Source organism: Oryx dammah, unplaced genomic scaffold (genome assembly GCF_014754425.2).
Source record: "Oryx dammah isolate SB20612 unplaced genomic scaffold, SCBI_Odam_1.1 HiC_scaffold_13, whole genome shotgun sequence".
In the NCBI taxonomy this organism is placed as follows: Eukaryota; Metazoa; Chordata; class Mammalia; order Artiodactyla; family Bovidae; genus Oryx; species Oryx dammah.
Genome location: NW_024070197.1, coordinates 15,997,761 through 16,214,560, shown reverse-complemented (window position 1 = coordinate 16,214,560; position 216,800 = coordinate 15,997,761). Strand labels below are relative to the sequence as shown.

Genomic DNA, 216,800 nt, shown 5'->3' with positions numbered 1-216,800 from the left:
CTGCCCCCTCACCTGCCCCCTCACCTGCCCCCTCACCTGTCCCCTCACCTGTCCCCTCACCTGCCCCCTCACCTGTCCCCTCACCTGTCCCCTCACCTGCCCCCCTCACCTGGTCCCTCTCACGTGCAGCTCTCACGTGTCTTCTGTCTCCTCCTCAGGTGTGGGAGCGCCCCGTGGCTCTGGAGGCAGAGCTGGCCCTGACGCTGGCGGTCCTGGAGGCCATGGCTAACTCGTCCCTGGGCCACAGCCTGGAGCAGCCCCTTCTCACGCTGCAGCACATCCACTCCAAGCTCCAGGCCTGTGTGAGTGCTGGGGCCCCGGGCCGGGTCTGGGCTCTGACCACCTGGGGATCCCCCTCGGTCCCCGGCTCCACCTCACAGCCTCACCCCTCTCTCCTCTGCCCCCAGATCCCAGCTCAGCCCACAGCAGGCCCCAGGCCCCGGGGCCGCCTCCACCACTGGCTGCACCGGCTCCAGGAGGCCCGGAAGAAGGTGAGTGAGTGGACAAGGCAAACTGACGTCCGGGGCAGCTGGGATCCCAGGCGTGGGAGATACTGAGCCGTCCCCCTCTTCCCTCAGGAGTCCCAGGACTGCCTCGAAGCCTCCGTGATGTTCAACCTCTTCCGCCTCCTCACCCGGGACCTGAAATGTGTTGCCAGTGGAGACCAGTGTGTCTGACCCTGGAGACCCGCCTGCAACCTGTCCTACCTTTTTAGATATTTTTAATGCATCAAAACCAGTTTTTTTTTTTATTTATTGCCTCCAAATAATTATTTCTTTATTTATGGATGACATTTCTCAAACTCAGACCCAGTATGTTTATTTTTCTACTTTTTATAATAAAATGTACTTTTTATGAGAAAATGATACTTCCTCTGGTGTGGGTCTCTGTGTTTGTGTACGTGAATTTTTTTGGGGGGGGTGCCACAACAAATTCTCACAAATTGAACGACTCCAGAGAACACAAATTCATTATCTCACACTTACACAGGTCAGGAATCTGGGTGGCCTTGGGTAGTTTCTCTGCTGTGGGTCTCACAGGCTAAGTCAAAGTGGCTGGCTGGATAGTTTCAGAGGCTCAGGAAAGGATCCCCTTTCAAACTCATTTAAGTTGTCGGCAGGATTCTGTTCCTTATCGTTGTCAGACTAAGGTTCCATTTCCTTTGCTGTTCCTTTCCTTTCCTTTGGCCCATCCTTAGCTCTTGGTCCATTAACGAGGACACTAGGTCTCAGAGTCAGCAATCGTGAGTCAAATCCTCCTTATCCTCGCAGTCCCTCTCATTTCTCCCTTTGCCACATTTCTCTTCTATCTTCAGCCTGAGAAATCTCTCTGCTTTTAAGAACGTGTGAGGTACCATTTCATGCCAGTCAGAATGGCTGCGATCCAAAAGTCTACAAGCAATAAATGCTGGAGAGGATGTGGAGAAAAGGGAACCCTCTTACACTGTTGGTGGGGATGCAAACTAGTACAGCCACTATGGAGAACAGTGTGGAGATTTCCTAAAAAACTGGAAATAGAACTGCCATATGACCCAGCAATCCCACTGCTGGGCGTACACACCAAGGAAACCAGAATTGAAAGAGACACGTGTACCCCAATGTTCATCGCAGCACTGTTTATAATAGCCAGGACATGGAAGCAACCTAGATGTCCATCAGCAGACAAATGGATAAGAAAGCTGTGGTACATATACACAATGGAGTATTACTCAGCCATTAAAAAGAATACATTTAAATCAGTTCTAATGAGGTGGATGAAACTGGAGCCTATTATACAGAATGAAGTAAGCCAGAAAGAAAAACACCAATACAGTATACTAACACATATATATGGAATTTAGAAAGATGGTAACGATAACCCTGTATTCGAGACAGCAAAAGAGACACAGATGTATAGAACAGTCTTTTGGACTCTGTGGGAGAGGGCGAGGGTGGGATGATATGGGAGAATGGCATTGAAACATGTATAATATCGTATGTGAAACAAATCGCCAGTCTAGGTTTGATGCCTGATACAAGGTGCTCAGGGCTGGTGCGCTGAGATGACCCAGAGGGATGAGATGGGGAGGGAGGTGGGAGGGGGGTTCAGGATGGGGAACACATGTACACCCATGACAGATTCATGTCAATGTATGCCAAAACCAATATAATATTGTAAAGTAAAATAAATAAATTAATTAATTTTTAAAATAAATAAATTTAAAAAAGAATGTGTGTGTAGATTGAGTCTACTCAGGGAATCCAGGATAATCTCTCTATTTCAAAGTCCATAAATCTTAATTATATCTTCAGATCTTCTAATTTCACCTGCATGTGTAATAAGATTTATTCTCAGGTCAGGGATGGGGGGTTGGCATCTTTGGGGGCGATTATTGATCCCCCCCGGAGAAGGCAATGGAACCCACTCCAGTACTCTTGCCTGGAAAATCCCATGAACGGAGGAGCCTGGTGGGCTGCAGTCCATGGGGTCGCTAAGAGTGGGACATGACTGAGCGACTTCACTTTCCCTTTTCACTTTCATGCATTGGAGAAGGAAACGGCAACCCACTCCAGTGTTCTTGCCTGGAGAATCCCAGGGATGGGAGAGCCTGGTGGGCTGCTGTCTATGGGGTCGCACAGAGTCGGACACGACTGAAGAGACTTAGCAGCAGCAGCAGCAGCAGTAGCATTGATCCTCCCACAGTACCTATGTGATGGTGTGACAGCGTCACTAGAAAGCATTCTTTTTTAAACCCCTTCTTTTAAATTTATTTTATTTTAAATTTTTATTATTATTAGATTTGGGGTTTTTTTTTAAGCCATGACTGGGCATGTGGGATCTTAGTTCCCTGACCAGGGATCAAACTAGCACCCCTTGGATTGGATGCACAGAGTCTTAACCACTGAACCACCAGGGAATTCCCTAGAATGTATTCTAAGTAAAGCAATATTAACTAAAAATGCCTTAATAATGAGAACATTTATTACTATATAGGATGAGAAATCTCAAACAGTGGGGTCCATTTAAGATGAGCTGTTCAGTATGGTCTCCAGATGACATGTAGCTATCATGTATTTGAGAGGTAGCCAGTACAAGCAGAGCTGTGCTCTAATCAGAATTTAACAGCTTCTTGTTTTTCTTATTTTTATTTTTTCAGATGGTGCCTGCCAAGTTTCTCCACTGTACTGAGACTATATTTCTCTTTGGAGTAAATAAGGACGTGGGGAGACTTTGATGCCACGTAAATCCCTATTACTTCTCAAACCCTGACCCATTGGTTTTAGCATCTATTGATGGAGTTTGCCTTATTGTTACTGTGCTGATAAGTCGATTCAGTTGTGTCTGACTCTTTGCAACCCCATGGGCTGTAGCCCACCAGGCTCCTCTGTCCTGTAATTCTCCAGGCAAGAATATTGGAGTGGGTAGAACACCAGCAGATGGCTTCTCTGCCACCATCGACTGAACCTTAACCCACCCACAGTGGGTGCAAGAGACACTAGTTCTTCCCCAAGACTAGAACACATTCCCTGGATGCACCCATTTCTGCAGGATGCACGGCCACAGAATATCATCTCAGGTGGTCAGTAGAAGACTTGATTCCTGGGTCACTTTGGTCACTGACCCCCACATACCAGGAACCAGTCTTACTTACATAATTGCGTGGGTTCCTCTAACCATTACAGGGCTGGTCCTCTGATTTGAACCTTCAATGCCTTTGGGGGATTCTATGAGTCTGTCACTCTTGGCTCTCCCCGCCCAAGTAAGTCTCATTCAGGGATCTGGGGATCACAGATGTCAAAGTTCACAGTTATAATACTCTGGGTCCTGCTATTTATGTGTCCCCGTGTTTGCAAACCCTGTGTCCCGGGGGGTATTCTTTTCTCCTGGTGTCAGTTCATTTTCATTTATTAAGTGGTGTTATACTTACTAGCGAGAGAAATCATTCTGAGACAGTGAGAGTGGAGGAAGCCTGACTTTGAACTCGGACCTGAATTTGATTCTTCATCTGAAAATAACTTAAGGGGACTTCCTTGGTGGTCCAGTGACTAAGACTCCTTGCTCCCAATGCAGGGGGTCTGGGTTTGATCCCTGGTCAGGGCACTGGATCCCACATGCTGCAAGAGTTCGAATGCCACATCTAAAGATCCTGTGTGCCCCAACAAAGATAGAAGATCGTGTGCTTTGACTAACACTCAGCACAATCAAATAAATAAATAATAACAGTTGTAAAAAAATTCTTAAAGAAAACAACTTAGGAATTCCTCACTTTGAAAGTTTCATTTATTCACCCCTGCAGCCATTCACTCATTCTACACAGATAGTGTTTCCTAGTTGCCCGCTATTTGCCAGTATTGTGGATACAGAGCCACAGGTCTCTATCCTCCCAGGAACTTCAGTCTGGGGAGGACTCTTGTCATTAAAGTTTGAGAAACAGAAGGAAGGTCAGTGTGCGGGAGTCCAGAACTCCTCAGAGGGATGACTGGGAGTGAGGTTAGGCAGGCAGATTGGGACCAGGGCCTTTGGTGTCTGTGAAATCTTTAAGCATTTGGATTTTTCTGTAAGATACACAGGGATTCATTGCAGAGTTTTAATCAAAGATACAACTGCTCAGATTTGTTTTTAAAAGTTCAGGCCTCAGAGGAGGAGAGCTCCCTGAAGTACCTAAGAGTAGATGAGGGAGTTTGTTGAGAGATGATGGTGACATGTATTCAAGTAAAGAGGTTCTTCCATAGATTAGAAACAATATATGCCAAGAGATTAGCATCTCATCTGATGGACAGAAGTATCTCAAGTCTGAGAAAGGATGGTGGTCATGGTTGAAAATGTGAGCTCTGAGGTCAGAGAGATCTTGGAATCGCAACCAAAGCTCACTTAGTTACTGCATGACCTGGGGCAAGTCAGTTAAGCTTTTAGTTTCCAATCAGTAAAATAAATTATAATATCCTGCCCCCATTGGGAGGTAGTGGGAATTAAATGTGTTAAATCATGTCAAGTACCAAGACACAATCCCTGGCATAACATAAGGACTCGTTATTAAACCAATTTATCATCATTAAAAATTTTTTTTCTAACGTGTGAACTGTCGAATAAGAGAGGAAGCTCTATCTTAAAGCCCTATCACTAATATGGTTAAAGGAGACACGGTTGTGGGCAGCCCAACAAAATTTCTCAGGTCATTCTTTTCAGCACAGTCCCCTCCCCAATTATTCTTTTCTTTAAAAATAATTTGTATATTTTTTATTTTGGGCAGTGAAATGTAGCTTGCTGGGAACTGGATCAGGGATCAGGGATGGAGCCTGTGACCCACACAATGGAAACATGGAGTCCTAACTACTGAACTGCCCGGGAATTCTTCCCCCTCCCCTCCATCAACGTCATTCTTGATTGACCTAAACCAACCTGCACTAGTGCTCTTGCTGGGGACTAGCGTAGGCTTTACCAGGTGACTGTATCAGCCACGATCCTCTCGATTCTCTAGGGAGACCAAACGATCAGATAGGGCAAGAGATTTACTGAAGCAACAACTGTACAAAGATGCTGGAGCATAGCTAAGAGAGACCAACAGAGGGCAGCACCCCCGCCCAGCCAACAGCCGGAAGCTACCACAGTTCCTAAACCAGAAGGGACCTGGGAGGGAGTGATTCCCAGTCCCCTGACACAGATTCTTGCAACATCGCTGCTGCCAACCCAGCCGGGAGCTAGTCAGGAGAGTCAATATCCACCTGCTCTCTTTTTCTCCCTTCAATTTTCTGCTAACACCTCCCATGGCTGAACCCAGCTGGAAGGCAGAAGGCAAGGGAGTCCCAACGGATGTAATCCACACACCCCTACCTAGAGCAGAGCGGAGAGGGACTCTAGAGGGAAAAGAGAGCACGTGTTTTGGGACTTCGCTGGCGGTACAGTGGTTAGGACTCTGCGTTTCCACTGCAGGAGGACGGAGTTTGATCCCTGGTCGAGAAACTAAGATCTCATCATGCCACAAAGCGCGCCAAAAGAAGAAGAAGAGAGACAGGAAACTTCTCACAGGGGTCGGATTCTGACCCATGCTGAGGGGAATTCGGCTTGAGAGGAGGTGACTGCTCTAAGAAAGATTTTATGATCTTTCTTGTGGTAAGCTGAAAAGCGACTCTCCCAGAGATATCCACAGCCCAACCCTGGGACCTATAAAAGTGACCTTACTTATGGAAGGGAAAAAAAAAGATTCTTTAAGGATGTGATGATTAAATTAAGTATTTTGAGATGAAATTATCTTGAATTATCAGGCTGAGATGGAAATGCTCAGGCAAGCATCATCATAAGAGAGATATAAAGGGAGAACCCCTAGGAGAGATGGTCCAATTGCTCTGGGACTCCAGAAGTCATCAAAAAATGTCTTCCCAAATAATTTTGTCCACTTACTCAATAAACATCTGCTCTGTGCCAGGCCCTGAACTGGGTGATGAGGGGGCACTGTGATGACAAAGAGAGCCCAGGCCCTGCCCTCACGGAGTTCGCAGTCCAGTTACTCTCAAACTCTCCAGCACTTGATTTTTGTTAGTTTCTTTATTTTGTTTTGTTTGGGGTTGTGTTGGGTCTTTGTCATGTTGTGCTGGCTTCCCTATTTCAGAGCATGCCTGGCATGTGGGATTTTAGTTCCCTAACCAGGGATCAAATCTACACCCACTGCATTGGAAAGTGGATTCTTAACCACTGGACCGCTAGAGAAGTCTCAGCACTTGCTTCTTTAAATCTTTCTGTTTAAAGTCATTCAGGTGGATGAATAATGGTGTCTTATTTTGACTTTGCAGCCATGAAATTAAAAGATGCTTACTCCTTGGAAGAAAATTTATGACCAACCTAGATAGCATATTGAAAAGCAGAGACATTACTTTGCCAACAAATGTCCGTCTAGTCAAGGCTATGGTTTTTCCAGTGGTCATGTATGGATGTGAGAGTTGGACTGTGAAGAAAGCTGAGCGCCGAAGAATTGATGCTTTTGAACTGTGGTGTTGGAGAAGACCCCGGAGAGTCCCTTGGACTGCAAGGAGATCCAACCAGTCCATTCTAAAGGAGATCAGCCCTGGGTATTCTTTGGAAGGAATGATACTAAAGCTGAAACACCAGTACTTTGGCCACCTCATGCGAAGAGTTGACTCATTGGAAGACTCTGATGCTGGGAGAGATTGGGGGCAGGAGGAGAAGGGGACAACAGAGGATGAGATGGCTGGATGGCATCACGGACTCGATGGATGTGAGTTTGAGTGAACTCCAGGAGATGGTGATGGACAGGGAGGCCTGGCGTGCTGCGATTCATGAACTGAACTGAACTGATTATGATTTTGTTGTTGTTGTTGTTCACTCACTAAGTCGTGTCCACCTCTTTGTTACTCCATGGACTGTAGTACCCCAGGCTCCTCTGTCCTCCACTATCTCCTGGAGTTTGCTCAAACTCATGTCCATCGAGTTGGTGATACCATCCAATCATCTTATCCTCTGGCGTCCCCTTCTCCTCCAGCCTTCAATCTTTCCCAGCATCTGGGTCTTTTCCAATGAGTCAGCTCTTTGCATCAGGCGGCCAAAGTATTGGAGCTTCAGCTTCAGCATCAGTCTTTCCAATGAATATTCTGGGTTGATTCCCTTTAGGATTGACTGGTTTGATCTCCTTGCAGTCCAAGGGACTCTCAAGAGTCTTCTCCAACACCACAGTTCGAAAGCACCAATTCTTCGATTTTAATTTACATTTCCCTAATGACTAACAATGATGAGCATGCTTTCCTATTGTTATCTGCAATCCATATATCTTCGTTGGTGAAGTGTCTGTTGAAATGTTTTTTTTTCTCAGTTTTATTGGGTTCTTTGGCTTATTACTGAGTTGCAAGTTTTCAAAAACATATTCTGGATAAAACGCCTTTATTCAAAAATAGTTTTGCAAATATCTTCTCCCCCTCCATGGCTTGTCTTTTCATGTCTTCACTGTGTCTATTTTTTATGTATAGTTTACATGTATTCTTGAGATACAAATGACATACAGTAAATGGCACATATTTAAATTTACAACTTGATCACTTTTGATATACGAACTCATCTGTGGAACCACCACCACAATCAAGATAATAACCATATCACTAACCTCTATAGTATTGTCCTGCTACTTTGTAATTCTTCCCTTCCTTGCTAATTTTTAGAAATAATTAATGGATTTTGTTTTTGGTTGCACTGGGTCTTCACTGCTGCACATGGGCTCTCTCTAGATGCTGCGAGCAGGGCCACTCTGCGCTGTGATGCGTGGGCTTCCCATTGTAGTGGTTTCCCTTGCTGTGGAGCACAGGCTCTAGGTGTACAGGCTTCAGTGGTTGCGGCTTGTGGGTTCTAGGGTGCAGGCTCAGTAGTTGTGGCCCACGGGCTTGGTTGTTCTGCAGCATGTGGAATCTTCCCGGGCCAGGGATCAGGCCTATGTCCCCCTCATTGGCAGGCGGATTCTTCCCCACTGTACCACCAGGGAAGGACCTGCGCCACCTTGCTTATTAACCCACTTCTGAATAAGTCAGAAAAATATCACAAACCGGGTGACTCCTTTATATCATTAGGACTCAGGCCCCAGAAACTGCTCACGCTGGGCCAAGCCTTCCTCTGCAGGCTGAGGCAACACGCACGGACACCATCAGGCAGAGAGACTGCTCATCTGGAGGCTTTTTCTCTCTTATTTTATTTTTTTATGTTTTTGTGGCTTCCATGATACATTACCACACATTTAGCCATTTAAAACAACACATGTTTATTATTTTACAGTTTCTGTAGATGGGAATTTTGAGGGGGCTCCACTGGGTCCTCTGCTTAGGGTCTATCACCAGGCCAAAATCAAGTGTTATCAGGGCTGCCTTCCCTCCCAGAGGCTCAGGGGAAGAATCTGTTTCTAAGCTCAAACACGTTGCTGGCAGAATTGTCCCCACAACTGTAGGACCGAGGTCTTGCTTCCTCCCTAGGTGTCCAGCAGGAATCGGTCTTACTCTTAGAGGCTGCCTACATTCCTTCTGGTGGTTTCTATGCGGGCCCCTTCCAGCAACCCTGGCTAGAATCCTTCTCACACTTTGAACCTCTCTGATTTCTCCTTCAGTATCGATTCTCTGACCCCAGCCACAGAAAGTCCTCTGCTTTTATAAGGTTCATGGGATTAGACTGAGCCCACTCATATAAGCTCCCTGGTGGCTCAGACAGTAAAGAATCTGCCTGCAACGTGGCAGACCTGGGTTTGATCCCTAGGTTGGGAAAATTCCCTGGAGAAGGGAATGGCAACCCACTCCAGTATTCTTGCCTAGGAAATTCCATGGACAGAGGAGCCTGATGGGCTACAGTCCACGGGATCACAAAGAGTCAGACACAACTGAGTGATTAACACTTTCGCTCAGATAACCCAGGATAATCTCTCTATTTTGTTGCTTGAAACATCAATTACATGTGCAGAGTCCTTTTTGCCATGTAACATACTGCTGTCACTTTTTCTTTATATTTGGCCATGCCACTCAGCTTGCAGTTCCTTAGCTCCTCCTCTGGGGATTGAACCCAGGCCCTCAGCAGCGAAAGCGTGAATTTCCGTCATTCACTTCTGTCTTATCCATCCAACAACTGTCTCAGGTCCTGTTATCTCTTCCAATCGACCTGGATTTGCTCAAACTACCCCAGCCTCTCAGTCTCCTAATTTATCCCAATTCTTAACTCAATCCCTACAGTCTGGCCCCCAGCCTCACCTGCCTACCATGACTGCCACTGGTAAAGTTTTGGGGCAGCCTTTTGTTGATGGGGCCAGAAGGGTTAATTGGTCAAGAGGCATCCTTTCCAACCTCCCTCCCCTGTGTCATCATGAAGCTGGAAACCAAAAAACCTTTCTCAGACCCCTTTCCAGTTAAGCTCTGGATGCAAGTTAGTTTTGGCCAATGAGGTGTAGTCTAAGAGATTTAAAAGGGAGGAGGGAGACATAGACATTCCTCCCACTGTCTTGATTTTGTTCTGCAGCAGGATCCCAGTTGGGCTTCCCAGGTGGCACTAGTGGTAAAGAATCTGCCTGTCAATGCTGGAGACACAAAAGACTTGGGCTCCATCCCTGGGTTGGGAAAATCCCCTGGAGTAGGAAATGGCACCCCAGCCCTGAATTCTTGCCTGGGAGATCCCATGGGCAGAGGAGCCTGGGGGGCTATAGTCCATGGGGCCACAAAGAGCCAAGGACGACTGACCACACACATGCGGGCGCGCGCACATACACACACACACACACACACACACACACACACTGCATTCCAGTAAATTCCTACCCATTCACAAGTGTCAAGAATCAGTAGGACAGGGCTTCCCTGGTGGTCCAGTGATTAAGACTCTGTGCTCCCAACTCAGAGGGTACAGGCTCAATCCCTAGTCAGGGTTAGATCTCAATGCCAAGTGGCTTGACCAAACGAGAAGCGGTAGAACAACCTCATAATCACTGAGTCCCAGCCCAGGATGTATTGTTGAAGTCATCAGTTTCGATGATAACCTTGTGATCTTCCATCTCCACCTATTTGTGGCAGAGGGATCAGTCAGGGTCCAGTCAGGAAAATGGAACCACTCTGGGTTATTTCAGGCAAGAGGGTTTTAAATTCAGATATTTAGGCAACTGGAGATGATGACCTGACTACTAAGCGAACTAAGTCTAAACATGAAAGACAAATACCATATCACTTATATGTGGAATCTAAAATGTGACAGAGATGAAGTTATCTGTGAAGCAGAATCGGGGCCATAGAGGGCAGACTGGTGCTTGCCAAAGGGGAGAGGATGGGATTGGGAGTTTGGGATTGGCAGATGCAACCTTGTACATATAGAATGGATAAATAAGATCCTAGTGTGTGCACAGAGAACTATATTCAACATCCTGTGATAAACCATAATGGAAAAGAATATGAAAAAGACTATATATATATGTGTGTGTGTGTGTTGTGTTCTTTTTTTGTATTCTTGTATATGTATACATATATACGTGTGTGTGTGTATATATATATATACACGCATGCTAAGTTGAACCCACATCATATATATATACATATATATATTAATAACTAAGTCATTTTGCTGTACAGCAGTAATTAATATAACATTGTAAGTCAACTATACTTCAACAAAAAATAAAACTTTAAATAATCAGTTCAGTTCAGTTCAGTTGCTCAATCGGGTCCGAATCTTTGCCACCCTATGAACCGCAGCATGCCAGGCCTCCCTGTCCATCACCAACTCCCGGAGTTTACCCAAACTCATATCCATTGAGTGGGTGATGCCATCCAACCATTCCATCCTCTGTTGTCCCCTTCTCCTCCTGCCCTCAATCTTTCCCAGCATCAGGGTCTTTTCCAATGAGTCAGCTCTTCGCATGAGGTATCCAAAGTATTGGAGTTTCAGCTTCAACATCAGTCCTTCCAATGAACATCCAGGACTGATCTCCTTTAGGAATGACTGGTTGGATCTCCTTGCAGTCCAGGGACTTTCAAGAGTCTTCTCCAACACTACAGTTCAAAAGCATCAATTCTCGGAGAAGGCAATGGCATCCCACTCCAGTACTCTTGCCTGGAAACTCCATGGACGGAGGAGCCTGGTAGGCTGTAGTCCATGGGGTCGCTAAGAGTCGGACTTGACTGAGCAACTTCACTTTCACTTTTCACTTTCATGCATTGGAGAAGGAAATGGCAACCCACTCCAGTGTTCTTGCCTGGAGAATCCCAGGGACAGCGCAGCCCAATGGGCTGCTGTATGTGGGGTCACACAGAGTCGGACACGACTGAAGCGACTTAGCAGCAGCAGCAGCAGCATCCTTCTCAGACTTCCTGTTAGCTTGGATTCCATAGTGCATCCCTTCAACCACTCTCCTGCCAGTATTATAAACTTTGTCTCACCTCTCTGTCCCATTGGCCCAGCATGGATGACTCTATTAATAAAGTAATTAGAGAATGATGGTCAGTGAGACGCTATAGGATCACTAAAGAGAGAAGATGCTGTTACAGCTAGGTTCAGGGATTACAGGATACAAGGAGATATGTTGTAGAGACAATAAATGTAAAATTGTATGTTAGAGTCAAATAAAAAAGGATTTGGTAGTGCTTGAATTTTTTTAAAAAAGCATTAATTCTTTGGCTCTCAGCTTTCTTAGTCAGATTAATTGGTTGCATAGGTGTTGGAAGGCTGGATGAGCGAAAAAAAAAAAAAAAGATGTCAGGGTAACCCAAAGATTGTAATGGAATAAATCCACTATTACCTCTGGGTCTGAAGGAGCAAAGGAAGTCAGGTGGTACTCCCAGAATCCAGGGTCTTAGAGATGAGACCCCACTTGGTGGATTCCAAGATTACCAAGAGCAGTGGCTGGGATCTCCAAGGAGGCACCAAGGCAGTTTAGCTCTGGCCTCTGAAGGGAGCCCCTGCAATAGGTGCCCAAGCTCCAAAAGGAGAACAGTGAAGCTGATTTTCCGATATTCGAATGCAGATTCCCTGCAGCTGGTTCTTTGATAATCCAGGGTGCCTGACATATTATCCTGCTGGTATATTTGTCGGGGGAGGAAACATACAAAGTAGCTAGGACTGGGGACTCTGCAGTATTCCAGCTGAAACTAGAGCTATCCACTGTGTAGCAGATGCCATGATAAATGACCCAAAATCCCATTCAGGAGTAACGAACTTACTTCTCCAGGTGTTGGGAATGCTTAGCCGTCAGCTCTCTTTAGAAATTGCCCAGGCTGAATAAAACTGCTTTGCCTAAATTCACACCTCACTCCAGTGTAGCCAATGACTGATGAACAAGGAGATGTAAAGACCCAGGAGTCCAACAGGAGTCCAACTCAATACAGGAGTGTGATTCAAGACCATTTGAAGAGCCATCCAGAGCCCCCGGAAGGTCAGGAGAGGTCTTTATTGGGAATGCATCACAGCTCACCTTCTTCTCTGCCCAAGCTTCATTCAGTGCGCTCGCTTTCACAGGTGTTGATCTCAAGAACCCTCCCTAGTGTTCTCCTCAGGGACCCCAGCCATGATACACAGAGACGGAGAGGATGCTGAGCTGGAGGACGTTCCTGCTTTCTTCTCTCCTTGGCAGAAATTAATCAGAAGATGGCAAAGGAGTCTAGGCAAATGTAGTTTGTAAGCTTTCAGCCCTATAATCACAGAACAGAGTAGAGACAAACGAGCTGGAGGCTGAGACTACAGATGAATAAACAGTCTTCCCAATATGCTCTTGAATTCAACAGTCCTGTGATAGTCTCTTGAATCCCATTTTCCACTTGTGGCAGAAATAGCAATTTCTGGTTCAGTTCTGCAGCATTGTTTGAGAATCATTTCTGGAGGCCAAGCCTACAGCTTTCTCCTCTGAGCCTTTAAATGATTTTATAAGTGTATTAAGGTTCTCCAGAAAAGCAGAACCAATAAAAAGTATAGATACAGATTTAGATATAGATAGAGTAGGCTTCTCCATCCATGGGATTCTCCAGGCAAGAATACTGGAGTGGGTTACCATTTCCTTCTCCAGGGGCTCTTCCTGACCCAAGGATTGAACACGGGTCTCCTGCATTGGAGGCAGACGCTTTAACCTCTGAGCCACCAGGGAACCCTAGAGTCAGAAAGGGAAGGACAGAGATTTATTTTAAGGAATTGGCTCACATGACTGTGGAAGTTGGCAAGTCCAAAATCTGTAGGGTGCACTGAAGCTGGATATCCTGGAAAGAGGGGATGTTGCAGTTCAAGTCCAAAGCCATTCTGCTGGCAGAACTTCCTCTTGCTCAGAGAAGGTCAGTTCTGTGTTCTATCAGGCCTTCAACCGATTGGATGAGGCCCACCCTCATGGCAGAGGACAATCCGCTGATTTAAATGTCAACCTCATTCAAAAACACCCTCACAGAAACATCCAGAATAGTGTTTGACCAAATACCTGGGCACCATGGCCCAGGCGAACAGACACATAAAATTAACTACCTAATTTTTACTATTACACTCCTTTCTGTCTAGAACAGCTAGACTGGTTTATTCCTTCTAGAAATGAACCCTGACTGATATCAGTATCGGCCTTTTCACAAGACACTTGTTAACTGCTTCAAAGTCTTTCTCTTTCCAAAGTCTCTTTGTTAAGGGCTGAGGTGAGTCAGATGGATAATCTCAGCTGAGATCACTGGATTCAGGGCCCAGATCTGCCACCGACTAGGTCTTTGCCTTTGATCAAATCATCTAACCTTTCTGTACCTCACTTTCCTCTGAAATAAAGGTAAAAATAACACCTAACTCATAAGGTTGTTGAAAATCTACGGTTATTTAACACATCTAAATCACAGGATAATTCTCAGCACATCATCTCTGCTCAATAAATGTTAGTTATCATCATCATGAGCATCACCACCTATCCGTGTTCCTGAAGCTTTATTGCCCACTTGAGTTTAATGTCTTCTCCACAAACACTGGAATATAGGGACTCTTGGCCAGTCTTTCCAAGAAGTTCTGAACCAGAAGAGGGAAAAAATCAATAAGGACGGGAACAGGGACAGACAGATAAATAGATTCAGGCTAGGAGCAATCCAGCTACAAAAAAGACCTCAAGAAAAAAGCAAGAGCAGCTTGTTTCTGTGGAAAATCTGCACTGTTTAAGCTAGAACAAAGAAGGATATTTCAAAATCCTCAAGGCATTTTGTAACCACCGATGGAATAATTGATTCAGAAGAGGATCAGCAATGGACGCTAAAACCTTTGGGTGGAAAGTTGTTGGATGGGAGTTCTCTGGTGGTCCAGGGATTAGGACTCTGACATTTTACTGCAGGGAGCACGGGTTCAATCCCTGGTTGAGGAACTGAGATCCCACAAGCTGGGTGGTATGGCAAAAAAGTAAACTACATAAAATATTTTTAAATTTATTTTTTTAATTGGAGGAAAATTGGTTTACAATGTTGTGTTGCTTTCTGCCATACAACAATGTGAATCAGTCAAGAGGGAAGGGACAGAATCCCCTCCCTCTCCTCCCTCCATCCCATCCCTCTGGGTCATAAAATATTTTTTAAAAAAAGAAATAAAAATTGTTGGGGCACAGGATATTCACACAATCTCCAGTATAATCCCACAGATGACTCATTAACTAGAAGGAAGGAAAGAAATCTTTGCAATGGAGAAATCTGGCAGACTCCACCTTAACCCAAGGACTTCCCGGGTGGCACAGTGGTAAAGAATACACCTGCCGATACAGAAGACACAAGAGATACTGGTTCGATCCTTGGGTCAGGGAGATCCCCTGGAGGAGGACATGGCAACCCACTCCAGTATTCTTGCCTGAAAAATTCCATGGATAGAGGAGCCTGGCGGGTTACAGTCCATGGGGTCACAAAGAGTCGGTCGAGATCGAGCACACACACACACACATACACATATGCACACACAAACACACACACACCTTAACCCAATCAGCCAAAAAGGACATAAACAGACAGCATGTCCCTCGGGATGTGATACACCGAGGACACAGCATCATCTCTGAATTATTCTTGGCCAAAACATTTAACTTGAATTGAATCATGAATAAAGAATTAAACAAACCCAAGCAAAAATACCTTACAGAACAACTAGCTTGGAGTCTTCAAAAATGTCAATGTCATAAAAGGAAAAAAAAAAAAACAGGCTTGTGGAACTGCTCCAGATCAAAGGACAGCAAGAGAGATGACATTCACATCAAAATGCAATCCACAGTCCTTGACTGGATAGGATCCTGAATTTGAAAAAAAAAAAATATGAAGAACAAAGCTATTGTTGGTATAACTGGATACATTTTAACATGGAGTGCATATTAGGTAATACACAGTTGATCCTGTTACTCTAATGTTAAAATTGTGGAGTATTGTGAGTTGGGTAGGAGATGTCCTTGTTTCTAAGAGCTTGGAAGACAGTGTTTAGGTGGGAAGTATTGTAATGTCTGCAACTTACTTTCAAGTGGAAAGGAGAAGTGAAATTAACAGTGGTGAATCAAGGTAAAGGGTATATGAGTGCTCATTGTACTACTTTTGTAACTTTTCTATAAGAGTGAAAGTTTTCAAAATAAAAAACTGGAGGCAAGTCAACAAGTATATATTTTTTAAAACTTCTTCCACACTCCAAATGATTTTAAGTTTTCTTCCTGCTCCTTGGAGTGTTAGCCAGAAGCACATTCATTCAATTCTTATTGAGAGCCTATTGTGTGCTCAGCATTATTCTAAGGCACTGGGTAAACAGAACACCTAAAAATCCTTGCTCTCATAGAACTGCGGCAGTCTAGTGGGAAATGCTTCTCAAGCTGACATATCTGGCATTCTCCACACCAGCACATTCACCACCCGGCTACAGGGGTGTGGCAAAGATTGCTACTGGCATAGGCTATATCCAACCTCCGCTTCTTTAATAACAGAACCCTGATTTAATGGCAGATGGCAATGGTCCAGGCTAAAAGATGTTTACCAGCCTCCCTTGCAGCTAAGACAAAAAAAAAATCCCTCAAGTCAAGGAATTCCCTGGTTGTCCGGTGGTTAGGACTCTGAGCTTTCACTGCCAAGGGTGCCAGTTCAATCCTTGGTCAAGGAACTAAGATTCCACAAGCCTTGTGGTGCAGCAAAACAAACAAAAAACTCTCAAGTCATTGGATGGGGCTTCCAGGAAAATTTCTTAAAGGGAATAGGCAGCTGGCAGATACCATTTATGCCCTTTATCCTTCCATGTAATATCTACTTTGAATATGGCTTGGGCTCCAGCAAACACAATGAATGAAGAAATTTTTTAGTTTAATATTTATATATTTAGCTGCCTTGGTCTTAGCTGTGGCTTGCAGGCTCAGGGATCACTAATTGCAGCACATGGGCTTAGTTGCCTCTAGGCATGTGGGATCTTAGTTCCCCAACCAGGGCTCAAACCCACATCCCCTGCATTGCAAGGCAGATGCTTTACCACTGGACTACCAGACAAGTCCTAAGAAATGATCTTAAGATTGGAACACATTGCTGAGACTGGCAGAGCAGAAGGCTGAAAGGAGCCTGGATCCCTAATGTGGAGCTGAAATACTAGCCCTGCCTCTGGATTTGTTTTGCATGGGACAGAAATAAACTTCTATCTTGCATAAGTGACCTCTGTTCTACCAGTCAAATATAATTCACAACTAACACAAGAGCCCTTAGGAATGCCTACAAACCAACCAGATTTGAAGGGGAAAAGTGTTAATGATGACCCTGTTTATTGAGTGCTATCTACATGCCAGGCATGGATTTAAGTATTTTGCATGCATTAATTTTTCTAATCTTCACATCAACCTATGAAATTTTTGTTCAGTCATTAAGTCATGTCCCACTCTTTGTGACCCCATGGACTGCAGCATACCAGGCTCCCCTGTCCACCACCATCTCCTGGAGTTTGTTCATACTCACGTCCATTGAGTCGACAGTGTTATCTAACGATCTCATCCTCTGGTGCCCCCTTCTCTTTTTGACTTCCATCTATCCCAGCATCAGGGTATTTTCCAGTGAGCTGGCTGTTCGTATCAGGTGGCCAAAGTATTGGAGCTTCAGTTTCAGCCTTCTTTATGGTCTAACTCTCACCTCTGTACATGACTATCAGTTCAGTGCAGTTCAGTCACTCAGTCATGTCCGACTCTTTGCAACCCCATGGACTGCAGCATGCCAGGCTTCCCTGTCCATCACCAACTCCTGGAGCTTATTCAAACTCATGTCCATTGAGTCAGTGATGCCATCCAACCATCTCATCCTCTGTCATCCCCTTCTCCTCCTGCCTTCAATCTTTCCCAGCATCAGGGTCTTTTCAAATGAGTCAGTTCTTTGCATCAGGTGGCAAAGTATTGGAGTTTCAGCTTCAGCATCAGTCCTTCCAATGAATATTCAGGACTGAGTTCCTTTAGGATGGACTGCTTGTATCTCCTTGCAGTCCAAGGAGCTTGGACTATATGGACCTTTGTCAGCAAAGTGATGTCTCTGCTTTTTAATACACTAAGTTTGTCAGAGCTTTCCATCCAAGGAGCAAGCATCTTTTAATTTCATGGTTGCAATCACCGTACACAGTGATTTGGTAGTCCAAGAAAATAAAATCTGTCACACTTCCACTTTTCCTCCATCTATTTGCCCTGAAGTGATGGTACAGGATGCTATGATCTTAGTTTTTTTTTTTTAATGTTGAAACAACATTGAAACAAGCCAGCTTCTTCACTCTCCTCTTTCACATTTATCAAAAGGCTCATTAATTCCTCTTCACTTTCTGCCATTAGAGTAGTATCATCTCCATATCTAAGGTTGTTGATATTTCTTCCAGAAATATTGATTCCACCTTGTGATTCATCCAGCCTGGCATTTTGCATGTTGTACTCTGCATATAAGTTTAATAAGCAGGGTGACAATATACAGTATTATTGTATTCCTTTCCCAATTTGGAACCAGTCAGTTGCTCCATGTAAGGATCTAACTATTGCTTCTTGACCCTCATACAGGTTTCTCAGGAGACAGGCAAGGTAGTCTGGTAATCCCATCTCTTTAATAACTTTCCATAGTTTCTTATGATCCACACAGTCAAAGGCTTTAGTATAGTCAATAAAGCAGAAGTAGATGTTTTTCTGGAAATCCTTTGATTTCTCTATGATCCAATTAATGTTGGCAATTGATCTCTGGTTCCTCTGCCTCTTCAAAACCCAGCTTGTACATTTGGAAGTTCTCTGATGTCTAACTTGAAGGATTTTGAGCATAACCTTGCTAGCATGTGAAATGAGCACAATTGTACAGTAGCTGGAACATTCTTTAGCATTGCTCTTCTTTGGGATTGGAATGAAAACTGACCTTTTCCAGTCCTGTGGCTACTGGTGAATTTTCCAAATTTGCTGTCATATTGAGTGCAGCATTTTCACAGCATCATTTTTTAGGATTTGAAATAGCTCAACTGGAATTCCATCACCTCCACTAACTTTGTTTGTAGTAATGAGTCCTAGGCTCACTTGACTTCATACTCCAGGATGTCTGGCTTTAGGTGAGTGATCACTCCATCATGGTTATCCAGGTCATTAAGATCTGTTTTGTATAGTTCTTCTGTGTATTCTTGCCACCTCTTCTTAATATCTTCTGATTCTCTTAGGTCCTTACCTTTTCTGTCTTTTATAATGTCCACAAAAAAACTTGTACATAAATGTTTATAGCAGCCTGATTCAAAATAGCCAAAGAGTGGAAAATAACCCAGAGGTCCACCAACTGCTAAATGAATAAACAAAATACAGTATATCCATACAATGGAATATTATCAGCCATAAATAGAAAAGAAGTATTGATCCATGCTACAATATGGATGAACCTTGAAAACATCATACTAAGTAAAAGAAAGTGAAAGTGAAGTCGCTCAGTCCTGTCTGACTCTTTGCGACCCCATGGACTGTAGCCTACCAGGCTCCTCCGTCCATGGGATTCTCCAGGCAAGAGTACTGGAGTGGGGTGCCATTTCCTTCTCCAAGTAAAAGAAGCCAGACACAAAAGATCATATGCTATATAATTCTATTTGTATGAAATGGCTAGAACAGGCAAATCCATAGGGACAGAAAGTAGATTGAAAGTGGGTAGTCACTCAGTTGTGTTCATCTCTTTGCAACTCCATGGACTGTAGTCCATCAGGCTCCTCTGTCCGTGGGATTCTCCAGGCAAGAATACTGGGGTGGGCTGCTGTTTCCTTCCCCGGGGATCTTCCAACCCAGGAATAGAAATGGGGTCTCCTGCATTGCAGGCAGATTCTTTACCATCTGAACCACCTAGAAAGTAGATCAGTGGTTGTCTAGGGCACAAAGAGTCAGAAACAACTTACCAGCTAAACCATCACCACCAGGGCTGTATGTGAGGGGAAGAGATTGAGAGGAAACGCAGAGTGACTGATAAAACATACAGGATTTCTTTTGGGGGTGTTGAAAATGTTCCAAAATTGATTGTGGTGATGGCTTTGCAACTCTGTGAATCTATAAGAACCATTGAATTGTACTCTTTTGTTTTACATTGAAGTATAGTTAATTTACAATGTTGTGTTAGTTTTGTTTTTTAAGAATTTTTATTTTCCCAATTATACTGACAACACCAAGATTGCTTTGGGGAGAGAGGAACAGCCTCCTGAGATGTTTCCACTGGCCAGGAAGACTAGGTTGAGGTGATGTAATCACTGTTTAAAGGGCCCTTTTATTATTATTTTTTATTTTCTTTTTTAATCTGACAAGGCTGCACAGCATACGTGATCAAACCTGCGCCCCCTACTTTGGAAGCATGGAGTCTTAACCACTGGACTGTCAGGGAAATCCTAATGTTGTGTTAGTATTAAACTGCTGCTAAGTCACTTCAGTCGTGTCCTACTCTGTGCGACCCCATAGACGGTAGCCTACCAGGCTCCCCTTTCCCTGGGATTCTCCAGGCAAGAACACTGGAGTGAGTTGCCATTTCCTTCTTCAGTGCATGAAAGTAAAAGGGAAGTCGCTCAGTCGTATCCGACTCTTAGCGACCCCATGGACTGCAGCCTACCAGGCTCCTCTGCCCATGGGATTTTCCAGGCAAGAGTACTGGAGTGGGGTGCCATTCCCTTCTCTGAATATTAAACTATATACTTTAAATAGGTGAATTACATGGTGTGTGAATTATATCTTGATAAAGCTGTTACCAAAAATATATGTAATATAATGTCAGGTAGAGATACAGACTCCTTGCCACACCGTCTGCCAGGCTCCTCTGTCCGTGGAATTTTCCAGACAAGAATATTCTAATGGGTGGGCATTTCCTACTCCAGGGAATCTTCTCAAACCAGGGATTGACCTGTGTCTCCTGCATCTCCTACGCTAGCAGGCAGATTCTTTGCCACCGAGAATCTCTAGTTTGAAGTCAATAAGACAGACTTGAATATAAAGTAATATAATTGCTTGAGCAAGTTGCTTCACCTTGCTGACCCTCAGTTTCCTCATCTACTTCATGTACTTGTTGTGAGAATTAAATGAAGAAGGTAACAATATCTGGGAGATAAAACATGTTCAATAAATCTTAGGTTTTGTTTAAAAAAGGAGAGGGAGAGAGCTACAGTAGGTGGCCACAGAAATGGAAAGCAGTCATTCAGTGGCTTTTACAATAAAATGCCTCTGGGAAAAGAATCTATGGAACTTTGGCTTCCCTGATAGCTCAGTTGGTAAAGAATCGAGACCCCGGTTGGATTCCTGGGTTAGAATAACCACTCCAGTTTTCTTGGGCTTCCCTGGTAGCTCAGCTGGTAAAGAATCTATGGAACTTCCCTGGTGGTCCAGTGGTTAAGACCGTGCACTTTCAATGCAGAGGGCATGGCTTCGATCCCTGATGAGGGAACTAAGATCCCACATGCCTCCTAGCATGGCCAAAAAAAAAAAAAAAAAAAAAAGACTAAAAAAGAGTGGATATATGTATATATGGGCTTCCCAAGTGGCACTAGTAGTAGAGAATCTGCCTGCAATGCAGGAGACATAGGAGATGCAGTTTCAATCCCTGGGTCTGGAAGATCCCCTGGAGGAGGGCATGGCAACCCACTCCAGTATTCTTGCCTGGAGAATCTCATGGACAGAGGAGCCTGGTGGTCTCCAGTCCATGGGATCACAAAGAGTCAGACACAACTAAGTGACTAAGCACAGCACAGCATACTCCAATAAAAATCTATTTAAAGCCTCTGGTTCTTTGGGGGAGGTTGTGAAGGACGTTCATGGAGGCTAATCCTGTCCTTTAGCAATTCTAAGCAAAAGGTACAGGGCTTTTCTCCCCAGAGAGGCCCTCATGGTGTCGTTGGAGATTAGTCCAGGCTTTTGGCTTCCCTGATAGCTCAGTTGGTAAAGAATCGAGACCCCGGTTGGATTCCTGGGTTAGAATACCCACTCCAGTTTTCTTGGGCTTCCCTGGTAGCTCAGCTGGTAAAGAATCTGTCCGCAATGCGAGAGACCTGGGTTTGATCCCTGAGTTGGGAAGATCCCCTGGAGAAGGGAAAGGCTACCAACTCCAGTATTCTGGTCTAGAGAATTCCACGGACTGTATAGTCCATGGGGTCACAAAGAGTCGGACACGACTGAGTGACTTTCACGTTCACTTTGGCTTCATAAGCTGCCACTCTACCCTCTCTGATAATCTACAAGCTTCCCAAGGTCTTTAACTGAATGTCTTTCCTGCTCTAGCCAGTGTGGATTCTGTTGTTTGCAACTAAGAGCCCTGACAGGTATAGACAGGAAGGGGTTTATTCAAGGGACAGTAGCAAGGCCATTTGTAGAGGAGAGGGGTGATGAGGGAGATGAGGTTAGAAGACCTGGAGGGCCAGCCCTCAAAGGGCTCTGTAAAACATGGTAGGGGGTTGGATTTGATTCTGAGTGAAATGGGAGTCATGAGAGGCTCCTGAATAGAAGGGGGGACATAATCTCTGTGTGTGGGAGACAGACTAGGGTGGGAGTGAGCACCAGGGAAGAGGCTGCTGTGACTGAGCAGGAGGTGAGCATAACACAACCAGGATGGGGGCTGTGGAGAGGATGAGAAGTGCGTAAATTTGGAAACACTTTGAAAGTACCAGCCAGCAGGATTTGCTGATAAATTGAAAACAGTATGGGCTAGGTGTGAGAAAGAGATGGAGAAAGAGAAAAATCAAGGATGACTTGATGGATACAATGAAGCCTCAATTTCATCAACAGAAGAAGGAAAGCAACACGGCATAGGTTCATCTCAGGGAATCTCTCCAATGATGAGCACATTTCATGTACCACCATCATCATTATTTATTACAGGAGGTGTTTAAGACAATTCATCTAAACCCATCTTCTTTATTCTGGCACCACCCCCCGCCCCAAACCCTACATATGTCCCCTGGGATTCCAAGAAAGCCCTCTGCCATGCTCCAATTTATTCAAAAACATCTGCCCCCTTATTTTGTGCTCCTCCCAAGGAAAATAGGGGCGACTCAGGGTAATGTCCTTCCCCCCGACCCATTTCATGGATTCTAAGGATGTGCCTGTCCAGGGTTCTCTTGGAAGGATCCAGGATCCCTATTCTAGCCTCCTTTCCTTTTTATTTATTTATTTGGTTGCTCCAGGTCTTAGTTTCGACACAGGGGACTTTCAATCTTCCTTGCAGCATGAGGGATCTTTAGTTGCAACTTGAGGAATCTCGCTCCCCGACCACAGATCGAACCCTTGTACCCTGCATTGGAAGCATGGAGTCTTAGCCCCTGGTCCACCAGGGAAGTCCCTAGCCTCCAAAATTCAGTTTTTCTGGTACTCTCCCAAAGTCAGTATTTCATCTGTCATCTCCTGGCCATGCCCACCGAGACTTCCCCAGGCCGGACCAAACCCTGACAACAAATTCCAATTCAGCTAGCGTGTTTGTTTACTTACATAAACTAAGATTGTCCCTTCAGCCAATCCAGTGGTTCAGGGTCTTTGCTTGCTTTACAATCACTTGGGGAACTGTAAAAACACCGGTGTCTGGGCTGCAGTCCCAGAGATTTGATTGGTCTTAATTGTTACACTCGATCAGTGGTGCTCTCAAGCTTTAATGTGCATCAAAATCAGCTGGAGTTCTTGCTAAAGCCTAGGAGACTGGACTCCACGACCAGAATTTCTGATTCACTGTAGCTCAGAGAATTTGCATTTCTAAGAAGTTCCCAGTGGACTTCCCTGGTGGTTCAGTGGCTACGAAGCCACCTGCCATTGCAGGGGATATGGGTTCAGTCCTGGTCTGGGAAGATGCCACATGCCAAGGGGTAACTAAGTCTGTACACCACAACTGCTGAGCCCATGCGCCCTAGAGCCCGTGCTCCACAACAAGAGAAACCACCACAGTGAGAAGCCTGCATGCCACAGCTAGAGAGTAACCCCCGCTCGCTGCAACTAGAGAAAGACTTTGCAAAGCAACAAAGACCCAGCGCAGCCAAAAATAAATAAGTAAATTTTAAAATTTTTTAATTAAAAAAAAAAGAAGTTCCAGGTGAAGTTGATGCTGCTGGCCCAAGGACCACACTTTGAGAACCACTGCTCTATACCAAGAGGTGGTAACTTATAACGGTTAAAACTCTTGCTCCTCAAGTGTGATCCACAGACCATCAGCATCACCGTGGGAGAGTGTTAGAAATTCAGGATCTCAGGCCCAACCCCCCACCTACTGAATCAGAAATCTGCATTTTAACAATATCCCCAGGTGACTCATACATAGGTTAAAGTTGAGGGAGCACTAGGTTCAATCCCAGTGCTGCCTATTAGTAACTATGAGATTAGGAAGTGGTTTCTTGAGGTCTCAGTTTCCTCACCTGTAAAATGAGAGTAATAATAATACCTACCTTATAAGGACATAACCAGGATTACATGAGTTAACCTAACCATAGCAGTGCCTGGCATCGGATATGCACCCAACAAACATTTGCTATGTCTGCTATATTATCATCTTCCCAGATGTTTCTAATGTGCAGCTGAAGCTGAAAAACACAGAGCAAGGCTAAAAGCAGGCCCCTCCCCGGGGGGCCTCAGGAGCCATGAAGATATTGATAAAATATGAAAACAGACTGAAATGGAGATGCACACACCCAGATAGAGGCCAGAGCCGGAAAACAGACAGCAGCAGAGAGCCGGAGTCTGAAACCCGAGTCAAAAGCTGAACCGAGGGACTCCCCTGGTGGTCTGGTAGTTAAGGATCCGCCTTCCAATGTAGGGTACTCGGTTCGATCCCTGGTCTGATTGGGGAACTAAGATCCCACATGCTGAGGTGCAGCTAAGCCTGAGAGCCGCAACTAAGACCCAGTGGTGTTAAAAAAAAAAAAAAAAAAAAAGCAAAAGCCGAACCCAGGCTCACCCAGAGAGGGAGACAGAGATTCCAGGAGAAATACACCCATAGAGAAGAAGTACCAACCCTTTCCACACACAGAAGTTAGAGGCAAGGCGGGGTGAGGCGGACCTCCCTCCCCCGATCAACATCTGTCTGTCTATCCCTCTATCCCTCTGCCCAGTCCGTGGCCCAGCCAGGACTCCCCTCTCCCTGCCCTGTCCTTAGCCCTTCAGCCTGTCCATCCAGCAGGTACGGCCACAGGTCCAGCTGTGGTCCAAGTGGCACATTTAGGGGCACACACCTGGGAGATGCAGCTGCGTTGTGAGGTCCGAGTCCCCAGGCATTCAAGAGAACAGCTCAAACTCACCATCTTTGGGAGCCTCCCCCATGAATGTTGCTTCCCAGGTGGCGCTAGTGGTAAAGAACCTGCCTGTCCATGCAGGAGACATAAGAGACATCAGTTTCATCCCTGGGTCAGGAAGGAGAGCGTGTGAGCCCACTCCAGTATTCTTGCCTGGAGAATCCCTTGGACAGAGGAGCCTGGCGGGCTTCAGTCCACAGAATCACATAGAGTCGGACACAACTGAAGTGACAGTGTGCACGCACCCATGAGTGTTAAGCAGTTCTCAAGTCAGGCACACCTAGAATTGACTCTGACTCTACCACTTATAAGCTGTGTGGCCTAGGGCAGATTGCTTGACTTCTCTGTGTCTCGATTTCCTCATCTGGGAAAGGGGAAATAGAAAGAATATGTCTGACTTGGGTCCTGAGACCGTCCTGAGGATTTAGGGGGATAACACAGGGATGCACTTAGAGCAGGGCCTAGTATAGGGTAAGCAGTCAGATATCATCACCGGGGTTTACGACCTCCTTCTTGCCCTGCTGAAGGCTTACCTCCAGGGCTCCCACTCTACATGCCGCTCTCAGGTCCTCCTCGGACTCACACTCTCCTTCACTGGGAGATAACAGAGAGAGCTCTTACTATTGAGGTCTGTCCCCGATACCCATCCCTCACGTTGCGGGCTGAGACCCCCTCCGACTCTGCTGCTACTCTCAGACCCACTCCCCGCTGAGGGACCGAGGCAGTAGACAATTGATCATCTGGCCCACGGTTCCGGCTCATTAACATAGGACGCGAGAGGGGCTTCCCTGGCAGTCCAGTGAGTAAGAATCCCCCTTACAGGGGAAGGGATAGTTAGGGACTTTGGGAAGGTCATATACACACTTCTATACTTAAAATGGATAAACAACAAAGACCTGTTATATAGCACATGGAACTCTATTCAATGTTATGTACCAGCCTGAATGGGAGGGGGACTTGGGGGAGAATGGATAACTGTATATGTATGGCTGAGTTCCTTCGCTGTTCACTGAAAGTATCACAACATTGTTAATTGGCTATACCCCGATACAAGGGGCTTCCCTGATAGCTCAGTTAGTAAAGAATCCACCTGCAATGCAGGAGACCCCGGTTCAATTCCTGGGTTGGGAAGATCCCCTGGAGAAGCGATAGGCTACCCACTCCAGTATTCTTGGGCTTCCCTTGTGGTTCAGCTGGTAAAGAATCAGCCTGCGATGTTAGAGACCTGGGTTTGATCCCTGGGTTGGGAAGATCCCCTGGAGAAGGGAATGGCTACTCACTCCAATATTCTGGCCTGGAGAATTTCATGGACTGTATAGTCCTTGGGGTCACAAAGAGTCGGACATGACTGAGTGACTTTCACTTTCACCCCAATACAAAATCTTTTTGGTGTTAAAAATAAAGAATCTGCAATGTAAGGGATGTAGGTTCAATCGCTGATCGGGGAACTAAGATCCCACATACCATGGGGTAACTAAGCCTGAGCGCCACAACTAGAGAAGCCTGCACTTTGCAAGGGAAGAGCCAGCACAGCCAAAATAAACAAACTCTGTCTCTATCTCTATCTATCTATCTATATAATGAAAGACTCCTCAGGGAGTTGGTGGGCATATCTCCTGCCCACCCCCCAAAAGGATGGGAAAACTGAGGCCTGCCACAGCAAGCGAGGAGCTGGGGGAGCCTAAAGATGGGTATATGTGAGGGTCAAAGCTGAGCAGGACAGCAGGGTCAGGTTAAGGGAGATGGGAGACTCTCAAAGTCCAGTTGAAGGCAGAGAGGTGAGGAGACACACTTGAGTGGCACAGGTGGTGGGTGCAGGTGGCGGGCACAAGCGCGGAGCAAGTCAGAGAGAAGGAGAGCCCATTGCAAGTCCTAGCTCTCCTGCCTTTCCGTGGCCTCACCTGGCCCTCTCATCCGGCTCCTCTCCCCAGCCTCCCTCACCTATCTCTCCTCACTTTTCTCCCTCACCTAACTTCCCCTCTGGGCACCCTGGGCAGGGCTGAGCAGGGCTGGGGACCTCAGGGCGCAAAAGGGATGTGGGGTCAGCGGGTCTTCTCAGATCTGCGAGTGAGAGGTTGGAGAGAGTTGGAGAGGAGCCGCTGCCTAGGAAATGGAAGCTCCTGGGGCAGGGTGGAATCCAAGGTTCTTCAGGGCAAGTAGGTGGAGCCAGTCTACCTCCCTTACCCCAGCTGATCCGAAGTGCCCCTTCCTGCCATCTCCCAGTCTCTGCCCTTGGAAACTCTCCCCCGTATTTGCCTCTTGGGTCCCCCCCACCCCCGCCCCGCCCTGCCTGCCACGCCGCCACCGCCCAGCCTGCAGCTCGGCTCCTGAGAGACTCACCAGAGATTTCAAGGTGGCTCCGCAGGCACCGAGGGAGGGGTGGACAGTGTGAGGTGAGCTGAGACCACAAGAAAGGTGCCCTGACTCAGCTCTTCCCACCCCCACCCGGGAAGCCGTGCCTTCCCGTTCCTGCTTCCCAACCCTGACCACCCAGGACAAAGTTGGCCAGTTTCAGGAGCACCGTGAAAGGAGTAAAGCAAACTGCAGAGAAATACGTGACCGATGCCACTTTTGTAAAACCAAAGGAGAATAGGTGTGTGAGTCGGCATTTCATATAAGTGTATAGAAATGGCTGTGAGTTAATGGTTGTCTAAGGCCGTTGGAGTGGGGCAGGGAGGGGCGGAAAGGGAGGTAAGGAAGAAAGGGGAAGCTGAACGGAATTGCATGAACTCATGCAATCTCTTGTTCTCCTTTTAGTACATTTATTGTGTAAAAAAATTAAAATTTCTAAAATTTTATGGTACTGTAGACTTACAAGAAGTTGCAAAAATACTACAGAGAGGCTCCTTGGATCCACTATTACATAATTGTAGCACTTTCCCAAAACTAGGAAACTGACATTGTTACAATGCAATTAACTAGACCACAGACCTTACTGGGACTTCCCCAGTTTTCCAATGCACATTTTTTTAAACTTGTATATAATTTGGTGACATTTATATCACATGTATAAGATGCATAAGTACAACAATCAAGATACAGATTTATTCTGAATTTCCTGGCAATCCAGTGGTTAGGACATTGCACTGTTACTGCCAAGGGCCCAGGTTGGATCCCTGGTGAGGAAACTAAGATCCCACAAGCCCCGAGACGTGGCCAATAAAAAGATCATTATACAGTCACACCATCTCTGCTCTTCTGTTACCCTTGACAACTACTAATCTGTTCTCTATCTCTATAGTTTGTCATTTCAAGAATGTTATATAAATTGAATCCTATAGCATGTAACCTTTGGAAATGGGCTTTTTTTCATTCAGCATACCGCCTTTAAAATCCATTCAATTTGTATGTCACTAGTTCCTTTCTTTTTATTGCTGTGTACTGTTCCACTGAATGGATGTGCTGACAATGAACTATTAACCATTCACCAGCTGAAGGACATAGGGGTTGCTTCTAATTTGGGGCTACTACAGACTAATAATATTAACTAGTTTAGCTAGTATTAAAAGAGCTTAATGAGCTTCCCTGGTGGCTAAGTGGTAAAGAACCTTCCTGCCAATGCAAGAGAGGAGGATTCGGAAAGATCCTTTGGAAAAGGAAATAGCAACTTTCTCCAGTATTCTTGCCAGGAAAATCCCGTGGACAGAGGATCCTGGTGGGCTACAGTCCACGGGGTTACAGAAGAGTCAGACACGACTTAGCGACTAAACAACAACAACTGTTTAATGAGCTATTGAAGCTGCCATGAACATTCATATCAGATTTTTGTGTGAACATGCACTTTCATTTCTCTAGGATAAATGCCCAGGATCGTGACTGCTGAGTAATGCAAAGTAGTGTATGCTTACTTTTTAAGAAATCTCCAACTGTTTTCGAGAGTGGCCGTACCATTTTACATTCCCATCAGCAATATGTGAGTTATAGTTTCTTCTAATTCTCACCAGCATTTGGTTCTCTTATTGTTATTATTATGATTAGCCAGGCTAGTTAGGTGTATACTGCACGATGGATCATCACTTTATCATGATTTTAGTTTGTGTAATTTTAATTTTCATCTTCCTAATGGCAGGGCTTCCCAGGTGGCTCAGTGGGTAAAAAATCTGCTTGCAATGCGGGAGATGAGTATTTGATCCCTATGTTGGAAGATCTCCTGGAGTAGGGCATGGCAACCCACTCCAGTATTCTTGCCTGGGGAATCCCATGGACAGAGGAGCCTGGCGAGCTACAGTCCATAGGGTCGCAAAGAGTCAGACACAACTGAAGGGATGGAGCATGCACAATGGCAAGTGATGCCGACATCTTCTCTATGTTCATTTGTCAACTGAATACACCGTTCAGTGAAATGTCAATGTTTTCTGCCCATTTTCTAATTGGATTTTTTTTCTAATTGATAGGTTTTAAGGGTTTTACAATGTATTCTAGACTCCTAGTCCTTGTCAGATATGTGGTTTGCAAGTATTTTCTTTCAGTCGCTTATTTTCTCATCATTTTGACAGAGCCTTTCTCAGAGTAAAAGTTTTAAATTTTGATCCTTTTTGGTTTTTTCAAGGATTGTGCTTTTGGTATCAAGTCTAAGAACTCTGCCTAACCCCAGATCATGAAGATGGTCTTCTATGTTCTCATCTAAGCTTACAGTTTTACATTTTACATGAAGATCTACGACCTGTGTTTGTTTTTTAATGAGATGCCTTTTAATTTTTTTAATTTAATTTTTTTATTTTTGGCTGTGCTCCGCCTTCACTGTGGCACAGGTTTCTCTCTAGTGCTGGTGCACAGGCTTCTCACTACAGTGGTTTCTCTTTCCCGAGCAGGCCCTAAGGCACTCAAGCTTCAGTAGCTGTAGCACTTGGGCTCAGTAGTCGAAGCTCCCAGGCTCTAGAGCACAGGCTCAAGAGTTGTGATGTTTGCGCTTAGTTGCTTCACGGCATGTGGGATCTTTCCTGATCAGGGATTGAACACCTCCTGCATTGGCAGGCAAATTCTGAGCCACCTGGGAAGACCTGACCTATTTTTTTTTAATTAATTTTTATTGGACTATGGTTGCTTTACGATGTTATGTTAGTTCTGCTGTACAGCAAGGTGGATCAGCTATACATATATACGTCTGCTGTGCTCAGTTGCGTCTGACTCTGTGTGACCCTATGGACCATAGCCCGCCAGGCTCCTCTTCCCATGGGATTCTCCAGGCAAGAATACTGAAGTGGGTTGCCATTTCCTCCTCCAGGAGATCTTCCCAATGCAGGGATCGAATCCTCATCTCCTGCACTGGCAAGCGGATTCTTTACCGCTGAGACACCAGGGCAGCCCATATGTGCATATATATATGTACACATACATACATATGTACATATATATATATACATATACACACCCTCATTTTTGGATTATCTTCCCATTTAGGTCACAGAGCATTAAATGGGGCTTCCCAGGTGGTGCTAACATTGAACAGAGTTGCCTGTGCTATACCGTAGGTTCTCATTAGTTATCCGTTTTATACACAGTCATGCATATATGTCAATCCCATTCTTTCATTGCATTCCACCCCTCTGCCTCCTTGGTGTCCATACCTCCACTCTGTATGACTTTGTCTCTATTTCCGCTTTGCAATATGACCTGTTTTGAGTTAACCTCTGTATGGGTTATGAAGTTTAGGTCCAGGCTCATATGTTTGCCTACTAATGTCCAGTTGTTCCAGCACCATTTGTTAAAAAGACTATCTTTCCTTTATTGGATTGTTTTTCAGTTTTTGTCAAAATTTCATTTGGGCATACTTATGTGGCCCCATTTTGGGGTTCTCTATTCTGTTGCATTGATTAATGTGTCTGTGCTTGCCCCAGGATCAGGCTGTCTTGATTACTGTCACTATCCAATAAGTCTTGAGATTAGTTAGGGTGATGTCTCTAATACTTTTTCTTTTTTAATATTGTTTTAGCTGTTCTAGTTCTTTTTCTTTTCCATATAAATTTAAACATAATAATCCATATAAATTTTAAGATAAGTATGCGTGTATATATACCAAAAAAAAAATCTTGTTGGCATTTTGAGAGGAGTTACATTGAATTTATAGATCACTCTGGGGAGAACTGACATCTCTACTACATTGAGTATTTCAGTTCATTAACACCATATGTCTCTACCTTTATTTATTTCTCCTTTGATACCTGCCTGTAAAAAAGAGAACAAGCTTGATTCCAATTGGATCTATTCCTTTAATGCTAACCCTTTGTGCTATGTTGCCACCACTTCCTGATTCTGGATCTGCACCTTTGTAAAAGAATGTTGCCTCTAGCCTGAAATAGACATGACAGGCCATTTTCAAGACTCTGACCTTTAAAGATATAATCCTTTCCCTTTCATATAGGGATTAAAAGTTGCAAAAAGAGAAAAACATTTGTCTTATTGGAGGTTTATAGGATTGTTGTAATTAAACCTACAGTGAACAACTGCAAGAACAAAGGATTCCCATACCAAGAAGTTTATAACAACCAACCTTACTCAGCTCCCCTTTTTAGTATAAAAGGAGCTTGAATCCTAACTCAGGTAAGATACTTCTTTGAGGCAGTACTCCACCATCTTTTTGGTCTGCTGGCTTTTCGGTTAAAGTCACCATTCCTTGACCCAACAACTCATTTCTCAATCTATCTGCCTATGGTACAGCAAGTGGCATGCACATGGTCAAATTCATCAGAATTTTGTAACTTTTAACATACAGATTCTATTAATATTTTGTTGATTTATAGCTAACTGGAGTTTTTTAAGCCATCATAAGGGGTGTTGTATTTTTAATTTTGGTTTTCAATTGTTTCATGCAGCCATGAAATTAAAAGATGCTTGTTCCTTGGAAGAAAGGCTATGACCAACCTAGCGGCTGCTGCTGCTGCTAAGTCGCTTCAGTCGTGTCCGACTCTGTGCGACCCCATAGACGGCAGCCCACCAGGCTCCGCCGTCCCTGGGATTCTCCAGGCAAGAACACTGGAGTGGGTTGCCATTTCCTTTTCCAGTGCATGAAAGTGAAAAGTGAAAGTGAAGTCTCTCAGTCAAGTCCGACTCTTAGCGACCCCATGGACTGCAGCCTACCAGGCTCCTCCGTCCATGAGATTTTCCAGGCAAGAACACTGGAGTGGGTTGCCATTTCCTTCTCCAATGCATGAAAGTGAAAAGTGAAAGTGACGTCACTTAGTTGTGTCTGACTCTTAGAGACCCCATGGACTGCAGCCCACCAGGCTCCTCCGTCCATGAGATTTTCCAGGCAAGAGTACTGGAGTGGGGTGCCATTGCCTTCTCACAGCATATTAAAAAGCAAAGACATTAATTTGCCAACAAAGGTCCATCTAGTCAAAGCTATGGTTTTTCCAGTGGTCACGTACAGATGTGAGAGTTAGACTATAAAGAAAGCTGGGTGCCGAAGAGTTGATGCTTTTGAACTGTGGTGTTGGAGAAGACTCTTGAGAGTCCCTTGGACTGCAAGGAGATCCAACCAGTTAATCCTAAAGGAAATCAGTCCTGAATATTCATTGGAAGGACTGATGGTGAAGCTGAAATTCCAATACTTTGGCCACCTGATGCAAAGAACTGACTCATTTGAAAAGACCTTGATGCTGGGAAAAATTGAAGGGAGAGGGGGATGACAGAAGATGAGATGGTTGGATGGCATCCCTGAGTTGATGGCCATGAGTTTGAGTAAGCTCCAGGAGTTGGTGATGGACAAGGAAGCCTGGTATGTTACAGTCCATGGGGTCACAGAGTCAGACATGACTGAGCGACTGAACTGACGGATCATTTGGAATTAGTGTTTTGGGCTTTTTTTGGATATATACCCAGGAGTGGAATTGCCAGGTTATATGAATGATAGTTTTATTTTTAGTTTTTTGAGAAATCTCTTTACTGTTTTACACAGTGGCTGTACCAATTTATACTTCCACCAACAGTGTAGGAGAAGTCCCTTTTCTCTACATCCTCTCCAGCATTTATTTGTGGTCTTTTTGATGATAGCCATTCTGACAGGTATGAGGCCATATCTTATTATGATTTTGACTTGCATTTCTCTAATGGTTAGCAATGCTGTGTATCTTATCATGAGCCTGTTGGCCATCTGCAGTTCCTCTTTGGACAGTATCCATTTGGTTCTCCTGCCCATTTTAAAACTGGGTTGTTTGTTTTTTGTGATGTTGAGTTGTATGAGCTGTTTATATATGTTGGATATTAATCCCTCATAGGTCACATCATTTGCAAATATTTTTTCCATTCAGTAGGTTGTCTTTTCAGCTTGTTAGTGCTTTCCTTTGCTATGCAAAAGCTTTTATGATCACATAATTTTTTTTCTTTAGTCTGTTAATATGGTGGATTCCACTGATAGATTTTCAAATATTGAACCTGCATTCAGTTCTTCAGGAACTGACTCATTGGAGAAGAGCCTGATGCTGGGAAAGATTGAAGGCAGGAGGAGAAGGGGACTACAGAGAATGAGATGGTTGGATGGTATCACTAACTCAATGGGCATGAGTCTGAGTAAGCTTTGGGAGTTGGTGATGGACGGGGAAGCCTGGCATGCTGCAGTCCATGGGGTCCCAAAGAGTCGGACATGACTGAATGACTGAACTGAACTGAACCTGCATTCATGGAATAAATCTCCACTTGGTCATTGTATATGTTTTTTTTTTTAATATAAAACATTGGAATTCCATTCTTCCAGTAAGGTTACCTTTTTAAACCTCCTTAATTGTGATGATATATATACACATAATAAAATTTGCCACTTTAAACTTTTTTTTGTCCATACCTTGCGGCTTGTAGATCTTAGTTCCCCGACCAGAGATCAAACCTAAGCCCCCTGCAGTGGACATGTGAGGTCCTAACCCCGGGACTGCCAGGGAATTCCTAATATTTAAACCATTTTTAAGGGTATAATTCAGTGGCATTAAGTAAATTCACTGTATTGTAAACCATCACCACTATCTGTTTCCAAAACTTTTTAAACATCCAAACAGAAACTCTGTACATATTAAGGAATAACTCCTTCTGCCATGCTCCCAGTCCTGGATATCTGCTAAATTATTTTTGGTTTCTATAAACTGCCTATCCTAGATATTTTCTATAAGGAGAACCACACAATATTTGTCCTTTTGTTGTTGTTGTTTAGTTGCTAAGTCATGTCCAACTCTCTGAGACCGCATGGACTATAGCCCACCAGGATCCTCTGTCCATGGAATTTTCCAGGCAAGAATACTAGAGTGGGTTGCCATTTCCTTTTCCAGGGGATCTTCCTGGCCCAGGGATCAAACCTGTGTCTCCTGCATTGTCAGGCAGGTTCTTTACCACTGAGACACCAGGGAAGCCAAGTACAGGGCTTGCAGGTCTGCAAGGTACAACCCAACAAAGGTCAACTCAGATTGAAGGAAACAAGACAGACCCACTTCCCAGTAGGGAAAGGGTCAAAAATTGTGAAGACATGTTTCAAAACCACTACAATCTGCTTTCTGGCCATCAAATATTTACATTCCTTCCACATACAAAATTCACTCATCTCTTTCTTCAACCTCAAAAGTCTCATCTATTTTGCATCAAGCTCATAGTCAAAGACTAGGGCCTCATCATCTAAGTCAGAGCCAGGTGCTGAAGAGTCCACCCTCTTACAGGGATACAGGGTCTCCCAAGCATCTCTGAAGAGCATGAAGCAGGTGCAACTGTTTGGGAGAACAAGATGAGTATTTAGAACTGCACTGCCCATTATGGTAGCCACCAGGCACATGTAGGAATTCCTATATGTGCCTACTTTTAAATTTAAATTAAAGAAAAATGAAAGAAACTGAAATTTCAGTTCCTCCGTTGCACTAGCCAAATTGTAAGCACTCAACAGCCACATGTGGCTAGTAACTACCATATTGGACAATGCAAATACAGAACACTTCCATCATTGCAGAAAACGCTATTGAATGGTGCTAAATAGACAATATAAGCACAGATGTGCCCTGGAGTGACTCAGAAATTCTGCTCTTGAATAGAGATCGGGATTTAGTTTGGGGTCTCCCAAGGGCATGCCCTGAACCAAGGGTACGGGTAGTCCATCTGGGAGGTATCCCCAGGAAATTCGAGGGAGTAGGAAAATTGGGATTCAAGAGGGAAAAGCTATGAGTTCCCTAGTGGCCTAGTAGTTGGTATTTGCTGCTATTACTGCTGGGTTCAATCCATGGTTGAGGGGTGAAGGTCTGACAAGCTGTGTGGTGTGGCCAAAATATATTTTTAATTTTTAAGAAAAGAAAGAGGAAATAAAAAGGCAATAAAGGGTGCAGAGTGAGGCACTTTGGGTGACCCCTTAAATTTTGCACCCTAGCTATCTTGCTTCTTCACACTAGTCCCAAACCCAAAGGGTGAACAGCATGAACAACTAAAGGTCATTCCTACCAGGGACCCTCTAGGGAGTTTAGGAATCATGTGGAGCACACCTCAGAACTGACTCACCAAGGAAAAGGAAACAGAAATGCTTCATCCCAGGCTCCTGATCTTCATTGGTTGAAGACTGCCCCTGGGGAATTAATCTTAGCACTTCCTGTCCTGCATGCAGACAGGAGAAAGACCTCAGATGGAGAAGCAGAAAGATACAGGGCACATGAGGTGGGAGGTTGTCAATGTGTGTGGCAACCCACTGGATGTACAAGTGAGGGAGAAAACGAGCTGAAGGGATACAGTGGGGACACCAGGTCAGGGCTACCATTGTTCCTGTTCATTCTCCAAGTTATGTCCGACTCTTTGCAACTCCATGGACTGCAGCACACCAGGATTCCCTGTCCTTTACCATCTCCTGGAGCTTGCACAAACTCATGTCTGTTGAGTCAGTGATGCTATCCAACCATCTCATCCTCTGTCATCCCCTTCTCCTGCCCTCAATCTTTCCCAGCATCGGGGTCTTTTCCAATGAGTCAGCTCTTTGCATCAGGTGGCCAAAGTATTGGAGCTTCAGCATCAGCCCTTCCAATGAATATTCAGGACTGATTTCCTTTAGGATTGACTGGTTGGATCTCCTTGCAGTCCAAGGGACTCTCAAGAGTCTTCTCCAACACCACAGTTCAAAAGCATCAATCCTTCGACACTCAGCTTTCTTTATAGTCCAACTCTCACATGCATACATGACTGCTGGAAAAACCATAGCTTTGACTAGACTGTCCTTTCTCAGCAAAGTGATGCCTCTGCTTTTTAATATGCTGTCTAGATTTGTCATAGCTTTTCTTCCAAGGAGCAAGCATCTTTTCATTTCATGGCTGCAGTCACCATCCGCAGTGATTTTGGAGCCCAAGAAAATAAAATCTGCCATTGTTTCCATTGTTTTCCCATCTATTTGCCATGAAGTGATGGGACTGGATGCCATGATCTTAGTTTTTTGAATGTTGAGTTTTAAGCCAGCTTTTTCACTCTCCTCTTTTCCCCTCATCAAGAGGCTCTTTAGTTCCTTTTTGCTTTCTGCCATTAGAAGAGTATTATCTGCATATTTGAGGCTGTTGATATTTCTTCTGGCAATCTTGATTCCAGTTTGTGATCCATCCAGCCAGGCATTTCACATCATGTACTCAGTACATCCCAGAAAACCTCCAATAGAGAGGATGTGTATGAGCCTCATGGTGATGGAGAGCTGAAGGCAACCTAAGCATCCATCACTGGGGGAATAAATAAGTGACAGACTGCTGCAGGCACACCATGGAACACAAAGCAGCAGTTAGAAGCAGAGAGCTTGAAGTACACCCCTATATGGAGAGATCTCACAAACATACTGTTAAGCTAACAAACATAAAAAAATAGGGGGAAGAAACAGAAGATTTATAGCCCAATCTCATTTATGTAAATTAGAAACATATACACATACAAAATCACAAAGTATAAAGCTACATCCTTGCAGCTATATATCATAGGCATTAAAATGGGTGTCTGTGAAGAGGGGGGAGGGTAGGGATTGGACATGAGGCTGGGGGTAAAACCTTAGAGGGTCTTTCATGGACCAGTGGCGATTCTATATTATGATCTGAAGAGTATGGTTAATATCTTTCTGCACCTAAGGGCCAAGAAAAAAAATAAAGGAATGAAAAATAGGAAGTCCTGGTACATCGGAGCAATTCCCTTCTTGCTGCACAATGTTTATTACCGCAGGGGATGATGACAGCAAAGCAACCAGACTATGCCTGCATTCAGAAAGCCCTCCTCACTGCCTGCTTTCCAGGTAGCCCCAGCAAGCTCTTACCCCACAAACAAGGAGCCCCCTACCCTTTCATGCTATCCAGAGGGAGAGAAAGGAAAGTTAGGTATCTTGAGCCCCAGAGGTTTCCATCTTATACTTTGGCTGTACACAGAGTAGGGAGTAAGTGCATGGAACTCCATTCAAACCCTCTGCCATTAAACACCTGTGGAACCTAAGGTTAAGTCACCTTACCCTCCTGTGCCCTCGTTTCCTCACTGGTAAAATGGGAGTGATCATAAAAATAACTACCCATGAGAATGTTCGGAGCATAAAATGAATGGGTTTGTGGAAAACACTTAAACCAATGGAGGAGGCTTCCTCTCTGCCACTCCAGCAGCCCTGCCCACACCCACACCACCCCAGCCCCTGTCCCTGCCCTGTTGTGACAGCTTCCCATTTCTTATCCTGCCTCAGCCTCCATCAGGGGCTCCCCAACATCCCAGGGATTCATAGGAACATCTCCAGAGCTCTCCTGGGATTTCAGATTCTCTTTCCTTCTGGGCATAACGCTGAGCTCACCTTGCCCCACCCACACCCATCAACTCACCTGGCTCAGCCAGCTGGCCCTACCCACTCATGCCTTTCAAGTCAAAGCCATTTGCCTTTTCGCTTCACAAACCTCAGCCAGGATGGCTCATTTTGCTTGGCTAAAAAGCTGAGCTATGCAGCTGGGGAAGCAGTGGAAATTTGGCCATGGCTGCAGCATGGATCGGAGAAGGCAATGGCACCCCACTCCAGTGTTCTTGCCTGGAAAATCCCATGGACGGAGGAGCCTGGTGGGCTGCAGTCCATGGGGTCACGAAGAGTCGGACACGACTGAGCGACTTCACTTTCACTTTTCACTTTCATGCATTGGAGAAGGCAATGGCAACCCACTCCAGTGTTCTTGCCTGGAGAATCCCAGGGACAGATGAGCCTGGTGGGCTGCCGTCTGTGGGGTTGCACAGAGTCGGACACGACTGAAGTGACTAAGCAGTAGCAGCATGGATGCTGGTTCTGTTGGCCATGGGGCTGGGCTTGGCCAGAGCACGTGCTGTCCCCTCCACAACCAGGAAAGGCTCTAACACTGGCATGTTCAAATCTCTGCTGCCAGGTGAGCTGGTGGCCTCCAAGAAAGAAAAGGATCGGAATTCCCTAGCAATCCAGTGGCTTCCCAGGTGACGCTAGTGGAGACATGAGACACAGGTTCGATCCCTGGGTCAGGAAGATCACCTGGAGAAGGGAATAGCAACCCACTCCAGTATTCTTGCCTGGGAAATCCCATGTACAAAGGAGCCTGGTGGGCTACAGTCCATGGGGTCACAAAGAGTCAGACATGGCTGAGCAACTGATACAACACAGCCAGTGGTTAGGACTTTGTGTTCTTACTACCAAGGGCCCAGATTTGATCCTTGGTTGGGGAACTAAGATCCCACAAAGCATGTGGCACAGCCCAACCCAGATTGTGGCACAAGCAAACACACACACACACAACCATTAAGTTCCTATTATCATGGGCTAACCTCTACCCCTTCTGCAATAGCCAAGCTGCTGCCCTGCTACTGATGGCTTAACCTCTCTCCTCCAAGCTACAGGCTGCGTCTAGCTTTTTGTCTACAACTAATCTCTAATCTCTTCAGTTCAGTTCAGTTGCTCAGTCATGTCCAACTCTTTGCGACCCCATGGACTGTAGCACACCAGGCCTCCCTGTCCATCACCAACTCCTGGAGTTTACTCAAACTCATGTCCATTGAGTCGGAGATGCCATCCAACCATCTTATACTCTGTCTCTAGCTATTCCAAAGAATAGCAAGCAGAGATAAGAAAGCCTTCGTCAGTGATCAATGCAAAGAAATAGAGAAAAACAATAGAATGGGAAAGACTAGAGATCTCTTCAAGAAAATTAGAAATTCCAAGAGAACATTTCATGCAAAGATGGGCACAATAAAGGACAGAAACAGTGTGGACCTAACAGAAGCAGAAGATATTAAGAAGAGCTGGCAAGAATACACAGAAGAACTATACAAAAAAGATCTTCATGACCCAGATAACCACGATGGTGTGATCACTCACCTAGAGCCAGACATCCTGAAATGTGAAGTCAGTGGGCCTAAGGAAGCATCACCACAAACAAAGCTAGTGGAAGTGATGGAATTCCAGATGAGCTATTTCAAATCCTAAAAGATGATGCTGTGAAAGTGCTGCACTCAGTATGCCAGCAAATTTGGAAAACTCAGCAGTGGCCACAGGACTGGAAAAGGTTAGTTTTCATTCCAACCCCAAAGAAAGGCAATGCCAAAGAATGCTCAAACTACCACACAATTGCACTCATCTCACACGCTAGCAAAGTAATGCTCAAAATTCTCCATGCCAGGCTTCAACAGTATGTGAACCATGAAATTCCAGATGTTCAAGCTGGATTTAGAAAAGGCAGAGGAACCAGAGATCAAATTGCCAACATCCACTGGATCATTGAAAAAGCAAGAGAGTTCCAGAGAAACATCTACTTCTGCTTTATTGACTATGCCAAAGCCTTGACTGTGTGGATCACAACAAACTGTGGAAAATTCTGAAAGAGATGGGAATACCAGACCACCTGACCTGCCTCCTGAGAAATATGTATGCAGGTCAAGAAGCAACAGTTAGAACTGGAAATGGAACAACAGACTGGTTCCAAATTGGGAAAGGAATAGGTCAAGATAATATATTGTCCCCCTGCTTATTTAAATTATATACAGAGTACATCATGTGAAATGCTGGGCTGTTGATGAAGCACAAGCTGGAATCAAGATTGCCAGGAGAAATATCAATAACCTCAGATATGCAGATGATACCACCCTTCTGGCAGAAAGTGAAGAGAACTAAAGAACCTCTTGATGAAAGTGAAAGAGGAGAGTGAGAAAGTTAGCTTAAAACTCAACATTCAGAAACCTAAGATCAAGGCATCCAGTCCCATCACTTCACGGCAAATAGATGGGGAAACAATGGAAACAGTGACAGACTTTATTTGGGGGCTCCAAAATCACTGCAGCCATGAAATTAAAAGACACTTACTCCTTGGAAGAAAAGCCATGAGCAACCTAGGCAGCATATTTAAAAGCAAAGACATTACTTTGCCAACAAAGGTCTATCTAGTCAAAGTTATGGTTTTTCCAGTAGTCATGTATGGATGTGAGTTGGACTATAAAGAAAGCTGAGTGCTGAAGAATTGATGCTTTTGAACTGAACTGTAGTGTTGGAGAAAACTCTTGAGAGTCCCTTGGACTGCAAGGAGATCCAACCAGTCCATCCTAAAAGAAATCAGTCCTGAATATTCATTGGAAGGACTGATGCTGAAGCTGAAACTCCAATACTTTGGCCATCTGATGGGAAGAACTGACTCACTAGAAAAGACCCTGATGCTGGAAAAGATGGAAGGTGGGAGGAGAAGGGGATGACAGAGGATGAGATGGTTGGATGGCATCACCAACTCAATGGTCATGAGTTTGAGCAAGCTCCAGGCATTGGTGATGGACAGGAAAGCCTGGCATGCTGCAGTCCATGGGGTCACAAAGAGTCGGACATGACTGAGCAACTAAACCGAACTGACTGAGTCTCTCAACTCAGGCTTTCCTGGTGGCTCTGGCGGGAAAGAACCCACCTGCCAGTGCAGGAGACTTAAGAGACTTGGGTTCGATCCCTGGGTCAGGAAGATCCTCTGAAGAAGAGCATGGCCACCCGCTCCAGTATTCTTGCCTGGAGAATCCCATGGACAGAGAAGCCTGGCGGACTACAGTCCATGGGGTCACAGCGAGTCGGAAACGACTGAAGCAACTTGGCATGCCACAACCCCTTTCCTCTCGCCTATGGGTTAAACTCAAGCCCTCCTGCTAGACCTTCATCCTTGCTGTTTTAGCCTCCAACCCTCCCGCCGTGATCTGACCTTGCCCTTGCTCTCTAGGAAGACTCGCTCTTGCAGAAGGACTGGGACTGCATCTCCCGCCTGTTCCCCAGGACCCTGGATCTGAAGCACCTGCAGGTGAACTGGGAGAGTCAGGCCCACCTGCCCTCACCTGGCCCCACCCCACCCTCTAGCTGTAGCTCTGCGGGTGGCCTCTCACCTCCTTTATCTCATCTGTACTTCCTCCCTTCCTCCGGTCTTTCTGCATCTGTCCTGCGCCCCTGTCTCTCCTCAAATGCTCCCCTGACCCTGTCCCTCTTCCTCCCAGGGGTCATCTCTCCTGTCTCCCTCACCTGTCCCTCTCACTTATTTCCTTCTCGTTTCTCCTTTCCTCTCCCAGCTCTGTCCCCAACCTGTGCCCCTTGCCCTGCACCCCCATCACCATCGACTCTCAACACTGACTCCCTCTTCCCCTCACCACTGACTCCCACCTCGGTCCCTCTCCATCCCCGCCTCTTCAAACCTCTGTGACCCCTCCCGTGGGTCACTTTCCATTTGTCCCTATTTCAGTTTTTCACCTGTCTCTTCCCCTGTCATTCTGCCTCACCTGTATCCCCTTCAACAGTCTCATCCCATGCATTCCCCTCTGCTCGCTCCCTCGTAAGCTGTCCCGTCACCTGTCTCCATCGTGTGTCTCATGTCACCTGCCCTCCTCCACCGGATTCCCTGTCTCCCTTCACTGAGTGTTCTTGCCTACCCTTCCTCACCATTCCACCTCACCTGTTCTCTCTCACCTCTCAGGTGTGGGAGCGCCCCCATAGCCTTAGGGGCAGAGCTGGTCCTGACCCTGAAGGGTCCCGGGGGCCAAGATTACCTCATCCCTGGACCACACCCTGGGGCAGCCCCTTCTCACGATACTCCTACCACTGCAAGCTCCAGGCCTGTGTGAGTGCTCGGGGCAGCTGGCCTGGGTCTGTGGGTTTTGGGAAGATGGGACCTCACCCTTCTGTCCCAAGTCCTGTCTCACACACCACCCTTTTCTGTGCTTGGGTCTGGGCTCAGCCCACAGCAGGCTGCAGGCCCCAGGGCCTCTTCCAGCACTGGCTGCAACAGCTCCAGGAGGCCCCAGAGAAGGTGAGTGACCCTGGAGAAGCATAAATGTCTGGGCCCTGGGTAAGGTGGAGGCTGATGCCTGGGCAATGGGAAACTGGGCATCAGTGGGAAATTTCTCATCTCTCCCACAGGAGTCTCAAGACAGCCTCAAGGCCTGCCTTATTCAACCTCTTCCACCTTCTCACTTGGGATGTGAATTGTGTCACCAGAAGAGACGTGTGCGTCTGAGAACCAGGACCTACTCTCAGCCCATCTGAGACCCCAGACCTTCTTTATGCATTAACCCCAGGCCTGCCTGAAGATATTTCTTCTCACCCCTTTTAAAAAAAATATGTATTTATTTGGCTGCACTGGTCTTAGTTTCAGCACATGGGATCTTCCATCTTCATTGCAGCATGCAAGACCTTTAGTTATAGCATCCAAACTCTCAATTATGGCATTTGAACTCTTAGTTGCAGCATGGGGGATCTAGTTCCCTGACCAGGGATCGAACCTGGGCTCCCTGCATGGGGAGTGCAGAGTCTTAGCCACTAGAACACCAGGAAAGTCCCTCACCCCTTATTTATAGAGCTGCAGAAATAAACTGTAAGGAGTTGGAACCTTCTGCAATAAGTGAATCCTTGAGTGTGTGTTACTGTGGGTCTGTGACTGAGTGTGGATGTCTGTGTGGTGCAAGCAGAATTCATTACCGGCTGCATATACTTGTGTGTGCCTGCCTTCTGTGACTGTGTGTATGCATCCAAGCAAATATCTTCCCAAACCAGAGTCTGAAGATGCATAACAGCATATTCATGCCCACATGTGTGTATGGGCATGTGTATTTGTGCACATGTTTATAAGTCTTTCCCTGTCTGTGTGAAATGTGTATCTCTCTTTTCCATGTGTACCTAAGACAGATAGAAGTCTATATCAAGATTCTTTATCCTGTAATAGGTGTCAGAAACCCAACTCAAAAGGGTAGAACAGAAATGAATGTATTATCACACATAATAAAAAGTGAGTTGGCAGGGCAGTTTCAGAACTCATTCATTCATTCACTTAATAATGTCACTGGGAAAACAGATTCTTTCCATCTCTGTTGACTGACTCTTACTCGGGCTACCTCATGATCTCAAAGTGGCAGCCATGGCTCCAGCTTTCACACAAACAATATCCTCCAAGTTATAACAAACACCCTAAACACAATGGAGTGAAACAACAAATATCTTATTGTGCTCACAGATCCTGTGGATTATGAAATTAGAGAAGGTCCAGTGTGGACCACCTGCCTCTGCAGTGGAAGGGCCATGAAATAAACTAATTTATGTAAATAATTGAAAACAATTGGCAGAGGTTAAGCCCCATACCTCCATTTATTGCTGTTATTATTTTTTTTTTAGGATTTTTTTCTTCCCCAGCAGAGAGAAATTCCTTCCATTTGTTCCTTTCCTTCCTGCTCAGTTCATTCATATGAGGATGAAAGAGTTGAAGCTGTGATGGCCACTTTGTGACCATAAGGCAACAAGCCTAGACTGTGAAACTGTTCTTCTAAGGAAGGTGGAACAAAGGAGTGGGAAAATGGGTAGGAAAATTGAGATAAGCAAACGTCTTGAGTCATGTTAATTAGGTTTTGTTTCTTGCAGCCTAATGTATCCTCAAAAGTCCACCTCTGTATGCCCATTCAAAACCCATAAGAAATGACCAATTATTATTTGATAATAAAAATTTGAATCATGTAAGACAAATCTGAGTTCAGACATGAGTGGTGGAATTGAAATAAGATTGCAAACCTCTGCTTGGAGATGTCAAGGCCTAAAAAAAGAAAATTTGAACTGGATATATTTTGGTGTTGCCTGCCCAGAATCCCTGTCTCCTGCTAAAGCTTCTCAATTTTCCTTTGGGGCATGAGCCCCCTTCCTCACTCCCTCATTGGTTGGACACACGACTCAGGTTTGCCCAATCACAGCACTCCATCTCCAGAGTACAGTGACAAGTCTTCCCTTGTAACTTCCTCATGACAGCCTTTGCATAAGCTATTCCATCTGCCTGGGACATGTGCCCCCTACTCTCCCATCACCACTATGTCTTCATCTAATTTCTACTCATTCCCTATGTCTCAGTAATATCACTTCCTCCTCCAAAAATTCTTCTGAGTGGTACCCTGGGGTTTCTATTGCTTTTCTATATCCAACAAGTTTTACCATCCTACTTTGCTGGTGACCATTTCATTTCAACTGAAGAAATTGCCAGTATTCTGCCATTTCTAACCTATAGAACTGGCAATTTCATATGGTTCAACCTAATATTTTTAGCTCTCCCCTCTTTTTCCAGAGCCACACAATCTGAACATGTGACTGCGATCTGGCCAATCAAATTCCATTCCCAATTCCATTCCCTTGGACGGCCCAATCAATGCAGGGTTGGCATGTGACCCTAGTCAAACCAACCAGAGCCCTTCCCTGGGATTCACTTTTATTTAGGACTGCAGGAGATTCTGCCATTTTACCTCTGGGCTATGGTGCTAGAAGGATTGAGTCTGTGTCTGTAAATAAATAGCCATTTCCCCCACTACATGCAGTGGAAAGGGACACATCTGAGCTGAGACAAGTGGAGAAGAGAAATGAATGGGAAGAGTGTCCTGATGAAGTTGAGTCTCAGTTCCAGTCTTTAAGGTCAAATTCCTTATAGTTTTGCCCTTAATTGCCTCCTTCCTAGCTTTATGAGCCAACAAATGCACACCTTTTTTTTTACAGCTAATCAAGTTAAGCTGACTTCCTTGCGCTTGTAGCCAAGACTGTGCCTAATACACTTCCCTGAACCTCTGGGCAGGGTCAGGCAACTCTTCTGTGCTCCGATAGGCTTTATGTTTCTCACACCACAGCCCTATTGCCATCTGTCTGTCTGAGCTTCAGGAGGGCAAGGACTGGAGCTGTCTGGGTCACTTTTGGATATTCAGTGTTCAGCACAGGGCCAGGCACAGAGGAGATGCTCCAACACTCCTGTTGAATGATACCATGCCCTGTCTCACCTAATGTACCTATTCCTTGGGTTTAAAGCTCTCAGTTTGGGCAGGGGGTTGGGGGTGGGGATGTCACTGCCATTGATAAATACTTCTCTGTTAAATGAAAGGCCCGATGTTACAGAGGAAGGTGGGGGGCTATCATTCAAAGGGCTGGCCTAGGGACCATGTGGGTCCCAAATATGTCAAAGGGTGCATGCCAAGTTCTGAGGTGGCAGTTCCTGATTTTGCTGTGAAGACAGGCACACCTCAGTCAAAGCTGAGTTCTTCATAGAAGTCCAGCCAAATACTGCCCCAGCTGAAACCCACAGCTGAGAATAAAATCTTGACTCTTGACCACAGCCCACAAGGCTCAGCAGAAGCTGCTCCCTACTTGCCTCTCCCACTTGCTCTCCTCTCAGTCTCCCCCTTACTCCAGTCCAGACACACTGCCTCCAACACAGCAAGCACACTCCTTTGCACATGCTATTCTCTTTGCCAGGAATGCTCTTCCCTGGCTCTTTCCACAGTGGATTTTTCTCAGCTCCCTTATCACCTTCCTGGACTTTCCAGTCTAAAGTAAGTCTCTCACCCAGATGTGGAGAATGGACTTGCGGACACGGGGGCTTGATTGGCGGGAGGGTGAATTGGGAGACTGGGATTGACACATGAGCACAGCCATGTATAAAGAGATAGCTAGTGGGCTCTTGCTGTATAGTGCAGGAAGCTCAGTTCAGTGCTGTGTGGTGACCTAGATGGTTGGGATGGGGTGGTGGGAGGTCCAAGAGGAGGAGGATGTGTGTATACCTGTAGCTCATTCCCTTTGATGTACAGCAGAGACTAACACAATATTGTAAAGCAACTATACCCCAAGAAATAAATAAAATAACCTTCTCAGTCATTCCATCCCGTCACCCTGGTTGTTTTTTTTTTTTTTTTCTGCTGCACCTGCAGCCTACAGGTTGATATATTTGACCAGGGATCGAACCCTGGACCCCTGCATTGGGAGTGGGGAAGCCTTAACCACTGGTCCATCAGGGAAGTCCCCCATCAAAATGAGAATGTCTTCATTCTCCATGTGACACTTATTCACTACCAGACACTCATAATTTACTCGCTTGATTACTGTCTCCTGCCTCTAGAATATAAGCTCCGTGGGGCAGGGGTCTCTTGTTTCATCTGTTTTGTTCATTGCGGTATCCCCTGCACAGAGCCAGGTACACAGCACATGCTCAGTAAAGCTTTATCAGGTGGAGCAGAGACAGTACAGTCAGACGATTAGGTGTGCAGGATAAGAAGGCAGTAAATTCTCCAATCATGGCTCTGCTGTTTACAGACTGCATCATCTTGGGCAAGCTGCTTACCTGTCTGAACTTGTTTCCTTGTCTAGAAAAGGGGGTGCACAAGGCCTCTCACCTTCTGAGATGGCCCACACTCTGTGGAGTGTGTTTCCCTCTAAATAAATCAACTTACCTAGTCTAAAATAAATAAGAGGGTGCACACACTGCACACATCTGCTTTGGAGTATAGACGTGATCACGCTTCCTGAGTAAGTCCGTTTTGTGCTCTGTGCCAGGGGCTGAGCTGCACGCTCTATTCATGCTTCAAGGAGGGTTTGTGAGCACCACGGCTGGTGTGTGGGAAGCCCCCGGTACCCAGGAGTCGTGATGACTGAGATAGATAAGTGCAGCTGGGCCACTGGGTGATGCTGGCCTGTGATTCTCTGGTGCCTCTGTCCTTGCTGCCTCCCACCGTCTGCCCAGATCCATCCCCCTCCCTCCTGCTCCGGTTCTATTTCTGTCTTTCTCTCCTCCTCCCCAGGCCTCAGGAGGCTCCTGGCTGGCATGAAGCCTTCTTCCTTCTTCCCTAGAATCAGAAAAGTTTTCACTGCAGGACCCATCCACCACCACCCCCCAAAAAACTTCCCTCCTTCCCCAGCCACAGCCCACACCCTTGTCTGAGAAACTCTCCCCTCTCCCCACCCACCCCAGCCTCTGTGCCCTGAAGTATACCTTCTCTACCTCCTAAGATCCCTCAGGTTCCAAACAGTGTGACCCGTGAGCCCTTTCCCATGTCCCCTCTCCCACCAGGCTGGCTTTTGATACCCAGGCTCAGCTAATTAAGGTCCTTGGGGGGCCATTCCCCAGCCTCCAGACACAGACATCAGAGGCTACATTTTGTAATAGTGGAACAGATACTGAGGTCAAACTGCCAACTCTATTTCTTCACCAGGGAAATATTGGGCAAGTAACTTTACTTCTCCCTGGTATAGATTCCTGTCTGTAAAATGGGGCCAAGTGTATCAACCTCCAACAGCTGTCGGACCTCAGAGAGATGAGCTGTGCTTAGCACAGTGCCTATGTGGAAAATGAACACTCCCTAGTTGCTGGACACTAAAGACTCAGAAGGCTGCCTGCCGTTTTAAATCTCAGTTTTGTTACCTTCTGGTTATACGACCTGGAGCAAGTTGCTTTACTTCTGGACCCGTTTTCTCATCTATAAAATGGGGTCATGGTACTGATGTCCTAGGGTTGTTGTGACGATCAAACGACTTAAGTGCTTGGCAATAGTAAGCACTCATTCAAGCTTAGCTATTGTTTTTGGTTTTTTATATATTATTCCCCACCTCTAAGTCTCTCAAAGGGTAGGAAACTGCAAATCTCCCTGGTCGCAGTCAGCCGTCCTACCTTTAGTTTCACTTAATAGTCCTAGTGCTGTAATCTAGCCCACGCCCCCCCCCCCGCAACCTCCCAAGACACACGAACACACACAGGTCAGCAGAGCGGCCTCAGACACAGAAAAAAGTTTAATTCTCCTGCGGCGGAGGGTCCCGGCTCCGGTAGCGAGGGGGATTTGGTTTTGGATTTTGTTCCTGTGGGGATTCACTTGGGAGTAAGAGGAAGGAGTCGGGGAGAGTCTGGTCCTTCCGGTGGGACCTGCCCGGGAGAATTGTGTACTGGGGGAGATAATCTGGCGAGACAAGGAGGCTGGACGCCATACGGGAGGGCAGAGGGAGAACAGACGACGGGACAGAGAAAAGAGAGACGAACAGGGAAGGACGTAAGACGGAGATGACAGAGGGCGGGACAGAGACAAACGAGGGGAACAGAGAAAAGGGGACCCCAAGCCAGACCCGACGACGGGACCAGGGAATTGAATGGGGTTGGTGGGGGGCCTTTGGAGGCCGCCGCGGGACAGAATAGGATCTAGTCCAGCCAGATACGTGAAATGGGCCCCTCGCCCCTGCCCCGGGTCCCGGGCGGGGGGAGGGGGCTCGTGTCTCAGTGCTGCAGTGTCGGGGGGGCCCTGCCCCTCCCCGCGCTTCGCTGTGTAAGGCACCGGCTCCAGCGAGGTCCGCGAGCGCGCGGGGGGAGGGGCAGGAGAGGGGCTCGCAGTCCACGGGGGCGGGGAGCCCGGCGGCCCGCCCTCAAACCCCCCTGAGCGCGGGGGCGTGGCCTCGAGCCACAGCCCAGGCAGCCCGCCCCCCACCTCCAGGGAGAAGGGTGCTTCTCCCCTCCAGTCCGACGGCGTGTTAGCTCGGCGCTTTCACCCCCGAATCCTGCCCTAAACGTCAGGGCGGCTGGGCGTTTGTCCGCGGCACCCAGGCGTCCCGGCGCCCGCCCGCCCGCCGCTCACACGGTACTTTCCAGCATCCACTCGGTGCTGGTAAAGGCCAGGCGCGCCCTGGCGGAGCCCAGCCCCAGGTCTCCGTCCTCCCCGGCCGCGCCCCCTCCGGCCCCGTCCAGGTGCGGCGTGGACCGGTGGCGCTTTGTCCGCCGGGCGCGGCGCGGGTAACTGTGGCTCTGGAAGAGCGCCCCGTAGTCCCCGTCGAACGAATAACGCTGCTGAGGCCTCGGCCGGGCCGGGGCTCCCCCAGGAACCAGAGCTAAAGTGGGGGGCGGTGAAGCCGACGGTCCCAGAGCCCCGGAACGGCTCCTCCGAGGGCCCACCGCGGCCCGGGACTCCTCCCCGGAGGTTTCCTCGGATGGCAATAGGCACAGCGAGGTGGCCGAGCCGCCCAGGGAACGTCCAAGGACCGCCTCCGTTTCCGCGGAAGCCATGTCGGTCGCCGCGGCCTTCGCCTCGACGGCCGCCGCCGCAGCCGCGGGAGTCGCCACCTCTCGCAGCGCCTCGTAGCGGTCGGGCGCCGGCGGGGGCGGGGCCTGCGTTGCGCCTGCGCCGTTGGTTTGCGAGCACACGTGGCTGACCCGCGGAGGCGACCTGGACGTGCCCTTGACTCGGCGGCCATCCCCATCGCCGTAGACCTTGTAGCGGATCATGAGCAGAACGATGAAAACGAGGACGGAGGCGACAATGACACCCCCGATGGCGATGATCATGGTGCCGCCCAAGAAATGGGCCCTCAGCGGGCGGCAGGGTGCGGGATCCCCAGCGGTGGTAAACTGCACGCAGCCCACCACTCGGGTGGCCGGCAGCGCCGTGGCCCCATCGTCGTAGACGGCCAGCACGCACAGGTCGTAGGCGCGGCCCGCTGCCAGATCATTCACCAGAAAGGTCTGGCTGGTGGATGGGATCATCCTGCAGGAGGGGGCGGGATCAGCGCGGGGTTAGCTCCACTCTGAACCAGGCTGCTTCACTTGCATGTCCCCACCACCCGTGCGGACCTAACCATGTCTCCCTACCAGTGTCTCACCCCCTCTGGGACAACAGCAGCCACTCAAGCAACAAATTCCCACCCTCTCAGGACCTTGGGTATAGGCCACGCCCCTTATCTGTATGCCCCACCATCAGACCCACTCCCCACTCGTGTTTCACGGCAAATTTCACCCATTCGTCTCCCCTCATCTATATATCCTGGCCCCCAGGGAGGAATGCTACAGCTTTTATGCCCTGCTCTCAAGGCGCTTGCTCCCTAGCAGTGTCTCATTCCTACTGGGACAAATGCCATTCAAGCACTCACATATTCCCAACCTTTAAGGGGATGGATGCTACAGGCCATGCCCTGTTACCTGCAAACCTCACTCTTAATGGGGTGGACTAGCAGGTTACCTCATACTCCCAGTCTTACTCCTATTGGGACAATGGATGCTCTTCTAGTTCCTCTCTTCTACATGTTCCTACTTCTTCAAGGAAACCATGATACAGATGACGCCCCCTCATCTGCATATCCCACCCTTGGGTATACATACACCTCTCCTAGCAGCATCTATCTTATCCCCTCCACTGCATATTCCTGCCCACCAAGGGGCCAGGGCTAAAGGCCTCTTCCCTTCTGATTGACAAGTGCCTTCCAAGCCACACCCCACAATAGCCCAGGGGAGATGGTTCACCTCCCTGGCCTAGGACCATGTCCACTCTTTGCGTGTCATGCCCTGTACCCAGATATCAGAGGCGACCACTTTATGTGCACACCCTGCCCTATACTACCTGAAGTCACTACACCACGCCCCCAGGTAAGTTTCATCCATAACTGGGGCAAATGTAGCCAAGAAAACATGCCCCTCTCTTGCCATGGACCCCTGCTCTCAAACAAGTGGCAGTGTAGAGAAGTGGTTAAGCTGACAAAGTCTGAGAGCCACAATGCCAGAGTTTGAGTTTCTCTTCTGCTGCTTGCTAGCTCTGTGACCTCAGGCAAGTTTCTTAACCTCTCTGTGTCTCATTTCCCCCACTGAGGTTATTAAGAATTCCTACCCCATAGAGATGGTGTGAAGTATAATGAGTTAACATCCCCAAAGCCTGGCACTTAATAATTTCATTAACAGTTGGCATCCCACACAATGCTGGTTTTGCTGTGCCTCACACTCTCCTACCAGTTGCTTTCCTCCCCATCTATAAGAATCATTCCCCCTGGGCCTTGCCCTTCTTCTGTTGGGCACATCCCTTCCATGTTCATTGTTGGCTAAGCTAGGACTGCCACACCCACACAGATTTGCATGCACTCAATCTCACAGGCTCTCCTCTCCCACAAAGCTCTTAGTGGGTCATCAGAGACATGAACCGCCTCTTCATCTGCGTGGGGACCATGGTGCGGGAGCACCACCTCCTCTAAAGGCCATGCCCCCACCTCCTCAGGCCTCTTACCTCTCAGAAGCATCACCTTCCCCCCCAGCCACACCACCTTCTGGTCCTGAAACCCACCTCAGTTTCTCCACCTCCAGAAGTTTCCACCATCACCAAGAGCCATCCACCCCCTAAAAGACTACACATCAGGGGACCACCACCTCTCCGACTCTCCCCCTGCCTGCCATTTCCCAGACCACTGCCCCCCACCAACTCCATCCAAACTTGGGCCCCTGGCTGTAAGTCTTCCTCTTCCTCTCGTCTTCCCTCTCAAAGAGTCTTGGGCTCCTTTTGCTCCTTCCCCTAAAATAACCAGTTGCTAGGGATTGCCCCCTTTTCAAGGACAGAGGCTGGCTCCTTAAGAATGCTTGAGCCCATGTGTCTCTAATTGGCTGGAAGGCCCAAGCAGGCTGCAGAGCAGGCTTCTGGTTGGTTGTCACCTCCTCCCATGGCAGCAGTGAGGGAGTTAACCCCTGCAGTACTGTAGCACAGGCGCCTGCAATCAGGGACAGAGGCCTGGGACTGGGTAGCCCTGAAGGGAAGGGAAGAGTCCTATGGGCTGTTGCCCCGTTGGAGACAGAGGGCCATCAACATCTGCAGAAATGCTGGGTCTGGGGGCCTATGAACCTCCCTCTATCCCACCATGTAGTGACCGCGGGTTAGAGAGAGAAGGAAAAAAAAAGAGAGAGGTGAAGAATCACAGAAACCAGGAGCTGTTTACACAAATCTATTATCCCTCTCCCCTAATCCCTGGCTGGCAAACACCAGTCGCCTAATAAACTAGTGTTCAATGTAAAAAGGGCAGACTTGGGAGTTAGAAGGGTAAGAGCTGGAATCTTGGTTCTATCTCTTTCTGTGTGACCTTGAACAAGTGACTTCTCCCACTGAGCCTCAGTTTTCCTGTCTATAAAATGGGAGGGGGGATCATAGCTGCCTCACAGTGAAGTTGGGAATGTCAAATGGGATAGTATCGTTTGGCAGTACCTTATAAAAGTTTTTGTTTTGTCCATTTGTGTTGCCCTAATGTTTTTAACACTGGGCTAGTGTCTTATTCATCTCAGTAGGCCCAGGGCCCAGCATGGAACTGGCACACAGTAGGCATTTATTCAGTGTTTGGTGACCAAATTCAAAACGAAAAGAAAATGAGCATGACAGAGACAAGAGAAAAGGAAGGCATCACCTCATTCAACCAATGGTGGGAAAGTGCCTACTGTGTGCCAGGACCATGGCCAAGAGAACACTGGGTGAGCTGAACATGGAAGCCAAGAGGCAGGCTTCTTGGTGTGGGTCTAAGCACCCACAAGATCAGGAGCTGCCCACAGGTGGGCAAGTGGCTCCACCCCCTCTGGAGCACCCAAGGTATGTCATACAAAGGATTAAACATTCAGCAAGCACTCTGCAATGTGCCTAAGGGAGGCAGAGCCAGGACAAAGCAGAGATGTGCACAGAGCCCACAACCACCGAGCAAACGCCTGCTGTGTGCCAGGTCATCTGCTGTGAGCCACACTACCGAGATGGAGAGACAAGGCAAAGCCAAGACTGAAATTCATCACATACTCTCTGCCTCCTTCCTCTGGGCTGTGAGCTCCCTAGGGCAGGGCTTGGTCTCTTGATCTCCTTGTGTCTCTCCTGCCCAGCTGAGGGTTTGGCACATAGTAGGGGCTTAGTTCCTCATGAGAGCAGGAGGGAGAGAAGGTACAGATAGACAGAAGTGAGAGCAAGAGAAAATCAGAGATGACGGGGGAAAAGTACCTCTTTAACGTTGGTCTACACCACAGGGATCTGTCCACGCTGGGGCAATGGCTTCTAACCCAATGGATGGTGGAAACAACTTACATTCTTTTCTGATACTTTTCTGTTTATATATTGTACCCAATGTGTTGATACAGTAGCCTTGTATGTGATTTCTAAATATAAATGCAACTGTAACTATATATATGTGAGTATATTTCCTGCTCTAAGAATGTCTAACTGACAAGGTAGATGATCAAAAAACTTTGGTGAGCAGTGATGTAGACCCTGGGCCCCTTGAGAGCAGGGACCATGCTGGGTGCATTCATGGTGATAAATGGCTCATGTGGGTGCTCCAGGAGGATTTGCAAGATGTGTGAAAAACAAAGACAAGAAATAGAAAGAAAAGGAAATAGGGCAAATGGGAGCCAGAGACCACTCTACAAGCCCATCTAGAACCCCAGCTGAGCAAGAAGGCCTAGGGAGGCAGAGGGAGGGCCCCTGAGGCAGGAGGGGGTCCAGGGACTCTAACACCCACCTGTAGACAAGGGAGTCATCTGCGGAGCTGTTGTACTGCACCTGGTACATGCGGATGCCAGGCACCGGCCTCTGGGCCGGCCAGCGGATGAGCACAGAGCTGGACGTGAGCTCCGCCGCCACAAGGCGGCGCTCAGCCGCCGACTCATTGGCTCCAGGTCGGCCAGGCGTGGCGATGTCCGAGGAGCCAGGCTCCGTGAGAGGTGGCGGGGCAGCAGGTGGGGGCGCCATCAGAGGCAGAGGCACCACACACACCTCCACAGGTGCGGTGGCTTCCCCGGCGGCATTAGAGGCGATGCAAGTGAAGGTGCCGCTGTCCCGCAAGGTGGTGATGGTTACATCCAGGGTCCCATCCCCCCGGACCCGGGTCCGGGTCGAGTTCCCCAGCAGGCGCCCATCGGGTGCCACCCAGTGCACCACGGGCTCAGGGTCCCCCACGGCACGGCACCGCAGGCTGACCGCCTGGCCCTCCACCACCAGGGCCCGGCCGCCTGCCTGCCGCGTAATCAGCGGAGGCTCACACAGAAACTCCTCCTCGGGGATGGACCAGAAGTAGCGGTCGGTGAGGTGCTCCGGCGTGGCACATGTCTCCAGGTCGTCCTCCCTGGTCAGCCGCCGCAGCCACAGCAGCTCACAGTTGCAGTGCAGGGGGTTGCCGCCAAAGCTGACCGTAAGCGGTGTGGGCGGCTTGGGTCCCGGACCTTGGGACCTCAGGAAGAGCCCATCAGGGGGCAGTTTATGCAGGCGGTTGGAGGTCATGTCCAGGCGAACCAGTTTGTGAAGCTGCACAAAGGTCCCTTCGGCGATGTGATCGATGAGGTTGTGGTCCAGGGTGAGGGTGTTCAGATTCACCATCTGGCCCACGGCCTCCCAGGGCAGAGCCTCCAGGTTGTTGTAGGACAGATCCAGGTCCTCCACGGTGGACAGGAAGGCGTCGAAAGCAGCCGACTCCACCCGGCGGATCTGGTTGTTGCCCAGGATCAGGTGGCGGAGATTGCCCAAACCCCGCAGCTGGTCGCCTCGGACCTCTGCCAGCCGGTTGCTGTCGAGGTGCAGGGCGCGGAGGGCGCGCAGGTCCGCAAAGGCGCCGGCCGCCACCTGGCCAATGGTGTTCCGGGAGAGGGTGAGGTGTACCAGGCTGGTCATGTTGGCGAAGTCTCGGCGGCGGATGGCCGCGATAAAGTTGTCGGTGAGCCGCAGCTCCACCACGCGCCGGTCGATAGCCGGCGGCACGAAGAGCAAGCCAGTCTTGGCGCACAGCATGGTCAGCGTGGGCGCCACGTTCTGGCAGATGCAGCGGCCAGGGCAGGGCTGGCCCCGTGATGCCCCTGCCCAGAGGAGCAGCAGAAAGGGCAGGGCAGTAGGCGGCAGCGAGAGGAGCACTGAGGAGAAGGGGCCCGGAGCCATGGTGCAGGGGGGAGGCGGGAGGAGCGGGAGGTGAGATCTGCAAGCAAGGAGAAAGGTCAGCCAGGTGTAGGGCTTGACCACCTGCCTGGCCACCCTGGGATGTCCCGCTCAGAGTCTGACCCACATCTGTCCCTTCCTGACAATGGGGTCCTGTAGCACAGTGACAGGACTGACCCTCAGCTGGCATGCACTTGTGAACAGATCACATCACTTCCACGCTGCTTGGTAAATGACCACTGCCCCACCTCTGAGTGTCTAACCCCCGCCTCTGCCCCTCTTCCAGGAGCTCCCAGACCTCTCATGACCTCTCAACCAGAGGGATGACATCTGGCCTGGCCTGCGCCTTCTAGTACCCACTAAATATTTTGAAAAATCACTGCTGACTAGGGTTTAAAGTCATGGATTTCAAAGCCATACTCCCTGGGTTTAAATCCCAGCTCTGACACTTACTAGCTGTGTGATCTTGGGCAAGTGTCTGAACCTCTCTGAATCTCGGTTTCTTCATCTGTAAAACGGAGACAAAAACAGGCCTTACCTCTGTGAGGATGAACTGGATTAATGAGCATGGTATACTCAGAACAGTGCCTGGCACATAAAATGTGTTCAATACATGTTAGTGTATAACTATTACTATCATCATCGAGTGTCCAATAGGTGCCGTGCATATAAATGTGTGCTATTATTAAGAGCAAGGGCTTTGAAATCAAATAGACTCGGGTTCAAGTCCTGGCTCCCCCAGCTTACTAACTCTGTGACCCAAACCGATGATTTTCCTGAACTAGGCCATAATTTCCTGATTTGTAAAGTGGTCTGATAATTGTACTATCGTCATTGGATTGTTGCAAGAGTTCAGTGAGCTCATTCATAGGGGTCACGGAGCATAGGGCCAAGCACACAGTACATATTCAATAAATGTTAAGAGTAACACTCCCCCCCACACACCTTTGGCAGTGGGGAAGGGGGATTGTACTGAAGGTGGGAGGGGCTGAGAAAACAGCAGTCTCCCTGCTCAGTCTTGGGAAGTCCTTCTCTGAGCCTGGTTTCCTTCTGGCCTCTGCTGAGGGCCCAAGCTGGGGGCAGACTTTCATGCTCACATTAATAGGCACAACACAAGGCCCTATACATGCCTACACACACAGACACACACACAGAGACACACACACACACACAGTCAGGCTGTGCCTCTGCTCCAGGCAAAACCTTCCGGCTGGGATTCCCCCTGCGGCAGCTGCAGCCCACGACATGCCAGCTCCCATCACAACACGGGGTGGGTGGGGGGTGAAGAGGAAAGTATGGGAAGGGGGTGTCCCTGACACTGTTTTCACCCCACCCCATGCCCCAGTCCCTGCTGGCCCACCTCCCAGGAATCTGCAGTTTGGGGCTGTGGCCTCATGTGGCCCTGATCCTTCAGCCCACGGGCAAAGGGGGACTGTGGACACAGAGAAGGGACCGAGAGAGTCAGAGAGAGACAAGGGGGAGGGAGGGATGAACTGGCAAACACAGAGAAGGATTCAGAGAGAGACAGAAAGAGCCAACAAGAGAAAGAATCTGAAAGACAGGTGAAGAGACAGGGAGCAAGTCGGTGGCAAAGAGAGAAAAATTGAGTGGAGGAGACCCACACAGAAAAGAGAGACTGAGACATCGATTTGGAGAGAGGGAGAGACAAGAAGAGAAAATAAGAGTGTTACACAGACGAAGACCAGAAGAAAGAGACTGAAGAAGACAGTGATGCGGCTGACAAAAGAAAAAGAGGCAAAGTCAGAGCATGGCTTCATCTCTGAGCGACGCCCTCCACCACCCCACCACTAATTGTTGTGCACTCCCTCTGGGACAGTGCTCTACCTGCAACAGAAAATCCTGGCCTGGGAGGTGGTGCTCCTGAAGTAGGAGACGCAGCTCTGCACCTGTGTGGCTGTAAGCTCTCTGGAGCTCAGAACCACTATCTGTGAAACCAGCAGGCCCACAGCCAGGGTGGAACTCAAGTTGAAACAGTGTAATACTAACAATGAAAACAGCTAACATTTCTTGAGAGGCAGCATGGCATTGTGAGACAGAATCTGGCCCCCAACTACCCAGGTTCACACCCCAATTCCCTGCCATGTGACTTCCTCCCTTTTGGCCTCAGTGTGTTCATCTGTCAAATGGGGATGATAGCACAGGGTTATTGTGAGGATTAAATGAGATAATCTGCTGTAACATGCTTAGAGTAGTTGCTGATGGAGTAAATGCTATATAAATGTTAGCTGCTGGTAGCATTAAATGATCATTTGCTCTGGCTCTCTCTCAGCCACCAGTAGGTCTGATTACCAGATGTTCCCACATACATGCACACACACACACAAAATGGTAAACCATATCCACGCCACCATCCAAACGCAGGGTCATTTCATGTCAGGAAACTCTTGCCTCCTTTTCTAACATGAGGAAACTTCCCTTTTCTGACCACTTTACTCAGCCTAAAAGGGGATACCTCCAGGGCTGAGACCCCACCTACCACCCACACCATCGTTCTACGAAGCTCTTACCCAAACAAGACATTCCTGACCTTGTCACCAACCCCCAGCCTGGAGGGCACCTGGCTCCTCAGTACAAGGCATCACTCCAGGCCTCTGGCTCTCTCAGAGTAAACCCAATCACTTCACATCTCTAGCCCCAGCCGGAGGGACCCCACTCACCTCTCTTCAGGCAGTCAGGGCCTGGGCCAGTACCTGCAAAGGAACAAAAGCCCACTGTTAGCATTCTTCTGGCTCCTCTCCCGAGACCCTCCTCAGAGACCATCTCAGCCCAGGAAGCCCCCGCTGTGATCACTCTCTCAGCCCTTCGGCTGTAGGTTCTGCAGGGTCTTGTGGACCCAGGAAGTCACCTCTGGAAATCAAGGAGTCTGAGCCCCAGACTGTTCACCCTCCAAATCCCAAGAGTCTAGGACTTTAGTCCTTTGTCCTCTGGGGGCTCAAGAGGCCGAGATCCCCACACTCCCCCTCCCTTAGACCCAACAGTCCAGGCCTCAGTTTCCTCCTTTCCCAAGATCCAGGAGTCTGGTCCCTCAGCTCTCTGTCTCCTTCAAACCCAGGATGCTAGGCTCCCAGCCTCCTCCTTCCACAATCCACATCCCAGTGCCTCAACTTCAAAGACCTGAACGGCAGCAGGAGCTGGGGGAGGATCAGAAGTTCCCATCTTCGCCATCAGACCATGGGCACCCCAACACATGTGGACATGCCAAAACCCACATGGGCCCACAACCCATGACTCTGTATCTGAATTCCCATGGACACAGCAGCATGACCTACGTGCCCCCGCCCTCTGGAGGCTCTTGGTCCAGGATGTGGACACACTTGTGTCCATGGATCCCAGCATACCACAGGTCTTGCCACATGGGCCCCCACCTCACTGGGCCCATAAGTGGGGTCAACCTATGTCAAGGACACAGGCACATGTGTACATACCATCCTGCATGTACATATTTGAACACACACAACCCCATTCTTCAGATACAAACACAAATGTGCAAATGGACTCAGAGTACAGACACAGACCCTTGAGGCTGACACACCTGCACACAATCACACATACAACATTGCCTTTTCCCTTGCACACTCACACACAGAGGCACACACACAACTGTGAAACCCATGTGTCCCCTGATGCATGCAGCTATAACAAAACTACCCTTGCACACTCACCAACACACATGTAACAGATGCTCACTCACACAAAGATACACAGGTGCACGCTCTTAAATAGCCAACACACTCATGCAACTTCATGTACCCCCAGTATGCACGGTCACAAAGCTGGTACATTCCCACACCAACAGATACACAAACGCACACACTAGCCTATACACACCTCACACACATGCACAGAACCACAACGGGAACAGACACTGACAAGGCTGATACACACTCAAACAAGCACATAGGTACAAAAAGATCCACCTTTGCACAGACACTCAGAGATGTTCACTCATAACAGGCACATGCTCACATAACTGCCCTATGAGGGGTTTACACACAAATACACACAAAATATTGAACCCCACTGGCAGAGTCAACAGATAGGCAGAGAATCACACTCACACACAGTCTGGACACACATCCCTCCCAGCCCTGAGGCACCCCCCCGCCCCACCTACTTCCTAGGCCAAGGAAATCCTAACACCCCTCCCTCCCAGCACACCCCCTTCCCCAGCCAGGTCAGAGTTCAGAGAGTTGGGGGCCTGAGCTGAAGAGCACCTGGTCAGAAGCAATCCTTCCAGCAAAGGTCCCCCACCCTGGCCATCTGGATGTGGGCACCTCCGGCCCCATCTGCAGAGATCTGGCCGGTAGGGGGCTGGGGTGGGATGGGTGGGAGAGGGCCGGGTCTGCGTCCCTCCCTCAGGCCCATCTGTCCACCCTCGGCCTCTCATCCCTCCATCTGTCCACCTACCGGCTGCCCATCCCCCCCCCACCCGCCACCAGGAAGGGGAAGACATGGCCGTCTCCCCCAAGGACCGCCGAGGACCCCCCCACAGTTGACATGGACCGAGGGAGCGGCAAACTCCCCTCCCCCAAACCCACACAGAGGCCCCACAAGGCGCTGAGCCCCAGCCCCCACCTCCCGCCGGGAACCTGACATGGACGCACAGACACACACCCTTGGAGACATACAACCCGCAGACACACACACACAAATGGACACCCGAGCGGGCACACCCGGCTACACAGACCCTGGGATGGACATCCAATCCGGACACAAACATCCAACGCAGCTAACCGCGCGAACACACTCACTCGGGGGGGGGGAGGGGGGAGAACCCACACCTGGGCACACAACCCACGCACACACACCTGCACACAGCCCCTCCGATGGGCGCGCGACAGCCCCCCAGACACACAGCTGAAGGGGCAGCCACCCGGGGGGACACACACGCACGGCCGGACACAGCACCTCGGCTCGACACCCGGCACACACCCGGATGGCCACACAAGCAGGGCGCCGCACACGCCGGCGCCGGGCACACACAGGGCCGCGCGAGCGCACGCCGGGCCCGCCGCAGCGCCGCGGACACACACTCACACGCTCGCACGCTCACACCCGCGCTCACACCGGCGCCCCCGCCCGCCGCCTCCCCGACCGCTGCGGGCCGCGCTCACCCAGCCCGGGGGGGGCCCGGGGCCCGGCCCCGCCGCCGCCGCCTCGCTCCGCGCCATGGTGGGGGGAGGGCCGGGGGAGGGGGCGCGGTGCCGCCGGGCCGCCTCCCTCCCGCCTCCCGCCCTCCCTCCCGAGCGGCCGCCGAGCTCCGCCCTCCGCGCCGCCCGCCGCCCGAGCCCCGCCGCCGCCACCGCCGCAAGGGGGGAGGGGGCGCAGACCCGAGGGGCCGGGCGCGGCGGCCGCAAGCCCCCGACCCCCGCCCCGGGGTCCGCCGCAGACCCCTCTCCACTGCGGAGCCGCCGGCCCGCCCCCAACCCCTCCCCAGCCCCACCTCCAGCCCAGCCGGCTTCCCCAGAGACCACCAGACCACGCCCCGACTGGCTTGGGGACACTTGCAGCCAACGAAGACCTCGGATCTTGTCCTGATACCCAGGGGGACTCCAGATCACGTCTTACCGCATTTGAGAACCAAGACCATGTTTCTCAGCCACCCAGGACCACAAACCACGTCCTGCTCTCCTTGGCGACCTCAGACTGGGCCCCACACCCATCAGGGACCCTAGACCAGACCTCGCAATCTAGGGGGGCCCCAGACCGTATCTCAAAATCCAAGAGGGTCCACAGCACCCCTACCAGGGACCCTAAATCATACCTAAACATTCAGGTGGACCCCCAGACCGCACCTCATCCCTCAGGGACCCCAGATCACTCCAACATCCAGAGTGGATCCAGACCATATGTCAACATCTGGGGAGACCCCAGATCATGCCTCACTCCCCTGGGGGACCCAAACCATGTTCTATAGCCACTCAGGACCATAGACCATATCCCACTCCTTCCTGAGGACCTTCTGTGCCCCTCTACCCTCTTGACCTCAAACAATTCTCTGCCTCCAGTAGAGACTCTAGACCATGTCTAACTTCTAGGGGTGCCAAATATAACTCTTTTCCTCATGGGAGACTCTAGACTTTTCCAATTACCCCCATTAGATCCCAGAACATCCTCCCCTCCAAGGCACTCCTTGATTTCCAGAATGCCCATTTGCCCCAAATTCTTGATCATCCTCCCTCCCATGCTGCCCTCCCGAGGACCCTGCCTCATTCCTGTTCGTATTCTCTCTCTTGAACCCTCCAGGCCCTTCCTCCACCCTGTGACTTCCGTGGAACTGAGAATTCCTGTTCCTTTCTTGTTCAGATCCCTTTGCCCATCTCCTATGGAACAGCTAACCCCCAGAAGGGGGCGACAGGGGATGAGATGGTTGGATGGCATCACTGACTCAATGGACATGAGTTTCAGCAAGCTCCAGGAGTTGATGATGGACAGGGAAGCCTGGCGAGCTGCAGTCTGTGGGGTTGCAAAGAGTCGGACATGACTGAGCGACTGAACTGAGCCCCTCTCCCACTGGGTAACTCAGACCACTCTCCATCTCTTTTTGAGATATTCTGGCCTCTAAACCCAGCAAGCTATCCCCTCAAAATCTGTCTTATTTCATGGGACTTCCCTGGTGGTGCTGTGGCTAAAATTCTAGGCTTCCAATGTAGGGGGCCAAGTTCGACCCCTGGTCAGGGAACTATAGATTCCATATGCTGTAACTAAGATATAAGGATCCGACATGCCACAACTAAGACCCAGTGCAACCAAATAAAAATAAATAAATAAAGGGGAAAATCTTAACTTAAAAAAAAATCTGTCTTATTGCAATCCCCTAGGTACCTGGTGGCCCAAATCCCTCCCATTTTGGATCCCATTTGGATTCCAAGGTCTTCCCCTAAACCCTTTCTCTAAATTCTTCCTACTCACATCATCACATGGAGCCTGCCCTGCACCCTCAGATCCAAGACACCTCTGCAGAGCTTCCCTCTGGGGAACCTCACTTTAGTGAACCACTCACAACCCTTAGATCCCCCTGAGATCACATAGATAGAAAGTGGCAGAACAAGGTGGAGGCAAAGAGGAAAGAGGATAGGGCAGGTCTGGGATGGATGGGAGTGGAAAAGGGCGGTGGGGTGAGAAGATAATAAAAACAGAGACAGGGAGGTCCCTGGTGGTCCAGTGGTTAAGAATCTGCCTTGCAACGCAGGGCACACTGGTTCAGTCCCTGGTCTGGGAAGATCCCACATGCCGCAGCACAACTAAGCCCATGCACCCCAACTACTGAACCAGCGCTCTAGAGTCGAGAGCCACGACCCAAAACTACTGGAGCCCTGGAGCCTGTGCTCCACAACGAGAAGCCACCACAATGACAAGCCCACTCTCAGGGACTGAAGAAAGCCCTTGCACAGCAACCAAGACCCAGCACAGCCGAAGAAGAAGACGCCACGTGCCTCGAAGCAACTAAACCTCTGCGCCACAACTAGAGAACCCACGTGCTGCACAAAAGATCCCGCATGACGCAACTAAGAGCTGTTGTTCAGTCACTAAGTTGTGTCTGACTCTTTGCAACCCATGAACTGTAGCACACCAGGCTTCCCTGTCCTTCACTATCTCCCTAAGTTTGCTCAAATGCGTGTTCATTGAGTGTAAGTGATGCCATCCAATCATCTCATTCTCTGTCGCCCCCTTCTTGTCCTGCGCTCAATTTTTCCCAGCATCAGAGTCTTTTCCAATGAGTCAGCTCTTCGCATCAGGTGGCCAAGGTATTGGAGCTTCAGCTTCAGAATCAGTCCTTCCAATGAATATTCAGGGTTGATTTCCTTTAGGACTGACAGGTTTGATCTCCTTGCCGTCCAAAGAACACTCAAGAGTCTTCTCCAGCACCACCGTTCAAAAGTATCAATTCTTCAGCACTCAGCCTTCATGGTCCAACTCCCACATCTGTACATGACTACTGGAAAAACCGTAGCTTTAACAATACAGACCTTTGTTGGCAAAGTAATGTCTCTGCTTTTTAATAGACTGTCTAGGTTTGCCCTAGCTTTTCTTCCAAGGAGCAAATGAATATTATAATAATAATAGAGACAGAGATGGGATTTTCCCGGCAAGAGTACTGGAGTGGGGTGCCATTGCCTTCTCCGAGAGACAGAGATAGAGAAATAAAAAGCCTGAATCCAGGCAGAGATAGCCTCACTCACAGAGCATGTCTGGCTCTGTGATCTCTGGCTCCTGCCCACCTTTTGACTTCATCCCTGACCACTGTTGTCTTCCAGCCTCAGTAATGAATTTTCTCTTCCTCCAACACATCATGTCATTCCAGCCCCTGGGCCTTCACACTCTTTTCCCCTTCCGTGGCTGATTTCTTCTTTTCATTCAATTCTTTTTTTTTTTTGACAGGAAATAGCATTTATTGGTGAGCATGATTAAGGAGGGGACAGCGCTGATGCTCATGAGTGCAGGGCCCGTCATTTGTCCAGGGGACCGCGATTTGTATCTGACCCCACAGCCCGGGATGAGTCGCTTTTCTGCCGCCATGTTTTCAAATTCATCTGCGTTGAACTTGGTAAATCCCCACTTCTTGGAGATGTGGATCTTGTGGCGGCCAGGGAACTTGAACTTGGCCCGGCGGAGGGCTTCAGTCACATGCTCCTTGTTCTGCTGCTTGGTGTGGATGAACATTATGACCTGGCCAAGGTGGACCCTGGCCACTGTGCCCTGGGGCTTTCCAAAGGCACTGCGCATACCTGTCTGGAGTCTATCAGCTCCAGCACAAGACAACACCTTGTTGATGCGGATGACATGGAAGGGGTGGAGCCATACTCGGATATGAAAACCATCTTTGCCACTGCTTTTCACCATGTACTTGTTGGCACAAATACGGGCAGCCTCCAGGGCTTCAGAGGAGAGCTGCTCATACTCATCTGACACCATGTAGCCATAGAGTGGGAGCTCATCCACCTTGGCCTTCTTACGCCCCAAGCTGAAGATGCGGATCTTAGCATCAGGGACACCTCAGCAGAAGCAGGACTTTGGGTACGGCTTGTTCTTACAATACTGGTAACACCGGGTGGGGTGGTGGCACATGGCAACACCAGGATCTTCAGTGGCATGCCGAAGGGAAAGAGAGCTTCATTCAACTCTTAATTCAAATGTAATCTTTTAAGAGAGCCCTTCCTTTACCATGACCAATTTATATCCTCACTGCCACCGGTTGTCCTGATGTTTTCAGATTACTCGGAAATACTTTAAAAGTAAAAATGGATTGATGAATGGGGGCTTCCCTAGTGGCTAAGACTCTGTGCCCCCAGTGCTGGGAGCCTGGGTCCAATCCCTGATCAGGGAACTAGATCCCACATCCCGCTGCTAAGACCACGTGCAGCCAAATAAATAAATAATTTTTAAATGAATTAATGGATGGATAGATGAATGGCTATGTGATAAAGCAAGTACAGTCAAAATGTTAATCTAGAATCTAGGTGGTAGGTATATGGGTGTTCACTGTAAAACTATTTTAGCTTAGCTATATGTTTGAAACCTTTCACAATAAATGTTGGCAGGAAGAAACTGGAGGACTCTTCTAGAGACTAAAGAAACAACAACAACAACAACAACAAAAAACCCAAACAGGTCCCACCCTGTTTGAGATTTCTATCGTCCCATCAAACTCATTTTTTTTTTCCTTTATAGCCTTTATCACTCTTGGTAACATTCTTGCTTGCTTGTTTGTTTACCTATTTATTCATTTGTTGCTTATTGTCTCTTAACTGAAATGTAAGCCACCTGACATGTGGCATGCACACCAATTTTCTCCAGTCCACCAAATTTCTCCAATAGTCTTGGCACCAGTTGTTGTTTAGTGGCCAAGTCTGTAGCCCACCAGGCTCCTGTGTCCATGGGATTCCTCAGGCAAGAATACTGGAGTGGGTTGCCATTTCCTTCTCCAGGGGATCTTCCTGACCCAGAGATTGAAGCCATGTCTCCCACATTGGCGGGTGGATTCTTTACCATGGAACCACCTGGGAAGCCCAATAGGTGCTTGGTAAAACTGTGTTCTTGAACTCCTCTTAGGAGAAGGCCTGGGAGATAGAGCTGCTGCAGACTCACTGTAGAGCCTACACTCAGGAATAAACATGATCTTCCAGCCTGGGGCCACTAGAAGGGGAAGGATATATACCCCAGAAGCCGGAGAATGCTCCATGAGATCAGGGAATGTGAATTGGCCTGGAAAAGAAGGCGACAGATGAAAGCATATAGCGTGATTATTTCCCTGCTGCTGCTAAGTTGCTTCAGTCGTGTCCGACTCTATGCAACCCCATAGACGGCAGCCCACCAGGCTCCCCCGTCCCTGGGATTCTCCAGGCAACAACACTGGAGTGGGTTGCCATTTCCTTCTCCACTGCATGAAAGTGAAAAGTGAAAGTGAAGTCGCTCAGGCGTGTCCGATCCTCAGCGAGCCCATGGACTGCAGCCCACCAGTCTCCTCCGTCCATGGGATTTTCCAGGCAAGAGTACTCGAGTGGGGTGCCATTGCCTTCTCCAGATTATTTCCCTCTGGCCTTAATTTCTGACCCAGACCTCCTAGTAGAGATCCAATCTAACGCTTCCACAATTTAGGCCCCACCCAGAAGCATAGGCTCCACCCCTTGTCTCTAAAGCCCCATCCCACAGCAAAATCCCTGCCCTGTCTGACCTAAATAAGTAACACCTCTCAAGCCTAAGTCCCACGCTCACAGCCTGAGCCCCACCTCTTTACCTTAGACACCATCTTAAAATGTGTAATATTCATGTTTCTTCAGTCTGGGTCCTGCCACCACCCAAGCCCCATCCCTCTATCCTAGCCCCACACCTCCAGTTTAGACTCCACTCCAAAAGAGTCAAGATTGCAGCCTAGGCAAGAGCCCCTCAGGCCTAATTTCGGTACCCCATTCTCAACTCTGACCTAAAGTCCAGTCTTCACCTGTTCAACATAAAACCTGCTCACTTTCAAGGTTATCAGGGAGAAGTACCCCAGGGAACACCTAGGGAGCCTGGATCTGTAGGAACCTAGAAGGGAGGTTTACTTTTTTGGGCTCCAAAATCACTGCAGATGGTGACTGCAGCCATGAAATTAAAAGGCTTGCTCCTTGGAAGAAAAGCGATGACCAACCTAGACAGCATATTAAAAAGCAGAGACATTACTTTGCCAACAAAGGTCCATCCAGTCAAAGCTATGGTTTTTCCAGTAGTCATGTATGCATGTGAGAATTGGATTATAAAGAAAGCTGAGCACCGAAGAATTGATGCTTTTGAACTGCGGTGTTGGAGAAGACTCTTGAGAGTCCCTTGGACTGCAAGGGGATCAAACCAGTCCATACTAGAGGAAATCAGTCCTGAATATTCATTGGAAGGACTGATGGTGAAGCTGAAACTCCAATACTTTGGCCACCTGATGGGAAGAACTGATTCATTTGAAAAGACCCTGATGTTGGGAAAGATTGAAAGCAGGAGGAGAAGGGGACAACAGAGGATGAGATGGTTGCATGGCATCACCGACTCCATGGACATGAGTTTGAGCAAGCTCTGGGAGTTGGTGATGGACGGGGAAGCCTGGTGTGCTGCCGTCTGTTGCAAAGAGTTGAACAGGGCTGAGTGACTGAATTGAGAAGGGAGGTTGGTGGAAAGAGAGGAAGAGGTTCTGTTTGTACCACCCTTCAAAGGTGTGGCCCCAAATGAAAAGCCACAGCCCCACTGTGCCCACTTTTCATTGTATAGTGGTATTCTGTTCTGACCTCTCTGATTGGTCCCTCCACAAGCCCTCTAGTCAAACCTACTGTGCATTGGCTGCTGTTGCTGCTGCTAAGTCGCTTCAGTCGTGTCCGACTCTGTGCGACCCCATAGACGGCAGCCCACCAGGCTCCCCGGTCCCTGGGATTCTCCAGGTAAGAACACTGGAGTGAACTGCCATTTCCTTTTCTATTGGACTGCCCCTGAAAGTCACCCTCTCTGATTGATGCCTGCTTTCCAAACTCCCTGCTCCTGATTGGGCAAATCTTTGTACATGCCTGTCTCTGATTAGAGCATTTGTGAATGAACCTGGAGGCAGACAGATGTTCAACTATGTTGCGAGCAAGTAGTAGCAAGTAAAAGAAGAGATAGAGGAGGAAGAGGGGGTTCCCTGAATCTCCTTTGTAAGAGAGGGAGTGGCAGTGGACCACAGGATAGCCTTGGGTTAAAGTTCTAACCATACAGATCGCTAGTGGTGTGACTTTGGGCAACTCTTTGGTTTCTGTGCCTCAGTTTCTTCATTTGTAAATCGGGGATAATAATGATACCTTCTTCAAAAATAATTGTAAGAATTAAATTAGTTGTAAAATGCTTATAGAAATACTAAGCACATAGGAAGCCCTCAGAGTATTAGCTATTATTACCCATTTTATTGTGTAAGTTCATGACCTTGGACAAGTCGTTTTGCCTCTTTGACCTCTGCAGACCAGAAGTTGCTTGACCTCATCATTGAATGACCCCTCCCATTCCCTGATCTCTAGCCTTCAGGGACTGAGGCTGTGAACAGAGGGAGGAGTAGAGACAACCCTAGCAGAGAAATGGGGTGGGGGGCACCAGCATATGTGAAAGAGAAAGGTTGAGCACCTCAACCCAAGCCCACTCCTAGAAAACTGAGGACTATCAGAATCTCTCCATGGCCCAGTGTAGGGTAATTCTAACCTGAATCCCTCAGGCAGGGGGCGTGTCCTGACTGGGGACACGGGGGCAAGAGATGGGACAGTGTGGGACAATTGAAGGCATGAGGTGTCCAGGCTGGGAAGCTGGAGGAAGGGTTGGAGCTGGGCTTGTGGGCCCTCACCCAGGAACTGGGGGAGGGGCAGCCGGGTCCCAAGGTCACGGTCATTGTTACCATGGCAACAGCCACCTCTCAACTGGGAACCTGGAAAGAGGTGGGGAGAGGGAGTTCCCAGATCCCTGAATCTGGGGGTAGAGAGAGGAACACTCAGAGACCTGGAGGAAAAGCAGAGCGAGACAGTGATTCAACTCTTTGAAGACCTACCCATCTCAGAATCAGCAGAGCCTAGGACACTGCGGGTGCTCAATAAATGTCCCTCAGAAATAGAAAGCCTGAGAGCATCAAGTGACCAAAGATGTTGAAAGAAAGAAGAATCGCCACAGGGGGAGGGCAGTGTCCCTTTCCTACCTCCTCAACTTTTCATACTCCTCAGGGGTCCTCTGAGAGTTCTGATTCCTCTTAATCCTTCCCAGATCTGGGCCCACAGGCCCACCCAACCCCACAAATCACTCACCCCTCAGCAACTCCCCAGCCCCTGAAGCTATTATATTTGACATTTATAACAACTTCAACAACTTTTCTGCCTTCAAAATCTTCCTGCTTAGGGGACCACTGAGAAAATTAGCATAGTTGCAAACTATTGCCTGCAAGGGTGGGAAGGTGAGAGGTGGAGAGACAGGCCCTCGCCTTCTTTACTCTCAGGGACTCAGGTGTCCTTGTTCCTCTGGGAACAAGGCCCCTCCACAGATTCAGATATTCCCCCATTTCCTCTAGGAGACCCAGGCCTCCCTCATTTCTCCTTAGGAAACCCTACAGGCCCCTCCCTTTCTTTCAGAGGAACAGGTATGGAATCCTCCTTGTCCGCCCAGAACTCAGCAGGCATCCACTGGCTCTGCCTGCCCTCTAGTGGTCTAAAACTGGTACTGCAGGACTGCCACCTAGTGCCCACAATGAGGAACAGAAAACTGAGCCAGAGCTGAGGGTCTCTGAGTTGCTGCATTTTAATTTCTTTAAGGTCTGGGATGTTCAGGCCCTAGGGGGTTTGAGTTCAGGTTCCCGGCCCAGAGGTCAACGAAAGAAAGACAGCTTCTCTTTGAGCCAGGCCTCAGTGAGGTCATCAGTGGTGCGGATTTCAAACACCTGCACAGAGAGAGAGTTCAGTTTTAGAATCCACTCAGGAACTGAAACAGTGAGGACTCCAGCCCTTCCCTCCTTCAGACCCAGAAACCCAGCTCCCTCCTCCCTCAGATCAGGAGTCCTGACCCACCGTGGGGGACCTCCAGGGTGGAGTCCCCCACCCTCCATCAGTCCTCGGATCCCAGACTCTCCCCCCTCACACTCAGGAGCGTCGGCCCCAGCCCCAGACCTTTGTGAGCTCTGCTGTCTGCACCAGCCTGTTTTTGCTCCCTGCATACATCATCTGTTGTTCAGGCTTGCAGCCTGTGTGGAAAATAGAAGAGGAAAGCATAACTGGGGGATGCCAAGGTGTTCTCTAAGGCCCTGGTAATGTCTTACCCCGGAAAAGGAAATGGTATCTCCCACTCCAGTATTCTTGCCTGGGAAATCCCATGGACAGAGGAGCCTGGTGGGCTACAGTCCATGGGCTCGCAAAGAGTCAGACATGACTTGGCGACTGAACAATAACAGTGTCCTACAGGCCCCGGAGTTTTCTAAGAATCCCAGGAATTGTTCTAAGGAGGTCCCTGGAGGCTACAGTCAGAGTCTTCAGAGTTGTTTGGGGGCTGGAAGTTAATCTAGGGTCCCTGGAGATGGTTTAGGGGCCAGACAGGGGTTGCCAGTAAAATGAAGAGCTGAATGTGCTTACACAGCTCAAAACGAATGAAGATGGGGGTTTGGGGCCCTCACCTCCACCCCTCAGCATGCACTCATCTCACACACACCACACTCTCACACAGGCATCTATACACACACACAGTCACACATACAAAATCACCAGTCACATGCACATACACACACTTACACTCAAACACACACGCGTACACATCCCCACACAGAATCTAAGACCCCCTTCTCAGGAGGAGTAGAGCTGTGTCTCACCCACAGGGCTGGAGAAGATGAAACACAATGGGTAGGACACTCGGCCATCAGCGTGCACGTACTTGTAGCTGTAAACCACGAACCTACAATAATGAGAGGGAATTCAAACTCAGGCCTTGGCCTGGAGCTCAGGCCTAATGCTCATTACCTGAGACCACAGCCTAGAAATCTTGCCTGAGTTTGAGAACATAGGATTAACCACTGAGACCGAGGGTACTGGCTTCAAATACAATAAATGATTTAAAAAATAATAATGGGGGGAAATTAATAATAATAGGGGAATTCCTTGGTGGTCCAGTGGTTGGAAGTCAGCCTGCCAATGCAGGGGTCATGGATTCGCTCACTGATTGGGAAAGACCAGGGCCACATGCCGCAGAGCAACCAAGCCTTCGTGCAATGGCTATTGAGCCCATGTTGCAGCCTACTGAGGTGCTCATGACCAGAGTCTGTGCTCTGCAACAAGAGAAGCTACCATAATGAGAAGCCCACATACTGCAGCTAGAGAGCAGCCCTCACTCACCGCAGCTAGTGAAAGGCTGTGCATAGCAACGAAGAACCAGTGCAGCCATAAATAAGTTTTTAATTAAAAAAATAATAATAGTAAATGCTAAATAGAATTACCATCTGCTCCAGCAATTCCACTACTGGGTATTTATCAAAGAAAATGAAAACAATAATTCAAAAAGATATATGCACTCCCATATTTATTGCAGCATCATTTATAATAGCCAAGAAATGGAGAAAACCTAAGTGTCCATTGACGAATGAATGGATAAAGAAGGTGTGGTACATACACACACACACACACACACGCACACAGTGAAGTACTATCCAGCCATTAAAAAAGAATGAAATCTTGCCATTGCAACATGGATGGCTCTTGGAGGGCATTACGCTAAGTGAAATAAATCAGACAGAGACAAATGTCTTATAATCTCACTTAGATGTGGAATTGAAAACATTAAAATAAAGAAACAAACCATCAAGTTCATAAAGAGAGAGAACAGATGAGTGGTTGCCAAAGATGGGAGTGGGTGAAATGGGTGAAGGGAGTCAAAAGGTAAAAGCTTCCAATTATTTTATTTCCAGTTATTTATTTTAAATAAGTCCTAGGGATGTGATATACAGCATGGTAAGTATAGTTAATAACGCTGTATTGTATATTTGAAAGTTGCTAAAGAAGTAGATATTAAAAGTCCTCATCATAAGAAAAAAAAAATGTTTTAGAAACTATGTATATGGTGACAGATGTTAGCCAGATTATCATGGTGAACATTCTGTCATACAGTATATACAAATATCAAATCATTATGCTTTACACCTGAACTTAATATATTATACGTCAAATAGAACTCAATAAAGAAAAACATTTTACGAAAAAATGGTTTTGGAACTTCCCTGGAGGTGCAACAGTTAAGACTACAGAGGCAGGGTTTTGATCCCCAGTTAGGGAGCTTAGATCCCGCATGCTGAGTGATGTGGCCAAAAAAAAAAAAAGTAGTAAGTGCTTATTTGATTATTCACAACAACGCTATGATGTAGGTACTATTATTATCCCCATACTACATACGGGAAAATCGAAGCCCAGAGAGTGAAGCCATTTGCCCAAGGTTCTGTGGGTAGATTTGAACCCAGGAAGTTGACTGGTAGAGTATAAGTGCTCAACCACTATGTTTTACTGTCTAGCAGTCTAGAATGAGGGGCTGAGACCAGGGCCAGCTATATAATTTCCCAAACCCAGTGCAAAATGAACATGCAGGGCCCCTTGTAATAAACACAGGAGAAAGCCTTTTTTTCCTTTCTTCTGCGGTCTCTTTCCAGACTGATCTTCGTCTTTTAAAATTTCCTGTTTCAAGTCATGTGCTGTCTTGGGCATGGGGACACTCATGGGGGGAATGAAAATGCTCACGGGCACACCCTGGAATTTATCTTTCAGGAATGAGCGCCCCGCCCCTGACACTCCCTGAGTCTGCAGTTAGGCCCCCTGCCTGGGGCAGAGGGCATCAGCCAGCATTGGGCCATGTGGGAGTGGGGAGCTGAGAACCCATCTAGAGCTGGACATGTGAGCTGAAGGAGGCTCCAAGCCTCCAGCACAGGCTCCACTGTCCTGTCAGACTTCACACAAAACAGATTCAGAGATAAAACTAGAAAGAATTTCAAGATAGCAGGCATCAAGCCCTGCCTTCAAGGCTCCCTTCTGGGTCTGGGGCCCTGTGTGATTGCACTTGCCAGGTGTCCAGGGTGCTGACTGAGATCGAGAGCCTGAGATTGAGGCTTAAGTCCTAGGACACCCAAAACTCACCGCAGTTGAGATGAAAAAATCTAAAGAGACCAGTTTTCACAGAAGTGTCAAAAAACTCCTCCACACACAAAAAGCACCAGCCTCCTCTGGCTTCACACAGGATTCTCCCCCATCATTAAAGGTCAAATAAATCGTTTCCTACTCAAGGTCTTCCCAAGCATTGAAAAATAAGGAAATTTTAACTTTTTTTTTTTTTTAAGTGAAGCAAATGCAATGTTGAGACCAAAACCAGACAAAGTATGTACTAACATCACGTATGACTATTAGCGTAAAATTCTGCAATAACACTTTGGTATACAAACCAAAAGTCCTGTGATGGGAACTCAAAGACAAAGTTTCAAAGTCCATGAATAAGACTGGACCCCAAGTAGCCCCTCAGTCTGTAACCCTCCGTGGCCTGACCTTCCCCATCTTGCCCCAGGATACCTGGGCTGTCTCTCAGGCAACTCCATTTTCAGTTCCTCTGGAGAAATATTCTGTGAGGGGTTGGGGGAGGAGAGAAAAAGAAAAAGACTGCCATTAAACGGACATGTACTCTGTGCCAAGGCACTCATCCAAGAAACACACACGGATTATTCGCCCAGTGATCTCTCCCCAAACCCAAAGGGGTAGGTCCTGTTATTATCCCCATGTTACAGGTGAGCAAACTGAAGAGGAGTTAAGACACTTGCTTTTTTCTAAACAAACTACAAGGATTAAATCACTGAATTCACAGACAACTCTCGGAGGTAAGGACTGTTATCACCATTTCACAGATGAGGAAACAAGAGACCTATACAGGCAGAGTCTCTCGCCCAGGGTCACAGCTAAGCTGGAACTTGACTTCCGGGTTTTTCTGGCTCCCAACACCAGGCTCTCAGCATCAGTCACAGTCTTGTGGGTCTCCCAGTCCCGTCCCCCAGCCCCTCACCTGAAATTCTTCCTCCAGCACCACCATCTGCCGGTCTTTGTCCACCTTCACTGAGGAGGGAGGGCATACGTGGGTCAGACACCCCTGCCATCTGTCCCTATGCTTCCCCGCCACCCGCATTCGTTCCAGGAGGGAAGATGACACTCACTTATTATGGCTGCATTGTCTGTCTCTTTTCGGAAGCGGAATTTCCTCAGCTTTTCCTTTAGCTCTGGGTCCACCTCACACACCACCAGGGAGTCGGACTGCCAGAGGAGCCCAGTTAAGAGCTGAGTCCCCTGGCCTCAGCCCTGCCCCTTTCCCCAAACCTCAGTTTCCCCATCTACTAATAACGAGGAGGGGCCCATAGCCCATAGATTGCCTTTGTGAACATTGGGGAAAGGTACCCTTTCCTCTGGGCTGGACTGGAGCCCTCTTGGCAGGTGCCCTTGGGCTACGCCCAGGGAGGTTCAGGGATCTGCTCGCCTGGGGCTAAACCCGGAACCACCATCTCTCTTTCCCCAGCCTTGACCTCCCATCCACAGTCTGACCTTCACCCCGGCATCCTCCCAGCCCCAGTCCCACTCCAGCCCCTAGCCCTTCCCATACGACCCTGGCCCCCGACCATGACTTTACTGTCCAGGGGCCTCTTCTTTCCTTGGTTCCGCTGTCTTCTAGGGGTGGGGACCACAGCTCAAGGGGGCGGGGTGTGGGGTAGGGGAAAAGTTTCATCCACCACCACATCCTGTTTATACCCATTCTGAGACAACTGTCACATACGGCTCCTCCCCTCCTTCCTTCCCCTCATCTGTTGGGACCTCCCAGGCTTTGCAGTCACGCAGACTGGGGTTCAAGTGCTGCCTGACTGTGTGGCTCTAGCTAAGTAACTTCAACCCTCTGATTCAGAATTGTTATGAGGATAAAATAACTTCACATATCTCCCAGCATGGTGGACAACACCCAATACACCATAGGTAGCGACAAGCTCTTTTTTTTTTTTAAATTTTTATTGGAGTATAGTTGATTTATAATATTGTGTTAGTTTCAGGTGTACAGCAAAGTGAATCAATCAACTATACATATTTGCACTCTTTTTTAGATTATTTTTCCAAGTAGGTCATTACAGAGTTCATTGTGCTATATAGTAGGTTATTATTAGTTATCTAATTTATATACAGTAGTTGCTGCTGCTGCTGCTGCTAAGTCGCTTCAGTCGTGTCCGACTCTGTGCAACCCCATAGAGGGCAGCTCACCAGGCTCCCCCATCCCTGGGATTCTCCAGGCAAGAACACTGGAGTGGGTTGCCATTTCCTTCTCCAGTGCACGAAAGTGAAAAGTGAAAGGGAAGTTGCTCAGTCGTGCTGACTGTTAGCGACCCCATGGACTGCAGCCCACCAGGTTCCTCCGTCCATGGGATTTTCCAAGCAAGAGTACTGGAGTGAGTTGATACAATAGTATACACATGTCAATCCTGATCTCCTAACTTGTCACTCTCCCTCTTTCCTCCCTGGTAACCATAAGTTTTCAACATTTGTGACTTTTTCTGTTTGTAAATAAGTTTATTTGTAACATTTTTTTATATTCCACATATAGCAATGTCATATAATATTTGTTTTTCTTTGTCTGACTGACTTTACTCAGTATAACAATCTCAGGGATGGTCCATCTGTGTCATTGCACTTCTCATTCTTCTTTATGGCTGCATAATATTCCACTGTGTATATTGATATATACCACATCATTTTTGGAACGTACCACATTTTCTTTATCCACTCCTCTGCTGATACACATTTAGGTTGCTTCCTTGTTTTGGCTATTGTAAACAATGTTGTGTGTACCTTTTCAAATTATTGTTTTCCCCAGCTATATGCCTAAGAGTAGAGTTGCTAGATCATGTGGTTGTTCTATATTCAGTTTTTTAAGGAACCTCCCACTGTTTTCCATAGAGATTGTACCAATTTACATCCCATCAACAGTGCAGAAGGGTTCCCCTTTCTCCACACCCTCTCTAGCATTTTTTTTGTTTGTAGACTTTTTTGATGATGGAATGATAAGCTCTTTAACTGTTCCTCCAGGAAGCCTTCCTGGATTCCACTACCCCCTAATCTGGAATAGTTTAATTCCAGAGCTAAAAGGGGGAACTTAGAAATGTTTGCTGATCAAACTGCCACTTATTAGGTTGATGGGGAAATGGAGGAGAAAGAGGAGACTCACCAGCGCTCAGGTAATGCTGCATTTTTTTTTTCTGCAGTTATTTAACCTCATGGGCCTTATAATGGGCACTACAACAATGGTGTTTAATCCTATCAGACCAGTACCTCCTTTATTATGAAGAAGATTTTGTATTGTCCTTCCCAGTTCCCATCCTGGAATGAAATTCCTAGATAAGGCAACTTATTTATACACATAAATTCTCCCTAAAATCAATATAATGTCCTAACTATCATGCTGCTGCTAAGTTGCTTCAGTTGCATCAGACTCTGTGCGACCCCAGAGACGGCAGCCCACCAGGCTCCCCCGTCCCTGGATTCATCAGGCAAGAACACTGGAGTGGGTTGCCATTTCCTTCTCCAATGCATGAAGGTGAAAAGTGAAAGTGAAGTCACTCAGTCGTGTCCGACTCTTCCTGACCCCATGGACTGCAGCCTACCAGGCTCCTCCGTCTACGGGATGGTCCAGGTAAGAGTATGGGAGTGGGGTGCCTGCCCTAACTATCATATATAGTAGAAATAAAAGGGAAGTAATTTATGAGAACCCCTCTGTACTTCTATGAAAAAATACACACAAACAATAGAGTATGTTCACAATGTCTGGCCCGCTGTGCTGAGTTCCCTCCCATAGCAGTAGGCAGATCCCACCCTCTTTAACCTCCTCAAGGGCATCCCTGAAGCTATCCTCCTTCTCCTTGTATCACCAGTATCCTTATCTCTCCTGGATCTTTCCCCTTGGCCTACATACCATGGTATGTCTTAAAAACTAAAAACCCTGGGACTTTTCTGGTGGTCCAGTGGTTGAGAATCCACTGCAAAATGCCTGCTTCCATTGTAGGGGACACAGGTTTGACCCCTGGTCAGGGAACTAGGATCCTCCATTCCACATGTTTCAGCCAAAAAGAAATAAATAAAATTTAAAACTAACCTATAAACTTTATCTCTCTTGCTTATTCATTTCCTTCCCTTTTCAGCAAGACTTTTTGAAAGAATTTCCACACTCGCTGCCTTCAATATCTCCTCCTAATTTGCTCAACTCTCTCCCAGCAGACTCACTCCTGTCTCTCTCCAATGACAAGGACCACCACCAACCACCATCAGAGGGCCACCAAAGAGCTTTGTGGCACTGGACCCAATAGTCAATTCTTAATCTTCATCTGCCGTGCCCTGTTAGCTGCATCTGATATCATCCATCACTCCTGTGCCCAAAACACTTTCTTCATTTGGCTTCCGGAACACCACCCCAGCTTGGATTTCCTCTGGCTTTTCTGGCTGCCCCTTCTCAGTTCCTTTCTTAAAATTTTATAGAAGCACAGTTGACTTACAATATATTAATTTCTACTGCAGAGTAAGGTGATTTAGCTAAACATATGTATACAATGTTTTTCATTTTCTTGGCTGCACGATGAGGCTTGTGGGATAAAAGTGCCCAGACTAGGAATTGAACCTGTGGCCTTGGCAGTGAAAGTGCGAAGTCCTAATCACTGAACCACCAAGGAAGTCCCTCGTATTCTTTTCCATTATGGTTTATGACAGGATTTGAATGTAGGTCCCTGTGCTATAGAGGACCTCGTTGTTTATCCATTCTCCATGTAACAGTTTGCATCAGCTAATCCCAAACTCCCCATCCATCCCTTTCCCACCCCCTCCTCCTTGGCAACCACAAATCTATTCTCATGTCTGGGAGTCTATTTGTTTCACAGATAAGTTCATTTGTATCATGGTTTAGATTCTACATATAAATGATATAATATTTGTCTTTCTGACTTACTTCACTTAGTATGACAATCCTTAGGTGCACCCACGCTGCTGCAAATGGTGTTATTTTATTCTTTTTCATAGCTGAGTAGTATTCCGTTGTATGTATGCACCACATCTTTATTCCTTCCTCTGTTGATGGACATTTAGGTGGCTTCCCTGTCCTAGCTATTGTAAGTAGTGCTGCAAGGAGCATTGGAGTATATATATCTTCTTGAATTATAGTTTTCTCTGAATATATGCCCAGGAGTGGGGTTGCAGGATCACATATCAGCTTCCTTTTAAGAGTCATGTGTCCTCGGGCTCAGCCCTCAGTCTGCTTCTCTTTTCTATCCTCCTTCCCATCTTCCTGAGAGCATCAGTCTCTTAGTATTCAAAGGGAGATACCCTAATTATTTCCCCAGCCTGGGCCTCTCTAGGCTCTTATGTCCAACTGCCAGCATGGGGACTCCATCTGGATGTCTTGGAGTCATTCTTGACCCATCTCTTTCCTCTGACAATGTACCTTAAAACCTGCCACCTCTGAACTTCCAAACATAACCAGAACTGGCTCACTCCTCCCCTTCCACAGCCTATAATCTGCCCCTGCCGCCTTCAACTTCTGCCTGAACTCTCATAGTAGCTTCCTCACTGTTTTTCTGCTCCCACCTCCCTCCCCACCCTCTATTCTTCATAGGACTGTCAAGAGAGATCCTAATAAAACCCAAACCAAGCCAGGAATTCCCTGGTGGTCCAGGGGTTAAGATAGGCTACAGTCCATGGGGTCGCAAAGAGTCGGACATGACTGAGCAACTTCACTTTCACTTTTCAGAGGTTAAGACTCCACGCTTCAACTGCAGGGGGTATAGGTTCAATCCCTGGTCAGTGTGAACTTCACACATTGTGCAGCGAAGCCAAAAAAAAAACCAAAAACAAAAACCCAAACCAACTGACATACCTGTTCACTCAATACTCTCTCATGTCTCCCGTATTATCTGGGTAAAAGCAAAAGTCCTTATAGCGGCCTTAAAAGCTCTTAATTATCTGGCACCATCCCTCCTCTGTTACTTCCTGGATCTTGTCTTTTAGTACTCTCCTCTTTGCTCATTTCTCTCCAGCCGCACTAGCCTTTTTCTGGTTCTGAGAGTGATCCTGACATCAGGCCTTTTCACGTGCTGCCTCCTTTTTCTTGAACCCTCCTTCCTTCATGATTTACCCCTTCACTCCTTCAGATTTCTGTTCAAATGTCACCTGATCAAAGAAGCCTTTCCCTTATCTAAAACAGTGCTGATCCCACCTCTCTATCCCCTTGCTGCTGCTGCTAAGTCACTTCAGTCGTGTCCGACTCTGTGCGACCCCAGAGACGGCAGCCCACCAGGCTCCCCAGTCCCTGGGATTCTCTAGGCAACAACACTGGAGTGGATTGCCATTTCCTTCTCCACTGCATGAAAGTGAAAAGTGAAAGTGAAGTTGCTCAGTCGTGTCTGACTCTCAGTGACCCATGGCCTGCAGCCCACCAGGCTCCTCCATCCATGGGATTTTCCAGGCGAGAGAACTGGAGTGGGTTGCCATTGCCTTCTCTGCTCCATCCCCTTAGCTTGCTTTCATTTTCTCTATAGAACTTATCACCAAGTTACATTGAAATATACCAAATAAACATTGAAAGTATCATTTGTTTCTGCCCCCCAACTACAATGTAAGCTTCATGCCTGCCTCATTCATTGTTGGACATTGAGGACATTTTAGTACCTTGAGCCATGCTTGGCACATATTACTCAAGAAATATTATTGAATAAATAAATGAACCAGTGTCCTTGGAGCCCAACCATTCTATATGGTGTTGAACGTTGTTGCTTAAACACAGGTGGCAATGCTTGCGGTTAGTGATGTACCCCCGCCATCTTTTAAAATGGCCTATCCTCACAGCGTCAGAGATGCCCGGTTTTCCTGGTTTACCTCCTCCCTCTCTCTGGCTGCTGCTTCTCAATCTTTGTTGAAAGTGTCGATTTTTTGCTCAAACCTTATGTGTCTCCTCTTCTCAAGGTTCTATCTGGTGTTTGTTTCCATTCACCCTTCATACCTTCCCCAGGCTAGGTCACTAACTCCCACAGCTTTACTTACTATCTTGGATCATTCTCAAATATAGGCTTCTGGCCCCAATATCTCTCTTAAGCCCCAGACCCAGGGGTTGTGGCGCCTCCTAAATCCTGATGCTGGGTAGCCAACACTGGCCTCAGCAACTTCCTAACATGCTTCACCTCTGGGTCTCCTCCTCAGGGAAGCCCCCAACCCCTCCCCCTCAACCTTCCAGCCAGAGGACCTTGTCTTGAATTTCTCCCTCCCTCGCCATCTGTGGCCTCGGAGTCCCACAGCAGGTTCTCCGAAGCTCCTGGGCATCCGTCCCTGGCACCTACTCCTTCTCCTCTTCCCTCCTCCCCTGATGCAAACGCCCCTCTCCCACCCTAGCTGGCTCCCCGAACACCCAGCTCCAGTTCTATTCCCCCTCAATCCATCCTCCATATAGAAGCCAGGGACAGCTTTCCAACCTTCCTCTCCCCCCAACCCCCCGACTCTCCTTGGGGCAAAGACCTTCCATGGCTCCTCAGCGCCCTTGGGACAAGTCCAGACTCTTTCAAGTGGCCAAATTTCTGGCCATGGCTTATTTCCCACCACTCCCTGCCTTAAACTCTACATTCCTCTCTGACTCCCTTTCTTTGGGTTCCTCTAACAACCACGCCTCTGTCACCTGGGAGCCTTCAGTGAGTGCCGCCGCAGTGCTTAGTTCACGCTGCTCCAGGGCAGTGTGTGAAATGAATAGGTTACTACTTGCAGAGCAATGACTCCCATTTATTGACCGCCTGCTTTGTGCCCAGCGCTTCGTATACATCGTCTCTTTCAGTCCTATTCTCAATTGAGAGAAGCAATAGACTCAGACGGAGAAGGCAATGGCATCCTACTCCAGTACTCTTGCCTGGAAAATCCCATGGACGGAGGAGCCTGGTACGCTGCACCGTATGGGGTCGCTAAGAATCGGACACGACTGAGCGACTTCACTTTCACTTTTCACTTTCATGCAGTGGAGAAGGAAATGGCAACCCACTCCAGTGTTGTTGCCTAGAGAATCCCAGGGACTGGGGAGCCTGGTGGGCTGCCGTCTCTGGGGTCGCACAGAGTCGGACACGACTGAAGCGACTTAGCAGCAGCAGCAGCAGCAGCAGCAATAGACTCAGGGTTGCGATGGAGAAACTGAGACGCCAGCTGCCCTAGCGTCTGCCCGCAACCTGGATGATCAGGGCGTGGTGGGGCCCAGGCCTAGAGCCCGGCTTGCGGGCCAGGCGGACCACCGGGCCTTGAACACCAGAATCAGGAATTGTGACTTAGTTGCAAAGCTGAGGTAGACAAGCGCGAGACTGCCCCCTGCAGGCCGGGAGGCCCAATCCCGGGCGCCGCCGGGCCCGTTGCCTATGGCAACGCCCCGCGCGCCCCGCCTCTTGCCCCCCTATCCCGCGGGGCCGACTGCCCGTCAGCTGAGCAGCCGACCAATCCGACGGGGTGGGGGGTGGGCCTCGTGGGCCTTGTTCAACCCCCGCGGCCCCCCTCTCCGCCGGGACCCAGCTTTTCTCCGCGCACACCTCCCGCCCTTCGGACTGCCCTCGCCGCCCGTTGGCGAGCGCGCGGTTCGTCACCGCGGCGTCAACTAATGCTGGCGCGCGGCGGTCCCGTCGGGGAGGGGCCAGGGGCGGTGACGCACGGCGCGGTGACGCAGCGCGACGGCGGCGGTGGCGGCGGTGGTGGTCGGTGCGGGAGGAGGGAGGGGAGCTCGCGGGCCGGAGAGGGGGCGACGGTGGTGGCGGTGGCCTGAGGAGGCCCGGGCGGCGGCGGCGGCGGCAGCCGAGGCGGTGAGTGGCGAGCAGAGCCAGGCGGACGCGGGGCGGCGGCGGGTCGGGGCTCTCGGGGCTCACCTCAGGGCGCCCCAGGCCGCGCGGGCGGCCCCGCCCCCTCAGGGACCCCGGGCGGCGGCGGGCGCGGAGCGCGGGCCTCAGGGGTCCCGACCCTCCAGAGAATCTCTCACACTCGTACCCGGAGTCTCCCTCACAGGCCGCTTCTCGAGCTTCTCCCCGAATTCCTCGCCCCTCGGGGTGGCCCGGGAGCCCGGCCAGCGGCCCATCTCGTGACCCCCCCGCCCAGGTCTACCTCAGACAGCTCCCTAGAGGGCACGCCCACAGACCTCCCCCCCCCGAATCCACTCGAAGCCCTCCGTCCCCTCCCGCCGTGCGCAAGGCTTGTCGAGAGACCACCCCTGATATTTCCACGTCTGCTCCAGACCCTGTCCTACGCCTCAAAAATCTTCCTCAGAGAACCCTGCTCTGGCCCTAGATTCCCCATCCTCCTCCTCAGTCTAGAAATATTCCCCCCGGGCCACTCCTCGTATTCCAACAATATGTGTCAGATATCTTCTCCAGGAGCCTCCCTCATAAGCCCTAAAAATCTTCAGATCAGAGACTCCCCGAAATCCCCTCCAGACCCCGTGCATTCCAGAAATCTCCCCCGGCGACCTACTTCTCACATCCTAACAATATCGCCCAGACTTCCTTCTCACACATCCCAAGAATTTTCCCTCCCATCTATCCCCATACCAGCAATCGCCTTGGAGATTTTCCATTTATGGCCCCCAAATCTCAGAGCCCGTTCCCCTGGAATGCTCCTGATGTACCCTGGAAAATCTTCCAAAGAGACCCTCTGAAATGGCCTTGGATCCTCAAAACTCACCTGGAGCCCCACCCCTCCCCCAATTCATCTCCCATATACACTCCCTCTCCATATACACATCCCAAAAGTCATCTCTTTGGACCCTTCCACAGGTCTCAAAAATCTCCCAAAGATCTCTTCATGTTCCTCAAATCTCCCCACCCTGAAATGCTCTATAGAGCACCCTAACACACCCCAAAAATCTTCCCATGAGACCCTCCTCACTTATGCCAAAAATCTCCAGAGATCCCCTGAATGTACAGAGAACTCTTTTTCCACATTCCATGAGCCTCTTCCAAAACCTTTTTTATGTATCCCAAATCTTTCCCATTAACCCACACAAAATGTTTCAAAAATTGCTTCCTAGGATTCCAGAAGGTTTCCCATAGTTTCTCTCTGATATTTTCTTCAATCCCCGTTAGAATCCTCCTTTCAAGGTCCCTCCTTTATAGACCCGCTTTCTGATGAACTTTCCTCCTCACAACCCTTGTAAACCCTAAGACCCTTTCTTCTCAACCCCTCTGAGATGCAGTTTTTTAAGACCTCCTCATACCTTCTCAGAGACCCCAGCAACCCCCATGAGCCCTCTGAGATATGCCTTTGAAATCTCTTCTAGAGACTCTTCCAGTAACCCTTGAATTACTACTTACAGACCTCCTGCCTTACTGAGAGTAGAGAAGGAAATGGCAACCCAATCCAGTATTATTGTCTGGAGAATTCCATGGACAGAGGAGCCTGGGGCGCTACAGTCCATGGAGTCACAAAGAGTCAGATACGGCTAAGTGACTAACACCACCACTACTACTACTTACTTACTATGAGACTTTTCCTAGATAATTCCCTCCCTGAACTCACCCTCACAGCTTCCCTCAAATCCTCTAGAACCCTCTGTGGAAGACACCCAACACCATGCAGTCTTCCCTCAAAATAACTCTGAGCTCATTTTCTTAGAAAGTCCCAGAATTCTTTCTGAAAAACCCTTTACCATGACATTGCCACGTTCCCTCTCAGAACAACCACCTTCCCCATATACCTTATTGAAGGCTTTACTCAGAGATTTCTCATCTGAGCTCTTTGAGAATTGTTCCTAAAAAGACCTATGTCATCCTGCTCCAGTAAATCTAAGATCTCTCACAGAAGGCCACACATCCACAGACTCCTTTTAGAGAATTTTCTCCAAAATTGCTGTGCATCAACAACCCTACCACTTTGTGAGACTTCCTCAGAACACACACTCAGATTCTCCCTCTGACATCTCCAAGAAACCTCCTTATTCAAGGCCTTATTACATATCCCTTTTAGAACCTCCATTTATACCGTTTCATCTCCTCCATTCTCTTTCCTGTGAAATCAACTTACAGATCCTTCTCAGATCTGAGCTTCTTTCCCCCATTATCCCACCATAGCCCCCCAGCATCCTACAGACTTCCCCTATCAGGAGCCTCTGTGTCCCTTTTTATTAAAAGATCCTCAAGAGATACCCTTACCCCTTGAAGTTCCAGCCCTCAGAGCTCTTTCTCTCAGGACATTTTTCTTTGGTTCTATCTTCATAGACCCCTCTTCCCTTCAGAGATAGACAGACCCTTCCTTAGACTTTTCTTGAGGACTCCCTCAATTTTCCTCTCAGAAGTTTTCTCCTTCCTTTTCCACATTGAGAGCTTCCTCACAAAAGAATCCCTCCCCATATAGTAGTCAAAGTGTTGACCGTGGACCAGCAGCACAAGCCTCACCTGATAACTTGTTAGAAATGCAAATTCTTGGGTCCCAACCCAGACCTACTGAATCAGAAAGCCTGGCAGTAGCTATCTGTTTTTAGGAACCTTCCTGGTGATTCTGATGCATGCTCAACTTTGAGAACCACTGCCCTCTAAGAGGATTTCCCTTTCCCCACATAAAGGCCCCTTGAAAGATGCCTCAGAGTATGCCTCTGTGCCCTTCTGCTCACCCCCATTTTCCTGGGAGCCCCCTTTGTGAAGTCCCTACCTTTCAGAAGATTCCTTACCTTCCTTGAAAGGTTTCTGGCTTGTCCACAAGGTTACCCCACCCTCTGAGCAATTACTTCAGATTCTGCCTTTGAATGGTTCTCTTTCAGATCTTCTTCAGCATTTTCTCCTTCTGGCTTCCCCTCTACTGCTCCATACCATCCCATATCCTTCACTGTTTCTGGTTCAGGTTGCTCCCTCCTTGAACACACATGTCCATCTCTTCTTATCTATTCCTCATCTGTCCTTCTCCACATAAACACCCTTCCCTTAAGGCACCTTCCAGTCTTCATTCTCTTACTACCCAGGGCCTTCCATTGTACTTTGTAGAGCGCCACTCATCTTCTCCCTTGTAGTTTTTCATGTACTTGTCCACTCACGCTGACCAGATTGGGAGTTTGGAAAGTACTGGGACGTAACTTATTCTTCTCTGAATTCCACAAAGTGGGCTCTTCCCTCTGTAAGTTGTAGGGAATCCTTGGCTAACTGGCAGCTAAGTTCGAGAAGAATAAACAGATCACAAGGGTAACACTGGGGTCTGCCTTCAGGGAGCTCACAGCCCAGTAGAGAGGTTGGTCAGGTACATGGGACAGAATGTGAGGTTAAAACCTATACACTGTGGGAATTTGGCAGTGAGAAAAGGAACCCTCTATCTGGAAAGACTTCATAGAAGAGGTGGTAAGACTGGGTGCTGTTCCACAAGAGTTGGGACAAGGATGATTGGCCTTCCAGGCAGAGGAAGCAGCTTATGCAGTTGGTCAAAAGCAAGAAAGACTCTAACCCATGGCATCTATTCTCTTCAGCTGAAGGACACAGATGAAAGAAAACAGATCTCCTCTATCTGCACTGTATTTGCCAGGTGCAGTTTAGTGACCCAAAGAGTAATAATGATCATTGTTTATTGAGTAGTTATTATCTACCAGTCACTGTTTAAGTGCTTCACGTGTATTGTCTCATCTCATATTCACAGGAACTCTGTGAGGTAGGTAAACTATGATTATCCTCATTTTACAAAGGATGAAATTGAGGACAAGTGGCTCAAATAGGTTTCTGGCTCTGTCCATCCCAGGATGATAGTGTCTGAAGTCAGAGATGGATTTTCTCTTCAGGTAGATAGGATTTGCATCCCACTCATTGCTTACCCGTTTTGTGACCTACAAAAAATTACTGAATTTCTCTAGTCCTTAGTTTCCAGAGTTAAAAAACGAAGGAAATAACGATACCTTACTTTATAGAATTGTTATAAGGCTTAAATAGTTAATATGTATGTAGTACCTAGAACAAGGGCTTCCCTGGTGGCTCAGATGGTAAAGAATCTGTCCACAATGCAGGAGACCAGGGTTGATCCCTGGGTTGGGAAGATCCCCTGGAGGAGGAAATGGCAGCCCACTCCAGTATTCTTACCTGGAGAATTTCATGGACAGAGGAGCTTGGCAGCCTATAGTCCATGGTATCACAAAGAGTCGGACACAACTGAGTGACTGACACACAAACACACACTTAGAACAATGCCCTGTATATGAAAGTGCTCAGTTTCAGCACACACACAAAAAAAGCTTGCAGCAGCCAAGACTCTAAAGATGTAAGTGGCATTACCTTAACTCAAGTTGGCTTAATAAAAAAAAAGAATTAATTGCCTCATGTTACTGAAAAGTCCAGAACTAGGATGGTTCCTAGATAGACCTAGCTGCATCCAGAAGTTCAAACAGTCTTCCTAGTAATTGCCCCATTTCTCCACTGACAACTTCATCCTCGGCTGGTTTCTGCTTTGTGACAACAAAATGGCCCTTAGCAACCCCAGACTTGAACTCTGCGTCCTTAGCAGTCTCAGTGGAAAGAGAACTCTTTACTGAGAGCCCCAGTTTGAAACAGTTTCTTCTCTGAGCTAAGTGTGAGACAGTGACAGGAGATCCTCAGAGACATGTTTAGGTGAGCGGTGCTCTTAGAGATTCTCTTGCTTGCTGAACCAGATAGAACTGTGATTCCATCCTTTGACCTTTGAGTGTTGATGATAGTCCCCTCCTCACTGTTCCCCAGCCCCAGTCATTCTCTTCTCTATGATTGTTTGGATCCAGAGATTGTTTTTGGCTAGTCTGACCCCACCAGACTTGACTTTGGGATCTCACTGGTAGAAACAGAGCTTCCCTGGTAGCTCAACTGATAAAAGAGTCCACCTGCAATGCGGGAGGACATGACTGAAACGACTTAGCAGCAGCAGCAGCAATGCAGGAGACCTGGGTTGGGAAGATCCCCTGGAGAAGGGAATGGCCTCCCACTCCAGTATTCTGGCCTGGAGAATTCCATGGACTGTATAGTCCATGGGGTCGCAAAGAGTCAGACATGACTGAACGATTTTCACTTGGGAGAAACAGGAATGAGATGACTGACTTGGTTTGGTTTTAGTCTTGAGGTAGTAGAATCCAGGAGTACTGGTGTTCAGTTCCCTACCTCAACTTTGGGTTTCCAGTACTCAGAGCTTTAGAAGAGGGTTAAATAGGTTACTGTGAGTAAGTTTTGTTTGTTTTAGGGTAAATTTGTTGAACAGAGTCTGCTTGAGGGCAACAGAACAACAGTATTATATAGAGTATGCACATCTCAAATGTCTTCAGCAGTCAGTTTATGAAGGCACTTTTTAGGTACTGGAGATACAGCAGTGAATGAAATAGTCAAGGTCTTAGAGCTCTTGGATCTTATATTCTGATGGAGGGAAGATATATGAATAAGTCAGATAGGTGTGTGCTATGAAGGAATTAAATTGAATGGGTTAGGGGATTGTCCACTGTACACAGGGTGGTGAGGAAGTGACAGTTGAGCCTGATAACCTGAAAGATAAGAAGGCACCAGTTGTGAGAGGATCTGAGATTTGGGCATTCTAATTTAACCATTGTTACATGTGAAGAAAAGACTGCTGCAAGGTGGGGAAATTTTTCACAGATATTTATTAACAGTCTCTTATGTCCCAGGCACTGTGCTAGAAATTGAATATATAACAGTGAATAATACAGCCACAGTCTTCCTTTCCCTCATGGATCTTCCAGTCTAAGTGTTTCCGGAAGAGCTATAGCCTTAGAAGAAACACTTTTTGACAATGATATCAGACCAAAGATTCCTTCCTACTGGGGAGATGAGGAAGATTGGGGAACACATGAACCCAGATCTGACTGATGAAAAGGAACCAGCCATATGATGACCTGGGGAAGGACATTTCAGGTAGAGGAGTCAGCCAGCACAAAACCCCTGAGATGTGTAAGGAGATCAGTGTGGCTGAAGCCTAAGTGAGGCAGAAGGGGCAGGGGCTTGGAGGCATTCACAGAGGCCAGATTATCTGGGGTCTTGTGGGCCATGGAAAGGAATTTACATTTTCACTTACAAGCATTTGGAAGCTCTTACAGGATTTCTAAAGCAAGACAGTAACATGATCTATTTGTTTTTAAAGAAAATTTGGTTTCTGCAAGGAAAATGGGCAAGAATGGAAACAGGAGGCAATACATTCATCTAGATTAGAAAGGATGATGACTTGAATATGGTGGTAGCAGTAAAAATGCAGATACAGATACATGTTTGGTGTTGAGCAAACAGGAGTTGATGGTGGGATTAGAGCGAGGAATCCAGGATGATAATACTAGCTAACATCTCTGGGAGGGTATTTATGCCTCACAACTCTGTAAGTGCTATTATTAAACCCATGTTACAGATGAGAAAACAAGCACAAGGTAAAATCACTTACTCCAAATTATGCAAATTTCCCATAGCTCCCCAGGCTGTGTTATCTTCCAAGAGGCCTTTCCTGGCTTTTCCCCTCCCCTCCTTCCCTTCTCCAGGACCATTCATACAAAAGCCATAGTCTTGGTTGAGGCAATAATATATATATTTTGTACACAGATTTTAGGAGTTTCTGAAAATAATGGTTTTCATAAGACAGAAGTTGGGCTCCCTTGGCTTCTCACATTCTCCTATTCTTCTCAAGTTGAGATAGTGAATTAACCATAGGTAACTAGCCTATTATCTTATTCATGAAATGAACAAGTTCTTCCAGGGCCTACATGGATGTTCTACGAGGGCTAGGGATAGGTGGGAAGGCTAATAGGACCCCTCATTTGTCCAGAGATGTTGGCATTAAAGGGTGTACACTTTGGTTGAACTTTCTAGGCAGTAGAAAGGAACATACAGGAGGCTGTAGCATTATACACAGAAATAAGCAAGAACTCTGAAACCAGAGTGCTTGGCCTTAAAAATCTCAGCTTAGCTGTGTAATCTTGGATAGGTGACTTAACCTTCTCTGTGTGCCCGTGTCTTCATCTGTAAAATGAGGATATGTATATATGTGTTTATAGTTTTTGAGATCATACAAGCTCATCAATGGAAAGCTACTAGCATAAGGCCTGCACATAATACAATATGTGATATGTGAAGACATGTGAAACATCATTCTGAGTATCTTATGTACATTGTTTCATTTCATCCTTAAGCTTCACTGAGGAAGAAACTGAGTTACTTGTGGAAGATCAGCATGGCAAATTAGTGTCAATAGGAGAGCTCTGGTTCAGCCCCATTTGACTGACTCTGCAGTGCTACTTCTGAGAGAGGATAGCTGACCTCCAGAGGAGCTTCCTGTATGTGGGCTGCTTTTCACTGTTTGGAGAAAGAGCCAATGACTAGTTTTTCCTGGAACATCTTAGCCAGTTTTTGACTCCATTTCCCTCCTTCCAGGGTTGGAAGATGCTTCTCAAGAAGGTTCCTTCGTCTCTTAGAGACCAAGTATGGTAGCCATATTGTTGGATTATTTGAAGGACTTAACCAGAAGGGTTCCCTCTAGTGTCTTTTCTCAAAGACAGGGAGTCATTTTTTGACACCTAAGGATAAAGAGACCAGAGCAGTGGTGAATTCTCCTGTATGGGAACAGTCAAGGCTTAAAGTTGAAACATTAAGTGGTAAAAACCCAAATCAGACTGGCCTCGGCCCAAAAGGAATTTGTTGGTTCATGTAACTGAAAAGTCTGGGATGGGGAGGTGGGGTGAGAGGCTTCCAGCTAGCTAGAGACAGGTCTTCTGACGATATGAACAAGTCTCTCTTTTCTCTCCACTTTTGACTTTGCTTTCATCTGTATTGGCTTCATTCTGAGATGGGCACTCACTGTGAGGTAGCAGCAGTGGCAACCAGGAATATTAAGAAATAGTGTATAATCTGAGCAGCCCTAACCAAGAACTTATTTTCCCTAGTATTTACAACAAAGTCCAGGGAGGGCTTTCCGTGGCCAAGTTTTACTTTATGTCTACTCTTGGATCCAAGAAGGACAGTTAATTCTTCAAAGGGAATTTAGGGGCCTGGTACCAGAAGATGGGTGTGGATGTTTGGCAGGCAAATCCACTGAATCCATCATAGTAATTTGCTACCACAGTAAGATGCCTTCAAATAGTCAGTGCTGATGCTTTTGCCCTGGCTAATCTCACCAAGCCAAGTCATCCTTTCTCACTGTTGCCAAGCACCCAGGAGAGAAGCTGGAGGCCTTTGGCCCTTTGGTGGAAGAAAGCCATCCAGTCCTCGTCTGCAGTTACCATCCAGACCAAACACCCAGCATTCTTCTGTCTAAAACATAGGAATACTTCCTTTAGGGGTTATTTTTAATTATTCATTTATTTTTATTGAAGTGTAGTTGATTTGCAGTGTTGTGTTAGTTTCTCATGTACAGCAAAGTGAATCAGCTATGTATGAGTAGTCTTTTTCATATTCTTTTCCATTATTGTTTATTACAAGATATCGAATATAGTTCCCTGTGCTATACAGTAGAACCGTGTTTTATCTGTTTTATATATAGTAGATTGTATCTGCTAATCCCAAACTCCTTATTTTTCCCTCCCCTGATAGTGGCTGTTTGTTTCCTAAAGCCCCAGGGTTTCATGCAGAGTCTCCAAGCCTTCCTTGGACACTAGGTCCTCTCTCCTCATCATGTTTCCTGAGCAGTGGAATGGCTTGACCTCTAAGCCCTTGCTAAGTGTTAGCTGCTCAGTGGTGTCCAACTCTTTGGAACCCCATGGATTGTAGCCCACCAGGCTCCTCTGTCCATGAGATTTCCCAAGCAAGAATACTAGACTGGGTTACCATTTCCTTCTCCAGGGATCTTTCAGACCCAGAGATCAAACCCCAGTCTCCCACACCGCAGGCAGATTCTTTGCTGTCTGAGCCACCAAAGAAGCCCTTGAGAGGGGTATATATCAGACTTTGGATCTTTTCACAGTTTCTGTCTATCTGACCTAAGCCACAGGCTTTGTTTCTTCTATATAGGGTTCATTGTTGCTGTTTTAATATGAATTCATTTCCAACATTTAAAAATAGGGGAATTTTAATTTAAAAATCTAGATTTCTGGCTCCTCTTTAAAAAAAAAAAAAAAAAACTAACAATACTGGACCCAAATTCCTACATGGCAGCAGTTGAGTAGAGCTCAATAGTAAATTCTCCCTTTAGACAGTGTGTGTGCTTTTCAGCTCACCATTGCACTCACCGATCTGCTCCATTCAAAATCTGCCTTGTAAGCATCATGTTTGAGATCCTACTGTGTCCCAAGGCTTTGCTTCTAGCATTTGGCTTGGGGAAGAAGCTGGATTAATGTTCAGTCAGTAGTTTTATTTCGGGGGCACAGTGCTGTTGCTTAGGAAAAGTAGCCACCCAGTAAAAATGTTTATAGGCAAGAGTGCACAACTTAGGTCTGTTTGTGGAGTTGGTCATCTTTTTACCGTAAACACTGTTGGCATAGCAAACATCCCATCACAAATGTTCCCTCTGAAATAGTAACATGTCCTTCTGTCTTATGCGTTGCCACCCAGTGAAGGAATCCCTCCCACTCCCAAGGGATGTTCATCCAGCCTCTGCTTGACCACTTCCAGCAGCCAGGGAGCTTATTACCTCCTCACATGGCAGCCAGTTCCATTCTTGGACAGATACATTATTTTAAAATTCTTCCTTATGTTGAGGCAGCTGCTGTCTCCTTAGGACTGAAAGCCACAAAATACTGGAGCTGGGAAGGGAAACTGACTTTTTCAGGCACATGAACTACCACTCGTCTGTCCAGTATCCAGGGCAAACATTGATAATCAATCACAGCACTCTCTCACTGAGCCAGAAAGTAGAATGCTGCCTTAGATTTCTTTAAAATTAAATTTATCTTTAAAAATTACAAAAGTAATTTGAGTTCATGTGGAACTAGTGAAAGAGCACAAAGTTATATGAAAAGAGTATAACTAATTCCTCCCTCTCCCCAAGGTAACCAATGTGAACGGCACAGGGTGTATCATTCTACACGTTTTTCTATATACATAGGTGCATAGGCATTCATATATAATATATATAAGGAGTTTATATACAGGTTTTTTTTTTTCACTTTACAAAAATGACTGAACACATTACTATGTACTTATGGACTAACCATAACACTCTACGTTGTAGTTAAAGGTCAAACACTACACATAGGTAGGAGCACATTGTTTGTATTCGGCTGTCAGAACCAAGCACATTTTTAATTACTACATAATATCCCCTTGTATGAGATATTCTCCAATTTATTAATCGTTCTCCACTGATGGATATTCCTATTGCTTCATTTTTTTAGGATCCTTCTCACCACAGTGTTCCAGGCAACCACTACCAATTGATTGGAGTTAGCCTGTGAGGTAAAACCCACTTGTCATGTCTAACCAGTCTAGCTCCTTATCTCACACATCCTAGAGAAGGGAAACAGACTAGCTCAAAGATTAAAGTGACACAGTGGCTGGGGCAAGACTAGAACTTAATTTTCTTGACTTTCAACATTTCTCATGTCTCAGGTTGCCTCTCACTTAGAGCCATCTACCCTGATTCTCCTCTGGAGTAAATAAACAACTCTTAATTCTTCTGTGCGCTACCCCTTCAGGTATTTCAAGTCAGTTATGCCATTCCTCCTGAGTCTTCTCTTCAGGGGAAATTTCCCCAGTGCCTTCAAATTTTTCTCTTAGGGCAAGGTTTCCAAACCACTTTGCCATCCTTTTGATCACTCCTTCGGTTGTCTTTGCCCCAAGGGCTGCAGAAGTCCCAAGTGTGGCTTCCATGCTTACCTTCATTCCTCCATTCATTCAGTAGTGAGTATGTGTTGAACATCTTCTAAGTGCTAGTCACTATTCTGGGCCCTGGGCAGCTGTGTAGCTTGCAATTGTTGGGAAGAGAGAAACAATAAACAAATAAGATATCTGAGGGTGCCAAACTATATAGAATAAATTCAGTAGAGTGACAGAAATTTCTTAGATTTGGATGATCAGGGAAGATCTCTCTGAGGAAGTGACACTGAGCTGAGACCTGAGTGACAAATAAAAGCAAGCCATAGATAGGTTGGGGGAAGCTGTGCATAAGTCCAAGTGAACAAGAACTCGGTACACAGTGAGGTTGGAGCGGCCACCAGAGTCTTACAAGGAGCCCTCTACGTATTTTATTTAAATGCAGTGAAAAGTCATTGGAGGATTTTAAGCCAGGGAGGCAATATTTGATTTGTCATTGGGTTGTTTGGTTTTTTTTTTTTTTAATGTATTTATTTTTATTTTTGGCTGTGCTGGATCTACATTGCTGCTCAGGCTCTTCTCTAGTTGCAGGGAGCAAGGACTACTCTCTAGTTGCGGTGCTTGGGCTTCTCATTGCAGTGGCTTCTCTTGTTGCAGAGCACAAGCTTTAGGGCCCGAGGGCTTCAGTAGTTTTGGCATGTAAGCTCAGTAGTTGCAGCTCATGGGCTCTAGAGCACAAACTCAGTAGTTATGGCACCCAGGCTTAGTTGCTCTGTGGTGTATGGGATTTTCCTGGACAAGGGATCAAACCCGTGTCACCTGCATTGACAGGCAGATTCTTTACCACTGAGCCACTGGGGAAGCTCCTGATAGGTCTTTTAGAAAGATTTCTGGGAGGGTTGTTTAATTGGGAATAAGGTTTCATTTCCCCCCACATTTTCTCTTGTTTCTTGTATCCAAAGGGATCGACAGCCAGGCCAGTTTGCTCTATTCAGGTGGTCCACGAGGGTCTGTAAGGTGAGGCACTGCCGTTGCCAGGTGCACCTCCCAGCTGTCCTCAGCAGGAGCTTGGACATTCAGGGAGATGGCAGTAGCTCCCTAAGACCTAGCCCAGCAGGTTCAATGAGTCTTTGTATGGAGTTCTCAGTCCTCTTGGCAGCCAGAGGGAGATGGAGCCAAATGTGGTTTGGGGATGGAGCCAAGGGCACTGGTTTCAGGAGAGTCAGGGGAAATGTGAGTGGAGACCTGGATCAGGAGCCACTTAAAGAAAGGCTTCAGAGTAGTGTCCAGAAACCAATCAACTGAAGCATAGATCTGTTGTCTGCCCAGTTGACACAGCTTCTGTGTGGTTCCTGCCTAAGGAATTTGGACACTTTCTTGCTTTGGAGTTCTTAACATTTGATGTATCCCCTTCTCAGGTTAGTATCCTCTTGGCTTTTAGGAAAATGGATGACAAGCTGGCATCTCTGAGAGCCAAGGGGGCATCCCACTCCAGAGGACTTGAGTCAGGAGTATCCTTAAGGGAATGAGGAAGAAGGCTGGGAGAGATTCACCTCAGAGCAAGGGTAGATGGGGTCTTAGAGATCAGAGTGGGAGAGCTGGGTTGGAGGGGATGAGATCCCCTCCACCCCACCAGCATGTTAGAGATCTTTGAAAAGACCTCCTACCGTTAGGCACTCAGTTGCTGATCAGATAGCTATCCATGTACCTGAGATCTCCACTGGGGTCACCACTCACCCATATCCCAGCTTTGTGCATCTTAATTTGAAATAATACACAGACTCTGTAGGATCCTTTTAGCAGGCAAGCAGTGACTCGGCCCAGCCCCCTAGAGGAGGTGACCAGAGATCAGCAAGGTTGGGACATGTGCTCAGCATCACATGTCTGCTTAGTCATGTCACCTGCGGCCAGGTCTCCATTAACTCACATCTTTTGCCATAGTGTGCATTGTCTCCTATTTCCATCTAGAAAATCTTACCAACTTACTCTCTGCTTTAAATCCACTTCCTTTGGCCCTGTGACAGCCAGAAGTGAGGGGCAGCATCTTCTCCTTTGTCTTGAGTCTCTGAGTCCCAATCAAGACTTTTCTCTGGCTCTGAAGGTTGGAGGGAGAGTTGGCTTAGTATCTGGTGTTGGCTTTGTCTTTCTCCCAGGAGCTCAGCAGAGTTGAGCTAAAGGGGAAGATATGAGGCCTCCTTAACCTCTGAACCCACACTCACCAGACCAGTTCTAGCCCCTTCTCTCTGACCCGCTTTCTTCCTTTCCCAGGAGCCTGGAGAGGCGTGGCTGGAGCCACCCCAGCCTGGAGTGGCTGGACCAAGACCTCCCCCGATGTAAGCAGGTGTCCTCTTCCCCTATCACCCATTGCCACTACGCCAGGGAACGTCCTCAAGCCCTGGCCCTCAGGGGAGAGGAAACAGGAGCCCGGAGCCGAGACCATGTGACGGCGCTGGCCCTCGCCACCGCCGTCCCCCCACCCTGGCCCCAGGCCTGGCACCATGATGTTCCGAGACCAGGTGGGCATCCTTGCTGGCTGGTTCAAGGGCTGGAATGAGTGTGAACAGACAGTGGCCCTGCTGTCACTTCTGAAGCGAGTCACGCGCACCCAGGCTCGCTTCCTGCAGCTCTGCCTGGAGCACTCACTGGCAGACTGCAATGACATTCACCTGCTGGAGTCGGAGGCCAACAGTGCTGGTGAGTCTCCACCCCCAGAGATGGGCGCAAGGTGGGAGGGAGACCTGGGATGGAAACAGATGTCAGGTGGCTGAGGAGGCCTACCCAGCAACGGTGCTAAGAAATGTTCTAGGTTTGGTGGTAGGTGAGGAATCCCTGACCTCTGAAGTCATCATCATGTCTCTTCTGGGGCTTTGCTGCCAGAAATCCTCAGACGTGGAATGGGCCACTCCTGGGGGAGTGCAGTGCAGACTAGAAACTACCCACAGCAGAGGAGGGATCACATAGGGCAGCTGACAAGAACAGAATGAAGCCATTACCTATGAAAGGGGGATGGAAGGTGAGCATTCATTCATTTCTCAAGCTCCAGGACATCAGAGCTAGGAGGGAATTTTAGAACTCTTCCAAAAGTTACAAGTCATATTATCCTTTACCCCCCTCGAAGGTAGGTTGCACCTAAGGCATAAACAGTTTCAAGAGAGTTTTGAATTTACATGTAGTCCAAATCCGTTTCCTGAACACTCAGTAAAGAAGTACTCTTTGTCTCATGAGGGTGACACTGGTTGTGGGTGAGCAAGGCTTCTCTAGAACCTCTCCCTCACACCTGAAGTGTAGATAGAAGTCAGTCCAGAGAACTATCTCACAGGGCACTGCTGAAGCCATTCAAGCCTTCTGGGGCTTCCCAAGTCTGGATGGAGAGGTGTTGACCTTGGTGACAGGTGGGAGAGATGGAAACCAAAGTGAAGTGAAAGTCGCTCAGTCATGTCCAACTCTTTGCAACCCCATGGACTATACAGACCATGGAATTCTCCAGGCCAGAATACTGGAATGGGTTGCCTTTCCCTTCTCCAGGGGATCTTCCCAACCCAGGGATTGAACCCAGGTTTCCCTCATTGCAGGCGGATTCTTTACCAGCTGAGCCATAAGGGAAGCCCATGGAAACCAAAGAGAGGGAGTATATGCACCTGAAAGCTAGCTGGATGGGGGTGGTACCCAGGGACCCATGTACAGTGTGCCCTAATGTTTACACCTTCTTCCTCATGATAGCAGTTTACACTGAGTCCCTACAAGCCAAGTACTAACTTTGCTTATATAGTAACTTTGAAAAGTGTTCTTCATGACTCTAGAATCAGACTGTCTAGGTTTAAATCCCAGTTCTGTCACTTGCTATATAATCAAGTAACTTCACCTTTCTAAGCCCTGGTTTCCTCACCTTAAATTCAAGATGATAACTGTGCTTACCTTATAGGTTAGTTATGGGCCCTGAGAACAATGTCTGGCATGCAGTAAACACTCAATAATGTTAATTGTTGTTTTTATTGTCAGTAACTCGTTTCGCCCATATAACAACCCCTTGAGATAGGTAATGTTGCTCTCCCCTTTTTATAGGTGAGAAAAATCATCATGGGATGCTAGGATTGGGATTTGGGAACCCCCAGAGCTGCTTCCACCTCTTCTGAGGCCTACCCACCTTAGCAGTCACCTTTACTTTGAGTTTTTTTTTTACAAATCACAGAAGTGCCATGGTTTTAGGGGAAGTCAGTTCCTCAGGCCAGGAGTCACCAGCTTATGCTCCTGTCTCAGACAGTGAGCAGCAGGAACCAAGCTTGGCTGCAGCCAGCTCACACCTCAGCTGTTTCACAGTTCTCCCATCCTCCCCACCAAGGAGGGTTCTTCTGTGTTCTAGCACCAGGGCAGGGGATCTGTGGTTGTGGTATGGCTGTACCCCCAGCATAGGAGCTCCTTTGGGGCAGACCAATGTCTTAAGCAGCTTGGTCATGCATCCCCACCATCCCATTCTGAGCAGAGAGTTGGATGAGCCCTGGGTGCCAATCCTGGCCATCTATCAGAATCACTGGTTGCTTACTGCCGTTTATTTACTAGAGCATTTTTAATTTTTGCTTTTTGAAATTTGCAGTAAAATCAAACCATATGAAAGCTGAAAAGTGAGGTCTCCTAGACTTCCACATTCCCAATTTGTGTATGTTTTATAAGAGATTCTGTGCACATTAAAGCACATTCTGCACTTGAGTACATTCAAGTTCTCCCTCCAGCTTTTTCATTATTTTGATGGTTTTAGCACATAGAGCATCACACATATTCATTTATTTGTTTTTTTTTCCACTTAAAAATGGAACTTTAGGATCATTCCTTATTCAACACATACACATATACCTCATTGTTGTTAATGGCTGCTTGATAATAAGAATAGTAAAGTAACAGAGAGCCTGACCTGTGTATCAAGCAGTGCTTTACTTATATTATTCATAATCCTCACAACAGCTCTGTAAGGAAGATCTTATAATTCCCCCATTTACAAATGAGACAGGTCTGTGACTTGCCCTGATTGTACAACTGGTCAGAGGTGGAGCTGGAGTTTGACTCTAAAGGTCTTGCTCTTAAAAGGAGTACTATATTGAGTACCCTTTAAGCATCTCTAGGATAAAGTCCTAGAATTCTGTGGGACTGCTAGTTTAAGTTATATACATTTAAAATATCTGTTGTTACCACATTGCCCTTGAAAGACATGACATACCTTATACCAAGAACCTGAAACCCATCTCAGACAGTTGGCCTTAAGATGTTGTGGTTAATGCCTGTCCTTGAGAAATGCCTTGCAATGACTTGACTTGTGAATGAATATATAAATCAAGGTCTTTATCCCCAGCCCCATGTCAGGTGGTAAGAATAAAACAAGTTGGTACTTAGGTGGATGGAGAGTTTGGGAAAACTTAGAGTGAGGGAAGAGAGGGCAGGCCATGGTGTGTTCTGGAGTCAGCAGGAAGCCTGCCAGGATTAGAGCAAAAACATGACTGGAAAGAGAGGTGATCACAGAGATCAGTCCCTTGGACCCTGAATGCCTCGTCCTAATAGGCATGGGGGCTCAAAGCCTGTGTTTCCTGTCTCACTCCCAACCTCACTGGTGAAGGAAGGAGCTGCGCGCTGCACTTGGAGACCTGCCCTGTAGGAGGAGCTCTGCATTCTCTTGTCCATTATGGCTTTCCCATCCTGTTGTGTTTCCCAAATTTGCATCATCATCAGAATCACCTGATGGGGGAGAATGTGACCTAAAATCAGAGTCCTGGGCCCCTGTCCCAGACCCACTGAATCAGAATCCTTAGAGGATAGGCCTGTTAATGGGCACCCTGGTTCTTCTGCTGACTAGGCAGTTTGAGAGATGATTCTGTACTGATGATTCATTTGTCATGGGACATGAGAACAGGAATCAGGACACCTAAGAGTTCTAGATCAAGCTGTCTGTGCCACTAACACCTCTTGTGACCTGGGCCAGCCCCATCCCTCTTGGGCCTGAGGAGTCTCATCTAGACAAGGAAGGGATTGTTCTAGATACTCTCCAAGTGCAGCAGTAGTTCCTAGTATTTTATGGAATGGGCACCTCAGAGAACCTGTCCCTCCTTCCCACCAAGATGCACACTTACCCTGCAAACCAAGTCTTTGAGTTCTGTTGGTCTACCTTTTCTTGGATAAGGATTACCTATTATAGGGTCTGATGCTCTTTTTCAGTCCCTTTGGGCCAGGAGAGCAGAACAGTGAGGCAGATTCTCTGCCTTTTTCTGGGGTTTGTACTTCATGTCTCACCCACCCAACCCTGCTACTTCTTTCAGTTCTCCCAGGGAGAGCCTGGGTTCGAGTTTGGGTCTGGGTCAGAGCTGCTTACCCTCCCATAGCCTCCTCAGAATGGGCCAGAGAGTACAGAGAGCTGAATTTTGGTGAGTGGGTCCCCATGGTGGCTTCATGTCAGAATCACTTTATGAAAAGAACCTGAGGCCTAGGTCCTATCTCCAGAGATTTTGGTGTTTTTTTAAGCTTGCTGTTTGGCACTTGTGTGCATTCAGTGGAGAACTGCTGTTCTTGTTGACACTGACTCTGGGTGGGCCCATTAAGGTGGTGAGGGTACTGTCACATGACCTACTGGAAGTGGAGAGTTGGGAGGCATGGAAGAGGCACTGGTCTGGGCTGTCCTTTCCTCTCAAGCAGCTAGAAGGGTAGAAGGAAGTCCCCCAGCCCACGCAGCCAGTGTTGGTTTCATGGAAGCAGAGTCTGAGATAAAACCTGGAAACAGAAAAGCAACACCCCAAGGGTCTCTGGAACCAGGGAAGGAGAAGCCCCAGGTTTCCCCTTGTCAGTATCCCTGTTCCTTGTCTCAGTGCTGTCTGCCCTGCCTACTTGTAGCTACAAACAGTAATCCTATCACCCGTGCCCCACCCCCACCTTCCCATGATGACTTGGAGCCCAAGGGTGGGGCCCGGGAAGCTGAAGTCTCCTTCTCTCCCTGGTCCTCTGGCTTCCTGGGCCACATTTCCTGCGTTTCTTCTCTCCTCCTGTTCTCTGAGTCAGAGTCCCTGTATCCAGCAGGTTTAAGCCCTTCCCTCCTTGGCTCATTGAATCTGGGTGGGGAAACTGAGGTCAAGAGGGGGCTGTGGTTGAGTGAGTCACCCAAGCTCAACTCTGATACCTCCACCCTCCCCTTTCAAGCTCTACTAACACAGTTCATCAAACAAAAATGTGAGCCCCTTTGCCCTCCCCTACGTTTGTGTGAGATGGGGTGAAGCATAGAAGGGCATGTTGGAGCCAAAACCCAGCCCCTCTGACTAGTGCCACAGGCTGCCACGATTGTTGCAACAGCCCAGCATGTAAAAATGAGTTTCTTCTTATGGCAGTCTCCAAGATATATTTGGCTCCTGTGATTTGCAGCACCCAGGGTCATGACCTACTTAGCTCTGGTCACCTGGCCAAGGAGAGCACTTTTACACAGTCTCCCTCATCCTCTCTGGAGTCCAGGTTTGCAGCTTGGTGAGCTGCAGTCATTGACGTCATGGCATTCCCCAGTCCCCTCCCCCATCCGCCCACCTCCAGAATTTCATCACTGCATATTGTGCCTCTAGCTCAGAGGAACCAGAAACGTGTCTGTTTTTGGTAAATAACTGCATGAAATTCCCCACCCTTGTCGGGAATCTTAAGGGGGAGACCCAGATGTGCTCTCCTATGTGAATTGCTCCCTCCAGCCCCAAAATAGCTTGACTCTAGATCTCAACCAGCAGCCAACAACAATAATAGTTGAAGAGCATGGAGCAGTTAACACAGATCAGATGCTTTGCACGATTATCTCGTTGAATCTTTGAAACAACCCTGTGTTTTAAAGGCTTTAAATACCCTCATTATACAGAAGAGGAAACCAAGGCTCAGAGAAGTTAAAGGACTGGCCCACAGTTATACTGACTTGTGTCTTAGAGGCAAAGCTAGATTTTGAATCCAGGCAATTTTGCCTCTTGAACTTATACTCTTTACACCATGTAATCTGCTAGGACGTGAAACAGAGGGACTTGAGGACAGAGTGGTCCTAGACAGGGTATATTATACACACACAGACAATACTGCCTTCCAGGGGACCATCTGGGTTCAGCTGTACCAGTATTCATTGGGGCTCTGCTGTGCCTCAGCTCTGGGCCAGACTCTTCTGATCTGGGCAGGAACCTAGAAGTTTCATCCCCACCCATCATTTGCAGCCCCCGCTGGGCTCACCCCAAGGGCCCTGAGGCTGCCCAGAGTCCTTGGACCAGCTCCAGTGTTCACTGATGCTTTCCAGTCGTGAGAGGCCCACCCTTTTCAGCACATTGCCGCACAGATACGTGAACACACATTTCCCTAGGGTCAGCCTCCATTCATCTAAAACCACTTTCCCTTTTCACTGCAGTAGAACAAGGTCCTTCATTGAGCCCAACCCTTGGGACTCTTCTGTCATGTCCCCTGGCAGTACCAGAGGAGAAACTGTGTCCCTTAGCCCTGGAGTTCTGGCAGTACTCTGGGGGTGGGGGAGGGACTAGACAAGGCTTTTCTCTGTTCCAGATGCCTCCAGCTACCCTGTAAGGACTAAACAACAGCAACTGAGAGCATCAGGGTAGGGCTAAAGGGGTAGGCCAACTGCGCTGGAGGAGAAGGGAGAAAATCACCAATCACTGAGCCACATACTGAGTGTTTACTGGGGGCACGCTCGGTCAGGTGCTTCATGTGGGCTGTCTTCCCTAAATCCTCTTAGCAGCCCTGTGACCCCTCTTTTACAGAGGAGGAAGCACGTTGTCCCAGCATCTGTACCACACAGCTGGGGTGCAAGCCCTTGACTTTCTGTCCCTCGTCTTCAGTCACTGTATTTCTTCTTCCTTCTCATCAGGAACTGAAAACTTAGGGACTTAGTCAAGGAGATAGAGTGCCAGGGAGTTCCTTTCCCTGTGATCCAGTGCCATATAGAGGTGGGAGAACTCAAACAGTGAAGGCTCCCTGAAGTCAGGAAGACTTGTCCCACCTTGAAAAGATCTTTCGATATGGAGATGACCTAAGAGAATGCTTCATGGTCATGGGGAGCTAGTTCAGGAGATTAAAGATGGAGGGGATTAGGTTTCCTGGCCTTGTGTGCCAGGTCCTGAAAGGAATCTGGAAAGCCAGGAACAAGGGGAAGAAGAAGATAATGGCATTGGAGAGATATAGTAGAGGGTTATGGGATTATGTATTAGTACTGTTATTGTGTAGTTCTATTTTGGCCAGTACTGTGGATAAGCATGAACTGATGACTCTGAATAAATGGATGAACCCTTGAGCACTTTAACAGCTTAGGGCAGAAAGGCCAGGCAAGAATAGGTGCACTGATACGGCCAGGAGTTTGGACTTGTATGTATTTTGTTTTTTTAGAGCTACAAATGTAAGAATTAAAAGTTCATATGAATTCCCAAGCCACAGATTTCCAGACACATCATTAAGAGAAATAAATGTGTATAAAAAAGGTATTTCTCAGGTTTTTATGCCGTGTTCCCAGTGGCCAGGTGTCCAGCCTGTAGTGTGGGCAGAGGTGACCAGAAGTGCTTAGAGTATTAAGCCTTAAGGATATTGAGTTGAGACAACATTGGAGGCAGAGGGACCCAGGTCAGGGCTCACTTGAAATCCAGATGCCTGAAATTCTGAGGCTCTCCTGTATATGCCCATTCCTAGCCTCTCTGTTTCCTGGTCTGGGAGTTAGCTTATGCTTTGAGAATCTTTGTGGGTATTTGAAAAGAAGAAGCCTGTGTAAGGTATAACCACCATGGTGTTGGGAATGACAGCTGATGTTTACTGAGGACTTACTTCACGTCCTGCTTTGTGCTGTGGTCTAAATTCATAGCAACCATGCCATGTAGGAATAATTCTAAGTCTCTGTTTAAGCTAGAGAAAGTAGAGCTCTCTGCAATGATCAGGTTTATATCAGTAAGTAGGAGAGGAGGGACATGGGCCACATCACTACCTGTTCTTTTTCATCACTCACCCCTCTGGGGTCCTAGCTCCATTCAGCTCCTTTGTGCCTTTCTGAGACCTTACCATTAGCCCAATAACTCACCTCTCAGAACTCCCTTGTTTATTGTTGGAAGATCGTCACTGTGGATGCAGGTATGAGCTCAGTTGCCCAAGAGTGAGAAGAGAGTTGATCCTGGTCATTGTCTTTTTTTCTCAAGTGTTGGTATTCTTTGTCCTTTTTCCTTTCCCCGTCAGCATTACCTGCCATCCTCCGCTCCATTGAGCTAGTCGTGGAAGTGATAAAACAAAGTTTTCAAGGAGGGACAGTCAGTCCTATAACAGTTCCTTCCCAAGGCCTCCTTTGTGGGACTAGCTTGGGGCCTTATTCTCTGGGAGCTCACTTCTGAGAACAAGGAAGCCTCACTTATCTTCACAGGACAGATAGGCCCTCAGACTATGGGTTGGTATAGAAAGGAGACATCCCCAGATCCCCAAGGCGTGGAGTAGCCAGGAAAGACGTCCTGAAGAAGGACAGGTTTAGGCAATCCCATAAAAGGCTCATAATTTGGATAGGAGGAAGAAGACTGTTGCAGACTAAAACCTTGATTCTCAGCCTGAGTGTGGATGTTTGGATAAATACGGCATTTAGAGAGCTCCAGGGAAGATGGGGTATCCTAAACCAAGTCTTTATCTGGAAGAATGCCCTAGAAATGAAGGTGATGTTGGGCTAGGAGCTCTTGAACTTCAGTCTGTTGGTGCTGGTTGCCATTATAAGCTTCAGGTCAGGAACATGATATCCTGGTGTGCTTTAGGAAGATAAATCCATCTGGTATATGGAGTGAACTGGAAGGGTAGAATCTAGAGGCTGATTGCAGTTTAAAAAGCAGCCATCAAAAAAAAATAAAAATAAAAAAAAAAAATAAAAAAAAAATAAAAAGCAGCCATCAGCATTTATTAGATATGCTCTATATGCCAGGCCACATTCCATTTTTTATTAACTCATTGAATCTCAGAGCAACATTGTGAATTGGGTACTAAATTTTTCAGGTGAGGAAATCAGTGCTCTGTGAAGTTCAAGTGACTTTTCTAAGGTCAAGCTAGTAAGTTGGGGGAGTCCAGACCATCTGATTCCCAAGCCTAAGCTTTTTTTTTTTTGGCTGCACTACACAGCATGTGCCTGGAGAATCTCAGGGACGGGGGAGCCTGGTGGGCTGCCGTCTTTGGGGTCACACAGAGTCAGACACAACTGAAGTGACTTAGCAGCAGCAGCAGCACACAGCATGTGAGATTTTAGTTTGCCAACCAGGGACTGAACCCTGCCCTCTGCACTGGACTGCCAGGGAAGTCCTGAGCCCAAGCTTTTAACCAATATATTCTGTTGTCCTCCAAGTAAGGATGAAGGCTGTTTTGACAGGGGAAAGAGGGTAGAGGCCATGAAGGTAAGGAGTAGGGATACAACAAGAAGAGCAGGCCTGGGGACAGCAGGAGGGACTCAGGCTCCGGAGCGGCACGTTTGGCTGATGAGGGGCCATAGCAGGTTTCTGAGAGCAGGAGTGATGAAACTGGAAAAAAGAAAATTACCGTGGAAGCAGGTAGAGTATGTTAGCTATCTCCTATATGAGGGGCAAGATTGGAGTCATGAAAGGAGAAGGGAAGTGAGATTGGAGCTGAGGGAATGGACTGTAGACACCTTTCCTGGTTTTATGGAGGGTCCCCCCCCCCGGCTGCCCTGACATTCCATCTTATCCCCTCTGCAGCCATTGTCAGCCAGTGGCAGCAGGAGTCCAAAGAGAAGGTGGTGTCCCTCCTGCTGTCCCACCTACCCCTGCTTCAGCCGGGCAACACGGAGGCCAAGTCGGAGTACATGAGGCTGCTGCAGAAAGTGCTGGCCTACTCGATCGAGAGCAATGCCTTCATTGAGGAGAGCCGCCAGCTGCTTTCCTATGCCCTCATCCACCCGGCCACCACACTGGAGGACCGCAATGCACTGGCCCTCTGGCTCAGCCACTTGGAAGAGCGGCTAGCTAGCGGCTTTCGCACCCGACCTGAGCCCACGTACCACTCTCGCCAGGGCTCGGATGAGTGGGGTGGCCCTGCAGAGCTGGGCCCTGGGGATGCAGGGCCAGCCTGGCAGGACAAGCCACCCCGGGAAAATGGACATGTGCCCTTCCACCCACCCAGCTCAGTGCCGCCAGCCATCAACAGTATTGGGAGCAACGCAAATGCAGGTGAGGAGGTGGGAGTTCCTGGGAAGCCATGCCTACTTGTAAAGGGTCAGACTGGGCTCTCTCTTCACTCACTCTGTCCCTGGGCAAGTCACATAACCAACCTCTCTGGGCCTGTGAGTCAGTGTAGAGGTTGTGAACTGGCATTCCCAGAGCCATTTCTGACACGCCAACATGCTTTATTGAGCCCAAAGTCAACAAAACTTTGGTTTTATTTTGTTACATTTTAAAATAAATCAGCAATGTAAGGAATTTTCCCCTAAAAATCCAGATTTCAGCTTTTCTTAAAAAATCAAATGATCAGGTAAATCAAGGCCTGTGGTCTGGTGGCAGTCATAAGATGGAGTTAAATATTGGTTACCACCTTTAGACCCTACACGTGTCCCAATAGGCCTCTGCCGCAACCATCCGACTTTGGGCACGTGTGATAACTGCCTGACCTCTGAAAGCATTGAGTTAATGACCATAATTTGAAGTTCTTTCTAGCTCAGACATTCTGGATTTTTGTATCTGGCTCCAGCTTACCAGACTCATTTCTGAGAAGTGTATGTTTGTAAGCCTGTTCATATAAGATGTAACTCATACTGCAAGGCATTGGTAATAGTAGGTAACATTGTTTAGCACTGACTGTGCTAGGTGCTCTGTTTTTAAAAGCATTTTGCAGGCATGGTCTCCTTTAATCTTCATCACAACAGTATCGTTAGCCCCATTCTGCAGATGAAGGCACTGAGATGCAAAGAGATGAAGTCTTGTATTCAAGGCCACAAAGCAAGTAGTGAAACTGGCCAAGGTTGAGACCAGGCAGCCTGATACCAATGCTTGCCTCTGATGCTATGCTATCCTTCAACTAAGTGGTCTCAAAATGACTCTCCTAGTTAGTACCTCCAGAGGCTGGGGTGAGCAGGAGGGGCTGGTATTCCAGTCAGATTTTTGTTTTTTTTTTAATTTTTATTAGAGTATAGTTGCTTTCTGGTTTTTAAAGTGTTAGTTGAAATAAACAGGATAAAAGAGATTGACATTTCCAAGGACTGATGAAGTGGTAGTCACATGACCTGACTCAAGGCAAGAAGTTGCCAAGATTTAACCTCAAGATGCCGGCTGCCTTTTGCAAGCCCTGGTTAAAGCAAGCCAGGTGAGGGCGACAGTAAAAACGTTGCCTGTGCTAGGGGCAGGGTGAACCTTGGGTCTTTGGTACCGAGCTGTACGGCACCTACTATGTATCAGTTACCCCTGAGCCTCTTTCTTCCCCAGTTGAATATGGATATCCTAGTCATCTGCTTCCCTCCCAAGCGTTGGCAAGAATCAGGGGAGATAGAGGGGTAGAGGGGCATTTCCGGGAGCTCTAGCAACAACCCAAGGTGTCTTGGACCTTTTTTTCCAGTCTCAGAGCATGACGGTTTCTGTGTCCAACTTGGGAGGGTATATTGATAATTCTAGCTATAATATATTCAACGTTTAGTCTTTGCCAGGAGCTGTTCTGAGAACTTTATACTTAAAAATTCATTGGCTGAGTCACAGAAAAGTCACTTGTCCAAGGTGGTGTAGTCAGAATTAAATCCCAGCAGTCTGTGCTACACCGCCCCCACCTAAAAGTGACCCTCCCGAAGATGCTCATCAAGGGGAGGGGGTCATCCATGCAGGGTGCCCATACTTGCAGCAACTTTAAAAGACCAGGCTGGAACAGTGTTGGATAGGGGATTTGAACCAGAAGAGAAATTGGGACATTTCAAGTAGAGGGCATAGCATGGATTGAAGGTATAGGGATGTCAAATTGGAGGGAACGGTATGTAGACGGGTCTGGCAGGGATGGAGAGGTGCAGGGATTTAAATGAGTAATAGCCGTAGCAAATACTCATGTTTACCATGGGCCTGCCCCTGTACCAAAAACTTCACATGAAAGTGGAAACAAAGGAGGAAATGAAGTGACTTGCCCAGGCTCGTGAAGTTAATAGGTGGCTGAGCCAGAATTTGAACTCAGGTCTGTCTTGACTCTCAGATCTCAGTATGTTCAGTTCAGTTGCTCAGTCGCGCCCGACTCTTTGCAACCCACCAGGCTTCTCTGTCCATGAGATTTTCCAGGCAAGGATACTGGAGTGGGTGGCCATTTCCTTCTCCAGGGGATCTTCCCAACCCAGGGATCAAACCCAGGTTTCCTGCACTGCAGGCAGATTCTTTACCAACTGAGCTACAAGGGTTAGGGTCACATTTGGGGGCAAGGGCAGGGGGGCTTGAAGGATAAGATGAAGCTTTTCAATTTAAGGCAATTGCAGGAAACAGGAAGTCATTAAAATATTTTTGAGTGGGGAGCGAGGATTGGCCTGTAAGGGCAGGCAGGGTGGGTTTGGGGTTCTGCCAAGGACAGACCAGGGTTTCTTGGAGAGTGAGCGGCCCTGGATATCTGGCCAGCATTCCTGTTTTTATAGTTCTCATGCTGTGGCCAGCCTCCACCCTAGTGCGAGGCCAAGCAGGGCTTCTCAGGAACTGCACAATCGTTCCAATCAGGATAATTTCCTGTCCTCTCAGCCTCGCCTGCCCCCTTCTTGGCTGAGAGGGGAGAAAGGAGGAAGCTAGGGGCACCAGGACAAGCCAAAAAAAAAGCCCTGCATAAAGGGTTCTCTAGCCCCCCGCGCCAGAGGGTGACATCTATTACAAGTCCAGAGGCTTTGGAGGAGCCCCATGCAGAGGATCCCAGAGGTCACAGATAATGGGTGGAGGGTAGCCTTCATGGGTGGGATCAGTGCACTGCCCTCTCCCTCAGGTGACTTCCTGGTTAGGAGCATAGATAACTGTCACAGATGAGGGAAGGTGCTTTGGGGGCCTGTGCCAGGCTGGGTGTCCTGAACCTGGGTATCAGTGAGGCACTCACAGGAAACCCAGCCGTTCCATCAAAAATGAGGCTAGGGTTCTTCTGTCTCTGCCTCCTAACTCTTTGTGAGAACTGGGGTGAGGGACTTCTGTTCCCTAGACCTTGATGGTCTCACCTACCCAGCATGAGGCTTTTTGGCTTTGTTTTCTTTTCCTTTTTGACTTGGGGTACTTCTAGATTTCCTGTGTCAAGCTCAGAGGCCCCCTTAGCACTCTTAGGATAATGGGTGCCCTCCTTTTGGAGTCATTGAATTTTCAGGCATTCCTGTGTCTTGGCCTGTCTTGGGGATGCAGAAATGGTTGGGCAGGCTTGTCGCCATCCTACACAAGCCCAGATTCCAGTGGGAGGCAACCTAGGGAAGGGACAGCAGGGCTGGATTTGAGATAGCAGCACAGGGGCTCAGGGCACACAGAGGAGACAGTTGCAGAAGAGGGGACATTTGAGCCAGGAATGAAGGCCAAAGTGGCTGGCAGTTAAGGGTAGGTGACTGGTGAGCTAGGTTCGGAGTAGCATGCATAAAGGTCTGGAAGCTCGTGGGAACCTGCCTTGTCCTTAGAATCGTTAAAAATCAAATTGGATCCCTTTTCCTATCCCAGGAATGGGATGGATGGAGGATATGAAACATCCGGTGAATGAGGGCCTGGATTCACCCTTGTTTGGGCTCAGAACAAGAAAACATCCTTTGGGAAGTGTTGAAGCCCAATAATAGATGTTGACGAAGCAGTTTATGTACCTCATTCACTTATTTTACACATAATTGTGCAGAACCTCCTCTAGTAGAAACCCCCCTGTAATTACTGAGTTTAATTAATAATGTTTAAGACAGGATGGGGCCCTGTTGTCACAGGTCTTGAAGCAGGGGGTACAGTTATAAACAAGTGAACAGATAATTAGATAAGGTCATTTAAAGTTGTAATAGGTGCTGTAAGAAAGACAGGACATAGTAATATGATAGGAAGTTGGTGAGGAGGAGCTACTTCTGACTGAGGGTTCAGGGAGAGCCTCCGAAGAAGTGATGCTTTTTTGAGAGGAGACCTGGAGGAGCCAGCTGCCAAGATCAGGAGAACAAGGAGGAGGAGCAAGCTCAGAAGTCCTGAAGCTGGAACAAGCTCCACTGTTCCAGGAACAAATTGGGGGCAGGGGTGCGGCAAAGGCTAGAAAAGCTTGACCCAGAGGGATGAGTTATGAGAGATGAGACCTCAGAGATGAGCAGGGCCAAGGTCCTGCAAGGCCTTATAGGTGTTGGGAGGAGGGTTTGAATTTTATTCTTCTTGTAAAGGGAAGCTACAGGTAGGATTTAATCAGGGACTAAGTGGGTCAGATTTGCATTTAAAGGAAGATCAGTGTGGCTGTTGTGAATTGAATAGACTGTAGGGGGTGAAGATGAAAGCAAGAAATTTTGTGAGGAGGCTGTGATGGCAATTCCAGCTAAGGACTCCAGTGACTTAGCCCAGGGTGCTAGCAGAGAAAGTGGAGCAGTCCAGAGAAGGGGCTGACAGCTTGCTGATGGGTTGGGTAGGTAGGGGAATGAGGGAACTAGCAGCAGCTGGTAGGTAGTTCCCCTCAGACCCCAGGGTCCTTTCCCCTTGTTGGGTTCCGAGGCTGAGCTGCCATCCATGGCACTGACCAGGGGAACATGGTCTCCTGTGGTCAGATTCCCAGTCCTTACCTCTTGTCTCTCTCCCACTCCGGCCAGGTCTCCCCTGCCAAATCCACCCCAGCCCGCTGAAGCGCTCCATGTCGCTCATCCCCACGAGCCCCCAGGCCCCTGGTGAGTGGCCGAGTCCAGAGGAGCTTGGGGCCCGGGCTGTTTTCTCCACGCCCGACCACGCACCCCTCTCACCCCAGAGCAGCGTGGCCTCCTCTGGCAGTGAGCAGACGGAGGAGCAGGGCTCCAGCCGGAACACTTTCCAGGAAGACGGCAGTGGCATGAAAGGTACAGTTGGGGAGACTAGCTCTAGGACCTCCTCAAGAGGCTTGTGCAGAGCTTAAAAGGACAGAAGAGAGCTTGGAGCTGCCACCCCTCCCCACCCAATTCTTCCTCTTCTCACACCTGCTGCCCCTTGAGAAGGCGATACACGTCTGAGGAAAGTGGACAGTCCCTGGTCTAAGGGCTCAAGACTGAGCAGAGAGACCCCCACAGGTCCCAGCCTGATTAGGGAAAAGCCCCTGCACTCAGGCAGCCCAGTCTGACTAAGAAAGCTAGGACCTAGAGGTAACTGATGAAACAGAGGTTCCAGGAATACTTTTAAGGACATCAGAGGTTATCCTAGGACACGTCCAACCCAGCAACTCAGAAGGATAGGGTGTCCTGACCAGGGAAGGCCACCTGGAAGGGTCTGGCTGAAAAGTAGCATACGGATCCTGGGCTTCTCCCTACCTCCTTCCAATGTCCTACAACTTTTAAGGCTGCCTGTGACTGATGCCTGGTCCTTCCCCACAACTGTCACCAGGGCCAGATTCCTGACCTTATGCCCTCCCTTCTTTTCCGCAGACGTGCCCTCGTGGCTTAAGAGCCTCCGCTTGCACAAGTACGCAGCCCTCTTCTCACAGATGAGCTATGAAGAGATGATGACACTGACTGAACAGCACTTGGAGTCTCAGGTGAAGCTGAGGGGACCATCAGGGCAAGGTTGAGGGCAGTACCATTTTGACATGACCCTTGCAGTCCAAGCCTCCTCTCTTTGGGCCTTGTTGGGGCACCTTGAGTACCTTAACCTCCCATTTCCAGCTTCCTGTCCCCTTCTGCCCCCTCCACAGAATGTCACCAAAGGCGCCCGCCACAAGATAGCCCTGAGTATCCAGAAGCTGCGTGAGAGGCAGAGCGTCCTCAAATCCCTGGAGAAGGTAAGGACCTGGTATCCCCATCTCCAAGGTCAACTGACTGCCCAGTAGTGCTAATGGCTGAGGGCTCTGCCCATGTGGCCCCCTACCTTTGGATCTCTCCAACCCTAGGGATCCAGGCTCTGGGAACCAAGTGCAAGTCAGATCACAGGGCTCACTTGCTTGTGGCTAAGCTGAGAAGTTCTCCTCCCTGTCTGTCCTGGTCTGTGTCTCCAGAATCTTATCTGTTGACTCAACCCCTTCTCTTCCATTTCACTTTTCCATTTCTAACAGCTCTTTCTGATAGAGCAGAGTGTCTCCCTGTGCACACGATCTCTCTTTCCAGTTGGTTATTTCTTATCTGCACCCTATCCTTACATACCTGCCTGATTTGCATCCCTTTTCCTCTTTCCCTGCCACTTGCCTGCTGGTTTTTGCTCCCTTCAGTGTCTTAGTCCAAATCTGTGGGTTTGAATCTGGTTCCATCCTCAGTGGGACCCTGAGACCCCAGCATTAGCCCACCTTCTCCAGATTTCCATGGCACTCCACCTTGAAGTGGGGAAGAGGGAATATGTATGTACGAATGTGTGTGTATGTGTGTGTGCACACTCCGGCAGCACCTTTACCTGCCTTCTCTGTGTGGTGGAACCCAGGGTCCCGCCAGCTCTTTGCAGGGGCTGTTTGACCCCATACGCGTAGTCATTCTGCAGAGCTATAGGGATTGGCATGTGACCCAGGCTGTGTCTTCCCCACTCAGGATGTGCTGGAAGGCGGAAATCTGCGAAATGCTCTGCAGGAGCTGCAGCAGATCATCATCACCCCCATCAAGGCCTACAGTGTCCTCCAGGCCACCGTGGCCGCCACCGCCGCCACCACCTCTACTGCCAAGGATGGGGGCCGGGGGGAGCCACCGCTGCCAGGTGCTGAGCCTCCCCTGGCTCACCCTGGCACAGACAAGGGCAGTGAGACCAATGACCCTCCAGCTGCAGAGAGCTACCCCCCTCCACCAGCTCCGGCTCCCACTGATGGTAGTGAGCCAGCCCCTGCTCCTGTCGCTGATGGAGACATCCCCAGCCAGTTTACACGGGTGATGGGCAAAGGTGAGACCACCCAGGGCCCAGCAGGAAGTTCTGGGCCAGAATACTAACTGAACCCAGGCATCAGTGGTCAAATCCAGTTTAAATGATGGGAGCAGAACTTTTCAAAGCACCCTGGGGACTAGAGCACTAAAGAAAAAGACTAAGACTAAGGATGACAAGGCCCCTTCCCTCTGGCATGTCCAGGCTGATGATGAGAGACAGCCCTTACCCTCAAAGCATCTCCATCATGAGCAGAAGACGGGACATTATGTCAGTGGAAACTGCATACAGCAAAGAGTAAACAGATAAGGCGAATCCATTGGTTCTTTCAGAGGGGACTGAAGTCCACGGGATGGGTATCCTGATGCTCTTAATGGGCTCACCTTTTCCTAAGGCAGCACAGCGTAGGCAAGTTTGCACCTGGGTCTGAATTATTTTAGCTGTGTGACCTGAGGCAAGTGACTCAACCTCTCTGAGCCTCAGACTCGTCAGGCTAAAAATCCCTACATTGATGAGACTATCACAAGACTTAAAAGGAGAAAAAAGTATCATTGGCTTCATATCTGCCATATGCCCGGCAGTACGGTGGGCCCTTTATATATCCTCATAATAAGCCAGGTGCAATGCTTGGCATATAGCTAGTACTCATCCGGCATGAGTTTCCTGACCCATTTTCTCATGGGCCAGGGGAGCTGGAACATGGCAGAGGGCATTCTGGGGGCTAACCTCCCACCTTTTTCCATGTCCCCAAGTGTGCACCCAGCTGCTGGTGTCCCGACCAGACGAGGAGAACATCACCAGTTACCTCCAGCTCATCGAAAAGTGCCTGTCTCATGAGGTGAGGCCTTCCCTAGGGCTCTCAGGAATGGAAAGGCTGCCCCCATCCTCTCAGACCAACACTCCTTATGTGTCCAACAGGGCCCCGCCTAACTGATTCCTGCCCACCTCTCCAGCCCCCATCCTTCCAGTGTTGGGTTCCGTGGATGCCCTGAACTCCCATTCTCAGAGCCTTAGTACATAATTCTTCTCTGGGGAGTAAGTCCCCCTCCCGCCTGCTGATCTCTCAGCTCTCAGTAAAACAAGATGTCTTCACCAGCCTCTCATAACATCAGGTTTCTTGTGCCTCCTGTGCTGCTCCCTAGTTACAACTTCTCATGTATCATCTCCCCAGCTAAACTGTAAGCTGTGTGACCACAGGTCACCTCTGTGTCCCAGCGTTGCCCAGCACAGGACAGGCAGTTGATAAATACTTGAGCGAATGGATAGAAGGCAGATCTGAAAGAAGCACACACACCTCTTTCACCCCCCCACCCCCGCCCAATTCTAGGCTTTCACGGAGACACAGAAGAAACGACTGCTGTCCTGGAAACAGCAAGTGCTGAAGCTCCTCCGGACCTTCCCGCGCAAAGCTGCACTAGAGATGCAGAACTACAGGCAGCAGAAAGGGTAGGCGGGCGGCCAAGGCACAGGGACCTTCCTTTCGTAGGCCCTTGTTGTTTGACAGTTAGTGCTTAGAGGGGTGATTGCATCCTGGGCTGGGAGTCCAGTTGTCCTCATTCAGTAACTGAGTGAAGTCACCCAGTGAGGACTTTCCCATTAGAAAATCAGGTGGTGCCTGCTTTTCCATTAGAATAGAGTGCTGAGCTAGCAGAATCAGTACCCATCTCAATAGCTGGCCCCTTGCCTGTCCCTTGTTCTCCTCACCTGTGTGCAGAGGGCTCTGAAGTTGCTTCTCACCCCAAACAAACAACAGAAATATCACACTTGAGAATTGAAGTTAGAACTGCTTTGAGTGGGCTTGAGGAAACCTTTGGACTCTCTCCATCTCCATCTTAGGAGTCCCCCTGGGGCAGAAGGAGACAGAATTACAGTGCAAGGACTTGGACAGGGAATCCCTGCTCATGCAGGTCTATGTTCTGTCCTACCGCAGGGGTTGTGGGGGGTGAGAGGAAGAGTTAAACAGATGGGTCCATACACCTAAACTGATACCCTGCCTTCTGCTCTCTCACAGCTGGGCGTTTGGCTCGAACTCACTCCCCATAGCTGGTTCTGTGGGGATGGGGGTGGCCCGGCGGACCCAGCGGCAGTTCCCAATGCCTCCCCGGGCCCTTCCGCCTGGCAGGATGGGCCTTCTGAGCCCTTCGGGCATTGGGGGCATCTCCCCTCGACATGCCCTCACCAGCCCCAGCCTTGGGGGCCAGGGCCGACAGGTGAGCCAGCTGGAAGCAAAGAGCCTGGCACTTCTGGGGTTGGGGTGGTGGTACCTGTGATGTGTGTGTCCATATGTTTGCATCCAGATGGGCCCAGCTTAGTGGGGAGGGGACTCCTGCCAACTCTGCCACTCCTGGGTCTGGGCCTTTGCCCTACCCACCCACTGCTTTCTCTCTTCCCATGCCCCATGCAGAACCTGTGGTTCGCCAACCCTGGAGGCAGCAACAGTATGCCCAGCCAGAGCCGCAGCTCTGTGCAGCGCACCCACTCGCTCCCAGTTCACTCGTCACCCCAGGCCATTCTCATGTTCCCTCCAGGTAAGGTGCCCACCCTTAGGACTCTGCCTCAACACTACACTTAACTGGCCTTTCTTTTCTCTTCTGGTTCTTAGACACACTATCCCTTGCATATGTTTGTTCTCTTTCTCTCCCCTCTCCCCATCTCTCACTCCTTACCCCCACCCACCCCCCATCTTTTATCTCTCTCCCTCCCAGTGTCATAATCTTAGTGCTCATCCTGGTGTCTGTCTGCATCTTTTTCGAGGATTGTTAAGTACTCAGTTTGAAAGGAGTGGAGGGGATGAGACAGAACGGCCAGGTTTCTGTAGAAGGGAGTCCTGCCTATCAGTCCACTAGTGTTCTTTCAGAAGCCAGGTGACCAAGCAGGAACCTGTAGACTTCGGCTCTTTGAACAGGTTCTACCCTAAGGGCTGTCTTCCCTCTGCTTACAGATCAGTCTAGAGATGGGAAATCAGAAGGAGGGCAAAGCAGGCAAAAGGGAGGTTAGAGATGCGCTAGTCTATGGGGTTGCACAGAGTCGGACACGACTGAAGTGACTTAGCAGCAGCAGCAGCAGCCCTGCCTTGCTCAGCAAGTCAGGGGTGACTCCCCTGTGCCAGCCCCTGTGCTGGCACTGAGGCTGCAGAAGCAGAGAAGGCTGGTCTGGAAAGGGCTGCCTCTAGAGAGAGCTTAGATTTGCTTGTGACCCAAAACTCTTTATGTCACAAAGAATTCTTTTATGAGATTATGTGAGAGGCAGAAGACCCCATTTGTCCTGTTTATCCTAGCACAGGGCTTGGGACATGGTAAGCATCTGTAAACACTTAAATGACTGGATGGCTGAACTGCAGGAGTGAAAAATGAGACCAGTTCTTTTCACCAGTATGCTGTGTGTCAGACAGCTTTCCTGCACTGTTCAGTCAAATCCTCCCAGCTGCACTTGTGAAGGCACTGATATTCCCATCTTATTAGTCATGAATCTGAGTCTCAGAGAGGTCAACTTTTTTTTTATTATTAAGGAGAGACAATTAGATGGTCCGACATGGTTTGTGGGTTTATAGGGGACATCATGAGAGGTGAGGCTGGAAGGTGAAAGAGCAGGGTCTTGTGAACCCGGGTAAAAAGCTCAGAGTTCCTCTAGAAGCAGTGAGGAACCCAGAAAGGCTTTTAAGCAGTGAGTGGTGTTAGGTCTGCCCAGTACCAAGGGTGTGTATGTCTTACAGGCTCTGTGTCTCTGTTTCTTGCCTCTCCTTTCCTTCTTGTCCCCCTCAGTCTCTCCTTCACGCCAGCCTCTGTCTTCGTGACTCTACCCTTCACCCCAGTCCAGTCCTTACTGCTTCTGTTCTCCTCTCTCCCACCCAGACTGCCCGGTCCCTGGGCCTGACCTGGAGATCAATCCCACTCTGGAGTCTCTATGTCTGAGCATGACAGAACACGCCTTGGGTGGTGAGCATTTCCTCTTTCCCTGACCCAGCTCCCACCTACCCAGCAGCGTCTCCACCTCTGAACTGAGCAACTCAGAGTCATCCTGAGGGGTCCCTAGGGGAGGCTGGACTCCAGGGAGGGCCTGACTGGGATGACAGGCTACCTGAGCACCTTTTTTTGGGCCTCCCGCCAGCTCCTGATCTTCCTCCCTTCCTCCCTTTCTCACCACAGATGGGACAGACAAAACCTCCACCATCTGACGGGACCCACAGCCCAGCGCACCCATAGGCTCCCCGGGCGGCGGGGGGGGGCCAACCCCCAACGGGCTTCTCCGCGACAGCGAGAGGGTGGGCTGGCTCAGCTATACATTCTAATATTTTTCTACTCTCTCACCCTTTTAACTTTTGTTTAACATTGGCACACGCCTTGCTCACTCCCAGGCCCGTCGAGGGATCTCTGCTGAGGCCCGGGGAGGTAGGGGGCAGCCAGGATAAAGGGGGCAGGGACTGGCCAGCCTGCCTGCCCCCTCCTTCCCTCCTTCACCCCCCACCTGGCCCTGTCCCACCCCTGCCTCCTCTAGACTGCCGGCCACCTGCCCCTCCCAAGGAAAAAGTCTCCCCCAGACTCACTGACCCACTCTCTTGTGGGGCCTGCTCAGAACTATCTGACATTTGGGGAGAGATGAGTGGGGTAGATAATCTGCTCTCCTGAATGTTATTTGAGAGGAGCTGAGGAGATAAAGGCGGGTGAGGAGAGGAGCGTGTCTGTCTGCCTGTCTCTCTCTCCCTCACCTCCTTACACCTTCTTCTTCCCCATTCCCATCATTCCCCAAGGACAGGAGCCACCCTCCTCTCACTCACTTCCTTTTGCCCTGTTTATCAGAGGTTCTCTGCAATTAATTTCTTAGGTCTATTTAAGATACATATTTATATAGTTCTTAACGGTTTTTCTCTCTGATCATTCCCTCTCATTTTTAGAATCCTCAGGCCTCTCTCTGAGCCAAGAAAGTGGCAGGGGGAGCCTGAATTTTACGAGGGGAGAGGGCAGAGCCCCCTCCACACCCCCTAGCCCTTCCCCACCCCACCCTTAGCCCTGGCTCCGCAGATGCAGAGGTCGAAGGCTGGGAGCCAGGGCAGCCAGTGAGGTCAGGAAGTCTGTTGCCTTAACGTCTCCTACCCCCACCAACACAAATTCTTCTCCACTCCCAAGTCTAGCTGCTGAAAGACTTGGGGGTAAAGAATAAGGGAAAGGGGATGGTTTTTGGTTTCCTTCCCCACCCCTATCTCCTTTTCTTTTACCCTTCCCCCACCCCACTCCCTCATTGTCATGACCTCACTTAAGTGGAACACTATATATCATAACCCAGAGGTTCGTCCCAGCCCCAGAATCATACCAATCTCTGTTCCTACTGAGGGGTTGTGCTGGGGCCCAGTTGGAGGGAGGGGATTTGGGGGTTCAGGCTATGGGGAAGCCAGGGTCTCCTCTTCCAACCCCATCTCCTCAACGCTCCCCCCCCTCACTGGGACATTCTCAAGCTTTTCACACCGAAAAGGAAAAAATGTTATTTTTAGATACATTTTATGAATAACTTTTGTTATGAATATGGCTGGTAACCATTGTGTATGTTATTAAAGATAACAAAATGTTGGGAAAAAACAAAAAACCAAAAAAAAAAAAAAAATTTTAAACCACCACCCTCCCTGCACTCACCCACCCATTCCCCAGTCCTTCTTGCCTCTGCCTTCCTGGTCTGGACCTCCCTCAACTCTGACCCAGGGTTGGGGAGGAAGCCAGGGGGTGGGGTGGCCCTGGGGACCTGCTCTAGGTCCCTACCTCCTCTCCCAGTGCCGGGCTGGGTGGGGTGTCAGGTTTATTTATGTACCTCTTGCACACTCATCAACCTATGCAAGTCCCCCATCCCGGCCCCTCCATGTTTCTGTGCCTTTGCTCATTCCCCTCCAACTCCCAGGGCTTCTCCAATCCTCCTCCTAGCCCGGGGAAGTGGGATGGACAGGGGCCACCTCGTTTTTTGGAATCAGCAGGGTGTCCCTCTTAAGAGACCCTCACCTCCTCCCAGCCAGTCCTGTCTTGTTCACTACCCATCAGGGTGAGCAGTCTGCCTGGCACTGGGAGGCGGTGAGGGACACCCCTACATAATGGGAGGCAAGAGCTGCCCCCTTCCCCCACCTGTCAGCAGAGTGTGCAGGACGCAGGCGGCCCCACTCTGATGGGCAGGATCCTGACCCACTCCTGCCCCTCCCCAGCACCCCCTCCTCCACCATGATTTCACCCTCCCTTCTATTCCCAGCCCCACTGGCAGAATCAGCTTTGAGTAACTGTACAGTTTTTCTCGCTGTTGGAGAAGACTTATTTGATGGAGTTTCACTTGTTTAATGGTCTGGGCTTATTTTGGAAAAAAAAAAAAAAAAAGAACAAACAAACAAAAAGGATTCTGATCTTTGTTATGCTACATTTCCTGAAAAACCTAGTGACCCTGCCTTTGTGGCCTTTGCTTTTGTGCCTTAAGCACCTGGGGTGGTTCAGGGGGGTTCTGCGTGGGGCAGGTAGAATGAGACCATGGTGCCTGGGAAGGGAAGTAAAGAGAAGCTGGCTTTATTAACAGCAAAGGTTTGGAAGAGACGAAAACAAAGCAATAGGCTCACAAAGAGACCACTCGAAAAGTGCCTTCCTGCACAAAATAACTATCTGTGCCAGGGCTGAAGGCTCTGGGACTCAGTCACTGTCACTGTCAGCTTCACTGGAATCAGAAGCTGCAGCTTCACTGCCATCCTCCTGAGCAGAATGCTCACTGCCACTGGGGAAGGGACTGGCGCTCCGGCTCCGGCTGTGGCTCCGGCTCCGCTGGCCACCCCCATCACTGCCACTGTCTGAGTCATTGTCACTGCCTCGAGCCCGTCCTCTGTCCTCATCATCAGAGTCAGCGTCATCCTCCGAATCAGCATCACTGCCGAAGATCTCCTCTTTGTCTCTGGCGGCCCGGGCCTCATCCTCACTGCTTTCATCCTCGCCGCTGCCACTCTTGTCACTCGCCTCATCCCTGTCACCTTCCTCCCGTTCACTCTCACTGCCAGAGTGCTCATCCTCGCTGCCTTCCTTCTCACTGCTGCTGCCCTTCTCTCGTTCCTCATCTGCAAGGGAGCAAGAAGTAAGACCCAAGTTCCCCACCCACCCACCATCACAGTTCGGTCTGTCCAGCTTTACCTGAGCCCCCAGCTTCTTTCTCTTCTGTCTCCATTTCCTCCTCTTCTTCCTCCTCGGGTTCATGGTTCTCCAGCTGAGCCTTCCGTGCCTCCTGGAAGCAGGACAGTTGAGGGGACGGAAAAGGTTCGATCTGGTTCCTGTGCCACTCTACCAACTACCACCCTCCCCATGGGAGACCGGGGTCAGTGGTGCTTGTTACCTGGGCTTCTAATTCCTTCTCATTCATGTCCCGGTGTTTGACCACAAGCAGGGCATTGGTACCTGACTGAACCCCAGCCTTGGCTCGGCGCTTACTCAGGCGAACCCTGCAGTGGTAGAATTGGGGGGAGGTACATGAGATTCAGTTAAAGACCCCTGTGGGGAATCTGGTCTAACTTGGTTCTTACTCGTCTTTACTCATTTGTACCTAGCCCAGAAAAGACCAGAATAAATACAGACTGAATAAGGGAAACTAAATTTGGGGTAGGGAACAGGCAAGAAGAAAAGGAGCCCCTGGTGGCTCAGATGGTAAAGAATCTGCCTGCAGTGCAGGAGACCTGGAGTTCGATCCCTGTGTCGGGAAGATCCCCTCGAGAAGGAAATGGCAACCCACTCCAGTATTCTGGCCTGGAGAATCCCATGGACGCAGGAGCCTAGCAGGCTACAGTCCATGGGGTAGTAAAGAGTCAGACATGACTGAGCAACTTCACTTTCACAGGCAAGAAAATAGATAGCTCCAAAGGTATCAGTTTGAGTGCCCTGTACTTTATATATGTGTATATGTATACCCTTTACATAAACACATAAATGTATAAAAAAGTAGATTTTAATGTGAATTAGATACCAACACTTAAAAAGAGAATCTGGATTTCTGGCTTTTAGAAAATAAGATTCTATAACTCCACTGGGCCTCTGATCCCCACCCCCACCCCCCCAAAATAGCAGCAGTGGGTTGGAGCCCTTTGCTATGCTGGGTCTTGGTGTTCCTTGAAGGTTGCCAAGGGCTCCAGGTCACTTAGACCCCAACAGCCTACTGTGCATTTTACATTTTTTGCCTGGCTTAATGGGATCAGAATTTGTGATCTCTGCTTTAAACAGAAACTCAAGGTCACTCTTTCCCAACCTTTACACCAAGGGTCCCAGCACAGCAGTAAACTTGTAACCATCAGGGAAGTTTAGGGGTCATGTTTTTTGAACTGGGGTATCTAGCATTTCATTTATTTAAAACATTAAATTTTACATATTACTCCATATTTTAGCTATGTTTACAACTTAGCAGTCCTACCCTACATGAAAGCTCCAAACTTCTCCAGTATTAGGTAGAGGTTTTTCTTCTGGGTTCTTGTGTTAGAACCGGCTCCAGCTTTATAGGCTTCCACTCTTATAAATGCACGTGGCAAATCCCTAGATACAAATGATCTCCAAGGTGGCTGTTTTTGTACACTCCAAGATCCTGATTCTGAAGTACAAGCCCAAGCTAATCTGAGTGAGGTAGGATTGTGCTGAGTACCTGGTCTCCAATTCATTGTAGTAAACACCATCACCCTCTCGGAAGATAAAGAAGTAGTTTTCCTCATAGCCCTTGCTAGCCTTGTTCTTCACATTCCAGTTGTACTCTCGAGCAATCTTGTAGTCATACCTGAGGATGAAGGAGACAGGGTCAGCCCCATTTCTTCCCTATGAGGGAGAAAAGGAGACACTTCTCAATACCTAAAACCTAACCCCAACCCACATACACATCATCTGGTGCATAATCCATCTCCTCTTCCTGGTCCCGTTTTCGTTTCTTCAGTGTTTCCTCCACAGGCAGAAAGTAAGCCACAAACTGGTTCCCTTCCTCATCCATCATGCCTCTGTTTGAGGGGGAAAGAGGAGCAGTGAAGACTGAGTGAGGACAGAATCAATGAAAAGCAGGCCGAGGTGGACAGCAGGGCCACTCACCTGATCATGGCCTGAGACATCATCTCCAGTGCAGCTGCACCACTTGTGTCCTTGGGGGCGGGGTCTGAGTCAAAGATTACCTGAGCACAAGGGTTGATCCACATCTGGGGGATGGAGGCACTGGGGTTAGACTAGGATAGGCAGAGATGGCAGGCTGTCCCTCTCTGCCCCCTGCCCTGGATCTGACCTTAAAATCTGGAAAGACAGGCATGACCTCCACTGGTGTCACTCGGGGCTTGCTATAATGCTGGGAGATCTGGCAGAGGCAAAAAAGCAGGGTAAGAAAAAGTACAAAGTGCTCTGGAGCCATAGCTTTATCCCCCCTTCCTCTATCCCAGTCCTTCAATTACAGATTTCTGGGCATCCTCAAAAGTCTTCTCAATAGCTGTGATCTGGCTATCCCTGTCTTTGTATATTTCCTCCTCAGTGAATTGCTGCTTCACAGAAACCCCAATCCTGAGAAAGAGAGAAACATTTAGAGGTAACTGGACATACCTGAAATCTCCACCTTCCCTCCCTACCCACTATAACTTACTTGACCTCAGGCTTTTCATTGGAAATGCCATAACGGTTGAACTCAGTGGAGATGTACTCTGTCTTCCGCATCCATGGCACCACCTTCGCATGCTGCTGGGATCTGGAGTGGGAGAATCAGGCACCTCAGGACCCCACTGCCTTCCCATCAGCACCAGTCCTAAGTCCCCACTCAGCACCCCCTCACCTCTTGGAACTGGTGGGGGCCTGAATCTCCTCTTCCAGAAGCTTCTCATCAGCTGGGTCTAGGAGTACTAGAAGAAAGCAAGGTGAGAGGAGGACTCTGAGGGAGGCCCAGAGCTGGCCCTCGCTAGCCTAGAGCAGGCCCTCCCTGTCTCCCAACACACCATTGGGGTCGATGCGGTAGGTATCAGGGTTGATGAGGTCAATGGTAACTCCCAGGTCTGGCTCAGTCAAGAGATCATGTTTGTGCTGTTTTTCCAGGGAAGTTGCTTTGTACTGAACAAACCTGGGTAGGGAAAACATGCCCATTATTGTTTCCTGATTCCAGCCTTACCCCTCACAGCCCAGCTTCCTAGAGGCTAAGGTACTCCAGGGAGGAATTCAGAATGAAATAACCTCCACGTTGGAATCAGAAGGCTAGCAGCTCTTAAGTGTAAAGAAACTTGGATACTGCTTGCTTAACAGACACCTACAGCACACCTACTATTACAGGTTAAGTACCATTCTGTGCCCTGAACCGTCATAAAAAGCAGTCCTTACCCTCAAGGATCTCATATTCTAAGGTGTTTCCCAACACCCCATTCTTAGTCTCACCTGTTCTGGTCAAAGGGATAGGTGATGAACTTCGGGTCGAAGGGGATGTCAGGGAGGCTGTTGCAGTACTTGACTCGGCAGACCACTCCAGACCTGGGAACACAGTGGCTCAAAGCCTGGCTCCTGCTGCCCCACCTCTGCACCCAGCCCCACTTGGCCCACCCATCCTGGGGAAACACGATGGAGCTCACCTCTCAGGCAAAGTCCGGTGAGAATTGGGCCTGGTGGGTAAAAGAGAGACGATGACAAAAGATGGAAAGAACAGGATTGACAGGAGAGCGAAGGGGGCTTTTCCAAGCTTTTAAAAGGGAAGAAGAGGGTGACATGATAATTCCTCTTGGTAGAGGTACCTCAAGTACTCGAACAGAGGGAGTCAAGTATGCCTCTTAGAGACAGTGTCCCTAAATGTTTTTAAATCCCTTTTCAAGGACACGTCTTCAAATACTTTAATAATAGAGTCAAATAATTGTTTTGGGGGGAAAGGGGTCTCCAAACGCTTGACTGGAAGAATAAAAACTCAATCCTCAACAGCTTAATTCCAGAAATGGCAGGGAAGGTGTAGGGAGAGCTAGGGAACACCACGTCCGGGACCCGCCCCCCCTGAACGGGTGTGCGCTCCGTGACGACACGGGCAGACCTGGGGGGCTGGCAAGGTTGTAGACTGACAAATCCACCTGACCCTCTCATCTCGCTGACGCCCACCCAGACCTAGAGAAAGGCGGTACAGTAAGGTGGCGGAGTGCCTACCTGTGGCCATCCTCGCGCTGGGCCTGGGTCTGGATAGTGGGCGCCATGGCGATGAGGCGAGGGCAATCCTGACAAGAGCCTCACAGAGCCACGGCAAACGGCGTGCCGACTTCGGCGGGCGCCCAATCCCAGGCAGGGCTCGGGCTGGCGCCGCTCTCCTCACGGATAGGGCCGGAGTGAGGTGGGCTGGTGAGAAGAGTTCCCGGAACACTGGAGTACTGCGTAGTACTCAGGTAAACGTGCAAACAACACCAAGGACTGCCCCACAGGTCCGTCTCCACCAACTGCCGCCAAGACTCTGAGGACCGCAGGTCGCCTCAGCCCGCTAGGTCTTCTGGGAAATAGAGTCTGATTGGATCCACACCCGGATTGGCCAGCGACTGTGCAAAGGCTGGAGCGAGGCGGGAAGAGCCTCTTGTGATTGGTTTATCGATGTCTCATTGTAGCCGTCGGATTTGAGAGTCACGAGTTGGAGGGTGGGTTCTTTCCTCTCATTGATTGTATTGTCTGGGAGGCGGAGCTAATCAGCAAACAGGGCCCAGAGACGAAGACGCTAAAAAGAAACCGGGAAGACGCACTTGTGACGCACTTCCGGTGCGCGAGGCGAAGAAGATGGCTGCATCCCAACAGCAAGCTTCAGCGACTTCTTCTACCGCCAGTGTGTCGGGTCCAGGTTCAGCTGGTGGGTCGGGCCCCCAGCAGCAGCCACAACCACCAGCACAACTTGTGGGACCTGCCCAGGGCGGACTTTTGCAGCAACAGCAACAGGACTTCGATCCTGTGCAGCGCTATAAGATGCTCATCCCGCAGCTGAAGGAGAGTCTACAGGTGATGGTTTGGGAGATTTGGCTCTCTGCCATCCGGGGGGTGGGCGGAGGGATTGTTTAGTCTGGGAGAGAGCAAAAGAAGCGTTAAGAAGGAAAGAGGAATGAGACTGTCTTCGTGATGCCAAAGCGAAGTTCTGTGGATTGACAGTGTAAGGTGGGATCAGAGAGAATCTTGAGTTTGAGACTGACCGGAATTCGAGTTGGAGGGAATTTAAAGAAAAAACCTAGCTCTGGACGTTAAAGCCTGAGGAAAGGACTAGCCTTGACTGACCGTGACTGGTGGGTGAGGGAGGACCCTAAGGTATGTCTGGGAAATTACTGGCAAGAGAAAGCGGGCCTTTGGAAAAATATAGATAGTAATTGCTGTAAAGGAATGGAAGCTGGAATTACTCTGCGGTGATAGGAGGAGAAGTAACAAGAGGAGGCCTGAGGTTGGCTATATCTTAAGGAAGAGTGAAGATCTACCAAAAGTGTCCTCTTCTGTTTCTTCATCTCCCACACCTTTTTTTTTTTTTTTTCGCCTTTCCCTCTTTAGACCTTGATGAAGGTTGCAGCCCAGAACCTGATTCAGAACACTAACATTGACAATGGGCAGTGAGTACTCCCCTTTCTCCAGGATGTCAGTATCTCCATCCTAGTCTCAAAAACATCCCCCTTGTACCCCACCCATCCCTCCTTTCTCTTTATTTTGAAGCCTACTCCCTACCCCGGCCTTGCCCTTTTTGCCCCTTCTACTATCAACTGTCCCCTAGGTCTTGCTTTGGGTCTCCTGGGCCTATACCTCGTTTTCTGATGCATACTTGGTTGGGTAGTCACTTAGTCCCAGAGACTGGAAATCCATATCCCACCTTCTTCTCCTGGACTGTAGAAAGAGCAGCGATGGACCCATTCAGCGCTTTGACAAGTGTCTGGAAGAGTTCTATGCACTTTGTGACCAGCTAGAGCTCTGCCTGGTAAGGGGCCTCCTAGCCACCAGGTGACCACAACTACCTCAGTTCCTGTGCTTCAGAAACCTTCATTCAGTCAGTTGACACATGCTCACTGAGCACCTCCTATGGCCCAGACCTGTGTGGATACTGCACCTGATACTGGGGACAGAAAGTTGCTCAGTCCTTGCCTTCACAGAGCTTCCAGTTCAGTGGGTGACAAATATATCCTCCAGCAGTGAGAGCTCAGAGAGTCAGGGCTCAGGCAGGAGAAGCTCAAGACATGGAAGACCATGAAGGGGGAAACTTGGGCAGAAGGCTCGGGGCTGGGATGTGGGGGTGAGGGGCAGGCAGAGGGGGCAAGGTTAAAATAAGGGGGCTGTAGACATCCAGAGATGGCATCTGACCCCACCTAGGGTGGGTCTAGGGAGGAAGTGGCTCAGGATAGACTACTAGTAGAGAGCACATCTGAGCCAAAACTGGAACAAAAAGGGAAGAAGGGCAGAAGTTGAGAGGAGGGCAGATGGCTCAGAGCACAGCCTTTGGAGTCAGAGGGACCACAAGTCTCTCCCTTTGAACCTTGGATTCCTCCTTTGAAAAATGGATTTGGGGGAAGGACTCTTTACATGCAAGATTGTAAAGCATTTAACATGGTATTAGACAAGTGGCAAATGTTTTATCTTATAGCGTCATCATCATTTTGAACTGGATTTTAAAGGAAAAGGCAGTTTGAGGAGCTTCGTAGTGGTAGAAAGATGTTCCAACCAAGAGGAACAGCTTCTGCTTTAAGTTCCCTTTAAGAATGTCATGAAATTCAGTCTGACTGAGGTATGATAGGCACTGGGGCTTGTTGGATTTTGAATATAGCCCGGAGGTTGCTAGGGAGCCATGGAGGGTTTCAAGCAAGGAAAAACATCAACCCATTTGTTTTTTTAGGGGTATGCCTCTGGTTGCCAAATGAGGGATGGGTTCGAGGGGCTTAGAGTGGAGGCTGGGGGCCCATGGCAGGATTCAGGAGCCACTAGGTTTCATCAGGGCGAGGTCCTGAGGAAGTGGGAAAGGGCAGGTGGGAGAGATAGTCAGAAGGCTTTGTGCCTGGGCAGTGGGACTGATGGGCTGTGGGAAGAGTCTCCAAGATGAGGCCCAGGGGTCTGGTTTGGATGGTAGAGACAGGGACCCAGGAAGGGGAGTGGTTTGGGGGGCAGAGTATAGGAGCTCTGGAATTTTAGGGGAAGTGGGCACATCAGTGCAGAGTTCAGAGCAGAGTGGTGTGTATGTTGGTGAGACACCCCCTAGAGGGCAGGAGAATGAGAGGAGGAGACAGGATTCAGGAATTGCCACACTTAAGGCTTAGGTAGTTTAACAGGCATCTAGAAGAACCAGCCAGAGAAGTAGAAGGAAAACTAGGAGGGGCAGGTCCCACCAGAGAAGCTAGTGCCGATGCCAAGCCTAGGGTTAGGAGAGCCACAATAATAGTAGTTGACACCCATCAACTGGCACTTAAATAACTTGCTACGACCTATGCCTGTGTCTCACACATTGCACTCACCATTCTCGTTTGATGAGGTAGCAGAAGTACTTACCAAACCCATTTTCCAAAGGAGTTAACAGGCCCAGAGAGGAGAAGCCACATGCCTGAGGTCACCCAGCAAGTGAGTGACAGGGTCAAGTTCCGACCTCAAGACCCCAGGATTCCAGAGGCTGAAAAGCCTACCCCAGGCTGGCCCTTGGGGTGGGATTGGCAGTACCCGGAGTGAGGCTAATACTGCACTTTGCTTGCCTGTCCACAGCGCCTGGCACATGAGTGTCTGTCACAGAGCTGCGACAGTGCCAAGCACTCTCCGACATTGGTGCCCACAGCCACCAAGCCTGATGCCGTCCAGCCTGACAGCCTGCCCTACCCACAGTACCTGGCAGTCATCAAAGCCCAGATTGCCTGTGCCAAGGACATTCACACTGCCCTGCTGGACTGCGCCAACAAGGTCACAGGCAAGACACCTGCACCACCTACGGGCCCTGGAGGCACCCTGTGAGCCATCAGGGCTGGGAGTGGGGGAAGGGACAAGGAGGGAATGAAGAGTGGCTTCAAAGCAGCTTTGTCTCTGGCGTTTCTTTCTGCCTGAACACTGCGGCCGGCGCCAGCAGGGGGCAGCAGAGGCCAGAAAGGCGCGCGCAGGGCGGGGCCTTGCCTCTGCGGGCTGCCTTCTCATCCTTGGCTGAGGGTCGACTTTGGATTGTGCCCCTTGGTGATCTCTTCCAGGGGGTCTCCCCCTACCTAGCCTAATTGTGGAGTCCTGTCTGGGCCCCTCTCCCTAGTCCATTCTTGATTCTGTCCCAGTTTGGGGGGTGGCTCTGTGTCTGCTCCTTTTCCTAGCTGTTTCTCTTGGTGTCTTCTGTCATTCGATCTCCTTTTGTTCCCATCTCCTTGTCTCTGACCATCTCTTGCCCAGTGCCCCTTTGCTAATTGGGACTGTCCCCAGCTCCTAACTGGGATTCTGTGTCTATGCACAGGGCCAGAATGGAAGCCAGAACCCCAGGGTCACCTGGGGCTAGAAGGAGCTTCGTTTCCAAGGGCCATAGCCACACCCAGAAATCCCCAGCACCTCTCATGTCAGCTCAACCCCCAGTCTGCTTGACCCAAAAAAGGGAAGTGGAAGGTCTGGGCCCTGACAGCATGCCCAGTCCCAGTCGGGGAGCAACCCAGCGTGCGCCCCCCCGCCATACCCAGGGCCTGCGTCAGCAGCACTCAAACAAGGGGTGTTATGCAATCCGCGGTGAAGCCCTGTATTTTTAGCCCCAAAGGAGAAGTGAAAAGGCCCCAGCAGGGATGAATCATCAGTCCTGGGGAAGAACCTAGGCACCTTGGCCTCAGCTCCGGGAAGCAGACCTTGAGGAGGAGGCTTCAGGAAGAGTGTGCCCCACCGGGCTCCCCACTTCCCCAAGAGGCAGCTTCAGGGAGCTCAGCCATGGCCGTCAGGCCTGGGCAAGTGTAGGGCGGAGCTACCAGCTCAGCCCCAGCTGGTGGGGTGTGAAAGGCCCAAGTGACTCAGCCTGGTTGGGGGACGGATGGCCCCACCCAGAACCTTCTGTACCCTGGTTCCCATGGCATCGCCCAGAAGTCTGCTGTCCTGGACCCCACATCATTGCAGAACACCGGGGACCATGGAGCCCTGCAAATCACCCAGAGCCCAAGTCCCCACGATGAAGTTCTGGGAAATGGCCAGCTCTTGTGTGTGTGTGTTTATACATCCCAGCAGTTCCTTCCCTTTCTCCCTGACCTTCCTTGAAGTACCAGGCACACAGGACAAGCTCCAGGCAGGGTAGCAGACCTCTCAGGCACAAGCTGAAGCTGCTCTCCACAGGGAGAATTTCTTCTGAGAGGAAGCCACAGCTCTGCCCATTTATCTGACTAGATCAGTCCCCCACCCATGTGACTCCCCACATCTAGGATAATCTGCTTAAAATCAACTGATTATAGACTTGAATCACATCCACAAAATTCCTTCACAGTCTCATCTAGATTAAATAACTGGCGGCTATAGCCTAGCCAAGTTGACAAATAAAACTGACCATCATAACCTTGTCAGTTTGGCACCCCTACACATCTCCTTAACCACACTTAATCTCCGAATCAACACAAAAACAAAGTCCCTGTTCCACCTAACATGATAACAATTATCTGCCTACAACACTCTTTCCCTGTGAGAGCCTGTTGGCTTCCAGCCTGGGGGCACACAGCACACAGTCTGCAGGCCCACACTCCTGAGGCACAGCTGGCCCTGTGAGGTGGCATCAACACAGCATCACACACGGATGGGGGCAGGACATCCCAGCAGCCCTGACCCTGGACCCAGCAGTGCCAAAAAGCACGTCCCAGCAGACACACGGGAGGCACCTGGTGGGCAGTGGGGTGAGAGATGGGCAGTTCAGCAGCACACAGGGTGGGAATTGTGCACCAGGAAGCTGAGTTCATGCAACACGCATTTGCTGTGTGTCTGTTTGGGGCCAAGCCCTGTATAGTGTGAACCAAAGATCCCTGCCTTGCTGGAGCTGATATTTTAGTGACAGTTAAGTGTGCTAAAGTAAAACACAGAGTGTCAAGCAGTGAGAAGTTCTAAGAAAGAAAAGAGACCAGAAGTAGAATGGGGCCTTGGGGGAGGGTAGTGTTTAGGAATAGATCTAAAGGTGTAAGGTTTGCACATGGAGAATTATGTTACTTTATTGGAAACCATGAAAGTTTGAGAGCTTAGGTTGGGGGGGTAAATGGATGGGACATGTATTTTGTTGGTTCAGTTGCTCAGTTGTGTCCAACTCTTTGTGACCCCATGGATGTATTTATTATTTGTTAAATGGATAACAAGGTTATTTTTAAACCTTTTCTAATCCTTGACCCAGGTCATGAAGGCCTCCCTGAGAAGGCAGTACTGGAGTGAACTTAAAGGAGAGGGAGTAAGTCCTAGACATTCCAGAGGGAACAAATGCAGAGGCCCTGCCTGTGGCAGAGCTGTGCTGGTGCATTGATGGAATAACGTGGATGCCAGGACCACAGTGAAGAGGCAGGGTAGAAGAGGACCTTCGTGAAGGTTCTTACTGGATTAGCAGGCCCAGAGGAAGATTGTACAGCCTGGTGCACAACCACCCACTCCAGGGAAGGGTGTACATGAGATGCACAAGTGCACAGGGCAAACCAGACCAGGAGAAACAGGCACACAACCCCTCTTCTCTAGTAGAGAACAGCGTGACCCGCCATCCTGCAATCATGGTTGTCTCGGTCCCAGGTACAGTCCCACAAACAGACTCAAAAAACAATCCAACCATATGAATACATAAACAACCATCTAACTACCACTTAAGCCGCTATCTCCTACCCCATCTCAGACTTTGCCCATCACCAGCTGACTCAGCCCTGTCCTCAGCTCAACGTTATCAAAAGCAGTGAGGCTGGCTTTAGATAAGGCTTCTCAGGTTCAAGTGTGCCTGCCTTTTTGCCCCTGCTCTGCCCACGGAGGCCACCAAGAGGAGCAGGAGTGCGCCAGCCACCCTCCCATCATGCGCTGCAGACGTCAGAGACCAAAGTTCACCAGTTTCACTGCCTTGTGACCTGGCCACAGAGGAACTGCTTCCAGACACTGGCCTCCTGGGTGTTTTCAGCTACACCCCAAGGACACAAACACAGGAACAGTATTCACACACCTGATAACCACACAGTTCCAGAGGTCTTGAACACAGCTAAGCCACCTAGAGCCACACAGGCTCTCACACACACCCTCAGCTCCCAAGCTGTGTGCTCACAGCTCCTCATCACCCCCAAGGACACAGTCACCCTCAGCGGCCTCCCTCCAGGAGTTCCCAGCTCTTAGTCACTCCAGATTCCATGGTGGTTCCGAGCTACACACAGATGTGCAGGAAGGTATGGAAGTCACAAGTTCTCATGGGATGCCACTTCAAAGGCAGTTACGTTTGAGTACACACTCCCTCACCCAGCGACGGTGAGTGTCAACACAGTATGGTCGCACAGGCAGAGGCGGTTTCCCGTGTTTATTCTCAGAGCGGTGTCAGAGGGTTGTAAGGACACGGCCTTGACATAGGACAGTGGGCTCATTTGTGTCCCACACCTACTTGCCCCACCACACACCCAGGTGCTCCAGGGCAGCCCCCCTTTGCACATGCAGCGCTCACGCGGTATACACGCACCGCACGGCACACCAGCCGTTGGGCCCGCGCAGCTGCGCACACGGCTCCCGCCAGTCAATCACGCCAGAAGCACACGGGCCCAGGTCACACGTGCAGCGCGTACACAGTCCCCAGCTCACCCGCGCACTCTCGCCGGCTCTCACACCCCCGCGTTTCCCGTCCCCGCTTGTTTTTCTGGAAACTCTGCTCTCCATTCCCCTCCCCCTAGGCCGGAAGCGCTCGCTGTATTTTTAGCCTCTCTGGTTTCCGCCCCTTTCCCCCCAGCCAGCCTGTCCGGGACCTGCCCCCCTGCGCCCCGCGGGGGACCCCGGCCATCCCCTTCCCCACCGTCATTCCAGAGGGGATTCCCGGCTTTCGCCGAGGCCACGGATTTTCCCGCTGGCTACGTGGGGAGCTGGGCGGAGTCCTGCTCTGAACTTCCTCCTGAGCTGGGACTCCTGAGGCCTGGACGGGGTGGAGCGGGGGATGGGAGCCTGGCTCCTCAATCGGAGAGAGAGGGGTTGGGGGGCTCGGACTCCTGCGTTTGAGAGACAGGGTAGCTGGGAGCCAGGACTCTTGAGTCTGGTGAAGCCACGGCCTGGGAGCCGGGTCTCCTGGGTCTGAGCGAGGAGGCGGCTTGGAAACCCGAACCCCTTGATCTAAGCAAGAAGGGGCAAAGGCCGGGACTCTCAGTACCCCCGCCCCTGTTAGTGTTTCGATGGGTGCGCAGTCTTTCGGCGCGCAAAGCCCCTTCCAGTCTCTTTGAGAATCTCCCAATCCGAAGCGCCCTGGCCCTTGAGCCGATGACTCAGCAGATGGGAGAGGGGAGGGGGTCAGCCTGACTCAGGATGGGAACTGCTCCCCGTCTCCAGGGAATCGAAACTGGTATTCCCTCCTCCAGGATCGCGGCCAGAGCCGAGCCGGCCCTTAGGAACCCCAGAATGCCTCCCACCTCTCGTTCTCCCGCCCCTTAGTCCTACTACGGGCACAGGGATTTGGAGCCAAACTGGGCGGCGGGTACCGGGCATCTCCCTTTTCCCCCCTTTTCCCGTAGTCCTCAAGCCTCTGTTTACAGGCGACCAAAACCCTGGTTACAGAGAGGAACCCGGGCGTCCGGGTCGAGCCTCCTCGTCACGGCTTCCAGGAAGCCCCCCTCCCCCGCCCCTTGCGAGTGAGTCACTGGCGAGAGGGAGGCTGCAACCGTGCCAGAGCCGCCCGCAGCCGCCCAGCTCACGGGACCAGCCGGGAAGGCCCCTCGGCCCGAGAAAGCGCCGCACCAGGGATTCCCCCGTGCTCTGTCGGACGAGCAGATCAGCGTGCCTAGCAGAATCTCCCCACCTCAATACAAGCCCGCAGTCCGCAGTCACAACCTGCAAGAATGAACTTTCCACCATAATAACTGCACTCCGTGGCAATGATTTATTTCTACCACCGTATTTTCAGTCAGGGCAGCCAACTCTGGAGACCCCCTTTAAAAATTAGTGTTTTCACCATATCTTAAGAGAGCATCACTCAGGGCAACTCCTTGACAATAAAAGACCTGTCAATGAGGGGAGTGATTTCTGCAAACGCAGAGTTCTTTCAAGGCACATCCCTTTATAAGAGACCCATCCGACCATCAGTTGGGGATGATCCGTTTCTTCCATTGAGACAGCTTTCCAGCAAAGAAACCCTCCACCATAATAAAAGATCTCCCCCTTTACAATCTCGAGTTTTCTTGAGTGCGAACTCTCTTTAATATAATTTAAGGCCCTGGTATTAGGCTAATGCCATTCACTAACAGAATAACTTGGCCTCTTCATGCCTGGGTTTCCCTGTGTTTAAAATGGGCATAATACCTCCTTGAGTTAATGTATGTAAGACACTTTCTGCAATTGTGCCTAGCCCAGAGGAAGCCAACGGAAGCGCCATTATTTGTGTGAGGGTGAGAGGACACAGCGTACCTGTATTTGGGAAATGAGGCCCCTTTCCAACCTCACCAGGTGTGTGGGACCCCACCTCACCGCCAATCCTAGTGAGTGGGGGCAAAGAGGGCGGTCCAGGTCTCAGGATCTGGGCAGTTCGGGAGCAAGACCGTCCAGGATTGGGGAGGCTCTTCTCTCATTGTTTTGCTTCTGCGGATTTCTGTCTGTGGATGTTTGTTTCTTCCAGTTTTTGCCCCTTCTCTCTGTTTCTGTGACTCTCCCTCCCTCCCGCTTCTCGCTCTGAATTTGTCTCTTTGGGGACTGTCTACGTCTGGTCTTTTCAAGCTCTGCCTTCCCACCTCTCCTCCTCTCCTCACCCTGTCTCTCCCACTCTGTGCATGTCTTCCTGTGTGCATAGCCCCCCCCGCCCCCCGCCCCGTGTGTGTGTCCCCATGCTTTTCTCTTTGCGTCCCTCCATTTCTCTCTTGCTCTCGGTTCGCCTCTCCCCGCCCCTGTCGGTCAGTGTCGCGCGCGCACGCCCTCTCCGCCTCTGCCCTTGTCAATTCCCCCGGGAGCCCTGCCCCCACCTCCGTCCCTGTTCCCTTCTCCACGCCTCAGTTTCCAGCCTTGAAAACTGGGCCGACACCCCGCCCCCCACCCCACGCACTCCCCGCGGGGTCGCGACCGCCCGCGGGCCCCGCTCAGGCGAATTCGGGCCGGGATCCAGGCGGAAAGGCTCCGAACCCGGGCCGGCCGTGCTGCGCTGGGGGCGCGCGTCCGGGAAGCGCCCCTCCTCGCCCCGCCCTCCCGGGCCAACTCCCCTTGGCCCCGCCTCCCCTCTGGTCGAATAAAAGTGGCGGCTCTTCCACTCCACCGCAGCGTGACTTCAGCGCTCCCACTTTCCGTCGGCTCTACATCCTTCGGCCATCTGCGCCGCCATGGATCTCGCCGCCATCTACAAGGTGAGCCCCCCAACTGATCGGCACCCCGACGTCCGCAACACCTGACTCCCTTCTCAAACCAGGGCTTTCTAGGGCCGCAAACAAATTCCCGCCCCGGACCCGCCCTCCCCGCACCAGTTTCCCTTCTCAAACTGGAACTCCTTAGCGCTTCACACTGGCCCGCGGTTCCTGCCTCCCGTATCAGATCGGTGTGATCCTCTGGGGATGAAAATGGAGCCTGTGGCTTTCTGATCTCGGCCCCAACACGAGTGGGGTGGCCCTCGGAGATGGAAAGCTGGAGAACTTTTCTCAGACCGGGGCTGCCTGGAGGCGGAAATGGCCCCCACACCTGGCTTACCCGAGTAGTTGCCGAGGGCGCGGTTTTGCGCGGAGGCGTTTCTTGGGCTGGAGTCTCAGGGTGAGCGGGAGCTGACTTCTGTCTCTTCGCTGCCTGCCCCAGAGGATCTTGGAATTCTAAACCCGAAGAGATCGGGACTCCTGGCTTAATTTTGCCCGCTGTTCCACTTGTGAAATTGGAGAAACCGATGAGCGGGATCAGATCCCGAGAGGCCCAGAGGCTTAAAAAATTGGAGAACAGCAGTCTGTCCTGACTTTAGGGCCCCTCTGATCCAGCCGGGGGAGCCGAGATTCCTGGGTCCCTCGGGATGAGCTTAAATCGCTAATAAATCTCCAAATCGGGATCCTTGAGATCCGGAACCCGAGTTGTTGTTTTTTTTTTTTTCCTTAGGGCGGGTGGGGCTGAGCCGGGAGCCCACAAACCGGACTGGCAAGCCCTTGGTTGCCCTGCAGCTGGGGCGGGGCGTCACCCTGTATTTTCGGTGTCTTAACCGATCGTTGTTTCCACAGAGCCTCCTGTCGCTGAGCCCTGAACTGCCATCCGACCTCGGAGAGACTGAGTCCAGCACCAGCTGGGCTTCCTCGGGACCCTGGAGCCTCAGCTCATCCGACTCCAGCCTGCCTGAGGCCGCTGCCCGCCTGCCTGGCCGCTCCACCAGCCTGGTGGAGGGTCGCAGCTGCGGCTGGGTGCCCCCACCCCCAGGCTTTGCGCCCCTGGCTCCTCGACCCAGCTCGGAGCTGTCGCCCTCACCCACCTCGCCTACCGCGACTCCCACCACCTCATCCCGCTACAAGACTGAACTATGTCGGACCTTCTCAGAAAGCGGGCGCTGCCGCTATGGGGCCAAGTGCCAGTTTGCCCATGGCCTGGGTGAGCTGCGCCAGCCCAGTCGCCACCCCAAGTATAAGACGGAGCTCTGCCACAAGTTCTACCTCCAGGGTCGCTGCCCCTACGGTTCGCGCTGCCACTTCATCCACAACCCCAGCGAGGACCTGGCTGCCCCCGGCCATCCCCATGTGCTGCGCCAGAGCATCAGCTTCTCAGGGCTGCCCTCGGGCCGCCGAACCTCGCCACCACCAGCAAGCCTAGCAGGCCCTTCCGTGCCCTCATGGTCCTTCTCGCCCTCCAGCTCCCCACCACCGCCACCCGGGGACCTTCCACTTTCACCCTCTGCTTTCTCTGCTGCCCCAGGGACACCTGTGTCCCGAAGGGACCCCATCCCAGCCTGTTGCCCTTCCTGCCGAAGGGCCACCCCCAACAGCGTCTGGGGGCCTGTGGGTGGCCTAGCTCGGAGCCCCTCTGCACACTCCCTGGGATCTGATCCCGACGAATATGCCAGCAGCGGCAGCAGCCTGGGGGGATCCGACTCACCTGTCTTTGAGGCTGGGGTTTTGGGGCCACCTCAGCCACCTGCCGCCCCTCGGCGACTTCCCATCTTCAATCGTATCTCCGTTTCGGAGTGACAAGTGCCTGCCTAGTACAGATCAGCTGGATCTTAAGAGGGGGCCATTTCTCTTGTGCGTGGGTTCCACAAGGGGTCCCGGGGCTGTAGGGAACTGAGGGACTCGTAATCATGTAGTTCTCCCCACCTTCCAAAGTGCATTAACTCACTCCCCTGACCCCCGCGCTGGGGCAGGTCCTCAGCGTGCAGGCTGTTTGGGAAGGAGTGTTTCATGGGGTCTTTAAAAAAAATGTAGCAAGTTGAGGGAGGTAGTAAGCCTCTTCTCCAACTTCACCCCTGCCCAATGCTGTGAATAATAAGCCCCCAATGCCCCCTTCCAGTTCTTCCTAGATCCTGAGGCTCCAGTGTCTGGTGATTGGAGCCTCACCTGAAAGGGAATCCTGGTGCTCAAACTTCCCTCCAAAAGCAAGTAGCCAAAGCCATTGCCAACGCCCGGCTCTCCCACCCCTGCCTTTGGGCCCTTTATTTATGACGACTTTATTTATTCTAATAGATTTTATAGTATTTATATATATTGAGTCGTCTGCTTCCCTTGTATTTTCTTCCTCTTTTTGTAATATTGGAAACGATGGAATAATTATTGTTATAAGTATACACTATAATATATTAAGTAATATATATTGTTAAAAATTTATTTTTGTGGTTTTCTGGAATTTTTAAATAAAAGAAATCTGTGTGTAAATTGGAATCCCTGCTGTTGTGCGGTCTTGAGGCAGTAAGATGGGAGGGGTGGACGGATGGTGTGGCCTTTTTTAGAAACTGTAGAATCAGCCTCGGGTAGCTCCTCCAAACCTACCCAGAGCCCAGGCGCTGGCGGCACTTACCTGGCAGGAAATGACGTCACCGGGCCCAGCCGTTCACCTGAGAGGGCGGGGCCAGGTGAGATCACCCGAGAGGAGCCGGGAGAGCCAGTTCCCGGGGCGTGGGGGCCGCTGAAACTCCTGTCCTGCCGGACTCCTCGACCCAGCTCTCGGCAGGGCGCGGGCGGGGACGAGATGTTTCCGTCCCCACGGGGCCGAGGGAGGAGGGCGGGGCGGAGTGGGGAGGACGGAATGTGCTGGGGCGCGAGCCCAGGGCGGGCGAAGGCAGGCGGCCGGCTGGGCGGGTGGGGGAGGGGTCGCCTCGGAAGCCGGGGCGTCCTGGGGTCCGGAGAGTGTGGGGATACGCAGGTTTTCGGAATCTTGGGGGAGGCATCTTGAAAGCCTCAGGATTCTAGAATCTCAACACTGGGGAATCTCAGACTTGGTCTTCTGGAGACCTAACACTAGAACGTTTTAAGAATCGCAGAACTGTAGACTCTGGCTTTCCGGGCCCTTTGAATCTCAAATACCAAAATCTTGGCTGTCGGGATTCGGGAGGCTCGGGATTGCGGAATCTCGACTTTTCTGAGCAGTGGAAACTCGCGGTCTCTCGCCCCAGGCGGGGTGGGACTCGGCGATCGCGAGGCCAGGGAGGGTGGGTTTCGGTCGGGGCGGGGCTCCCGGGAGGGCCGCGTCCTCGGACCATACAAGGCAAGAGGCGGCGGGAACCACCCAGGGGCGGAGGAGCCCGGCGCCCCGAGCCCGGAAGCTGCCCAGCGTCAGCGCCTGCGCCCCGCCCCCTTCCGTCGCGGCCTCCTCCCCCTTCGACCCCTGTTTCTCTGCGTACCCCTGGTTTTCCTCTACCCCATCTTCCCTCTCTTCTCCCCACCTCACCCCTCCTCCTCCCTTTCAGTTCCTCCTCGCCAGACCCTCCTGCGCCACCCTTCCCCTCCCCTACTTCCCCACCCTCTCCAGTTCTTCCCCTCCCCCCAGCACTTGTCGCCCCTTCCTCTTTTTACTTTCCTTTCCTTCCCCCATCCTCAGTCCTCTATCCCCTGTTCTCTTCCCTTCCAGTTCCCTCCCTCTTCTCGCTCCCTTTCCTTTCCTCTCCACTCCTCTCTCCCTGCCCACACTCTTCTTCCCCTTGGTTCCACCTCCCTCCTCACCCCATTTCTGCCCTACCCCATTCCCTCCTAGAGTGCTCGTCTCTTCCCCTCCCATCCTCATGCCTCCTTGACCTCTCACTCCTTGGCCCTCTCCCCTAGCCCACTGGTGGGCCCTAACCTTTGATCTCCTCTCCCACGAAGCCTTCCCATCCCCGCGCTCCGTTTTGGGAAAGGGCTGGGGAAAGAGAGAGACAGAAACCCAGAAATGTTGGAGAGGAAGCGCAAGCTACGCAGATGTATACAGACACTAAAAGAACAAAAAGTAACAGAGTTCTTCCCTTTGCAAAAAAAAAAAACAACCAGATACTTTGCCCCTTGGAAACAAACTAATAAACTCTTGTTTGAGAAAACAGCACCTGCCACGAGTTACCAGTGCAGAGAGCCGGTCCTCTTGACTTTTTTCCCTCAAACCCACAATCCAAACCAACAGCAACCCTGTCTGATTCACTTTCTAAAGAGATGTTACAGCCCACCCTCCTGACTCCTCTCTGGCTCCACCTGCCCTTAGCTTCAGTCTCTTCCCCACTCCCCCGCTAAACAACCAAAGGGAAACTATCAGGACACCTCAGTCAGAACACAGTAATGCCAAAGTCCTAAGTCCTAATCGCCTACACAGCCTGGCTCTCATCTTTGATCACTCTTGCTCTAGTCGTTATGGCTTTTGCCGGTACACCTCAGCCACAGGGCCTTTGCACTGGCTGTTTCTGTTGTACTCCCCGAAGTATCCCAACAGCTTGCTCCCGTTCTTCAGGTCTCTGCTCAGATGTTTTCTCAGAGATGGTCCCTGACTACTATTATTGCAACCCCCTTCCTCCCTACCTTGCTCTACTTTTTCCATGATGTTTATTATCATCACCTAACATATAAAATTACTTAGATGTTAGGTTTATAGCAATCAGCCGCCCCCCCCCCCCACCAACCCTTCACATTCGAGTGTCAAATCCTCAGAGGCAGGGACTTTGTCTTGGTCACTGCTGTATCACTCACATCTAAACCCCAAACAGGAACCAGTCACATAGTGGTCACAAACTTCAGAATTTATTGAAAAAAATAATCGATTCAGAAACGAGGAGAGCGAACTCCAACACACACACACACACACACACACACACACACACACACACACACACGATAGTAACTGTGAGGTGATTGATGTTAAACATTGTAATTATTTCACAATTTACATGTATCTAAAATTATTTTGTTCACCTTGAACTAACAGCGATTATATATATCTCAATAAAACTGGAAGAATAAAATCCAAGATAGAAAAAGATGTACAAAGAGACAGTGTCACTTACATAGTTTGCTGAGAACTGACACTGCCTGACACATCTACAAAATTCTTAAACTGAGATTTAGACCCAAATTCCCAGACATCTAAGAGGCAACACCACCCCCTGGTGACGAAGAGGAAAACTACACATCCCCACAATAGAAAACACTCCCTAACCGATCTTCGCCAGAGTCCCAGGATTCTTTCCAGCCTAAAAATTCCGACGATCGAAATGTTTATTCTTTTAAGTGACATAAATGTTTCGGTTGATTAATAAGAATAAATTTATAAACCGGTAAGAGAAAATTAAAAACTGCTCCAGGTGAGGATCGAACTCACAACCTCGGCATCGCTCCGCTCGCACTGCCATATAAGTACCGCGCGCTAACCGATTGCGCCACTGGAGCTTCGGCCGCACCCCTGCGCCGCGGAGTCCTTCAGTCATTTCTGACCACGTGACCTTGGAGGCTAGCCCCGCCTCTACTTTGCATATACAAATAGGAATCTTTGGATTGGCCGATAGGAGAAAGTGCGTTACCAGTTCCGGCTTCTCACGCCTGGAAGGCTCTTGCTGTAAAAGGGAAAAGTCTGCGAGGCTTTTGGTATGTGGGGGTGTAGCCTGTCCGGGACCGCCTTCTCATCAATATTCAGAATCCAGAGAGGAGGGCTCTTAACCCTTTGCGGGCTGGCCGGCCGGAAGGCGGCCCCTCCCCCCTGCGGGCGGGAACAGGATATGAGCCTGGGCCGGGGGGGAGGGGAAGCCCCAGGCGACCGCCCCCCGCCCCACCGCTGGGACCGGACTCTCCAGCCACAGATGTGGCGCCGCCGCCGCCGCCAGATCCCGGTGCCAGCCATCCCGAAGCCTGAGGGGTCTACAGTTGCAGACTCCAGCCGTCCGAAATTCTGCACCGCGTCCTGAGAGACCCCGAAGCCCAGGCCCCAGCGTCCAGGCAGGCTAGAGGACCCCAGATATCCAGGTGCCCAGCGCCCCCTCCTGGAGGAGGAGCTAGGAGTCCGGGACATCAGCCCCGCGCGACCCTGGAGGCCGAGCTTCCTGCAACCGGTTTCGAAGAACTTAGGATCTCAGACCGGAGATTCCCTCCAGAGTTTTTCCCAGAAAGCTGAGCCCAAGACTCCCAGGACTGGAGGAACTTGGGATACGGACTCCTAGAGCCTCATCCAGCCCGTTGGGGGCTGAAGCGCCCACTAAAAGAGGACCCTGGAATTTGCGACTCTCCGCGCTCCTGTCTGGAAGTAGTTTAATCCCTGCTCTTAGAGTTAGGGAACTCAGGAATCCAGCCCTCCCCCCACCCCACGACCCCGTCTAGAAGACAGGAATTTGGGTTCCCAGCACCCCTATCTGAGACTCGAGCGTCGAGGCTCCCAGCATCTTCCGTTTAGAGGACGAAAGAAATCTGGACCACTGCGCCCGGTTTTCCGAGAGACCCCGGATTCTGGTTCCCGGAGCCGGAGAGCCCGAAGTTCACACCCCTGACTTGCAGAGACCCAAGAGTGCCGGCTCTGCGCCTCCCCGGGGACCGTGCTAGGGTCAAATAGGAACCGGGCTGCCTCGGTTCGGGGCTGGAGACTCCCGGGGAGGTGAGGGGGGAGGCGAGGGGCCCCGAAGGGCTGGGGGAGGGGGCGGCGCCGCAGCCGCTGAACAATGAGGGGGCGTGCCGGCGGGGGGCGAGCGGAGGCGCCGGCGGGGAGTTGGGGGCTAGAGGGCTGTGGGCAGGCGCTGCGGCGGTGGGGACAGTGAGCGGATCTCGGAGGGACTTGACTGAAAGGGGTCGAGGACTCAGGGCCAGCGCCCCGACTCGCAGCCCTCCGTGGGGGAGGAAGCCGTCTGCAGGACCCTGGCATCCGGTCCCCCAGCCTCCTCCGCCCTCCCCTGGGACCCCGCGGCCTCCCGCCCACGGCTTTTTCCCAGCCCTGCCCCTCGCCCTCTGCTCCAACCGGAGCCCAAACGTTCCCAGGATCCCTGAGCCTCCGGCCCCAGACAGACCAGACTCACAGCTTGGGCGACTCTTGTTCGCTTTACTCTTCTTTGTTTCACCCTTTCCATTTTTTTCTGTGTTATCTCTCCTTGCTCCCCTCTTTCTATCACTTTGCGACTGTCTCCCCCATTAGTTACTCCCAGGGCCCCCTCCCTGCATTCAGACCATCCTCCTAACTCTCACGGGGGTGGGGGCGGTGTGGAGACAGGAAAGTCTATGGGGTCCTGGTATCCCAGAAGGGGGTCTTTCTGCAGAAGCCGCTGAGCCACTCAGCCATGCCTGAGGGAGCCCGTGGACTGGGCCTGTCCAAACCCAGCCCTAGCCTCGGCCACAGAGGTGAAGTGTGTGACTGTGCGGCTGTGTGTGACACTCGGACAGGTGAGCGGGTGAGGGAAGGGTGGAGCCTGCTGGGCATTCATTCTTTCATTCAAGACTCTGCAGCCTCCCAGGCTGACCCAGTGCAGGCAACAGAGGCTGACCAAGACAACCTTGGCCCTCCTGCACAGAGCTCCAGGTCCGGTAGGGAGAGGGACTCACCCTGAGGCCCTGAGGGAAGCCCAGCACACAGTGGTCGGGCTGGCTGGGATGGGGAGAGCTCAGAGGGCAGTGGGAACCCTGTCTGGGAGATCAAGGGAGGCTTCCTGGAGGAGGGAGATATCTAAACTGAGAATTGAAAGATTAGGTGGGGTGAATTGAGAGAGGGCAGGAAGAGTATTCTGCGCAGGGCCAGAGAGGTGAGAAGAGGCTGCTTATTTGAGTAATTCAGAGAAGCTGAGTGTGCCTGGAACCCAAAGGGTAAGAAGTGGTGTGTCTTGGGAAAAGAACACACTGGAAAGGTCTCTAATGGCCACCTTGCAGAGGGCCCTTTGGATCTCAGGAGTTTGGACTTTACCCTGAGGGCAGGAATGGGATTATCCTCATGAGAGTAAAAGAGTCAGGCTAAATAATAAAGTTCTCCCAGGATGACACATAGAGGTGGATTCAAGGAATGGGGGCCAGCAGTTCAGAGAGGACCCTGCCTGGAGAGGACAGGGCTGGTTAGAGAGGGGAGCCCTGGGAGAGATGTTGATCAGGGGTGGGTGAGTGTGGGGGCTGAGTGCACTTACTCAGTTGAGGAGCCCCCCTGATGGCTTGTTCCACAACCCCAGCAGCCCCTGCCACCCCCGCCATGACCTCCCCACGAGGTTCTGGGAGCTCCACGTCCTTGAGCACTGTGGGCTCCGAGGGGGACCCGGCTCCGGGCCCCACCCCAGCCTGCTCAGCCTCGAGGCCAGAGCCCCTTCCAGGGCCCCCCATCCGCCTGCATCTGTCGCCCGTGGGGAGCTCGGGTTCTGCGAAACCCTCAAGGCTGGAGCGTGTGGCCCGTGAGATTGTGGAGACAGAGCGGGCCTACGTCCGGGACCTCCGAAGCATTGTGGAGGTGAGGCGGGTGGGCACCCTAGTACCGTGGGGACCTGGGCCAGCCCCTCCACCCCCATAACCCCAGTCATTCCCACAGGACTACCTGGGCCCTCTGCTGGATGGCGGGGTCCTGGGGCTGAGTGCGGAGCAGGTGGGCACGCTGTTTGCCAACATTGAGGACATCTACGAGTTCAGCAGGTCAGGGATGGGTGGGGTGGGCAGGGGGGTGGGCTAGGGAGCTCAGGAAGAGAGGCTGTGTTCTAACCCAAACCTTGGTGCCCAACAGTGCCCTGTCCGGACTGGAACATGGGGTCTTATGATATTGGGCAGGGATCACAATGGGGAATGAGGACCCAGATGAGGTCCAAATATCAGGATGGATCCAGGCAATGAGATGGGGCTAGTGCCATGTCAGGTCACGGAGCACAGTGAATCAAAGACTCCTGTGCGGCCTGAGGATCATGACAGTGTGAGCATTTGTGTGACTCATCCTGGGAAACCCCGCAGTCCAGACAAACCAGGATGGTTGGCCCCCCAGTGTGGAGGGTTTTAGAGTTCCAGGAGAGCGTGACACCTACATGTCTTAATGACGCTTGTTGTTCAGTCGCTCCATTGTTTCCGACTCTGCGACCCCATGAACTGCAGCACACCAGGCTTTCCTGTGCTTCACCATCTCCTGGAGCATGCTCAGACTCATATCCACTGAGTTGGTGATGCCATCCAGCCGTCTCATCCTCTGATGATGCTTAATTACACTTTTTTTTTTTGGCCTCACCGCTTGCATTTCGGGATCTTAGTTCTCCAACTAGGGACCGAACCTGGACCCAGCAGTGAAGGCACCTAGTCTAACCACTGGACCACCCAGCAGTGAAGGCACCTAGTCTAACCACTGGACCACCAGGGAATTCCCTAATTACACATAAAGTTCTTGCGGGAGGTTTGTGAGTCACGACAAGTTTTCGGGGTCACAATAGGATCTTAGGATTATCACAGCTCTAAGGGTCCTGACACCCCTCTCCCGGGCTGTGCCCCATGAGATCCCCAAGGCTCACTCTGCCTGTGACAAGATCTCGGGCTGAGGAACATGATGCTGCCCAAGGACAGCGTCTGAGCAGGTTGCTACCTCCCAGGTCATGATCAGAAGAGCCTTCATGTGGACGTGACATTCCGTCCTGGCAGCCCACCAAGGCCCAGCCTTCTGGTGTCCTCGAGGGGTGGGTGTGTGGGGGCAGGGTGGTCCTTCACCCTTTCTCTCTGCCCCTCCCCAGTGAGCTCCTGGAAGACCTAGAGGGCAGCAGCAGCGCCGGGGGCATCGCCGAGTGCTTTGTGCAGAGGGTGAGGCTGGGGCCTGGGTAAGGGGGTTAGGGTGGGAGGGGTCACGAGGAGTTGGGCACTGACGTCTCCCTGATTCCCCTGTTGCCCACAGAGCGAGGATTTCGACATCTACACATTGTACTGCATGAACTACCCGAGGTGAGGGCTGAGAAGCACCTGTTGGGCCCAGGCTGTGCCCCACAAGTAGATGTGCGCTAGCCGAGCATCCCCTACCCCAACCCAGTCAGGTCCCAACCCTGCCAGACCGCGACCATGTCCGCCTTCTCCCTAACCTCAACCAGCGCCTGAGCGTTCCCAAACCCTGGTCACTCCCTGACCCCTCCCAGCCTGGCCCGCTGTAGCTGCCCATCCCCCTGACCTGTGCTGTGTCCCCAGCTCCCTGGCCCTACTCCGGGAGCTGTCACTGTCCCCGCCAGCAGCCATGTGGCTGCAAGAGCGCCAGGCCCAGCTCCATCACTCGCTGCCCCTGCAGAGCTTCCTGTTGAAGCCTGTCCAGCGCATCCTCAAGTACCATCTGCTGCTGCAGGTCAGCTGTGGGCCCCCGGGGGGCTGCCTGGGGAGGGGCGAGGTCCTGTCCATTGGCCACCTGGTGGTGCATCTGGAGTGTGGCCCCTGGAAAAGCTGGGCCAGCCAGGACCAGGGAGGCCTCTGGTCCCTAGAAACTGGGCCAGCTCCGGGACAGTGTCTTGTTAGCAGTGGGGGCTGGCGCCCGCTGACTTCACTTCCTGTCTTTGCTTGCTTGTCTCTCTCTCCGTCTCTGGCTCTCCGTCTCTGCCCCTGCCTCTCTCTCTCTCTGTTCGTCTCTCCCTTCCTCTGTTCGTCTTCCTCTCCCTGGGCGCCTGCCCTCCAGGAGCTGGGCAAGCACTGGGCAGAGGGCCCGGATGCTGGGGGCCGCGAGATGGTGGAGGAGGCTATTGTGTCCATGACAGCAGTCGCCTGGTACATCAATGACATGAAACGCAAGCAGGAGCATGCTGCACGCCTCCAGGTGACCCTGGGAGAGGGCTGGGACCCGCTGTGGGCGGGGGGGGGGGGGGGGGGGGCGGGGGGCGGGGTGGACCTGAGGGCCTCCAGTCGGGGGTCGGTCAGGGCCTTGGGCGCACGGTCTGCTTGCTAACCACCCTGTCTTGATTTGCATGCACCGCCCGCTGGTGTGTTCCTGGGGTCCTGGCAGGAGGTGCAGCGGCGCCTGGGCGGCTGGACCGGTCCGGACCTCAGCGCTTTTGGGGAGCTAGTGCTGGAGGGCGCATTCCGAGGTGGTGGAGGGAGCGGCCCCCGACTCCGAGGGGGTGAACGGCTGCTCTTTCTGTTCTCACGGATGCTGCTCGTGGCCAAGCGCCGGGGACCGGAATACACCTACAAGGGCCACATCTTCGTGAGTTCAGGGATGGGGGCGGGGCCGGATGTTGCCTGCCAGGTGTATTCTATACAGAGCTGTAGAGCCAAAGGCATGGCTAGGGGCAGGGTATACGCGGGTGGGCAACTCGCTTAAAAGGACCACGTTTCCTTGAGTCAAGGAGCGAGGTAGGGTTTAATAAGGAGGGGCAGGCAGGGTCAGAGCTATGCAGAGGTGATGCGGACCTAGAAGGGGAGGACCTGGATTTGCCCACCAGGCAAGCATCTCCACTACTCTGCAGTCACATCTTCTTGACCCAGATGAGACTGGGAGGGCTGGTGAGGGAGAGCTGAGCCCAGTCTGGTGGGGAGGGTTGACGGGGTGGGAAGGGGACATCTTTTATCTATGTATGGGTGCGCTAGGTCTTGATTACCGTGAGAGCTTTTGTCCAGTCGAGGCACGGTGGCTTCTCTGGTTGTGGAGTACAGGCTCCGGGGCTCAGGCTTCAGGAGTTGTGGTATGTGAACTCAGTGGTTGCGGCTTGCAGGCTCTAGAGCGCAGGCTTAATAGTTGTGGTGCAGGGGCTATTCCGTGGCATGTGGGATCTTCCCTGATTAGGGATCAAACCCAGGTCTCCTGCACTGGCCTGCAGATTCTTTACCACTGAGCCACCAGGGAAGCTGGAAAGGGGACATCTTTTAGGAGGAGGGGTCTCAGATATACTTGAGGGATACATGGATGAGTCTGAGGCCTCTCTCTGCCCCTCACCCAGTGCTGCAACCTGAGTGTGAGCGAGAACCCTCGAGACCCTCTAGGGTTCAAGGTGTCCGATATGACCATTCCCAAGCACAGGCACCTGCTCCAGGTGAGCGCAGGGTGGGGCTGGGCAGGTGGGGATTTCCCGCCCCCCAAGTCCCTAGACCTCACAACTGGCTCCCAATTCCACCCCCACCTCACCCCACCCCCAGGCCAGGAACCAAGAAGAGAAGAGGCTGTGGATTCACTGTCTCCAGCGCCTCTTCTTTGAGAACCACCCCGCCTCCATCCCTGCCAAGGTACAGCTCCTGACACCACTAGGGGGTCCTCAGGGTGCTGGGGACCCATGCATGCACGCTCAGTCATGTCCGAGTCTTTGTGACCACCCTGAACTATAGCCCACCAGGCTCCTCTGTCCATGGGATTTCCCAATCAGGAATACTGGAGTGGGCTGCCATCTCTAAGGGATCTTCCTGACCCAGAGGTTGAACCTGCGTCTCTTTGCATCTCCTGCATGGGCAGGAGGATTCTTTTACCACTGCGCCACTTGGGAAGGCCCTCCAACTCGATAGCATTGAAAGACCCTGAGTGCCAGGGACGGGGGTGGGGGCTCTGTCTTACAGCATGATAGTTACATTCAAAGTTGGGTTACCTGGGTTTCAATCCTAGCTCCACAACATTCCTGCTGTGTGATTCTGGGCAAGTAACTTAACCTCTCTGGCTTCAGCTTCCTCACGTGGAGGAATAATAGCACCAACTTCATAGGGCTGTGGGGAGGATTCGTCAGTATCAGTCATGTAAGGCACCGGACAGGTAGCAGCACCCTTTAATCAGACCGAGCCTGGGGTTCTCAGGGCCCAGCCCCCTCAACCCTCATGCTTATCTTTTTCAGGCAAAACAAGTCCTCCTTGAAAACAGCCTGCACTGTGAGTCCAGACCTCGGGTTGGGAGAATGTGACAGTAGAGGAACCGCTTCAAAGAAAAAGTAGAATATTAGCCCCAAATCTCTTCCTGTAGGTGCTCCTAAAAGCAAGCCTATCCCAGAGCCCCTTACACCCCCACTCGGGTCTCCCTGCCCGCGAGATGCTAGAAGTTTCACTCCTGGACGACGGAACACAGGTAAAGGAGATGGAACCCTGAGGTTCCCCCTCATCCCTCCCCCAGGAATCTGGAGTGGGGGTCCTAACAGGGTTCCAATCTACCTCTCCCCACAGCTCCATCACCAGGACCCACCGCTACCCGTCGCGGCCGCAGACAGTCTGGTGAGTGCCCTCCCCTAAGAGTGAACTTGGTGTCAGGTCGGGGAGTGAGCCCTGATATCACTGTGTCTTCCCCTTAGAGCCTCTAAAGGACCTTTACGTCATGTTGCCCCACAGCGGTGAGTGACTGCCCAGCCCAGCCTGGTGCGCCCCTGTCTGTTCCCTGGGCCTCCCGGGCATCGCGAAGGAGGGGTGATGGGGCCACTCATCAATAACAAGGAATAACACTTGTTCCTCCGTCTCACTCTTTCCTCTTTCTCATCTCTTCCTCCCCAGCTAAGCCTAGACTCAAGGTGAGAAACATTCCGTGACCCGTACTCCTGGGTCTATTGGGGGAGGGAACTTGAGTTCCCAAGTCCCCAGTCTGAAGAAGAAGGTGATGAGGCCTGGATTCCCTGTCCTCTGAGGGAGGGGACTGGGGCCCCCAGACTCCCGCCCTCCTTCCTTGCCTTCCTCACAGCACACCGGCAGTGCGGGGGAGCTCTACCCACCCCTGGAGCCTCAGCCACCAGGTCCCACTTCTGGACCCCCTGAGGACCTGGAGGACACAGGACCCCCCACGCTGGACCCTTCTGGGCCCTCAATCACTGAAGAAATCCTGGAGCTCCTGAACCAAAGAGGCCTCCGGGATCCGGGGGTGAGCCAGGCGTCCCCTCCCAGTGTCCTTGGGGCTCCAGGCCTGGGTGGGCGTAGCCTGGGATTCAGGGGGCCAACCCACCCTGACACCTTTTGGCTTCCTCAGGGCCCCCTACAGCCACCCCATGATGTTCCCAAGTTCCCCGGAGACTCCCAAGTGCCAGGCGACAGTGACACCCTCACATTTCAAGGCCTGCCCAGCCGAGACTCTTCAGAAGAGGAGGAGGAGGAAGAACTGGACGTGGATGAACGGGAGCCTTCCCCACTCCACGTCCTGGAGGGGCTGGAAGGTTCCAGTGCGGCTGAAATTGCCGACATTCCCAGCCTTTCCAAAAGCCCCGACAGACCCAGCCTCCCTGAAGTGCCCAGCCTTTCTGAAATTCCCCAGATGCCCCGCCTCCCCAGCCTCTCTGACATTTCCAGTGTTTTTGAAATGCCCTGCCTTCCAGCCATTCCTAGCGTCCCCGACATTCCTAGTCTTTCCAGCGCTGCCCGCCCGCTCCCCTGTGACTCCTGGCTCCAGGGACCCCCGCAGGAGCTGGATGAGACTCTAGCCACCCGGAGAGAACTTTTCCCCGGAAGCACTTCTGGAAAACGGGGCGAGCCCTCCTCAGAAGGCAGGGCAGGGCGAGAGGAGGATGAAGGAGGATCATTCCCAGAATTCCAGCCCCCAGATGTCACCCGGGATCAGGGATTCTCACATGAGTTGGAGTTCCGCTCTTGTTCTGAAATCCGGAGTGCCTGGCAGGCCCTGGAGCAGGGGCAGCTGGCCCGGCCGGGTTTTCCTGAGCCACTGCTGATCCTGGAAGACTCGGACCTGAGTGGAGGCGGTGGCAGTGCAGGAGGGAAGGCGGGAGTCCCGACTTCGGAGAGGTCAGCATCCCGAGTGCGAGAGTTGGCCCGGCTTTACAGCGAGCGGATCCAGCACATGCAGCGGGCTGAGACCCGGGCATCGGCTAACGCACCCCGCCGCAGGCCTCGGGCTCTGGCCCAGCCGCAGCTGTTACCTGGCCTGTCCCAGGAGCAGGCCGAGCCAGGTGAGGTCCAGGTATGTGGTCAGCAGAGGTGGCCCCAGCTGGGGGATCTGTCCTAACTCGACCCATCTGTCTTTGCATGCAGGACCCCTGCCTGCCTTTGGACACGTGCTGGTGTGTGAGCTGGCCTTCCCTCTGACCTGTGCCCAGGAATCTGTCTCCCTCAGCCCTGCTGCCCGGGTTCAAGCTGCCACACCCTTGACTAAGCAGGGAGGCTGCCAGGACAGCCAGGGTCTACATGTTTCAAGTTTGCCTGAGCAAGACCATCTGAGCCTCCAGGTTCCAGCTGCTACCCCCCTGCCTGAGCAAGGAAGCCTCTGGAATACCCAGATTCCAGCCGCCACACCTTTGCTGGAGAAGGAAGACCCCCCAGACAGCCAGGCTGCAGCTATTACAATTTCACCAGATCAAGGCCACCTGGAAATCCAAGTTCCAGCTGCCACTCCTTTGCAGGAGCATAGAGACCACGTGGGTACTCAGGTTCTTTCCAGCGTCTCATCTCCTGAGCAAAGAGGCCACGTGGAAGTCCAGCTTCCCACCAACCCAGCTTCACCCAAGCGGGGCAGTTCCTCTGATGTCATGGTTTCAGCCACCAGTCCTGCACCCAAGCAAGAAGGCTGCTGGGACAGCCAGAGCCCAACCAACACCCCTGTAACTAAGCCAGGAGGCTCCAGGGATGTTCAGTCCCCAGCTACTGCCTGTGGGCCAGCCGTCGATCCTTTGCTTATACACAGAAGCAGCCTGGACCCTCAGATCCCAGCTGACACCCCACTGCCCTTGCAGCGTGACCTCCCAGACATTGAGGTTCCGGGTACCTCACCTTTGCCTGTACACAGAGGCCACTTGGACCGTCAGAACCCAGCTGATGCCCCACCATCCTTGCCCCAGGACCCCCCCAATTTTCAGGTTCCAGCTGCCACACCTTTGCCCCAGACAGCAAGCCTCACGGACACGGACGCCCAGGTCCAAGCCCTCCCGCCTTTGCCCCAGCAGGGAGGCCTCCGAGACATCCAGGGTCGTGCTGCTGCACCTTGGCTTCAGGAAGAAAGCCTCACAGACCTCCAGGTTCAGAAGCTGACACCTTTGTTGGAACAGAAGGGCCTCACGAATGACCAGGTTCCAGCCACCGCACCTTTGCCTGAGCAAGGAGGCCCTATGGACACTCAGAGCCTGTTACCCACCCTAGTCCAGACCACCGTGCTTTTGGCCAAACAAGGAGGCCCCTCGGTCTCTCACGCTGCCAGGTCAGAGTCTTCAGACTTGACCCCACCCCACAGTCCCCCACCCCCGACACGGAAGCTCCTGGGCCCCAATGCGGCTGCCCTTTCAAGATACCTGGCAGCTTCGTACATCAGCCAGAGCCTGGCTCGGCGACAGGGGCCTGGAGGAGAGGCTCCCCCAGCCTCCCGGGGCCCTTGGTCCTCCTCTGCCCCCACATCACGGGCACCTTCACCGCCACCCCAGCCCCAACCCCCACCACCCCCAGCCCGGAGGCTTAGCTATGCCACCACGGTCAACATCCATGTCGGAGGTGGCGGGCGGCTACGGCCAGCCAAGGCCCAGGTCAGGTTGAACCATCCTGCTCTCTTGGCAACCCCTCAAGAATCTGTGGGTCTCCGCAGAGCCCAGGGGGGCCCCGATGCCCCTTTCCACATGTGAGTCAGGATGTCGGGCTCCTTGAAAAGCAAAGACTTCAACCAGATGCCAGAGACCCTCAGAATTCACCCGGAAGTCCAGACACTGAACACAGGTCTAAAAATTGCTGCAGCTTGCAGACACCTGGAATCTTTGGAGAATGGCCCTTGTTACTTACCTGGATTAACCCAATAGGGATGGGGAAGGGGATGTCATTAATATTTTGTTAACTAATATGGAATTATGTATCTTTTCCCATTCTGGAGGCAGTGGGGATGCCAGAAGGCAACAGTGAATAGGAAGGTCTGATACTGCACAAATCAGTTGTTCTGAAAATTTGGGGAATCTCAGACTCCTTTGAGAATTACTGAAAACTGGATCTATTACAGTTGGGTGTATGAGTTCAGAAGGTTTATAAGCTGCTTCATGCCTACCCAGGAAAGCCAAGTTAAGTCCCCCCCACCAAAAAAAAAGATTTTCCCAAGCAAATCCCTTCAAGTTCTTCCTTTAGCAGTTTATTCAGTCTGTGTGTCCCACTATCATCCAGTGGTCTCATCTTCATAGCCAGTTCTATCCACCCAGCTGTCTCTCCATCATCTCCCTCTCTGTCCATCTGTTTTCAAACCCATTATCCTACCCATAGACTTGCTTTATTCAGCTATCTTCACCCTTTTCATCCATCATCCTACCCCCTCCTCAGCACCCATTCCTCCATAAATCTACCATCCATTACCCCACCTGTCTGCCTTCCCCAGCCAACTCTATTCACCCATTCGTCCCTCCATATCCCCATTGCTGTCCATTCATTCGTTCACACATTTCATCATTCAGTCATCTCCTAGTCCATCAAGCCAACCAGCCAGCCAGCCATTTTAATCTCTTTCAATCCATCCTTCCTTACCTGGATTCTTCTGGGTCTTGGTACTACAAAACTTCAGAGACAGTTCCATGCTAACACCAGAATGGATTGTGGTTTGGGATTCTGGGAAAAGTGTCCCACATCTGCCTGAGTTCTCTTGGCAACCACTTTCCACCCTCCTAAGTATTCAGTTTCTATACCCATCCATCCAGTTCTTGTATTGATCCTTTTACCTGGCCTCTTTCTAGTTGGGGGACCTCTACAGTGCCTCAGTGAACCCCCACCTCCAAAAGTCATTCAGGTCGTGAGACAAAGGCTTTTATTCTAAGATTGTTCTGTCCCCCTCATAGCAGTGGAGGGCCCAGTAAGCAGCACAGTTTAAAAGTTTCTTTGGTAATATTAGCTTCTTTCATTGAGCACTTAACTTCTTGTGTTCTAGACGTCACTCGGTCTTCCCTGGAATTCTTTGAGACACCACAGCACCATGGCTGAGTTGAAGCCCCAGCTTTTCCAGTACTTAGTGTGGAACCCCCACCCCCACCCCCAGCCTAGTTGCCTCATCTGTATGAGGACAAGAGTATCCGCCTTTATAGGATCATCATAAAGATTCAGTGAGCATATCCTTACTTCCCAAACGTGTTTAAGCCTGATTCTTTACCAACTGAGCTATGAGGGAAGCCCCCTGACTTACTAAGGCCGTGATCAAATCAGATGCCCCAGGATCCAGTCCCAACCCATGAAATCAGAACCCCCAAGGCAGGAGCCCAAGAATCTGGTTTTAACAATCAGTTAACAGCAAAAAATGCTGTTAGAGTTCTAAACTACATACCACAGGCATTAGTCACTATTTCAGCTCATTCCCTTTGAGTCCTCAATATCCCTAACAGGCAAGTGAGGATCTGTAATCCCCACTTGAGAGATGAGGAAACTCAGGCCGAGAGGATACTTGCCCAGTCATGTGAGTGGGAAGGCGCAGAGATGGGATTCAACCACACAGCCAAGCCTGAGTCAGCACTCTTGACTGTCTTTGTCAGGGGCTATTCTTGCCACTGGGGGTACAACAGGGAACAACTCCTTGCCCACGAGAGGCTTGAAGCCTGGTACTCCAAAGTCCCTAGGTAGTTACTGATCATTAGCTAGATAAAGTGAACAAGGCCTGGCTCAGTAAATGTTAGCTGCTGGCTTCCATTCAGTTATTTATTGAGTGGGTACGATGCCATACACCAGGGCATAGGCTGATTCAGGCTCCTTGGCCTGGACCTGCTCCACTGCAGCCTCCCAAAGGTCAGGACTGAGGCTGGCTCTCCCCGCTTCCGCCCCCAGCTGCACATTCCCAGCTTGAGGAAAGTTCCCAGCCTGGCCCAGGCTCCCAGCGGCGCCGGAATTCTCGGTATTTGAGGAGGCGGCAGCAGGGAGGGCGAAGGGGGCTGTCTACGCCAAGGCCTGGAGCGGGGAAGGAGGCGAGACCCCTTCGCCACTTCCAGATGTGTCCCAGCTGTGCCTCTGGAAGGGAGCCAGGAGCCTCAAATTAAGGGGGTCTCGGCCCTGTGGGAAAACCCTGGGCACTAGGCCTGCCTTGGCCCCTCCTGCCTGCCCAGCTGCTACCTCTGCATCACGGCCCCAGCTCCAACGCCTCCTCGTGAATACCTCTCTTGCTGGTCTACTACAGCCTGCCTTTTGTAAGCTCTAATTAGGACAGGCTTAAAAAGGGAAAGTAAGGTTGGCTGGCTGTGGCATGCCTTGGGACAGTGCTGCCCTCCTGGGGATGTTTAGGTTAATGCCAGTCAAACCCAGTCAGGCTATTAGTTAACTCCAGCTTCAATGCAAAACTTGGTGAGGTGGTTATTTTGCCACTACACTAACTTTCTCAGCAGCTACAGTGAAGATACCTGCCTGCCACCCACCTCACAGAGATGGTGTGAAGACAATCCAACAGTACTTAGCCTGGCACCTAGTGGAGCTCCACCAACCATACCTCCGTGTGTAATATCTATTTTCTATACCTGAGTACCATCCCACAGGGTTGTCCTGTCAGTAAACATTCTCATCAGTGCAGCCCAGCTTCACGGCCACACGTGGCTCCTGTTTCATCAGTAGGGCAAACATACAGTAAATCCCAAGTTCCTTTCCCGGTTTTGACAGTGCTGAGTCTTCATTGCCGCACAGGCTTTCTCTGGTTACAGAACAGGGCTCTCTCTAGCTGTAGGGCACGGGCTCCAGAACACAAGTTCCATAGCCGTGGCATACAACGTAGCTGCTCCACCCCGTGTGAGATCTTCAGGGCAGCCAAACCCGTGTCTCCTGCATTGGCAGGTGGATGCTTTACCAGAGCTGCCAGGGAAGCCTTCCCAAGTTCCTTTTATAAAGAAAACTGGTGAAACTACTCCTTGATCAAGTGTGTAATGATGTTAACAGTCTGCTCAGCAGGAAGTAGTGAGGAAGCCCACTTGGGGGCAGATCGCTGGCTGCAAAGGCTGTTACAGAAGGACAGATGTGATGCTTCCCACCTGTGATGCTCACTGCTGCTGCTGCTAAGTCGCTTCAGTCATGTCCGACTCTGTGCAACCCCACAGACGGCAGCCCACCAGGCTCCCCCTCCCTGGGATTCTCCAGGCAAGAACACTGGAGTGGGCTGCCATTTCCTTCTCCAGTGCATGAAAGTGAAAAGTGAAAGTGAAGTCGCTCAGTCGAGTCCAACTCTTAGCGACCCCATGGACTGTACCCCACCAGGCTCCTCCATCCATGGGATTTTCCAGGTAAGAGTACTGGAGTAGGCTGCCATCGCCTTCTCCGAATGATGCTCACTAGTTTCCTTTAAATATGGGGGAAAAAACTGAGGGCAACTTAATTCACAAACAACAATTTACTTCCCTACACATATACCAGCACCATCCCCCAGAACTTTCTTCCATGATGGAAGTGCTGTAACATCTCTCTGGCCCAGGGGCAGCAACTGAGTTCACCTACATCAGCTCTTGTCATCACATGGCAGACACAAGAGATGAACATGTCCTCAGACCTAAGTATTCCCAGGCCCATAAGGACAGTCACATTGAGCGTAACTGGGACTTGCTTTAAGGAGGCCATGGGGAGTGGGGATTACAGTCGACATCCTGAAGGATGCAACCAGTCGGGAAATCATGCACCTACCCACAACGGGGATTACAGACCCCTGCCCAACCCCAATCCTATCTACACTACAGGTTGGCATTAAAAAATTTCCTTTCCCAATACGCGCATGGATGGCCCTTAGCTGCTGACTTAAGAGACCTCTCCTCACTTTGTATTAAAGATTACTGATCTTACGCATTTCCCCTGCTCTTCTCTGATATGCCATTAAAACAGAAAAAGGACTGAAGGAGATAAAACCCACAAGGACAGTCACACAACCAATGACCAGGAACCAAGCCCACCTGAGCTGTGTTCACACACTGGACTCGAAGTTCAGAGAAACTGAGACCAGGCCTGGTCCCACCCATCTCTCCTACCCACGTCCTAATAAGAGTGGTAGCTTCTAGAAAGGCTTCTGGGGGTGTTTCTTGCATTCCTTTTAGACAAAGTCCCACCACAGAAGACCACAGCAGAGTTCCTAAAACCTTAAATCCCACAACATTTATTATAAAGGTGCTATAAAGGGAAACCCTGGTCTTCATGATGGGCTTATCGGTAGGATTTCTGGTAGCGGGCACGGGCACCAGGACCTCCAAACTTCTTGGACTCGCAGCGACGGGGATCGGCTACCAGCAGGGTCCGGTCGTACTGGATGAGGATGTCTTTGATTTCCTTCTTGGAAGCCTCATCCACATCTGGGGGTGAAAGGACGGGAGAAGATTTAGACGCCAGCAAGTGTCCTCCCACTCTTTGTAGCCCTTCACACACCCCCACCCACCTGCTGGGAAGGACCCACCCTCACTCACATTTCTGGTAATAGGCCACCAAGGCTTTGGAGATGGACTGGCGGATGGCTGTGAGGAAGACACAGACAAAAAGTACATCAGCTTTATGAACACCCGGGGATGGGACCCTGCCCTCCGACCCACCTATGTGCCCAGTGTCCGGGACTCACCGTAAATCTGGGCTACGTGACCACCACCCTTCACTCGGACGCGGATGTCCACACCAGCAAATCGCTCCTTGCCCAGGAGCAGAACAGGTTCCAGTAGCTAGGGTAACAGGAGATGTTACAGGATTTTAGATCACAGCCTGCCACTGAGCCACCTCACGGAACATTCCTCCACAGCTCTCTACAAGTAGCTCTTGCCACTGCTGGCCTCAAAGTATTAGTGGAAGACGGCTGGGCTGTTACTCAAAGCCCCCTATACACAGCCAGCAGAGCAGGGAGGTTTCTAAGACAGAAGAGTTTGTTGAAGTCAAATTGAATCCTACCTGAGCAGGTCCTCCTCCTGCATTGCTCTCTGGACATCAGGTCACCTATTTTTTAAACCTGATTCTTAAGAATGTGGGCACCTTAGCCCAATAGTAAGGAAAACCTTTGCAGCCACTAAGCCTGCCCTAAATGGTGAGAAAAACCACTCCTGGGCTCTGTCAGGCGCTCTCCCCACCTGAGCTCTCTGCCCTCCCTTTGCACCGCACAGATTTCCAGAAAAATGATGATGCTATAACCCTACTTTGGTTTACCTACTTTAGGCCTCAGCTCACAAGTCCCCTCCACCGCTGCTCTGACCTTTCCACCCGAGTTTGAGTCAGAAACCTTCTCTGGGAACCTCTACCCCAGTTCTGACTGTCTAGGAGCAGTGTTTGGTATTGGGTCCAGTCTGTGTTCCCCACTGGATTCGAAGCTCTAGGAGGGCAGGCCCTGGAACCATCCAGGTCACTGCTTCGTTGCCAGCACTCAATACAGGATGCACACACAAAACCTTTGAGTAAACTGTCAGTGACAATAAGCCACAATATTCATCTACCTGCTCTACGAAGGTCTAACTAACCCTGCAATGTAGTTCTTCACTTTCTCACACATCACACACACCAACAACCTCACAGGGAGAATCCAATTTACCCTCACAACAGCCCTTCAAGGAACAACCTATTTCCATTTTACAGAGAAGGGAAGTTACTGCCCCAAATAACACAGCTAGAAGAGGCAGAAATCAAATTCAGACATCTTTCCAGTCTGAGCCAAAGAAACTGAGGCCTTCCAACAAAACTTTATTCAGGAAAAAAAAAAAAAAGGAAAGAAAGAAACTGAAGCTTAAACGGGGAGGGGAGAGGAACTCCTTTCACAGCCAAGCACTACAAACCCGACTTCTGTTCTTGTTCTTCTAATGCTTATTGAGTACCTACAATATTCAAAACCTTATTTTAGTCACAATGTTTTGACGGACAAAACATTGATTCCTGTCCTCAGAGTGCGCAGACTACTGTAAAACGTCCCCCATTAACTTACTGCAAGTCATCAGACCCCATAAACTTTGGGAGCGCCCATGCCACCTCGTCCCAAATGAGTGACTTTCCAAACAACCCAGTTAAGCACCTGCTTAATCTTCAACATCCACGTTTCCACTCTCAATTCAAGCTTTCATAATATCGCCAGAACCCCCAACACCAGCTGCATTATCAAATATCCCATTTTTCTATTCCCTACTCAGCCTCTAAACGTCCCCTGTTGACACAAGACCTTTCAGTTTCCAAGATCGACGAACTCCAGGAACCCCATTATTTCAACATCTCCGTCTCCAGAGCCCTCCACTCAACCCAAACGCCCGTCTTCAATCCCAGCACCTTGTATTGCAGCGTGCGCGGTTCGATCATCTCCAGGGGTCGTCCGTTCACCTTGATGAGGCCGTTACCTCGTTTGCAGTGCGCCACGGCCGTGGCCGTCTTCTGTGGAAAGCGAGGGGGAGAGAGCGGAGCCACGTGAGCTCCGGGCCTCGGCTCCTAAGTAGATCCCAGATTCCTTCCCACAGGCCTCTCCGACACGGGCCTCCCCTCGTTCCTACCATCGGGCGCCCGTCTCACCTTGCGTCCGAAGACTTGCACCGACTGCAGAGGGCCCTTGGACGGCATGACTGCAGGCGTAGAGACGAGATCTTCACCGCGCGACGCCGCCACCGGAAAAGGAAAGCGCGGGGCCACCCTGGCCGCTTTTCAGGGTCTGCGCAGGCGCGTTGTGCTCAGCGTTGCGACGGGAGAGAGCTTTCCGGCTTGTGGGCGGGACTTTGGATTGGCGGCAGGAAGGTGGGCCCGGGGAGCGGAGGGGGCGGGACCTGGGAGTGGAAGGGACTGGCCTGAACGGTGTCGGGGGCCGGCCCGAAAGGGCAAGTTGTTCAGTCACTCAGTCGTGTCCCACTCTTTGGGACCCCGTGGACTGCAGCCCGCCAGGCTTCCAAGTCTTTCACTGTCTCCCGGAGTTTGCTTAAATTCATGTTCATTGAGGCGATGATCCATCCAACCATCTCATCCTCTGTCGCACCCTTCTCCTGCCTTCAGTCTTTCCCAGTATCAGGGTCTTCTCTAATGAGCCCGCTCTTCGCATCAGGTGGCCACAGAATTGGAGCTTCAGCTACAGCATGAGTCTTTTCAATGAATCTTCAGGCTTGATTTCCTTTAGGATTGACTGGTTTGATCTCCCTGCTGTTCCAGGGACTCTCAAGAGTCTTCTCCAGCACCACAGTTCCAACGGATCGATTATTCAATGTTCAGCCTTCTTTATGGTTGAACTCTCACATCCCTACATGACCAGTGGAAAAACTAGCTTTGACTATACGGACCTTTGTCGTCAAAGTGATATCTCTGCTTTTTAATATGCTGTCTAGGCTTGTCATAGGTTTTCTTCCAAGGAGAAAGGAGGGTGAAGACAGGCCGTAATTTACATCCTCAGTTCTCATTGGCCACCGCCAGCTCACATCTGTGTTTGGACTCTTCATTTATCTGCCTTCACTCCCATCCTCAATAGATTCTCATACATGCATATTCACCCCCCGCCCCACCCCCCTTTCCCACCGCCAGGAGGTTGCTTCACAGTTGACAGTCTTCCTGTCTTCTAGAATTTCTCCTCAAGAATCCTGGGAGGATTCAGAATACCCCTCCTCCTAGACTCCATCTCCTTAAAGCATCCTCCCCAGAGTCCTTTTCCTCTTAGAGCCTCTTCCCTAGAATCTTTCACCAAAACTCCCTTCATTTTAGGAACTTCCCTGGTGGTCCAGTGGCCAAGACTCTGGGCTCCCAATGCAGGGGCCCAGTTTCTGTCCCTGAGCAAGGAACTAGGCCCCAGTTAAGACCTGGTGCAGTCAAATAAGTAAAAAAAAAAAATATTAAAGGACTTTCTTCCTTTTAGAGTCTCCTCCCAAAATTCTCTCAGAGCCCTCATCTTAGACTCCCTCTTTGCCTAAATCTCCCTCCACTCAGGGTCCCCTTACCCCTCTTTTCCCCCAGAATCTTCCTTTCTTCAGAATCCACGATGCCTAGAATCCCCCTCCTTCAGAAGCTTTCTCTCCCCTAATCCACTTTTCCCAGAACTGCTGCCCCCTCCGAACCCGTTTTCACAAAATCTTCATCCCGGGACTTCCCTGGTGGCTAAGACTCCTTGCTCCCCACTCAGGGTGCCCAGGTTCCATCCCTTGTCTTGGAACTAGAACTCACATACTGCAACTCACCCACAAAGAAGATCAAAGATCTCCATGTAACTAAGACCTGGCAGAGCCAAATAAATTATTTTAAAACAAAACAAAAAACCAAAATCTACATCCTTCTCAGAGCCCTCTCTCAAAATCTACCTTTCCCAAAAATCCCCAGTCCTCCCACCCCCACCTGAGGAACCTCAGGGTGGGGTAGCTCCTTGCTCCCCACTGCTCAGGATGCTCCCTTCCCAGCCAGGAGCTTCGTTTCAGGTGCAGGCGACAGTCGGCTGCCTCAGTTTCTCTGGGTCTGGGGTCCAAGGTTCAAAGGGGCGTGGTGGCTCACGGATGCCTGGAGGGCGGAAACAGAGTGACGATTGGTGGGCGGGTCTGGGCCAAAGGGAGGAACCGGCAGCTCAGAGTCCAGCTCCAAAAGAGTGACAGAGGGAGAGGGCGAGGGGCCGGGGAGACAGGCAGCAAGGACCCAGAAGCTGACCTGGAGGGACCCACAGACCTACAGACACACAGCACCAGAGAGAGAGGTGCACGTGGAGGAGAAGGCAAAGGCTGGACCAACGAAGGAGAGGAAAACAAAGAGAGACATCGGGTCAATCAGAGATGGGGCCAGAAGTCACAAGTGACAGAGGCAGAGACCAACGCTCAGAGAAAGAAGTCAGCAGGTACAGGCAGGCGTGAAAATTCCAAGACACTTGTGGCAGAAATAGGAGAAAGGACAGCTGCTGCTGCTAAGTCGCTTCAGTTGTGTCTGACTCTGTGCGACCCCATAGTCAGCAGCCCACCAGGCTCCCCTGTCCCTGGGATTCTCCAGGCAAGAACACTGGAGTGGGTTGCCATTTCCTTCTCCAATGCATGAAAGTGAAAAGTGAAAGTGAATTTGCTCAGTCGTGTCCAACTCTTAGCGACCCCACGGACTGCAGCCTACCAGGCTCTTCCACCCATGGGATTTTCCAGGCAAGAATAGTGGAGTGGGGTGCCATTGCCTTCTCCAGAAAGGACAACAAAGACTCCAAAATAAGCACCTGCAGGATTAAAGCTAACTGGTGTTTTCCAGTGGGAAGACAAACAGGCCACAGAATGCACAGGCTGGACGCACTCTGGACTGCCTCATGGGGCTGTTTGGGGGACAAGGGACAATTCTAAACTCTCCGGTCTCTCCAGGATGATCCCAATAACCTTGCTGAGTCTGGCATCTTGACTGGGGGAAAGGAAGGGAAGAGCGTTCTCTGAACCACGACCTTCCTACTCTAGGATCACCATCTCCCCCAGCCTCTGGGAGTACACTTCCAGGTAGCTATGGATTGAGTAGAGATGGAAAGGCAGGGACTGGGCATTTCCTCTCCTCTGTTTTCCAGCTTGCTCCCTCTCTCTGTACCTCTTGTTTCCAGGAACCCAGGCTGGAACCAGAGAAAGTCTGAGGATGGGCAGGGTGTCCATGTGGCTTCTCTGGACCACCCTCCTGCTGGTGCTGCCCTTGGGAGGCCTAGGACCACCTCTCTGCCCGAGGGAGCCTTTCTACTTCCTCATTGCCATCACAAAGATGCTGGTGAGGAGGGAGGGAAGAGCCAGCAGACAGGGGCAGGCTAGTTAAGGAGTGGGGTGGGTGGCATGTGTGCGGAAGGGTCAGTCTCTCCCTCTCCAAGATCTGATTTTCCTTCCTACCCCACAATTACAGGAAAACAAAAATGATGGCAGTCTCTACACCCCAGATAATCTATTGGTGAGTATCATGTTCCCTCCTTACTGAGGTTGGACGTTTAGGGAGAATCCACTAGCTCAGGACACACTGGAGGCCAGGAGGCAGGCAGGCTGGTATTCTGGCTGTCCAATTCTTGATCCACCCCCAGTCTTGACAAATGTATTTTGTTCACAGCTGTCTGTAACACCTAGTACAGTGATTGGCATATAATAGCAACAAAGGATGCTAATGACTACAGCTATTATTTTAAATATATATATATATTTATTTGTTTGGCTGCATTGGGTCTTAGTTGTGGCACCTGGAATCTTTTATTGTGGCACACAGGCTCAGTAGTTGCTTCTCCGCATGTGGGATCTTAGTTCTCAGACTAGGGATCAAACCCCCATCCTCTGCATAGGAAGGTGGGTACTTAATCACTGGACCGCCAGTGAAGCCCCAATAACAGGTATTCTTACATAGTTTCTTACTTGGTGCCTGGTACTGGTCTAAATGCTTTCAGTGTATTGGCTTTTTTGGAGGGGTGCAATCTTAGTTCCCTGACCAGCGACTGAATCCTGAGCCCCCAGCAGTGAAAGCGCCAGCGCGGAGTCCTAACCCCTGGACCACCAGGGAAGTCCTAAGCATATTAGCTTAATTACTCTTCACACTGACCCTACAAGGTAAACAGGGTTGCCACATATGGATGTGAAGGCTGTACATTGCACAAGGGTCCCACACCTACAAGGACAGCATTCTCATTCTGGGTGTATTTGTCAGTTTCCGGCAGACGGCAGTAAAGTATCTTGTTCTAACAAAATCAGAACGTGGAAGTATTAAGGAAGGAACATCTTTTTGCACTTCTAGTAAAGGTAGGGATTATTCAGAACTCCATTTACCGATGAGGAAACAGGCTTAGATTGGTGAAGGGGCTTGTTCCAGGCTACAAGTCAGAAACTGTGGGGGTGAGGACTTGGGATCAGCCCTTGCCCAGAGACACCAGATCACTCTGTCTCTACAGGTGTGTCCTGCTGAGACTCTTCGTTGCTTCCGGCTGGAGCTGTCTGTGATTGGGTTTGAGGAGGGCCCATCCGTGGGGATCGCTGTGTTCCGCCTACAGCGCCTACTGGATGCCCTGGGGTCCCGGCTGTGGGTGACTGGTCAGGGCCCTTGTCCACCCTGTGAAGGACACCCTCAAAGACCAGTCCCTCTTTTTCTGGCCAAACTCTTGGAGTTATTACAGGGCACTTGTGCTCGGGACCTGCTCTCAGCATAAACTTCAGAGGAGGTCTCCCTGATACTCCCAAAGGGGCCAGGTGGGGAGGGAGAGGAGACTTGATTTCCAGCCCTAGTTCCTAAACCCTAAGCCTTCTCCTTCTAGGCCAGAAGACCTTACCTGTAGCCCCAAGAGCCAGGGGAAGAGGTAAGAAGGAAGAAAATAAGGTGAGATGTGAAGCCTGAAATCTCTGACCTACTGGGGCAGAAGGTTGGATAAATTACCCCACCTTACCCCATTGTTCTCCCTCTCTTTCAGATACTTCCTCCTCTCTCTGCTTCCAGGAAGGGACAATGCACACTTGTCCTCTAACCTCATCCCCATCCCTTGAGGAGAGAAAGTCTTGTGGCTCATATCCCTGGCTACAAATAATCACCACTTGGAGAACTTTTAAATACTGCTGGTGGCTAGGTCCTAGTCTGGAGAACTTGACAACTGGTCTCTGGTGAATCCTGAACATCTGTATTTTAAAAGTCAACTTTGTTGAAGAATAATTTAACCTACTCCAGTGTTCTTGCCTGGAGAATCCCAGGGATGGGGGAGCCTGGTGGGCTGCCATCTATGGGGTCGCACAGAGTCGGACACGACTGAAATGACTTAGCAGTAGCAGCAATTTACATACAGTAAAAGGAGAAGGAAAGGCAGAGAGAAGGAAATGGCAGCCCACTCCAGTACTCTTGCCTGGAAAAATCCCATGGATGGAGGAGCCTGGTAGGCTACCATCCCTGGGGTCACAAAGAGTCGGACAAGACTGAGTGAGTTCACTTTCATTTTCTTTTACTTTCAAAAGGTACCCATTTTTAAAAAAAACTAATTATTTCATTGTGCCGTGTCTTAGTTGTGACATGTGGGATCTAGTTCCCTGACCAGGGATCGAACCCTTGTCCCCTGCATTTGGAGCATGGAGTCTCAGCCACTGGACCACCAGGGAAGCCCCAAAGGTACGCATTTTAAGTGTACGTTTCAAAGGGTTCTGACATATATATATAGCCACATTTCAATGACCCCAAAGCAATTCTTTTAGGCCTCTTCCCTATCAGTCTCCGTCTCTAATCCTAAAGACTGACTAATCTGATTTGTTTGTACAGATTGGTTTTACCTGCTCTAGAATCTCATATGAATGGAATACTACTGTACACATCCTACTATCTGGCTTCTTTCACTCAGTGAATGTTTTGATATTCATTCATGTGCATTATCAGTGGACTGTTATCATTCCAGGGCATGTATGTACTGCAACTTGTTTATTCCTCTCCTTATGATAGACATTAGGTTGTTTCCTGTTTGGGGCTACTCTGCATATCTCTTATCTTCTCAGCTGTTCTCATGTGCTGCCAGATGGAGAGTTGAGAACCACTGATACACCAAGAAAGAGTTTTCCACAGGGAGAAAATGATGGTTCCCTCTCTTTCCTGGAGTAAATGTCTTCCTGCAGAAGTGTCAATAGGCATTTTTATGTGGAATCCCATTCTAAAGAACTGCTGTTTAAAGGAACCAAGCTTAGGGACTTCGATGGTGGTCCAGTGGCTAAGACTCAATGCTGCTAGTGCAGGGGACCTGGGCTCCCTCTTTGGTCAGGGAACTAGATCCCACAAGCCTCAGCTAAGAGTTCACAGACCAGGACTAAATATCCCACATGCTACAACAAAGATTAAGACCCCAAGTGCAGCAACTAAGAACCCCGTGGCCAAATAAATAAACACATATTTAAAGAAAAAAAAAAAAAAGGAAGCAAGCTTATAGAAAAAGAAACTTTTCTGTGTGTGCCGCTGTCAGCCCATCAGTAACTCAATCCCCTGTAACTAACTAGGTATATATTAAATTTCTGTAGACTGAATCCAGATTTCTCATCGCTTACGTGGGAATTTCAGCAATATGTTCTAAAAGCTCCCGATTTCCGCCCCCCCCCCCCCGCATCAGGTTAATTTTTCTCTCTCCCTGATGCCTGTTCTCTTTGCCATCTCTCTGACAAATAATTCAGTTCAGTTCAGTCACTCAGTCGTGTCCAACTCTTTGCGACCCCATGGACCTCTCTGTCCAGCACCAGGCTTCTCTGTCCATCATTAACTCCTGGAGTTTATTCAGACTCATGGTCCATTGAGTCGGTGATGCCATCCAACCATCTCATCCTCTGTCACATTCAGAAAACGAAGATCATGGCATCCGGTCCCATCACTTCATGGGAAATAGATATCAGGTGGCCCATCCAGTTACATACATATTTTTCTGAACTTAGGTTACCGCGTCTGAGACATAGGGGTAATCTACCTCCCAGGAATGTTTCAGAGGCTGTGAGATAGAATCTGACTTATTTGCAAATTTGTTACTGCTTGCTAATTCCCTGCCTCCTCAAGGCTTAGCACACCGCGTTAGGCATCTGGACTAAATTACTTCTGGCTGATGCTGAGGCTGGAACTCCAATTCTGTGGCCACCTCATGCGAAGAGTTGACTCATTGGAAAAGACCCTGAGGCTGGGAGGGACTGGGGGCAGGAGGAGAAGGGGACGACAGAGGATATTCCGGGAGTTCGTGATGAACAGGGAGGCCTGGTGTGCTGCGATTCATAGGGTCGCAAAGAGTCGGACACGACTGAGCGACTGAACTGAAATGAACTAAGAAAAGGCCGATCAGAGGGGAGTTAAAACACGCCCATTTGACCCTCCGAAAATGTGGGCTCCACGCCCTACTTTAAGAAATCTCTGCCACTCTCAATATGGCGTCCTGAAGTACGTCATCGGGGACGAGCCTCGGGAGTCTCGCGTTAGGCGGGCGGGGCCGAGGGGTAGATTCTCGCGAGAGAGCACGTCAATCCCAGTTAGGCGTCGTGTGAACAGCAGCTGGTAGCGAAGGCTAAAGAGTCGCTAGAGCGGTGAGCCGGTGGGTTGGAGGCCGGGGTTTCAGGCCAGGGGGTTGTTGGAGGCCAGGGAGGCGTAGAGACTGTATTAGGAGCTCGGGAGGTATGGCAGGTGGCGTGGGGGAGGGGGTTCTCTTTCGGGTTCACGGTTACCAGAATAAGGCTGCCGGAAGTGCGCTTAGGGATTTTTCTTCCTGGAACCCTAGGGGAAACTGAGGCTCGGGGTGGGATTCCGAACTGGGGGGTTTCGCTGAGGCCGCTGTCTTTCCCTGCGAGCAGAAGATGTCGGACAGCGAGGACAGCAACTTCTCCGAGGAGGAGGACAGCGAGCGCAGCAGTGACGGCGAGGAGGCCGAGGTCTGTGGCTGGGATGCTGGGGGAGACTTGGGGCCTGTCAGGAGGGAGAGAGAGAGAAATAGGCAAGCCCAAGTCAAGCAGAAGCACAGGTGCTGGAGGCCTTGGATATTCCAGGTACAATGAGATAGCAAGTGATGTTTTTGAAGGACTTGACATATGGTAAGAAATATTAGTTTTTATTTTTAGGTATGCTCAGTTATTGGAGAAATATACTTTTAGTGTTTACTACCTGCTAGACACAATTCTTAACCCTTGGCCTAAACCAGTAAACAAAGCAGGTTTTAAAAAAAAATCTTTCTTTGCTCTGGTGAAGGTAAACAAACATAGCTGATCGTTTAGTCATTTGTTAAGCTAGAAGACACTGGAGAAACGTAGAGAAGAGAAGGGGACTAGGCAGACCTGGTTGAACTTTCAGTAGGACCATGGTGCACCTGGGAGGGTGACGTTTGGCAGTGATGGAGTGAGTCATGTCATATGCGGGAAGAGTGTTCCCATAAGGGGGAAGAGCAAGTGCAAAGTTGGGAGCATGTCTGTGGTGGTCAGAAATTAACAAGTCCAGTTTGCCTGTATCAGAGCAGCGTAGCAGTAACAGGAGCCAGATCATGTCAGATCTTGAAGGCTGTGGTGAGGAATTTATCCTTAACCGAGTGAGGTGAAGCCTTGTGAAGTTTTTTGAGCAAAGGAGGCGTATGATCTAATATTTTGAAAAGATCACTGTGCTTTTGGGTCTGTTGAATGTCAGTGTTTAGGAACCAAATACACACATTTCCTGGGACATATCTGATTGTAGATATTCTTTTATTCTGCTATTAGCCTCTTATTTAGTTTTGATTTATTCATTTGTTAAACAAATGAATATTTGAGCACCTTCTGCTCTGTTCCAGAGACTTCCTAGGTGTTAGGGAGAGTGGAGCAAGGCAAATTTCTGCTTTCACAGAGTTTGCATTTAGTAGGCAATGATTACAGACTAACAAAGAGATGACACTGTGATTACAGAAATGCCAGTTTATTGTTAGAGTTAGTTGCAACACTTGTAAAAAATTTTATGTAAAAATCAGGTGAGGTCCACAGCAGTTCTTTGCTCAAAAGTGGCACCCCCCACCACCTTTTTTTTTCATTGTACATGGCTAAGTGAAACTTAGCCATACAACTAAGATGTATAGGATCTTAGTTCCCTTTCCCACAGATCAAACCCGTGCCCCCTGCAGTGGAAGCTCGAAGTCTTAACCACTGGACCGTAAGGGAAATCCTGACACACCCACCTTTAAAACTGGGAATTTCTCTACTTCCCAGAGTATATTAATTGCCATTTGTCATCATGCAGATTTAAGAAAAGGAAAATTTCATAACCTAGGTCTTGAAAACATCAGATAGATGGAGAGAGCCATAGGCTTCCCTTGAACTGCCTCATTTACTTACGTTTCCTGTTTGCCCACTTGCAGGCATTTGATTGTCAATCCTTGTCATGCTCTTTGAGGAGTCCTTAGCTTGCCAGAATAGGAATGGGGCAAATGGGAAGATGACAAGAAAGGCTTTTCCTTCAGGCTGTATCACTGGATCCTTGGTCCTCTGACTCATGGCTTCAAGACACTGAGCTTGTGGTTAAAGCCGGGTGGTAATGAAACCAGGATCCCCAGTTCCTTTGCCTGGCTGAGGTAGTGTGGTTTGTACTGTGCAAGTCTCACTTCCCTAACACCACGTCGGGCTTTTTTTTCCTCCACATCAGTCTTTTAACTCACCTGCTGGCTCACCTGCTCTCACCAGGAAAGGCAGGAGGGCAATGTGAGGGCTTTCCTCACCTCCAGAGATAGGTTTGACTGGACTTTATATTTTTATTTTAGTTGTGCTGGGTTTTCGTTGTGGCACAGGCTTTCTCTAGTTGTGGCTCGCGGGGGCTTCTCTTGTTGCGGAGCGTGGACTCTCTAGTTGTGGCATATAGGATCCAGTGCAGGCAGGCTCAGGAGTTGCCGCACTTGGGCTCAGTTGTTCCCTGGCATGTGGCATCTCTGTTCCCTGACCAGGATCAAACCTGCATGCCCTGCTTTGTGAGGCTGATTCGTTTTTTTTTTTTTTTTTTTTGAGGCTGATTCTTAACCACTGGACCACCAGGGAAGTTCCCTGGCTGGGCTTTTTAGACAGCCAAGTGCTCCTGTGAATACACAGGTGTGTGTGTGTGTGCTAAGTCTCCTCAGTCATGTCCGACCCCGCGACCCCTTGGACTATGTGTAGCCCAGCAGGCTCTTCTGTCCTCCAGGCAAGAATCCTAGAGAGGGTTGCCATGCCCTCCTCCAGGGAATCTTCCCGACCCAGGGATCAAACCCAGGTCTTGTGCATTGCAAGCAGTTTCTATACTATCTGAGCCACCAGGGAAGCCCTAGATAGACTGCTAGGGATGGCAAGTAATGAGCCACCGTTGAGGCAGTTATCCGGTTTATTATTCAGCTTAATTCCATCACCAGGGGTTAAACCAGTACCCCTTGCAGTGGAAGCACAGAGTGTTAACCAGGGAAGTCCCTGAGTGATCATCTTATTCATCCATTCAGCGAGTGTTCTTTGAGTTCCTGTTATGTTAGGATCAGTCTCCCTCACGAGCCCTGTGTTCAGGTCGAGATAGTTTATAAGCCGATGGTTACTCCAGGGCATGCTGAAGATGGGCTATGTCAGGGCATGTTCAAGTCCTGAGGTAACAGAGATGATAGGGAGAACTGTCTCCTCAGAGAATGGGGAGCCAGGGTGGCAAGAAGACTGCTGGAACTGACCCAGGGCGATGATGCCGAGTTCCTGGAAATCAGGCTGTGGTCCTGATTTGAGTTAAAATAAGGGATACTATGGGCTAGTCAGAATTCTGTTTTGAACAAATACAATTGACCCTTGAACACAATGGGTTTGGATTGCTTGGGTCCAATTATATGTGGCCTTTTTTTTCAATAGTATATTATACCCCAGGTCCAAAATGGGTTAAATCCCGAGACTTATAATGGTGGATACTGAGAAACCCTGTAGTTGGAGCGTTGCCAGTAAGTTATGTGTGTATTTTTGACTGTATAGAGGGTCAGAGTCCCAACCCCCATGTTATCTGAGGGTCAGCTGTATTTTTAAAGTCGTCTTCTGTGCCCAGCCCTGGGCTGGGTGGTGTTGAGGACCTAAGAGCGTCTGAGCTATCTTGGGCCTTTCACTCGGAGCTAGCTCATGTGGTCAGGGCTGTGATGGTGGAAGCCCAGAGGGTTGTGAGCCTAGAGAATGTGCCTGACTCTCCCTGGTGGGGAGAGGGCAAGCATCACTTCCTGAAAGAGTATTTTGATAGAAGTATGAGTGAGAGGCGGAGGAAGATGGCTTTCTATGCTGAGGACGGATGGTGGACAGTGCTAGGAGAGCGTGCTGTAAGAGCCTCAGTGGGTTTGGACCTAGCGTTTAGGAGGGCTGCCTGGAGGGCTGCCTGGGGAGGTGGCACAGAGGGAGGGGCAGTGGGCCCAACGTGCACTTGCACACCAGGCAGCTGGGCCTTCACCTGAGGGCAGTGGGGAGCCCTGGCTGTTTTAAGCAAGGGACTAAATGATCAGATTCATGTTTTAGATCATAGTTTCCCAAGACTGTAGATGCTTTCCAGGTGGGGAGTAATGAGAAGTGCTTTTAGGTGGAATAAAAATAAGACCTGAAACCACATTGAATCATTTAGTAAGACAGTTAATTTCCTTTTTATTTGCATATCTTATCTTTTAACTGGGTCATGGAGAAAGTTTCACTTTAGTGCTACTGTGTCTTGAACACCTTTCTGAAATTTCCTAGTGTCTGTGTTTGGCAGGGAGAACAGGCTTTAGGCTTAGCCTGCAGGAGGCAACAGGCAAGTTCCAATCATGTTGGAACTTAGTTAACATTGTTTTCCTTTTAATTTTATGGTTACTTTCTATTTATAACAAGTGAAGTGAAAGTTGCTCAGTCCTGTCTACTCTTTGCAACCCCAAGGATAGTCCATGGAATTCTCTAGGCCAGAATACTGGAGTGGGTAGCCGTTTCCTTTCTCCAGGGGATCTTTCCTACCCAGGGGTCGAACCCAGGTCTCCCACATTACAGGTGGATTCTTTATCAGCTAAGCCACAGGGAAGCCCTATTTATAACAAGCTAACATTTAGAGTTTTAACTTCTGAAATGTTTAAAAGCAAAAGAAGTGCCTCTTCAGTAAAATTTCCAGTGAATTTAAAGAAAAATACCAAATGGGTTGTTCTAATTTGGAGATGGTGAGAAGTCATGAAGTTAATGAGGGAAAGGTTAATGTTTGGGGACACTGTTTGGTATGAATCATGTCCTTTTGTGATTTGTATGAAAAGAGGGGATTGGAGGTCAAGAGACAGGAAAGGAGGCTGGGGCAAAGATTCAGCTTTAGAGGGCAGTGTTCTGGCACAGGTTAGGGGCTCTGGGACAGGAGAAGGGATAGATTGAAGAGATAATGTTCAGAAAGTAGAAAGATTAGAGTTTGGTGCCTAGTGGGAGCTAGAGGAGGCTAGCATGGGTCTAGGGAAAGACCCTGAGGCCAGTCGTGACATGGTGGATGTGAAGGGCTCAGAGGACATCAGGGGAAGGTATCCAGGAGGCTGTTGGCACATGAGGGTGTCTAGTTGTGGGAGAAGAGTTGGGGGCTGGAGACAGATGGGGTTGTCATCTACAGAGACAGGAAGTGAGATCATGGAAGATAAAAGGGCCAGAGAGAGGAGTGCATAGAGGGAGAAGGAAAGTGGGCCTTTGGCTGAACCCTGGTGGCTGACACCAGCATTTGAGGGGTGAGCCCAATAAGGGGAACCTGCAGAGGAGCAGGTGGAGAGGTTAGAGAAAAACCAGGAGTGATGCGGCAGATACCAAGGGTAGAGCAGTTCCCCAGGGAGGGAGAAGTCAGTGGGGTGAGAAGTCTTACGGGTAAGGTGCAGAGACTCTCCACAGAATTAGCTGTGGAAGGTGATCCGTGACCTCGGCAAGCAGTGTAGACTGCAAACAGCTCTGGGAGTCATTATCACAGTGACACAGCCACGGGAGTGGGTGAGACGACCTGGGGGAGTCGTCGTCTAGAGAAAGACAGGAACCAAGGATCACGCCTAAAGGAGAGAGTGTTCAAAGGCTCGGCAGAGGCTAGCAAGGAGGTCTAAGGGAGGGCGAGCCCAGGTCGGCTCCCAGATACTGGTTGGGTGGGTGGTGGTGCCGTCACTGAGATAGGGTGGCTACTAGGGAGGCCCGGCCAGGGTGGAGGAGCGTGTTCACAGAGCAGGGGGGGCGGTGATCAGCCAGGCAGAGCTGAGGTCAGATTTAGGGATGGAGAGCATGGTGTCTGGATTTGGGGGGTTCAGAACACTGGTTCCCCAACCCCCCCACCCTGCAGGTAGAGGAGGAGCGGCAGAGTGCAGCGGGCAGTGAGAAGGAGGAAGAGCCCGAGGAGGAAGAGGAGGAAGAGGAGGAAGAGTATGATGAGGAAGAGGAGGAGGAAGATGATGACCGGCCCCCCAAGAAACCCCGCCATGGCGGCTTCATTCTGGATGAGGCTGGTATGTGACAGGGCCGGCAGGTGCTGAGCGGACGCTGGACTTCCACCTTCGGTTCTGTTTCTCCAGGGTATTATACTTGTTAACCTTTTCCTTTTGGTAAATGTCAGACCCTCACCGGTAGGATAGTATACGGTGCCCTGTGTGCTACCAGTAGTGAACAGCTCAATGCTGCACTTGCTTTGTGTGTTCCTCCTCACTCCCACCCACCACCAGAAGGTGGTGAAGCAAATCTCAAATAACTTTACCCCCAAATATTCCTCTGAATAACCTGTAAAATAGATCCTTTTGAAACACAGAATTAAAATACCATTGTCATGATTTTAAAAACTAGCGATATACCGTGCTAGTCCTGAAAAGCTCAGGTAACGTAGAAGTAGGCAGCTGGACAGGGCAGCGGAGGCGGACAGATCCTGGCCTGGCTCTGCTCTTTCCTCAGGGGCCCTGGGCAAGTGGCTGCCTGTCTCTCTCAGCCTCTTTACTGTTCTGTACAAGGCAGCAGGCAGATCTGCCTACTTCAGCAGGAATATTTTCAGGGATTTGGGGGATCAAGCGTGTAAAGCACATCAAGTTGGTGGCAACCCAAAATGTAATGGCCAGCCTGCAGTAAGCCCTCAGAAAACAGGGTTGTTATTTATTCACGTTGTATGGGCCCACATCATATCTACTGTTCTAACTGCTTTTCTGTTCAACGATTGTGGAGGTGTATATAATGTAGATAGCTTAAGTTAAATGACTTAGGTTAAATGAGTTAAGTTAAATGTAAGAAAAGTTTTCTGAACATTTGGCAGGTCCTCAATAAATTTTAACTGTTAACATTATCATCATAGAAATGTTTTTTCTGATGACTGCCTAGTGTTCCATTCTAAAATGTGCTTTATGGAACCAGTCTCTTGGTGGACGTTGAAGTTGTATGTAATTTTCAGTAGTAAGCAGCATTACCATGAATATCTTCATATATATTTTAACACATATATGCAAGTTATTGCGTGGGCTAGGGGATCTTAATCTTTTTTTTGTGCTGTGGCCCCTTTTAGAGTCTGCTGAAGCCTATGAAAGTGTGAGTCCCCGACCCTTCTTAGAATCATGTTGTGAAATGCATGAAAAAAAGTACATAGAATTCCAAAGGAAACAATCATGGTGAAATGCTATCTGAATATTAAAAGAGCATTGTAATGTGGATCTCTTTGGTGGGCTCATGGCTAAGAGTCTGCACTTCACTGCAGCGAGCGTGGGTTCAGCCCTAGTTGGGGAAGTTCTGTATGCTGTGCAGTGCAGCCAAAAGAAAAACACTGTGGTGTATGTGCTGCTGTTTTTTTTTTAGCATACTGAAAAAGCAAGGTTTAATGGAGGATCTGTTAAGAATCTAATTTTGAAGTAGCAATGACTGTGAGTAATATTTTGAGGTATTGGTAGTTACACTATACTATGAAAGTACCAGACTTCACTGCTTAACATGCTGTGGTTTGTTGCCATTGTTCATGATTGATGTAAATACTTACAGATTAGTGAAAATGAAGATGCAGTTTTTTCATCTAACATAGACCGTGCAGATTTTCTACATGGTAAATCCCTAAGTCAAACTGCTGGACAAAGGGGATACATATTTTTTTAAAGCTTTTCGATACCTTTGGCCAAATATAAGCTCCCAGAAAGGTCATACTACTTGATACTCCCACCATCTGTGCAAGCGATGCTTGTCCCTGTGCTTGTTGCCTATGCCTAGGCAAAGGGGAGTGACTTGGAACGCCACCCCTCATTTTCTTGGGACCCTCTTACCAGAGAGGAAACCAGGGAACAGAAGGGCAGGAGAAGCCCTGGGTATTCCTGGTTCTCAGAGAGCTTCAGGCCTTTTCTCAAAGGCTGAGGGGGAGGGAGTCCTTGCTTAGAGAAAAGGTCTTAGCAGATGGACTCAGATCAAGAGAGTGGATAACATGCCATCTGACACAGATGGCGGTCACTAGGGACACCCACTTAGTGGTGGTGGGAGTGTCACTGGGTACTGCCTGTGGGAAAGCTCTGTGGCAGTGCCCATTAACATTCCCCATGCAGGGACCCTTAGAACGAGCAATTCCCTCTGAGGAATTCACCCCCAGGTACATAGAGATACGAGAACAGATGCTTGCTGCAGTCTGGTGTGCAGTTGCAAATGTTTGGTGACTTCAGTGTGCACTCTTGATTAGGGCCTCGTATAATGAACTCCGGGCTTCCTTGGTGGTTCAGCAGTAAAGAATCTGCCTGCAACGCAGGAGCCGCGAGTTCGATCCCTGGGTCAGGAAGATCCGCTGGAGAAGGAAAGGGCAGTCCACTCCAGTATTCTTGCCTGGAAAATCCCATGGACAGAGGAGCATGTCAGGATACAGTTTATGGGGTTGCAAAAGAATCGGACATGACTTACTAACTAAACAACAACAGCATGACGTGCTACAGGGCCGATCATCAGGTAGCACGTGAGGCGTGTGCCGCTGTGGAAGCGCTCCAAGCCGTCTTATTGCTTAAAGAAAGAGGGTGAGACAGAGCAACGGGTGAAAAATTGTGTGCAGGGAAAGTAGTAGTGGGGGGGCTTATAGGTATTTCTTATGTGTGGCCAGATTATCTCTATAACAGAAGCTGGTCACACAGTTGGATCTGGGAAAGGGGACTGAAAGGGCTTAGAAATGGGAGGGAGACTCACTGAACACTTACCTCTTCTGTACACTTTGGAATTTTTTGTCATGTTTTTAGTGTAGTATTTGTTACATACAAAAGAATACATGTAATGTAACAAAGAGGTTAGGTGCATGGACCCTGGAGCCAGATTACTTCTCAGGTACCAGTTGAGAGAGCCTTTGGACAAGTTAGATGACCTCTCTGTGTCTCGGATTTCTTACTATGAAATTAGAAAGATGGTGGTACCTCTCTTAGGGTGGCCAGGAAGATTCAGTGAGTAATCTGGCAAGTACTCGGCGGGGGGGGGGGGGCGCACTTGGTACCCTAACATTAAGTGTTGGCTATTAGAAATGTAAGAGAATAATAATAAAACCTACAAACCATGAATCCTGTCTTTAAAAAAAAAAAAACTATGTACCAGTCTTCCCTTAATAGTTAGGAGGGAACTCTTTGGCTTGCTTATTTGGATCTTGTTTTTAAAATGGATCTGTGGGTGGTGGAAGGGAGGGATAACTTTTAGAATCAGGTGGATCCACACATGAGACTGTCCCTGGGGCTTAAAGCAGCTCTGAGGCCTTGGGCAGGAGCCTTGCCTGTCCAAGCCTCAGTGTCCTGATATGGAAGCTGGGGGTCCATAATATCCACTACCTGGAGGAGATATCTTCTGGGAGCTGGTGCGATGAGGTCACCTTTGCCTTGGCTGCACCACTGACCACTCGGCATTTCCGTTTCAGATGTGGATGATGAATACGAGGATGAGGACCAGTGGGAGGATGGAGCAGAGGACATCCTGGAGAAAGGTGAGGGGGGCCCCACCTCCCGGAGACCGCCCGGGGTGTGGCCGAGAGGGTCTTGAGAGCCCACCCACCCCTGCACTGTCCTGCCCCTCACCCTCCTCACCTTGCTTCTTTCTGTCTTTGCCAGAGAGACCAGCTCTGCACCCTTTTCCTTTTAGGCCCATGAGCTGGGGGGTTGGGGGCTGTGGGGAGAGGACTCTGGGATCCCAGGGCCCCAATGAATCCCTTCTGGGGGTTGGGGGGGGCAGGCTGTATCCCAAGCTACCCCCCACTTCTTGGGCCAGTGCCACCCCTTCCCTGTTATTTTCCGTTCTGTGCGCCTCATACATTTCGGCTTCTCCCCCAACCACCTGGTGCCTGGCCTTTACTTTTGATTTTCAACCTTCTTGTGTCCCTCCCTCCCCCTGTCCCCCACCCATTGGTTGATTTCGCTGCTATAATTTGGCTCATACTTTGTCTGCCCTCGCCCACCACCACCACCACCACTACCACCACCACCACCACCACCACCTCTTCCTCCAAGTAGAAGAGATCGAAGGTAAGAGCTTGAAAGTGTGATTCCCCCCCGCCCCATGTCCTGACATCTCCTCCTTCCTGCCCGTGGCACCCTCCCTCACCCCTGGCCCCTCCAGCCCTGGGGGCTCTGACTCATGCAGGGTCCCCAGGCAGGGGGTTCTGGGGCCAGATTTGGCCTGGGAAAGTATGTGTGTGTTTGTGTGTGAGTGTTGTGGGGTGCAGGGGTAAGGAGCTGGGTGAGTGGTGTGGGGTGGAGTTCAGGGTGTGCTTAGACAGTGGTTGTGAGTGGCTAGGAACAACTGGGTGTCCCCAGCTCCTGGGCCCCACCCCCAAGGAGGACACTGGGAGCAGGATGCTGAGCAGGCCAGAACAGGGGCTGAGGGTTGGGGGTTTCCTCAGTGAGGTGTCTCCTGCCCCAGGACCCAACTCTGACCCCCAATCCCCCACCACTTTCTCCAGGCCCCCGCTCTTCATCTCCCCTTACTCACCCTGTCTGCCCATTTCTTTGCAGCCTCCAACATCGACAATGTTGTCCTGGATGAAGACCGGTCTGGGGCTCGCCGCCTGCAAAACCTCTGGAGGTGAGCTGAGATGGGAAAGGGTGAGGCCGGCTTCCATGGGGAGATCTGGGGGCAGGTCAGCCTACCCTCCTCTCCTCAACCTTCCATTCTCGTTCACTTTCTCTCTCACACCCCAGGGACCAGCGAGAAGAAGAACTGGGCGAGTATTACATGAAGAAATACGCCAAGTCATCTGTGGGAGAGACGTAAGGGCGTGTGCTGGGCCGGGGTGGGCCTGGGAGCATGTGGTCCCTTAGGAGGGTGGGGGTCTGACAGACGCCCTTCCTGCCTGACTGCCCCTCTCTCTCCAGGGTGTATGGAGGGTCTGATGAGCTCTCGGATGACATCACCCAGCAGCAGCTGCTCCCAGGAGTCAAGTAAGAGGGTGGGACAGGAGGGCTTAGGTGGGAATTTTTATGGGGTGATGTGCCCACATGGCTCACTCCCTGAAGTGAATCAGGCCACAGAGTTGCACAGACGGAGTGGTGGCTGGTGGGGAAAGAAGGGAATGGCACGTTGGTGCTTTTCTCTCTCCTTCCTCTGCCTGCTCAGTTGGTGCTTTTCTCTCTCCCTCCTCTGCCTGCGGATGGCAGAATGGAGAAGGGAGCGGGTATGGAGGGAGAAGAAGAGGGGTGGGTGTGGTGATGTGTATGTTTCCCATGAGGAGATAGATTTACTAAAGGGCTTCTTTTTCCTCTCCTGTCAGGGACCCCAATCTGTGGACTGTCAAATGTAAGGTGTGTGCCCTGGCCTCATGGCCTGAGGGAGGCAGAGGAATGGAGACGCGGCCTTGTCAGGGGAACTCTCCTTGACCTGTCGGTCTCTTGGTCCTTCTTCCTCTGTCTCTGCATCCTTTTCTCTCCTTCCCCCGCCCTCTTCACCCCCTCCCCTTTCCCTCACTAAGTGTCTCCTCCCAGGTTTTCTTGCCATCTGTGCCTCTTGCTCTCTGACCCCTCCTTCTCTCTTGTTTTTCTCTCTCTCCTGTTTTATTTATTTTTTTCTTTTTTTGACTGCACTGTGTAGTTTGTGAAGTCTTAGTTCAACCAGGGATTGAACCCAGGCCCCCAGCAGTGAGAGCACTGAGTCCTTTCTAACCACTGGACAGCCAGGAAAATTCCTGCTGTCTTATTTTGTCTTTTGCCCAGTGACACTGTCTGTCTTTATGTTTTTAATTGAGGTGTAATTGACTTACAATATTATGTAAATTTCAGGTGTACAGCATAGTGATTTGCAATTTTTAAAGATACTGCTTTCGTAATTATTATAAAATATTGGCTTTGTCCCTTGTGCTGTGCAGTGTATCCTTATAGCTTTATTTTATTTTATACATAGTAGTTTGTAGCTCTTAATCCCATACCCCTATCCTGCCCTCTCTGGCTCTGTCTTCCTTGCTGCTCTCTCCTGTCCACTTTTCTATGTCCTGTTCTCTGTCTTGTCGTCTCTCTTAAGCCTGCCTTTATTCTTCCAGATTGGGGAGGAACGGGCCACAGCCATTTCCTTGATGCGCAAGTTCATTGCCTACCAGTTCACAGACACGGTGAGTCGGGTAGGCAGGCAGCCTCAGGGTGAGAGATGGGTAAAGCCCAGAGTGAGAGACAAAACAGGGTCAGGGGTACCAGGCACCCCAGCTGAGCAGCACTGCCTGTTAAGTGAGCTGCTTCAGCTAGAAAGTGACCCCTTTCTGGGTTGGAGGGTTCTTTTGTGCCTGTCGAGGTGCTGTCTTCATTCTCTGCATTTCTGGCAGGGTTCCCCAGCCCCTGCACCCCTCTGAAAGTCAGCCATCTCTCTTCCTGAGCCTTTTCTGCCTGAGGGTGAGTTCTTCCTGTTCACCAACCCTGGTGGGCAGCTGTCACCCTCTTGCTGTTTGGTTGGGAGTCCTAGTATAGGGCAGTGTGGCTAAGTGCATCACAGAACAGGCCTGTCAGGAGAATTCCTTCCTTCTCTTTTTCAGTGTTATCAAAGTCCATTGAGCCGCTCCTCTGGACTGCTCCCAGCGCTCGGCGATGCTGAGGGTACAGCAGTGGCCGTGCCAGCGCTGGTCCCTGCCCCGTCAGGGCTCGCTTACATGCAGCACACAAAACATGAAGTAATGCTGACTGCGTGCAGGGCAGCAGATGCTGCAGGAAGGGCACAGATCTATCTTTAGACTGTTGAGTTTTGATTCCTGCCCCTGTGGCTTCCTCACTCTGTGACCTTGATCGAGCCACTTCCCCTCTCTGTGCCCCTTGCTTTCACCTCAGCATCTTTAGAATTAAGTTATCTTTGAACATGTCCAACTCCTAAGTCAGGGCTTGTTCTACAGCATGTGTTCAGTTGTTTTCAGAGGCGTAATTGTTAGTTTTGGAACCAAGGCCTGCTGACTGGTAACTTTCTCGCTGAATGTAATTTGTATTAGACCGAGTGCATTGCTTTCACCTGTCAGAGCAGTGGGTGTGTGTCAGTGGGACCAGTGGACAGCTGCAGGATGTGCAGATCGTGATTCTAAATGTGCTCAGACTTCTGCTTTGTGCCCTAGGCAAGATTCTGGTAACCTCATTTGAGATAGGACTCAAATGGTACATGTATATCATAAAAGCCAAAATCTCTCCATACCCGAGTCCCATTTTCCAGAAGTAATTGTTGGTCTGTGTGCCTTGGCTTCATAGTTGGCTCAGTGGCAGAGAATCCGCTTGCCAGTGCAGGAGCCACAGGAGATGCCCGGTCGATCTCTGGGTGGGGAAGATCCCCTGGAGGAGGAAATGCAGCCCACTCCAGTATTCTTGAGGGGAAAGTCCCATGGACAGAGGAGCCTGGCGGGCCACAGTCCCTGGGGTTGCAGAGGCGGACATGACTGAGGACCTGAGTGCACAGTCTCGTGTCTTTCCAGACCATCTTCCCTGCGCACTGGAAGACGTGCTGTTTGTTAAGTCGCTTCCGTTGTGTGACTGTGACCCCATGGACTGTAGCCCACCAGGCTCCTCTGTCCGTGGGATTCTCCAGGCAAGAGTAATGGAGTGGGTTGCCATGCCCTCCTCCAGGGGCTCTTCCCAGCCCAGGGATTGAACCCAAGTCTCTTATGTCTCCTGCATTGGCAGGCGGATTCTTTACCACTAGCACCACCTGGGGAGCCCTGTTTTGGGTATGTGTATTGTCAAAACCAGGAAAACATGGAATAAAAACTTGAATTTCTATGTTTAAATGATTATTAAAATATCTAATACCTAATAGGTATTTTTAAAAAATTAAATGATATTATATACATATCATTCTGCAGAGAGCCTTTTCTCAGCACCATGATCATCTTTCTATGCCCAGGAAATATAAAGTTGTTAACATTTTTTTGCTATTAGGAACAATACTGAAACAATCTAGTTGCTTTTTAAAAAATTGAAATGTAATTCACATACGATATGAAAATATATTGCTGGATTTGATGTTCTGTTTCATTAAAGGTTTTTGCATCTGTGTTTATAGGGGATTTAGTCTGTAGTTTTCTTATGTTGTCTGTGTTAGGTTTTGGTATCAGAGTAATAATGGATTCATAGGACTGATTGGGAATGTCCCCCTTCTATTTTTTGGAGGCTTTTGTGAAGGAGTGGGGGTAATTTTTAGATGTTTGATAAATTTCACCAGTGAAGCCATCTAATCCTGGGCTTTGGGTGAGTGGGTGGGTGTGCGTGTGTGTTTTTTGATTATTAGTTCAAAATCATTACCTTGTATAGGTCTATTAAGATTTTCTATTTCTTTTTGAGTCAGTTGTAGTAGTTTATGTTTTTCTACAAAAAAGAAATACTCATTTCATTTAGGTTATCTAGTTTATTGGCATGCAGTTATTCATAGTATGCCTTAAAATTCTCAAAGTTTGGTTGGTAGTAATGTCCTTTCTTTCATTCCTGATTTTGGTAATTTGAGTTTTTTCTCTTTTTTTCCTTGGTCATTCTGGCTAAAGATTGGTCAAATGTATTGATCTTTTCAAGCAACCACCTTCCCTATTGTTTTTCTAACCTCTGTGTCACTTATTTCCAGTCTGATCTTTATTGTTTCTTCCTTCTGCTTGCTTTGGGATTAATTTCCTCTTTCTTTTCTATTTTCTTAAGGTGGAAATTTAGGTTATTGATTTGAACAAATTTTTAAGTTGGTGTTTACAGGTGTAAATAAACCTCTGAGCACGCTTTTTTTCTGTGATAGTAACTGCAGTACACATCCTCGTGATGGGGTCATTACACAACATGTTTCTGTGGGATAAATCCCTAGAAGAGAGCTTGCTGAGGTTGCAGTCGTTCCTGGTACTAGCAGTCATGTCTCACTGTCTCTGCCCACCGGCTTGGCCCTCCAGCCCCTGCAGATCAAATCGGTAGTGGCACCAGAGCACGTGAAGGGTTACATCTACGTGGAGGCCTACAAGCAGACCCACGTGAAGCAGGCCATCGAGGGTGTGGGCAACCTGCGGCTTGGCTACTGGAACCAGCAGATGGTGCCCATCAAGGAGATGACGGATGTGCTTAAAGTGGTGAAGGAGGTGGCCAACCTGAAACCCAAGTCCTGGGTCCGCCTCAAGCGGGGCATCTACAAGGATGACATCGCTCAGGTGCCTGGGGCTGGGCTGGGGCAGCTGAGGAGGCCAGGGCGCTCTGTCCTATCCTCCCTTCTCTATGCTTTATCCTGTCCAGCCCTCTGATTTAGTCAGAGAGCAGAACACACTCAGGTCAGGTGAAGCAGAGTCTGGACTTTTTTGCGAACACACAGGAAATGGAGGACCATCTTCTGTGGGTGTTTGATGAATGTTAGGTAATGGTGAGGCAGTGAGCCATGTGAAGTTCTCGGGGAAGAGGTGTGGCAGAAGGCAGCATGTGAGCCAGGATGGGTGAAGCAGAGTGAGCGAGGGTGAGAGTGGCAGGAGATGAGCTCAGGGAGGCAATGGGGGCCTGTCGCCCATCCAAGAACTTTGCCTTTTACTGGAGTAAGATGGGAGGCTCCAAGGGAAGCTTGGATTTTAATAGGATTACTCTGCTGACTACATGGAGATCAGACCACTGATTCTCAAGCAGGGGTACCCCCAGGGGACCTTTTACACAGAATGGAGACATTTCTGGTGGTTTTAACTGGGAAATGAGCTGATTGTAACATTCAGTGTATAGAAGTCAGGGATGCTGCCAACATCTGACAAGGCCTGGGACAACCCCGCACAACAAAGGATCACCTGGCTAAGGAAACCCTGCAATAGACAGGATGGGGCCGCAGGAGCAGGGAAATCAGTGAGGAGACTGCTGTCTGGTTTCCTGGTGACGGTGGACAGGACTGAGGTTGCAGTAGTAGAAGGGGGAGAAGAGGTCAGAATTGTTGAAGGCAGAGCTGACAGGTTTGCTTCCAGGTTGGATGTGGGTGTAAAAGAATGCCTCCCACATTGTGTGCCTGAGCAAAAGGAAGAATGGAGGGGACCTGTGGGGAGAGGAGCAGGTTTGGAGGCAATCAGGAGGTCAGCTGCAGTTATGCTGGGTTTGACGGACCTTTTAGACATCCAGGTGGAGCTCTTACGTCGTCAGTGGGTACTTAATTTCAGGCTGGAGGGAAGACAGTCAAGAGAACAAATCTGGAGTTGTTGTCAGCAGTTTTGTTTCCTCTCATCATGCTCTGTCCCTGGCCGTTCCTGGCATTTCCTCACCCTCCCTGTGTCTGGAGTTGGGGAGGGAAGGCTGGGGCCCTGCTGACCTCCCCCGGACTTCTCAGGTGGATTACGTGGAGCCCAGTCAAAACACCATCTCCCTGAAGATGATCCCACGCATCGACTACGACCGCATCAAGGCCCGCATGAGCTTGGTATTGTGCGGATGTGCTGCTGGGAGCGGGAAGGGCGTGCTTGATCCCTGCTGGTGGCCAAGTCCTCATCCCTCACGCTTCCCATCCATGACTCTTTTCCTACCCAGAAAGACTGGTTTGCCAAAAGGAAGAAGTTTAAGCGGCCCCCACAGAGGCTGTTTGATGCAGAAAAGATCAGGTGAGTGTCCTTGGGCTGGGCTGGGTGCCCAGATCTGTGGTGTAGGATGTCCCTTTGCAGATTCTCCTGTAGAGCTGGGCTCCCAGAGCCATCGAGGGTTTAGTTTATGAGTGGTTAACTTGGCAGTGTAGCCTTAGCCAAGTTATTTAACATACCTGTGCCTCAGAGTTTCCTCTGCTGCAAAGATCAGTAAGAGTAACCCCCGCTTCCTAGGATTGCACTGAGACTCAAAAGAATTAATATGTGTGTGTACCCAAAATAGCACTTGGCACCTAGTCAGTGTGAGGAAGGGCAGTGCCCACTGTCAGTGTCACTTACTGAAATGAGATTTTTTTTTTTTTTTGAAATGAGATTTATTGACACATCAGGCATTCTAGTCTCTTTCCTAATCTCCTAATGCCTGGACACCTCATATGGGTGTACAGAGCCCCTTCTGTTCAGGACGTCTCTGTCCCCCTCCCCCTCCCCAGCTGAGTGGACCTCTGGAGCACCCCAAGGTTTCCATCATCCCAGGGCTTCTGGGGGCTCCAGCGGGGAGGGTAGGTGAGGAGGATGAAGAAACAAAAGCAGCTAGTGATACTTACCCTCTGGTCCTGCTCTGGAACACATTGTAAATGTGAACAGACAGTTTTTTCATTCTGATAAAGGCTGGATTGTAGAATGAGCCTTTTGATCTGCTAGGCTGGGCTAATACCTCCAGGCCAGGCCAGATTAATACTGCACATGCCTGAATTGGACTCATTTACAACACTGGTCTCCCCCCAACTGGAAATCCCCTTATTGAGAACAAACCAGAGCGACCTTTCCCTGCCCCGCAGCCATCAGTCTGACAGTGCCCAGACCTGCCCAGCTGAGCACACTCGAACCCCTCTCCCTAGATGCACCGTGTGCATGAGAAGATGATCGGCAGGAGGAACTCAACCTGCTCTGCACACTCCCCTTTTTCAGAAGTGGACAGGCTTTCCCTCCCCACTCTAGCAGCATGGAGCAGGATTTGAGGGTCCCCCTGCCCACATGACCCATGTGGGTCACCCCACATGCAGGCCAGGAGAGTTAAAAGCACAGGCTTGGGAGTCCTAACCCCTGCATTTGAACCTTGACTCTTAGATTCATAGGCTTGGCTACCTTGGCCATATCGTGTACCCTCCCTGAGCCTCATTCTCTCACTTCTCTGGAAAATGAGGGTCATATTACTGATGTCACGGGCTTTGGAGAGGAGTCAGTGAGGTCACGTGTACGTGAGTGTTAACTGTTAGCATGGTCTGATACTTTGTCTAGCTCGTACTCACCGAGTGAGTGCCTGCTGTGTGCCAGGCACTATTGTAGGGTAAATAGTGAATAAAAGATGCTAAGTCCGTGCCCTTCTGGAACTGCCATTCTAGGGAGATGTATCAAACAGGAGCTCATCAGAGGGTGTTAATGAGCCCTCATTAAAAATAAAGCAGGGAAGGGGGCGGCAGAGTGCAGAGTGGCGGGAGCAGTGTACCCTGCCATTGAGGCAGGGCTTTCGGGCTTTGTGAGAGGTCACTTCCACCCAGAGCGGGTGTTTGGGATGAGATGGCTCAGGCATCCCGTGTCCACTTCCCCCTTTGCCAGCGGAGGAGACTGAGGCCCAACAAGCCTCTTAACACCCTCTTCTCTTCCCCACAAAATCCCAGATCCCTGGGGGGTGACGTTGCCTCCGACGGTGACTTCCTCATCTTCGAGGGGAACCGTTACAGCCGGAAGGGCTTTCTGTTCAAGAGCTTTGCCATGTCTGCTGTGGTAAGGGTCCCAGAGGGAGTCGAGCCAAGGGTGGTGGAGGGCGGGAAGGCCCAGCTTTCTCCCTCCTGCAGTTCAGGCCCCAGAGCAGTGGGTTATCTGGGTTTGTCCCAGGTAATCCTCAAAGGAGTATCCCCAGGAGAATAACCGCACCATCTTTCCAGCCCTTTAAGCTGGGCTGTGCCACTGACCTTCATCTGCTTTCTTCTCTTCCTCTTGTTTTGGGGCTCAGATCACAGAGGGTGTGAAGCCCACACTGTCTGAGCTGGAGAAGTTTGAGGACCAGCCAGAGGGCATTGACCTGGAGGTGGTGACTGAAAGCACAGGTATGAGGTCACGGTCGGTAACCCAGTCCAAGGAGAGGGCGGCCCATGGTGAGTAGCCCCCAGGTTAGCCCTGTGTCTGCCCCGCAGGGAAGGAGCGGGAACACAACTTCCAGCCCGGGGACAACGTGGAGGTGTGTGAGGGCGAGCTCATCAACCTGCAGGGCAAGATCCTCAGCGTGGATGGCAACAAGATCACCATCATGCCCAAGCACGAGGACCTCAAGGTGGGGGCCATACCACCTGTGTGTACGTGCTGGGTTGAGAGCATGATGAAACCATGGAGTATTCTTGAGGTCACTGGTTTTAGTTTGCTTGGGGGTGCGTCTGACACTTGTCCAGGCCCAGTGGTGTGTGTCTAGGGTGAGGCTGTCTCTAGGTGGGTCTGAGGAGGTCTCTGTAGTCTGGTGTCAAATGTTTTGGGGATGGCCCATCCCTATGCAGGGTTAAGGGTTGTTCAGGCTGATATCCTGGGTTTCTGGGGCAGGCTGAGGGTGGTCTCCAGTTGGGGGCGTGAGCCTGGCATGGGTTGTGGCCCGGACTTTCTCAGAATACGAGTGGAATCTGAAGGCGGGTGGGCTCGTGGTCTGTGGTGACTTCCCTAACCTGCTCGCTGTCCTCACCCCCATCCCCAGGACATGCTGGAGTTCCCAGCCCAGGAACTTCGCAAGTACTTCAAGATGGGGGACCACGTGAAGGTGATCGCTGGTCGGTTTGAGGGCGACACAGGCCTCATCGTGAGGGTGGAGGAGAACTTCGTCATCCTCTTCTCTGACCTCACCATGCACGAGGTAGCTGGTGGGGGGCTGGGAGCCGGGTGGATGTACACGGAGCCACATGGACCCTGCTTCACCCACTTCCATCTCTTGCAGCTGAAGGTGCTCCCCCGGGACCTGCAGCTCTGTTCGGAGACGGCATCAGGTGTGGATGTCGGGGGCCAGCACGAATGGGGGGAGCTGGTGCAGCTGGACCCCCAGACCGTGGGCGTCATTGTGCGACTGGAGCGGGAGACCTTCCAGGTGTGTGTGCTGCATGCAGGGGCCTCCTCTCCCTCCAGCTTTTCATCCTGGGAGGTGGCGGAGCAAGGTGGCCAAGAACCCAGACTGCTCCGGGTGCAGACCTGGCTCTGTCATGGGGGGCTCGCTGTGTGACATCGGTCGGGCACGTGCTTGTCAGTTAGCCTCTCTGTGCCTCAGTATCACACCTTGTGAAAAAGAAGTAGCAGCGGCATATGCTTCAATGGCTGTGACTGAATCCCTGAAGTCAGATGTGGACCTGGGCACTGGGTGCTGGGCTTAAGGGCTGGGTACTACTGATGTCTTCCTCCCCTTCACTGAGGATGTGGCAGCCAAAGAGTATAAACGCTTAGGACCCCGGACTCTGGATTCACATCTCAGCTCTGCTGTGTGACCCTGAGCTAGTAACTTGCCCTCTCTGGGCCTGAGATTTTTCCCTGTAAAATGGGAGCTGTGACAGCACCCACCTCAGAGGGAAATTTGAGGCCTCAGTGGAATCTTGTGTGAAGAGTTTAGCACCCATCTGGCACAGAGTGATGGATAGACATTAACTATTATGTTAACGTTTGTTCCTCTGCTCATCTCAGGTCCCTGATGCTCAGTCAGAATGGAGTCTCCTTCTAGAGGGTGTTTTGGAATGACGGGGACATTTTTGGGTGACCCGGTACCCAGGGGGTGGTTCCTAACATCACCTGCCCCAGAGTCAGGGAGTCTGGACATCCTTAAGAGCGTGGGACAGTCTCCCATAGGAAGAACCATCCCACTGCAGGGAAGCCCTGCCCCACATGACGCCTTTCAACTCTCAAGCCACTCGGTATCCCCTCCCGTCCCTCCGTAGGTGCTGAACATGTATGGGAAGGTGGTGACTGTCAGGCACCAGGCTGTGACCCGGAAGAAAGACAACCGCTTTGCCGTGGCCCTGGACTCAGAACAGAATAATATCCATGTGAAAGACATCGTCAAGGTCATTGACGGCCCCCACTCGGTGAGTATAAGCTTTGTCCCATCTGTCACAGCTGAGAGATTTGGGGTGGAGCGTGGCCACGAGCTGACTGTCCTTCCCCCGTCCCCCAGGGCCGGGAAGGCGAGATTCGCCATCTCTTCCGCAGCTTTGCCTTCCTGCACTGCAAGAAACTGGTGGAGAACGGCGGCATGTTTGTCTGCAAGACCCGCCACCTGGTGCTGGCAGGGGGCTCGAAGGTGAGGCGGGCATGGTGGCACCCTGTCTGCTGGCCACCTGCCTCAGCTCTCTGGTCTTCCCTGGCCTCAGGAGTGACACAAATGGGCTTGATGTCCATTTGGACAGGAGGGCAGATGCCAGTGTCGGGTCCTTGGCAAAAATTGTGAAAAAAAAGGGGTTTGAGATTCTGATCTATTTACCAAATCATTTATTCATTCAGTTTTATTGAGCACCTATTAGGTGTTTGACACTGGAGTTGCGGCAGTGAACAATACAAAAAAACCCCTGTCCTAGTGCTGCTACTCTGGAGATGAACAGATAAATAAATACATGTGTGGTACAACTTGGGCTGATGATGAAGGATAAACCATGATAAGGAGATAGAGAGTATGGGGGTTGCTGCTTTCGAGAGGACGTTAAGGACAGACTCACCTTCTTGAGGTGGCATTTAAGCCAGAGACTTGAAGGAAGGGTCGGGGCGCCCCATGAATGTCTCGGGACAGCACAGTTCCTGAGGTGGGATTTGTAGGAAGTTGGGCAGAACTAGGTATCCGAAAGGAAATCAGATGTGGGATCTGGGGAGCTGGGATCAGGAGATGGTCTCCTCAGGGCCCTGCAGATGGAATGCGGAATCCCCATGGCTTGCAGTTTGTATGTCACCAGGGGTTTAAATTCCTGACCACCACATCGTAGTCCCACTCCTTGCCTCTTGATTGACAGGCCCACAGTGGCAAAGGGTGGCAGTTTTCCTAAAGGGAATTGAGCCATTGTGACCAGAAGGAGGGAGGGATGGCTGCTGGGCAGGTTCAAACAGCAGACGTGGGATGTGTGGGGCCTGGGAACCTGTCACTCAGGCCCTAGCTGCCAGTTCACTTCTTGTCCCTCCCCCTAGCCTCGCGATGTGACCAACTTCACAGTAGGAGGCTTTGCCCCTATGAGCCCCCGGATCAGCAGCCCTATGCACCCCAGTGCTGGAGGTGAGGGGGATCTGGGGTGTGGATGTGTCTGGGGGGTGGAGGAGGGATGTTGTTCAGCCTGCACTCACTATCTCCTCTGGGCCGGCCTGCAGATGGTAAGACTCACAGCCCAGCAGAGACCCGACCCCCAACCCCTGCCAACAGTGACGGCCCAGGGTGGTCAGGGCTGTGAAGGGAAAGCCCTGGGCTCTGGTGGGGGACCGCCAGAGGAGGCTCCTAACCCAGAGGTTGGGGGGAGTCAGGCGAAGAGGGGGCTGGAAGGGACCCTGGCTGTGGGCACAGCATGGGGGTGGGTGGACCGGGGACTGGTGACATTCTTCCTTCCCAGGTCAGCGCGGTGGCTTTGGCAGCCCAGGTGGCGGCAGTGGTGGCATGAGCAGGGGCCGAGGGCGGAGAGACAACGAGCTCATCGGCCAGACTGTGCGCATCTCCCAGGGGCCCTACAAAGGTGATCTGCGGGGCCGTGTGGAGGCCCGGGGAGGGGCGTGGGGAGGAGAGCCCGCCTGCTGACCTCCTGCCTCCCCACCAGGCTACATTGGTGTGGTGAAGGACGCCACAGAGTCCACTGCCCGCGTGGAGCTGCACTCCACCTGCCAGACCATCTCAGTGGACCGCCAGCGCCTCACCACCGTGTACGGGCCAGGGCAGGGCTGGGAAGAAGGCTGTTGGGCAGTGGGAGGGCCCTGCTCACCTCCCTTGTACTCTGTGTCTACAGGGGCTCACGGCGCCCAGGCGGCATGGCCTCAACCTATGGGCGGACACCCATGTATGGCTCCCAGACGCCCATGTACGGCTCTGGCTCCCGCACGCCCATGTACGGCTCTCAGACGCCCCTCCAGGATGGTGAGCGCCCCCAGCAGACAGGGATGGGGGTGGTGTGGAGGGGTCTGGAGACAGGACAGAACTGACAGACACGTCTCTCTCCCATTCCAGGCAGCCGCACCCCACATTATGGCTCTCAGACGCCCTTGCATGACGGCAGCCGCACTCCTGCCCAGAGTGGGGCCTGGGACCCAAACAACCCCAATACACCATCACGGTGAGCTGGGTCCGGGGCAGGGTTCCCTGAGTGTGTGTGCCTGTGTGCGTGCCAGTGTGCATGAGTGGTTCCACTGGTTATCTGTGGAATGGTCAGGTCTGTGTGACCTACCCTGAGTCCTCTGCTCACAGCCCCAGGCTGGTTATGTGAAGGAGGGTAGGCCTTGCTGGGGCTGGAGGTAAGTCATACCCCAGCTCCCATCAGAGTAGCGAGCTGGGATTAAGATGTGGGCCTGGAGACAGAGTGTGTGACCGTCGTCATGTGGGTGGCTGCATGAGCTTGGATGGGCAACCTCATCTCTGTTTCCCAAGTCTGCCCACCTGTGAAACAGGCCTCTGGATGGGCTGTCTGTGAGGATGAGGTTGCCTTGGTTTTGCCTGGTGTTCCGTGCTGTCCTGGAGGCATTCGCTACATCGCTGTGACCACCATAGTCGTTCTCAACAGACCTCTCTCCCCAACAGGGCTGAGGAAGAATATGAGTATGCCTTTGATGATGAGCCTACCCCATCCCCACAGGCCTACGGGGGCACCCCCAACCCCCAAACACCTGGCTACCCAGACCCCTCGTCCCCGCAGGTCAACCCACAGTACAACCCACAGACTCCAGGGACACCAGCCATGTGAGTCCATTGGGGCTAGCCCTTATCAGCTGCTGCCAAAACCTTCTCGCTGCCAAAGCCTCCTCACTGCCATCACCTCCTTCTTTCCTTCTAATATTTATTTATTTGGTGCATTGGGTCTGCATTGCATCATGTGGGATCTTTCATTGCAGCATGTGAACTAGTTGTCGCCTGTGGGATCTAGTTCCCTGACCAGGGATTGAACCCAGGCCCCCAGCATTGCAAGGCGGATTCTTAACCACTGGACCACCAGGGAAGTCTCTTCTCTCCCCTTCTAATGCCCCCAACTAATACCCGCTTCGCTCCTTGTCTCTGCAGGTACAACACAGACCAGTTCTCCCCCTATGCGGCCCCCTCCCCTCAAGGCTCCTACCAGCCCAGCCCCAGCCCTCAGAGCTACCACCAGGTGGCGCCAAGTCCAGCAGGCTACCAGAATACCCACTCCCCAGCCAGCTACCACCCCACACCCTCGCCAATGGCATATCAGGTACTGGTCAACTGACACGCCCTTGAGTGTGCTGGGCTAAGATGGGCCTTGGGCCTGTAGGGACACCCAGGCCAAATGACCTGTTCCCAGCAACCGCATCCCCTTTTCCCTACAGGCCAGCCCCAGCCCCAGCCCTGTTGGCTACAGTCCGATGACACCTGGAGCTCCTTCCCCAGGTGGCTACAACCCGCACACGCCGGGCTCAGGCATTGAACAGAACTCCAGCGACTGGGTGACCACTGACATCCAGGTGAAGGTGCGGGACACCTACCTGGATACACAGGTGGTGGGGCAGACGGGTGTCATCCGCAGTGTCACGGTAAGTAAGGCCCCAGCTGGCGGGTGGGCAGGCATCCTCTCCTTTGGGGTCCCCAATCTCTGTGGTACTGGTTTGTCCTGGTTTTCATTGTTGTTGTGTGTTTGTTTTTCTTACTATCTATCCACATCTTCCAGTAGCTGTTTATAGCTCGAGACATAGATGTGGAAAGGTTTGGCATCCAAAACTTCACAAGGCAGAGAGTTCTGCCTTTTATGCTCATGGCCCCATCAGCCTGGGAGATCTAGTGACTGGCACCCAGGAGTATGGCTACTTTTTGACACTTCAGTAATAAGAACTGAGTGCTCCTCTGTGCTAGGCTTTGGCTTAGCACCAGACCCCCATGCCCCATGGGCGCCCCCTTCAGTTTTGCTGACCCTTCATTCTTCCTAGTCACTGAATTCTCTTCAGCCTCAGGGCCTTTGGTCGTTACTTTCCTTTGTCTAGAACTCTCTTCTCTCCATTCTTTGTCTAGTTAACTCCTACTCATCCTTCAGAGCAACACCTGGGCTGTCTCAGGTCTGTCTCTTGCGGGTTCATGTAATTCTTTCTCATGTTATCTACCTGCTGCCTAAAAGCTTAAAGTTTACCCATATGGGCTTCTTTGATTACCAGGTCTGTATATTCTTCCTAAATAGCCCCAGTTTCTTGATGCAGGACTGACACTTTGTTGGCCCTTCAGTACATATTAATTGAATTAATTAAACACTAGAGATGAAGACAGCTCCAGCCTACCCTCACAGATCTCACATTCCCATGGGGGAGACAGACATCCCCAGACAGCCTGAATGGCCAGAGCTGGGATATGGGAAGCACAGAAGGGAAGGGGAGCTATGTGAACCCTGGGGAGGCACCTTACCCAGCTTTATAAGTGTTCAAGGAGGGCTTCTGGGAGAAGGTTAATGTCTGCGTCGAGACCTGAAGAATGAATAGGAGAAAGCCAAGGGAAATGGCTGGGGAGGGGGTTGAGAGTGCTGAAGCTAGGGGGCATGTGCAGGAGAGGGAAAGCCTGGCACACGTGGGGAGTTGAAGTCTATGCACTGTGGCTGGAACTTAAAGAGTCAAGGGGGAACTGAGCCATGAGGCCAGAGGAGAGGCTGCAGCAGATTACATGCCAGCCTGGGGAACTTGGATTGTGTCCTGAGGACACTGGGGGGTGGGTATCTCAGCAGGGATGGGATCAGATATGTGGTTGGGAATTAACTCACTTGTTGCTGTGTCATAGATGGATCAGGTGTGGTGAGACGGGATCAGGGGCTGGGAGCCCAGGGGGAGGTCAGGTTGCACTACTGGGCTGTGGGAAGGAGGGAGGTGGGAGAGAGCCTAATTTAGTCTCAAGAGCCTAAATGGACAGGCCAGGGACCTTGGGGCCATCCTTGAGACGGGCCCAGGAGAAGCAGCAAGTGTCGGGGAGAAGCTGAGGCCAGTGTGGGACATGAGTGAAGGGGCTGAGCAGCAGTCTCCCTTTTGCCCTAAGTTAGCTTCATGCAGATGCTTCTCTTGCTGGTCTGATCACCCTGCCCCGCCATCCCCTCTACACCACAGACCTCAGGCCTTGGAACCAGGCCCAGCCTTCCCCTTTCTTGCCCCTGTGTCACCTTGGGAAAGTGACTTCTTAGAATGAGTCCTGATCCTGTGTCCCTTGAGGGCAGGGGAGTATCAGTCCTGTGTTAGGAGCTGACCAGGCTGTCCCCACCCCCAGGGAGGCATGTGCTCTGTGTACCTGAAGGACAGTGAGAAGGTTGTCAGCATCTCCAGTGAACACCTGGAGCCCATCACCCCCACCAAGAACAACAAGGTAAGAGAGGGCAAGGAGATGTTAGGGTGTGGGGCTGCTGCCGTGGCCCCTGACCCCGTGTCGTGGCCCCTTGCAGGTGAAGGTGATCCTGGGTGAGGATCGGGAAGCCACAGGTGTCCTGCTGAGTATCGATGGCGAGGATGGCATTGTCCGCATGGACCTTGACGAACAGCTCAAGATCCTCAACCTCCGCTTCCTGGGGAAGCTCCTGGAGGCCTAAGGCAGGCAGAGTGGACTTTGGCAGATAATCCGGCAGATGGAGAGCATCCCTCTTTGCTTCCCTGGCCCTTGCCTCTGACTTGGGATCCAGGGCTGGGAGTAGGGCTAGCCTGGTGGTTCAGGATTTCTTTTATTTTCCTTTCTGCGTTCCTTTCTCCCTCCCTGATATTCATGGGAATCAGAGTAGAGTCTGGGGGAGGGTCCCCACCTTCTTATTCCCCACCTTCCCCAGCTTGCTTTTGTGTTACGGTCTTTCAATAAAAAACTGTTTCGTCAAAAGTCCTGTCTGTTTTTGTTCTGGTTTGTAAGTGGGGTCATTTGCAGACCCCACTTAATACCTTGCTGTGGGGTCTTCAGCAGGTAATGGTCCTACTTAAGCCATGTTATTCAGTGGAGTTTGAGTAAACTCCAGGAGGTGTTGATGGACAGGGAGGCCTGGCGTGCTGCAGTCCATGGGGGTCGCAGAGTGGAACACGACTGAGCGACTGAACTGAACTCAGCTCAACTCAAAGCCTCATCTAGAAAATGATACTCCATGCCCCAGAGACTATTGAATGTATGAGAAGACACTGGACAGAGATTTTAGAACAGAGACTGCCATGTGACTGACAAAGTTACATCTAACTTGTGCTTGAGTTGTGTTAAGTGAAAACTAGTCAGTATCCCTCTGCAAGGAGATCAAACCAGTCAATTGTAAAGGAAATCAACCCTAAATATTCATTGGAAGAACGGATGCGGATCTTTTGCCACCTGATGCGAAGAGCTGACTCAGTAGAAAAGACCCTGATGCTGGCAAAGATTGAGAAGGGGACGACAGGACGAGATGGTTGGATGCCATCACTGACACAATGGACATGAGTTTGAGCAAGCTCCGAGAGATGGTGAAGGACAGGGAAGCCTGGCATGCTGCAGTTCATGGAGTCGCAAACAGGACATGACTGGTGGAACAACAATCCCTCCACAAATCTAAATAGGACCTATGGTGTAGGCTCCAGCGTCTGACAGTCCTTTCCTCGAGTCCATCTAACAGTAACCTCAGAATCGCTGTAGCTCATCTAAGGGCTTGGGTGGGGCTGGGGAGCAGTGTAGAGAATGGGGCTTAGTACCTTAACCACCTTCACTTTTCTCATTTGATGTTCACGTCTTCTTACAAGTGTAATATAACTTGTATTAAAATAGTTCAAATGTTTTAAAAGATATGTCAGGAGCACCCATGTCTCCACCACCCAATTTAGGAGCCATCTGTGTACCAGATAAGAAGGACCAGTCCATTCCCCTCCAGAAGTAACACAACCCTAAAATTCTGTGTCTTTCGCCTAACTTCGTATGTTTACTACCTTAGTTGTTGCTGTTTAGTCGCTCAGTCCTGTCTGACTCTTGTGACCGACGACCCCATGGACTGTAGCCCAGGTTCCTCTGACCATGGGATTTTCCAGGCAAGAAAACTGGAGTGGGTTGTCATTTCCTTCTCCAGGGGATCTTCCCTACCCAGGGATGGAACCTGCGTCTCCTGCTTGTCAGGCAGATTCTTTACCACTGAGCCACCTGGGAAGTCCTTATTATCTTAGTATTTATCCCTAAATGCCATGTGGTGATTTACATGTGAAAGATTAATCATGGCTCCCGTAGCCTCTAATTCACGGATTTCCTCTCAATACCCTGAGCCCGCAGCGGTTCGTTTGGCTGAGCCTCCATGAAACTGGCTGACTTTCCAGACCCGGTTTAAGAAACTCAAGCAAGAAAGGGCTGGGTGAAGGGGAGGGAAGGAGGATGAGGCCTCTCGGTCGCTCGTGAGGAAGGTGTGTGAAGCTGGCTTTTAGTTTTTAGGACAAATCCAGCAGCAATTGGGTCCCTTCCTTATGGCCTCCGCTTGACCTCGGGCAGTGGTGTCCCGCCCCGTCCTGTGGCGTGGCCGCTGGAACGGCCTCCGGCCTCAGGAAGACGCGGCGGCGGGAGACTCCCAGCCCCAGCTGGAGCGCCCGCGGCAGTGCGCCCGCAGGCTTTTGTCTCTCTCGGGCTCCCGTCCACCCGCCCCGCCCCTGCATTACCATTGGCCGCGGCCCCGGCCCGGGGCGGGGGGAGAGAGTGAGGAGGCGGGGCCGCGTGGCGTCAGCGCAAGATGGCGGCCTCGGCGGCGCTGTTCCTGCGATTGCGGAGCGGGCTCCGGCAAGGCGCACGGGGGCTGTGTGCAAGGCTCGCGACGCCGCCCCCTCGGGCCCCGGACCAGGTGAGCCGGATGGGCTTGGTCCCCGGGTGCTGGGGCTCCTTCCTGTGGTTCCGGGCGGACCGGGGCCGTCCGGAGCTTCTGGAACGCAGCACCTCAAGGTGCTGAATGGAACGCCACCCGCGTTTTGAGTCTCTTCCCCGCTTCCCGGGGTTGGCAGCCCTTGCTTCCCCGGGATAGATGCTTGGGGACTCAAGTGTGTCCTCTGAACCTTACCTCCTCTGTATCCCACCTCTTCTGGACCCCACCTTCTCGACCCCACGTGGGCGCCGGGGAAGGAGGGGTCACCTGCTCTCCTGTCTCGGTGACGGTTCAAGTAATACTCGAGGGGGAGGGGCCCGGGACACTGGAGTCCCAGCCTGGCCTGGCGGGTATTTTCCCCGCCGTGGTGCTGGTGGTGTTGCTAGGGCTTCTGATTCGACCTGCCTCCATCTTGACAGAGACCCTGCCCTTCTGACCTTCGGGTCCATTACTTCTGTGCCCTGCTCCCCAAGTCCCAGCAGGCGATTGCCCCTCCCTTCCGTCCCCCTCCATACGCTACTGTGAGCTCCAGACGGCCGGAGGACTTAACTCCCCGCCCTGTCCTCTTGCGTGGCCTTCAGTGGCTTGCTCCAGAAATCTTAGTCAGTGTTCAGTCAGGGTCCCTGATCGTATCTCCCTGCCCTGCTTCCCCACCCGCGCTCCGGTTCTGTAGGATCCTGGGCCCCGGGCTTGTCATCTCTAGAACCCCTGGGATCATAGCGCCAGTTTAGTTCTTGACTTTTCTGAGAGACGCAGTCCCCTACCTGCCCCTGCAGGCATACAACACCTGGAGGCCATATGGGTGTCCTCTTCCTGGCTCTCAACCTTGATTCTTCTTAGACCAGTGTGCTGGACCACCCCGACCTTGTTTCTCTCCTTTCTTGGCCAAGCTACCCCCTCTCAATTGCAGGTTGCAGAGATTGGGAGCCGAGCAGGCACTAAGGCCCAGACACAGGGACCACAGCAGCAGAGAAGCTCTGAGGGTCCCAGCTATGCCAAAAAAGTGGCACTCTGGCTCGCTGGGCTGCTTGGGGCTGGTGGGACCGTGAGCATCATCTATATCTTCGGTGAGGAACATATCCCTGTGCCCCAGTTATGTTCTTTTGGCCCTCTATTCTGCTGGGGGGACTGCCCCCTCTTTCCCATAAGGACTTCACCCATCTTCTTTCCCTGGCTCCTCCCTCAGGGGAGCCAACTGGAACTTGGAAATGAGAGAAATCCCCCTACTGCCCCTCTACTCAAGGTTCTACTCCTTCTAGTTGGTTCCTGTACTAAGCTATAGGGAGTCAGTTTAAAGGGGGGAAGGAGAGGTCTGGACCAGCCCCCTAAGCTACCTCTTCCCTCAGCACCCAAAATTCCAGTCCTCCCTCTAGTCCCTTTATTCCTCAGAGACCCAGGAGACCCTGCCCCAGCCCTCCTTGTCTCAGAGACCCAGATATTCTGGCTACCAGCCCCCTCTTCTTTCTCAGGAGACCATACCTCTAGCCCCCTTCCCTCAGACCCAGGAGGCTAGGCCCTCTGCCTTCTTCCTCCCATAAGTCCCAGGAGACCAGGCCTCAAATTTCTCATTCATCACTATCTCCCTTGCAGGTAACAATGCTGTGGATGAAAATGGTGCCAAGGTGAGTGGGAGAGAGACACAGAGGCCTTACCAGGGGTCGCATCCTGTGGGTCTCCTCCCATCTGGTCTGTTCAGGCTCCTTTCTGGTCTGGAGTGAACCTTCCCTCCCAGGGACCTTTGCCTGCTCCTCCCAGGGCCCCAGAGATTCCTTGTCTGGGTTTTGCCTCTGCCGTCCCAAACCCTTCTTTTTTCTCTCTACTTCGCAGATTCCCGATGAATTCGACAACGGTGAGTATACAATCATAGATTCTGGGGTCCCCTGACCCTCTCTACTGTGCCCTCCCCATTTGGTCCCCCCCCCCCACTTCCACTGGGAGGTGGGGGAGTCAGCAGCTGTATGGCTTGGGGGAAGAGGGGCATACAGAGCTCCAGTCCCCTTCCCTGGCCCCTCAGCCCAGGAGCAGATGGTCAGGGACAGTGGGGGAGGGGAATCCTGGGTAGGTGGGACTGCCTGGGGGAGAACTGGGCTTTCTCTGCCAGATACATGGCTTCCTGTGCCTTAGATCTGAGCATCTGCAGCCCCTCACCCCCTTGTTTATGACAGCCTCTCTTTCCCACCAGGCCATAGCCCATCCAGCTCATTTCCAAAACAATGCCTCCTTCCTCCCTCCCTGCCTTCTGATTAGCCAGCTTTTAGGGAGTTTCTGACAAATTGGATAGTAGAGGGGAGCTGCCAATTCTATCACACCTGGTCCTTCCCAAGAGAGATATAAAACTGGTAGGTCCAGAAAGCCACTTGTTTGTGCTGGAGATGTTTGCAAGCCGGCATGTTATTATGTTGGTGTTGGCTCAGAGGGTAAAGCGTCTGCCTGCAGTGCGGGAGACCCGGGTTCAATCCCTGCGTTGGGAAGATCCCCTGGAGAAGGAAATGGCAACCCACTCCAGTACTCTTGCCTGGGAAATTCCATGGACAGAGGAACCTGGTAGGATATAGTCCATGGGGTCACGAAGAGTCGGACACGACTGAGCGACTTCACTTTCACTTTAAACTTGGCAGGTAGCTAAGTATGTGTTAACTGGGCAGATGTAGAGTCATACTATTTTAAACAAGTCAACATACTGATTTAAGGTGAACAGGTAAACCTGTAGGTTTAAAGTGTGTGTGTTCACAGCTTAAGTGGTGTTTCAGTGTTTTGGTTTCAAAAAGACAGGTCTAGAGACAGTAGTTTAACTACACTAAAAATACTGTATTGAAATAGGGAGTCATAAGATTTCTGTTTAAGCTGGACTTGGTATATTCCTTTAAATCAGGATTTCCTAACCTCAGCCACGTTGCTAGCTTGGGTCATATAGTTCTTTGTCCTAGGGGAGTGTCCTGTGCATTGTAGGATATTTAGCAGTGTCTGGGGTGTCTGTCCACTAGATGCCAGTGTTGTAACAATCAAAAATGTCTCCAGACATTGTGAAGTTTCCTGGGAAGCGAGGAACAAAATTGCTTTTTAGTTGAGAACCAAGTAGTTTAAAGTATATAGATGGTGTGCTAAGTTACTTCAGTTATGTCCGACTCTTTGCAACCCCGTGGACTATAGCCTGCCAGGCTCCTCTGTCCTGGGATTCTCCAGGCAAGAATGCTGGAGTGGGTTGCCATGTCCTCCTCCAGGGGACCTTCCCGACCCAGGGATTGAACCTGAGTCTCTTATGTCTCCTGCATCGGAGGTGGGTTCTTTACCATCAGCGCCACCTGGGAAGCCCATATAGAGGTGTGTGTATCTTTATCGTGGCTTACCTAGATTCCACGTACTTGCTTAAAGTGGGCACACCTGGAGACCTAGAGGTTCAGCGTTGACAAAATATACTGCCATAATGTTAGCAGATTTATTTATACATATGTGGGATTTAAGTGGGCATATACAGCATTCTATTTTACAGCATTCTATTTTATACCTGGGGTGATGTGCGGATATAAGTATTCAGATTAAAACTTGGCAGGTGAATAAAAACATTTGTTCCTACCTGGCAGTAGGTTATGTCATTCCCTTTTGCCTTGGTTCTTGGAAATGAGCTGTTTCAAACCAGGTGGGTGTTTTAGGCCTGTTTGTATCTGGTGGATAAATAAACCCCTGGTTTGTCCAGGGGGTTGAGCAGCAGCTTATCCTGGAATCCCTTTTTGCCCTGGTGTTCTCCTAGATCCAGTTCTGGTACAGCAGTTGCGCCGGACATACAAATATTTCAAAGATTACAGACAGGTGAGCAGGAGCCTGGGGCCGCAGCCCCCCCCCCCACCTCCCGCCCCCCTTGTCTGAGTACCCAGACCTGGTCGCTCTTTTCACAGATGATCATCGAGCCCACCAGCCCCTGCCTTCTCCCAGACCCTCTGCGGGAGCCGTACTACCAGCCCCCATACACACTGGTCTTGGAGCTCACCGGCGTCCTCTTGCACCCTGAGTGGTCGGTGTGTCTTGGGGAAAGCAGCGGGTTGGGGACACCGCATAGGCCTGGGTGGCTGGCTTGTGGTGACATGGTCAGGAGCACAGATGCTGGAGCCAGGCTGGGGTTCAGCCCCCATTCTGCTCTGTTGTCTTGGGGAAGAGGGGTCGCCCCTCCTTGCCTGGCGTTCCTCGCCTGTGCTGCTTCCCAGCCCGTCGGTTATTGCAGGTGTATGTTGGCACACAGTAATAGAGGGGAGTCAGCTGTTATTGGGGGACCCGATCCTGCAGACTCTTAGACCATCAGTCGCAGCCCTGTACCTGTGAATCCCTCCATGAGCCACAGAGACAGAGAATACTCTGGGTCTCAGCGTGTCACTGTTCTCACTGCATTTCCAGCTAGCTACTGGCTGGAGGTTTAAGAAGCGTCCAGGCATCGAGACCTTATTCCAGCAGCTCGCCCCTTTGTATGAAATTGTCATCTTTACATCGGAGACTGGCATGGTGAGGGCCCGGGGCTGGGCTGGAGTGGTTGATGCGGTAAGAGGTGAGGGAGAGCTGCAGGGCCAGGGCTTAGCCTGACCTTGTTCTTCCCCACGCCCCACCCCCAGACTGCCTTTCCACTCATCGACAGCGTGGACCCCCACGGCTTCATCTCCTACCGCCTGTTCCGGGACGCCACGAGATACATGGATGGGCACCATGTTAAGGTGCCATGTGGGGGCCATGGTGGGCGTCTGGGATTTGGGGGAAGGCTGGCACTTGTTTGCCTTGGGATCTGTTGCTGTGACCGGTAATAGGGGTCCAGGAGTCCGTGGGGCTGTGAATTGGGTCTCTTTATGGGTTGTTGTCTAAATACCCATTCGTCTTGATGTCTGTTGGGTTTCTGACTGTCTTGGTGGGTCTAGGGGTCTATGGAGTTTTTCAAGGTTCAGAGGGACATGGGTTGTAATGGAGGCTCTTGAAGGGTCTGTCTGGGTGCCTGTCTTTGTGTGACTCCATGTGTGTTGCTGTGGAACAGTCTGCACCTCTACCTGTGAGCAGTTCACAAATTTGCAGCCTCTCACAAACACCAGAGGCCCATGGTTAAATGCACAAGTGCCCACCTCCCTCCCCAAGGAACCTCCGAATCAACCTGTCTGTGCGCCCGGCCTCGGGTCCAGGAGTCTGTGTGACTTGCTCCCCACTACTTGGAAGGTTGGGTATCATCATCCCAGCCTGGCCTTCAAGAGGCCCTTTCGTGGTGCTCTCAGTGTGGGATACCAAGTGTGTGTGGTCTGTCTATCTGCCTCTCTCCCCCTCTTTGGTTTCCTGCCTGGCAGAGAAGGAGCACAGGCCTTGACCTGACCTTTCACCTACTTTCAGGACATTTCGTGTCTAAATCGGGACCCGGCCCGAGTAGTAGTTGTGGACTGCAAGAAGGAAGCCTTTCGCCTACAGCCCTACAACGGTGTTGCCCTGCGGCCCTGGGATGGCAACTCCGATGACCGGGTCTTATTGGACCTGTCTGCCTTCCTCAAGAGTGAGGCTGACCCCTGACCTCCTGGTCTCTGACCCTGAAGCCCTTGACCCCCAAGAGGAATGATCAATGCTTGATCCTGGCTTGCTTTTATGGAAAACGGGATTTAAGATGCAGGAGATCCATAAGCATCTTGCAGTCTTTAGAAGCTTCCTAGAATGTTGGGGATGCTCTTCTGGAGTGGTTAGAGGATGCCCAGGAATGTTTAGGGGGAGCCCTTTTAGGCTGCTGAGAAGGGTGCATGTAACTCCAACCACCCCCCCAAGTCTGACCTTTACCCTTGTGGGCCCCACCTCCCTCTGGCCTTCATCCTGGCTGACCCCCACCTGCTGTGTCCCCAGCCATTGCTTTGAATGGTGTGGAGGATGTCCGAACCGTGCTGGAGCACTACGCCCTAGAGGAAGACCCACTGGAGGCTTTCAAACAGCGGCAAAGCCGGCTAGAGCAGGTGGGTGCTCAGATCCCCAGTGTGGGTGGGGGATGTCCCATCAGCTCCCCAGGCTCTTGATGGAGGAGCTCTAAGCAACCTGTCTCCACTCTGGCTGTGTGACCTCATTTCAAGGGCCTTCTCTTCCACACCACCCATCCCCGAAGGCCCTTGTAATGAGGGGTGAATAGATCCTACAGCGTGCTCTGAGGACAGGAGGCAGGAAACGCCAGGCATTTGAGATAGGTCCAGAGACCTTGAGGGTTTCCCTGGTGGCTCAGATGGTGAAGAATCTGCCTGCAATGCAGGAGACCGTTTGATTTCTGGGTCAGGAAGATCCCCCTGGAGGAGGGAATGGCAACCCACTCTATTATTCTGGCCTGGAGAATTCCATGGACAGAGGAGCATGGTGGGCTCCAGTCCACAGGGTAACAGAGTTGGATACGACTGAGCAACTAACACTTCTGTCTCTCTTTTCAGAGACCTTGATGTTCTGGGGCCCCTGTTTTGTGGGGTGGGGGTTTGGATCAGGTCTGGGAAGAGGGATCCTTGGACACTTGGCCCGAGGTTTGGGCAAGTTCTGATGACCTTGGTGTGATCCTCATCATTTGTAGATGGGGCTAAATATAGATTGAGAAAGAGATCCCCAGGCATTGGCTCAGGTTGACCAGGTTTGGGGTTGTGTTCCTGACTGGTGTTCCTGAGAGCACAGAGGAGGGGTCCCTGGAGATTTGGGCCTGGCATCCCTCAGCATCCAGACAGGGGTCTTAGGGCTCAGGACTGGGCACCAGGGGCTCAGGGAGCAAGATGATGGCATCGGGGGAGGGCCTGGGCTAGGTCCCCAGGGTTCAGGGGACGGGGATCATCAGAGTACCTGGGATTTGAGTCTGGGCTTCTGTGGCTCACGGCTGGCTTTTTCCAATGTCTGACTGCAGTCTTTGCAGTCTGGTCTCATTCTGTGCCTGGGCTGGCGTTCTGAGATTGTGGGTAAAGGAGTCTGGGCTGGGCAGAGGTTTAAGGAAGAAGGTGGCCCTCTGGCTGACTCTCCTCTCTGTCTGCCCCCAACTCCAGGAGGAACAGCAGCGCCTGGCTGAGCTCTCCAAATCCAGCAAGCAGAACCTCTTCTTCAGCTCTCTCACCAGCCGCTTGTGGCCTCGCTCCAAACAGCCCTGACCTCTGGGCCTCCGCAAACTCAGTGCCTGGGTTCCAGGCCCGAGGCCCAGCGCTCCCAGACCATGGCTTGGGCAACCACATGTCCAATAAAGTTAATCCCAGACGGCACACTCCTGTGTCCAGAGGGTCTCCAGATGGGCATGTCAGGGTGCAGTGCGGGACACTGGGGGACCTCATCCCACAGTGGCTGATCAGCTGCCGAGCACAGAGTGGGCTGGTCTTTGACCCTGGCCTGAGAATCTGAAACCCTGGGCAGGACCCTGCCCTGCCTGTGTCTTCCTGTGTGCCGTGTGGTCTGCGCAAGTGTGTCTCCCTCTTTGGCCCCAGATTCCCTTCGGAAAAAGAAGAGAGGACGGCACTGTGGGGTTGGAGCCACCAGGCTGCTGTGTAAATGTATCAAATGTGGGCTTGTGGGGCACCGTGGACCAGAGCCTCCTCATGTCAAGGGGGCAGCTGCTGCCTGGCTCTGCCGGCTGGGGCCCTAAGGTGGGCCTGGAGTTGCTTGATGTTCTGATTTTTCAGTGGAAGCCAGGAACGGGGATGTTTATGTTGAATCTCTCAGTTTTAAAATGTTGGCTCCTAACTGCAGACTGTAGCAGAACTCTGTAGCAGAACTTTCCACCATGTTCACCCCATGTACTGGCCAGTGCAGCTGCCAGTGGCCGTGGGGCCATGACAAACTTGAGATGCGAAGAGGGTAACTGAAGGATGAGATTCTTAATTTTGTTGCTTTTTAATTCATTTTAAATAGCCACCTGCGGCTCCTGGCTCCTGCATTGGACAACACATTTGGGTATCATTTAAGTGTGAATTCCACACTTTGTTTTTGGAAGCACAGAGTCTCAACCACTGGACAGTCAGGGAAGTCCCTCCAGACTCTTAAATAATACCCAAATCCAAGTTCAGATCCAAGCCCTACCACTCCCTGACTTGTGTGGTCACAAGCAAATGAGCGAGTTAACTTCTGTCCTCCGTGCCTCAATTGCCGCATCTGTGAAATACTAGTATTCACCCTGGTGGCTCAGACGGTAAAGCGTCTGTCTACAATATGGGAGACCTGGGTTCGACCCCTGGGTCAGGAAGATCCTCTGGAGAAGGAAATGGCAATCCACTCCGGTACTATTGCCTGGAAAATCCCATGGACAGAGGAGCCTGATAGGTTATAGTCCATGGGGTCACAAAGAGTCAGACACGACTGAGGGACTTCACTCACTCACTCACAGGGTAGGCTTGAGGGTGGATGGAGACCCTCCACAAAGACACTCAGATGGCAGCTGTGGGAACCTCGGAAGCACCTTTCTGCCTCCCTTTCCTCAGCTCTAAAATGGCGATGATAACACCTGTCTTAGAGTGGTCGTGAGGAGTAAATGGCCTCATGCTCAGGCTGTATGTATATTCAATGGAGTTTATTGTTGCCAGGCCATGTTGATTCTTCACAGGCTGAACTATCCTGTACTATCTTGGCAGCCCCCCCCCCCACCCGGCTGTCTTAGCCTCCTGCTCCAGCCAGTGTTTAGTGCTAATACTAGTTAAATACTTTTAGAAAGCTGTTCCCTCGTATTTGTTAAAATAATTAAAATGTATTTGAAACTGCAGTCCAGATTGAGCTTTTGAACTCTGGTAGATTTTTTTTAAAAGCTCACAGATGTCTATAAAGAATTAAAAATTGCAACTCCCCATCCCCACCTGGAAGTGTTACCATGAGATATACCATTTGTAATCCAAGAGGGAGTTTCCCCAAATCCAAGACACCCTGGCTTGAGGGCATCTGCAAGACTGAGCTGAGGGAGGGCCTGGGTTTTTGCACGTAGCTTTGAGAGTTGGAAACTCCTAACAAGACGGGCGGGTCATGGTGGAGAGGTCTGACAGAATGGTCCACTGGAAGAGGGAATGGCAAACCACTTCAGTATTCTTGCCTTGAGAACCCCATGAACAGTATGAAAAGGCAAAATGATAGGATACTGAAAGGGGAACTCCCCAGGTCAGTAGGTGCCCAATATGCTGCTGGAGATCAGTGGGGAAATAACTCCAGAAAGAAGGAAGGGATGGAGCCAAAGCAAAAACAATACCCAGCTGTGGATGTGACTGGTGATAGAAGCAAGGTCCGACGCTGTAAAGAGCAATATTGCACAGGAACTGCTGGGAGGGATTAGGGGCAGGAGACGAGAGGATGAGACGGCTGGATGGCATCACGGACTCAATGGACATGAGTCTGAGTGAACTCGGGGAGTTGGTGATGGACAGGGGGGCCTGGCTTGCTGCGATTCATGGGGTCGCAGAGTCAGACACGACTGAGTGACTGAACTGAACTGAATGCAACGTATTTGGGGCTTGTGATCCTGGGGAGAGTGGATTGTGGATGGAGCCATTGCAAGTGAATGTTCCCCTACCAGAGGATGTGACATGTGGAGCCTTCTGAACTAAGACTTGGATCTGTCCACCCACGGGGCATGAAAGGAGGAAGTACCTCAGTTCCTTGGCCTGTAGCCCCTGGGAATTAGGGCTAGCACTCTGGGCAGTGCTTCAGTCCAGTGGGTTCCCCCACGCGTTTTCCCCACCGTTGTGCTGGTTTGGGGATGGTGTAGTCAGGTCCTGCTTAAAGCTGGAGGGCAGGAGAAGGCATTTGACTTGTGCCAGGTGGTCTCTGAGACACTGCTTATGCAACGTGGCCTTGGGTGTTTATATTAAATGCTCAGGCTGCATCAGGGCATCCTTCAGTTGGCAGGACTGGGCCAACATTAAGACATAATTTCCAGGTTGCACACCACTCACAAGTCATGTGACCCTGGGCAAGGTCTCAGCTTGCTCATTTATAAGAGGTTAATAATAGGACTTCTCTCAGCAAATATAAGTACCAACTGCCAGACCTCATTTTAGGCACAAGGGTGCATCAGTGAACAAACTAGAGAAAAAGCTCTGCTCTCAAGGTGATGTTTTCATAGAGGAGACAGAAAATAGTCTGATTGTTTGGGGTAAAATAAATACATAAAGAAAAGTATGATAAGGAGATAGAGTGGTTTGGGGACTGGAATACTGTTTTAGATTGGATTGAGCAGTCAGGGAAGGCCCGGAAGGATGTGTTTGAGCAGAGATCAGAATCAAATGAGGCAAAAGAGATTAGTGCCAGGCATGGCCACCCCAAGGCCTTTGCACTTGCTATTCCCTTTTCCTGAACTTTTCCCTGAAATCCATAGGGTTCCTTCCCCTCCTTTAGGTCTTTGCTCAGATGTCACCTCAGCGTGGCCTTCTGTGGGCTCTAAGGTGGGCACATAAGGGAGAGTCCTAAATAGCCAAGAAGATGTTTGGAACGCCCTTAAGGTACACACGTAGACCTGAGAGAATTCACAGGAAACAGGCCTGGCACAAACCCTCAATAAAGGCTGGCAGTTTTTACAATCTTTAAAATTTTTGAGCTGTATCAGACCTGGAACCTGTTACCTTTTCCAGTTGCGATTTAGGGCAGGAATTTGCCTTCTCCAACAGCTAATGGCTATCCAAACTCCATGTGTGTATCTCCTATGATGGGATGCTCACTGCTCTACCTATCCCAGAAGAGGGCCTAATTTGCCTCCCAGTAACTGTGATCTACAAGGTTCTATGGCTTCAGGGCCACAGAGCTTGTTGAGTACGGGGAATGTGTCAATCACTCAGTCATGTCCAACCCTTTGCAGTCCCATGGACTGCCAGGCTCCTGTGGCCATGGGACTCTCCAGGCAAGATCCTGGAGTGAGTAGCCATTCCCTGGAACCCAGGTCTTCTGCATTGCAGGCGGATTCTTTACCATCTGAGTGACCAGGGGGATCTCAAGTCCGAAGGCACTGGGGAGCCGTGGAAGAGTCTATGTAGGAGAGGGCCATGGTCAGATGTGTGCTTAGAAAGACCTTACTAGCCACAGTGGTCGCAGCTGGTATAGAGGAGACATGGGGGGAGTGGGGCTGTGGGGACACAAGGGGTGCCTGACCCCCTTGGGGAGTGTTAGGGAAGGCCTCCCACAGGAAGAGAAGTCTGAATGGTAAGAACAGAATTAAAGAAAGAAGGAAGTGGAAAGCATATACAAGTAGAAGGAAAATCTGTGCAAAGAAAGCTGGGATGTTCTCCACAATTGACCACGGCCCGCCCCTGCCCAAATCCTCGACGCCCATCCTCAGGACGAGGAACAAACTGTTTAGACTGAGTCCTTTTATTCATTAAAAATGACAGAGCCCTCACTGTATGCCTGGCTCTACTGAGCTGTGCTGGATTGAGCACCTTCTCCAAAAGAAAAATATGTATGTACATAACTGAACTTGTATTTTCCTTTTTAATTGTTAGCCTCTAAGTAGGATTTTTTTTTTTTTTTTAATTCTAGCAGGGAAAAAAAAAAAGTTTACTACATCTAAAGGGCTTTGCTCAGCACCTGGCACGGAGTAAAATGATTATGGCTAGAGGGCTGGAACATCTGCTCTAACTGGCTGGCCTTGCGGACGTCCTGGAATACTAAGGGGCTTCTGGAGGGCGCGGGGGTGGCCCCTTCTTCCATTCATCCTAGAGTGGAGGGAGCGGGCCCCTGATCCGTGAGGACAGAATTTCCTGCCCATTTGCTGCTCACACCTTCCGGAGGCCAAACGGGCAGCCCAGCTGCGGCCCTAAGGGGGAGGGGCGCGGCCGCCCGGCAGATGGCGGCATTTACATACAGCTGGGAGTCCCCTCTGAGGCGGGGCGTCTGGTGCGTCTGTGATGGGGGCGGGGGGGGGGGAGGTTGGGAGGGTGGCTTTGTTTTGGGGAGGGGAACATACTTGAGCATGCAGGCATACACACGCACACACGGGTCCACAAAGAACACTGGATCTTCATCCTAGCCACACAGGGCTACACCCCTGGACCTTCCACACCCAGACTCCTTCACACACAAATCCTCAGTCATTCACAGCCTGGTGCAGACCTTACCATGTACACAAACCCAGCCACCTAGAGGCACCTGCACAGACCACAATGTCAGAGGTTCCTACAACTATACGGGAGCTCACAGTCACGCACTCAACTGCACGGAGAGGCATCTACACAGCCACGGCAATCTCAGAAAGTCACACAACCATGAAATCATATTCGTCGTCATTCTCCCACGCAGGTGTGTGCATGCGACCACCCCTCCCACCACCGCACACCGCACACACAATCTTAGAATTATTTACGACTTCACAAAGAGGTTTAACCATACAGTTTCAGGCACACGTCGAGCTACACAATCTCACCTAGACACACAATCACAGTCACGTGTACCCTCTCCTTCCTGTAGCTCTTATACCACACACATACTTACTGAGTCTTAAAATCATATCCAACCTGACACGCGAGCTTAACCCCCAACCCCACCCTGTCCTCAGTCACACAAGGTTGTGCCCACAACGGCATGTAAGATCACACACTCACTACATCGCCTGTGGCCAGGACAGGATCTCACCGTCGCTCCAGCGCGCTGCTCTCCTTCCCCTGCGACCTCCTCCCCTGGGGTCCCCCGAAGCCCGCGGCTGCCCGAAGGGGCGGAGCCGTCCTCTCAGATATAAGGCTCCGAAGCCCGCAGCTGCGGCTCCCAAGCCCCCCGAAAGGCCATGGTCGCCCCGCAGATGCCCCAACTCCTCTCCTCGACGGTGATCCTGGCGCTCTTTTTCCTTCCCCAGGTCAGAGCCAAAGTGGAAAGGGGGTATGGGAGGGAGGGAGACCCGGGGGTCTTGGGGACAGGGCGCGGGAAGGATGAGACGCCTGCTTCCACCCCCGGTCCCCCTCACGCGGTTCCCCTCTCGGCCCCAGGCACAGCCGGCCGGTGTCTTCGAGCTGCAGATCCACTCTTTCGGGCCGGGACCAGGTCCGGGCGCCCCGCGGTCCCCCTGCAAGCCCGGGGGCTCCTGCCGTCTCTTCTTCAGGGTCTGCCTGAAGCCAGGGCTCTCCGAGGAGACTGCCGAGGCTCCTTGCACCCTGGGCGCGGCGCTGAGTGCGCGCGGACCGGTCTACACTGCGCAACCTGGAGCGCCAGCGCCGGAACTGCGGCTGCCGGACGGCCTCCTGCGCGTGCCTTTCCGGGACGCCTGGCCGGTGAGACCCAGCCCCGGGGCATTCCCGTGTGGGGGCCTCACCAGAACCTCGGCTGCCATCTGCCCTCCAACTTCCAACACCCTGCCCTCCTGGGACTCCAAATTCCCAGTACCGCTATCTCGAATTCCACATTCTCACACGCAGAAACCCTACCCATGCGTGCATGCTCAGTAGCTAAGTTGTGTCCGACTCTTTGCGACCCAGTTTTCTGACTCCAACTTGCCCTCTAGGGATCCCAAATCCACCCTCCCCCAGCCCACATCTGGAAACCCGAATTCCCAGAACCCTACGCTCACCTTCTGGAAATTCTCAATTCCCAGAAACCTCCCCGTGTTCCTTGGGGATCCCTAAACACTGGGATCCTAATTTTTATCCCCAAATTTCCTTGCACCTGGGGACCCTTCTACACTCTGTCTTGGGTACCCCCAATATCTTCTCACCTTATCTCACACCTTTCAGTCGGGGCCTGAATCCATGACTTTTTCACCTCCAAAATCTTATTTCCCATCCCACAACCCCCAAAGCATAGGGGCAAACACAGGTTTCTTAAAATCCTAGACCCTTGTCCTTTTAGGGAAGTGACTTTCTCTTTTCCAGCCTCAGCTTCCTCATCTGTAAAACAAACGGGGGACCATCATGGTAGATCACAGCGGTCCCTTTTGAGGGATTCAACTAGGTATCTTGAGTTCCCACAGAGTGAGTGCTCAATTGTCATTGTTCATTCACTCAGTCGTGTCCGCCTCTTTGCGACCCCATGGACTGCAGCACACCAAACTTCCCTGTCCTTCACCATCTCCCAGAGTTTGCTCAAATTCATGTCTATTGAGTTGATGCCATCCAACCATCTCATCCTCGGTCATCCCCTTCTCCTCCTGCCTTCAATCTTTCCCAGCATCAGGGTCTTTTCCAATGAGTCAGCTCTTCACATCAGGTGGCCAAAGTATTGGAACTTCAGCATCAGTCCTTCAATACTCAATAAAGACAGCCGAAAAAGTCATTCCTTCCCTGGGCCAGTCCCTGTGGGAATCGTCCTGTCCATGTCTGGCATCCAGCATGGTCATCATTCTTTTCCCCTAAAGTCTGGCCTTGACCAGTACCTGTCCTGACCACTGTCTTCATTCTTTTCTCCCACCTTCCTCCACCCAACCAGGGCACCTTCTCTCTCATCATCGAAACCTGGAGAGAGGAGTTAGGTGGACAGATTGGAGGTGAGTGTCCAGTTCTGGGTCTTTGCTGCGGAGTGTGGGGGCTCCGGGGAGTTGGGGCATGATGTGAGGTCAAGGAGAGTGACATTGGGCTGTCCATAGGGTGGGGTGTTCACAGAATTGCTGCCCCCATGGTGTCGTCACAGTTCTGGAGTGTGGTGCAGGCCGTTGACAGCCCCAGGACTCTTGATGTGTCGATACAGAAATGTCCTGACATCAGACAAAGTGGGTTGGGGGCCGGGAGAAGCTCTCTTACTCTCTTGGAATTGAGTCAGTGGACCAGGATATAATATTTAACAGTCCTGCTCTGTCACCATCTGATTTTGAGAACCCAGGGCCCAATATGAGTTACTTTCTTGTTCTTGTATGCCAAGCTCTGTCACCTTGTCTACATAGAGGGCCCCAGGAGCCCTTTGGGACGTTGCAGTTCACCAGAGAGGTTTCAGGGAGGGACAATGGATGATCTTAACCTTAATTGGAGGGGAACTTTGGTGCTATATAAGACCCACTGTGGGGGGTCTGTCACCATTTTCATTTAAGAAGATCCTGAGGCACAATTTGGAGGTGTTTTGACCTCACTTCAAAGACTGTCATTGTCCCTTGGCCATAAAGGGGTATTATACGTCCCAGGGTGGTTAAGAGGTCTCTTCACTACTTTAATATGCAAAGATCCTAGGGCAAAATACAGGGGCATTTCAGCTTCGGAGCACCGTTATCATCATGATGGTCATCAGGATCGCGTCATCAAAGATCCCCAGGGCTCACTGGCGGTGTTTGCAGCCTTGCTAAGTAACTGTCATCCTCAGAACTCAAAAGGCGTGTTTTGACCTCCTTGAGATGGGCAGGGAGAGTGCGAGCCTGCGCTCTCCGTCTCCAACCCAAGACTGAATCGGGCGTATCCCAGCACATCTCCCTTCTCCCCGCAGGTGCCGCCTGGAGCCTGCTGGCGCGCGTGGCCGGCCGGCGTCTTCTGGCAGCTGGGGGCCCGTGGACCCGGGACGTGCAGCGCGCAGGCGCCTGGGAGCTGCGCTTCTCCTACCGTGCGCGCTGCGAGCCGCCGGCCGTCGGGGCTGCGTGCGCGCGCCTCTGCCGCTCGCGTGGCGCTCCCTTGCGATGTGACCCGGAACTGCGTCCCTGCGCGCCCGTTGAGGATGAGTGCGAGGCACCGCGTGAGTCCTGCATTCAACCCCACCCCATCCCGTCACGGCCCCCAAACCCCTTTCACAACCTGGTTACCCGCTTCAGGGAACTGGGGACCCGAGAGCCCCTCCCCAGTTTCACTCAGGGTCTTCAGCCCGCTCCCAGGATCCAGCTACCACCTTCAGGGAAAGCCCTGCCTGGACACTCCAGCCCGGTTCCCTCTTCCCAGCACTCTTGTCTCCCCCAGTTGGAATCCCACACCCATTTCCCATCTTGTACCCCCAGTTCATCCCCTAATCCATAGTCACACCCCTTTCCTACTCCTACTCAGGAACTTGGGAATCTCCTCCCATTCCCCACCGCCCTGCCCCACCAATCCCCGCTCCCTGCGATTGCACTCCAGACCCCACTGTTCTAAAGTTTGGGATCCCCACCTACCTGGATACCCCAGCGTCTGAGCCCCTAGAACTCCCAGGCTTACCATATCCTCCCAGACCCGCCCTAATCCAAGGCCCTCCCATTTCCCCTGAAAGGCTGGGGTTCCCTCCTCAATCTTCTTTCTTCCTTTCCCTCTCTCCAGGCTCAGACCTGGGAGCCCCCACTCCATTCTCCTTCCAAGAGCACAGACTCTGGAACTCATTGGTCTGGGTTTTAAATCCTCCGTCTACTCCTTCCTTGCTGGGTGAATCACCCCGCCTCTTGGGGCCCCAGTTTCCCTGTCTGTAAACAGGGCGTCTCAATACCAGGTAGTCTAGTGGGTTGTCAGTCACAAAGACCAAGCGAGGGATGCAGGGAAAGTGCTCAGAATGGTCTCTGATTTCCTATCCTCCTGACTCTGCTCTCCATCAGTATTCCTCTTCCTTCTGCCTCTCCTTCCCCCCACAGCGGTGTGTCGAGCAGGCTGCAGCCCAGAGCACGGCTTTTGTGAGCAGCCGGATGAGTGTCGATGCCTGGAGGGCTGGACTGGGCCCCTCTGCACAATCCCTGTCTCCAGCAGCAGCTGCCTCAGCTCCAGGGGCCCATCGTCTGCCACCACTGGATGCCTCGTGCCTGGGCCTGGGCCCTGTGATGGGAACCCGTGTGCCAATGGGGGCAGCTGTAGTGTCAGTATCAACCCTCTCACCTCATCCTGGACCATACTTTACTCGAGGAGTCCCCTGTCTGGGGCTCCATGACACAGCAGCCTCAGGGAGGCTAGCTATCAGGGAGGGCTTCCTGGAGGTCTCCAGCCTGCATCTGGGGCTCTGAAGTAGGATGAGGTGATGGGAGTTGGAGAGAGCAGACCCCGTGGGTGGCACCTAAAGGTGTGGATGTGGGAATGCTGAGGGATCCTGTGGGGTAGGGAACAACTCAGGGCTCAGGTAAGGGTGGTGGGACCAGGTGGGTTGAGGATTCCGGATGGGCGAGCATCAGAGAAGACTTCCTGGAGATGGGCTGAGGCTGGGCTTCTGAAGTCCAGTTTGGTGGATGGGGGGTGATTGGAGAAGCTAGACCAGATGAGTGGCCTAGGGGAAGCAAAGGTGGTGGTGGGGGTGAGCCTGTGATGAAGCAGAGCTCAGTGAGGGGGCCAGTGACAAACACTCAGCGTTCAAGTTAGAGTGAGGGTGTGAGGAAGGGAGACCCAGGGAAGGCTTCACAGAGGAGGCGGGCTTAGAGCTAGGATCTGGAATTAGACCAGGGCTATGCAGGCAGCACCAGGGAGGGCAGACAGGGCGGGCAGCATTTGATCGGCAAAGGTATAGAGGTGGGAATGGAATCTCTCTGGGCCTTCAGAGCCTCCCCTCTGTGGGGCTGGGTAGGCAGACCCAGAAACACGGAACAGAGGGGTTGTCTTGGCCCAGGGATTTCCCTAGGAGGCCTCTGTGACCTGGGAGGTGGGACCGGGCAGGGAGCAGCCCCCCAATGGCACAGAGTGAGGAGTGGGATAGGGTTTCACTCCAAGGGAATGCTGATCCCAAGTCTTCTTGCCTGTGCCCAGGAAACCCTGGGGTCCTTCGAATGCACTTGTCCCCGAGGGTTCTACGGGTTGCGGTGTGAGGTGAGCGGGGTGACATGTGCGGATGGACCTTGTTTCAACGGTGGCTTGTGTGTGGGGGGCGCAGACCCCGACTCTGCCTACATCTGCCACTGCCCGCCCGGTTTCCAAGGCTCCAATTGTGAGAAGCGGGTGGACCGGTGCAGCCTGCAGCCATGCCGGAATGGTGAGGTGGGGAAAACAGAGTGGTGAGGGATGAAGGTGGGGGACCCTGCATGGTCAGTGGGCAAGAAAAGGGCTTGGCTCACACAGTTGCGGGGTGGGGTAGGCAGATCCTGATTCTGCCCTGAGGCCTGAGGAAGTGATCCTCCCCCTGGCTGCCCAGCCTCAGTTTGTTCTGTGAACTGGGTGGGATGCTATTCCTATCTCAGAAATCTTTGTTGACCATCCACTGTGTGCCAGGCCCTGTTCCGGGAATACAGTAGGAAATGAGATGGAAACTCCTACCATCATAGAGGAACTTCCCAGGTGGCACTAGTTGTAAAGAACCCACCTGTCAGTGAAGGTAGACATGATGCAGGTTTGATGCCTGGGGTTCAAACCAGGTTTGAACTTCTTGGAGGAGGGCACGGCAACCCACTCCAGTATTCTTGCCTGGAGAATCCCATGGACAGAGGAGCCTGGCAGGCTGCAGTCCATAGGGTTGCACATGACTGAAACGACTTTGCATGCACACAGACACACAAAGGTTAGATGGTGATAAAAACCTAAGAAGAAAAATAAAGCCGGGGGCAGGGGGTGGGGAGTAGTGTGTATGGGTGGCAGACTGACATGTTAGGTAGAATGGGTAGGGAAGGCCATGCTGAAGGTCGGGAGGGAGTCATGTGGGAGTCTGAGGGAAGAGTATATTCCAGGAGGAGGGATGAGCACGTGCAAAGACCCTTAGGCAGGAATGTGCTGAGAATGGTGGGGAAGCGAGTGTGGTTGGAGCAGAGTGAGTGAGGGGTGACTGGTGAGAGATGAGGTCAGGGAGGTCAGCCTGTAGGGCATGGGTTATGGAGAGGATTTTGGTGTTACCCTGAGGGAGATGGAGCCACAGGAGGGTACTGATTTGATATAGGTATTACAACATTAAAGGAGATCAGGAATGTGAAGGGCTCAGTGAGCTCTTCTTATAATACTTGTTTAGTTGCTAAATCGTGTGGGACTTTCTGTGACCCCATGGTCTGTAGCCCACTAGGCTCCTCTGTCCGTGGGATTCCCCAGGCAAGAATACTGGAGTGGGTTGCCATTTCCTTCTCCAGAGGATCTTCCCGAACGGAGCCACCAGGGAAGCCTATTAGAAGCCCACTGCTCTCCAAAACACTCATTGAGTGTGTTTACTCTGGGCTGAGCGGTACTGGGGACACAGTAGTGACCAGGATTACTGAGTGGTACTGGCGACACAGTAGTGACAGGACTGCGCTCTGTCCTCAGAGGGGTATCAGTCCAGAGGAGAAGACAGAGTCGTCCTCAGACAGAGCCAACAGTGGCTAAGGGAGCGCAGGGCTGGGATGGAGGAAGAATCAGGGATGGCTTCCTGGAGGAGGGGGCGCCTGAGTACATCTGAGAAGAGAGCAGGGGAAAAGAATGGGAGAAGAGGAGGAAGAGAAAGGGGAGGAGGAGGCATGGGCAAAGGCAAGGTGGTTCAGACCCGTCCTTCTGGAACTGTTAACTATTTCAGTACGGTTAAAACCGAGACAAAAAGAGACAAACAGAACCAGAGGTGTGAGGCTCAGTCAATCCAAGACCACTCGGGGGAAAAGGAGGCGGGCTGGCTTTCCAGGCAAACTCCCAGAGCCCTTGAATTAAACGAGATAGAGGGGGCCCAGAAAAGAGGTGAGAGTGGGGACTTCCGAGCTGAGAAAAAGAAGCGCGGGTGGGTCGGGGGAGCCGCTACCCTGACGCTCCCTTCCCCACAGGCGGACTCTGCTTGGATCTGGGCCACGCCCTCCGCTGCCGCTGCCGCGCCGGCTTCGCGGGGCCGCGCTGCGAGCACGACCTGGAAGACTGCACCGGCCACACCTGCGCCAACGGCGGCACTTGCCTGGAGGGAGGCGGCGCGCGCCGCTGCTCCTGCGCGCTGGGCTTCGGCGGCCGCGACTGTCGGGAGCGCGCCGACCCGTGTGCTGCGCGCCCCTGCGCCCACGGCGGCCGCTGCTACGCGCACTTCTCCGGCCTCGTCTGCGCCTGCGCGCCGGGCTACATGGGCGCGCGGTGCGAGTTCCCGGTTCACCCCGACGGCGCGGGCGCATTGCCGGCGGCCCAGCCTGGCCTGAGACAGGGGGACCCACAGCGCTTCCTTTTGCCGCCGGCTTTGGGACTGCTGGTGGCCGCGGGCTTGGCCGGCGCTGCGCTTTTGCTGGTCCACGTGCGACGCCGTGGCCCTAGCCGGGATACTGGGCCTCGCTTGTTGGCGGGGACCCCGGAGCCATCGGTCCACGCGCTCCCTGATGCACTCAACAACATGAGGACGCAGGAAGGTCCCGGGGACGGCCCGAGGTGAGGGGCTGGATCGCAGACGTAAGCCTTGAGCTCCTTGGCTGCTTTCATTAATCTCTGTGGTGCAATTGGCCTGAGTCCTTGATGGACCTTCCTGATTGGTCCGTTTCCCTCCAGCCTTTTTCTGGTTGGGTGGTTTGACAAGTCCCTTGGTTGGCTTTGGGTTCCTCTCTGTGGCGGGTGGGAAAACAGGATATGAGAATTTAAAGGGTCTAGATCTTACTTTTCTCCCCTGTAGCCCATCCTCAGACTGGAGTCACCCTGAAGATGGAGACGCTCGTTCGATTTACGTCATATCTGCTCCTTCCATCTATGCTCGGGAGGTAGTTAACCCACCTCTCCCGCCTCTGCGCACTTTGGGCACAATGGACAGAGGAGCCCCTGCTTTAGCTGTAGATCCCCTTTCTCTGTAAAATGGGTGTGGGGTGGGGGTGGGTAGAGTCTCTGGAAGATTCTAAAGGCCACTTCTCAGTTTTCACTTGATTTAGTTCTGTTTCTTGCCTGGAGAATCCCAGGGACGGCGGAGCCTGGTGGGGTGCCGTCTGTGGGGTCGCACAGAGTCGGACACGACTGAAGCGACTTAGCAGCAGCAGCAGCAGCAGCATCCCTTTTAACTGTCCTTTTGAGCTCCTTGGCATCTTCTCTTTAGATGACCTTTGGGCCTCAAGAGGTGGGGAGCTTCAGGCTTGAGCTTCTCCACTGATTTCCAGTCACTGGAGAGAGGGAGGAGAGGCAGAGGGCCAGCCCCCTTCCCCTTATTTTCGGCCTACCCATTGGCTTGGGGGATCTTAGTTCCGGTTCAGGGATGGAACCCAGGTCTCCGGCATTGAACGCCTGGATTCTTAACCACTGGACCGCCGGGGAAGTCCCAGAGGCACCCCTTTCTAATGCTTCCTACTTACTCTGTTTCTAGGCTTGACCTGACCCTTCTCCATCAGCACGTGGAAACAGAACCTGAATGTTTTTGTGTTCTCTGCTTCAGACACTTAGGAGTTCAAGCTGGAAAGGGGGACGGGGAGAATTTTGCCGTTGGAAGTTGTACATAGTGGTTATTTATATCCTGTCTCTCTTTCTCTCCCTATCCCTCCAGAGACATCTATAAAAGCTCTTAGTTTGATCAGTTTTGACTCATCAAGTTGAGTGCTTTGTATGTGGTGTTGGGGCTGAGAGAAGAGATTTTTGTCTCCTGAGAAGAATAATAGACAAGACTCTGTTGCAGAGGGTCGCAAATAACTCAAAGTTGTTTAAATAAACAAGAGAATTTATTAGTTCATAAAATTGAAAATCCCGTGGCAGGTGTCGCTTCAGCAGGACTGAGTTCAGAGGCTCAATGTTTTTCTCCAGTTATCTCTGGGAGGACTTCATATGTAGGATGGATGGGCTTTCACTGCCCCTGGCTTGTCACATGGCCTTACTTGAACTAGTGGCCAGACAAGTATGACTTATTTTGATCGGCCAGGCTTAGCCATTTGTCTGGTGTGTGGTGGGGATTAAGGTTAGCCTGTTCAAATCACATGGAATTCGTGGCCAAAAGAGTGTCCCTTTCTCTACCAAAAGTCAGGGTTTATTATTAATACTAGATATAAGTACTGTACGTGGCAGGCAAACAAACAGAACCAGTTGGTGAGAACAGAAAGAACCTATTCTACAGAGCAATGGGAGGCTCAGAGAGTAGGGTAATTGTTGCTGCTCCTTCCTAATGAGATGGAGCAAATCTAAGATCTAGTAGAGAGGGGGATACCTTCCTAAATTTGAGGACTGTCCTAAAACAGCACATCATACATCTAATACTACTTCGACCACTGAAGCTATAAAGAGTCTGCATCAGGACTTCTCTGGCTGTCCAGTAGTTAAGACTCCACAGTTTTCTGTGTGGTATGGTGCAGCCAAATAAATAAATAAATGAATTTTTTTAAAAGCCCACATCAGCCAATTTCTGCCAGTCCCCCTTCCCCATATTTTCTAATGGCTGGGACAGTGCCCAAACGCCTTTGGAAATGAGCAAATCATAGGGATGAAAGATGAGAGAATAGCGAGAAAAGTAACAACAAATGAAGGAGTCCTTCTATGAAGGACATCAGCCAAAGGATCCACATATTCTTAAAAAAATTTTTTTAATTGAAGTATAGTTGATTTACATATATTCTTTTAATTTAGTCGGCAGATATCATGTTGAATACATACCTATATGTACAAACTCCTCTTTCACGTTTCACCATATTGAATTTCTGTGTTATAAGGATAATCTGTACCATTAAGGAATATGGACATTGAGGGACTTCCTGGTGATCCAGTGTTTAAGATTCCATGCATCCAATGCATGAGGCTCAGGTTTGATTCCTGGTGGGGAGCTAGGATCCCACATTCCACATGAAACAGCCAAAAAGTAAAAATGAAAGAAAAAAAAAAGGCGGGGTGGGGGGAAATATGGACATGAAGCAAAAGCCTATCATCAAATAATATTTAAATTGAGATTAAAGACAGACATCAACACCAGCCCCATTATTCCTTCAAAGACAAATTGCTTTTCCGAGCCCAAGTCTTTGCTGCCTTGAACAAATTATGCCATCTGCCCAGAGTGCAGAACTCAGTTTAAAAGCAAAGATGGAAAGATAACGTTACCCTCATCATGTGTTTTTGATTAACGACTGCGTAAAATCTGAAAGCCGGCAGCTGAGTCCCATGGGCTCTCTCTTTGATGTAGTTCCTTGTGTTAAGGATGCCTTACCTGTCTCAGAATCTTGGCACCATTGCTGTACACATCTCTGAGTCATCCCAGGAACAGTGATGGATTATCAAAGAGCGATGGCCAGAGTTCTGATTCACCACCAAAAGGGAAGAGTTCCACACCCAAGTCAGCAGGCCCTTTAAAACACAGGATTTGTTCCATGGCTTTTCCTCACAGGCTGCTGTAGGCTTAGCCTAAGCTAGCAGCTTCTGGGGCAAGGAAGACCATCTTGGATGATCAGTGCTTGCAGGGAAGATAAAGTTATTCTGGTACAAATCCTTCACTTTAAAGGTGAAAGGAGGGAGAGCCCCGGAGGACTCAGGTGTAAGGTTTTCCACACCAAGGAGAAACTGGTCCTTTTTTTCTCTTTTGGCAGAACTTTAAATCTTTCAGGTGTACACTTACTGCATTTAGCACAATGGTAATAGTAAATAAAGTAACCTAAATGACCACTCCAAAAAAAAGCAAAAACAAAGACTATTCCCCACCACCTCACCTAGCCAGAGATTTCCCTGGTGGTCCAGTGGTTAAGAATCTGCCTTAGAATACAGGAGTTCAATCCCTAGTGGGAACTAAGATCCAATACGCCTCAGGGCAACTAAAGCCTTGCACCGCAAGCTTACTGAGCCTGTGTGCCACAGCTAGAGTTCATGGGCCACAAGGAAAGATCCAGCATGCTGCAACTAAGAGCCGATGCAGCCAAAACAAAACCCAAAGCTTGCAAACACACAGAAATGCTTTGGTTCAGATCTTGGTTCTGCCACTTATTCAAACAAGTCACTTTACCTCTCTCTTCTGTAAAATGAGACTAGTAATAGAATCTGCTTCAGAAGTTTGTGAGTAGTGAGTTAATAACTACAAGCATTTTATAACAGAGACTGGCATATGATAGCTGCTCAGTAAATGTTAGTTCTCAATATTATGCTATAAGAGGAAAGCCTATTTCAAGTTCATTTCACAGAGGAGCAAACTAAAGCCCAAAGATGTGGAAGAGGCTTATCCAGCATCACACAGAAAGTTCAGTCTTTCTTGATCCTCCTGGTTTTGGGAACCCAGGCCCAAAAATTAGCACAGGAAGGACTCTCAGAGGTTGAGAAGCACTGTAGGCTTCTGCTTGAAACCCTTGCATGAATCTGAATAAGGTCTGTACCTGACCTAATAGTATTGGACTAGTTGGTTTTGATAATGTACTATGGTTACTTATGATGTTGTTATTGAGGAAAGCTGAGTGAAAGTTACACTGGGATTCTCTGTACTATTTTCCCAACTTCTGGTAAGTGTTACAACTGTTGCAGGGGCTTCCCTGGTGGCTTAGTGGTAAAGAATCCACCACTTGCCAATGCAGGAGACACAGGTTCGATCCGTGGTCTGGGAAGATCCTACATGCCATGGAGCAACTAAACCCGTGTGCCACAACTTCTTAGCCCATGCTCTAGAGCCAGGGAACCGCAATTACTGAAGCCTCTGCACATCCTAGAGCCCAGTGCTCCTTAACAAGAGAAGTCACTGCAGTGAGAAGCCTGAGCAACAACAAAGACCCAGCACAGTCAAGAATGAATGAATGAATGAAGTCGCTCAGTCGTGTCCGACTTTCCGACCCCATGGACTGTAGCCTACCAGGCTCCTCTGTCCATGGAATTTTCCAGGCAATGGTACTGGAGTGGATTGCCATTTCCTTCTCCAGCGGATCTTCCCAACCCAGGGATTGAACCTGGGTCTCCCGCATTGTAGACAGATGCTTTACCATCTGAGCCACCAAGGAAGTAAATAAATAAAATTATATTTAAAAAGCTGTTTCAAAATAAAAAGACATATTTATTGAGTGCCTACTGTGTGTCAGGCCTTATTGTAGGAGCTGGGGATTCAGCAGTGAGCCAGACAAGTTCCCACCATGGACGAGCTCACAGTGTCACAGAGCCCTGTACCCAGGATTCTGTGTCCGGACCCTGGAGCCTGATAGCTGTGGTTTGGATCCTGGTTCTGCCGCGTTCCAGCTATGGGCATGTGTATAGCACTTAGTGCTCTGTGAATGTACGATTTGTTGTTATTCTTCTCCAGGTCACCCTCATTCTGACCTCACTGGAATGTCATTGTTTGGGTATATCTTCCCTGTGCTTTGCAGGTGGCTCAGTGGTAAAGAATCCACCTGCCAGTGCAAGAGACACAGGCTCCATTCCTGGGTCAGGAAGAACCACTGGAAGAGGAAATGGCAACTCACTCCAGTATTCTTGCCTGGAAACTCCCATGGACAGAGGAGCCTGGCAGGCTACAGTCCCTGGAATCGCAGAGTCGGACTCACGCATATCTCCCCTACTGTACAGGGAGCCTGATCTCCTGACTGCTGTGTCTGAAGAGTCACCCAGCTCAGGAGGGTGCACATTGCAGGCACTCGATAAACATATAGTGAATGCCTGAACATTAAGGACATTGGCAACTGGAGGTAGGTATTCAGGGGATGGGAGTTATCAGGTGAGATCCAGAGGTCCCTGCCCCATCCCCGGCTCGGGGTGGTAGAATCCGCGCGCCCAATGGAACCCCGCGCAACAGCTCCCCATTGTGGTCGCTAGAATCCAGTGTGGATGAGGCTCTTCCCGCCCCAAGGCAGGAGGGTAGGGAGGGATCGCCACCCCGGCTACCTGGGGTGCGCCGCGGGACCCCATGAACAACCAGCCGCGGACCCCAGCCCCTACCCCGGCCCAGGCCTCGACTCCGGTCCGGGGTTCGACCCAGCGCAGGACCTCCATTCAGGTTCGGACTCCGACTGCGGGCCCGACCCGGATCACCACTCTGGTCCGGACGCCGGCTCTCATCCGGACCCTGACCCCCATCCGGACCCCAACTCCGGTCCGAACCCCAACTCCGGTCCCGCCCTCAACTCCGGTCCGGACCCCAACTCC

At 50.5% G+C, this 216,800-nt stretch overlaps 13 protein-coding genes, 1 non-coding gene and 2 pseudogenes across 18 annotated transcripts in view; 10 read left to right on the top strand and 6 right to left on the bottom strand.

The window, feature by feature from the left end:
* LOC120872455 (interferon lambda-3-like) overlaps positions 1-677 on the top strand; it is a 1,494-nt gene extending 817 nt beyond the window's left edge. Inside the window, exons 3-5 of the mRNA XM_040252834.1 lie at positions 159-302; positions 408-491; positions 582-677. Of these exons, the coding sequence (XP_040108768.1) occupies positions 159-302; positions 408-491; positions 582-677 (324 nt within the window). The remainder of the gene's footprint in view (positions 1-158; positions 303-407; positions 492-581) is intronic.
* Positions 678-9,816: 9,139 nt separating this feature from the next.
* Positions 9,817-47,414, top strand: LOC120873281 (annotated as a pseudogene).
* A 674-nt stretch (positions 47,415-48,088) lies between these two features.
* LRFN1 (leucine rich repeat and fibronectin type III domain containing 1) lies at positions 48,089-55,542 on the bottom strand. Its single transcript, XM_040252692.1, has 3 exons — positions 55,459-55,542; positions 53,603-55,045; positions 48,089-49,851 (listed from the first exon to the last, which is right to left on the bottom strand). The coding sequence occupies exons 2-3, from the start codon at positions 55,006-55,008 to the stop codon at positions 48,945-48,947; spliced, it is 2,313 nt and encodes a 770-aa protein (XP_040108626.1). The 5' UTR covers positions 55,009-55,045; positions 55,459-55,542; the 3' UTR covers positions 48,089-48,944.
* Positions 55,543-63,391: 7,849 nt separating this feature from the next.
* LOC120873280 lies at positions 63,392-64,095 on the bottom strand (annotated as a pseudogene).
* A 4,671-nt stretch (positions 64,096-68,766) lies between these two features.
* GMFG (glia maturation factor gamma) lies at positions 68,767-73,744 on the bottom strand. The gene is made up of 7 exons (XM_040252843.1): positions 73,664-73,744; positions 73,208-73,304; positions 73,060-73,109; positions 72,576-72,625; positions 69,848-69,930; positions 69,156-69,229; positions 68,767-68,929 (listed from the first exon to the last, which is right to left on the bottom strand). The coding sequence occupies exons 1-7, from the start codon at positions 73,664-73,666 to the stop codon at positions 68,858-68,860; spliced, it is 429 nt and encodes a 142-aa protein (XP_040108777.1). The 5' UTR covers positions 73,667-73,744; the 3' UTR covers positions 68,767-68,857.
* A 7,016-nt stretch (positions 73,745-80,760) lies between these two features.
* SAMD4B (sterile alpha motif domain containing 4B) lies at positions 80,761-117,049 on the top strand. The gene is made up of 13 exons (XM_040252695.1): positions 80,761-80,884; positions 94,007-94,432; positions 103,450-103,920; positions 108,480-108,719; positions 109,278-109,387; positions 109,544-109,630; positions 110,364-110,706; positions 111,438-111,523; positions 112,013-112,131; positions 112,697-112,895; positions 113,090-113,213; positions 114,537-114,620; positions 114,831-117,049. Exons 2-13 carry the CDS (start codon positions 94,237-94,239, stop codon positions 114,857-114,859), a joined length of 2,088 nt encoding a protein of 695 aa, XP_040108629.1. The 5' UTR covers positions 80,761-80,884; positions 94,007-94,236; the 3' UTR covers positions 114,860-117,049.
* Positions 117,050-117,186: 137 nt separating this feature from the next.
* On the bottom strand, positions 117,187-122,157 carry PAF1 (PAF1 homolog, Paf1/RNA polymerase II complex component). Its single transcript, XM_040252732.1, has 14 exons — positions 121,800-122,157; positions 121,244-121,273; positions 121,053-121,145; positions 120,623-120,744; positions 120,463-120,529; positions 120,277-120,378; positions 120,092-120,197; positions 119,929-119,997; positions 119,742-119,845; positions 119,537-119,653; positions 119,311-119,439; positions 118,021-118,126; positions 117,822-117,912; positions 117,187-117,748 (listed from the first exon to the last, which is right to left on the bottom strand). Exons 1-14 carry the CDS (start codon positions 121,844-121,846, stop codon positions 117,333-117,335), a joined length of 1,599 nt encoding a protein of 532 aa, XP_040108666.1. The 5' UTR covers positions 121,847-122,157; the 3' UTR covers positions 117,187-117,332.
* Positions 122,158-122,331: 174 nt separating this feature from the next.
* MED29 (mediator complex subunit 29) lies at positions 122,332-125,645 on the top strand. The gene is made up of 4 exons (XM_040252829.1): positions 122,332-122,627; positions 123,162-123,220; positions 123,495-123,579; positions 125,343-125,645. The coding sequence occupies exons 1-4, from the start codon at positions 122,412-122,414 to the stop codon at positions 125,583-125,585; spliced, it is 603 nt and encodes a 200-aa protein (XP_040108763.1). The 5' UTR covers positions 122,332-122,411; the 3' UTR covers positions 125,586-125,645.
* A 6,339-nt stretch (positions 125,646-131,984) lies between these two features.
* On the top strand, positions 131,985-134,578 carry ZFP36 (ZFP36 ring finger protein). Its single transcript, XM_040252795.1, has 2 exons — positions 131,985-132,091; positions 132,938-134,578. The coding sequence occupies exons 1-2, from the start codon at positions 132,068-132,070 to the stop codon at positions 133,889-133,891; spliced, it is 978 nt and encodes a 325-aa protein (XP_040108729.1). The 5' UTR covers positions 131,985-132,067; the 3' UTR covers positions 133,892-134,578.
* A 713-nt stretch (positions 134,579-135,291) lies between these two features.
* On the top strand, positions 135,292-148,830 carry PLEKHG2 (pleckstrin homology and RhoGEF domain containing G2). The gene is made up of 19 exons (XM_040252657.1): positions 135,292-138,731; positions 139,384-139,507; positions 140,278-140,549; positions 140,628-140,728; positions 141,799-141,865; positions 141,957-142,003; positions 142,241-142,391; positions 142,716-142,853; positions 143,040-143,240; positions 143,974-144,066; positions 144,170-144,256; positions 144,850-144,883; positions 144,975-145,076; positions 145,172-145,219; positions 145,297-145,335; positions 145,493-145,509; positions 145,677-145,853; positions 145,959-146,889; positions 146,972-148,830. Exons 2-19 carry the CDS (start codon positions 139,405-139,407, stop codon positions 148,543-148,545), a joined length of 4,182 nt encoding a protein of 1,393 aa, XP_040108591.1. The 5' UTR covers positions 135,292-138,731; positions 139,384-139,404; the 3' UTR covers positions 148,546-148,830.
* TRNAI-UAU lies at positions 137,447-137,539 on the bottom strand. The gene is given in 2 exon segments: positions 137,447-137,482; positions 137,502-137,539. It is a non-coding gene; the product is annotated as a tRNA-Ile (tRNA).
* Positions 148,831-152,966: 4,136 nt separating the features above from the next.
* RPS16 (ribosomal protein S16) lies at positions 152,967-155,508 on the bottom strand. Its single transcript, XM_040252839.1, has 5 exons — positions 155,357-155,508; positions 155,120-155,221; positions 153,447-153,543; positions 153,298-153,345; positions 152,967-153,186 (listed from the first exon to the last, which is right to left on the bottom strand). Exons 1-5 carry the CDS (start codon positions 155,402-155,404, stop codon positions 153,041-153,043), a joined length of 441 nt encoding a protein of 146 aa, XP_040108773.1. The 5' UTR covers positions 155,405-155,508; the 3' UTR covers positions 152,967-153,040.
* Positions 155,509-162,704: 7,196 nt separating this feature from the next.
* SUPT5H (SPT5 homolog, DSIF elongation factor subunit) lies at positions 162,705-189,173 on the top strand. 3 transcript variants are annotated; one of them, XM_040252658.1, is made up of 30 exons: positions 162,706-162,795; positions 163,060-163,137; positions 168,503-168,665; positions 172,046-172,111; positions 172,635-172,646; positions 173,136-173,205; positions 173,322-173,390; positions 173,496-173,561; positions 173,891-173,921; positions 174,653-174,721; positions 177,500-177,751; positions 178,891-178,980; positions 179,088-179,158; positions 180,817-180,922; positions 181,152-181,245; positions 181,333-181,469; positions 181,878-182,033; positions 182,115-182,261; positions 183,097-183,243; positions 183,333-183,458; positions 184,331-184,415; positions 184,744-184,863; positions 184,945-185,047; positions 185,131-185,258; positions 185,349-185,454; positions 185,916-186,074; positions 186,393-186,561; positions 186,677-186,880; positions 188,580-188,675; positions 188,752-189,173. In XM_040252658.1, the coding sequence occupies exons 2-30, from the start codon at positions 163,063-163,065 to the stop codon at positions 188,893-188,895; spliced, it is 3,261 nt and encodes a 1,086-aa protein (XP_040108592.1). In that variant the 5' UTR covers positions 162,706-162,795; positions 163,060-163,062; the 3' UTR covers positions 188,896-189,173. The 3 variants fall into 3 exon arrangements, with proteins under 3 accessions (XP_040108594.1, XP_040108592.1, XP_040108593.1); XM_040252659.1 differs by lacking the exon at positions 162,706-162,795 and adding an exon at positions 162,809-162,883; XM_040252660.1 differs by lacking the exon at positions 172,635-172,646 and having other exon boundaries at positions 162,705-162,795.
* A 1,794-nt stretch (positions 189,174-190,967) lies between these two features.
* Positions 190,968-198,355, top strand: TIMM50 (translocase of inner mitochondrial membrane 50). Of its 3 annotated transcripts, none has more exons than XM_040252780.1 (11): positions 190,968-191,121; positions 192,050-192,206; positions 192,730-192,761; positions 192,967-192,988; positions 194,888-194,946; positions 195,033-195,152; positions 195,526-195,630; positions 195,738-195,836; positions 196,492-196,648; positions 196,987-197,093; positions 198,144-198,355. In XM_040252780.1, exons 1-11 carry the CDS (start codon positions 191,014-191,016, stop codon positions 198,243-198,245), a joined length of 1,068 nt encoding a protein of 355 aa, XP_040108714.1. In that variant the 5' UTR covers positions 190,968-191,013; the 3' UTR covers positions 198,246-198,355. The 3 variants fall into 3 exon arrangements, with proteins under 3 accessions (XP_040108714.1, XP_040108715.1, XP_040108716.1); XM_040252782.1 differs by having other exon boundaries at positions 191,053-191,434; XM_040252781.1 differs by lacking the exon at positions 195,033-195,152 and having other exon boundaries at positions 190,971-191,121.
* A 5,478-nt stretch (positions 198,356-203,833) lies between these two features.
* On the top strand, positions 203,834-214,367 carry DLL3 (delta like canonical Notch ligand 3). Its single transcript, XM_040252729.1, has 9 exons — positions 203,834-203,902; positions 204,033-204,314; positions 205,465-205,522; positions 206,446-206,688; positions 207,545-207,762; positions 208,638-208,860; positions 210,596-211,175; positions 211,414-211,498; positions 212,089-214,367. The coding sequence occupies exons 1-9, from the start codon at positions 203,834-203,836 to the stop codon at positions 212,092-212,094; spliced, it is 1,764 nt and encodes a 587-aa protein (XP_040108663.1). The 3' UTR covers positions 212,095-214,367.
* Positions 214,368-216,561: 2,194 nt separating this feature from the next.
* The window catches only part of SELENOV (selenoprotein V), a 3,301-nt gene continuing 3,062 nt past the window's right edge, over positions 216,562-216,800 (top strand). The window contains exon 1 of the mRNA XM_040252783.1: positions 216,562-216,793. Coding sequence (XP_040108717.1) covers positions 216,562-216,793 — 232 coding nt within the window. The remainder of the gene's footprint in view (positions 216,794-216,800) is intronic.

Excerpts from the sequence above, each read along its gene's own strand:
- LRFN1 (XM_040252692.1), bottom strand. The coding sequence starts at position 55,008 with ATGGCTCCGGGCCCCTTCTCCTCAGTGCTCCTCTCGCTGCCGCCTACT. Across the intron at positions 49,852-53,602 it reads GATGACTCCCTTGTCTACAG|GATGATCCCATCCACCAGCC; the intron begins GTGGGTGTTAGA and ends CCCCTCCTGCAG.
- GMFG (XM_040252843.1), bottom strand. Across the intron at positions 73,110-73,207 it reads AGACAATGCAGCCATAATAA|TGAAGGTGGACAAAGACCGG; the intron begins GTGAGTGTCATC and ends CTCCCTCCTCAG. Across the intron at positions 69,230-69,847 it reads CATCTTCTCCAGCCCTGTGG|GCTGCAAGCCTGAACAACAG; the intron begins GTGAGACACAGC and ends TTTTCCACACAG.
- SAMD4B (XM_040252695.1), top strand. The coding sequence starts at position 94,237 with ATGATGTTCCGAGACCAGGTGGGCATCCTTGCTGGCTGGTTCAAGGGC. Across the intron at positions 94,433-103,449 it reads GTCGGAGGCCAACAGTGCTG|CCATTGTCAGCCAGTGGCAG; the intron begins GTGAGTCTCCAC and ends TCCCCTCTGCAG. Across the intron at positions 108,720-109,277 it reads AGACGGCAGTGGCATGAAAG|ACGTGCCCTCGTGGCTTAAG; the intron begins GTACAGTTGGGG and ends TCTTTTCCGCAG.
- PAF1 (XM_040252732.1), bottom strand. The coding sequence starts at position 121,846 with ATGGCGCCCACTATCCAGACCCAGGCCCAGCGCGAGGATGGCCACAG. Across the intron at positions 121,146-121,243 it reads CACCGGACTTTGCCTGAGAG|GTCTGGAGTGGTCTGCCGAG; the intron begins GTGAGCTCCATC and ends CTGTGTTCCCAG. Across the intron at positions 118,127-119,310 it reads TACAATGAATTGGAGACCAG|GGTTCGCCTGAGTAAGCGCC; the intron begins GTACTCAGCACA and ends CTACCACTGCAG.
- MED29 (XM_040252829.1), top strand. The coding sequence starts at position 122,412 with ATGGCTGCATCCCAACAGCAAGCTTCAGCGACTTCTTCTACCGCCAGT. Across the intron at positions 122,628-123,161 it reads AGCTGAAGGAGAGTCTACAG|ACCTTGATGAAGGTTGCAGC; the intron begins GTGATGGTTTGG and ends TTCCCTCTTTAG. Across the intron at positions 123,580-125,342 it reads ACCAGCTAGAGCTCTGCCTG|CGCCTGGCACATGAGTGTCT; the intron begins GTAAGGGGCCTC and ends GCCTGTCCACAG.
- ZFP36 (XM_040252795.1), top strand. The coding sequence starts at position 132,068 with ATGGATCTCGCCGCCATCTACAAG. Across the intron at positions 132,092-132,937 it reads ATCTCGCCGCCATCTACAAG|AGCCTCCTGTCGCTGAGCCC; the intron begins GTGAGCCCCCCA and ends TTGTTTCCACAG.
- PLEKHG2 (XM_040252657.1), top strand. The coding sequence starts at position 139,405 with ATGCCTGAGGGAGCCCGTGGACTGGGCCTGTCCAAACCCAGCCCTAGC. Across the intron at positions 140,729-141,798 it reads GACATCTACGAGTTCAGCAG|TGAGCTCCTGGAAGACCTAG; the intron begins GTCAGGGATGGG and ends GCCCCTCCCCAG. Across the intron at positions 144,067-144,169 it reads AGCACAGGCACCTGCTCCAG|GCCAGGAACCAAGAAGAGAA; the intron begins GTGAGCGCAGGG and ends CCCCACCCCCAG.
- RPS16 (XM_040252839.1), bottom strand. The coding sequence starts at position 155,404 with ATGCCGTCCAAGGGCCCTCTGCAGTCGGTGCAAGTCTTCGGACGCAAG. Across the intron at positions 153,544-155,119 it reads CGCGCACGCTGCAATACAAG|CTACTGGAACCTGTTCTGCT; the intron begins GTGCTGGGATTG and ends CTGTTACCCTAG. Across the intron at positions 153,187-153,297 it reads GGTGGCCTATTACCAGAAAT|ATGTGGATGAGGCTTCCAAG; the intron begins GTGAGTGAGGGT and ends TTTCACCCCCAG.
- SUPT5H (XM_040252658.1), top strand. The coding sequence starts at position 163,063 with ATGTCGGACAGCGAGGACAGCAACTTCTCCGAGGAGGAGGACAGCGAG. Across the intron at positions 173,206-173,321 it reads CGCCTGCAAAACCTCTGGAG|GGACCAGCGAGAAGAAGAAC; the intron begins GTGAGCTGAGAT and ends CTCACACCCCAG. Across the intron at positions 186,562-186,676 it reads CCTCGCCAATGGCATATCAG|GCCAGCCCCAGCCCCAGCCC; the intron begins GTACTGGTCAAC and ends TTTTCCCTACAG.
- TIMM50 (XM_040252780.1), top strand. The coding sequence starts at position 191,014 with ATGGCGGCCTCGGCGGCGCTGTTCCTGCGATTGCGGAGCGGGCTCCGG. Across the intron at positions 192,207-192,729 it reads GAGCATCATCTATATCTTCG|GTAACAATGCTGTGGATGAA; the intron begins GTGAGGAACATA and ends TCTCCCTTGCAG. Across the intron at positions 192,989-194,887 it reads TCCCGATGAATTCGACAACG|ATCCAGTTCTGGTACAGCAG; the intron begins GTGAGTATACAA and ends GTGTTCTCCTAG.
- DLL3 (XM_040252729.1), top strand. The coding sequence starts at position 203,834 with ATGGTCGCCCCGCAGATGCCCCAACTCCTCTCCTCGACGGTGATCCTG. Across the intron at positions 204,315-205,464 it reads CTTTCCGGGACGCCTGGCCG|GGCACCTTCTCTCTCATCAT; the intron begins GTGAGACCCAGC and ends CCACCCAACCAG. Across the intron at positions 206,689-207,544 it reads GGATGAGTGCGAGGCACCGC|CGGTGTGTCGAGCAGGCTGC; the intron begins GTGAGTCCTGCA and ends TTCCCCCCACAG.